The 288,358-nt window shown below is 43.6% G+C and overlaps 5 protein-coding genes, 2 long non-coding RNA genes and 1 pseudogene across 19 annotated transcripts; 5 read left to right on the top strand and 3 right to left on the bottom strand.

The window, feature by feature from the left end:
* The first annotated feature begins 2,283 nt into the window (after window positions 1-2,283).
* Window positions 2,284-61,980, top strand: LOC123994738 (protein phosphatase 1H-like). Its single transcript, XM_046297682.1, has 10 exons — window positions 2,284-2,798; window positions 24,931-25,099; window positions 28,920-29,276; window positions 33,854-33,966; window positions 36,900-36,984; window positions 37,267-37,385; window positions 54,841-54,904; window positions 55,074-55,181; window positions 58,006-58,157; window positions 58,375-61,980. The coding sequence occupies exons 1-10, from the start codon at window positions 2,569-2,571 to the stop codon at window positions 58,520-58,522; spliced, it is 1,545 nt and encodes a 514-aa protein (XP_046153638.1). The 5' UTR covers window positions 2,284-2,568; the 3' UTR covers window positions 58,523-61,980.
* On the top strand, window positions 41,471-45,375 carry LOC123994739. The gene is made up of 3 exons (XR_006831702.1): window positions 41,471-42,023; window positions 42,228-42,326; window positions 42,794-45,375. It is a non-coding gene; the product is annotated as an uncharacterized LOC123994739 (long non-coding RNA).
* Window positions 61,981-70,481: 8,501 nt separating the features above from the next.
* LOC123994740 (ubiquitin carboxyl-terminal hydrolase 15-like) lies at window positions 70,482-107,458 on the bottom strand. Of its 5 annotated transcripts, none has more exons than XM_046297684.1 (22): window positions 107,351-107,458; window positions 106,300-106,430; window positions 105,564-105,694; window positions 103,044-103,170; window positions 101,760-101,905; window positions 93,682-93,743; window positions 92,256-92,345; window positions 83,747-83,888; window positions 83,064-83,237; window positions 82,179-82,337; window positions 81,008-81,232; window positions 80,428-80,511; window positions 78,747-78,841; window positions 77,955-78,143; window positions 76,799-76,914; window positions 76,184-76,492; window positions 75,901-75,971; window positions 74,709-74,824; window positions 74,315-74,464; window positions 73,755-73,858; window positions 73,441-73,529; window positions 70,482-73,203 (listed from the first exon to the last, which is right to left on the bottom strand). In XM_046297684.1, the coding sequence occupies exons 1-22, from the start codon at window positions 107,437-107,439 to the stop codon at window positions 72,985-72,987; spliced, it is 3,018 nt and encodes a 1,005-aa protein (XP_046153640.1). In that variant the 5' UTR covers window positions 107,440-107,458; the 3' UTR covers window positions 70,482-72,984. The 5 variants fall into 5 exon arrangements, with proteins under 5 accessions (XP_046153640.1, XP_046153639.1, XP_046153642.1 ...); XM_046297683.1 differs by having other exon boundaries at window positions 93,682-93,755; XM_046297686.1 differs by lacking the exon at window positions 92,256-92,345.
* A 309-nt stretch (window positions 107,459-107,767) lies between these two features.
* On the bottom strand, window positions 107,768-128,812 carry LOC123994741 (sodium- and chloride-dependent GABA transporter 2-like). Its single transcript, XM_046297689.1, has 15 exons — window positions 128,733-128,812; window positions 127,805-128,005; window positions 123,982-124,116; window positions 123,596-123,736; window positions 123,341-123,428; window positions 122,973-123,105; window positions 121,039-121,173; window positions 119,265-119,368; window positions 119,001-119,125; window positions 118,762-118,874; window positions 118,399-118,536; window positions 117,113-117,215; window positions 115,269-115,369; window positions 114,891-115,061; window positions 107,768-108,586 (listed from the first exon to the last, which is right to left on the bottom strand). Exons 1-15 carry the CDS (start codon window positions 128,737-128,739, stop codon window positions 108,419-108,421), a joined length of 1,863 nt encoding a protein of 620 aa, XP_046153645.1. The 5' UTR covers window positions 128,740-128,812; the 3' UTR covers window positions 107,768-108,418.
* Window positions 128,813-129,798: 986 nt separating this feature from the next.
* LOC123994742 (lysine-specific demethylase 5A-like) lies at window positions 129,799-177,560 on the bottom strand. Of its 7 annotated transcripts, none has more exons than XM_046297696.1 (29): window positions 176,028-177,560; window positions 174,946-175,023; window positions 174,214-174,336; window positions 173,793-173,963; window positions 171,570-171,746; window positions 169,400-169,478; window positions 162,446-162,537; window positions 162,049-162,216; window positions 160,235-160,354; window positions 159,823-159,981; window positions 159,378-159,559; window positions 153,286-153,448; window positions 148,660-148,779; window positions 147,424-147,618; window positions 146,969-147,150; window positions 145,027-145,151; window positions 144,725-144,875; window positions 144,304-144,418; window positions 143,954-144,130; window positions 143,651-143,829; window positions 143,185-143,323; window positions 140,988-141,167; window positions 139,090-139,656; window positions 138,718-138,876; window positions 136,447-136,575; window positions 135,947-136,091; window positions 135,256-135,476; window positions 133,375-133,830; window positions 129,799-131,346 (listed from the first exon to the last, which is right to left on the bottom strand). In XM_046297696.1, exons 1-29 carry the CDS (start codon window positions 176,172-176,174, stop codon window positions 130,969-130,971), a joined length of 5,277 nt encoding a protein of 1,758 aa, XP_046153652.1. In that variant the 5' UTR covers window positions 176,175-177,560; the 3' UTR covers window positions 129,799-130,968. The 7 variants fall into 7 exon arrangements, with proteins under 7 accessions (XP_046153652.1, XP_046153648.1, XP_046153651.1 ...); XM_046297692.1 differs by having other exon boundaries at window positions 143,167-143,323; window positions 176,028-177,559; XM_046297695.1 differs by having other exon boundaries at window positions 144,304-144,424; window positions 176,028-177,558.
* Window positions 177,561-177,957: 397 nt separating this feature from the next.
* LOC123994743 lies at window positions 177,958-179,758 on the top strand. Of its 2 annotated transcripts, none has more exons than XR_006831703.1 (2): window positions 177,958-178,858; window positions 179,011-179,758. It is a non-coding gene; the product is annotated as an uncharacterized LOC123994743 (long non-coding RNA). The 2 variants fall into 2 exon arrangements; XR_006831704.1 differs by having other exon boundaries at window positions 179,021-179,758.
* Window positions 179,759-244,676: 64,918 nt separating this feature from the next.
* LOC123994746 (transcription intermediary factor 1-alpha-like) lies at window positions 244,677-256,404 on the top strand. 2 transcript variants are annotated; one of them, XM_046297698.1, is made up of 17 exons: window positions 244,677-245,489; window positions 245,693-245,811; window positions 247,885-248,032; window positions 248,213-248,345; window positions 249,875-249,991; window positions 250,130-250,244; window positions 250,389-250,535; window positions 250,709-250,823; window positions 250,946-251,394; window positions 251,653-251,781; window positions 251,921-252,044; window positions 252,166-252,223; window positions 252,296-252,425; window positions 252,531-253,120; window positions 253,325-253,532; window positions 253,712-253,867; window positions 254,277-256,404. In XM_046297698.1, exons 1-17 carry the CDS (start codon window positions 245,192-245,194, stop codon window positions 254,895-254,897), a joined length of 3,657 nt encoding a protein of 1,218 aa, XP_046153654.1. In that variant the 5' UTR covers window positions 244,677-245,191; the 3' UTR covers window positions 254,898-256,404. The 2 variants fall into 2 exon arrangements, with proteins under 2 accessions (XP_046153654.1, XP_046153655.1); XM_046297699.1 differs by having other exon boundaries at window positions 244,677-245,480.
* Window positions 256,405-287,348: 30,944 nt separating this feature from the next.
* The window catches only part of LOC123995510, a 2,491-nt pseudogene continuing 1,481 nt past the window's right edge, over window positions 287,349-288,358 (top strand).

Genomic DNA, 288,358 nt, shown 5'->3' on the forward strand with positions numbered 1-288,358 from the left:
TCTTTAAAGTTCTGATACTCGTTAGTACACTCAGCCCTTGCCTCCCAGATAACCGTGCCCCACTCACGAGCCCGTCCAGTAAGGAGAGATATGACGTAGGCGATACGAGCTCTATCCCTAGAGTATGTGTTGGGCTGGAGAGAGAACACAATATCACACTGGGTGAGAAAGGAGCGGCATTCAGTGGGCTGCCCAGAGTAACACGGTGGGTTATTAATTCTTGGTTCCGGAGACTCAGAAGACCAGGAAGTAGCTGGTGGCTCGAGACGGAGATTGTGAAACTGTCTTGAGAGATCGGAGACCTGAGCGGCCAGGGTCTCAACGGCATGATGAGCAGCAGACAATTCCTGCTCGTGTCTGCCGAGCATCGCTCCCTGGATCTCGACGGCTGAGTTGCGAGGATCCGTAGTCGCTGGGTCCATTCTTGGTCGGATCCTTCTGTTATGCCGGTGAGTGAGGACCCAAAAGCGACTTAACAGAAACAGAGTTTATTCAAGTCCAAAACAGAAAACGACAAATCCTGAATCCATAACAGAAATCCTCTAGTCTGTAGAGGGGAAGGACAGGAGAAGCGGCCACAGACTGCAGGTCGCTTCGGGTAGGCGCAGGCCGTAGCTGACAGAGACACCTGCTCACACGCAGCATCTGATGAAGGCAAAAACACGACAGGACGGAACAAGAACACAGTACAGCAAACAAGGATCCGACCAGGACAGAAGCGGAAACAGAGGGAGAAATAGGGACTCTAATCAGAGGGCAAAATAGGGGACAGGTGTGAAAGAGTAAACGAGGTAGTTAGGAGAATGAGGAACAGCTGGGAGCAGGAACGGAACGATAGAGAGAGAGAGAGAGAGAGAGAGAGAGAGAGAGAGAGAGAGAGAGAGAGAGAGAGAGAGAGAGAGAGAGAGAGAGAGAGAGAGAGAGAGAGAGAGAGAGAGAGAGAGAGAGAGAGAGAGGGAAAGAACCTAATAAGACCAGCAGGGGGAAACGAATAGAAGAGAAAGCATAGGGACAAGACATGACAATCTATGACAAAACATGACACCTAATACCTAGATGTTTTGAGGGGTAAGACTATTCAACAGAGAACCATCTACTATATTTTGATCAACATGACATGAGCAATTGATAATGTGGGAAAAAAGCTGACACTTGTACATTATCAATTGCAATTTGTTCAAAGGAATAAGAAATTGCTTTAATGATGTGCACAAGTGACTAGATGATTTGGAATTTGTAGAAGTAGTATCAAGAATTGCACTTTTGATCTAAGAAATGCACCAAAGCGACTGAGAAAAACTGTAATCAGCGATTTCCCAGCCATCCTCACTATAGACTGTAAAAAATAATTGTCATGCACTGTTGCACCTACAATACTAATCTAGTGAGCAGTATTGGTGCTTTCAAGACAACTGGGAACTCTGAAACAAATTAGGTAAAATCATGGCGTTAGTGATCTTCAGGTCGGAAAGTCGGAGCTCTAGAAAGATGCCAGAATTTCTAAGTTGGATGACCATTGAAAGCGATTGTTCCCAGTCCAAGCTTGTTTTCTTTCGAGATCCCAGTTGTCTTGAACGCACTGAAGTCGGAAGTCAGAGATTTACAAGTTCCAAGATCTGAGTTCTCAGTTGTTTTGAATGCAGCATATTACCAGGGTTCCACCTCTATTGAGAACTTCCCCAGGCCTACCCATATTAGGGAAGCCTGGTTCTCCGTGAGGCTATCATTAAATACATATTTTTGATTTCAAGTGTAATGTTTGGGCGTTTCCATGAAACACAGAAGAACAGTTAATGTTTTTATTTTTGTCACTGTTAGCTACTACTAGCTAGCATGACTTGTCGCCAGTAACCAGGTAGGGCTAGCTAGTGCCAGCTAGTGCATTTTGGCATATTGCGGACCCAATTATAATAACACACAGGGGAGCAACTTTCACTGGGGACAACATTCAGAAATTGCATTTCTGTCTCCATATTTATAATTTGAATGTGATACCAAACAAGGCAACAGTGTTTTTTAGGACCATGCAGACCCCCCGATTGGTCAGGTAGGGTGTTTTGAAGTGTTTAACCAACTGGATAGAACATTTATAAAAATAAAATAAAAATATAGATATATAAATGCCCCCCCCATTTCTGAAACCAAAGTTGCCCCATGATAACTCACACCTCTGGGAAAGTCCACGATGTGTGTAAGTCCAGGTTGTCCCTTGTCTCCAGGTTGTAGACGTTGTCTACAATGCTCAAGATCACAGGATAAGTGATACCTTTGGCCCTCAACTGTTAGTCAACCCTATAGCTCAATGCTCGTGCGGTGGCCTTGGCGACCAAATCCAGCAGCTTGATAGGCTGGAATCACATGACTCTGTTAATCGCGAGTGTATTTCCGCGTCCACAAGGGGACTTTAGCTCTCTCTCCAGCGGCTTTGAATAAAATCCTGAATAGGAGGAGGTATTTTTTGCATCCTTCGCGCTGTCGTCGAAACGTGTCGCCGAGCTGGGGGGAAATTCGGGAAAGGGGAGCCGCTCTGGAGCACCGCACAGCACCGACACACGACGCGGCACAAACATGCTCACTCGGGTTAAATCTGCGGTGGCCAATTTCATGGGAGGCGTTGTGGCTGGTGGCGCTGAAGGTGACTATTCCGGATCAGAACTGCCGCTGAAATTCCCATACACGAGACCCGAGTTCCTAGGACTGACCCAGGATGAAATCGAGTGCTCCGCAGATCACATAGGACGGCCGATTCTCATCCCCAAAGAGACGAAGAGATTGCCGTGGGCCACTGGTTACGCAGAGTAAGTACATTAGCCTAAACTGATGTAGCCTATAGATACGTCCATCTTCCAATATTTGTCAACCCTTTCTTTAGTTTCATTGCAAGGCTGCACCCATAGCCCATCGCTGCCTCAGCATCCGCTGGCTTTTACAGATAACGGTTTTGGAACTAGATTCAATTGCGTGCCACGTAATAGAATGAAACATGTAGGCTATTGCCTATCGTAGATTTGTGGTGTGTGTCACAGTCCAATATGTTATTCGCATGAAACAGATAGAGAGAGTGTATGCATGTATGAGGATGGAGGAGAGAAGACAGCATCTGGGAATTATCATGTTATTTGTGGCCATGGAGTTTGCGTGCCGCTGACAGCTCCTTGCCTGTCTGCTCCCACGCACAGCTCAGCTCAGCTCAGACGCAAGAGAATAAACCTTCCAATGTAGCCTGCTCATCTGTAGATAGATGTAGGCCTAGTAGAATGTATGCACACATGACTGTAAGTCGCTTTGGATAAAAGCGTCTGCTAAATGGCATATATTATTATTATTATTATTATTAATAGAAATTCATTGTGTAGACCCATGCATTTATTGGAAACGAAAACAATCATGAAGTCCTAACTTAAATGTGTGATAATAGCGAAATGTTTGCCATAATAGCTCATTGAAATAGCCTAATCCGTTTTCTTTATGCAGTTATTTTATACTGCACACTATGCTGATTTTAATGGCCCACATGTTTCATTCTCCCATTTATCGCCTGTTCTCCGCAAGTCAACATCAACAGGGCGAAATTCTATCAGATCTCACTCAGTTACATCATCCAATATGCAGCAGTTTTCCACTTCAGAAAAGGGGGCTAGCTCTCATCAGCCCTGGGAGCTGCGGTGTGTGAGTAAAATCACTGGGATAGCCAAACCAAAAAAATAGCTATAATTTGGTTACAACCTATTGTGTTGTGACAATTGCATTGTTTGCTTTATAACCTGTTAGTTCATATGCCTTGTTACCATGATATATATATACATACATACATACATACATACATACATACATACATACATACATACATACATACATACATACATACATACATACATACATACATACATACATACATTTATTTGCAAATTATGGTGGAAAATAAGTATTTGGTCAATAACAAAAGTTTATCTCAATACTTTGTTTACATACCCTTTGTTGGCAATGACAGAGGTGAAGACTTTTGACAAGGTTTTCACACACTGTTGCTGGTATTTTGGCCCATTCCTCCATGCAGATCTCCTCTAGAGCAGTGATGTTTTGGGGCTGTCGCTGGGCAACACAGACTTTCAACTCCCTCCAAAGATTTTCTATCTGGAGACTGGCTAGGCCACTCCAGGACCTTGAAATGCTTCTTACGAAGCCACTCCTTTGTTGCCCGGGCGGTGTGTTTGGGATCATTGTCATGCTGAAAGACCCAGCCACGTTTCATCTTCAATGCCCTTGCTGATGGTAGGCTTTGTTACTTTGGTCCCAGCTCTCTGCAGGTCATTCACTAGGTCCCCCCGTGTGGTTCTGGGATTTTTGCTCACCGTTCTTGTGATCATTTTGACCCCACGGGGTGAGATCTTGCGTGGAGCCCCAGATCGAGGGAGATTATCAGTGGTCTTGTATGTCTTCCATTTCCTAATAATTGCTTCCACAGTGGATTTCTTCAAACCAAGCTGCTTACCTATTGCAGATTCAGTCTTCCCAGCCTGGTGCAGGTCTACAATTTTGTTTCTGGTGTCCTTTGACAGCTCTTTCGTCTTGGCCCTAGTGGAGTTTGGAGTGTGACTGTTTGAGGTTGTGGACAGGTGTCTTTTATACTGATAACAAGTTCAAACAAGTGCCATTAATACAGGTAACGAGTGGAGGACAGAGGAGCCTCTTAAAGAAGAAGTTACAGGTCTGTGAGAGCCAGAAATCTTTCTTGTTTGTAGGTGACCAAATACTTATTTACCACCATAATTTGCAAATAAATTCATAAAACATCCTACAATGTGATTTTCTGGATTTTTCCCCCTTCATTTTGTCTGTCATACTTGAAGTGTACCTATGATGAAAATTACAGGCCTCTCTCATATTTTTAAGTGGGAGAACTTGCACAATTGGTGGCTGACTAAATACTTTTTTGCCTCACTGTATATATATATTGGTCTCCCGAGTGGCGCAGGGTCAAAGGCACAGCATCTCAGTACAAGAGGCTTCACTACAGTCCCTGGGTTGAATCCAGGCTGCATCACATCTGGCCGTGATTGGGAGTCCCTTAGGATGGTGCACAATTAGCAGAACGTTGTCTGGGTTTGGCCGGGGTAGGCTGTCATTGTAAATTAGAATTTGTCCTTAAATGACTTGCCAAGTTAAATAAAAAAAAGACAAGAAGAAGACACAGTTGCAGAATAAATTCAACCACACCTTTGTTTCATCACAAAACTGGAGAGCATCTTCTGGTTGGTGAAATACACCAACCATATTGCATGTAGCAAACAGTTACATGACCTACAGAATGGTCAAGCAAGTTCATGTTTACGAAATTTTACGAAACATCTATTGGTTTAAAACCATGGAGAGTTACCACAAGACGCAAAGAAAACAGGAGCGGCCTCCACTATTCCAGCCCCATTTCAACTTCAACATCATCAAATCTCCTATGCAGTGGTGACCCGTCATTGAGCCCCACATCTTTAGCAACAAAATATATATATACACTGCTCAAAAAAATAAAGGGAACACTTAAACAACACAATGTAACTCCAAGTCAATCACACTTCTGTGAAATCAAACTGTCCACTTAGGAAGCAACACTGATTGACAATAAATTTCACATGCTGTTGTGCAAATGGAATAGACAACAGGTGGAAATTATAGGCAATTAGCAAGACACCCCCAATAAAGGAGTGGTTCTGCAGCTGATAACCACAGACCACTTCTCAGTTCCTATGCTTCCTGGCTGATGTTTTGGTCACTTTTGAATGCTGGCGGTGCTTTCACTCTAGTGGTAGCATGAGACGGAGTCTACAACCCACACAAGTGGCTCAGGTAGTGCAGCTCATCCAGGATGGAACATCAATGCGAGCTGTGGCAAGAAGGTTTGCTGTGTCTGTCAGCGTAGTGTCCAGAGCATGGAGGCGCTACCAGGAGACAGGCCAGTACATCAGGAGACGTGGAGGAGGCCGTAGGAGGGCAACAACCCAGCAGCAGGACCGCTACCTCCGCCTTTGTGCAAGGAGGAGCAGGAGGAGCACTGCAAAATTACCTCCAGCAGGCCACAAATGTGCATGTGTCTGCTCAAATGGTCAGAAACAGACTCTGAGGGTGGTATGAGGGCCCGACGTGCACAGGTGGGGATTGTGTTTATAGCCCAACACCGTGTAGGACGTTTGGCATTTGCCAGAGAACACCAAGATTGGCAAATTCGCCACTGGCGCCCTGTGCTCTTCACAGATGAAAGCAGGTTCACACTGAGCACATGTGACAGACGTGACAGTCTGGAGACGCCGTGTAGAATGTTCTGCTGCCTGCAACATCCTCCAGCATGACCGGTTTGGCGGTGGGTCAGTCATGGTGTGGGGTGGCATTTCTTTGGGGGGCTGCACAGTCCTCCATGTGCTCGCCAGCGGTAGCCTGACTGCCATTAGGTACCGAGATGAGATCCTCAGACCCCTTGTGAGACCATATGCTGGTGCGGTTGGCCCTGGGTTCGTCCTAATGCAAGACAATGCTGGACAATCATATGGCTGGAGTGTGTCAGCAGTTCCTGCAAGAGGAAGGCATTGATGCTATGGACTGGCCGCGTTCCCCAGACCTGAATCCAATTGAGCACATCTGGGACATCATGTCTCGCTCCATCCACCAACGCCACGTTGCACCACAGACTGTCCAGGAGTTGGCGGATACTTTAGTCCAGGTCTGGGAGGAGATCCCACAGGAGACCATCCGCCACCTCACTCGGAGCGTGCCCAGGCGTTGTAGGGAGGTCATACAAGCACACGGAGGCCACACACACTACTGAGCCTCATTTGGACTTGTTTTAAGGACATTACATCAAAGTTGGATCAGCCTGTAGTGTGGTTTTCCACTTTAATTTTGAGTGTGACTCCAAATCCAGACCTCCATGGGTTGATACATTTGATTTCCATTGATAATTTGTGTGATTTTGTTGTCAGCACAATCAACTATGTAAAGAAAAAAGTATTTAATAAGAATATTTCATTCATTCAGATTTAGGATGTGTTATTTTGAGCAGTGTATATGTTCTTAAATATATATATTTATCAATTTAAACAGTAACCCTTTTCTCTCCTATCTTTCAAATACCACTAAGCGTCTCACTGTTTGACTTTATCTAAAATCATTGATTTGAGAAAAAACTTGTCTGAGTGGCAATCTCTAAAGCCCTTACATTTCCTTAATCAATCTATCTTGATCCTAACAATAATCATAAATCATCACAGATGTTATATATCCCTGTTAAATTTAATACTAAACTAAAAACCTCATAGTCAAACAAAGCCAAAACAAATGCTAACCATATCAAATCCTTCCTACACTAATAAGCTATTTCCTTCAGGGATCCACAGTATTTCTTTCTGACAATAACATGAATTAACCTTAAAATCAGTTTCATCAATAAATAAAAATATGCTGCATAGTGTGGAATACCTTATCTACAGTAATTTATCATCCCTAAGAAATGAAACTTATTTATTTTCATTAATAATTTTTAATGCTTATAAAATCACTATTTTTCTATGTAATATCCTGCCCTATTGGCTTAATATATATCCTATCCAAACTTCAATGTATCTTATCTCCCCCTAATTATTATCAATGATAAATAGGATTTTTTTTCTGTTGAAATACCAAATCAATAATAGCCCATTCAAGAACTTCACAGCCAATGTTGTAAAACAGAATCCTGAACCACTTTCTCATCTGTGGTTCAAACTATAATTATATCCCAAAACTATAAACTCCATTATAATTAATTTACCTTAAAACTAGTATCCCAAATGACCACAAATTCATTATACAAATGGCTCTCCCCTGAGGCTGATCAGACCCCAAGAGATAGCCATTAAAAGGTCATACCACCCTTTTTATAGTCATGTTCCATAGCACATTAGACATATTAAAGAACCCTTTATCCTTAAAATAAAATCAAATTCACTTGTGTAATTAAAACTCAGAAAATAAAAACTCAGTAAATTCCATACGTGAGCGTGCCCCTTTAAAATACCTTTGCACTAAAACAAATAGTCCTAGCAAATGTTTTAAGTGTGTATATTTGCAAACCTTAATGAAAAACAAAAACTTCCAGGCCTTTTTCAATTTGGTCGTTTGTGGCCTCAATCTCACTCACCCACTCTCCCCAAGCTTATAGTCCCAGGAAACATCTAAAATAGAGACAATAAAACTCCCATTCTCCCAGAAAAACACAAAACGCCTAACTAGCATTCACTATGCTACATCGATTCAGAAACTCAAATCTCCCTTTCTCACAGCCAAATATAGTCCAATAAACGCCAGAAATCAATGATTCCCACCTAGCGAATCTGCTGCTGGTTTTTTAGCATCTTTCCTGACTACCCTGACAACTTACAGCTACTTTTAAAAATGTATTTGTAAATGTATTATCAACTTTTAAAAAGTGACTTAAAACAATAATGCACACATTTTCCCTCTAAATGACACAAACAATTTTCTCTGTCACGACAAAAGTGCCTTGCGAGTGATGTCATCAACAGGCGCTCAACCTAGACCCAAGCCGCAACGACTTTCAATGAATTGTAAATAATTGTTGGCTGTCTGCAGCAACAGTAGTATGGGTTCCATAAACCAAACCTAATTCATCACATCTGTTGAATCTTGAATTAGAATTTACAACATCAATCAACATCTCTCATCTCTCAATTCGCTAAATATATAAGAACATTTCGATGGGCACAAATCTATCGTAATTGTCTCTTCATTATTATTTAGAATGAATTAGATTTAAGTAACTGCCTCGTCTTAAGAGCGTCTGCTAAATGACTTAAATGTAATGTAATGTAATGTCTTTGATTCAGCATTTTAATTACGACTCTATTCCCAATACATTATTCAAACCGATCATTTAGTGAACAGACATCATCTTGTATCACAATTTGCTTCGTTATTATTTTAAACTGAATGAATTAGTCTATTAATTTAACCTAAACAATCTATTAAAAACGTAAAATTTATCCCTTCTATCAATTTGAACCAAAAAAACAATTAAAACGTTCAGTTTATATCTTATACAAACACTAGCAACCATATCTTTCTCGGCAAAACATACAATTAGTTGAATTACAATCAAAAACTCTGAATTTAGTCAACGCCTTGGCTGGGAACCAAACCTGTGACTCCAGCTTGGAAGGCAGCTATGCTCACCACTATACCACCGACGCTATGTAAATGACTAAGATTCTCCGCAAAAAATACCCATTTTACAATTTTCTGTATTCGTAACTCTGGCATCAGGACAACAGAAAATAGACCTAATTTAAAAGCCCAAAGTTTTCCTCAGCGGGGATTCTCATTAATCTCGCTCTCTTTGTATCTGACCCCTTTTTTTCGCCTCTGATTGTCGCCTCTGATCTTCCCCTCAGATAAATTACAATCTTGGTGGTAAACGTTTGCAGGGGCGTTACACTCTCAGGCGAAATGTCCAGTTTCGTTACAATCAAAACATTTGATCTTTTTCTTTTGACTCACCCTATCCACTTTTCTCGACTTTTTTTCCTTTTTCTACCTCTATTATCCCTCCCTCGGCTTCAGCAGCCTTCACATATATTGGTGGTGATATTGCAGGTCGCTCCTGCAGCCGTATTCTCACAACCACTATTTCATCGATAAGATTACCTCTGTATTCTTGGTATACTCGAGAAGGATATAGTTTGTTACCCTCACCCCCGCCCAATTGGCTAACTTTTTCATCTGCGGGAGTGGAGGGCAGCGCATCTTGGCTCTTTTTGGGTTTCCTCCTATTTTCACCCTCAACTCTTTTTTTTGCTACTGAAAGCCAAACTCCGGCTGTGTATAACCCCTGTTTATTCTGCTTCTTCACGTCGTTTCCACATTCCGTATGTATCTGCTTTATAAGCAACTCTAATTTTTCAACATTTTTCAACATTCATCATTCAACATTCATCAAATTCATACTGCTTACTCCATTTTGGACAGAATTCTATGTTTCTCTTATCTTTCTGCTCCATCCACCGTTGGTCCCCTGTTAACACCGGGACCTCCTTTGAGGATTTACTTCCCATGTTTGATAAATCCTTGCCTTTACTAGTAGCTATGGTATTTAATCACTTATCTATGCCTTTCAATGTTTTACCTTCTATGTGTGTATATTACTATGATCCATAAATGTGCTGTATACCGTTACCTAGTTACAATCTATGTGTATGCATTTCTATGATTCTCTTCCCTGGAAACGTATCCATAGCGTTGCTATCGACCGGACATTAGATCTCACTTCCACATCTATCAGTTATTACCCAGGGGACACACATCCCTGGTTAAACTCCGGTTGTATTTATCCAATCTCACTCCGCTTTTTTTGAGTTTCCCTCCCACTCCTTTGGATATTATTTCTTTCTGTATTGAATAGGTTAAGTTATTCCGTTCGCCTAGGATTACCCTGCCTTCTCACCAAGCCTAATGTATCCTCATTTAGGTCTTTTGAATTAATGCTTATCCTGTTTGTACAAAACGACCGTCCTATCTAACAAAACTTACTATATCCCACCCTTAATAACCCTTCGGCTTGCAAAACCAGGATCTATTAATTAAGTTCTATTTTATTTACGGTAGTGCACCTTACCACAGGTAATGTCAGACCTGTCACACTGTCATGTTCTGACCTTTATTTCCTTTGTTTTGTCATTATTTAGTATGGTCAGGGCGTAAGTTGGGGTGGGCAGTCTGTTTGTTTTTCTATGATTTGGGGATTTCTATGTTTCGGCCTAGTATGGTTCTCAATCAGAGGCAGGTGTCATTAGTTGTCTCTGATTTGAGAATCATAGTTAGGTAGCCTGGGTTTCACTGTTTGTTTGTGGGTTATTGTCTATGTTAGTTGCTTGTCAGCACAGTTCTTATGATAGCTTCACGGTCGTTATTTGTTTATTGTTTTTGTACAGTTTACTTGGTGTTTTTCGTCATCTATTAAATGATGCATTCACACCACGCTGCGCTTTGGTCCGCTTCTTACGCCGATCGTGACACACACACAATCCTTGTATATTGGTCATACAAGTAACCCAACACATCTGTTTGGAATAGCGAAGCTACTATTATTTATCAAATCTAAATATTTTTAGAACAACAAATCAAAGATAACTTTCATCATTCCTCCCAAATTCGAGAATAAAGACTATTTACCGTCGTCCTGTAGACTGGGAAAAGCAATGCCAGTTCGATTCCGTCACCTTCTCTGTCGCCCTTAGATCTAATACCGGCCTGTTCTTTTAAACCTCAATTCAGAGGCCAGGTCTTTAAATAACGAGTCCAGACCCGTTCTGTGCACACCTCTCCCTTCGGACGACAGAGGCAAGTTTGTGGAATTCGCTCGTAGGACCAATTGTTACTGTAATTTAGTTATTCCAATATGTTTTCATTAATTGAATTCCCTTCATCTATTTTATGAGAATTTGTAAGATTCTTGTTTGCATAAAATAGACGGAGACCAGTCTTATCAATAATAGATAATATAATTTATTCTTGGAGCGCGCTGCCACGTTACCACGAGCAACAGTTTATATACAATAACATGACGTCATTTCATTGCTTCTAGAATGAATCCCCTCCTCCCGAACTAGAATTAAGTGAGTTTAAAAGTTCATTCCAACTCACTAACACACACAGAGGACACACAACATAACTGAATTAACTCTTGACCCCTCACCATTATGGATCACCACTTAGCTGACAGTTCTAATTAACAGAAAACCTAGGAATGCACTCACTGCCTTATCTAAAACACCCCAGAGCTAAGTTTTGTCAGTTCAAACATATTTTAACTACCTTATCTGCTTACTTAATCCACAACCCATTCCTCTCTGCCTAGTGGGAATGGTGTTCATTAACTTTAATTACTCCTTGTCCGTGTCACACAATCCCTTCTTATGAACTCATATTGTTAATCAGATATAATAAAACAGAGTATAAGTTTACTTAGTTACAGATCCATTTGAAATTAGAATATTGTTTAGTCATTTATTCCTAATTTTCCTAACATCAACGTCTTGACTATATTTCCTATTCGTTTTGCAACTAATTTCATGTATGTTTTCATGGACAACAAGGACATTTCTAAGTGACCCCAAACTTTTGAAGGTATTGTATATGGAACATGCATCTGTTTATGTATTGTACATGTGTACCTCACTCAGCTTTCAACTCAGGTTGCATGGCCTTAACTTATGTATGGAATACTATGTGATAGGTGCGTGTGTAACCGTATATAAAGTATGCTAATGTTTGGTGTGAATTGTGATAGACGAATCAGAATTAGTTAGATAACATTGATAAATAAGATGTTTTATTTACATAATAATGCTTATGTGAGATATTTGTCATTAGGATGTCTTCTTTTTGGATGATACTGTTGGCAGTTTGCAGTTGTCATGTATTGTCATATATTGTCATGTCTTGTCCCTGTGCTTTCTCTTCTATTCGTTTCCCCCTGCTGGTCTTATTAGGTTTCTTTCCCTCTCTCTATCCCTCTCTCTCTCTATCGTTCCGTTCCTGCTCCCAGCTGTTCCTCATTCTCCTAACGACCTCGTTTACTCTTTCACACCTGTCCCCTATTTTGCCCTCTGATTAAGTCTCTATTTCTCTCTCTGTTTCTGCTTCTGTCCTTGTCGGATCCTTGTTTGCTGTTTACTGTGTTGTTAAATAAACTCAGTTTCTGTTAAGTCGCTTTTGGGTCCTCACTCATTTGCATAACAGCAGTTATCCCTTCTCTGCTAGGGCTCAGTTACTTGGGGCCCAGAGAGGGGAGAGGTCAGGTTAGTCTTATCTGTGAATGTGTCTGTAACTATTCCTAAACCATGTGAAGGGATGGCGTGATTAATGGGGAACCAGTTAGTTGTCTCCACAATGTCTGTGTGCCAGTCACTCCTCTCCGTGAGCTTGTCCAGGAGGGATTGTATTTGAGATGGGGGTATCTAGAATTGACAATAGATATATGCCATTGGATGAGGTAATGTTTTGGTACTATGTTATACCAAGAACGAGAACTAGAACCTCGTTTTAGGAAAGCAAACTGAACGATAATTTATAGCTAATGCTGTCTGGCTATGGGATACTCCTCTCTCAAGTAAAGTCTTCCTTTGTAATGTTCTTAAGATCTGTTATTTGTCATGTGAGTTGAGATGGGTATGTCTTGGCTATAAATTATACTAAGAACTGTTTTCTAAGCACTCTCAGAGAATTCATTTATAGACACTGAATTGATCTGAGAGTCACAGGGCAATGGTGAAGCTCATATAATTAAATATGGACTTTATGATATAACTCTGACTTGTGTGTGGTTTGCTCTCTCATGATTTGGTAATACAGGAGATTTCCACGACAGAAGGCATTTGGGAAGTGGTGTAAAGTACTACTTAAGTATTTTGGGGGGTATCGGTACATTACTTTACTATTTATACTTTTGGAAACTTTTACTACATTCCGAAAGAAAATAATGTACTTTTTACTCCATACATTTTCCCTTACACCCAAAAGTACTCATATACATTTTGACAGGAAAATTGTCAAATTCACACACTTATCAAGAGAACATCCCTGGTCATCCCTACTGCATCTGATCTGGCAGACTCACTAAACACAAATGCTTTGTTTGTAAATTATGTCTGAGTGTTGGAGTGTGCCCCTGGCTATCCATCAATAAAAATAACAAAAAACTCTACCGTCTGGTTTTATATAAGGAATTTGAAATGATTTATACTTTTACTCAAGTACGACAATTTAGTACTTTTTCCACGACTGGATGTGGCTGGGGGTTATAGCGTTTCTTTCACATGACCCATCAATTTAGACAAGCGTGTCTGGATAAGTGTCATCTAATATTCAGAAAATATTTTCATCCATTTTCATTACTTTCTGTTTGCCTGGAATGTTTCCTTATTGTAGAGTACAACCACTTTTAGTCTTAATCTTTGCTACACTACTCACTGTTTAGCACATGACCTCACATGTGAATCCTTAAAGAGATGGGTTGAGCTGGCTTAAGAGGGTGTGAACTATGCTGAATGGGTGTAGACAAAGGAGAGCTCTCCCGTAGGTACCAAAACATTAAAATGCCCTTTTCTCAAAAGTGAGTTTACAAGTTTATCAACTTTCAAAGCAGAATTACTTTCCCATTGTTCCTCAACAATGCAGTGTATGATATACCATTTTGTAGCTCGGAGTCTCTAATTTTATCCAATGCAACAACAACAAAAAACCATTTCAAATTTTACTACATAAGACTGATTTGAGCCGGTCAGTCACATATGCCCTTTTTAGTTATCCTACATTTTTGACTTAATGTACAGGGAGAACACTGTAAGAATGGCCCATGTTCTGAATTCTGTCCCTGTACATTTCAAAAGTGCTGAACAAATAGTTATATTGACTCCGTCCGTCCTAGCTCGTTCATTAATGTCTTAATCGAAATTACGGATTGCCTCTTATTCGCTTGTTGTCCCCTTATGCCGTAGTTTGTACATCTCAATTGTCAGTAGAAACCATTGGCATTCCGCTACTCCTCTGTAACATATTTTGAGGCGTGCTTTGTATGAGGCTATATTTGTTGTACCCATTAGTGTGACTGCTGTACTCCACAGAATACAGTGCAATACCATATTTTTTAAATCTAAAATCTTTGATCTGTAAATCTACAGTAACTTCCTGGCTACTGCGCTGCCAGTAATTTACTGTAATTCAGCACTACCCCACAGACTACAGTACCATGCTGTATTTTTGATATCTGAAAACCTTTTTCTCTAAATCTACTGTGATTTACTGGCTACTGTGCTGCCAGTAATTTGCTGTAACTCAATAGCACCACACAGAATATAGTACCAAACGGTATTTTTTTGAGTGCCAAAAACATTTTGAACATTAGTGGGTGCATGATATTGTTGATTCTGTCTCATTAATATGTTTTGTGTCTTGTGAGGGGCTATATTTGTTGCGCTGTTAGTGAGAGTGTTGTACCAATTTAACGGAAATGTGGTAGTAGTTCTCGAACAATGTAATGTGTATAAGGAACATATCAGAGTGGCAGCAAGACTCAAACCGTAAATAGTTGAGTGTTTAGTCCCTGCTACTTTAGAAGCCATTGTTAAGACCTTTACAAGTGCAAGTGATATAAAGCACCACATATTATTGGTATGCTGTAATATATGATTACGTATTCACTGTTAGCAATTGCTGTAATTTTATTAGATTACTATTTAACAAAGTACTGTATTATTTACTGCAGCATTCTGTAAATTACGGTGCACAGTGGACACATTTTGTGGGAGGGTAAAGAGTTGCTGGCTCATTAACCAATTTCGAGGCATGCCTTGTAAGTGGCGCTATTTGTTGCAACCATTAGTAAGAATCCTGTACCAATTTTAATTATATATAGTAGCAGTGCCCTAACACTTTTGTATGGTTATAGGGGACAGATCGAAATGTCAGCAAGGTTTAAACCTTAAGGTTGAGTGGTTTGCTCTGTAATCACTGCCAGTTTGGGAGACTTTGTTTAGGCCTCTATGACTGCAAGTGATAGTAAAACCAAATATCCTGTAATATACAAATGCCTAATAGCCAACCTGCTTGCACCAATCCCATGTAATTACAGTCAACTACTGTTAAATACTAATATTAAGTTTACAGTAGCATTTAATTTCTACAAGTATAGTAGGATAATTTTACACTATTGTGATGTCCTTTTAATCAACCTTAGTTTAATGCACTGATTGTAAATTGATTTGGACAAGAGCGTCTGCTAAATTATGTAATTGGAGGAGGGCTGATAATCGGCAGTAATGAGTAATCTGACAATTTGACTGTCTGATCTGGAAGAAACTGTGGGGTTCATCCAGACTACTCCATACCATTGTTTTTCTCCTTGTGGCCTTCTGGCTGTTTTCTCAATCATAACCTCACACAATCCTTGGAGCCACTAGAGTAATCACATTGTGGCCTAGCATCCCTGAGACTCATTGAGCTATCAGTGAAGAGGAGAGAAGTGTTTGACTGACAGAGCTGACACTATCTCTCTCGCTCTGTCTGATCCTTGGGTGATTTTCACACACACAAAGACACACACACACACACAAGGTTTCAGAAACAAGGTTTCAGAAACAAGGTTTCTGCTCTGAGCAGTAGATATTGAGTATGGGTGATGCTGCTACATTTGCAGAGCAGACACCCACAGACTGGTGCTACAGTGAGGTTCAAAAGTATTTGAACAGTGACAGTTTATTGTTGTTGTTTTGGCTTTCTACCGCAGCACTTTGGATTTGAAATTATACAATGACTATAACTATATGTGCAGACTGTCGGCTTTAATTTGAGGTATTTCCATCCATATTCCCCCATTTTAGGGAACCAAAAGTATTTGGTCAAATTCACGTGTATATATATATATATATATATATATATATATATATATATATATATAATCACAAAAGTGAGTACACCCTTCACATTTTTGTAAATATTTGAGTATATCTTTTCATGTGACAACACTGAAGAAATGACACTTTGCTACAATGTAAAGTAGTGAGTGTACAGCTTGTATAACAGTGTAAATTTGCTGTCCCCTCAAAATAACTCAACACACAGCGTTATGCTAATTAGTGTCAGTTGATGATTACGCTCCCGGATCCGGGATTGGTAGTTACAAGAGGTTATTAATTAATGTCTAAACCGCTGGCAACAAAAGTGAGTACACCCCTAACTGTTCGAAGAAGTATGGATCATCCTGATTTTGACCATATAGATTAATGAGACAAATCTCTTTTTCATCGACTTTCATATTCAAAAAGATCATTCCTAACTATTTGCACATTCAAATCAAAATGTAAGTTAATTAATAACACACCTTTGAGTTCCTTTGTCCATGACAGAAAATTATTTCACCACCCCATTCCTTTTTCCACACAACTTCATCAAGGATGTAGAGTGAGTTTCCTGTAAACAGTATATGTTATATTCCTTTATATATGTATATATTATATTCCCACATAAAGACTGATCTTCTTTTTTATAATCTGCTAAACCATTACAATTATAAGTAGCTATACTTATTTCACCCCTTACCATAAATAGATACTATTCTCAGTCTAAATTTACCATAATTAGTGCTTGTAAAGATAGTGCCATCAGAGGTATTATGGCAGTCAAAACTAGAGCTTTCAACTGTCTGATATTTAGAATTCAAGAAATAGGTTCTAGCAATATATGTTTTATTCTCTTGCCTGTTTGCCTGTGAGCCAATGCCACAGATGTTAGAAAAGTGAGACAAAATACTGTGTGTAGTAAATCTGAGTAAGTTGAAGTGAATGATATTGGATGCGATTTAGTGAGAGTGTGTACGATGTCTATATAAGAGTAAGACTATAATGCGTGCTGTCCAAATAAATAATAACCCCGCCAATTTGCATGGTTGAGTGTCTACGTGTGTAACATGTAGTGCATATAGCCTTAATATTCATGATGATAATTGTAATCGATATTGTATCACCATCATAGTTGAAATGAAATGTGCTAAGGTAAAAGGATAAACTCGTGAAAGAACTCTTAGATGGTATCTCCTTATAGGGGAAGGATGAGTCAGAGCTGTGCGTTTGCGCGCTCATGTTTGTCATCTGTCGCCTGTACGGCTGTAACTTCTTCTGGATGCTTTTACAAGACCAGTTTATGTTTTTTCCTGCTACACTCTTAGAAACAGGTTTAAATTTGTTCTTTAAACACTAGTCACCGTAGTGGTACCATGTAAGATACACCTTTGTACCTTTAGTTATAGGTACATAATACTTCAGATTTGACCTTTCTTACATATAGGCCACAGGTACAGAAGAATGCCTTTATAATAGGTACATTTAGCCTTTGTAGGGTACCACCACAGTGAAAGAGACATTTATTTATTGTAAATGGCAAAAATGTACCTGTGACCACTCTACCATAGACCACTTAAACTGGTACAACACTTCCACTAACGGTTGGCTAAAAATAACTGACTGAAAGCCACGCCTCCAAAATCATTTCCCAGTGTGCCTTGCCTTTTTAAGTGAATTGTTAATTACCACTCATGACTGTTTTTTGTGAAGGTTCTTAATTCGTTCATTTTCAGTCCTGTGGCCTTCACCAAGTGAATTCCTAGGCAAACATCATTCAGATGTAACTCTTTATGACAAATTACATAGCACATAAGGCCTTATTTTGAGGCCTAGATTTACCCTAATTCAGTGGCCTGAAACTCATGGTTTACAGGTCATATCAGGCTTGTAAGTAGTTACCCTACCTGCAAGTCACATTATACTTGTCATGTTTGTCATTTATTATCATGTCTTGTCCCTGTGCTCCCCATTCTATTCGTTTCCCTCTGCTGGTCTTATTAGGTTCTTTCCCTCTTTCTTATCCCTCTCTCTCCCCCTCCCTCTCTCACTCTCTCGCTCTCTCTTCTCTCTATCGTTCCGTTCCTGCTCCCAGCTGTTCCTATTCCCCTAATCATCATTTAGTCTTCCCACACCTGTTCCCGATCCTTTCCCCTGATTGGAGTCCCTATTTATTCCTTTGTGTTCCGTTCCTGTCCCGTCGGTTCCTTGTTTAGTATTCACCGTGCTGTGATTGTGTTTCGCCCTGTCCTGTCGTGTTTTTTGCCTTCATCAGATGCTGCGTGTGAGCAGGTGTCTCTGTCAACTACGGCCTGCGCCTACCCGAAGCGACCTGCAGTCTGTGGCCGCTTCTCTTGTTATTCCCCTCTACAGACTAGAGGATTTCTGTTATTCCCTGTTTGGACTTGAATAAACTCTGTTTCTGTTAAGTCGCTTTTGGGTCCTCTATCACCTGCATGACAGAAGGAACCGACCAAGGAATGGACCCAGCGACTTCAGACGCTCGTTACACTGCCGTCGAGATCCAAGGAGCCATGCTCGGCAGACACGAGCAGGAATTGTCTGCTGCTCGCCATGCCGTGGAGAACCTGGCCGCTCAGGTTTCCGACCTCTCTGGACAGTTCCAGAGTCTACGTCTCGTGCCACCTGTTACTTCCTGGCCTGCCGAGCCTCCAGAACCTAGGGTTAATAACCCACCTTGCTACTCCGGGCAGCCCACTGAGTGCCGCTCCTTTCTCACGCAGTGTGAGATTGTGTTCTCTCTCCAACCCAACACATACTCTAGAGAGAGAGCTCGGGTTGCTTACGTCATTTCACTCCTTACTGGCCGGGCTCGAGAATGGGGCACAGCTATCTGGGAGGCAAGGGCTGATTGCTCTAACAAGTTCCAGAACTTTAAAGAGGAGATGATTCGGGTTTTTGACCGTTCAGTTTTTGGTAGGGAGGCTTCTAGGGCCCTGGCTTCCTTATGCCAAGGTGAACGGTCCATAACGGATTATTCTATTGAGTTTCGCACTCTTGCTGCCTCTAGTGAGTGGAACGAGCCGGCGCTGCTCGCTCGTTTTCTGGAGGGACTCCACGCAGTGGTTAAGGATGAGATTCTCTCCCGGGAGGTTCCATCAGATGTGGACTCTTTGATTGCTCTCGCCATCCGCATAGAACGACGGGTAGATCTTCGTCACCGGGCTCGTGGAAGAGAGCTCGCATCAACGGTGTTTCCCTGCTCCGCATCGCAACCATCTCCCTCCTCTGGCTTTGAGACTGAGCCCATGCAGCTGGGAGGGATTCGCATCTCGACTAAGGAGAGGGAACGGAGGATCACCAACCGCCTGTGCCTCTATTGCGGAGTTGCTGGACATTTTGTTAATTCATGTCCAGTAAGAGGCCAGAGCCCATCAGTAAGCGGAGGGCTACTGGTGAGCGCTACTACTCAGGTCCCTTCATCTAGATCTTGTACTACTATGTCGGTCCATCTACGCTGGACCGGTTCGGGTGCTACATGCAGTGCCTTGATTGACTCTGGGGCTGAGGGTTGTTTCATGGACGAAGCATGGGTTCGGAAACATAACATTCCTTTCAGACCGTTAGACAAGCCTACGCCCATGTTTGCCTTAGATGGTAGTCATCTTCCCAGTATCAAATTTGAGACACTACCTTTAACTCTCACAGTATCTGGTAACCACAGTGAGACTATTTCTTTTTGATTTTCCGTTCACCGTTTACACCTGTTGTTTTGGGTCATCCCTGGCTAGTATGTCATAATCCTTCTATTAATTGGTCTAGTAATTCTATCCTATCCTGGAACGTTTCTTGTCATGTGAAGTGTTTAATGTCTGCCATCCCTCCCGTTTCTTCTGTCCCTACTTCTCAGGAGGAACCTGGCGATTTGACAGGAGTGCCGGAGGAATATCATGATCTGCGCACGGTCTTCAGTCGGTCCCGAGCCAACTCCCTTCCTCCTCACCGGTCGTATGATTGTAGTATTGATCTCCTTCCGGGGACCACTCCTCCTCGAGGTAGACTATACTCTCTGTCGGCTCCCGAACGTAAGGCTCTCGAGGATTATTTGTCTGTGTCTCTTGACGCCGGTACCATAGTGCCTTCTTCTTCTCCGGCCGGGGCGGGGTTCTTTTTGTTAAGAAGAAGGACGGTACTCTGCGCCCCTGCGTGGATTATCGAGGGCTGAATGACATAACGGTTAAGAATCGTTATCCGCTTCCCCTTATGTCATCAGCCTTCGAGATTCTGCAGGGAGCCAGGTGCTTTACTAAGTTGGACCTTCGTAACGCTTACCATCTCGTGCGCATCAGAGAGGGGGACGAGTGGAAAATGGCGTTTAACACTCCGTTAGGGCATTTTGAGTACCGGGTTCTGCCGTTCGGTCTCGCCAATGCGCCAGCTGTTTTTCAGGCATTAGTTAATGATGTTCTGAGAGACATGCTGAACATCTTTGTTTTTGTCTATCTTGACGATATCCTGATTTTTTCTCCGTCACTCGAGATTCATGTTCAGCACGTTCGACGTGTTCTACAGCGCCTTTTAGAGAATTGTCTCTACGTAAAGGCTGAGAAGTGCTCTTTTCATGTCTCCTCCGTTACTTTTCTCGGTTCCGTTATTTCCGCTGAAGGCATTCAGATGGATTCCGCTAAGGTCCAAGCTGTCAGTGATTGGCCCGTTCCAAGGTCACGTGTCGAGTTGCAGCGCTTTTTAGGTTTCGCTAATTTCTATCGGCGTTTCATTCGTAATTTCGGTCAAGTTGCTGCCCCTCTCACAGCTCTTACTTCTGTCAAGACGTGTTTTAAGTGGTCCGGTTCCGCCCAGGGAGCTTTTGATCTTCTTAAAGAACGTTTTACGTCCGCTCCTATCCTCGTTACTCCTGACGTCACTAGACAATTCATTGTCGAGGTTGACGCTTCAGAGGTAGGCGTGGGAGCCATTCTATCCCAGCGCTTCCAGTCTGACGATAAGGTTCATCCTTGCGCTTATTTTTCTCATCGCCTGTCGCCATCTGAGCGCAACTATGATGTGGGTAACCGTGAACTGCTCGCCATCCGCTTAGCCCTAGGCGAATGGCGACAGTGGTTGGAGGGGGCGACCGTTCCTTTTGTCGTTTGGACAGACCATAAGAACCTTGAGTACATCCGTTCTGCCAAACGACTTAATGCCCGTCAAGCTCGTTGGGCGTTGTTTTTCGCTCGTTTCGAGTTTGTGATTTCTTACCGTCCGGGTAGCAAGAACACCAAGCCTGATGCCTTATCCCGTCTGTTTAGTTCTTCTGTGGCTTCTACTGATCCCGAGGGGATTCTTCCTTATGGGCGTGTTGTCGGGTTAACAGTCTGGGGAATTGAAAGACAGGTTAAGCAAGCACTCACGCACACTGCGTCGCCGCGCGCTTGTCCTAGTAACCTCCTTTTCGTTCCTGTTTCCACTCGTCTGGCTGTTCTTCAGTGGGCTCACTCTGCCAAGTTAGCTGGTCATCCCGGTGTTCGAGGCACTCTTGCGTCTATTCGCCAGCGCTTTTGGTGGCCGACTCAGGAGCGTGACACGCGCCGTTTCGTGGCTGCTTGTTCGGACTGCGCGCAGACTAAGTCGGGTAACTCTCCTCCTGCCGGTCGTCTCAGACCGCTCCCCATTCCTTCTCGACCATGGTCTCACATCGCCTTAGACTTCATTACCGGTCTGCCTTTGTCTGCGGGGAAGACTGTGATTCTTACGGTTGTCGATAGGTTCTCTAAGGCGGCACATTTCATTCCCCTCGCTAAACTTCCTTCCGCTAAGGAGACGGCACAAATCATTATTGAGAATGTATTCAGAATTCATGGCCTCCCGTTAGACACCGTTTCAGACAGAGGCCCGCAATTCACGTCACAGTTTTGGAGGGAGTTCTGTCGTTTGATTGGTGCGTCCGTCAGTCTCTCTTCCGGGTTTCATCCCCAGTCTAACGGTCAAGCAGAGAGGGCCAATCAGACGATTGGTCGCATACTACGCAGCCTTTCTTTCAGAAACCCTGCGTCTTGGGCAGAACAGCTCCCCTGGGCAGAATACGCTCACAATTCGCTTCCTTCGTCTGCTACCGGGTTATCTCCGTTTCAGAGTAGTCTGGGTTACCAGCCTCCTCTGTTCTCATCCCAGCTTGCCGAGTCCAGCGTTCCCTCCGCTCAAGCGTTTGTCCAACGTTGTGAGCGCACCTGGAGGAGGGTGAGGTCTGCACTTTGCCGTTACAGGGCACAGACGGTGAGAGCCGCCAATAAACGCAGGATTAAGAGTCCAAGGTATTGTTGCGGCCAGAGAGTGTGGCTTTCCACTCGCAACCTTCCTCTTACGACAGCTTCTCGTAAGTTGACTCCGCGGTTCATTGGTCCGTTCCGTGTCTCCCAGGTCGTCAATCCTGTCGCTGTGCGACTGCTTCTTCCGCGACATCTTCGTCGCGTCCATCCTGTCTTCCATGTCTCCTGTGTTAAGCCCTTTCTTCGCACCCCGTTCGTCTTCCCCCCCCCTCCCGTCCTTGTCGAGAGCGCACCTATTTACAAGGTACATAAGATCATGGACATGCGTTCTCGGGGACGGGGTCACCAATACTTAGTGGATTGGGAGGGTTACGGTCCTGAGGAGAGGAGTTGGGTTCCGTCTCGGGACGTGCTGGACCGTTCACTCATCGATGATTTCCTCCGTTGCCGCCAGGATTCCTCCTCGAGTGCGCCAGGAGGCGCTCGGTGAGTGGGGGGGTACTGTCATGTTTGTCATTTATTATCATGTCTTGTCCCTGTGCTCCCCATTCTATTCGTTTCCCTCTGCTGGTCTTATTAGGTTCTTTCCCTCTTTCTATCCCTCTCTCTCCCCCTCCCTCTCTCACTCTCTCGCTCTCTCTTCTCTCTATCGTTCCGTTCCTGCTCCCAGCTGTTCCTATTCCCCTAATCATCATTTAGTCTTCCCACACCTGTTCCCGATCCTTTCCCCTGATTGGAGTCCCTATTTATTCCTTTGTGTTCCGTTCCTGTCCCGTCGGTTCCTTGTTTAGTATTCACCGTGCTGTGATTGTGTTTCGCCCTGTCCTGTCGTGTTTTTTGCCTTCATCAGATGCTGCGTGTGAGCAGGTGTCTCTGTCAACTACGGCCTGCGCCTACCCGAAGCGACCTGCAGTCTGTGGCCGCTTCTCTTGTTATTCCCCTCTACAGACTAGAGGATTTCTGTTATTCCCTGTTTGGACTTGAATAAACTCTGTTTCTGTTAAGTCGCTTTTGGGTCCTCTATCACCTGCATGACAATACTGCTAACAAAGTTATGTGTAATTCCTATTGGACTCCAGCCAGAGTTAGGCTATCCAACAGTTGGAATTTGTATGTCTGCCAGCGTTAGAAATATACAGGATAGTACCTAAGCCATTTAAACTGGAACTATTTCAGTAACTGGTGCAAAATATCCACCTAACTGATTGGATTAGTTTAGAAAAATATGTTATTTATCTTTGTGTAGCATAAGATTAATCAATCAATCAATGTATATGCAAAAGCACAGATATTCAACAACAACAAAAATCTACCTTATATAGAGCATGCTGGGAAATACATATTTGCCTTTTAAGATACCGCCACAGTGACAAAGCCATTAGTTCCTTTTAAGTGGAATAAAGTCCTCATTGTACTTTATGGTGGGTATTGAGGGTTCACAAAATATGTTTGTACCCTGGGAAACAGAAATGTACCTTCACCTTGGAGTGTGATTGTTCCATTTTTGTATTAAAAATAGTGGTCACAGAAATTAACCATTTATACTAGATTATCCATACAAGTACCCAAAAAGGTACCAAACAGAACCATGTGAGATCATTGTGTGCCTCTGAAGATACATGATGTGTATTTTGATCTTTTTGTACCTCAGGGCCCAGTCTTTAAAATGTTATCTAATCAAATGTTGGCACTTGGATAGGATTAAATGCATAGAAATACAATGAATAGAATGGGCGTATCATTGGCTATAATTGGGACTCCCATTCTATTGATTTTATTTCTATGCATTTAATCCTATCCGATTCCTGAAATCCAAATCAGAAAACGTAATTATTTGGAAAACTGGGACCAGGGAACTATTTGTAGCCTAACCGTAGGGTGAAGAAAAATGGAGTTGAAGCGTTTTTTGATAATTGATGTTAAAGGTTTAAAAGTTGCATGTTTATTAAAACACTTTTTTTCCAATAGATTATTCAATTGTTTGAAAACACTGCATGTAAGCTTTTAAATTATATCAAAGTCAATCTGTCTAATGGTAGGGTGGGGTATGTAAAATGGTTCAACTTTGAGCACCTCTATATCCTTAATGTTTTGGCATTCAGTTCAAAAATGTAACTTTCTGACCATTTCTTCGCATGCAAGTTTTGTTCAAATCAAATGGGGTGAGGTCAAAAAGTGATTAAAATAAAATCGAATGACCCCTTACCCTTATTCCTAAGAGTGTAAGTAGCTAATCCTGTGTGTTTGGTATGTGTTCCCCTCTCCTCCAGGGTGATCAACGCAGGTAAGAGTTCCCTGAATGAGGACCAGGCGTGTTGTGAGGTGGTGGTGGTGAGAAAGAGACCAGGAGACTCTACCACCCCCATTAAGACCCCCACCGCCAAGAGAAGATCCTCGCTGCCCAACGGAGAAGGCCTGGGGTTGAAGGAGAACAGTGCTGTGAGCGACAGAGGCAAACACACACAGGCACACACACACATGGGTGCCCATACATGTACAGTGCATTCAGAAAGTATTCAGACCCCATGACTTTTTCCACATGTTGTTACGTAACAGCCTTATTCTAAAATTGAATAAATAAAACATGTCCCTCATCAATCGACACACAATACCCCATAATGACAAAACAAAAACAGGTTTTTAGAAATTTTGCAAATATTTAAAAAAAGAAAGAAAAAAGGAAAAAGTTATTTGCATAAGTATTCAGGACCTTTGCTATGAGACTCAAACCTGAGCTCTGGCGCCTACTGTTTCCATTGATCATTCTTAAGATGTTTCTACAACTTGATTGGAGTCCACGTGTGGTCAATTCAATTGATTGGACATGATTTGGAAAGGCACACACCTGTCTATATAAGGTCCCACAGTTGACAGTGCATGTCAAAGCAGTAACCAAGCCATGAGGTCAAAGGAATTGTCCGTAGAGCTCCAAGACAGGATTGTGTTGAGGAACAGATCTGGGGAAGGGTACCAAAACATTTCTGCAGGTCCAAAAGAAGGTCTCAAAGAACACAGTATTTTCCATCATTCGTAAATGAAAGACGTTTGGAACGACCAAGACTCTCCGTAGAGCTGGCTGCCAGGCCGAAAAGAGCAATCGGGGGAGAAGGGCCTTGGTCAGGGAGGTGATCATGAACCCGGTGGTCACTCTGACAGAGCTCCAGAGTTCCTCTGCGGAGATGGGAGAACCTTCCAGAAGGACAACAATCTCTGCAGCACTCCACCAATCAGGCCTTTATGGTAGAGTGGTCAGACAGAAGCAACTCATCAGTAAAAGGCACATGACAGCCTGCTTGGAGTTTGCCAAAAGGCACCTAAATACTCTCATCACCATGAGAAACAAGATTCTCTGGTCTGATGAAATCAAGATTGAACTCTTTGGCCTGAATGCCAAGCGTCACATCTTCACCAACCCTACTGTGAAGCATGGTGGCTGCAGCATTATGCTTAGGGTGTCACGCCCTGGTCGAAATATATTGTGTTTATCTTCATTTATTTGGTCAGGCTAGGGTGTGACATGGGTTTATTGTGGTGTGTTTCGTCTTGGGGGTGTCTAGCATAGTCTATGGCTTCCTGAGGCAGTTCTCAATCAGTCAGGTGATTATCGTTGTCTCTGATTGGGAGCCATATTTAGGCAGCCATATTCTTTGAGTATTTCGTGGGTGATTATTCCTGTCTTTGTGTTTGCACCAGATAGGTCTGTTTCGGTTTTCACATTTCATTATTTTGTAGTTTCTTCATGCATAGTTTTTTCCTTCATTAAAATATCATGAATCATCATCACGCTGCATTTTGGTCGGCTTCTCCTTCTACAGACGAACGCCGTAACATAGGAGATGTTTTTCAGCGACAAGAACTCTGAGACTAGTCAGAATCGAGGGAAAGATGCGCATTGCACAGCGAGATCCTTGATGAAAACTTGCTCCAGAGTGCTCAGAACCTCAGACTGGGGCAAAGGTTCACCTTCCAACAGGACAAAGACCCTAAGCACAAAGCCAAGGCAATGTAGGAGTGGCTTCGGAACAAGTCTCTTAATGTCCTTGAGTGGCCCAGCCAGAGCCCGGACTTGATCCACGATCAAACATCTCTGGAAAGACCTGAAAATAGCTGTGCTGTGACGCTCCCCATCCAAGCTGACAGAGCTTGAGAGGATTTGCAGATAAGAATTTGAGAAACTCCCCAAATACAGGTGTGCCAAGTTTGTGGCGTCATATCCAAGAAGACTCAAGATTGTTGAAGCACCTTTGGCAGCGATTACAAAGTACTGAAGTACTGCGTAAAGGGTCTGAATACTTATGTAAATGTGACATTTCTAAAAAAAAAAATTTTGCTTTGTCATTATGGGACATTGTGTGTAGAATGAGGGGGTTGGAACAAGGAGACCAAGGTTCAGCGTGGTAGGCATACATTCTCTCTTTATTTGAAAACGTAACACCGGGAAAAAACAATGAACACAAACCGAACGTAAAGCTAGTTGTGCATAAAGCAACAAACCAAGACAAGATCCCACAAAACTCAAAAGGAAACTGACAACTAATATCTTGGGAATCAAACACACCAACATAGAAACAGAACCTAGAATGCCCACCCTAATCACACCCTGACCTAACCAAATAGAGAAATAAAAAGGCTCTCTAAGGTCAGGGCGTGACACTTTCTCTCTCTCTCTTCCACACATTCTCTAAATCTATGCGTAAGCACATAGACACAGTTGTCTCTTTCCCTTAATCCATGATACTGTTGAGATTTAACCAATAGGCCATGCACATCCACTGGCCTTTCTTTTTCTCAGAATCGTATACCTTGTCTAGAGACGATGTCAGTGGTCTCTGGTCTACTGCTTCCTGTGTTGCCTATTGCCCTGAGCAGGCCGGGGGTGACTGTCACTCAGCCAGTGCCAGGAGGCACATCACAGCGCTGCTCAGTGATTGGTTTGACCTCTGTAGCGTACACATGTGATTGGTCAGAGTGAGTCATGATGCGTTACTCCAGTATTGCTGTCTTATAGAGCGAGCTCGTTACATGACTCCTACGAAAGGACAAAACAAACCGAAATGTCTTAACACCAACATTTCAGCTTTGTTTTTCATTGCTCTTATCCACTCATGCAATACATTCCCTTCATCTTTTCTGCCATAGTTTCAATGCTTATGTATTTGAAGCAGCAGGGTACACATGTAACCTCCAGTTGTTTGATGCCATAATTGTCTCTACTCTGATATAATTGCCTCACCTTTTTTCGCAGCTGTTGAATGGGGCTTGTTGCAAACCCACAGTATACACACACACACACACACACACACACACACACACACACACACACACACACACACACACACACACACACACACACACACACACACACACACACACACACACACACACACACACACACACACACACACACACACACAGAGAGCGAGAGAGCGAGAGAGCGAGAGAGCAGAACTCAATAACCCTTATGTACTGAATGTTCAACAAGGGTAATTTGTCATTCAAGCAACTCTTTCTCTCCCATTTGATTACTTAGTTCTCTCAGAAGCTGTGCTGATATATCTAATAATAGAAGGCAAGTCCATTGAAACACTAGTGTGAGTGGATGGTTTATTATGTATAGTTTAATGTGTATACACTGATCCTCTTATAGAGCCCTTCTAGGGCCAAACAGACAGGTTTGGCTCTTGGCCAGAAACACATGGGCCTGGTACTACATTGACAGGCACGATAGATTTTGTACATACTGTATTAAAGCAACAGTTGGCCAGTTATAACTACGGTAGTTTGATTACCCATTTAGAAATCCGCCCGAATTAAGGATGAACTGTGATTAAACACCATGAAAATAATCTGTTTAAATTAGATTAAGCATATTAATCTGATATGCTCCCGCCGGCCACCTCCAGGAAAATATTTGATGAAATTAAACACACAATAGCCTCCTGAGTGGCGCAGTAATCTAAGACACTGTCTAAAGCGCTGCATCGCATCACTACATACACCCTGGTTTGAATCCAGGTTGTATCATAACCGTCCGTGATTGGGAGTCCCATAGGGTGGCGCACAATTGGCCCAGCGTCGTCCGGGTTTGGCCATCACTGTAATTGACTTGCCTAGTTAAATAAAGGTTACATTTTTTATTTATTTTTCTGATAGCAAATCAATGCTCCTGGAAAACAGACTACAAAGTATCCATTCTATTCTATTTCTAAGCAAACATATTTATATTGTCCCCACCCCCCACACACACACACCCCTACAGGACTCAGAGAGTCTGGTATTCTACTACTGGGCATTGTTCGACGGCCACGCCGGCTCCGGGGCTGCAGTAGCAGCCTCCAAGCTCCTCCAACACCACATCGTCGAGCATCTCCAGTCTGTCCTCGAGGTCCTAAGGAACCATGCCGTTTTACCGCCCACCATCTTCGGTGAGGAGTCTAACCACCACATGACCCCAGGGATCCACCGGGCCACCCTGATTCGGGCCGCGTCACTCCGTGGAGCCGCTGGCGCCCCCAGCTCCCCCTGCACCCCTCCACCACAGAGGTTCTTCACAGAGAAGAAGATCCAGCACGATAGCCTGGTGATGGGAGCCATGGAGAACGCCTTCAAGGAAATGGTGAGTACCTGCCATTGCTGTTGTTGTTGCGTTGTGTGCATCTCAATGAGACCCTATTGTTTGAGGGAGAATATCAGAGTTGCGGAGATGTTGCCTCTGTCCTGGTTAGATGTGCCTTGTAGGTATTTTTCCACACAGACCTCTCCCTTCCACCTCAGCCCCGACCCGTCATCCCACCACCACCTTCACCCATTTTGAAACAATTAAACCATTAATAACCTGGGGCACCACAGAAGCATTCATTTATATAGAGCAGTTATCTCCTGAATCCACTTTTGTATCAATAGCAGTCAATTATTAATCGTCACCTCGATCGGTCTCATTCTGATTGTCGTAAGTACTTGGTTATCTGCATGAACCCTAGTTGAATCAGAAATACACAAATTGGTATAATTGTTTATTTACTAAATACCTAAATAATCACACAGAATTACATATATATACAGTGCCTTGCGAAAGTATTCAGCCCCCTTGAACTTTGCGACCTTTTGCCACATTTCAGGCTTCAAACATAAAGATATAAAACTGTATTTTTTTAGTGTTTTCAGTCTCTCGATGTGCAAAACTGATAGAGACATACCCCAAGCGACTTACAGCTGTAATCGCAGCAAAAGGTGGAGCTACAAAGTATTAACTTAAGGGGGCTGAATAATTTTGCACGCCCAATTTTTCAGTTTTTGATTTGTTAAAAAAGTTTGAAATATCCAATAAATGTCGTTCCACTTCATGATTGTGTCCCACTTGTTGTTGATACTTCACAAAAAAATACAGTTTTATATCTTTATGTTTGAAGCCTGAAATGTGGCAAAAGGTCGCAAAGTTCAAGGGGGCCGAATACTTTCGCAAGGCACTGTATATACATATACACACAGGATAGATCATACATCGATTACTAATCATGTCATGAAAAGCCCCTAGTGGGCTAACCCGATATGACGGCTGGTTACACAAAGGAAGGGGGTTGGGTTTGAATGAAAGAGCGGGAAGACTGAGGGACAAAGGGATTGGGTCTCTATCGGACCTTGAGACGCTATGCTACCGTAAATACAGAATATTATGCATTCTAATAACCGCCCTTTCCGGAAAGGAAAATGCAAGATATATATTTACTCTGAGCTGCACTTCGATAGATGGGTCGAAGATTGAAGACTGGTTTTCCCAGCAGAGATCACCATTGTCCTTTTGAAGAATCTTTCTGGTCATAGTGTTGTAGAGCGGATACGTTAAAGAACCCTGTTGTTCTTAGGAGATTGTCTGTCCTTTCCTAGGCCACGTACGTTTACAGCTGCAGCTGATAACTCAACATCTAGGAGGTATCACTTCTTCTTTAGTGAATAATAGTTCAAAGTTCATACCAAGTTGCCATAATCAGCTCGCTCTGTATTCTGGCTGGTCTATTCGAAATTCACCATTCCAGCGTGGTGATCGTCACCTCCACGCTGAAATTCGCCCTTTTAAATGTTAGGACGGCTAAATGTTAATTTTGTTAGGGTGTAGTTAAAATTAGCCCTTTTAATTGTACGGACACCAGTTCTCACGTCATCGGGAACTGAGGTTTACATCCGTCAACAGGCTTTTGTATTGGGGGAGAGAAGGGCGTGTTTCATAGTTCTCAACCAATGTCTGTTCACTTGGGTGTGGCCACTGACTGGGCCTACGTTTTACTATGAAACAATCTTGTTGAGTAGGCTAAAATTGCATTTCATAATTTCACAAATAGTTTCATATTTAAACATTTAAATTGCACAACAATTCCATGTGAATCTGATGCACAACAATTACATGTGAATCTACACTAGAATGTGTAGACTTTCCAAGATACAATTTATGTCGTCCAATCATCAGATATAATGTCCCAGACACCAACTGATCTGACATCATATTCTTTAAGTACCAACGGACACTTTCAACTGGTTGAGAAAGGGAAATATTGTTCCATTCCCCAGCCTTTTGATGCTACCATAGTTTCTCTGTGGTAACACAAAGCTTTCCAAGAGTCCATTCTCTAAAGTGGAGAGAAAAGGGGGAAATGTATTTATGGGGGGTCATAAACCCCACCCAGCAGGGCAATTTCATGACACAACACAAGTGATTAAGTGCATTTTATGCAACACATTCATATAAAATCCCAAGTGGCAGATAATTACAGTCAGAGATGGGCAGTATTTGTGTTGCATGTATTTGAGATAAGTATTTAAATTACTTCTAAGTATTTTGTCATTTGTAATACACTTGGCTGAACTACACCCCAATGTATTTTGTTACAACATAATTTTCTATAGCATTTTTTTTATAATGGTTCACAATTTTGTGCCCCCCTTTCATCCTGCATTGGTATCAGAGGTATAATGCACTATGGCGTGATAAGAAAGCCTACTGAATTAACTAAATATAAATGTATATGTAAAAATGAACAATTGCAACGGCATGCTGAGAATTATTCTAGTGACCTCCGCCTGAAACGTGGCCAATAGAAGTATGTTTATTTTGACATTTACATTTTGTTAATTTAGCAGACACTCTTTTACCCAGAGTATCTTCAACTAAGGTAGATAAACAACAACATATCACAGTCCTAGCAAGTAAGATGTTTCTGTAACCGCTACGGACTAAACAAACAACTAGAGCTGAACTGTTTCCTCTAGTATACATAGTTTTTCCTATACTGACCACTTTTGTGTAATTCCTTGCTCTGCTGAATTTCTGATTATCGCCATGGTTTCTGTGTGTTTTTATACAATTTATTTTATGCACCAGTGCATAGTCTGTCTTTTCCGCACACAACTCTGATAGAGTATCTTTTACCCATGTCCTTTGTATACATTCCTGTGTGCTATTTTTCATGTTGCCTTCATTTTTTAAATGTTTTTCATGACGTGATAATGTTGTAGATTTGTTTTGTATATAGTTATTTACCTGTCATGTGACATTCACCTGTCCCCACCCCTATTTCTAGACACATGTCAGCTTCCGTCCACAACGCTGCCTAATTGTTTTATTAAATAGATTTTAAAATACAAGTATTTTGTAGTTTATTTTGAGACATTGATCTTAATGGTATTTTGTCATTGTATTTTGTCATTTTTACCCAGCCCTGATTAGTCAGTTACCAACAGCTGTTTTTTAGGCAGCTAGGCAGCTTCCTCATAGTAAAGCTAGGCTTTACTCATAGTATTTTTTATATTCAGACTCAACGCTCATCTCTTAGAAATGGTATACTGTATATGGCCTCTAGATGGCAATATAAGTTAATATAGGATGTTCTCAAGTCTCCCACCCTGAGCTCCTTCCCATGTAAATTGAATCTGCTTTACTCAAGCTTATCCCATCTCATGTTCCCCTAACATTTAGTAAGGCTAAGGCCAGTGAAACTGCCTGCATTTTGAAGAGCCTGAGGCTCAATCACCCAGGAGCAAGATACTGTAACCTTTAAAGAGCATTACCTGCTGCAGGACTCAGTTAAACTATCCATCAGGGCAGAAAGGATGTATAGTACAGTAGTATGGGAGATGAATATATGAACATATCCTTTCTCTAGACTGAGTACACTGGTAGGCTTACTCCGGCTGACCTTACTGTATGCGTTGGCTGTTTTTTTTAAACTCATACCGACTTAAACTGTCTTCCAACTAGAGGTCGACCAATTATGATTTTTCCCCGCCGATACCTATACCGATTATTGGAGGGCCAAAAAGCCGATACGGATTAATCTGACTATTTTTTTCAAACGAGAGAGAGGCAGGTCGTTATTGCGTTGGACTAGTTAACTGTAAGGTTGCAAGATTGGATCCCCCGAGCTGACAAGGTGAAACTCTGTCGTTCTGCCCCTGAACGAGGCAGTTAACCCACCGTTCCTAGGCCGTCATTGAAAATAAGAATGTGTTCTTAACAGACTTGCCTAGTTAAATAAAGGTATAACAAATAATAAAAATAAAAATCTGCATATCGGTGCCAAAAAATACATATTTCTGATTGTTGTGAAAACTTGAAATCGGCCCCGATTTAATCGGCCATTCCGATTAATCGGTCGACCTCTACTTCCAACCCTCACAGAGTTTGAAAGGATTTGAAATGATGCATATCTTTACTTTGTCTCAGAATGTCCTGCATTTCCCAGCGAAAAATGTATGTACTCTTTGAACTCCGGTCTGGTGGGCGGGGAGGGCATTATCATGGCAGTGCCCTCAGCTGCCCCTGTCTGTGCTGTTCAGAGTCATCAGATGGCCGATCAGCATCCAAGCAGAATGCGTAGGAGAGAACCCCCCCCTTAGCTCCTCTCTCCCGCACAGACACCTTCTGCACAGACGGCACACACAGCAAACACACACACCTTTCACAGTTCAGTGCATCTGCTTAGCCCCAGATAACTGTTTCTTGCCTTTTAGTTGATTCGCTTCCTTAGAAACCTCTGAAGGAGGTCTTATTGCTTTAACTAGGTGTTAATTGCATGTTATATTTGTATTCTGTCACCTATTAGTTTCATAGATTTTTGGGGGGGGGGGTCCAATTAAAAGCCAACATGTTATTCACAACACCTAATTCCAGGTTGACTAATGTGTGTGTGCATGTGTTTTCAGGATGCCCAGATAGAGAGGGAGAAGCAGGTGTATAACATCACTGGAGGATGCACAGCACTGTGTGTTGTTTATCTGCTTGGAAAGCTATATGTGGGAAACGCAGGAGACAGCAGGTTAGTGTGTGTGTTGTATCTATCCTGATTTGATCCTGAACTGCTTTGTCCCAAAAGTACACAAACCTACTCTTAACATATTGGTGGTATGCTAGGCTAATCTAACATGTCAGTGTTTCCATTATATTCATTTTTTAAATGTTGTTAATATTTCTTCCAAGAGGCTCTTTTTAAAGGGATAAGTGTGAGATTTTGGCAATTAAGGTCAATGTACTCGCCCCCATGGAAATCGAATTAGCATAATACAAAAATCCACATAAAAATCTCTCAGTTTAAGCTGGAGATATTTGATTTTTTTCCGGATTGGATGAGTCTCAATCCATGGATCTGTGAAAGCGCTAGAGCAGTGTTTGTCAGACCATGAGACAATCCCAAAAATCTGTCTTCTTACAAAATCGTCTGTTGTGTCCGAACGGTTTGGACTAAAGGTGAGAATCTCACCCCCACAAGCGTCTTGGGTCCAAAACAGTTTGGGCTACACGCTAATGCCCACAGGCCTCACAAGACTCATCTGAAGGTCCTCACTACCAGTTAAAAAAATCTATGAAAATATATATGGACACAGTTTAGTGCCAAAATAAGGGGTTAGATGCATGTAAAAATATATATATATACATATAATCTTATATCTCAGATATAGGACAGACACTTCAGAACAAACGTCCTCTAGATTTTTTTGGGGGGGACTGTCTGTTGTTCCATGTAGTGAATCTGTCATGCAATGCATTTGTATGGGCTAATAGCAGTAAGGCCCCCCCAAAAAAATGTAATCAACTCATTTTTGGTATATCGTTTTTTTATACTTCAAGCAGTCTTAAAAATCAAATAGCAAAAGGATCCTTGGTATGACCTTCCATGTAGCTTAGTCGAACCCCCCCACCCCAGTTTAGATAGGCCTTAGACTTTAATGGGTTAGTACAATATTTTGTTTCTACTTACCCAGAGTCAGATTAATTCATGGATACCATGTTCATGTCTCTGCATGCAGTTTGAAGGAAGTTAGCTGTTTCTGTAGACTTCCAGTCATTTTTCCAACGCTATGTAGCATTGGCTCACAAAACAACCTTCAACTTCCTTCAAACTGCACAAAGAGACATAAAAATGATATCCATGAGTGGCATTCTCTCAACCAGCTTCATCTGGAATGCTTTTCCAACAGTCTTGAAGGAGTTTCCACATATGCTGAGAACTTGTTGGCTGTTTTTCCTTCACTCTGCAGTCCAACTCATCTCAAACCATCTCAATTGGATTGAGGTTGGGTGATTATGGAGACCAGGTCATCTGATGCAGCACTCCATCACTCTCCTTCTTGGTCAAATAGCCCTTACACAGCCTGGAGGTGTGTTGGGTCATTGTCCTGTTGAAAAACAAATTATAGTCCCACTAAGCGCAAACCAGGTGGAATGGCGTATCACTGCAGAATGCTGTAGCATCAGTGCTGGTTAAGTGTGCTTTGAATTCTAAATAAATCACAGATAGTGTCATCAGCAAAGCACCATCACACTTCCTCCTCCATGCTTCACAGTGGGAACCATACATGCGGAGATCATCCGTTCACCTTCTCTTGATCTCACAAAGAAACGTTGGTTGGAACCAAAAATCTCAAATTTGGACTCATCGGACCAAATGACAGATTTCCACCAGTCTAATGTCCATTGCTCGTGTTTCATGGCCCAAGCAAATCTCTGCTTATTATTGGTGTCCTTTAGTAGTGTTTTTTTTGTTGTTGCAGCAATTCAAACATGAAGACCTGATTCACTCAGTCTCCTCTGGACAGTTGATGTTGAGATGTGTCTGTTACTTGAACTCTGTGAAGCATTTTATTTGGGCTCCAATCTGAGGTGCAGTTAACTCTAATGAACTTATCTTCTGCAGCAGAGATAATTGGCAGTCCTCGTGAGAGCCAGTTTCATCATAGTGCTTGATGGTTTTTGTTGCACTTGAAGAAACTTTCAAAGTTCTTGAAATTTTCCAGAATTGATTGACCTTCATGTAAGTAATTCCACAAATGAACTTTTAACATGCCACACCTGTTAATTGAAATGTATTCCAGGTGACTAGCTCATGAAGCTGGTTGAGAGAATAACAAGAATTAGTGCAAAGCTGTCATCAAGGCAAAGGGTGGCTACTTATATAATATATATTTTGATTTGTTTAACACTTTTTTGGTTACTACATGATTCCATATGTGTTATTTCATAGTTTTGATGTCTTCACTATTATTCCACAATTTAGAAAATAGTAAAAATAAAGGAAAACCCTTGAATGAGTAGGTGTGTCCAAACTTTTGACTGGTACTGCATATGTTTAGCAAACATAGTGAACAGTGGCGCGAATGAGTGCACTACAGTGCAGAGGCATGCATCAGTTTTATTTCAGGTGGTCCTACATAATTACATTTTCATGCATTTTGGCTACATTTGCCATCCCCTGCTGGAAGAAAATATGTGTGTACATTATTAATTGTACCCTTAAGTAATGAATGTGTGGAGAAGCCTGGCAGTTACAGTATGTCTAAATACCTCGGGTCCACTGACACTGTACTGTACACACCCAGGAGTGATCATAATATTATGCTCAGTGAAACCAGTCAAATCCAGGTATATACTGTACTATATACTATATACTGCCTACATGCACACTGTAAAGGGGTTACCATGAATTTGACAGCAATTTACAGGCAGCTCAGTGGCAAGTAAAATTAAGTATTTAATATTACAGTACACCTACTGTAATATAAATACGGTAGCAAAGCAAGTACTGGGTAATGACACAGTACAATACCATAAAATTGACTTTATTATACTGTAAAAAAGGCAATGCTTCCTTAAGAGAAGAGGGGTTTGTATTTGTGTATTTTACTATGATTGCAAGGCTTTATTATCTTTATTTTGTGTGTGTGTGTGCTCGTGCGTTTGTGCGTGTATCCCCAGGGCGATCATTATAAGGGACGGGAAGGTCATACCCATGTCCACAGAGTTCACTCCAGAGTCAGAGAGACAACGGCTACAGTTCCTGGTGAGAAGAGAACCGTGGCTCACCTTTTTTCATGGACACCAGTCATTTACATTTATAATATATAGCTAGCTGTGATTATAAGTCAGGATACCTTGGACTCTGCATGAAAGGTTACAATGTGTGATTCTATACAATATCATGAGACTCCCTTGTTGATTTGTCTTTTGAGCTTCAAGGATATTTTAGAAATGTCTGACAGATTGCCTTGGCTGTCAGGGCATAGATGGCCCTGTCTGAACATAGCCTACCTAATGTAATGTAACCTTTTCTGTCTGTGTGCAGGGCTTCATGCAGCCTCACCTATTGGGTGGAGAGTTCACCCATCTGGAGTTCCCCAGGAGAGTACAGAGGAAGGAGGTGGGCAAGAGGATGCTCTACAGAGACTTCACAATGAATGGATGGTCAGTACACTTCATCTACCAGATTGAATCCTCCCAATTTGTTACAAAACACATGTAAACTCAACAATACAGCCTTCTAAAAGCAGTCTCTGTAATGGGTATCTTTCCATCATCTTTATCCACTGTACTGTATGTAGGCCTACCTATACTTATTGTGCGCCTGTTCTCTCTACCCTATCTCCTTCATTATTAACCACCCTATATAGCTATACTTATCACCCTCCTTTTTTCTCTCCCTCTCCATCTTTATTCATACCAAGTATCTATCACTATTGCTCCCCTTTTCACTCTATCGTAATTCACCCTAAGTATCTCTCCCTCTATACCCCCTTTACTCCCCTGGTGTGTGTGTGTCAGGCAGGGTGCTGTGTGCAGTACTAGCATGGTTGCAGGATGGGCGGTGCTCTCTCTGTTTTGTGTCTCTGCAGTGTGTTAAAGGGATGGATGGTGTGTGCCTAGTGCGTGTACAGACACCCTTCCTCCTTGTTCTTTAGATGAACCGTGGAGGAAGGGGAGAGAGAGAAACAGGGGGAGAGACAGAGGGAGGTAAAGAGATGCATGGGTAGGGGAGAGGAGGAGAGAGGCTGGGCTGGGGATGAGGGCAGAGGGAGCAGAGGCAGCATGTGGCTGGTGCTACAGTGCGGAGCTCCTTTATACAGTGGTGAAGCTCTGCTCTCCTGGGACACAGCATGCAGCTCAGGTTGGACCAGGATGGACTAGACAACTCACTGTGGGGAAGCAGGCAATGTCTCATAATGCGTTATGTCTAATCCTCTGTATTGAGAGCAGCCAGGTCACACCAAATCCACTTCAGTATTCAACATGTTTCGGGGTCCCCAGGATGTCAGGAGATGCCTTCAATACCGGTCACTAGGGGCAACGTAAGCACCTATTACCATAGAGGAATGGCTTAAACCACGCTACGACTCCAAGGATCGCGGGTTCAATCCCGGTGCTAGGCACTCGTTTAAATGTTTTCTGTTTTAACCCTGTCCCTTACCTTATCCAGTTTGAATTCATGTTTAACGTAAAGGGACATTTCACCCTGGCTCTGCATATAGTCATTACTATGTTAACAACATTACGTTTTTGTCATAAACATAAACAATGATCCATACCACAAGCATTTCACTGGTAGTCAGGAAGTTTTGACTTCCTGTGTATTTGTCTGCTCATATGGAACCACAAAGTCCGACATTCATAGCGAATGCAGATACCGCTCCGCTAGGTAGATGGGGCGTGCCCACAAACGTGGATTTAGATGGTGTTTTACTTCGAAAGAACAACACACAGTAATCTCAGTACTTCTCTATACCAGATTTCTTGGGGAAACGTTTGATAACGTTTGTCATCATACCAGTGTGGTGTGCTGTTGTAATTAAAAATGAGTTATCTTTCACCGTTCTATCTACCAGAGATTTACCCTGATGATTCCAGTGGCTTGTGGCTATGAGGAATGTTGTTTACGGTGACCAAAGATTATCAGAGGGATTGTTTTAGGCTGAATTGATGGGGAATTCATTTCGACGGCAGCTTTTTTTCCTTCACAACAAAACAGAAGATTCTCAATTTAAGGTAACCTACTATCAGCTAGCTTGATAGCCTAGCTGGACTAAATTAGCTAGTTCGTTCGCTACAGTACTGTATTGAACTCTGAAAGCCATCAGTTAAATCGCATAGCTATCTTTTGGATACATACAGTGGGGCAAAAACGTATTTAGTCAGCCACCAATTGTGCAAGTTCTCCCACTTAAAAAGTTGAGAGAAGCCTGTAATTTGCATCATAGGTACACTTCAACTATGACAGATGACAAAATGAGAAAAAAAATCCAGACAATCACATTGTAGGATTTTTAATGAATTTATTTGCAAATTATGGTGGAAAATAAGTATTTGGTCAATAACAAAAGTTTATCTCAATACTTTGTTATATACCCTTTGTTGGCAATGACAGAGGTCAAACGTTTTCTGTAAGGTTTTCACACACTGTTGCTGGTATTTTGGCCCATTCCTCCATGCAGATCTCCTCTAGAGCAGTGATGTTTTGGGGCTGTTGCTGGGCAACACGGACTTTCAACTCCCTCCAAAGATTTTCTATGGGGTTGAGATCTGGAGACTGGCTAGGCCACTGCAGGACCTTGAAATGCTTCTTAAAAAGCCACTCCTTCGTTACCCGGGCGGTGTGTTTGGGATCACTGTCACGTTTCATTTTCAATGCCCTTGCTGATGGAAGGAGGTTTTCCCTTAAAATCTCACGATACATGGCCCCATTCATTCTTTCCTTTACACGGATCAGTCGTCTTGGTCCCTTTGCAGAAAAACAGCCCTGATGTTGTTTCCACCCCCATGCTTCACAGTAGGTATGGTGTTCTAAGACGGAGCTGCTCTTCCTCCCGGGGAAGGACTGCCCGTTCCATGATCTCGCCATCACGGTTGACAACTCCATTGTGTCCTCCTCCCAGAGCGCTAAGAACCTTGGCGTGATCCTGGACAACAAACTGTCGTTCTCAACTAACATCAAGGCGGTGGCCCGTTCCTGTAGGTTCATGCTCTACAACATCCGCAGAGTACGACCCTGCCTCACACAGGAAGCGGCGCAGGTCCTAATCCAGGCACTTGTCATCTCCCGTCTGGATTACTGCAACTCGCTGTTGGCTGGGCTCCCTGCCTGTGCCATTAAACCCCTACAACTCATCCAGAACGCCGCAGCCCGTCTAGTGTTCAACCTTCCCAAGTTCTCTCACGTCACCCCGCTCCTCCGCTCTCTCCACTGGCTTCCAGTTGAAGCTCGCATCCGCTACAAGACCATGGTGCTTGCCTACGGAGCTGTGAGGGGAACGGCACCTCAGTACCTCCAGGCTCTGATCAGGCCCTACACCCAAATAAGGGCACTGCGTTCATCCACCTCTGGCCTGCTCGCCTCCCTACCACTGAGGAAGTACAGTTCCCGCTCAGCTCAGTCAAAACTGTTCGCTGCTCTGGCTTCCCAATGGTGGAACAAACTCCCTCACGACGCCAGGACAGCGGAGTCAATCACCACCTTCCGGAGACACCTGAAACCCCACCTCTTTAAGGAATACCTAGGATAGGATAAAGTAATCCTTCTCACCCCCCCCCCCCTTAAAATATTTAGATGCACTAATGTAAAGTGGTTGTTCCACTGGATGTCATAAGGTGAATGCACCAATTTGTAAGTCGCTCTGGATAAGAGCGTCTGCTAAATGACTTAAATGTAATGTAAATGTTCTTTGGATGCAACTCAGCATTCTTTGTCTTCCAAACACGACAAGTTGAGTTTTTACCAAAAAATTATATTTTGGTTTCATCTGACCATATGACATTCTCCCAATCTTCTTCTGGATCATCCAAATGCTCTCTAGCAAACTTCAGACGGGCCTGGACATGTACTGGCTTAAGCAGAGGGACATGTCTGGCACTGCAGGATTTGAGTCCCTGGCGGCGTAGTGTGTTACTGATGGTAGGCTTTGTTACTTTGGTCCCAGCTCTCTGCAGGTCATTCACTAGGTCCCCCTGTGTGGTTCTGGGATTTTTGCTCACCGATCTTGTGATCATTTTGACCCCACGGGGTGAGATCTTGCGTGGAGCCCCAGATCGAGGGAGATTGTCAGGGGTCTTGTATGTCTTCCATTTCCTAATAATTGCTCCCACAGTTGATTTCTTCAAACCAAGCTGCTTACCTATTGCAGATTCAGTCTTCCCAGCCTGGTGCAGGTCTACAATTTTGTTTCTGGTGTCCTTTGACAGCTCTTTGGTCTTGGCCATAGTGAAGTTTGGAGTGTGACTGTTTGAGGTTCTGGACAGGTGTCTTTTATACTGATAACAAGTTCAAACAGGTGCCATTAATACAGGTAATGAGTGGAGGACAGAGGAGCCTCTTAAAGAAGAAGTTACAGGTCTGTGAGAGCCAGAAATCTTGCTTGTTTGTAGGTGACCAAATACTTATTTTCCACCATAATTTGCAAATAAATTAATAAAAAATCCTACAATGTGATTTTCTGGATTTTGTTTCTCATTTTGTCTGTCATAGTTAAGGCGTACCTAGGATGAAAACCCCTACAGGCCTCTATCATCTTTTTAAGTGGGAGAACTTGCACAATTGGTGGCTGACTAAATAATTTTTATGCCCCACTGTACAACTCTCAAACCATTTAGCCTAAGCAATGCTAGTCACTTCTAGACTGGTAGCTACCTTCAGCAGATTAAACATATTTGACTAACATTAATGTAAGCAAGCTAACGTTTGCAAATAAGAGTATCTGAATCTTGTAGCCAGAATTTTCTGAAAAACACTTGTTACTAAAAATAGAATTGCCAACACAGCTAACTCTCTGTTTGTGTGTTGTTAGCAATGATTAATGTGTATCAATTGTCTATGGTTGGTTTGCTTGTTGGTTCTCAGCTGGCTAGACATCTTGCTGCCAATTTAGTGATGCTAACTAGCTAACAGCAAGCTGACAATATTAAAATGTCCATGTTAGGTGTGCTAAGCTTGCCAGTCTAATACAGATCAATGCAATTAGCGGTGTGGTTTAATTGTGTATTGGTATGTATTTTGTTTTATGTGGTACAGAATCCACCAGGATGATTTTCCAACCGCTGGCTCTCCACAAGGTGAAGGTAAGTTGGCAAAAATATTTACGAGTTGAAGGCTAAGATAGCTCAATTTACAGTAAGCAACATGAATTGGGTAGTGTTTGTATGGATTTGTGTTATAGGGTTAGATGTAGGACCACAGAGTACCTCCAAGACCATGTAATCAATTTAGTCTACTCCTTTTCTCTTTTTACCTTTTCTCTTTGTAAAACTCCGGTTATCCTCAAGTCCTGCTGAAATACACACGAGCATGAGGGAGCGGACACACCTTGCAGTTATAGAGCACCACAAGACTGTGGGACAGAAACCACCTAGGGACACTGAATGGTATAAAATCAAGACACAACCACCACATTCTTCTCTCTGCAGATTCTCAAAAAACACAATACAAAAACATTACTACAAAAATCTCCCTGCCAGGCAACTATTGACAAGAATGATCTGTCAAAGTCAATGGGCTGGGGGGAAGTTTAGAAACAGGTCTTTGAGATGGGAGAGTTTTTTTGGATTGTGCAGGGTTGTGTTTAGAGACAGAAAAGGTACTGTTGTGTATGAGAGCTATTGAGGTGCCATTTCTCCTCAATCAGAACTGCCCTCCTACGAATTTTCAGACCTATTGCAGCCTTTCCTCTCAAATGCAGCTCCCAATGTCCCTCATTGTCCCAAACAATACACTAGCCTGTCTCTAAACACTTAGGTCCCATTCAGTTGACACTTTTATCAATAAAGCAGTGCCCTACGTCCCTTCCCCCAAATGAGTGTAAAATGCTAACACCACAACCATGTCTTTCCAGGAGACGTGCAGTACCAGCAAATCCTCTGCAAGAGATCCAAACAGTTGGTGTTTAAGAAGGTCTACGAGCCCTGCACTCACCACTTCTGGCAGAGTCTTATCCAGCTGGCTGTACGCCGCAGACAGGACAAGACCATTCACCACAAGCACAAAGAGTCTCAGCTTCCCCAGCCCACCATGCCAAACACCATTGCCAGTGTACCGAAGCCGGATAAAGGACAGTGTGGCTCAACATAAGAGAATGTAGAACCACCATAAAATAAATACAGATATTTTCTATTAATCTTAAAAATGTGTCTGCCTTTATGGATTCACAGAATATTTGTATTTAAGTTATACAGGGCTTTATAGCATCAAACAGATGTTAAAGCTTGTTTACAGTCCGTATATTGACATGCCTGTAGACAATTGTCATAGCAACATCATGAACATTCTATTGTCGTCCGAGATCAAACTTGTCGTTGTCGTTCTGAAAAAGTATAAACACAAAATGACAGCCTCTGCATGACATCAGCAGTCCGGTGCTCCAAATAGCATACTTTCTCTATTTTAATAATAGAGATTAAACACATTTGTTTAAAAATATATTCAGCAAATGTCAACCAATCAAGTCAGGCAACTAAAAGCAATTTTCTAAACAATATTTTGGTTTGTTGCTAGCTAGTGTCTAAACGTCTAGACTTTAGTTACTTTTGATTCATTATTACAGGTAAATAAACCCATATCATCATTATTTACAAGCTAATGGCGAGCTTACCTTAATAGGTTACTGCCACAGTGTGATGAAATAAAAGTAGGTCATTCTATGTGACAATTTTAGAACTACTGCATCATCTGGTCTCAGGAGGATTTGGTCTGGTTGCTGTGGCAGTCCGGTAACCACGTCCATTGCGACAGTCGCAGAGACTTATTTTTTTTTCATGTTTACAGATATTCCACCACCAGGGGATAAACTGGCCTTTAGACATTCAGATATCCCCCCCAAAAAGATTTGTCAATTTCTAAAATACAGGTGAATGTGCACTATTTAATGCTAACTCAAAATGAGTACTGGGTGATCAGCAGATGATGTTAGAGATGGTCATGATGAAATTGCCATTCACAAAAAAACATTCAGGAAGAAAATACAGTATGATCAATGTAGTAAAGTGCAGGGAATATATGTCTGAGGTGTAAAGTGCAGACATTTTTTGATCAGCAAATGATGGGAGGGGTGTTGTCATGATTAAACTGCCATTCAGCTCCTCTTGTCATCTATTGCTTGAAATATAGCATAATGTCCAATCTATTGAGAGGGATACAGTTTTGCTCCAATGAAAACACACAGGCAAAGGAATTGTGTTTCTCTCTATCTAGAATCCACTCCAGGAAGAAGCCCAGGTACCACATGGTATTGTCTCTTAGACAAAAAAAGATTTACAACTGTAAATTATTGCATTATTGTTTCTCCTCACTGTTAGTTAACCTAGCTGGCTGGAAAGCCAATAATTGTTATTTACATCTGTTTGGAATCCTATCACGTGTCATGCTTATAGTTTTTAGATTGATTATGATAGTGAATGCATTTCAATGTCAACCTTTGTCAATTATGTTACATAGCTAGCTAGTAAAATTATTTACAGTTGTTGATGTTACACATGTTTGCTAACAGGTTATAAATGCGAGGCTGGCACATAGCAAGTTAGCAGGCACCAGGCAAACTAGCAGGCTAACATTTACTGGTAAACCTAGCTTTAGGTAACTGGTTGTAATGTTAGTAGCTTGCTGTTCAGTAGCAATTTCTATGAAAAAATATATATACGTTTTACAATCAAGATAAAATAGATCTCCGATTTGTAAAAACCTCTTCTCTTTTCAGTCATTTAATTTAATTTTACCTTTTATTTAACCAGGCAAGTCAGTTAAGAACATATTCTTATTTTCAATGACGGCCTGAGAACAGTGGGGGCAGAACAACAGGGGCAGAACGACAGATTTGTACCTTGTCAGCTCGGGGGTTTGAACTCGCAACCTTCCGGTTACTAGTCTAACACTCTAACCACTAGGCTATGCTGCCGCCCCATATCATAGATATGGCTACCGGTAGCTGTTTAGCTAACTTAGCTAACTAGACTAGCTACCTACCTAAGTTAGTAAACAGAACAATAAGTTGAATGTCAATAGAATATCAAAAAATACTCCCTCGTCAAATTTGTGTTGAGAGGAATCATTTGAAGCCATTGCTGTCTGGTCAGTAATTTGTTTTTCACAAATGATTTTGTGTTGTGTCTGCCTCCCTTTCAACAAAGCCTGTATTGGGGGAGGGACGGGTCCAGATCAGGAGGCCCTGCACCACAGGAGTTGTAGTCTTTCAGAGACTGGAAAAACAATTGTCACCTTGTATACAGTGCCTTCAGAAAGTATTCATACCCTTGGACTTATTCCACATTTTGTTGTGTTAAAGCCTGAATTCAAAACGGATTCAATTATTATTATTCCCTCATGCATCTAAACACAATGCCCCATACTGACAAAGTGAAAACATGTTTTTAGAAAATTGTGCAAAGTTATTGAAAATTAAATATAGAACTCACTTCCATAAGTATTCACACCCCTGAGTCAATACTTTTTTTGGGGGGGGGGGCTATCTTATGTATACCACCCCTACCTTGTCACAACACAACTGATTGGCTCAAACACATTAAGAAAGAAAGTCCACAAATGAACTTTTAAGAAGGCACACCTGTTAATTGAAATGTATTCCAGGTGACTACCTCATGAAGCTGGTTGGGAGAATGCCAAGACTGTGCAAATCTGTGGCTTTTTGAAGAATCTCAAATATAATATATATTTTGATTTGTTTAACACTTTTTTTTTGGTTACTACATGATTCCATATGTGTTATTTCATAGATGTGATGCCTTCACTATTATTCTACAATGAAGAAAATAGTAAAAAAAAAAGGAAAACCCTTGAATGAGTAGGTGTCTAAACTTTTGAGTGGTACTTTATGTATAGAAAATATATACACTACCTTACAAAAGTTTGGGGTCACTTAGAAATGTCCTTATTTTTGAAAGAATAGCACCTTTTTTGTCCATTAAAATAACATCAAACTGATCCGAAATACAGTGTAGATATTGTTGATGTAGTAAATGACTATTGTAGCTGGAAACTGCAGAGTTTTAATGGAATATCTGCATCGGCCATTATCAGCAACCATCACACCTGTGTTCCAATGGCACGTTGTGTTAGATAATCCAAGTTTATAATTTTAAAAGGCTAATTGATCATTAGAAAACCCTTTTGCAATGATGTTAGCACAGCTGAAACCTGTCGTCCTGATTAAAAAAGCAATAAAACTGGCCTTCTTTAGAGTAGTTGAGTATCTGGAGCATCAGCATTTGTGGGTTTGATTGCAGGGTCAAAATGGCCAGAAACAAAGCCCTTTCTTCTGAAACTCATCAGTCTATTTTTGTTCTGAGAAATTAAGGCTATTCCATGCGAGAAATTACCAAGAAACTGAAGATCTCATACAACGCTGTGTACTACTCCCTTCACAGAACAGTGCAAACTGGCTCTAACCAGAATAGAAAGAGGAGTGGGAGGCCCCGGTGCACAACTGAGCAAGAGGAACAATACATTAGAGTGTCTAGTTTGAGAAACAGACACCTCCCATGTCCTCAACTGGCAGCTTAATTAAATAGTACTTGTAAAAAACACTACTCTCAATGTCAACAGTGAAGAGGTGACTCTGGGATGCTGGCCTAGGCAGAGTTCCTCTGTCCAGTGTCTGTGTGCTTTTGCCCATCTTAATCTTTTATTTTTATTGGCCAGTCTGAGATATGGCTTTTTCTTTTATACTCTGCCTAGAAGGCCAGCATCCCGGAGTCAACTCTTCACTGTTGACGTTGAGACTGGTGTTTTGCAGGTACTATTTAATGAAGCTGCCAGTTGAGGACTTGTGAGGTGTCTGTTTCTCAAACTAGACATTGAGTTGGAGGCGTGCTTGGCCACGCAATCATGGGTGAACAGGGAGTACAGGAGGGGGCTGAGCACGCACCCTTGTGAGGCTCCAATGTTGAGGATCAGCAAATAGGTGTTGTTTCCTACCTTCACCACGTGGGGGCGACCCATCAGGAAGTCCAGGACCCAGTTGCACAGGGCAGGGTTCAGACCCAGGACCTCGAGCTTGATGATGAGCTTGGAGGGTACTATGGTGTTGAATGCAGAGCTATAGTCAATGAACATTGTTCTGACATAGATATGCCTCCTGTCCAGATGTGACAGGGCAGTGTGCAGTGTTGTGGAGATTGTATCGTCTGTGGATCTATTGGGGCGGTAAGCAAATTGAAGTGGGTCCAAGGTGGCAGGTAAGGTGGAGGTGATATGATCCTCAACTAGTCTCTCAAAGCACTTCATGATGACAAAGGTGAGTGCTATGGAGTGATAGTCATTTAGTTCAATTACCTTTGCTTTCTTAGATATAGGGACAATGGTGGCCATCTTGAATCATGTAGGTACAACAGACTTGGATAGGGAGAGATTGAATTTATCTGTAAACACACCAGCCAGCTGGTCTGCGCATGCTCTGGGATGCAGATAGGAATACCATCTGGGCCGGCAGCCTTGCGAGGGTTAACACGCTTAAATGTCTTACTCACGTCGGCAACAGAGAAGGAGAGCCCACAGTCCTTGATAGCGGGCCATGTCGGTGGCACTGTATTATATCCTCAAAGCGAGCGAAGAAGACGTTCAGCCTGTCTGGAAGCAAGACGTCAGTGTCCTTTTTCCTATTATAATCCGTGATTGTCTGTAGACCCTGCCAAATACGTCTCGTGTCTGAGCCGTTGAACTGGGACTCAACTTTGTCCCTATACCGACATTTCGCCTGCTTGATTGCTTTGCAGAGGGAATAACTACACTGTTTGTATTCTTCCATATTCCCAGTCTTCTTGCCTTGGTTAAATGCTGTGGTTTGCGCATTTCAGTTTTGCGCGAATGCTCCCATCTATCCACGGTTTCTGGTTGGGTTAGGTTTTAATAGTCACAGGGGACACAACATCTCCCATGTACTTCCTGATAAACTCATTCACTGTATCGGTATATATTATTTACTGAAGCTACTCTGAACTAATCCCAGTCCGCGTGATCAAAACAATCTAGAAGCGTGGATTCCGATTGGTCAGACCAGCATTGAATAGTCCTTACCACGGGTGCTTCCTGTTTTAGTTTCTGCCTATAGTAGGGGAGGAACAAGATGGAATCATGGTCCAATTTCCCGAATGGGGGGTGGGGGAGTGCCTTATGCTTTCTAGAAGGTAGTATAACAATAGTTGAGAGTTTTAGCAGCGTGACTACAACAATCAATATGTTGATAGAATTTCTGGAGCCTTTTCCTCAAATTTGCATTGTTAATCCCCAGCTATAATAAATGCAGCCTCAGGATATGTGGTTTCCAGTTTGCATAAAGTCCAGTGAAGTTCTTTGAAGGCCGTCATGGTATCTGCTTGAGGGGAGATAGACCACTGTGGCTATTATTGACTAAAATTATCTCGGGAGATAGTAAAGTTGGCATTTGATTGTGAAGATATTCTAAGTCAGATGAACAGAAGGACTTGAGTTCCTGTATGTTATCACAGTTACACCATAAGTCATGAATCATAAAACATACCTCTACCCTTCTGCTTCCCGGGGAGATGTTTGTTCCTGTCGGCGCGATGTACTGAGAAACCAACTGGCTTTACAGAGTCAGACAGTATGTCTCGAGAGAGCCATGTTTCCGTGAAGCAGAGTATGTTACAATCTCTGGTGTCTCTCTGAAAAGCAACACTCACCTTGAGCTTATCAACTTTATTATCCAGAGATTGGATATTAGGTGGGTGATAGGCACTCTTCCTAAATTGGACCAGAAGACCCGAGTATCTCTCCTCTGCCGTTGTTGTTTTGGAATAAGTTAAATTGCTTTGGGGAGAGCATCAAAGGATCTGCTGCAGGGAGGTCGTAATGCCAGCATTAGTTCTGGTGAGTTACAGCCGTTCTAATGTCCAATAGTTCTTCCCGGCTGTATGTAATGACACAAAACAATTCCTGAGCTAATAATGTAAAAATAGTACATAAACAAACAAAATACTGCATAGTTTCCTAAGAACTAGTCACGATGCTACCATCTCCGTCAGCGCCATCGTTTAGCTCCAGTCAACCCCTCCCATCTATATCTGAACACCATCCGTTTGATTTCTATTTTCCATATATTTTTCAACCGCGCTGTGATGGTTCACAAAAGTTCTGAACCTTTCTATTCTCAGATTTTACATATTGTAAATAAAAGAAAATGTTTTGCTAAGAGTATTATTATATTATTGATCGATTGACTATGACTTTTAAATTACCCAGCAGTGCTATTTGCAGAGTTAGCTCCAGGTAAATGTTGCAATTCTTCAGCCATTCCTGAACCTGTGACGAAAAACAAGCTACATATGGACAGTACCAAAATAAATGATCTAATGACTCTGCCTCCTCGCAGCAAAATCTGCAGAGCTTGGAAGATTGTATCCTCCATATATATAACATTCTATTGGTTGCAAGAAGTTCTGAATCAGCTGTTGTTTTGCGTGTCAATTCATAAACCATGTGCCATGGAATCGGTAACATTCAAAATCTCTTCCCAACTGTTTTGCAATTTATATGGCACAGCTGTCAATTTTTTGGTCCTTAAATGAAATTGGTATATATTTTTATTCATCACAATGTTCTTTAACCATTTATGTTCTTTAATGCAGGGCCGACAGACAAGTTCCTTTCTTTTCCCCCTCCTACTTGCCTCTTCCATTTTTGTGGAAATGCTGCAATTTGTTGGTTGAAATTTTGGGTAGAGCAGACATTTCCATATGTCTGTGTTACCTGCATGTATGGCATAACACCACCAGTCCTATTTATGATATAATTTACAAAAATTATACCTTTAAAAAATTATTGATTGAAAAATACTTTTTTTAAACAATTAGCATATTTGAGTTTACCCAGAATATTTGTTGTAATATTTGTTCTGCCTTTTCAGGTGGATTAAATTGAAATTGCAACCAACTTTATAAGGCTTGTTTAAAAATAATGATATTTTAGAGATTTCGTTTTCTAATAACCGAAAGTGAGCAGTTGTAATCTGAATAAAAGGAAAGAGGCCATTCTTGAACATGGGGTGAGACATTCTTACTAATTTACTAGAGAACTATTTCAGATTTAAGTATAACTTTTGTTTGACTGATGCCTTTAGTGAGATGCTTTAATATTTAATGATTTATGCCCTCCGAATTCATATTCGTTATATGAATAGGCCCTTTTAATTTTGTCTGGCTTGCCATTCCAAATAAAGTTGGATATTTTTTGTTCATACAATTCAAAAAGCAGGTCACTAGGTGTAGGCAAAACCATACGCAAATAGGTAAACTGTGATATGACTAAAGAGTTCATCAGGGTGATTTTCCACAAATAGGTGTTTTCCTTTCCATGGTAGCAAGATCGTATCTATTTTTGTTAACTTTCTATAAAAATGTATTGGAGTGAGATCATTTCTTTCTTTCGGGATTTGTATACCAGTTATGTCCACATCCCCGTCAGACCATTTTATTGGTAAACTACACAGTAATGTAAAAGTTGAATTTTTTAGTGATCCAATAAGTAATATAGTACACTTTTAATCCAGAGAGGTCAGCAAAAGAATCTAGATCCTCTACGAGGCTGTGGAGGGGTTCTAATTGTGGTTTTAAAAGAAAACATGAATCATCAGCGAACAGCCACAGATTTCTAATCTCTTAATATTATTGTTGGATCTAATTTTAACAGCTAACATTTTGATACCAATAATAAATAATATGCCTGTCACGACGTCCGCCGAAGTCGGTTCCTCTCCTTGTTCGGGCGGTGCTCGGCAGTCGGTGTTACCGGTCTTCTAGCCATCACCTATCCACTTTTCATTTTCCATTTGTTTTGTCTTGTCTTCTCACACACCTGGTCTTTATTTCCCTCATTATATGTTGTGTATTTAAACCTCTGTTCCCCCCATATCTTTGTGCGGAATTGTTTATTGTAAGTGCATGTGCACATTTTCTCTGGTGCGCAACGGGTTTTGTACCCATTTGTTTATTGTTCTGGTTTCCGGTGGTTTTATGTATAAAACTGCTCCGTTGATTACCCAGTTTTGCTCTCCTGCGCCTAACTTCCCTGCCGCCAGTTACGCAGTCCCTTACAATGCCGATAGTGGACAACTTGTTTTATATTTTTTGCAGTATTTCTTAAGTGACTTGTTGCAAACAGAATGCATGTTTTGGAATATTTTTATTCGGCACGGACTTCCTTTTTTCACTCTGTCATTTAGGTTAGTATTGTGGAGTAATTATAATGTTGTTCATCTATCCTCAGTTCTCATATCATAAACATGACCATGCGATCAGTGCGATCAGTATAAAATAGCCACAAGCATGACCGGATTTTTTTTCAGATCTTGCACCTCCCCTTCCAATACACTGAAAGTTGTCATAGGGTGCATTGCTTGTGGACACTTATTTGTGAAACATCTCACTGACCTAGAAATCCCTCGGACATGATCAAAACCAACCCATGGTCCCCCAGGGTGAAATCCCCCTTTTAACCGTCTCTAAACCATGAGCTACAGCTCAGAGGAGTGCGGGTTCAATCCCAGTGCGAGGCCCTCGTTTGTATTTTTTCTGTTTTAACCCTGTCCCAAACCTTAACCCTTACTTTAACCAGTCGGAACGAATGCCTTAACTTAACTGTTGAGTTTTGACTTGTATGGACAAACGGCAACACTGAAGTGAGACCGTGAGATCTTGCTGGTTTAGAGAGAACCTGGCATTCTGCTGGGATGTGCATGCGTCTATGCACTCCATTCACGAATTAATGTCCTTGGGAAGGCAGAGTGGTTATAATGAGTGAGACAGTGTTTCACCTTCATCTCTGTAGTGTACCCAGAGCCCTGGGTCTTGCACGAGAGAAAGGTAGACTTAACGGAGAGATGTGGGCTGAGCAGAGCCTGTCTGTTTAAATATGCTGTTTGATGTTTTGAGAGTACAGTATATTATCATTACCACAGTGAGCTGATTCAGGAAGGTTCAATAGCGGCTAGACGAGAAGGGGGAACTTGTTCAGTGTCGCTCTCCATTATATGGATGTGTACTGGTATTTTTTGAAGCTATTGCTCTGGGTGGTACAGTTTCTCTATTCTCTATTGGAGTAGTCAACATGATCTGCCCTTCCAGTGTAGGAATAGAGGAATAGAATGAGATTCTCTTTATTTCTTTTCCATCTTCGGTATTGTGTACTACTGCAATGTTCTTTGTGTCCCAGTCACAGTAGTAAACAAGCCCTCATAACAGCCTCCCATTCACTAACCACATTTCCTCCACCGTTTTTATGCTAGAAATTCCTGGCATATAAGAAGAAAAAAACAAGACGTGTAAATGGAAACAGGAAGTGTCGGTACAATTTCATAAATGTTGACAGACAATTTGTTCGTTCGACATGATCTTTTTGTGTAGGTAAAATGAATAATGCAACAAAATGTACATAGAACCACAATCATTTCAAGGTAAATTTGCAGTCACGTGATATTACATTTACATTTACATTACATTTAAGTCATTTAGCAGACGCTCTTATCCAGAGCGACTTACAAATTGGTGCATTCACCTTATGACATCCAGTGGGACAGTCACTTAACAATAGTGCATCTAAAACTTAGGGGGGTGGGGTGAGAGGGATTACTTAACCTATCCTAGGTATTCCTTAAAGAGGTGGGGTTTCAGGTGTCTCCGGAAGGTGGTGATTGACTCCGCTGTCCTGGCGTCGTGAGGGAGTTTGTTCCACCATTGGGGGGCCAGGGCAGCGAACAGTTTTGACTGGGCTGAGCGGGAGCTGTACTTCCTCAGTGGTAGGGAGGCGAGCAGGCCAGAGGTGGATGAACGCAGTGCCCTTGTTTGGGTGTAGGGCCTGATCAGAGCCTGGAGGTACTGAGGTGCCGTTCCCCTCACAGCTCCGTAGGCAAGCACCATGGTCTTGTAGCGGATGCGAGCTTCAACTGGAAGCCAGTGGAGAGAACGGAGGAGCGGGGTGACGTGAGAGAACTTGGGAAGGTTGAACACCAGACGGGCTGCGGCGTTCTGGATGAGTTGAAGGGGTTTAATGGCACAGGCAGGGAGCCCAGCCAACAGCGAGTTGCAGTAATCCAGACGGGAGATGACAAGTGCCTGGATTAGGACCTGCGCCGCTTCCTGTGTGAGGCAGGGTCGTACTCTGCGGATGTTGTAGAGCATGAACCTACAGGAACGGGCCACCGCCTTGATGTTAGTTGAGAACGACAGGGTGTTGTCCAGGATCACGCCAAGGTTCTTGGCGCTCTGGGAGGAGGACACAATGGAGTTGTCGACCGTGATGGCGAGATCATGGAACGGGCAGTCCTTCCCCGGGAGGAAGAGCAGCTCCGTCTTGCCGAGGTTCAGCTTGAGGTGGTGATCCGTCATCCACACTGATATGTCTGCCAGACATGCAGAGATGCGATTCGCCACCTATTACTTTGTGTGCGAATTGAAAAAGCATGCACATTTTAGGCTACAGGTTGGTGAAAGTGCACGGTGATGAACTCAATGCTCCTTTCCAATAAATATCAAGGGTCTTAATTTGTATGATGATCGATGCTTAGCTGCCATTAACAAACAGTTATCCATCCCGTGTCCACTTTATCAGCGAACTGTTGTCTAGAGAACATGTGCGAAAACCAGTTTGAGCAAGTTTGTCATTTATCGCAAAAGTTTGTGTGACAAAACGAGTGGACAATGTAATTCAATGGAAACACAGGCATAAGCGGTCGCTAAGGGGTCGCCGACGACAGTTTTTTGGAAGTCAGTCGAGGTCTCAATTTATTGATGAGAGTTAGAATAGTATAATATACAGGGTGCAACTTTGAAATTCGGTTGTGCATCAGCAGTTTTTTAAATATTTTTTATCTCATACCAGTCACTGACAGTGACTCAATTAGCCATTAAAACTGCAAAAACAAATCTCCACTCCCTCCACGGTATAATGGGTAGAATTGCAGGGAATTTGCTGTAAAACTGCAAAAAATGTCTGCCCCGTGACAAAATTTGTAGAACTGCAGGAAATTAACTTTAAAACAAATGTTTCTCTCCGCCATAGGGGGGTTTACCCGCGATTTGGTTTGGGATATTATCAAATGTTTTACCCGCAATTTGGTTTGGAGTATTATCAACAATAAAATACTTTGAAAGCAGTATACTGCACCATACAAACACCAATCCCCTCAATTTCATCCATTTATTTATTAGGATTATGGTAACATTTACTTTTTACAGCATAATACAGTCAATTATACGGTATTGTAATGTGTGTCATTACACAGTGCTTGTATTGAGTGTATTTAGATTACAATATCTGTACTGCAATATGAATTACAGTAACTTAGTTGCTAGTGAGCCGCCTGGAAATTATTGTGAAATTCACAGAAACTCCTTTTTAACCTTTATTTAACTAGGCAAGTCAGTGAAGAACTAATTCTTATTTACAATGACGGCCTACCCTGACCAAACCCGGACGACGCTGGGCCAATTGTGCGCCGCCCTGTGGGACTCCCAATCACGGTCGAATGTGATACAGCCTGGATACGAACCAGGGACTGTAGTGATGCCTCTTGCACGGAGATGCAGTGCCTTAGACCACAGTGTGTGTATGTGAAACTAGGGGAAGGGTCATGATTAAACTTGCTGACTGTGGCTCTGAAGAACCATAATGGCTCCCTGGCCTGTTATAAAGGAAATAAGGAAAAACTACATGAACTCTTAGGTCTCCATCTGCTTCCCTCGTTCTCAGCTGATTTTTACTGTTTCTTTCTCCGTCATCTCGCTTTCTCTCTCCACCTCGCTCTCCCTCTCCTCCCTTTTAGCAACAGGTATAATGAGGACCATCAAATACAGTGTGTGTAATGCTCAGCGCAATAAACCATGAAATAAAAACCCATTATTGTCTCCTCTTTCCACACAGGGCATATAAAACCATAGAAGATGAGGACCTGAGGTTCCCACTAGTCTACGGCGAAGGGAAAAAGGTTGTTTGTGTGTGTGTAACGTGCGTGAATGCGAGACGAGAGAGTGTGTGTGTCTGTGTTTAAATGTGGATGTGAACAGAATTTATAACAGAGTTTATTACATAGAAAAAAAGTATCTATATCTTAGTTTAATAGTACACTAACTGGTGTCTTTAAATCTCTTCCTCAGGCCAGAGTAATGGCCACCATAGGCGTGACCAGAGGTCTTGGTGACCATGATCTTAAAGTCCATGATTCCAACATCTACATCAAGCCTTTCCTGTCCTGCTGTCCAGAGGTAAATCCAATTATGATGCACTGTGTGTAGCATCCTGGCACCATTCTACACACACACACACACACACACACACACACACACACACACACACACACACACACACACACACACACACACACACACACACACACACACACACACACACACACACACACACACACACACACACACACACACACACACACTCTTGTACAGTGCCTTGCAAAAGTATTCATCCCCCTTGGTGTTTTTACTATTTTGTTGCATTACAACCTGTAATTTAAATGGATTTTTATTTGGATTTCATGTAATGGACATACACAAAATAGTCCAAATTGGTGAAGTGAAATGAAAAAAAATTACTTGTTTCAAAAAATTCTAAAAAATAAAAGCCTGGAAAGTGGTTTGAGCATATGTATTCACCCCCTTTGCTATGAAGCCCCTAAATAAGATCTGGTGCAACCAATTACCTTCAGAAGTCACATTTTTAGTCAAATAAAGTCCACCTGTGTGCAATATGTGTCACATGATCTGTCACATGATTTCAGTATATATACACCTGTTATGAAAGGCCCCAGAGTCTGCAACACCCCTAAGCAAGGGGCACCACCAAGCAAGCGGCACCATGAAGATCAAGGAGCTTTCCAAACAGGTCAGAGACAAAGTTGTGGAGAAGTACAGATCAGGGCTGGGTTATAAAAGAAGTATCCAAAACTTTAAACATCCCAAAGAGCACCATTAAATCCATTATTAAAAAATGGAAAGAATATGACACCACAACAAACCTGCCAAGAGAGGGCCGCCCACCAAAACTCACAGACCAGGTAAGGAGGGCATTAATCAGAGAGGCAACAAAGAGACCAAAGATAACCCTGAATGAGCTGCAAAGCTCCACAGCGGAGATTGGAGTATCTGTCCATAGGACCACTTTAAGCCGTACACTCCACAGAGCTGGGCTTTAAGAAAGAGTGGCCAGAAAAGCCATTGCTTAAAGAAAAAAATAATCAAACACGTTTGATGTTCTCCAAAAGGCATGTGTGAGACTCCCCAAACGCATGGAAGAAGGTATCTGGTCAGATGAGACTAACATTTTTGGCCATCAAGGAAAACTCTATGTCTGGCACAAACCCAACTCCTCTCATCACCCCGAGAACACCATCCCCACAGTAAAGCATAGTGGTGGCAGCATCATGCTGTGGGGATGTTTTTCATCGGCAGGGGCTGGTAAACTGGTTAGAATTGAAGGAATGATGGATGGCGCTAAATATAGGGAAATTCTTGAGGGAACCCTGTTTCAGCCTTCCAGAGATTTGAGACTGGGACGGAGGTTCACCTTCCAGCAGGACAATGATCCTAAGCATCCTGCTAAAGCAACACTCGAGTGGTTTAAGGGGAAACATTGAAATGTCTTGGAATGGCCTAGTCAAAGCCCAGACCTCAATACAATTGAGAATCTGTGGTATGACTTAAAGATTGCTGTACACCAGCGGAATCCATCCAACTTGAAGGAGCTGGAGCAGTTTTGCCTTGTAGAATGGGCAAAAATCCCAGTGGCTAGATGTGCCAAGCTTATAGAGACATACCCCAAGAGACTTAGAACTGTAATTGCTGCAAGAGGTGGCTCTACAAAGTATTGACTTTGGGGGGGTGAATAGTTATGCATGCTCAAGTTAGATTTTTTTTGGTCTTATTTCTTGTTTGTTTCACTCAATCTTCAAAGTGATAGGAATGTTGTGTAAATCAAATGATACAACCTGGAATTAAAATATATTTTTGGGGGGTTTGTAAGGCAACGAAATAGGAAAAATGCCATGGGGGTGAATACTTTTGCAAGCCACTGTATCCAGCTCACGCCTTGTGCACACATTATAGCTCAGTTTATTATCCAAGTAGCTCGACCGAGTGAAAGTGTTGTTTTTTCAGTGGATTGGCTAACTGGGTTTGTAACAGCGAGTAAAGACAAAAGTTATCAGACTCGTAAATAGTTCAAGGAAGGAAAGAGTGATGCATAATATTTTGGGCCTTGCTTGGTTCCTGGAGTACTTTTGCCCACCTAACCCTGGTAGTTTCACAGCTCTTCATCTCACTCATTATCCATCCATTGAGTCCGTCTCATTCAGTCTGATTATTTGCAGCTCTTTATTCATTACACAGGCAGTTCAGCCAGGGTCTCTCTACCACTCTCTCTCTCTCTCTCATATTATGGTGCCATTATTATAGTGTTATCGTCTTTAGATCAAAGGCAGAGAGAATAGCTACAGTAGCCTGCTCCCACATAGTTGTATGGTATGATGATAGAAGAGTTGGCTAAAGCACATACACTACGGGTTCAGGGTGTACAGTACCACACGTTCCTCTGTCGTGGTCAAACCAAGGTTGTCTGATATCAGACTCAGAGATCTTATTTGATTATATATGTAATTGGTGTTCTCTCCTGAATAAGACCCTGTTGTTTGTTACAGGTGAAGGTGTACAATAGGGTTCCCTAACTGGTGGGCAGGCCGCGGGTGGTTTTATCTGGCACCGCCAAGTTTTCCCATTTTTATTGTTGGACATAAGACTTTAATAAACACCAGGAAATTAGCTCCAGATGATTTAATTTGGGAAATTTGTTCCCAAGTATTCACAAGCATAATAGAGATACACGTGATCGTATACAAATTTAAGCAAGTTTTGAAATGATTATGTTTTATTAATGTTCGGGCTTCTTGCAGTCGGGCCACGGCTGAATCTAGTTGACGATCCCTGGTGTACAACCTGTCTCAGTACGAGCATGGTGCTAACTCAGTCTGCTATTGCTGTTATTGTGCACAACCTGACCCATTTTTGTTGTTATTCTTTCTAGGTGACGGTGTACAACCTAAACCAATACGAGCACGGTGCTGACGACGTCCTGGTGATGGGAACAGATGGCCTTTGGGACGTCCTCTCCAACAAGGAAGTCAACGAATCAGTCTCCACCTTCTTGGCCAACTGTGACCCCGACGACTTATACAGGTAGGTGTGTGTCTGTGTGCAGGTGGACCTGCGTGCGTGTAAAAGTACATTTTTCAATAACAAATCATAACAAAAAAGAATTCCATGACATCCTTCGCACATTGTATTATGCAATTTTGTAAATTGAGTAAACATCCAATATCTTACAAAGTAAATGCAACTATTGACAGTGGACCATTTTTGCCAACATACCCCTCCACTTCATGTCTGTGACCAGGTACACGATGGCTGCTCAGGATCTGGTGATGAGAGCGCGGGGAGTACTGAAGGACCGAGGCTGGCGGATCACTAATGAACGGCTGGGATCTGGAGACGACATCTCCTGTTACATCATCCCTCTGATGTACGGAAACCGCCAACCCTAGAACCACCTACAGGCCATGAATGGAGCAGACTCCCATCTCTATGGCAGACTCCCTCCTCAACCAGCAGTACTGTACCCCTCTCTTTTTGACTCTCTCTCTCTCTCTCTCTCTCTCTCTCTCTCTCTCTCTCTCTCTGTGTCACCCACCTCTCAGTGCTGTACTATAAGTGATAATCCTTCAAGATGTTACAATGTTCCCTTCTTCCCTAAACAGGTATGAGCTTCAGATTGTGGTATGTGACCTAAGATCCCAGTCATGTGATGCTGACCTGTGCAGCTTTGTTTCCTGCTTTGCCACAGTGTGGCTTCAGAGGAGTCACTTCCTGAAGTACAGTGTTTCTTTCAGACCTACCAAGGTTGAGTACAGACAGGTGTTTGTCTGGCAGAAAGTGGTTTTTACTAAAAGTATGTCGTTTTGTAGTATGTAGTTTTCTAAAACATCTCACTCGTCTCAACTGGAAAGGGAGGCTGAACTTAGTGAAGATCACATTGTTTGACTTGGTGTAGCCTATGTAATGAAGATTCTGTATCCCTCACCATAATCTGACTGAGCAAGGTGCAATAGTTTACTATGGTACTGTTTGTGTATGACTTGATCTTGTTTTTTCTCATTGATGTAAAAATGGCCATAGTCATTCAAAAAAACAACAAGTTAAGAGTTCTATCTTATAATGTATTCATAGACCAAGACCCACGTTCTGTTACAAATCTTATGATGTAGCTGTATATTTATTTCTGTTAGATCATTATTTTAGGCTGATAATGTTCCAGATGTTTATTCGCATGTAATGCTGCTTGCTTTGGGAAATTGATGGAGATATAGTGGATCAGACTGAACCCAAAGACAAGAGAATATTAAGTATGTTGGCCTACACCACTGCCACTTCAGTCTGTGCCATTCCATGCGTATTTTACTTTTCAATATAATTGATAATTACTTTTCAATATTGTAAGAGTATTTATTTATACTGACTGATGTATTGTCACACTTGATCCTTCAATTCAGTGCCAGTATTCCACTTATGTCATACTGCATCATTGTTTTATTATTTTCATACATACCATGATAAAACATATGAATTGATGTAAACACACTATATCATTTCCTACATGTTACATTGTATATTTTGGTGACATTGTCAGCTTTGATGTATTGTTGACGGTGGCTGAAGTTCTGGATGAAGTTTTCACAGATGCCGTGCTCGAAGATGGTTTCCTAACATGAGATACTAAGTTCTGGCTCTTGACTCTGCTATCTACCCATCATACAATGTGCTACATTTAGGGCTATTTCCAATCAGATCTGCCTTAACCCACGATAACTGACAAGTGCATAGCAGTTTGTGTTTTTATTTGGATTATTTTTGAGGTGTAACATCGTTGGAGCTGCCAAATCAGCAAGTGACTCCCGGCATTATACCTATCGCAGACATTGCCATTGGATGCACGAGTCACATTCGTATAAATCCCATGCAGCCTTGTTGTTTCAAGCTCAAACACTGGAATGTGTGCTGTAATCTACACCCCAATTAGGCTGAAATCAATCCTTATTAATTTGTTTAAAGAGTTTCAATTTGAGTGTCACTTTCTATATAGCCTACACTTTCTCATTCTGAACTTCTAATGCGGGTGGGTTGTATAGACAGGTGTGGTTTTCATCCCCCTTGGGGAAGAGCTGCTCCAACGCAGTTACACGGCTGACATCATCTAAACAAAAGCAAGGAAATTGCTATGCAGTTGTCGGTAATGGCAGGTTCACGCTGAAACGGATTGAATAGGCCTGAAAGGTCTTGCACAGTCAAATCATGTTTATGAAATGTGATTATATTTGAATGAAACCAGATCAAAGTAGGAAAAATGACTATTGCTTCTACATTGATGAAAGTTTGATCATATAGTTACTGGTCCATTTCCCCATTTGGATTCAGGAGGCGGATTATTAAGGGCTTTTTGTGACATTACAAAATCCTCTCATTTTAATACACCAATTTAAATAGGTATTGCCTTGTAACCAATATCGCGGAGGGGAGTGGTTTAGGTAGCTAGTCTAGTGGTGCTACAATTTGACTGCAGCATGTCTGCAAATACAATGAGGTTTCCCCTATTCATCTAAGGCAAATATACTTTGGTTTGTACTTTCATCTGTGTCTGGTGTTAGCTAGGAACTGGTTGGCTCAGTCTTCAGCCAGCATGGAACAAAAGCGGAATGGTTCCCCAAAACCCAAGTAATTACACATGTCAAACGGGAGATTCATCTAAACTTTTTGACTATCGTTAATAGTCATGCTATATGGACATTGCCTGACTCCCTGGACAGTAAAAAAAAAAAAGAAAAGATACACTCATCTAGTCCCGGGTCAGACCACCCTTTGCCTCCAGAACAGTTTGAATTCCTTGGGGCATAGATTCCACAAGGTGTCGGAAATGTTCCACCTGGATGTTGGTCCATGCTGACATGACAGCACCACGCAGTTGCAGCAGATTGGACGTCGGAACGTGTGGTACGTTCATGCTGTGAACAGGTTTGGTCAGTAACAATGTTCAGATACGCTGTGGCGTTCAATCGTTGCTCAATTGGTATCAAGGAACCTAATATGTGCCAGGAAAACATTCCACACACCAGTACACCACCAGCCTGTACCGGTTGACACCAGGCAGGATAGGTCCATAGACCCATTCTGGTTACGCCAACTCCTGACTCAACAGGAACTGGGTATCCTCGGACTAGAGGATGTTTTTTTCACCTCTCAATTGTCCTGTGTTGGTGATCGCGTGCCCACGGGAGCCGCCGCTTCTTGTTTGTAGCTGATAGGAGTGGAACATGGTGTGGTCATCTTCTGTAATAGCCTATCCTTGATGAGGATTGACAAGTTGTGCTTTCCGAGATGCCGTTCTGCACGCTACTGTTGGACTGCGCTGTTATTTGTCTGTTTGTGGCCATCATGATAGCTTGTACGATTCTTTCCATTTTCCTTTGACCTCTCTCATCAACAAGCTATTTTTGTCTACAGGAATGCTGCTGACTGGATATTTTTGGTTTGCTGCAACAATCTTGGTAAACCCTAGACACTTGTTTGTGAAAAGCTCAGTAGGGCGGCCGTTTCTGTGATACTGGATCCGGTGCGCCTGGTACAGATGATCATACCATGCTGAAAGTTGCATAGGTCACTTGTTTTGCTCATTCTAGTGTTCAATTGAACAGAAACTGAATGGCTCAATGCCTGTCTGCCTACTTTATATAGCAAGCCATGTGACTCAGTGTCTGTAGGAGCATTTTTTGTGAAACCATGTGCCATTGCTTTGTGTATCAGCAAATTTACTTGAGATAATCTCACCGCAACACTGCGTCCATGTTGCTTGACATACAGTTGAAGTCAGAAGTTTACATACTCTTAGGTTGGAGTCATTCAAACTCGTTTTTCAACCACTCCACACATTTTTTGTTAACAAACTATAGTTTTGGCAAGTCGATTAGGACATCTACTTTGTGCATGACAAGTCATTTTTCCAACAATTGTTTACAGACAGATTATTTCACTCTTAATTCACTGTATCACAATTCCAGTGGGTCAGACGTTTACATACACTAAGTTGACTGTGCCTTTAACCAGCTTGGAAAATTCCAGAAAAGTATGTAATGTCTTTAGAAGCTTCTGATAGGCTAATTGACATCATTTGAGTCAATTGGAGGTGTACTTGTGGATGTATTTCAAGGCCTACCTTCAAACTCAGTGCCTTTTTGCTTGGCATCATGGGAAAATCAAAAGAAATCAGCAAAGACCGGCAAACATTTTTTGAAAGAACTCCACAAGTCTGGTTCATCCTTGGGTGTGGGAGTGATTTCCAAACGCCTGAAGGTACCACGTTCATCTGTACAAACAATAGTACGTAAGTATAAACACAATGGGACCACGCAGCCGTCATACCGCTCAGGAAGGAGACGCCTTCTGTCTCCTAGAGAAACATACTTTGGTGCGAAAAGTCAATACCAGAACAACAGCAAAGGATCCTGTGAAGATGCTGGAGGAAACAGGTACAAAAGTATCTACATCCACAGTGAAACGAGTCCTATATTGATTCACATAACCTGAAAGGCCGCTCAGCAAGGAAGAAGCCACTGCTCCAAAACCGCCACGAAAAGAAACAGACTACGGTTTGCAACTGCACATGGGGACAAAGATCATACTTTTTGGAGAAATGTTCTCTGGTCTGATTAAACAAAAATAGAACTGTTGAGCATCGTCATGTTTGGAGGAAAACACCATCCCAAATGTGAAGCACGGGGGGTGGCAGCATCATGTTGTGGGGGTGCTTTGCTGCATGAAGGACTGGTGAACTTCACAAAATAGATGGCATCAATAAATGGCAACATCTCCAAACATCAGACAGGAAGTTAAAGCTTGGTTGCAAATTGGTCTTTCAAGTGGACAATGATCCCAAGCATACTTGGAAGGCTACCTGAAGCGTTTGACCCAGGTTAAACAATTTAAAGGCAACGCTACCAAATACTAATTGAGTGTATGTAAACTTCTGAACCGCTGGGAATGTGATGAAAGAAATAAAAGCTGAAATAAATCCTTCTCTCTACTATTATTTTGACATTTCACATTCTTAAAATAAAGTGGTGATCCTAACTAACCTAAGACAGGGAATTTTTACGAGGATTAAATGTCAGGAATTGTAAAAAATTGAGTTTAATGTAATTGGCTAAGGTGTATGTAAACTTCCGACTTCAACTGTAGGCTTTTTTCAAGAACTGTCAGTAAAGTTGAGGCCTGTAATTTTCATCATAGGATACTTCAACTATGACAGACAAAATTAGAAAAAAAATCCAGAAAATCACATTGTTTGATTTTTTATGAATTTATTTGCAAATTATGGTGTAAAATAAGTATTTGGTCAATAACAAAAGTGTATTTCTATACGTTGTTATATACCCTTTGTTGGCAAAGACAGAGGTCAAACATTTTCTGTAAGTCTTCATAAGGTTTTCACACACTGTTGCTGGTATTTTGGCCCATTCCTCCATGCAGATCTCCTCTAGAGCAGTGATGTTTTGGGGCTGTTGCAGGGCAACACAGACTTTCAACTCCCTCCAAAGATTTTCTATGGGGTTGAGATCTGGAGACTGGCTAGGCCACTCCAGGACCTTGAAATGCTTCTGACGAAGCCACTCCTTCGTTGCCCGGGCGGTGTGTTTGGGATCATTGTCATGCTGAAAGATCCAGCCACGTTTCATCTTCAATGCCCTTGCTGATGGAAGGAGGTTGTCACTCAAAATCTCCCGATACATGGCCCCATTCATTCTTTCCTTTACACGGATCAGTCGTCCTGGTCCCTTTGCAGAAAAACAACCCCAACGCATGATGTTTCCACCCCCATGCTTCACAGTAGGTATGGTGTTCTTTGGATGCAACTCAGCATTCTTTGTCCTCCAAACATGACGAGTTGAGTTTTTACCAAAAGGTTCTATTTTGGTTTCATCTGACCATATGACATTCTCCCAATCTTCTTATGGATCATCCAAATGCTCTCTAGCAAACTTCAGACGGGCCTGGACATGTACTGGCTTAAGCAGGGGGACACGTCTGGCACTGCAGGCTTTGAGTCCCTGGCGGTGTAGTGTTTTACTGATGGTAGGCTTTGTTACTTTGGTCCCAGCTCTCTGCAGGTCATTCACTAGGTCCCCCAGTGTGGTTCTGGGATTTTTGCTCACCATTCTTGTGATCATTTTGACCCCACGGGGTGAGATCTTGCGTGGAGCCCCAAATCGAGGGAGATTATCAGTGGTCTTGTATGTCTTCCATTTCCTAATAATTGCTCCCATTGTTGATTTCTTCAAACCAAGCTGCTTACCTATTGCAGATTCAGTCTTCCCAGCCTGGTGCAGGTCTACAATTTTGTTTCTGGTGTCCTTTGACAGCTCTTTGGTCTTAGCCATAGTGTAGTTTGGAGTGTGACTGTTTGAGGTTGTGGACAGGTGTCTTTTATACTGATAACAAGTTCAAACAGGTACCATTAATACAGGTAACGAGTGGAGGACAGAGGAGCCTCTTAAAGAAGAAGTTACAGGTCTGTGAGAGCCAGGGATCTTGCTTGTTTGTAGGTGACCAAATACTTATTTTCCACCATAATATGCAAATAAATTCATTAAAAATCCTACAATGTGATTTTCTGGATTTTGTTTTCTCATTTTGTCTGTCATAGTTGAAGTGTCCCTATGATGAAAATTACAGGCATCTCTCATCTTTTTAAGTGGGAGAACTTGCACAATTGGTGGCTGACTAAATACTTTTTTCCCCCACTGCATATAAACCATTACAATAAAAAACATGATTTAAAGTCCTGAACAATCATTCTGATTCCCATGTCAAATATCCTTTTGAGTGACTAAAACATGATCCACAATATATTTTTATTTTTGTATGTTTTCTGGGGGTATTTCTAGGAATGGGGTTTTCAAAGAAAGTGATCACACTTGGAAAGTGTGGAAGTTGGATATGCAGTATTGTATTTATTATCCCAAAGTGTCCAGAAAGACTGACTAACGTACTGTAATATAACTTAAGTTGTAACCTATTTATGGATTGTTCATACTTAACTATGTGGTATGAATTTATAGTTAATGTGTTAAGCCTTAACTACTAGATGAATGGGAAGAAAGAATGAAGACTGTGCCACCCACACCTGTGCATGGAGGCCAACTCAAGTTTTTGGTAGTTTGGAAGTAAAAAATATAATAGCTGTACTGGAATTAATACATTGCTGAAGGCTATTTGGACTATTTGATATGAAGTATTTGTTTGTTATGAATTTGTACACTTTCTAGAGTAGAACAATAGAGTCAAACCATAGGGTATGAAACGAAAAGTGCATTTTGACATTATTACTTTGTATCAGATATATTTAACCTAGCCTGGTAGCAGATTTGTATGTTTTTTTTAAATCCAAGTCCTCTGTCAGTCTTTGTATGCCATAAACTGTTGCTTAAACGGCAGTGGAGTTGGTTATAAAGCACAAACTGGGCTGGTACCAGGCTATATTTGCCTCTCCTGTTGCTGTATATTTTAGTAGCCTACCAGTTGCTGTTGTTTTGTTCCAAATCATCTCTCAAACCTACACTCATCCATGTGACTGATAATGAAAGGGACTGGAATTGAGGCCATTCCCTGGTGATGAGAAGATTGAAGAATGTCTGTGTATTTCTCGGAACAAATTAAGGAGCGTGGTGAAACGCTACACATTTTGATGACAATTTGACTAATCTAATTTATTTTACCCTCCTACACCTTTATTTTGTAAACTATAGGTCATTTCAGTCAAATAATATTTGTAAATGTTTATGGTATGTATTTATGTGCAATGACGACTTTGGGGAAATGTTTTACCTTGTGTTTTTTTTCAGAGAATAAGAAAAATAATTAAATGTGAACACTTGAACCCAAAATATGTGTCTTGTCCTCTAATAATGCAAGATACGTCTATTGGGACCTGAGACTGTTAACAGCCCTGGCCAGAAATCAATAGTTCCAGAAAGCATTAAGTTTCAGTCCAAATCAATCAATCTGAAGTGGCATTAAAATGGCACTGAGGCACAAAAACAAATCAATGCCATTGCTCTTTGCATTCCCACTTCTTCTTGAGGAGAGTAAAATCAACATACCAAGTCAATATTGCTCTAACAGGTAATTGTCAGAGGGGTTTGGACATGGAGGGGATTCAGTCCTGATGATGAGTGAATGTTGTGTGGCTTGTGAAAGTATTTACTCCTCTTCACATTTTCCCTATTTCGTTGCCTTACAACCTGGAATTAAAATAGATTTTTAGGGGGTTTGTATCATTTGATTTACACAAAATGAAGATTTGAACTTTGAAGCGGCAAAATAATTTTCTCTTGTGAAACAAACAAGACAAAAAAACTGAAAACTATTCACCCCCCCAAAGTCAATACTTTCTAGAGACACCTTTTACAGCATTTACAGCTGCAAGTCTCTTGGGGTATGTCTCTATGAGTTTGGCACATCTAGCCACTGGGATTTTTGCCCATTCGACAAGGCAAAACTGCTCCAGCCCCTTCAAGTTGGATGGGTTCCGCTGGTGTACAGCAATCTTTAAGTCATACCACAGATTCTCAATTGGATTGAGGTCTGGGCTTTGACTAGGCCATTCCAAGACATTTAAATGTTTCCCCTTAAACCACTCGAGTTTTGCTTTAGCAGGACGCTTAGGATCATTGTCCTGCTGTAAGGTGAACCTCCGTCCCAGTCTCAAATTTCTGGAAGACAAACAGGTTTTCCTCAAGAATTTCCCTGTATGTAGCACCATCCATCATTCCTACAATTCTGACCAGTTTCCCAGGCCATGCCGATGATGCTGGTCAGCATGATGCTACCACCACCATACTTTACTGTGGGGATGTTGTTCTCGGGGTGATGAGAGATGGGTTTGCACCAGACAGAGCGTTTTCCTTGTTGGCCAAAAAACATTTTTTTTTTGTCTCATCTGACCAGAGTACCTTCTTCCATATGTTTGGGGAGTCTCACACGTCTTTTGGCGAACAACAAACGTGTTTGCTTATTTTTTTCTTTAAGCAATGGCCTTTATCTGGCCACTCTTCCGTAAAGCCCAGCTCTGTGGCGTGTACAGCTTAGTGGTCCTATGGACAGCGCCTTCAGGGTTATCTTTGGTCTCTTTGTTGCCCCTCTGATTAATGCCCTCCTTGCCTGGTCTGAGTTTTGTTGGGCAGCCTTCTCTTGGCAGGTTTGTTGTGGTGCCATATACTTTCCATTTTTTAATAATGGATTTAATGGTGCTCCGTGGAATGATCTAAGTTTTGGATACTTCTTTTATAACCCAACCCTGATCTGTACTTCTCCTCAACTTTGTCCTGACCTGTTTGGAGAGCTCCTTGGTCTTCATGGTGCCGCTTGCTTAGTGGTGATGCAGACTCTGTGGCCTTTCAGAACAGGTGTATATATACTGAGATCATGTGACACTTTGAAGCCCCTAAATAGGATCTGGTGCAAGAAATTACATTCAGAAGTCACATAATTAGTTAAATAAAGTCCACCTGTCTGAAATCTAAGGGGGTGAACACATATACAACACACCACTTTTCCATTATTTTTAAATAATTTTTGAAAATATTTGGACTATTTTGTGTATGCCCATTACATGAAATCCAAATAAAAATCCATTTAAATTACAGGTTGTAATACAACAAAATAAGAAAACACCAAGGAGGATGAATACTTTTGCAAGTGATTGCTGCAGCAAAACGGTGAAAATTATTTTATGTCGGGTATATCACCTAAAACAGAAAGTTTGTTTTCTTCGTTATATGTATTACTTTAAATGCATTTAGATGCATCCATTTTTTTTAAAAGACAGGCTGGAGACCCCTACTTACTCTAATTGGAATATGAAAACACTGTGCACCTTGAAGTGTGTGTGTGTGTGTCTTACCTGTCCCCCCCCCACCATTTTTGCCTTATAAGCATCAGTCAATTGGCATGGTTACATATCATACTATTTTGAGTGTCCCAGATTTACATTTGCTATGTTATGCCTACTCGGAGACCATGCTATGCGCTGGCAGGATTGTCTCTGTAATCTGTAAAAAAAGTTATTTGATATGTAGTAGGGCTAGTAGTAGTATTGCTTTTACATTAACAACTAAGAGCCCCTGGGTGAATGATTTTTTCTTTATTTAGAATGGATTAAAAAAAACAAGTGCTCAAGCTGGTGGTGATGATGACAACTACCTACACTACATGACCAGAAGTATGTGGACTCCTGCTCGTCAAACATCTCATTCCAAAATCATGGCCATTAATATGGAGTTGGTCTCCCCTCTGCTGCTATAACAGACTCCACTCTTCTGGGAAGGGCATTGTCAGGCAGTTAACCCACTGTTCCTAGGCCATCATTGAAAATAAGAATTTGTTCTTAACTGACTTGCCTAGTAAAATAAAGGTAAAAAAATATATATAACAAAATGCTGAAACAGGAAAGGGCCTTCACCAAACTGTTACCACAAAATTGGAAGCACAGAATTGTCTATAATGTCATTGTTGCTGTAGCGTTAAGATTTCCCTTCACTGGAACTAAGAGGCCTAGCCCGAACCATGAAAAACAGCCCCAGACCATTATTCCTCAACCAAACTTTACAATTGGCACTTTGCATTTGGGGCAGTTAGCATTCTCCTGGCATCCCCCATAGCCAGATTTGTCTGTCGGACTGCCAGATGGTCCATAGTCCAAAGGCGGAGAGCCTTACACTACTCCAGCCAACACTTGGCATTGCGCATGGTGATCTTAGGTTTGTGTGCGGCTGCTCGGCCATGGAAACCCGTTTCATGAAGCTCCCGATGAGCAGTTCTTATGCTGACATTGCTTCCAGAGGCAGTTTGGAACTCAGTAATGAGTGTTGCAACCGAGGACAGACAATTTGAAGGGGTGTCCACATACACTATATATACAAAAGTAACTATAGGCTAACACTTCTGTCATTAATATGCCCAAAAAATGACACACATAGGCCTAATTGAATGGTAATTAAATTACAACAGCACAAATCCAGTTACTCAGAATGCCAAAAAAGTAGTTTGGATCGGTCTATCCAAACATGTTTTTGCTCTAGTTCTTGCTCTAATCCAGGTTTCTTGATGTGCATATCACCAGCTCCGGCAAGGCAGTAGTTTGCGCAGTTATCTCCACAGCAGGCCATGTCACAACCCGACCAACAGCACAAACGACTACCTCAGCCGGAGCACAGCGGAAAGGAACGAACCAGCGGTGTCATCCGTGTGTCTGCCTCCTGTACAAACGGTTCAGAATGACCATATGAATGAACTGTTCCACGATGGCGCGGTCATATACAGTATCTGTATCGTTAAACACTTCCCATGCATAAAACGCAATTGAATCCCCACCCAAGTCCCCATCTCCTGATTTCACTGCCCTTCCCCTAAAATGACTTGGCTGGACATTGCATCATGTCTCGGCCAAGTTCTCGTTTTAGACCTAGGCTACACAGCGTAGCAGCGGTCTCGAATGAAAGATGTGACATTTTACAGACCGTAGGAATTAATACAGGGAGAATATTGAATACCACTATAGCCTAATACTTTACGACAAAGCTTTATCATAATCCAATAATTACGAACAGTTAAATGGCATACACACAACCTTATAATTGTGATTGGTTGATCCAGCCCAGCAACGCAATATTGTCTTGTGCGTACACCGTATAGTCGGCGCAAGTAGCAGACAGCCATCTCCCCATGTCCTTTGTCAAGAAAAAAATAAAGGCAGAACAATTATCTGTGCAGTCGAGCTTTTAAGAAAAATACACGCGCGCGCAGCTCGGTCTTGCGCAAGTTGCAGCTCGGTCTTGCGCAAGTTGCCGCATACTCTGTCAGTGTGTTCCAGCTCCTTTCCGCGATCCGTGTGGAAAGGGAATGAGTAGTATGCGATCAACTGTGGATCCAATTCGCAGGGAAACGTCAGACTGGGCGTAAAGAACAGCTCCATTCGTATTGGGTATTAGGAAAGGTAGTATTTCAATTCATGCGCAAAATGTTGGCCATTGCGATTTTGGGTGAAATTCTAAAATGCAAAAAGACCAATTCTGAAGAAGTCTCTAATGGATAAGCAAGTCAGTCAGACAAAATGGTCATCTATGTTTGTGCTGAGCTTCAACACCTCAGAACCTCGGACAAAAGATGTTTTAGTATAGTAAGAATAGGCCATAATAGCCAGTCATGGTCCAGCTTCAGCCACAAGAGGGCCTCTATTTCCAATTTCTTGGTTGAGCCAGGAATGCTCCTGTGTTATACATTTACCTCTCGAGGGCACGAACACCCAATCCGAGTCATTACCAATCAAGTTAAATATATAGCCTACACAACCTTAAGGTTGGAAAATCCGAATAGTTTACAGAAGAAAAAAAAGAGTTCTAGGCTTTACACAACTTTATTGAAGTTTGTGTGTAAATATACATGCACATTTCAAATGTAAACCCAAGTGAACTCAAGCGCAGCCAAACCTGGAAACCCCCATGTCATGCAAAGGATGCCTGAATATATTCACCTTTACAAAAAAAATCAGAACAATAGAACATCCTGTCAAAAAGATCCAATCCCCCAGAAGAGAAATGCACAGGTAAGAATTCTGCCTCTCCCAAATGGCACCCTATTCCCTATATAGGGCACTACTTTTGACGAGAGCTCTATGCAGTATAGGGCGCCATTTCAGACAAAACCCTGAATTTGTGGTCTATGAACCCAAATCCCCATTACATCTTCGATCATGCCAAGGTCTTTAAATATATTTTTTATTATTTTTTAAATGCTTCCATATAAATAAATAAATGTTATCAAATGTGCACTCACAGAGTGAACTCTTATGTACAGTACTATATATGCTATATGCAATCACCACATCTCACCCACTCAGGCTGATCAGTAATTCAACCATCCACCCATCCCTCCCACTCTCTAGAGAGAAAGACCCTACTCCACACACCAACCACAATGAAGCATTATTTTCCCTTGGAAGAGAGGACACATACAGCAGTACCCAGGTATTTCTATCAAAGGTAATGAACCCCCTACTAGTTCCCCCCTCACATTTAACCAAAGCAAGACAAGAAGAGGCACAAAAAAAAATGGCCTTACAAGTGGATCAGTTCAAGTCAGTCATTCAGCATACATTCCGGCTCTCGTGTTTGATTTTTAAAAATATTTTTAATTGGTTGATTTCCGGTAGCAGCGGTCGCTATTCATGGATGTTTCTATTGGGGACAGCAAAGATAGGGTGTGAGGGTGTGTACATAAGTGTTCCTGTGAGTGTAGGAATGAGTTTCAGCTCGTATCGGTGTCCTGTTTAAGTGTAGGTGCGCGTGTGTTTGTGTTTCGGGGCCATGCACAGACAACTTGATGTAATAATATGCTAAAGGCTACAATCTGAGATTAAGAGTTAAGGCTGAGGTGATCCAACCAAGAGACAGAAATCTAATGTATCACCAATATTCATAATCTCAAAAAGCCTCTAGAAGGAGCAGGTAGTGGAGGAGAGGCTCAAGAAGCCGTGTAAAGCTAGTAACGCAACATAAAGCCTAAGAGGTGGGTCCATCCCAGAAAAGCCCTTACCTTCTAAGCAAACACATCTCCTAATCACTTATGAAGATCTGAAAGAATTGGATGTAAGCAATATGGTAGTAGCTCCACCTTGTCATGTGACAGGTAAGGTGAATTTTTCGCCCCATTTCTCATCCCCATCTGATAATTTCAGATCTACAAAAGTGTCTAGGGGTTTAAGGGTTGTTTCTGGACCTTTGCCTTGGCTTCATGCGGCTTGGAGGATACTTACTGTAGTGACCAGCAGAATAAAAACTTAATCACAAGGCTCATATTGTGTACATTAGTTGTGTGTCTAAAATGAAAGTTCACCACATGACTAGTTTGGCTGTTTTACATTATGAAATGTATTTTGCTCTACTTCTTCCTCCTCACATACACAAAGCAGAGTAGGAGGGCTGATCTAGGATCAGGTCCCCCCTGTCCATATAACCTTATTCATTATGATCATAAAGGTTGAAAATGATCCTAGATCAGCACTCCTAATCTACACAGAGCAGTCACTATGTGTGGATGCGTGTTCTGTTGACCACAGTGTTTAAAGGCAGCATTCAAAGCGTTTTAACTGAGAAGACCTTGGCTCAGAGTAATTTGTAAAACAATTGCAGTACGTGGCACTAATATACAATTCATTATAAAAACAAAAAAATGGGAGTGCAGGTGACTGTGCAACAAAATAAAAGTGTAAGGAAGAATCCCCAAAAAGGTTTCAGCGCATCATGAAAACTTAATAATAATAATAATTCAGTGTTCATTCAAAAACAATATTTACAAGGCCTAGCTTAAAAATAATGGTATGCCAATGCATTGCTCTCTCAGAAATATAAAAACATAACAAAATTAAAGCAGGTGGGTGGGAGAGAGGGAGTATCGGTTCGAAGCGCCAAAGCAGTGACACCACTGCACTGTGACATTCTGTGTTTGATACTATGATGAACCGAACTCTGGCCTTCCTAACACTTCTAATGGATCCATTCGATTTCAGTATGATGTCACTGTTCAGAATCAGAACAGAGCTTGACATATTTTTCCTCCAGAGTGAATGATTCATGTAGAATGGACATGGAGGAGAATCACTGCGACCCGAATAAGACCGATCGGACGGACCACAGACAACTATAGGCCCTGATTTCTTTAGTAATGTTGCTTCGGTGTTCCAGCACTAACAAACTTCTCAGTGGTTAGTTTCCCCTGGTAGCCCACTCATTGTAGGCCTGGATGGTGTCAGAGATCAGCCTCAGGCCTGGCACACTGCTCTGTGTCTGTCGATATGGCTTAGGATGGATATTATTGTCTCTCACTCTGTCTCCGTTTCTCCAGCTCATTTGGTTTTCATGGTGACATTGTCGTTGACATCCTCTTCGTCGCTCTGAACTGAAGCAGAGGCTCCCTGGGATGAGGCGACGCTCTTCCTCTCCTCCTTCCCTTCTCTTTTCTCCTCCGCCTCCTCCTCTCTCTCCTCCTCTCGGTCCAGATTAAAGTAGCCTGTTCCCTTCACTGTGTCCTGGCGCTGGTAGAACAGCACGTACGCTGCTTTGGACTGAACACACACACACACACACACACACACACACACACACACACACACACACACACACACACACACACACACACACACACACACACACACACACACACACACACACACACACACACACACACACACACACACACACACACACACACACACACATATATACATATATGAAGTGCACATTCAATTCACACTGGGCAGTGCTGTGTATCTGACAAGATGTTAGAAGACTATGGAACTCACCACTATCTGATCTTCGTTGGCTGGAGAGACACTGCTGTCGTCAAAGTTGTACCACTTGTCATCATCCTTGTTCTTCGCATAAGCAGTATCTAAGTGTCCCAAAGATAAGATGAGAAGATGAGCATTTGTCTGCTGAAAGCAAGCATGGAATTAAGACTGTTGATTCAACTTCCTTGTTTGAATCAACTCTAATAAGACCATGGCTAGCAATGTCTGAATTTACAATTTTGAATACACATTACATTCAAATTCACATTACGCTTCTAGTGTTTATGACTAAATTGTCAAATAAAAATACTTAAATTCAGACTTACAGTGTCCTCCTCCCATGCCTCCATAGTGGTTGGAGACCGCAATAAGATCGTAGCGACAGGGACCAGCATTCGGGTCGATCAGGAACTCTGACATTTCCATGTCACTGGACAAAAAAAAAAAAAAAATCACACAAAGAACCATTCATGAGGGGGAGAATTCCTTGTTTTCTCTTCAAGAGATATTTAACATTTGTATAAGTGATTTAGGCAATGAGGCCCTTTAACCTTTAACTAGTTCCACAGAGTCAGATGAACTTGTGGATACCATTTTTATGTCTGTGTCCTGTATGAAGGAGGTAGTTTTGTGAGCCAATGCTAACTAGCGTCAGCACAATGACGAAGTGTATGGGCATGCAGGTCAGCAACTTCCTTCAAACTGCTCGCAGAGACATAAAAATTGTATCCACAAGTTCATCGGACACCGGGGAAGTAGACAAAAATCCAGAAGCATCCCTTTAAGCCACAGGGAAACAGCTGAATGTTTTTAATTTACACAATTATACTTGTTCATAAACTTTGACAGAAAAGTATCTAATTAATTAATCTGGTCAAAACCGTACCTGAGTGGGAAGTCGACTAGTGAATCCAGCTTGTCCCTCATATATCTGCTGTAGGAGAAGCGTTTCAGATGGACCACCAGGACTGGAGGCAGAGACCACAGGTCTAGCTTCTTAGTGGCCTGCTGGTGCTCCTTGCAGTTTGGACAGTACCTGGGATAGATTAATTCATTATTATATTTTATGTGACAATTAAAAAAAAAAAGCATATACTTTCTTAGTACCTGAGACAGCCAGGATAAATTACGCATCAACCCAAATTACAGAAGATTTTAGTTCTGGGTTAATGGAGATTAATATCATGTTAAAACATGTTAATATTTATTTTGAGAGAACTATTCTTTTAAATGTTCATTATTTTCTTTATTAGCCTTGACAATATGAAGTTAAGTCTCACCATGGGTCCTCAGCTCCGAGCTTCTCTTTGGTGGTGAACAGCTCGATGCAGTCTTTCAGTTTGAAGAAGGCTTTCTTCTGAGGCTTATACTCCATGCTCTCATGCTTCTCAAAGTCCTGTTCACAGACAGTGAGATTTGTTATTACTTATTTAGTACAGTATTATTACCATCCAAGGCTTAAAGAGAGACATTAATTCTACAACAGTGTTTTCCAAGCCTCTCCTCAAATACCTCCAGCCATTCTAACTATTTGATCTACAAACTAGCACACAAGGTTTGGGAAACACTGTTTCAGTTTGAATGCATAAGGACAGACACAGTCTGACGTGAATTGATATACTGTACACTGTACTGTATACTGTAAATTTGGCTCTATACTCCAGCGTTTTTGATTTCATATCAGGCGACAGCAATCAATGTCACATATCACAAATCATCCCCCCCCTCAACATTACCAATAACAGGGGTGGTTAATATTTTTTGGGGGATAATGATCTTTGTGGCTCTGTGACTTTCTTACGTATCAATATTCATGATTATCCATAATCATGGTACCATTCACATTCATGTCTTTTAAAAATAAAAATACAGCCCCATCCCCGCAGGCCGTCATTGTAAGTAAGAATTTGCTCTTAACTGACTTGCCTAGTTAAATAAAGGTTCAATTAAAATAAAATAAAAATGTAAATGTAAAAGTGTTCAGAAACATTTATTCTTATTTACAATAAAAGTGACTCCAAAATGATAATACATTATTCACCATTCAGCTCCTACTGGGCAAAACATTATCCAAAACACAACCAAAACAAACTGCAAATGCATCCAACAAGTTTGAAGAGTCACAAGCTTGATGTAGTCTAGGAATATGGGACCAAATACTAAACTTCTGACTACTTTAATACACTATAAGTTCATTTGTCCAAATACTTATGGGAAAAAAAGTATTCCAATGGGGGGACTAGATACACAGTGACTTCCTTTCTAAATGGTAAAACATATGTATGAATATACACTCAAATAAAAAGGTAACATTCTGTACTGTCACCCCTTATATGAAACATTTTATCTCAAATAAAAAAATGCTGGAGTATAGGGCCATATTTTCACATTTTATCTCCACTGTCCAAATAAATACAGAGGGTAGTGTAAGTAAAATGGTTTCTCGTGTTAGAGGAGAGTAGAAAGCCTTACCTCTGTGATACCCTCATCAAAGTGTTTTTTCTTGACCTCTGGTTCCCAGTCCAAAGAGAGATAGGACTGGTCTGTTACAGAGAGAGAGCAATATACCCTTAAAGACTCATTGTAAAGGTGAGAATATAACCGAACAAGAAAGGTGGATTGGGCATTAAGAACTAGTAGAGGCACTGCTTTGTGCTTACAATAAGTATAATGTTACTAGAATGTTACCATGTTATTATCTTTATTGGAGGGTTTCAACTTCATCTGCGTAACATATGTAAAATGCCCATCTTACCACTGAGTCTGAGGTGTCCCTCGTCGAACCGGATGTGCCGCGGTTCCTCCTTGATTAAGCTGAAGTCAGTCTTGCCCATGTTGTTAAACTGGAATGTAAACAATCTCTTCTTCTCCCCCATCGTCATAGACGTTTGGTTCTGGTGACCTTTGGTCCCCGAGTTCTCTCCCCCTGGACCAACCCCATTCTCCAGCTCGTTGTCCCCACCACCCACAGAGTCCTCTGATTGGCTGTTGTCATTCTCAGAGGGCAGCTCCTGGTCCTGACTGGATTCGTCGTCTCCATCCTGCTCATCAGTCTCCATCTCGCCTGGAATGGAGTGGATCAGCTGATCAGATTTTGGAATAGCTTTATCGACAGGGGTGACATTTTTTATTTAACCTTTATTTAATGCTGAGACCATAGTCTCTTTCGCAGGCGAGCCCTGCATGAACACATCAATAAAACAATTACACTATACATATCTATTTACACATCTATTTACACATCAATTACAAAATACATCAAAGGGGAACACAGAACACAATCATATGAAACAAACACATTGTTCAGGAAAAGTCCCAGGTGTGTGCATGTGTAAGTGTGTCTGTTTGAGCGTGTGTGTGTGTTACGTACTGGGAGAGCCCTCCTCCAGGACCCCATTGGTAGCATTGCCATTGACAATATGTTGTTTAGATGAAGGGGTTGTCTCCTCAGTGTCCTCCTCCTCAACGACAGAACGCACAAACCGACTGCACCATACAACACAAAACACTAATATAATCAGTTCCCATTCAAAACATACACACATAGTCCAACAACATCTAACTGCTCAACATCATTTATATGCTCCCCCCGAAGAAAGAAACATCCACCCTCAGTGCTGTTAGTACTCAGAAAACATTTCATGAGAAAACATACAAATCGGGACATTGTGTCAAAGCCTTGTTTACACTAGAAACTAAAAAGGTTTCTTAGAAACAATGAAAAGACCAATCAAATGTATTAATATATTCATTTTTACATCAACATCTGTCACAATTAGGCTAAGTAATTAACAAGAGCGCAGAGCACAAGGGCAGTTAATGGCAGTTTCTGAGATGGTTACCTACTCACCAGAGGCGTAGCAATAGCATGTTGTAAAGCTTGCTGTAGTGCATGTATGTGATTTTTGGAATAAATTGTATTATTTTCCTCAATCAACACAATACACCCTATAATGACAAAGCAAAAACTTAAATATCACATTTACATAAGTATTCAGACCCTTTACTCAGTACTTTGTTTTAGCACCTGCATTTGGGGAGTTTCTCCCATTATTCTCTGCAGATCCTCTCAAGCTCTGTCAGTTTGGACGGGGAGCGTCAGGATCGAGGGAAAGATGATGAAAAGAGCAAAGTACTTGATGAAAGCCTACTCCAGAGCACTCAGTACCTCAGACTGGGGTGAAGGATCACCTTCCAACAGGACAATGACTAAGCACACAGCCAAGACAACGCAGTAGTGGTTTCGGGACAAGTGTCTGAATGTCCTTGAGTGGCCCAGCCAGAGACCGGACTTGAACCTGATCGAACATCTCTGGAGAGACCTAAAAATAGCCGCGTAGCGACGCTCCGTTTGAGCGGATTGGTAGAGAAGAATCGGAGAAACTCCCCAAATACAGGTGTGCCAAGCTTGTACCGTCATACCCAAGAAGACCCAAGGCTGTAATCGCTGCTAAAGGTGTTTCAACAAAGTACTGAGTAAAGGTATGAATACTGTTGTAGAACACGTGTGTGTGAGTGTGACCCACCAGAGGTGTAGCAGCAGCATGTTGTAGAGCTTGTCCTCGCTGAGTGTTCTGGGAACGGTGATGAGGAAGGGCTGGCCAAACAGAGGAGTGGAGGTATGGTTGTACCCGGACTGCTTGTACTTTTCTCTAAGGTGGACTGGGATCACCACATAGTCTGTGTCCTCCAGCCGGTTCACTGCCACCTCAAAGCTGTACAACAAGGAGAGTTATTTTTCCCCCCATTAATTTAATCTTTATTTACTATGGCAAGTCAGTTAAGAACCACCCTCTGCGGGCTAGGACACAACCAGATGCATCCGGTTTGGCCTGTGACGTGACTACCATTTTTGGATGTTAACAAGGCGACACTCCATCTTAACTCCTCCTCCATATTTACTGGATTGGTTGAACGGTGCACAAGAGAACCTGTGCAGATTTGTTTCTTTCTCGTCTGGACAAGAAGGAAAGAAACCCCACTCAGATGCATGCTATGTTAAGTTAGTTACTAAGATCAAATGCACTGCCACCTCAAAACTACAGAATTATAGGGTAGGGTGAATGTGTTGCAGATGTTTGCATCTTTGGTAAGTTAAGGGTCATATTCATTCGGGCATAACGTAGCAAAATGTTTTGCAAGGGAAAACAGTGTTTCAGATTGGACAGGTTCAGGTAGTCCCTTCTGGTTTCAGTCCATGCCCTTCTGTTTGGTGCCTAATGAATATGACCCAGGTTTCTCAGATCTAACACTTGAGGGAGAGTAGACAGTGCTTCATCCAACTACCTTCATCAGAAAAGTCTGTATCTGACACTCACACATAGATGTCGTCCCTCTCCATGATGCTGCTGAGGTTCTCATTGGTGGCAAAGATACGATGGAACCGGTGGTTGTAGATATCTGTTACAATCATCTGAATTTGGAAAGAAAATAAAAACATCTTAAGTACACATAGTGCATTCGGGAAGTATTCAGACCCCTTGACTTTTTCCACATTTTGTTACGTTACAGCCTTATTCTAAAATTGATTAAATAGCTTTTTTTACTCATCAATCTACATACAATACCCAATAATGACAAAGCAAAAACAGATTTAGATTTTTTTCAAATATATAAATAAAACATTTAAATATTACATTTACATAAGTTTTCAGACCCTTTACTCAGTACTTTGTTGAATCACCTTTGGCAGCGATTACAGCCTCGAGTGTTCTTGGGTATGATGCTACAAGCTTGGCACACTTGTTTTTGGGTAGTTTCTCCAATTCTTCTCTGCAGATCCTCTCAAGCTCTGTCAGGTTGGATGGGGAGCGTTGCTGCACAGCTATTTTCAAGTCTCTCCAGAGATGTTTGATCGGGTTCAAGTCTGGGCTCTCGCTGAGCCACTCAAGGACATTGAGACTTGTCCCGAAGCCACTCCTGTGTTGTCTTGGCTGTGTGCTTAGGTCATTGTCCTGTTGGAAGGTGAACCTTTGCGTTTGGGGGGTTTGGTCTCATCAGACCATAGAATCTTGTTTGTCCTTTAGGCGCCTTTTGGCAAACTCCAGGCGGGCTGTCATGTACCTTTTACTGAGGATTGGCTTCCGTCTGTTCACTCTACCATAAAGGCCTGATTGGCGGCGTGCTGCAGAGATGGTTGTCCTTCTGGAAGGTTCTCCCATCTCCACAGAGGAACTCTGGAGCTCTGCCAGAGTGACCATCAGGTTTTTGGTCACTTCCAAGGCCATTCTCTCCGGATTGCTCAGTTTGGCCAGGCGGCCAGCTCTAGGAAGACTCTTGGTGGTCCCAAACTTCCTCCATTTAAGAATGATGGAGGCCACTGTGTTTTTGGGGACCTTCAATGCTGCGGAAATGTTTTTGTACCATCCCCCAGATCTGTGCCGACACAATCCTGTACGGACAATTCCTTCGACCTCATGGCTTGGTTTTTGCTCTGACATGCACTGTAAACTATGGGGCCTTTCCAAATCATGTCCAATCAATTGCATTTACCACAGGTGGACTCCAAGTTGTAGAAAAATCATAAGGATGATAAATTGAATCAGTTCAACTTCGAGTCTCATAGCAAAGGGTCTGAATTCTTATTCAAATAAGGTATCTGTTTTTTATTTGTAATACATTTGCTGAAATTTCCCAAAAACTGTGTTCACTGTCATTATGGGGTATTGTGTGTAGATTGATAAGGAAAAACTAAATCTGGAAAAAGTGAAGGGTCCTGAATACTTTCCGAATGCACTGTACACCATTCCAGAGTGTACATTTTTAATTTACCCTCTATTTAGACGTTCGTGTGTGTGTGTGTGTGTGTGTGTGTGTGTGTGTGTGTGTGTGTGTGTGTGTGTGTGTGTGTGTGTGTGTGTGTGTGTGTGTGTGTGTGTGTGTGTGTGTGTGTGTGTGTGTGTGTGTGTGTTTGTGTGTGTGTGTGTGTGTGTGTGTGTGTGTGTGTGTGTGTGTGTGTGTGTGTGTGTGTGTGTGTGTGTGTGTGTGTGTGTATCATACCTTCTCAGCAGGGACACCAGATAGAGTGGAGAGCGAAGTACAGAGGTCTGATATGTAGCCCACCTTGGGCACGGTCAGTTTATACTGAAACAAAGAGAAAGACAAATGGCCATTTAGCCAGGGTCCTAAGATTAACTCATAACTTAATCCGCAGGAGCAGAATTTCCCAAACCCCATGAAGAATGAATAGCTGCAGATTCATTAAATATACACCAAGCCTTCAAAATGTATTGATAAAAAGGACCTCCCTCCAGTTTCCATCTGTCCCTATTCAGAGCATAAGCTGATTACAAATACTCAAATCCACTTCAGAGGATATCCATTAAAGAGCAGAGAATATTGTGGGTGACTATATGTGAAGGATGACTAATTTCTAGGTAGGCGGTAACAGCTTTGTACCTGTGTGGGTTTGGTCAGGGTGTCCAGAATGACATTAGTCATTTTCACTAGGTACAAAACAGAAGCAAACAGGCCAAAACGGGGAGGTGCTATCCAATAAGGAACATTCGTTTTTGTTTTCAGTTGTAAAAGCTTTTGCTACAGTGTGCACTAATGAATACAACCCAGATACTGTAGTTACCTGTGTGGGTCTGGCCAGGGGGTCCAGCCTGACCAGGTAGACCTCCAGAGTGCGCTCCTTTTTCATGGGCAGCGGCAGCGTCAGGTAGCAGAAGGGGTCAAAGGTGACGGAGACCTTGGCGCAGACGGGGCACACCAGGGTGGACTTGAAGAGGCCATGGAAGATGTCCACGATGATGGAGTCGTTCCTTTTGATGTGGTTTTCCCACGCCTCCTCGGCCACCACCTACAGACACACAGAGGGGAGGGAAGATAATGAGGAACCATTTTTGACAAAGGGTGAAATATCAATAATGGAGTGTCTGGAGGAGGTATAGTACTATGATAGCGTTTATTCCCACTACTGGTTTTGCTTTTCTCCTCAGCCACGACATACAGTTACACAGAGGAGAAGGGAAAGACTCAAACTATTTAGATATGCGGTGAAGGGACACATGGAGTGTGTGGTGGTACAACTATTCCCAAAACTCCTTGGCAAACACCTACAGTCGTCACACAGAGGGGAGGGATATGGCGGAGATACCATTTTGACATAAACCAAGAGAACACTACGGAGTGGTACACTGTTTTTATCAATAGTTTTACTCTAGATACATGCCTACAGTCTTACAGAAGGGAAGAAAAGCAATGCCATCAGAAACATAGCCGAGACAGACTATAAACTATAATAATGGTTGTTACAGCCATGTCTCAAGGCTATGAGACACCATTTCAACAGACTAAAATGACACAGTGGAGTGACTGGAGGTGTGAACTCTGTTCCCACTGCGGCTGGTTCTCCTTCAGAAACACATTGGCTACAGAGTCGATAATGAGGTTATAGAGTTGGCCAAGGATCTGGCATATTTCCTGCCATTCAATTGGTCATTAAAATGAATGATATACCCATTGATTCTTGAATATAAATGCCTCATTTGGCTGAAACACCAAACTCAAGATTGTGGCTTTAAAGATAAAGATTTCCATTTGAACAATCAACGCACAACAACAACTGAATGAGTGTTGAGTGCCAGAGAGAGCAAGACTACCTGGGACCACAGACAACAATTTGCCCAGCTGTGTACTGTAGCTATGGTGCAATGTATTTGTTGTGCATGGTCCCTGACAAATTGTAAAGCGAATGAAACTAAACTAATAAAATAAAGAGTGACAGCAAGCTAGCAGTAACAGACCTTGTCAGGCCTGCCCTCAGCATCTTTGAGCAGGATGTAGGGTTTCTTCCTGATGCGGTTCAGGTCTTCGTGTAGACCATCCAACAGGAAGGCCAGCAGCTCGTGAGAGTCCTGCTGCTGGTAGCCTGAGAACTGGGGGGCGAAGCGACCCACCTGGGTCTGGAGGGAGGGGAGAACATACACAACAGGTTCAGCAACAGATCTATAGGAAATTCCAAATTGACACCTCACCCCGAGGGAACTTGTATAGATTGAATTGGTGGAAGCAAGCAAAATAGCACAGATTCCACCAACCTGTAGCCTGTCAGTTAGCAAAGTAGGAATATTGCCATATTTCTTATATGTGTGATCCTTTCTGATCTACTCTAGAGCAGTGGTGTAATCGATGGCAAACGCACGTAAACACCGTTTACACATCTTTTCTATTTTGCGTGAATTTTTACCCACCCATTGCTGAAAACCAGATTGAGGAAAACCAGATTGAAAGTATAGGGAGCGTTACTTTATTCACCACGAACGGAAATCAGTGTTTACCCACCCATTCTTTCTACCACTACATCACTGCTCAAGAGACTCGGTTGTTGTGGCTTGTGGGTCTAAGGGTCAATTTGGGATTGGGCACATCATAGCTGCATTTCAATCCAGAATCAAGGCAGAAGTGAGGGAACAACTTTCAGACCATGTGAATTTCAGAAGTTGGTATGGGTACAGTAAAGGGTTGGAGTCAATTCCATTTAAATTCCAGTCAATTCAGAATGTAAACCAAATTCCAATTACACATTTTCCCAATTAAAAAGCATTGAAGATAATTGGAATTTCAGTGTACCTTCTGAAATGCCTGGAATAGAAATGGACTCGACACCAACCCTGGTTTCCGTAAATTACCTTGAAAGGCCGTGGTGTGACGTAGCTGTACTTCCCAGACCACGACTGCTTGGTGATCTCAGCGTAGGCCTTGGCGATCTCCCCTTTCATTCCCAGAGGGTTGTCCTCGTTCAACTCATCGTTGTACTTGTCTTTCAGGAAATACTCGGTGAGAGGAGGTACATTACTTAAACACTGCAGAAAAATATAAAATATATTAAAAAACGATTAAAGGTGGGAAAATTAGCAGTAAGCAGTAAAATATGAGACTGGGAATAATGAGAAAATCCAACAGTCAAAGGAATCACCTAAACCACCAGTATATTTCAATGCCAAAGGTCAATCAATAGCCGCAGCTGTTCCTGCCATGACACAATTAAAACCAATGCATACACACGAGTTCAGAGTTAACAGTTTTATGTATATTTTTATTTAACCGTTATTTAACCAGTCAAGTCAGTAAAAAAACTCATTCTTATTTACAATGTTGGCCAACCAAAAGGTAAAAGATCTCCTGCAGGGGCAGGGGCTGCGATAAAAGGGACCAAATACAGATCACGACAAGAGAGACACCACAACACTACATAAAGAGAGACCTAAGACAACAACATAGCATGGCAGCAACACATGACAACACAACATGATATCAGCACAAAACATGGTACAAACATTATTGGGCAAGTTGAGGGGTTAGGGTATGGTACCTGCAGTGCAGAGTTCATGAAGCAGGTGTTTCCCAGGTTGGAAAGACCACACAGGCCAGCCCGCTCACTCTGCCTGCCCTCGGAGCTCTCATAGCTGTTATAAGGGTGGTAGGACGGAAGGCTGTAGCTGGAGTTTTTCACACTGAAGAGGTTACATAACATGAGTCAGGAATAAATAGAGAACATGGACTTAGCCTATTTCATATGGCTGGATAAAATTACTGGATGTTACCAAACAAATGCAGGCATAAAGTAGTGGCGCAATAATGTGCTGTTTGAATGACGTACCGTTCAATTTATTTTTGTTAAGTAATTGCCTTAATCTTGTTTGGGCCCCAGAAAGAGTAATGGGGATCCTTAATAAATACAAAGGCTAGTGCCCACACACAAACCTTAAACATTTCAATTCAAACCCCCCAAACACAATTTCTTCCCATAAGGTCTTTCTAAATTCTCATTCAGTGTGGGGAGAAAGGTACAAAGTAAGAGAACACAATTGTACAATAAAAACAAAAAGCTGAAACCAACATAAAAAAATTAAAACACCTACAGTATATAGCACAGCTCCCAATAGGGTCGGGTGATATTATGATAGCATTGTCTATTGACAATTATTGACAGCCAACAGATGGTGACAACTTTGTGATGTGATAGATGGAAATAAAAACAATAACAAAAATAAAACATGCAACATAAATTAAGCCGTAATCTATGGATTTCACAACTGGGCAGGGCTGTCAACTGGGGAGCCAGGCCCAGCCAATCAAAATGAGTTCTTCCCCACAAAAAGGTCTTTATTACAGACAGAAATACACCCAAGAAATCCCCTCCTCAGACGATCCTGCAGGTGAAGAAGCTGGATGTGGAGGTCCTGGTCTGGCGTCGTTACACATGGTCTGCTGTTGTGAGGCCAGTTGGATGTTATGCCAAATTCTCTAAAACGACGTTGGAGGTGGTTTATGATATAGAAATGAACACTCAATTCTCTGGGAACAGTTCTGGTGGACATTCCTGCCGTTAGCATGCCAAATGCACACTCCTTCAAAACTTTAGACATGTGGCATTGTGTTGAGACAACTGCATATTTTAAAGTAGCCTTTTAATGTCCCCAGCACAAGGTGCACCTGTGTAATGATCATGCGGTTTAATTAGCTTCGTGATATGCCACACCTGTCAGGTGGATGGATTATCTTGTCAAAGGAGAAATGCTAAATAAACAGGGATGTAGACAATTTGTGCACAAAATTTTAAAATAAGATTTATGTACATATGAAAGATTTCAGGGACATTATTTCAGCTCACGAAACATGGGACAAACACTTTACATGTTTACATTTTTTGTTCAGTGTGTGAGATACTGTTAGTCTTGTGGTGTGTGGGGGGGGACACCTACTCATCATAAATCTAATTCCAAAATCTTGGGCATTAATCTGGAGTTGGTCCCCCCTTTGCTGCTATAACAGCCTCCACTCTTCTGTGAAGGCTTACCACTAGATGTTGAAACATTGCTGCAGGGACTTGCTTCCATTCAGCCCACAGAGCATTAGTGAGGTTGGGCAGTAATGTTTGGCGATTAGGCATGGCTCGAAGTAGGCGTTCCAATTAATCCCAAAGGTGTTCGGTGGGATTGAGGACAGGGCTCTGTGCAGGCCAGTCAAATTCTTCCACACCAATCTCAACAAACCATTTCTGTATGGACCTCGCTTTATGAACGGGGCATTGTCATGCTGACAGAAAAGGGCCTTCCCCAAACTGTTGCCACAAAGTTGGAAGCACATCATCTAGTACATCATTGTATGCTGTAGCAATAAGATCTCCCTTAATTGGAACTAAGGGACCTAGCTTGAACCATGAAAAACAGCCCCAGACAATTATTCCTCCTCCACCAAACTTTACAGTTGGCACTATGCAGGCCTGCCCAATGTATAGTGCATAAAGATGCATAAAGACAATGCTATCGCCAAACCCAGATTCGTCCGCCGGACTGCCAGATAGTATAGCATGATTCATCACTCCAGAGAACGTGTTTCCACTGCTCCAGATTCCAATGGCGGAGAGCTTTACACCACTCCAGCCAACGCTTGGCATTGCGCATGGTGATCTTAGGCGTGTGTGCGGGGCTGCTCGGCCATTTCACGAAGCTCCCGACGAACAGTTATTGTGCTGACATTGCTTCCAGAGGCAGTTTAGAACTCGGTAGTGAGTATTGCAGCCGAGGACAGACGATTTTTACGTTCTTCGGCGGTTCCGTTCTGAGCGGCTGAGACGCTTTTGCTCCTAAACGTTTCCACTTCACAATGTCAGCACTTACAGTTGACCGGGGCAGCTCTTGCAGGGTAGGCATTTGACAAACTGACTTCTTGGAAAGGTGGCATCCATGACAGTGCCACATTGCAAATCAAGGAGCTCATCAGTAAGGCAATTCTACTGCCAGTGTTTCTCTATGGAGATTGCATGGCTGTGTGCTTGTACATACATGGGATGTTTTGACATTTTAAGGATAGAAAATGTAGTATATCTGAATAGTACATGTACAGCAATAGTTAGAGTATAGGGATCAACTAGAATAAAGTACATACACTATAAACACAAAAGTATGTGGACAACCCTTCAAATGGCTATTTCAGCCACACCCGTTGCTGACAGGTGTATACAATTGAGCACACCACCATGCAATCTCCATAGACAAACATTGGCAGTAGAATGGCCTTACTGAAGAGCTCAGTGACTTTCAATGTCGCACCTTCATCATAATCACCAAACAGTGCCCGACCTCAGTAATGCTGGTGGCTGAATGGAAGCAAGACCCTACAGCAATGTTCCAACATCTAGTGGAAAACATTCCCAGAAGAGTGGAGACTGTTATAGCAGCAAAGGGGGAACCAACCACATTTTAATGCCCATGATTTTGCAATGAGACGTTCCACAAGGTGTCCACAAATCTTTGGTCATGTAGTGTACATATGAAGTGGGTAAAACAGTATGTAAACATTATTAATTGACCAGTGTTCCACGACTATGTACAGCACATAGGACAGCAACCTCTAAGGTGCATGGTAGAGTACCCAGGTGGTAGCAGCACAGTTGAAAAATATATAGCAGTTAGAAATCAAAACTGGATGGGTAAGAGATAGATTGAAAGGTCGAGGGTAGCTGACGGGTGGGACTATAAAGAAAAGAGGGATAATTGAAGTAAAATGTACAGTGGACATAAAAAGTATAGTGGACATAAAAAGTATTCACTGCATTTGGTAAGTATTCAGGCCTTGACTTTATCCACATTGTTACAGCCTTATTCTAAAATGGATTAACATAGTCCCACCCCCTCCATCATCAATCTAAACACAACACCCCATAATGACAAATTCCACACAAAAAAAAAAACATTTTTGCGAATGTATCAAAACAGGAAAAAATGAAATATCACATTTACAGAAGTATTCAGACCCTTTACTAAGTACTTTATTGTAGCACCTTTGGCAGCAATTTCAGCCTCAAGTCTTCCTGGGTATGACGCTACAAGCTTGGCACACCTGTTTTTGGGGAGTTTCTCCCATTCTTCTCTGCAGATCCTCTCTGTAGATCTTCTCAAGCGCTTTCAGGTTGGATGGGGAGCGTAGCTACACAAATATTGTTTCAAGTCCAGGTTCTGGCTGGGCCACTCAAGGACATTCAGAGACTTGTCCCAAAACCACTCCTGCATTATCTTAGCTGTACAGGATCTCTGTACTTTGCTCTGTTTTATAAATGTAACCTTTATTTAATTAGACAAGTCAGCTGAACAAATTCTTACTTACAGGTTTGGCCGGTGTAGGCCGTAATTGTAAGTTACGGCCTACACCGGCCAAACCCGGACGACGCTGGGCCAATTGTGAGCCGCCCTATGGCAATCACAGACAGTTGTGATACAGCCTGGATCTTTCCCTCGATCCCGATTGCTCAATTTGGCCGGGCAGCCAGCTCTAGGAAGAGTTCTGGTGGTTCCAAACCTCTTCCATTTAAGAATGATGAAAGCCACTGTGTGTTTTGGTACCCTTCCCCAGATCTGTAAATCGACACAATCCTGTCCCTGAGCTCTGCGGACAATTCCTTCGACCTCAGGGCTTGGTTTTTTCCCTGACATGCACGGTCAAATGTGGGACCTTATATAGACAGGTGTGCGCCTTTCCAAATCATGTCCAATCAATTGAATTTACCAGGGTTGGACTCCAATCAAGTTGCAAAAACATCTCAAAGATGATCAATGGAAACAGGATGCACCTGAGCTCAATTAAGTCTCTTAGCAAAGAGTCTGAGTATTTATTTACATAAGGTATCTTAATTTTTTTATACATTTGCCAACATTTCTAAAAACCTGTTTTCGCTTTGTCATTATGGGGTATTGTGTGAAGATTGAAGCGATTAAAAAATATTTTTTAAATACATTTTACAATAACAAAATGTGGTGAAAATGAAGGGCACCGATTACTTTCTGAATTAACTGCATGTATGTAGTGGAAGTAGAAGTCTAAGTATTTTCCATTAGTTTACTCCAATTAGGGGAGGAGTGGTAGGGTTAGGGAACCATAAGGAAAATATATTTAAATAAAATATGGGGGATTGGGAATTAGGCAAACAATTACATTGATATAAGTCAGTCTGCAATATTAAAGCTGATCAACACTATCATCTGCATCTAAATAATTACTAATATATATTTTTATTTATTTATATACAGTAGACTGTACAAAAATAATATTTATGCAAGTCAAGGAACTCAGATTTGATCCCATATACCTTGTCATTGTGATAATTATGAAACTATTGGCAAGCATCAGTTCCCAACCCTATCGAGGACAGCTTATTCAACAGACATGGCAGCACAATACTTTAAGGCATTTGCAATATAATTTACAACAAGCATGGTAGCCGTAGTGGTGCTGTTTAGTTCTGAATCTGTATTGATTAACATTAAGTACACCACTTACAGATAGAAAATAATGTAGCTGTTTGTGGTCCAATGATTCTAGTTTTTTTTTTCCGCAAGACAGGGGAGCCTGGAAATGGGTTGATAATTATCGATATCACTACTATCCCCACCCTTACGGAGTGATAGCACCAAAGCTGCTTTCCACACTTGGAACATTTCCTGATACTGAAGTTAAATTTTAAAAAGTGTGTGTTACTGTGCCAGCAATGAGAGGCGCTGCATGCTTACTCAAAGACGGGTCCAAAATGTCAGCCTCTAATGACTTCTTAGTGTCAATAGCTAATAATGCAGCAATAACTGCTGTTTCTCTGAGTTGCCAAAAAGAAAAACCGAGACTACCATTTCCCAAGTCACGTGAGGTTGACTGATTATCCATCGAGGCAACTGGAGGCTGTACGTGGGACAAACAGTCAACTGCCTGGCCAAAACCAGTATGATGACCATTTCTTTAAATAGGAAACCAGCAGAGATAAAATGCTGATTAAAAGCATCATAAATCTTAGCAGTTTCCTACATTATTACTGAAAAAGTTTAGGCAGGGAAGTAGCAGAATTACCTGGCTTCAGTGAATTAACTTTTTTCCGGAATTTAGCGTGTTCACTAACAGTCTGCCATAAGCGCTTAGGAAGTAGTTTGATTTGGCCTGTAACCTAGCTCACTACGGTAAGAGAGCTCGTTCATCAGACAGTCACTGCTCCCCAAAGATTTGCCATTGCCTGAACTTAGCCTCTACCCAGGCTTTCAACATCTTTTGTCAAAATCCATAGTTTCATTCGATTTCTTGCCACAGCCCAACTTCTGTTTTAGCGGATGTTTAAAATGCTTATTTACTTGTTATTTTACTTTTTGGGGGTGTGGCTAAGGCGGGCAATAGATTCATATATCAATGTTTTATGGATAATCACGATAGGACAAAGGTTGTTGTCGCCCAACCCTAGCGCCCAATAATTACTCTAAACCTGAGGACATAGTCAGCACATCTTAAAGACAACACTTTGCATATAGCCTCAACCCTAAAGCCTTGAGGTACAGCAAAAGGACTTGCAACAGCAATAACAGTCAGACCTCTGGGAGTAGGGCGACGCTGCGTCCCATTGATCAAGGGGTGGTGTAGCAGCACCACCAGTAATACCACCACCGGCCCCAGCAGTAGAAGTGTTAGCATTAGCAGCCTGTTCACAGCTCAGCACTCTCTCCACCACCACCCTGCTCCTGTCTAAATCTGTCAAGGCGTTCGTCCTCAGCTCTGTCCTCAGCTCTGTCCTCAGCTCTGTCCTCAGCTCTGTCCTCAGGCACCACCAGCAGCACAGGAGCATCTCATCTCAAACGCTTTAACCATCAGACACCGGCCTCACAAAATCCATCTCCATAACGCGGCCCTAGTCCGGGGCTTAGTTCGATCCAGTCCTAATCCGATCCCAAAGTCCAGTTGTAGCTCAGCTCACTCCTTGCCCGGGCCTTGGTCCCAGATCTAAATCCCAGTTCAGTTCAGACACGCAGCAGAGAGGCACAGTAAAGCGAGGCCTGTCCCGAGCACAACACAGTCAAACACAGCTAACGAAAAAACTCCCTCCTCCTCAGTCAGTGTTCAAGTTTTGCAGTGCCTCTTCTCACTCGCTCTCCGAGCCCTGCTTATGTGACAGTGTCAATCCCTGCCCTGCCCTCTAGCATGCCCCTGCCCTGACGTGTGCTCTGCCTTGCTGCTACCAAAGGATAGCCTATTTATAGCAGCAGCTAGCTAAGCTACGACGATGGTCAAGAATCCGCTTCAGGAAGTAGAGGTACACAGATGGAGAGAGAGAGAGCGAGGGGGGGGGGGGGAGAGAGTGGTGAAGGGAGAGGGGAGACAAGATAGAGGTGGAGTACAGAGTGGTACCGGAGAAGGAGAGATGTAGGGTGAAAGAGAGGAAGCGGTACAGGAGAGAGACAGATGGGTAAAGGAAAGAAAGGGGATGTTCCTATCAAGATAGAGGGATGAGAGAGCTCAAGAAAAGGGAAGGTAAATAGCAGGGGGGGGGGGGGGGGGGTGACAGAGGGGGCCTGACAGCAGAGAATTCCTGCTGAGGCTGAAGAATGCATTGTGGCCAAATACAGGTACTTTCTCTAGTAGCTAGCTAGCTTCTTTAATATGCAATTAGGTATTCATATAACTGGGTCTCCTTAAGAATCTACTGTAGCCGGAGTAGAGAGCATAGCTGGAGGAGGATGTGAGGAGAATAATTAAGTAGGCATCTGTGTCACAACACACACAGAGAGCGAGAGAGAGAGAGCGAGGAGGTGGAAAGGGGGGAGAGTGCAGATGAAATGCATTCTGAAGGTCACACAGACTGCAGAACATGCAGCACAATAAGCTCAGAGAGAGAGGAAGAAGAGGGAATGCATAGAAAATGCGAACAAAAGGACTCACTGTACACAGGGAGTCTAGGGACAGTGGCTCAGAACATATGCATCTTGTCCCACCCTATCCACAATCAAACAGTCAAAGACAAAAAGACGCATCCTAGCATACTTAATCCTGGTTTGAAACATCCCAGATTAAAATAGCACCCTATCCATTATTCAATCCCAGAGCGGACCAAGCTGGCGCTGTACAGTGAGGAGTGGGTTGACAGGAAGGGGATCTGCAGGGAGATCCTATTCCCACAACGCCACCATGGAGTCCACAGAAACAAGAACACAATATGGAAATAAATCTACCATTAGTGTACAATGGTGAAAACAGTGACGTGCTCGAATCGTAAGTGTGCTACATACATACATACATACATTTCTCAGTAGTGGGCCCGTATTTCTCAGATGCCGGGTAAAATAAAATTGCACATAGCCTATTTCCACACACAAGCCTTCAGTGAGAATAACCTACAGTGTTGAGTGACACTGATATTACACCCATCCCAGCATGCAATGGTTCACAACTACAGTGGAAAATAAAACATTCCTCTACTATTAGGCTATTGTTCAACTACTGGACAGTGACAACACAATGCACACCCACAGCAGTGGTGTCCAACCAAGGTCTCAGAGTTTCTGGGTTGCATGAGGCTCACACGAGCTATTGATTCTCACTCGAAGCACCCACACAAAATTACTCTTCTTCAATCAAGTTAATTAAGATTGAAATGTCAATTAAGCCATAATTCTGTCAATAGATAATGACTTAATCTGAGATGACATTCAAATACAGTTTACTACACAGCTCTTTAGACCCATGATAGAATACACTGCTGTGAAAACAGATAAAAACCATAAACCATGCAGGCAACTGCAAATCCCCACATAACCACCTCAAGCCTTAACCCAGAGCCATAGATGTACGGAGTCCACAAACTATCCTTCATATTGGCACCAAACATTCCATTAAATCAATAACATTCTAATTTGTACTCTTTGCCTCGATGGAACCTTTGGCACCAAGATCGCTGATGTTCAAAACTCGACATCTTCAGAGTTAGCTGAATTCCGTAGTGTCTCTCTATGGCTCTATGTGCCCCAGCCCAGTCAGTCAATTAGACAACCCTCTCTATGCTCAATAGTCCTTACTTCCTGCTGTTGAAGCTGCTGTTATGATTGTTTGTGAGAGATGAAGGGGAGATCTTTGGCAAAGCAGAAAGATTGGAAGTACCAGATGACCTTCAAAAGATAAAGAAAATCATGAGTTAGAGAGAAAGGATAAAGGCTCTCAAAGAAGAGGATTTTGAGAGATGGAGGGTTCATTCAAAAAGTATGGAAATAGGTTAAACCAGGGGTTTTCAAACTCGGGTCCAGGTACTGCAGGGCGTCTGCCATTTGTATCAATATCACAAGCTGCAACAGAATATCATCGTGGATACAATGCGTCTCTGCGTCCAGTATGAAGTTAGTTAAAGGTAGTTTCACGAGCTAATGCTAAGTAGCGTTAGCCCAATGACTAAGTCTGCAGGAACAGTTAGCATGCTAACTGTTCCTCAAATTCTGGGGAAGTAGATAAAGGGCTTCATTTAAAATTGAGGAAATTATAGTAATTGGAGCTGATCACAGGGTTTGCTCTACATAGGAAATTCTTAGGCGGGCCATCCAAGCGGTAATTTTAGGAATGGAAAAAGTTGTGTCAACTTAAATTACCAAACCCAGATAAAAATCATGCATAAAAGATATTGAACTATGATTTAATAATACCAACTTTGAGAACTAATAAAGAAAGCTAGAGTCAGGGAGATCGAAAACTCCAAAAACCGGGCATTCAATGCACATGCCCATTGATTTTGTTATGTTTGAGCAGAAGAACAATGCATTAGCCATTGGAAAATGCATAAAACTGCAAGAAATATGCTATAAAAAAGCTAAATTGTCTCTCAGCTCCATGCCAAACCATGTATGTAGAATTTCTGGAAATTTGATGAAAAACTGCTAAATTCTCTCAGCTCAATAGAAAAATGTGTAGAATTGCTTTGAAACATCAACACTTTCTCTATGCCGCCAAGACGCCTTTCTAGCTAATAGACCGTTAGATCTAACCCTTCTAATGAACTGCGGGGAGGTCAAAATAATTCAACTGTTTACCAAATCTATTAATTTTAAAAAGTCTACCTGCCATTATCATTCACTTGAGACAAGACATAACATATTATGGGGGGTCCCTATGTCACCAGTTTGCCTGGGGGAGGTCCCTGGGCAAGAAAAGTTTGAAAACCCCCGAGTTAAACGATAAGAGATATGTCAGCAACTAAAGCCAAGCAAATATATGATAGGGAGTTGAAATTCAAAGACGAAAGACTGCAGGAAAATAGCAGCAAAAATAATCATAAGGGTCTGCTGGGTTGAACATAAATGTATACATTGAATGAATAAAACAAACTTCGCAGAATAAACTAGCATAAAGAAAACTCAGCCTCAAGAGGAACCAATGTCTTTCAATCCCCAGGCCAAGTGAGAGTAATTCCTAATTGGAAGTCAATGGAAGGTCATGGACCCAGCCAGACACACTCACTTAGGTGCAGAGGAACCTCTAGGCCACGATCCATCCTCATTCTTCTGCTCTATTACCAGGACCTGCATGGATATCAGAAATAGAAACATAATACACATATAAATATATGGAAACATAATACATATATGTTAAACTTTCTTCGCCAGATTGGCCTACAATACCATAAATGTAGTACTATAGCAACACTCGTCTTGTAGTATTTCCAAATCTGTTTTACAATTGCATCTACTTACAGTAGGGTAAGTATGGGCAATATGATATGGGCAAAACAAACAAAGCTATTTCACCAAATATTGCCATTTTACTTTGTGAACTGTTGGAATCATAGAAATAATGATTTTATGTCAAGAAGCAAAGTGGAAAGCAACATTGCTCTTGTTTGGAACAATCTGTTGACTGCATTTGACCGAATAGAACAGCATGCAAACTTATTGTGAATCTACCAGCGAGGAGGAGGAACTGTGCTGCTTGAGTGACAGGGGGCGAGGCTTGGTGTGTGTGTGGTAGAGGTCTTCACGAGTCCAAAAAGTTGGACCCATTACGAAAATTAAAAAATAAATATATATTTATATTTTTAAATCAGCTCTCGTCACACACTGTGGCTCTATGACTGTAGTCTATTGCCACTTTCATGACTTATGATTGGCCAACAACAAGCTACAAGCTCCGCTCTCTTGAAACACAAGTGCAGCAGCATAAATTATGAAATGTCTCTCCCTATTGCAGCATTCACATTTGGATCTGTACAGTCCCTTCAGGCAAGTCGGTTAAAATTACACATGCCTGAGACCCGTGACACTTATCAGACCCGACCTAGACCCGTAACATTATCTAGCTTGGGTCCGGATACGGTCTCAGGTATTCGGGTACAGGTGGATCCGTGAAGATCTCTAATGTGTGGGAAGTAGTCGGAAGGGTAGAGAGGGATAGAGACAGAGTACAATGTAAAAACAGACATAACACAAGGCTGAGAGGCATTTCAGAATATTTGCATGCAATATGGATTTCTTGCGATTTCTATGTGAACTCGGAAATGCAGTGCTGCTGCACAATCTGTTTAATGAATCTACTTGTACTTCTCAAATCGGTTTACTGCATCTAGTAAAAAGTAATTTCCCAATCTCATAATACAGGGGAAAAGGGAGATGAATCATATCTCTAAGTATCCTTTTGCCTCTTAGTTGGCTTTGTCGTGGGCAGACTGAAAAGCCAAAGTGGGGGCCTGGGTAGTGTCCAAAATGGAACCTTATTCCATATTTAGTGCACTACGTTTGACCAGGCCCCAAAGGGCCCACATGGTGGAAAATGAAGGTGGGTAAAAATAAAAATGGCACAGCACAGAGTCCAGAGAAACAGTTGCTTTCAAACTAGGAAAGGGAAATCCTTAATCGACATCCACGTCTCTGGTGCCCGAGGAACAGAACAACTACCTTGCTCAGGGTCAGAATGACAGATTTTTTTAACCTTGTGGCTAATTGAGCAAAGACAGCAATTCTGCTCATAGATTATGCATATATGAACTGCACATTGACACCGTCGGCCCAAAGTGGGAGGTTTAAGAAAGCCTTAGTAGTCGCCAAAGTTCCGGAGCATGTATCAGTGATATGTATTTCTTGCAACTTTCTCAAGACATAACTGCATGGGCCTACCACTGTGTTGCCAGTTAGCAATGCCGAAACAGTCATTTATAAAGGCTTTCCCATAAAACTTTCCAAATTAAATATTAAACTGCAAAGCATACCTGGCAAAATGATGATATCAATATGATTTGTATCTTTTGTCTCGTAAACTCTGCTATCGCCATAGAGAAACACCACCCGCCAAACACCAGTCTCGTGACATGCACAACTGAAATTAAAGAGCAACTACACACCAAAATGTTTTACTTTCTTTCCCAGACCTCAAAAGATGTGATTTAAGCATTGTTGTGGACAAACAAAATTGGATATTCTATTAAGTGTGATTTTGAGAACAAAAACCTGAAAAAAAATAAAGGGGAAAACAAGGCCGATAATAGTTTTTTGGTGCTATGCCAAATGTATTGGCTGGTAGATTTTCCCCAACTTTTTCTTCATGAAGTTTGTTTTTGGCAATATTCATAAACTATGTTGTGGATCGTTCAAAATCCACTTACATTTGTTTACACCTTGTTCAGTCACGTAAGCTAGCTAACAACCTTGTTATTTTACTAGTATATCTAAACACTTGGGGGCACAGAAAAAAACAGGGTAAAGGATAGCTTCATTAGAAGATAAATCATAGCAATTAATTAATGACTGATTTCATGCATGTCACCACTCAAACTTGCGGCTCTTAAAGAGACCGTTTAAAATGTGATGTAACTCATCTCAATAGATCCTTCAAACTCAACCTCAATGCCAGTTTGACTGCAATTTTTCATTGTTCCTCTCTAATTAGGGACCGATTTAGATCTGGTCTCCAGGTGGGTGCAATTAATTATCAGGTAGAAAAGAAAACCATCAGGCTCCGTACCTCGTAGAGTAAGAATTTATACCCCGTCAATAGGTAGAGCTTTTACACAATGTAGAAACCTAATATTCCAAAAATAACTATAATGTCAATGGCAGGTTTTTGTATTAACATTCAAGTTTTTAAAAACCAATGTCTTTACACGGTCAAATATTAGTTAGAGCACAGCATGTGCTTCAGGTTGTCATGAAGTTGGCCTGTTGGGGGAGGTTTATGACCCCCATAAATACCTTTCCCCTTTTCTCTCTCTCTACTATAGAGTTGACTCTTGTAAAGCCTTTGTAACAGAGTCTGGTAACATCGAAAGGTAGGAAACGGAACCGTATTTCGGTAATCCAACCAGTTGAAAATATTCGTTGGTACTTAATGAATATGATCTCAGATCAGTTTTTGTCTGAGACATTACTACTAATGACAGTTTCATCCTATCTTGGAAAGTCGACACATTCTAGTTATCAGATTCACATGGAATTGTTGTGCAATTTAAACGTATTTGTGAAAAGATCAAATGTAATTTTAGCTTCTTAAATGAGAGAACGGTTTGTCATAGGGAAACTCTGCTCACTCAGAGGCCCCGCCCAAGTGAACAGACTTTGGTTGTAAACTATTTAACACGCCCTTCTTTCACCACTATATAAACCCGTTGATGAAAATTCAGCTTTCTGTACAGAGGACAACGGTCATACGTTAACCATTTTGGGAATGGGGGTCAGCATTTCACTTTTGGATGAATAGCGTGCCCAGAGTGAACTGCCTCCTACAGTGTCCCAGATGCTAATATATACATATTATTAGTAGTATTGGATAGAAAACACTTTACTTTCTAAAACTGTTTGAATTATGTCTGTGAGTATAACAGAACTCCTATGGCAGGCAAAAACCTGAGAAGAAATTCAAACAGGAAGTGAGAAATCTGAGGTTGGTTGATTTTCAACCCAGTCCATATTGAATTGACAGTGAGATATGGATGAAGTTGCACTTCTTAGGGCTTCCACTAGATGTCAACCGTCTTTAGAAACTAGTTTGAGGATTCTACTATAAAGGAGGGGCTCATGAGAGCTCCGAGTCAGTGGTCTGGCAGGGTGTCTCAGGCTTGTGAGGCGCGCTCCCGACAGTGTTCGCTGTCGTTCCAGTGCTTTTCTTCAGACAATGAAATTCTCCGGTTGGAATCTTATTGAGGATTTATGTTAAAAACAAACTAAAGATTGATTCCATACATTGTTTGGTTTGTTTCTACGACCTGTAACGGAACTTTGAGTTTTTGTCTGGACGAAGTGCTCACGCCTCATGAAGATAGTTTACTGGGCTTAACACGCCAACAACAAGTGGCTAAATGATGGACTTTATGGAACAAATCAGTAATTTATTGTCGAACTGGAATTCCTGGGAGTGCCTTCTGATGAAGATCAAAGGTAAGAGAATATTTAGTGTTTTTCTAACTTCTGTTGACTCCAAAATGGCCAATATTTCTTTGGCTGTTTTGGGCTCTCAGCGCCGTTCTCAGATTACGATTTTTCCGTAAAGTTTTTGAAGTCTGAGACAGCAGTTGCATTAAAAGGGCTCAGATAATAACCTAACAAAATTAGCATCATGTTCAATGTGAAGGTGACGATCAACACGCTTAAAGGATGAATTTCAACTATACCAGCCAGAATATAGCACGAGCTTAAAAGTATGGCAACTTGGTATGAACTTTGAACACTTCACTCCAGAAGTGATACCTCCTAGCCGTTGAGTTACCAGCAGCCGCTGTAAACGTGGGCTAGGAAAGGAAGGACGACGTACTAGTCTAACACATACACAACGATACTACAACGTATTCAGCCACCAGAGACATTCTTCAAAGGACAAGAGATCCCTGCTGGACAACCTGGCCTTCCATCTATGACCAAACTAGTGAAGCGCAGCTCAAGAGTAAATATTTATTGCATTTTCCAAATGGGTGGTTATTTAGAATAAATAAGATTCTGTATTTACAATAGCATCCAGTTGTTACTCGGTCTTCTTGCTCTTTCATTCAAAACCCAACCCCCTTTCTTTGTGTAACCAGCCGTCATATCTGTTCCGTCCAGTAGGGACATTTTCCTTTATGACATAATTTGTAATCAATGTATGATCACTTAGGTATTTAGTGCCGATTCAACTTGTTAGCCAGGGTTCGTGAAGATGTACAACTTTCAGATGAGACTGAATAAAGTGACGATTAAATATTGACTGCTACTGATGTAAAAGATTACTAGGTCTATATGAGTTTATTCGGAAGATAACAGCTCTATAAACATTATTTCATGGTGCCCCGACATTCTAGTTAATTACATTTACCTGATTAGCTTAATCAGGTAATATTAATTACAGAGAAATTATTTTATAGAATAGCATGTCATATCATTTAATCCGGCATAGCCAAAAACACAAGGTAATCAATTTTATGTTTTACTCTTAACTTTAAGTTGGAGGCACTAGTACTACCAATGACATTTTAATTTAGAGTCCTGAGTGCACTATGTAGGGAACAGGGTGCCATTTGGGACACACTCCTGTATATCCTCTAGAGCTGCTGTTACCGTCGAGTGGAATGTCCCTCCAGTGACCCATTGCCCAGTTGTCTAGATTAATCCCTGCTTGTAAATGGATGTTTAGGCCTAGGCTACTTCTAGTAAACTCCCCCAGGTGGGGGGAAAGACACTTGCAGCTTCGCTGTTCTTTGGAGCCAGACACTTAAGATGTGTATAATAAGACGTGTAGGCTATATGTACAGTTGAAGTCAGAAGTTTACATACACTTAGGTTGGAGTCATTAAAACTCGTTCTTCAACCACTCCACAAATGTCATGAACAAACTATAGTTTTGGCAAGTAGATTAGGACATCTACTTTGTGCATGACAAGTAGGTTTTCCAACAATTGTTTACAGAGAGATTATTTCACTGTATCACAATTCCAGTGGGTCAGAAGTTTACATACACTAAGTTCACTGTGCCTTTAAACAGCTTGGAAAATGCCAGAAAATGATGTTATGGCTTTAGAAACTTCAGAAAGGCTAATTGACATACCTCCAATTGACTCAAGTTATACCTGTGGATGTATTTCAGGGCCTACCTTCAAACTCAGTGGCTCTTTGCTTGACATCTTGAGAAAATCAAGAGAGAAAAAAAAAAAAGCCAAAACCTCCTTGGGAACAATTTCCAAAAGCCTGAGAGGTACCACGTTCCTCTGTACAAACAATAGTACGCAAGTATAAAGACCGTGGGATCACGCAGCCGTCATACCGCTCAGGAAGGAGACACATTCTGTCTCCTAGAGATGAACATACTTTGGTGCAAAAAGTGCAATCAATCCCAGAACAACAGCAAAGGACCGTGTGAAGATGCTGGAGGAAACAGGTACAAAAGTATCTATATCCACAGTAAAACGAGTCCTATATCGATATAACCTGAAAGGTCGCTCAGCAAGGAAGATGCCACTGCTCCAAAACCGCCATACAAAACTCAGACTAGGGTTTGCAACTGCACATTGGGACAAAGATGGTACTTTTTGGAGAAATGTTCTCAGGTTTGATTAAATAAAAGTATAACCTTTTGGCCATAATGACCATCCTTATGTTTGGAGGAAAAAGGGGGAGGCTTGCAAGCCGAAGAACACCATCCCAACCGTGAAGCACGGGGGTGGCAGTATCATGTTGTGGGGATGCTTTGCTGCAGGAGGGACTGGTGCACTTCACAAAATAGATGGCATCATGAGAAATGAAAATTGTGGATATTTTGAAGCAACATCTCAAGATATCAATCAGCAAGGTAAAGCTTGGTCGCAAATGTGTCTTCCAAATAGACAATGAACCCAAGCGTTCCACAAAGTTGTGACAAAATGTCTTAAGGACAACAAAGTCAAGGTATTGGAGTGGCCATCACAAAGCCCTAACCTCAATCGTGTGATGGCAAGGAGGCCCAAAAAAATGGACTCAATTACACCAGCTCTGTCAGGAGGAATAAGCCAAAATTCACCCAACTTATTGTGGGAAGATTGTGGAAGGCTACCTGAAACATTTGACCCAAGTTACATAATTTCAAGGCAATGCTACCAATTACTAATTGAGTGTACATAAACATCTGACCCACTGGGAATGCGATGAAAGAAATAAAAGCTGAAATAAATCACTATTATTCTGACATTTCACATTCTTAAAATTATAGTGGTGATCCTAACTGACCTAAGACGGGGAATATTTACTAAGATTAAATGTCAGGAAATGTGAAAAACAGAGTTTAAATGTATTTGGCTAAGGTGTATGTAAACTTCAGGTACTTTATTATAATTACAGTGGATACTACACTGAACTAAAACAATAACGCATCATGTGAAGCGTTGGTCCCATGTTTCATGAGCTGAAATAAAAGATCCCAGAAATGTTCTATACATACAAAAAGTGTATTTCTCCCAAATTTTGTGCACACGTTTATTTACATCCTTGTTAGTAAGCATTTCTCCTTTGCCAAGATACTCCACCTGAGAGGCGTGACATATCAAGAAGCTAATTAAACAGCATTATCATTACACTGGTACACGGTGTTAAGATGCCACCGAAGAGGATTGCTGACGTTTTACATACTTCTAACCAACTGTGCTATTTTGTTAGTTTTCTTGCGCTGTTTAACTTATTTTGTACATAATGTGGCTGCTACTGTCTCTTATGACCGAAAATAACTTATTGACATCAGAACAGCGACTACTCACCCAAAAACTGGAAAACCTTTTTCCTTTAATGTGTCTGACGAGAAGGATATACTGCTTTCCCGGGAACAAGCCCAAAACCCCGTCATTTGCGTGAAGCCGGAGGAAAAGGGGGCAGAGGTCGGGCTGCCTTATGAGAATTCGTAGGCGAGCAAGTAAACTCCCACTGCCATCCGTTCTTTTGGCTAACGTGCAATCATTGGAAAATAAAATGTATGACCTAGAATTAAGATTATCCTACCAACAGGACATTAAAAACTAATATCTTATGTTTCACCAAGTCGTGACTGAACGGCGACACGGATAATATACAATTGTCAGGGTTTTCCATGCATTGGCAGGACAGAACAGCTTGCAAGCAAAAACTAAAGCAAGAAGTACCAGTTTATTCTACAGTGATGACATGTTGGCTAATAGAACGGATGGTAGAGGCAGGATACCTACTCGCCGACAAAATTTTCACAAGGCACCCTGATCTCCTTCACCTGTATTTCCTTATCTTCAGGCTAATTACAGGGATTTCGGCCTTGTCTGAGAGAAACATTATCCTCATTAAAAAAAAAATCGTTGTCCAGTTCGAGGTGAGTATTCGCTGTTCTGATATCCAGAAGCTCTTTTCGGTCATAAGAGACAGTAGCATCTACATTATGCGAAACCCCCCCACAAAATAGCACAATTGGTTCGGAGCCTGTAAAACGGCAGTCATCCCCTCCAGCGCCATTCCTAGTAACAAGAGCATAGAGAATTTCCTTGTCAGTTTGCATGGTGTGGAATAATTTAGATCCTATATAACTGGTGCGATGACAGGACAGGAAGTAGAGACAATGTATAAATAGCCTGATATCCAAGGGTTATTTCATACCTGTCCTTGGTAGAGTCCTGCGTCCTGTATAGTGCTGTCCGGTTTGTTCAGAGGCTCAAACGTGTTGCTCATGTACTTGTTCCACAATCTGGTCTCTCTCTCGTCTGGGATACTGAACAGTTTACGCATCTCCTTCTCAATGGTGTCTGCATGACAGGAGGTTATAGAACAAAGGTAACAATTAAGCAACATACCATATACATTGAGTATACAAAACATGTAGGTGACAAATTGAAATTTACACACATGCACCTGCATACTTAGGGCAGAGAATAATTGGGTGTATAAATCTCATGCTCTGATAAATTGACAGCAGATTAATTCATTACTTTATAGTAACACTCCCTGCCCATGTAATTGCAGATGACTTGTGTGTGCTTTAGGGAGCAGAGTTTTGGCAGTTTCACTGTTTAAATTGACCATTAAAAGGCTGGCAATGCATCCGATTTTCATAAACTTAAAAGATGTTTGTATTATCAGTGAAATAACTAAGAGCAATGGTGCAACGGAACCAAAGTAAACAACCAACAAGTCAAATGAAGAACTACAGAACATGTCAGGATATGAATATAAAATCCTAATATCACGAAGAAAATGAGTGGAATTGATCCACAAAGAGGAAAATGGAGAGCATTTTAAAACAAATATATTACTTATTAATTCTCTGTCAGGTAGAAGAGAAGTTCTCCTGTGCAATCACTGTGACTGGTGCTAATGGATGGGAATGATCGATTCATTCATTCTCTGGCCGAGAAAAGTGGACAGCTGCTACATTTGTCAGGACAACTGTACAATGAAAATAATGGTCATACCAATGCTTACTAGGTTTACACCAATATAAAATGGTACTCTATAGCTCAGTTGGTAGAGTATGGCGCTTGGTAGAGCATGGGTTTGATTCCCAGGACTACCCATACGTACACGCATGACTATAAGTCACTGTAGATAAAAGTGTAGGCTAATACTTATAATACTATTATAAGCATTTCAGTGCTTGAGGCATCACTACAGTCCCTGGTTCGATTCCAGGCTGTATTACAACCGGCCGTGATTGGGAGTCCCATATGGTGGCGCACAATTGGCCCAGTGTCATCCGGGTTTGGCCGTCATTGTAAATAAGAATTTGTTCTTAACTGACTTGGCTAGTTAAATAAAGGTACAAATAAAAACAGGGTAGAAAACGTGTGGAAATAATCAATGAGGAAAAGAGACGAGAGTTTCTTCTAAATAAAGACACTATCTGCTCCATTCAATCTGTTCGGGAGAATAACAGTGTCTGCCTACCTATCGTGTCCGCTTTGCTGAAGCGTCTGGTGACCACGTTGTCCATGTTGCGGTCTTCACACAGCTTCAGTTCTGTGAGGTACACCTCCACCTTGCAGTGCTTCACAAACATACCCTGTTCTACCACCTGTCGAAATATGTCAATAGAGTGTGTCTTACATCATGACAGATGGCAAAAGAAAACTCATTAACAAATATGATTGTTTTTCAAATTAAACACTTGACAATGTTGAAGTTCTCTTACATGACAGATGGCATGAGAAGAAAATAGTTATCACTCGGTTACAATTTTGGCAATTAAACTCATTACATTTTTAATTTTGATCGAATAATTTGTTGTACATGATGGCATATGAAGGAAACAAATATTTTTTGCTCATTTAAACTCATCATGACATTGCGCCGATATGGGCAAGATTTGCATTGCTGATTGAGTACAAGTTGGAACTTGCTAAAACTCTTCAACATTGAACAGAGAAGCAATCACCAACTTCACCAAGGAAACAAGAAATAAAGAACACATCATATGGCAGTAGAAACAAATTAAGAATTTGGCTACCCAGTTAATAGGACTATCTACACACTGAAAGCATTGTAAGTGTATAAACTATAGGCTACACTTTCTAACTCCGTTGATAGGAGCGTATGACGGAGAATCTTAATATAGCCCCAGAGTGTAGACATAGCTGAAGGGTCCATTCCTATTCATTTCACACAGCCCCTCCGCTGGTGGCTGGCCCCACACCGTAGGGTACAGACCCGCCCTAACCCCAGGCAATGAGATCAGCTGTAGGCATGGATCAGATTCACCCACCAGACATCACCCACCGCCCTTCTTATAAAATGAATGCCCGGCAATGGCATGCTAACACAGAGATAAAGGGCAAGTTAAGTCCCACAGTAACAAACTGACAGAACAGCCAATTTCGAAAACAGCTATGCTAAGAACCAACCCCGATCCACCCCGCCCTCTCGCTTTCTGCTTAGGCTCTCTCCCTTGTTTGCTCTTCCTTCGCTATTAAAAAGCCTCTGCCGCTCTCTCGGTTTGACCTCAGGCAGCATTCCGCTACTTGGAAAAACAAGGACACTCTAGAATCACTCCCCAGGTGATAGGTTCTCTACGTTGAAGCTGAGTGGAACCGCAATAGGAGAACCCGGAAAATCAATTCCAACAGTCTGACAACACGGTAAAAGAACCCCCAAAAGTGAGAAAGAAAGAAAACCTCCTGCATGTTGTGTCTCGAAGCTCGCTCCATGTTGCGGTGTTTCAGTCATCCAGAGCACTCTCTGAAAATAGAAACGGCCAGGGCCACTCGATACCCCCCGCAACATACATGGCAAAAAGGGGAGGATCAATGGGGAGAGAAAAATAAAGCACTGCAGCAGCCATGATGCCATGACTGGCTCGATTTGAAAATGCAGAAAGCCATGTCTGGGCTCACGGAAGTACAGTAGGCCCAGCTGGCAGTTAGCCGTTAGAAATAACCCTACGTTATCATAAACCCGTTGGTGTTTCGAGGAACACAATCCTTATGTGAGTTACTGGCTTATACTGTAGTCAGTTGTCAGAGTTAAACCAAAAGCACACTGAATAAAAAAGCAACTAAATAATATCAATGTAGCCTACTTCCACTTTAGAAAATCTGATCTTCTGTGGACAACATTGAATCAGTAAGCATTTGTACTCGGGACCACTTTAGGTTTAAAAACTAATCAAGTCCTTATACAGAATGTTAGTTTCGGTCCATGTATTACAAATAATAGCTAGCATATTTGGAATACTGGTAGCTAAATTGTATCAAAAACAGCCCAGCTGCGTTTCTCTTGAAGAAGACAGTGAGAGGCTAAACATTGAGATAACTTAAGCTTGAGATTCAGTTACTAGCTGGGAGGGACTTAATATCGATCTAGAAATCAAAGTTATCCTGGTATCCTTTTTCACAATCATCCCAATCTGACCTGAAGTATATTGATCAATCCAACCCTATAGAACACATGCGAGATTGACACAAATGGAAACTTCTCAATTACTCCTCACACCACAATAACCTCTTCGGCTACAAGTAGGTAATATAATAATAATAATATATGCCATTTAGCAGACGCTTTTATCCAAAGCGACTTACAGTCATGTGTGCATACATTCTACGTATGGGTGGTCCCGGGGATCGAACCCACTACCCTGGCGTTACAAGCGCCATGCTCTACCAACTGAGCTACAGAAGGACCAGGTTACCGACAAACAGGCCAAACGGCGACCATTGAAATGTAATTGTGCACTGACCATATTATCTTAACTCATACTATTCACCACTTCACATAAAGTACCTGAGCCTTGTGCTCTGACTGAGCTTCTCGATCATCTGACTACCGCTGAGGCACTGGTGCTACGTACACTGTACCCAATCAGCTCTTATAACCATACAGTAAGTCTACATTACTTTGTTTATTTGACCACTTAAAAACAATGATATTGGACCACACCAGCCATAATTAGCCACTAATGGCACTCATCCTTACCTTGCGTGAGATAGGCTCTTGTCCCTCCATCAGTGGATACCAGCTCACTAGCTTATTCCAGCCTTCTGTTGGGATCAGGATGTAGTCCAGCTCATCAATGAGGTGCTCCTTGATGGCCAGAACATCCCCATCTACTCGAGAGAGAGCGAGACAACCGGGTCATGTTCATTAGGCAACAAACAAAAGAAAATGGACTGACACGGAAGGACTACTTGAACCTGGCCAATAACAAACATACATTTTTGTTTGTCTGTTTGTCATAATGAATATGACCCAGGTTGTGGCGAAAGAGGGATTATTAAAGGGAAACATTTTAGGACGATGTATGGCTAGGGTTATAATGGGGTTGTTCAATTGGGACAGCTTCAATGGTGGTAGCCTACTCATAATGGCAGTTTCTTATACAATAAAACAAAGCAACAGATAGCTTTCTATAGACCAGAGAAAGGCTACCCTTGAACTATTTTCATTGATGTTTATAGTATATTATAGACCTACTTTTTCTGTCATACTTAGCCTACAGAAATTGCATGTATAACAGCCTTTAGTTTGATATATTAGGTAAGATACATCATGTTGATCACTCTAAACATCATGTACTGCGCAAAACAGTGTTCATCTGGACACACTGGGGATGAGTAAAAAGAGCATGTTATGAAGTCACCTTTGCCAATAATCTATCCAGAGATAGACAATAAATATTGCATCAATGAGGTCTGAGTGTGGTGTATCTTACCACTTGTAAGGAGCCCCGAGTTGTCCACTGGTCCAGGGTAGACATTCTGGTCTCCCATCTGATATTTGTCCCAGCTGTCAAAGCCCACATATTTCTTCCACTGTTTGAACCAGTGGCTGTCCACTAGGTACCTATGTAGAAAGAGCACCGATGATTTAGATTTGAGATCACGCTAGATTAGATGTAATGAGTTTGGGGTAGCAGATGGTATCTGATAAGTAATGAGTTTGGGGTAGCAGATGGTATCTGATAAGTTTTTTTATTTTTTTATTTAAAAAGTGTGTAGCTCCAAAGTACAGGCAGGGTACCCACTAACCAGCACAGCTGAGAGAAGGACCTCCAGTTACAAAAGTCTGTTTCTCATTGTTGATCTTTGTTAATTAGAGAGAACTCGAGACAAAGGGGTCATTTCAGAATGACCAGCAGCTGATCGGTTTTTAGTTTAAAAAAATAACTTTCATTGACATTCATTTGGAGTAACGTTCCACAATGTAAAGAATGTTACAATTACCATGAAACGGATGCTTGCTAACAGTGTGAGCGAGACAAACGTTAGCTAGTTGGGACACTTGATTGTCACTAAACATCAATTGTCAGCAGCTAACAGTTTGATACTAGCACGTTTGTGAGTGTGTTAGTTGGCAAGCCAAGTCATTTTGACAGTTGCTTTTCATGACTCCTCCCTGACTTGCCAGATGAGCTCACGTCACGGGCAAACCACTTGAAATCAAGCTAGCCAGCTTTGAATCGCAAGATCATGAAACTGAAATCATTGGGAAAATAAATGTATTTTACTAGCTACGTTGGTAACGTACCTATGTGTCTAGGCATTCCCATGTTGGCAAATAACTTGGTCAATAGAAACTGTGGAATGTGGCGAAGCCGCTGGCTAGCTTTAGCTGACAGAAGCTGACAGCTAACGTTAACTGGAAAGGTAACTGTCAACACGGCCTGTCATACCCGCTCTCCGCTGCTTTAGCACTTTGACAGCCACGGTAAGGTCAGCCAGCACCTTCCTAAGACCTTTAAAAAGTTACCAGCAAACTCTTACCAAGTATCTCCCTTTCGTAGCTGTGTTTTCAGCAGTGCTGCGACTTCTCCTCTCTGGGTATCCAGATCAGCCGCTCCTCCTTCCGCCATCTTTCCTTGGACATCACCCGCTGCATGATGGGATAGAGAAGCGTCTCACACGGGCGTAAAACAGCCCTTTTCAGCCAATCATCAACCCGAACTGGAACTGTGCCTAGTAGTCGGCGTGGATAGCGCTACTTCTAATGGTTCACAGCATGTCCCCTGAATATTGCTAGATCATTGTTGCTCTGATTTATAAAATATCTATACCTAGAATAGAACTTGGTCCAAGAAAGACAGGAAAAGACCAGAACAATACTGTATAATCATTTTAAAGCCTTCCCTAGTGAAGAGTGATCTCACAAGGATCATAATAATAGCATAGAACATACTGATACTACACATTTTGTTTATTTAAAAACATACAGATTCATATTTATTTTGTACAGTCTTTTGTAGTCATGTTACACAGAAAATCAATCATTAAAATATTGTACACGTTTTCTATAAGCCCAACCGTTGTTAGCTCTTGTTAAATTGACAAAGATGACACAACACATCTTCATTTAGCAATGATCCACATTCTAACATCAACAGTTATTCATCTCATTTGTAATGTACAGCTTCCTTTACTCTCCCACTGAGCACAGTGGTTGAATCAATGTTGTTTCCACATAACGTCATTGCAATTACGCTTAACCAACGCGGAAGACGTTGAATTGACATTGTGCCCTGTGAGATGATTCCTTTAATACATGGAATACAATACAGTAGGCCTAACAACAATCTATCACTTGGCAATAGACCAACAATAAAATACATGTGGAGATCAGAGTCCATTGAACAATGAGAAAGACGCTTTTGTAATTGAACAGTTGACTTGTTTTTTACCTGAAAGCACATTAGGTTGTGTAACAGAGCAAAATTGTTCCTTTCTCTCATTGCTTATCGGGCTGCCTGATACACTTTATCTTGAATTGGAATTTCAGTTCATTTCCCAAAATGACTAAATTGAATTCGTCACTCCAATGGTGTCACTGGGGTCTTATTAGCAGTTTGAGTCCTTCACCCCCACTGGGAGGTAGCCATCTTTGATTGGTACCCCTACTGGCTCCATGCCTCCCTCGCCCTTGGGGTCAAAGGTGGCCAGCATCCTCTCCTGTTCTCTCTTGGATTTGGGTAGGTCGTTAGAGGGCTGGAGGAGGATGTGAATGCGCTGCAGAGAAGATTTGAAATATTTATAAAGAATAATGGACTGAGTAGATTGAGATAATAATGTTAGTAATGCTGTGTAACAAAGAGGAATGAAACAATGGCCATAAAAACACTGGACTGAGAAACGTAAGGTGACTTGCTTAACCCTGGTTCTCTGATAATATGGGTGAGACATCCAACTGTGGGTTTCACCAGAATAAGTAGCTCGAAGGACCAATTATACACAAGTGTTGGACACAGACAGGTCACGTGGTGAATGAGGGCACTCCCCCTCCCCTCATACTAAAGAGTCACTCGCCTGCCCTCTGATCACTCTTGAACGAGACAAACTTCCTCACACGCTTGCGACTAGGGGAATGTGGTGAGATGTCGCACTCATAATATTAGAGAACCGGGGTTACACAAGTAACCTTAAGTAACCTCTTTCAATTATTTGTTTTGACGTCTCACTGTGGGATACGGCCAACTCCCATACCGCACATGCTCTCTGAAGCCATGCAGTCTCAATATCAACCCTCAGAGGCCCGACACAGAGGACAGTATGCACCAATGAAGGCGCAGTAAAGTATGAGGGGATGCCCAACAAGCCAAGTCACAAATCTCCTGCAAGGAGATGCCCTTGAACAGTTCCCAAGAGGTGGTCATACCTCTGGTGGAGTGAGCTCTTAGGCCCTCCAGAGGCTGTAACCCTTTGCTATTATAGTCCAACACAGCTCAGCATTCAACACCATAGTGCACACAAAGCTGATTACTAAGCTAAGGACCCTGGGACTAAACACCTGCCTCTGCAACTGGATCTTGGACTTCCTGACGGGTGGCAAGGGTAGGCAACAACACATCTGCAACGCTGATCCTCAAACCAGTTCCCCTCAGGGGTGCGTGCTTAGTCCCCTCCTGTACTCCCTGTTCACCCACGACTGCGTGGCCAAGCACGAGTCCAACACCATCATTACGTTTGCTGATGACAACGTGGGTAGGCCTGATCACTGACAACAATGAGACAGCCTATAGGGAGGTCAGAGACCTAATCAGTGTGGTGCCAGGCAAACAACCTCTCCCTCAATGTAAGCAAGACAAATGAGATGATTGTGGACTACAGGAAAAGGAGGGCGGCACAGGCCCCCATTTACATCGACGGGGTTGAATTGGAGCTGGTTGAGAGTCAAGTTCCTTGGTGTCCACATCCCCAACAAACTATCATGGTCCAAACACACCAAGGTAGTCATGAAGAGGGCACGATAACACCTTTTCCCCCTCGGAAGACAAACAATTTGGCATGGGTCCCCAGATCCTCAAAAAGTTCTACAGCTGCACTATCGAAAGCATCCTGACCGGTAGCATCACCACCTGGTATGGCAACTGCTCGGTATCTGACCGTAAGGCGCTACAGAGGGTAGTGCGAACGGCCCAATACATCACTGGGGCCAGGCTTCCTGCCATCCAGGACCTATATAACAGCTGGTGTCAGAGGAACGCCCAAAAAATTGTCAAAGACTCCAGTCACCCAAGTCATAGACTGTTCTCTTTGCTACCGCAAGGCAAATGCTGCCGGAGCACCAAGTCTAGGTCCAAGGGGCTAGTTAACAGCTACTACCCCCAAGCTAGAAGACTGCTGAATCAAATGGCCACCCAGACTATTTAAATAGCTAGCAATATTTAATCTCCACGTTTTCCAACGGCTCAAAAGGCTGCTGTGAAACAGTCTCAAGCACAATAGACACATTACATGACAGGGGTAAAGGCTTAGGAATTGTACATAGGCAACAGGCGGTTCATTAGGAAAGGCTTTCACAACTCTTAAGATCTTTCTAGCTGCTATCTGGGCCTGTCAAATAGGCTTCCACAAAAACACAGTGAAACAACATGACGGGATGTTTCCCCACTGTGTTTTTGTGGAAGCCTATTTGACAGGCCCAGATAGCAGCTAGAAAGACCTTCAGAGTTGAGAAAGCCTCCCCTCTGTCCAAAAGATCCTGTAAGAAGCATAACACCTTGGATACAGAGCATTGGTAAGGAATGATCTGTTTTTGGTCACACCACTTCTCAATAATCCACCACTTATTTCCATACAGTGAGAATGTGGAATCAATGACACGATGCAAGCCTGTCACATCCAGATTTAACTTCAGAGGGCCATGGATCCGGGAAATGTTTTGTTCGCTTGGGTCAGCAGATCCCTGCGTAACGAGAGTTGACAGGGCTCGTTGTATTGCCTAGCCATGGCGGGGCTACCAAGATGAGGGATAAGCCGCCTTCCCTCACACTGGCCAGAGTGGGGAGTATGAAGCTGAGGGGAAGAAAAGTGTGCGTGTGTTCTTGCAACACAAAGACCTTTACGGACGCTTGACCATATATCGCTCAGATCTGTCTCACCACTTGGGGAAAGAGTCTCCAGTCCCTTAGTTGGGGATTCCCTCTGAACAATAAATCCACTCATATGTTCAGTACACCCGAGACATGAGTCGTGCGTCGGGACAGTAGGTGTGCTCTGCTTCACAGAATAATCCAAACGAATAATCTGTGTAAGCACATGGGGTGAGTGCCACCCGACTGCAGTCGTATTGTCCGTTCTGGTCAAAACGTGACAATTTCAAAAGGGAGGGTAGAAAGTGTTTCAGTGAAAGAAACACAGTCAGCAGATAAAGGTCATTTCTGTGAGCAATTTGTGAAGTGGGGTCCTTACTATGTTTATTACATTTCCCTCGTGAACTGTACCCCAGCCCGTGAGTGACGTCACCATTTCCCTTGTTGCCACAACAGTTAGGGGAGTGCCAGGAACGAAGATCGAGGGGCTCTTCCCGTGACGGAGAGCCGAGAGATGTATGGAGCGATTGAGATGAAGCCATGTACACAGACGTTGGGCAAACACCCAGTGCTTGAAGTCCCTCATGCTAAGTAAGCCAAGAGGTACTACTGAGATGGTGGAAGCTATCAACCCCAGCACTCGGAGGCACGTCCTGAAAGTGGCAGAGCGCCCCCCCAGTAGAATGTCAATACTGAAGAGCTCAGTGACTTTCAACGTGGCACCATCATATGATGCCACATTTCCAACAAGTCAGTTTGAACTGGCCCAGTCAACTGTAAGTGCTGTTATTGTGAACGGCTTAGCCGCGAAGTGGTAGGCAACACAAGCTCACAGAACGGGACCATTGAGTGCTGAAGCGCGTGGCGCCTAAAAATCGACTGTCCTCGGTAGCAACACTCACTAGAGAGTTATAAACTGCCTCTGGAAGCAACATCAGCACAACTGTTCATCGGGAGCTTCATGAAATGGGTTTCTATGGCCGAGCAGCAACACAAGCGTAAGATCTCGATGCGCAATTCCAAGCGTCAGCTGGAGGGGTGTAAAGCACCCTGCCATTGGACTCTGGAGCAGTGGAAGCGCGGTTTCTGGGAGTGATGTATCACGCTTCACCATCTGGCAGTCTGACGGACAAATCTGGGTTTGGTGGATGCCAGGAGGCTACCTGCCCGAATGCATAGTGCCAACTGTGAAGACCGCCATAAGGTGATGGCCTTCGTAAAGGTGAATATTCTACAGAGGTCGGACGAAGCAAATGGCTGAATGTTCGCCTATTTGGAAATTAGGGTAATGGACGAATGTGTCTACCACTGCAGACTCAGTCTTTCTTTTGTAGATCCTGTATAGCGTTGCCAGTGGTATCAGTTGATATTGTTATTATTAGGTAACGTTAGTGCCTTAGTTCTTGTGAGTCAATTCTCCTTTTGTTTTAAACTTTTTATTTTATTACCATGAAGCTGCCCATTTCTATTTATCGATGGTACCCGTATCCAGGGTAGATAAAGCACAGTTATATTAGTAGGTTACATTCATTTCTTTAAAGCTGGTACAGCTAACTTGGTGGTATTGCTGTAAGATGTGATTTGGAAAATGTTTTATACTTTCTTTTAAAACAGCCTAGCTTTGGGTTTTAAAAGTGTTTATTATTGATTTATTTATTATGCACAACTTCACTATTTCAGCAGGGCTCTTTACACAATAGGTTTAGTGTTCCCCCACCACAACATGTGTGGATATAGAAAAATGTTTAATGGATCAGTTATGGTAATATGGCATCTATCCTTTTCCCACCTGACTTTACATGGCTAGGCTTAAAATCATGAGACACACAGCTGGTTGCTCAATCACTTTTGCTCACTGGAATGTTAAATCTGAAATCACCCAGTGAAACGTAAGAGTAGATATCACCTTTCGAAAGGCACATCTCCGCACTTTTGACCACTCATTTCAAAGGAGGGTGGATCAGTCAATCACATCATTCCAATTTTCATTCTAAAACTAGAGCAGCGACCATTTTAATTAGTAAAAACATACCGTTCGCAATGTCAAGTGTAGAGGCAGACTCAGCAGGCCGTTTCATTATTGTAGTAGGAAGACTGTATAATACACCTGTTTTCTTGGCTAACATTTATGCACCAAACTGGGATATCAGTTAGTTCTTCAAATGTATTTACTCAATTACCAAATACAGACACACAGCACCTAATAAATACTAAGTGGTGATATGAATTGTGTACTTCTGCCCAATCTGGATTGTAGCTCTCCTAAGGTATAATTTTCATCAAAGACAGTATCCACGATTCAGCTATTTCTTAAGACATATGGCATATCTGATGCGTGACGTTGACACAATCCCACAGCTAGGGATTATTCTTCTTTCTTTACCAGTTCATAAGACCTTATCACGTATAGACTACTTTTCCCTAGAAAAGTAGTCTATATGAGCAGGTGTATATCATCTCAAATGAAGCTATTTCTCGAGCTTAATCAAACCCCTGGAATGTCTCCTCCAACAGTATGGGAATCAATGAAGGTTTACCTAAGGGGACAAATTATTTCCTACAGCGCAAGATTAAAGTACAATATTCAACACCTAGGGGATCTTACAAATAAAATCTTGGATTTGGATATGGCATATTCACACTATTCATCCGCAGATTTACTAAAACAACATTTGACACTTCAGACAGTGCGCTCTTATTTCAACTCGACAAGCTGAAAATCAAATAAATTAATCTCTACACAAAAATTATGAACATGGAGAGAATTCAGGGAAAAATTATTATATATATATATTTGTTTTTAAATGTGAATCATATTTTTATTTGGCGTACCCCTGACGGCATTGCACGTACCCCAGTTTGGGAATACCTGCTCCAGAGAATACATATCTATATGGTGAAGACATACTGTAATTCAATTTAAAATAGTTAAAATTGGGTGCATTCGTCAAAGGCAATACTATCCGAGATTAGACCAGAAATAGATTCCACTTGTGATCGATGTAAACAGGCTCCTTCTACTTTATTACACATTTTGAACATGCCCGAAATTGACAGGTCTCTGGATATCAAAATTTGAGACATTTTCTAAGATACTGGAGAGACCTTTAGAACCTTCTGCCTTTATTGCATTATTCAGAGTGGCACCACAGGAGGCCCCTCAACCGTTCTACGGGCAACATGCTGGCATGTACTACTCTTCTAGCTAGACGTCTCATACTATTTAAGTGGAAGGATCGGTTTCTTCCTACTTTTAATTATTGGATAAAGGAAGTTATGCAACATCTCAAGCTAGAGATAATACGCTACTCCGTCAGGGAATCTGCAATTATACTTTATAATATCTGGCCACCTTTCCTATCCTTTGTAGAAGACATGAACCCAGCTAATTTCACAGCTCCATAAACCAACCCAAATTAGAATTTGTATCATTATTTTTACTCTAACTTTTTTTTTCAAATACAAAGATCTTTATTTAACAATCTATTTCATTAGATTACTCATTGTATATCAAGCCTGCTTTAAGTCTAGTTTTGGTGTGGGGCTCTGTTAGAACATGGGGGGGAAGGGGTTGTGGTGGGTTTGATTTGATTTGGTAGGGGACCCATGTGAGTTCTGCACTCTAACTGTTCTGTATTATCTGTATAATCATAAAAAATGCCAAATAAAAAAAATACTTTGTTGAGATCGGTGGAAGAAGCCCTGACCTCAACCACATCAGACACCTTTGGGATGAAGTGGAATGCCAACTGCGAGCCAGGCCTAATCGCCCAAAATTAGTGCCCGACCTTAGTAAATGCTCTTTTGACTGAATGCAAGCAAGTCCCCGCAGCAAAGTTTCAACATCTAGTGGAAAGCCTTCCCAGAAGAGGAGATACTGTTATAGCAACAAAGGGGGAACCAACTCCATATTAATGTTCATGATTTTGGAATGAGATGTTCGACAATACTTTTGACCATGTAGTGTATGTTGTGTCAAGAGGAAAGGAACCTAAATTCACCTCTCTGAACGTTCCTTCTGTGGTGGACAGTTTGTAGATCATCCAGAAAGGGATGCAGAGCATGGAGGCAAGAGCCAGGAGCCAGCCTATCACATAGCCCCACCAGGGGTACACATACTCATTGTTGTACTTCAGAGGGGTGTACTTGATGAGGGAGAATGCAAAGGTTGCCTAGAGAAAAAAACAAGTATTTGATTTAGAAGTGGGCCTTGACTGGGGCCGTCAATATTTACAACTGTAACTGGTGTTTTTCCAAATCATGGGATCTATCTAGGGCCCAGAGTTTTTCCTGGTCAGGAAAAAAATCCGTTCCCAAACCATAACTGATGACATTTTATACTGTATATGAGAGTTTACATGGGTTTGTAGGTTACTCACAACGCATGTGGCTGGGGTGACATACAGCCAGCAGTATTTAATGTAAGGTCCTGGACGGTAGCCAATCATGTCTTCGATGTTATCATAAAAGCGGTCGACACCTGGAACAACATACAGAGACAGGCTAACCATGCTGGGTTTGGTCAAAAGAGCTGTGGACACAAATGTCAACAATTGAGACTATGAAGCAGTCTCTGAACAGTACTATCAAAAGGTGAGGAATATACAGTGCATTCGGAAAGTATTCAGACCCCTTGACTCACATTTTGTTACGTTACAGCCTTATTCTAAAATGTATTAAATAATGTTTTCTCTCTCATCAATCCACACACACAATGACAAAGCAAAAACTGTTTTTTCAAAATGTTTGCTAATTTCTAAAAAATACATCTAAAAAGTACATCACATTTCCATAAGAATTCAGACCCTTTATACTCAGTGCTTTGTTGAAGCACCTTCGGCAGCAATTACAGCCTTGAATCTTCTGGGTATGATGCTACAAGCTTCGCATACCTGTATTTGGGGAGTTTCTCCCATTCTTCTCTGCAGATCCTCTCAAGCTCTGTCAGGTTGGATGGGGAGCGTCACTGCACACTTATTTTCGGGTCTCTCCAAAGATGTTCCATCTGGTTCATGTCCTGGCTCTGACTGTGCCACTCAAGGACATTTAGAGACTTGTCCCGAAGCCACTCCTGCATGGTCTTAGCTGTGTGCTTAGGGTTGTTGTCCTGTTAGAAAGTCAACATTCTCCCCAGTGAGGTCCTGAGCAACCTGGAGAAAGATTAGTAACGAAAACTGTCTGTACTTTGAGCCGTTCATCTTTCCTTGGATCCTGACTAGTCTTCCAGTCCCTGCAGCTGAAAAACATCCCCACAGCATGATGCTGCCACCACCATAGTTCACTGTGGGGATGGTGCCAGGTTTCTTCCAGATGCTACACTTGGCATTCAGACCAAAGAGTTCAATCTTGGTTTTGTCAGATTAGAGAATCTTGTTTCTCATGGTCCGAAGGTCCTTTAGGTGCCTTTTGGCAAACTCCAAGCAGGTTGTCATGTGCCTTTTACTGAGGAGTGGCTTCCGTCGGGCCACTCTACCATAAAAGGCCTAATTAGTAGAGTGCTGCAGAGATGGTTATCCTTCTGGAAGGATCTCCCATCTCCACAGAGGAACTCTGGAGCTCTGTCAGTGACCATTGGGTTCTTGGTCACCTCCCTTACCAAGGCCCTTCTATCCCAATTGCTCAGTTTGGCCGGGCGGCCAGCTCTAGGAAGAGTCTTGGTAGTTACGAACTTCCTCCAGTTAGGAATGATGGAGGCCACTGTTGTTGGGGACCTTCAATGCTGCAGAAATGTTTTTAGTACCCTTCCCCAGATCTGGGCCTTGACACAATCTTGTCTCAGAACTCTACAATTCCTTTGACCTCATGGCTTGGTTTTTGCTTTGACATGCACTGTCAACTGTTGTACCTTATATAGACAGGTGTGTGCCTTTCCAAATCATGTCCAACGGAAACAGGAGCTCTCATAGCAAAGGGTCTGAACACTTTTGTAAGTAAGAGATTTTTTTTATTTTTATAAATGAGCAAAAATGTCTCAAATCCTGTTTTGTCATAATGGGGTTTTGTGTGTAGATTCGTGAAAAAATAACATTTAATCCATTTTAGAATAAGGCTGTAACATAAAAATGTGGAATAAGTGAAGGGTTCTGAATACTTTCCCGAATGCACTGTATTCTTGAATAAACCAGTTACAGTTCTGTCTTTGTGGGATTGATATGGTGTAACTATCTTTTGAACGGTTCCATCAGATATTTTGTTGTCGTTGTAGAATTGTATTCTAACTTACCATAGACCCATGCGATGGAGACCGTCTCAAAGATGGCCATGAAGAGAAGACACATGCCACTAGCAGCATAGTAGTCCATCAGCTGGAATACATATAACCCACCCTGGAGACAAGAAAAACACTCGAGATCGGTGTGGAAGAACTTATCTGGCCTGCACAGACCCCTGACCTAAACCCCATCGAATACCTTCAGAATGAATTGGAAAGCTGATGGCGAGACAGGCCTAATCGCCGTAGCAATGTTCCAACATCTATTGGAAAGCCTTCTGTTATATAGCATCAAATGGGGACCAACTCCGTATTAATACCCATGATTTTGGAATGAGATGTTCGACGAGCAGGAGTCCACATATATATATTTTTTAAACCCCTTTTTCACAACGTCCAATTGGTAGTTACGATCTTGTCTCATCGCTGCAACTCCCCAACTGGCTCTGGAGAGGCGAAGGTCAAGTCATGCGTCCTCTGAAACATGACCTGCTAAGCCTCGCTTTAATTTATTGTTTTTTATTTAAACTTTATTTGACTAGGCAAGTCAGTTAAGAACAAATTCTTACAATTACGGCCTACCGGGGAGCAGTACCTTGTTCAGGGGTAGAATTTTACCTTGTCAGCTCGGGGATTCGATCCAGCAACCTTTCGGTTACTGGCCCAACGCTCAAACCGTGCTGCTTCATAACACCTGCTTGCTTAACCCGGAAGCCAGCCGCATCAACATGTCGGAGAAAACGCTCAACTGATGACCAAAATCAACTTGCAGGTGCCCTGCCCGCCACAAGGAGTCACTAGAGCGCGATGAGTGAAGGAAAGCCCCCTGGCCAAACCCTCCCCTAACTCGGACAACGCTGAGCCAATTATGCGCCGCCCTATGGGACTCCCGGTCACAGCCAGCTGTGACACAGCCTGGGATCAAACCTCCAGGCAGTAGTGACGCCTCAACACTGCGATACAGTGCCTTAGACCGCTGCGACACTCAGGAGGCCCCTGGTCATGTAGTGTACAACTGACCTGAACCACAGTGATGAGGCTGTTAATCACTCTAAAGTGGTTTCTGTCCGCAAAATGAAAATGTCCTAGGTAATAAAACAAATCAGAGTATATATTTGTTTTGAACGCAATCTCGACCAGCCACGTGGTAAGTTAGACTTGATGTCTGTCTCCATATCACAGCTAAAGAACACAATTAAATAGGCCTTGAGGGTTTATCCCCAACCCAATCCCCAGGCAGGTGTCTCCCCCTAACTAACCCATGAGGGTTAATTCCAAATTCCAGGTGTGATGCCTACCTCCATCAACATGACCAGGCCCATGAGGAAGGAGATGAAGGCCACTAAAGCCAGAAAGAGCTCCCTGCGGTTCTTACGACGAAACACCTCGGGATACATGTCCACCATGGCCGTTGTCAAGCTCTCTACACACACAAACTGGAGAGAAAGGGAAAGGTATTTTAACACATCTCAGTTGTAGGCATGTTTGGTAACAAATAGTAAGCATCTCTGATATCATGTTAGGCTAGGTATGTTTGGTTACATAGATAACAATGATCTTGGATCGCCTCTCAGTTCTCGTTGTATAGAAGTGGTCCGTTTTGTCCTTAACTGGGCCAATTTTCTTGACAGTACGTTCATAAACATCTTCGGAGGCCTTACTTGACTGTCCAACCCTAGCAGGATGATCATGATAAAGAAGAAGACGGCCCATAGTGAAGAAAACGGCATCATGGCCACAGCACGAGGGTATGCAATGAAGGCCAGGCCAGGACCTAATGAAGAGAGAACAGGGAATCGTATATAATAGCGAAATAACATTATACCTGCATTTGAACAAATTATTGAAATGATCTAAATTAACAACTAGGTCACATTAAAACACACACACACACACTCACCAGACTCTGCTACCTCTGAGATGGGGACATTCTGTTCATAAGCCATGAAACCCAGGATGGAGAAGATGGCAAAGCCTGCCACAAAGCTTGTCCCACTGTTCAGGAAGCACAGGGCCAGGCAGTCTCTGCAAAACAAGATCCCAAAGACATGAAGATTTAAGGGGAGTTGGTTTCCGTCTTATAAGGGAATAAAAAAACAGAACCAATAATTACCATAGTGTGTGTGTGTGTTTGGTAAGAGTGTTTAATGCATCTTTAGCGTACTTGTAGCAGTTGTTGTTGTACTTGTTGTAACTCCCCAATGCTATGAGGGAGCCTAGACAGATTGCATAGGAGAAGAAGATCTGGGTGCCTGCATCCATCCATACCTGTTATACAGAGAGAGGTGAGGGCACAGAGGCCAGTCAAGCAACTACTGTAGGAGAAAAATGACTAATAAAGGCAAAGGTGTGTCATCTAGGGATGGTATTGGATCATACCTAAGATCATGAATAATTATGCCGTTTTAATAATGTTAAATTACTCAAATCACATCTATATACTGTATTTTATACCATCTACTGCATCTTGCCTACGCAGCTCCGCCATTGCTCATCCATATATTTATATGTACATATTCTCATTCATCCCTTTAGATGTGTGTGCATTAGGTAGTTGTTGGGGAATTGTTAGATTACTTGTTAGATTTGTGTGTTGTTGGGAATTGTTAGAATATTTGCTAGATATCACTGCTCTGTTGGAACTAGAAGCACAAGCACTTCGCTTCACTAGCATTAACATCTGCGAACCAATAACATTTGATTTGAATAAAACAGTGCAAATACAAGCCACCTTTTAATAAGTAATGAAGAGTGACCCGTTTTTGTTTTGGCAGGTTTCCTGACTGTGGGCCACCATTTATTTATTTATATAGAAAAACATGTCCCAAAAGCATGATGCACATGGTAAAAAAATATTTTTAAACACCATTAGTTATGTGTGTTTTCAGAATGTGAGAGTTAAAGAGCAACATGCGGAGCACCACGTTGCATGCTTGTTTCACCTTGCTCTTCCTCTTTGTCCCTAATGAGTTTACCTAATCATTAAGGACCACTGACACGGCAGAGGTGAATTGTCAACCAGTCAGTTAAACGTCTTGTGGTCTTAAACATTGATTAACAATCCCCACCTCTCAATCCACAACCAGAGACTGAAGATCTGAAAGGTGAGAATGGGGCAGCAAAGGGCCCTGGGATGATGACGCAATCAAAATATCTGCTCTGCTAGGGTGTAGATGGGTGGACTTCGAGAAAGGGCAGGAGAAATCTGCGGTGTCAATGCCATGAATCCCACCGGCTCAAACTCCCTGCAGACAAACACAATAGGTTTTGGTACTGAGTTTGCCAAACTCTAAATCTATGGCATGAGCCATGCTGCGGCTGAGTCCCAATTCCCAAATTTCCCAGTCCACCATGTGGAGAAAAGCACTGATGATGCTGAACCTGAAAATACCGGGCTTTGGTCCAGACCAGGCTAAGCCAGTTGAGGGCTGAGCCCTGACACCCTGAGGGGGGGAGTCTAGCAGCTGGAGGGTCCTGGAGGTCAGTGTTCCCCTTCAGTGCAGTGTCCCTGCCCCTCCGTGCAACCCCACCACTCACAGTCTCCTACAGACTCTTTCATGGAGCACAGATGGACCGAGCAGAAAATAGCATTCCAGATAACCCTGGGATATTTACACTCACACCTGGAGGACCTTCACCCAAGGACCTTATTCCAAACTTCAAATTCCCTAGTCTGGAAAGACATAGTTCTCAATATTACCCTATTATGGACAATTTCTTTGAAATCATACCAGTCTCAAACATACCTCATTATGTTCTGATAGTCACCTCATTGTAAAATACTGAAAGTAGAACGTTTGCTATTCTGAGTATAAAACGTAATTTCATACCATTGCTCCCACAACAATAAGCTACCTGATGCAAGTGTGTGGTTCAGTCAACAGGGTTTCTACTATGTAACAGCAGGGGACAGGGGTTCTTATTGTTGTGGTACCTACCTGAGGGTCTGCTAGTCTTGACAGGTCAGGGTAAAGGTAGAACTTGATCCCTAGGTCCGCTCCAGGTAAAGTGACGCCACGAATCAGCAGAACTATTAGCATCAGGTAGGGGAAGGTCGCTGTGAAGTACACCACCTGTAGATTGGATGGAATCATATTGAAAAAGTCAATGATCTAACACATCAGAGTCATGTCCATTAAGGGAAAACACTTTTTTTTTTATTCAACGGAAGAAACAAACAAACAAACAAGACCAGGTAGTCCCTCCCTGTTTCACTCGGCTTCCTCTGTGTAGCCCTTTACACTCGTACCTGTATACGGGTTCAAAATAGAAGACTTGGACACTGATAAGCGCCTAAATTGGGACGCAGTGGCTGTACGGTAACATGCTATTCATGACCTCAGAGCTCAAGGTTTCCGCTTTACAGACCAGTATTCGTTCTGACTGACAGCCGTACTGAACTTGAACACCGCACGTGACAAGAAGTTGCCCCCATCCCTCCTGCTAGTTGGGCAACTTTTGCAACATTTTTGTTGTCTGAATGAGGGAAATGCTGTAAATAAATAAGACGAAAGTATTTTGAAAGATGAGACGTTAAGGATTATAATGAATACAGCTTTGATGTCATACAAGCAAGCCATACACCCATTAGTCCAAATGTGCACTTCACATTTCCATATCATAAAACCCATGTAATATACACTGTTAACGTTTATGACCACCACCTCGATGTACAGTTACAAGATGATATGGCGTCATACCATTGGTTGCTCTGAACAGAATGCCTGTTTGTGGTATTGTGAACACGCATTTGAATGCACTTGTCACCCTATTCTATGCACACCAAAATTACAATCTGCTTCCTGGAATTGCCTTGTGAAAGCCTAACACTAAGATCGTATTTTAATGAACATGACCCTGATCTGTAACTTAGCCATGTTGGCAATAGAACACTCTTTAAAATGATTCCCACCTGACCAGATTGCGATTTATAAATGGACCTTTTGTGGAATGCACAACCAACAGTAATTGTGTAAAGTGCAGGATGCAGGGATGTGTTCATTTTACATTACATTTTAGTCATCGAGTAGATGCTCTTATCCAGAGTAGTGAGTGCAAAAATGTATTTATTTGCTGGTACTGGTCCCCCATGGGAATAGAACCCACAACCCTGGTGCCACAGGAGGCTGCTGAGGGTAGAGCACCTCATAATAATGTCCAGAACAGAGCAAATGGAATGGCAAACCATGCATTTCATATCATTCCACTGATTCCGATTAAGGTGCCATCTACCTCGTGCCATGCTCTACCAACTAAGCCACATGAGAGTTCCAAAACAAAACTACAAGTCTGCTTGATCTAGTTCCTCAACGCCACAGTGAGGAGAGTACAAGACAAGCACCTTAGTGGAAAATGGTTCTTTGAGTCGTAAAAGTGCATTGAAATGAGGTAGGAACTGTGCACACTTTGGAGAGTTGTGTGGCCACTTAGAAACTCCAGTAAGACCTTTCACTCAAAACTATTTTTTTGGGGGGGGGTGCACCTACCCCAAATATTACATGAATATTCGTATCATGTTACTGAATGTATCCAGAGTATTTTCACATTTCGTTAACAACAAACGTGGTGATACATACATTTGCACCACAGTAAATGCACATAAAATGTAATGTTTGGAATCAACCTAAATTCAGATGAACTGTTTTGTCATCACCTTTAGTCTAATAATTTTCCCATAATCTCCAAATTGTTCCCTTTTGATTGCAACCACTGTTATGCATATACTTTCAATATTTCCTCTGTAATAAACATTTCAATTGATCCCCATCCATATTGGCCAATTCCCACAAGTGTAAGGGGTTAATGCCTAATGAACATGACTCTGGTGGAGCAAATAAATAAAGACAGGATGAATTGAAAGAAACAAGTCCACCTTCCCAGTGGATTTGACCCCTTTCCAGATGCAGAAGTAACACATGACCCAGGCGATGGCCAGACAGAAGGCCAGGTCCCAGTTAAGAGAGCCCATGTGGTCGATGCCAGACGACAGCCTCAAGGCTCTTCTCCTGAATAAACACATAACACAGGTGGTCAGAACAAAATCACAACGGATGAAGTGCAATAACAATTCTAGTTTAGATATTCTGATTTTAAGTACCCTCAGCTACTCCAAATAAGGTTAAAATCTTAGACTTGAGGGTCCGGTTTCCAGGACACAGATTAAGCCTAGCCCTGGACAACAACAAAAATATTTGAATTGAGATGTGTTGAATAACAAAGAGAGGTGCTATGAATACTTACTCCCAGAATTCAATGACGGGGGATGTGGAGTTTTCGGACAGGGTGAAGTTGACAGAATCGTTCCTCCTCTGAAACTCCACGCAATTTTCTTAGATAAAAATGTTCACATGTTGCATCATTACCACCATAAAAATCACTGACAAGTGTTAAAAGCAGTAATATGGAATTCAATCATTTTTTATTTGTAATATCGCTACATACAGCAAAGCCACTTAAAAAAAAAAGCAGACATTTCCATTATGATTGTTGTCTCACCTGTATTCCAGGTGTTGTTACAGGAGGACCAAGGGAGTTCCCAGGAGAAGGAGAAAGACAGGTAGAAGATTCCCCAAGCCAGAACCACAATGTAGTAGGAGTTCAGCAGAGCCACAATGATCTGGGTGCCATAGCCAAGACCTGGATCAAAGACAGGGACAGACAGGGAGGAATGGATAGAAAGTAAATAAAAAGTGTCACAAAAAACATGGTAGTAATAACTATGTAATTACAATATAAGTACACATTGTCTACTGCATAATGTATATAACAGTGACACATGAAAAAGGGTAAAAAGCTCAGACACAAACCCTTGTATAGCATAACTTTGTTTACAGTATAATGCCTTAAAGGAAGATATAGTCCCATAGGAAAGAGCAGGTTACCCTCAAAGAGTGGACTGATCTTCCTCCAGCAGGTGATGCCTCCCTCGCTGGTGTACTGGCCCAGAGCAGTCTCCAGGAAGAACACAGGTATGCCACAGGTGAACAGGAAGATCAGGTAGGGGATGAGAAATGCACCTGAGGGATGGGAAATGGGGAGTCATTCAAAAAAATATACATTGTACAAAACATGCTCTTTCCATGACAGACTGACCAGGTGAATCCAGATAAAAGCTATGATCCCTTATTGAGGTCACCTTGTTACATCCATTTCAAAATCAGTGTAGACGAAGGGGAGGAGACAGATTAAAGAAGGATTTTTAAGCCTCCAGACAATTGAGACATGAATTGTGTGTGTGTGCGCCATTCAGAGGGTGAATGGGCAAGACAAAATATTCAAGTGCCTTTGAACGGGGTATGGTCGTAAGTGCCAAGAGCACCGGTTTGAGTGTCCCAAGAACTGCAATGCTGCTAGGTTTTTTACACTCAACAGTTTCTTGTGTATCAAGAATGGTCCACCACCCAAAGGACATCCAGCCAAAAGCAAGCCAATGGTCAAAAACGGGACATTGATGAAAGAGGACAAAGGAAGCTGACACGAATTGTGCATAACAGACATGCTACAATTAGTAAACTCATAGTCAAGCACAAGATTTGTGTCCAAAAACCCATAAAGGAATGCACAACTTATCGTTCCTTGACACAAATGGGGTAATGCAACTGACGACCTTACAGAGTCCCACTTCCTTCAGCCAAAAACAAGAAACTGTGGTTGCAGTGGACTAAGGAACAAAAACACTGGATACTGGATGATTTTTTTTTTAAGTGCCTGGTCTGCTGAATCCCAGTTCCTGCTGATGGGAGGACTAGGCTATGGAGAAAACCACGAGTACATGCATCCATCATGCCGCGTGTCAACATTTCAGGCTGGTGGTGATGGTGTGGGATGTGTTTTCATGGCACACATTGGGCCCCTAGATAAAATTCTTAACATTATTGCCAATCAGGTGCATCCCTTCATGGCAGCACTGTATCCATTTGCAAATACATTTTTTCAGCAGGATAATGCCCCATGCCACAAGACTAGGATTGTCCAGGAATGGTTCCACAGACATGACAGTGAATTCCTCTTACTGCAGTGGCCTGCCCAGTCACCAGATCTCAATCCAATCTGTGGGATCAAATCAAACCTTATTTGTCACATGCACCGAATACAACAGGTGTAGTAGATCTTACCGTCAAATACTTACTTACAAGCCCTTAACCAACAATGCAGTTAAGAAATATTGACTAAATAAAACTAAAGTCAAAAATAAAGTCAAAAATAAAATGAAGAACAAGAAAGCCTGGCTATATTTTATTTACTTAACTAGACAAGAACAAATTCTTATTTACAATGAAGGCCTACCCCGGCCAAACCCTCCCCTAACCCGGATGACGCTGGGACAATTGCGCACCGCCCTAGGGACTCCCGATCACTGCGGGTTGAGATACAGCCCGGGATCGAACCAGGGACTGCACTGACGCGTCTAGCATTGCGATACAGTGCCTTGGACCGCTGCGCCACTCGGCAGCCCTATATACAGGGGGTACCGGTACAGAGTCAATGTGCGGGGGTATAATTTATTCGAGGCAATTTGTACATGTAGGTAGGGGTAGAGTGACAACGCATAGATAATAAAACAGCAAGTAGCTGCAGAGTAAAAACAAAGGTGGGGGGGGGGGGGGCTCTCGATGGTGCAGCTGTAGAACTTTTTGAGGATCTGGGGAACCATAAAATCTTTTGTCTCCTGAGGGGGAAAAGGCGTCGTTGTGCCCTATATTCACAACTGTCTTGTTTGGAACATGATAGTTTGTTGGTGATGTGGACACCAAGGAACTGCTCCACTATGAAGCTGTCAACCCGCGCCCCGTCGATGTTAATGGAGGCCTGTTCAGCCAGCCTTCTCCTGTAGTCCATGATCAGCTCCTTTATCTTGCTCACATTGAGGGAGAGGCTGTTGTCCTGGCAACACACTGCTAGCTCTCTGACTACCTCCCTATAGGCTGTCTCATCGTTGTCGGTAATCAGGACTACCACTGTTGTGTGGTATGGCAACCATAATGGTGTTGGAGTCGTGCTTGGCCATGCAGTCATTGGTAAACAGGGAGTATAGGAAGGAACCAAGCACGCATCCCTGAGGGGCCCCCGTGTTGAGGACCAGTGTGGCTAATGTGTTGATGCCTATTTTTACCACCTGGGGGCGGCCCGTCAGGAAGTCCAGGATCCAGTTGCAGAGGGAGGTGTTTAGTCTCAGGTTCCTTAGCTTAGTGATGTGCTTTAAGGGCACTATGATGTTAAACGCTGAGTTGTAGTCAATGAATAGCATTCTCATAAAGGTGTTCCTTCTGTCCAGGTAGGAAAGGGCAGTGTGGAGTGCGATTGAGACGGCATAATCTGTGGATCTGTTGGTGCGGTATGCAAATTGTTGTGGGTCCAGTGTTTCTGGAATAATGGTGGTGTTGTGAGCCATGACCAGCCTTTCAAAGCAATTCATGGCTATGCGTGAGCGCTAAGGGGCAGTAGTCATTTAGGCAGGTTACCTTCGCTTTCTTGGGCACAGGGACTATGGTGGACTGCTTTAAACATGTAGGTATTACATACTAGGTCAGTGAGAGGTTGAAAATGTCAGTGAAGACACATGCCAGTTGGTACGCGCATGCTCTGGGTACACGTCCTGGTAATCAGTCTGGCCCCGCGGCCTTGTGAATGTTGACCTGTTTAAAGGTCTTGCTCACATCGTCTACGGAGAGCGTGATCACACAGACGTCCGGAACATCTTGCAGGCTTTAGTGTTGCTTGCCTCGAAGCGAGCATAAAAGGCTGAGATGGAACGAGGGAGTCGGAGTGAAGATACACTACCAGCAAACTTGACAGAACTGTGGAAAGCATTGGAATCAACATGGGAACGATTGACACCTCGTAGAGTCCATGCCCCGACGAATTGAGGCTGTTCTGCAGTCACAAGGGAGTGCATCCATTTTTTAAACTTTTTATTTTTATAGCTCAGGTCATCCCGGGAATCTATCCTGGCGTTACAAGTGCCATGCTCTACAAACTGAGATACCGAGGACCATGAGTCAGTGATAAGGTAGGCCTAAGAAAGTCAGAATTACCTCATGTAGACACTATAATAAAGGTGTTTCATCCATAGGGTTTCACAGACATACATTCCAGTCTGTGAATAATCTCAATGTAAACAAACTTTATTTTCACGCAGAGTTTATGACGCAACGCAGTCCGTCGACTTTTGACGTCAGCCAATCTGAGGATGTTTAGAGTGCTCGGATGGATGGATTTCCGGAGCATGGCAAACGCTGCAGGGGCAACTGCTTGACCACAGGCTATTTAGGACGGAGGGGAAACAGCTGTGACATTCTCTGACCCCTAACCTCTGATCGCATACACCCCACAGAGAGAAACATCTGATGTAGCACCTACATAAGCATTTCCCTAAACCCATGGCCTGATCTAAATAGGCCTGAGTCCCAATTAGACCCAACAATGTTTTTATAGCTAGGCCTCAGTGTATGTTATTAATAACAAACGTTATTACATTAAAAAAGCCATTTGCAAATCAGTTGCTGGAGATACACGATTGAAGCTCTGTGTTCCACCAGGACCTAAAATGAACAAGTCAAGAAAAATAATTTGCAAACTATTATTTTCAATTAAGAACAAATCCTTATTTAAAATGACGACCTGTCAAACATTAATACATGCTCGTCTTTGTGACTCCAAATTAAACGTCTGTGACCTAGCCTGGGCTCATCCTTTAGAACTTACCTCCTCCGTTCTTGTAGCAGAGGTAAGGAAAGCGCCACATGTTCCCCAGGCCGATGATGGATCCCATCACAGACAGGATGAACTCCAGTTTGTTGCTCCATTGGCCCCTCTCCTGCATCTTCTCCTCTGACTGGGGCTGAGGGACAGGGACCTGGTCCTTCAACCTGCTGCTGTTCTTGCCATTTGAGAGGCCCGCTTGAACTATTTCAAGCAATAAAAACACAGAATGAGTTTGGCTGTTTTCAAGACAAGTAGCTACATGTAGTGACGCACATACACGTATATGTCATTTAAAATGTAAAGTCACATGTAAGTAACCTAGGTACCTGTCTGGTTGAGTTATTATTCCACTCCATGTCAAGCCTTGTTGGCCAAGGAGTGGAAAGTTAGCAAAACAGGTTCCAGATTTCAGGGTAACATGTAAGTACATGTCAAGTACATTGATACTGTGCCATATCTTTTGTCTAATGACTCCTCAAATAATGTTTGTGGCTCTCTCAAACTGCCATCTGAAGAACTTAAAAAAAAATTTTTTTTAAAAAGGCAGAGCTTTACACAATCAAGTTCAGGCCAACCTTAAATTGATTATCATGTGGCATTGATCACCATGTCCCATTATGTCATGTACATACTGTACTGACATTGATCATGAATGGGTGGGAGCGGCAAAAGCCCTGAGACCGCATGCTTACAGAATTGATTAACTCTTTACAAATCAAAAAAAAAGAAAAAAAGAAAAGAAAAAGAACATCTAAAATCTGGGCAAACAGCCCAGGATGATTCCACACTAAACCTTAGATCTCACACTAAAATATGCCCAGAGATGAAGTCATCTTACAACTTATTTGATACAAAATAAAAACGTAGAGAAAGACATGACGTACCATGTTTTACACCAATGTCTTAGAATTCAAATATAAGTACGTACCATTCATTGTTATGGGGTGTCTCAAGTCTGGCTCTCAGTCAGTGAATATTGATCTGTAGATATTCACATTTTAGTATTTAACATGAGGAGCAAATAGGGGGTGGGAGGTTGTAATCCTAAATTTAGGCTCAGCCTCCAATCTACTCTCTGCCCATATGACCCCTCCCCTCTTAGATACTCCCACTTATTGAGTCAGTTGATTCTAAACACTTAAAATAGTCATTCACAAGGCATACAGGTCCATGTAACAAATGAATCAAAGATTAATTATACAATTTGTTTTGGTTAATGATTCAGTGTCCAACTGCAATCACCTACGTCCTGTCTCGTGATCGACGTTTGCCTCTCTGGTTAGCATGTCTTTTAAAGAGGTGAGTGGGTGAAAGCAGCGTTGGTCAGGACTGGATTTTACTTGGCTTTGCTTCCACTGGTTAGTGGGTTTCCCTATATACAGTAGCTGAAGCAGATGTGTTCAGAATCACATTACATGCAATTAACGCACCTTTACAGCATTCCACTGCACAGGTACACTAATGGAACACTAATGTGAATTTAAATCCTGCGATTAGATATTTGCACGATTAGACTTATCGCCAAGCCAAACAATGAATTAAACAGGGCAGACAAAAGAAAACGCAATGAGTTCATAGCATTGTTGCATGAAAATTGATTTCATATTGGTGTACAACAGTGAACTGACTGCCAATATTAGATTTTATTTTTTACTCCTAATGAACCTTTCCTTCTCCTTTGACAACTCCTACAGACTAAGACATACAGGTTGATCTGGGATTGAGCGTGAGACGAAAACATGTGAGAATCATGGGAAGCCACATGCGGCCAGGGAGATTCTGCTAGATACAATGTCTCTCTCGTCATGGGTTGAATACCAGAGGTTGTGTCCTGAATCCTTTGATCCCACGGCTCCAGAAACAGTCAGGCCTTCTGATGACCCACCCCAAACTATCTAAGATATTGGTATTTAACTTAAGACATATTAAATCATCTCAAACAGGAAATTGTAGATAATGGTATTGAAAATAAAAATAAAAATGCTGCTCCTTACTCATTTGACTAGGAATTGTTTATTAAAGGTGAGAAAACAAAAACAGCAACATCCAATCACTTAATTGCTTAAAACCTATATACACATTATAAATACGTATCACTACATACAACCATTGTTCCTAGTCCTACATGGAGCTGTTACTTATTGTTTGGGGCCAGGCAGAGGAGAGGATACTGAATGTGCATCCCAAATTTTTACATATACATTTTTGTCATTTAGCAGATGCTCTTATCCAGAACGACTTACAGGAGCAATTAGGGTTAAGTACCTTGCTCAAGTGCACATCAATAGATTTTTCACCTAGTCAGCTTGGGGGTTTTGAACCAGAGACCTTCCGTTAACTGGCCCAACACTCAAAGCTAGGCTACCTTCCAACTCAGTAGTCATCATGAATATGTGGAGGTGTAACATTACAGCCCAAATGGCACCCTATTCCCTTTATAGTGCACTACTTTTCACCAGAGCCCATGTAGTGCATAGGAAACAAGGTGTCATTTGGGACACAGATTTACAGATTCATGATGACTGTACTGTAGTAGGACAGGCAGATTGGCTCCAGATAATTATCAGAGGGGCTTAGAGAACGTTACAGACCTGAAACTGAAACTCCAGAAACAGACAAAACATATCATGGTCATTCCGAGTCGTGCAGTAAAAACCGCTCTGATACTCTGTGCACAGTGTTCCCTGGATTATAAGGCCTTCTTTAACTGTTCTGAATTAGAGCGAAACAAATCCTCATCAACAATTGGTTCCCATGGCAAGGGAGTGGGAAAAAAGGTAATCTGGAGTCTCAGTCTGTGATGCAGAAAATACCTCTCTCGCATCAAACAGGACCACAAGCTTTTAGCTTAAAGTCTAATTTCTTTGTAGTATTATTCTCATGGGAGTATCATGATCCAGTCTTGAGGATACCCCTTAATTTGAAGCTTCTTTACCACTAAGTCAAGATGAGCGAAATATGTTGGTCAGAACATGTCAGGGTCTTCCAGACTCAAATGGTCTGATGCGAGCTTACCGGGTGTGTGTGTGTGTGTGTGTGTGTGTGTGTGTGTGTGTGTGTGTGTGTGTGTGTGTGTGTGTGTGTGTGTGTGTGTGTGTGTGTGTGTGTGTGTGTGTGTGTGTGTGGTGGCCGACTGTAAATGTAGTCTCTGTCCTGGGTCTGCGCTAGCTTCTCTCATGAGTGTCCGGCTGCTGCTGTTGGGGGAGATAGATAGAGGGAGGCATCATTTGGGTCTGGGTGGGGGGCATCATTATGGAGTGGGAGGGGGGCATAATGATCTGGCTCAGCCCGCTGCAGACTGGCACTTCCAGCACCACCGGCTCCTCACAAACACGCTCCACCTTCACCACTGCTGTCACCCCTCCTCCTCCTACACCCATGCTTCTGCCCAAACTTCCAACTACGCCCCCACTCAAGATGGACGACTTGCGGGTGCAGTCGATGCAGATGTAGTCCTCCTCCTCGGCCATCTCGCAGGTCACACCCACACACACCTGGTGGAACCACTCGTCACAGCCGCCGTCGCACTGAACCCAGTCCACCTGGCAGAGGGAAGAGAGACAAACATACAGGCGATCACACCTTCTGCTAAAATCAGGATATAATATCATCAGCTTGTGCTCAGAAAAGGCCATTGCCCTTCAGATTCACAAGCATTACACTTGCAGAGTTTCTGCTTTTTAAAGGAATATAGCATTTATGGACATGAAGTATGTATAATAAGCATGATATTTATGTTGCATTGTATTATGGTGCATTTATGCCTAATCCAATCCAGTCCCCCTTAAAGTTCTGTAAAGCTGGAGGATATCACCATGCCTCTGATGTGTTCTGAGAGCACAGGACTGGGAGGGTGGTTAGGCTAGTCATTGACTTAGTGTCTAATTTACAGTCACTTCCAACAGCACATAGCTTGTCCTGTTAATACGTTATGTGTAACTCTCTTTAAGGTGTTCCAGTGCTGTTATCAACTGTTGATATTCAATTGTTCCATGATGCTCACTTCCAAAGATTTTTGCTTCACAGTGTCAAATATTAACTCGTAATACTTAGCACTTCATCATAGTCAGCAAACAAAAATCCAAAGTGAGACATTCAGTTTTCGTTCTGAAGAGCTAATATCATTAAACCTCTTAAAAAGGAAAGTATTCAAACCTCCCACTACTGCTTGTAAAGGTGATTGTGACATACTAAGAGAGGAGATTGGTGTGAAACAGTTCATGAAACATCTTATTCGCATAAATGTCCAGTGACTTATTTGTAAAAACAGTTAGTGTCCCAAAATGATGGATGAATTGTAGAATGAAATGTTGATCCGCTCCTCCGCTCTCTCCACTGGCTTCCAGTTGAAGCTCGCATCCGCTACAAGACCATGGTGCTTGCCTACGGAGCTGTGAGGGGAACGGCACCTCAGTACCTCCAGGCTCTGATCAGGCCCTACACCCAAATAAGGGCACTGCGTTCATCCACCTCTGGCCTGCTCGCCTCCCTACCACTGAGGAAGTACAGTTCCCGCTCAGCTCAGTCAAAACTGTTCGCTGCTCTGGCTCCCCAATGGTGGAACAAACTCCCTCACGACGCCAGGACAGCGGAGTCAATCACCACCTTCCGGAGACACCTGAAACCCCACCTCTTTAAGGAATACCTAGGATAGGATAAAGTAATCCTTCTCACCCCCCTTAAAATATTTAGATGCACTATTGTAAAGTGGTTGTTCCACTGGATGTCATAAGGTGAATGCACCAATTTGTAAGTCGCTCTGGATAAGAGCGTCTGCTAAATGACTTAAATGTAAATGTTAATAAATTATATACAAACTAATTGAAAACATTATATTAATAAAAATGCCAAAATGTCTAAGAATAGGAGCTACTCCTTAGTAAAGACACTAAGATCTAGGTCCTAAAATCCATTGACTGAATTTTACGGACGCATCTCTACTTGTACTTGGGTCAAAAACGGACTCGTGTTTTTGATAGGACATGCCCTCGCAGGCCACACACTGAACCCATCTCAGGCTCTCACTGACCTCTTTTGCACCCTGCTAACCAATAAACCCTCACACCTATCAATCATCTATGGAAATCATGTCAGAACGATTCTGAGTCGCTACATCCTCTCTCAAATGAGCCCCTCTCCCCTGGTCCAAAAATGCTCCTTAGGTCTGACAACAACTGCAGAAGATGCACTGCCCTCTGCTGGCAAAAGTAAGGTCTCAGTCAGTCGGTCTGGATGGGACATTTGAATATCAGGGCAGAAGTCAATCCCTAGGCTGAGGTTGTACCCATAGACACAATAATAGCCCCACCTAGATGTTTTGACCATATTCCTTACACCCCTCCAGTTATTTTGAAATCTGCTTTAAGTAGTGTATATTGGAGATCAGGGTTGATACACACACACACACACACACACACACACACACACACACACACACACACACACACACACACACACACACACACACACACACACACACACACACACACACACACACACACACACACACACACACACACACACACACACACACACAATAGCTGTGTATATGCTTCTCGTGTCGCTCTCACCTTGTCCTTGCAGGGTCTCATACAGTTCTTGGATGCACAGACAGCGTTCTCATCATTGGAGTCCTCAGCTCCGGACCAGTCGTATTTTGACGGTATATCCAGGATCTTCTTCTCTTTCCTTTTTTCCAGTCCCTCCCTGACAGCCTCAGCCTTGATCACAGCTTTCTCCTTCCTCTTCCTCTCCTTCTCCTCTTTAGCCAGGCGCTTGGCCAGCTGTTTCAGTTCACGGTTCTTATCCGGGTTCAGCTTCAGCTTCTTCTTCTTGGGTTTCCCCAGTGGGTCTAAGAGGCTCCGTTTCGGATCCTTTGAGGACTTGGGGGACCGCATCATGTCTCCAACCCCAGAGACAGCTGCCATGAGAAGCTGGTGCTCCGCCCTCTCCAACTTCCTCTTCCTCTTCTTCTCAGAGTCCTTCATCTTGATCTTCACCGGCTTCTCAAACTGAGAATCCTCATGCTGGGAAGGGAAGACAGGAAAGAGGGATGAACAAAATTTCTCAATCAATAATCTCTACTGAAAGTGCTTTTAAGTCCATTAAATAGACTTAATCAGGAACCAGGAAATAAGCCTTGATATCACCCATGTTCAGCTCAGATTCTAACATGTGTTTTCAGCCAGTGACTGTTTTCTTTACTGGAGCTGCCCTCTTGGACAGGTCTACCTTGACCTCAATGGCTCAACCTGGTTAAATAAAATAACATGCACTGAACAAAAATATAAAACACAACATGCAACAATTTCAAAGATTTTACTGAGTTACAGTTCATATAAGGAAATCAGTCAATTGAAATAAATTCATTAGGCCCTAATCTATGGATTTCACATGCCTGGGAATACAGATATGCGTGTTGGTCACAGATACTTAAAACAATAGGTAGGGGGGTGGATCATAAAACCAGTCAGTATCTGGTGTGACCATTTGCCTCATTCAGCGTGACACATCTTCGCATAGTGTTGATCAGGCTGTTGATTGTGGAATGTTGTCCCACTCCTCTGCAACGACTGTGCAAAGTTGCTGGACATTGTCAGGAACTGGAACACGCAGTTGTACAAGTCGATCCAGTGCATTCCAAACATGCTCAATGGGTGACTGGTGTCTGGTGAGTATGCAGGCCACGGAAAAACAGACATTTTCAGCTTCTAGGATTTTTGTACAAATCCTTGTGACATTAGGTTTTCGTGGCGGATGAACGGCACGACAATGGGCTTTAAGGATCTCGTTATGGTATCTCTGTTCATTCAAATTGAGATTGATAAATGCAATTGCGTTCATTAGCCGTAGCTTATGCCTGCCTATAACATATCCCCATAGCCACCATGGGGCACTCTGTTCACAACGTTGACAAAAGCAAACCGCTCGCCCACACAACTTCATTCATGCTGTCTGCCATCTGCCCGGTACAGCTGAAACCGGGATTCACCAATGAAGAGCACATTTCTCTAGCATGCCAGTGGCCATCGAAGGTGAGGATTTTCCCACTGAAGTCAGTTATGCCGCCAAACTGGAGTCAGGACGACAAGCACGAAGATGAGCTTCACTGAGACAGTTTCTGACCGTTTGTGCAGAAATTATTAAGTTGTTTGGTTGTGGTAAAGAAATTAACATTCAATTCTCTGGCAACAGCTCTGGTGGACAGTCCTGCAGACAGCATGCCAATTGCACGCTACCTCAAAACTTTAGACATCTGTCGCATTGTGTTATGTGACAAAACAATACATTATAGAGTGGCCTTTTATTGTCCCCAGCACTAGGTGCACCTGTGTAATGATCATGCTTTTTATATCAGCTTCTTGATATGTCACACCTGTCACTTCACATGTTGCGTTCATATTTTTGTTCTGTATAAAAAATAAGTGTATAAATCAGTGCCTCTCTCCTACCTCCATGACCTGTAAGAACCTCTCCTCAGAGGGAGGGTGTGTGGCCTCCAGGATCCTCCAGATGTGCTGGGTCTCATCAAGGGACACCTCCAGCAGGTCCCCCACCATCATCAGCTCCTCCAGCTGGGCCTTGGCCGGGGAGGACAGATCCAGCACAGGGGGCTCGAGGGAGCGGGGCACCAGGGGCGTCTTCCTGGGCTGCTTCCTGGGGGTGCTCTGGTCTGGAGGGTAGAGAGAGGGTGAGAAGGAGTCATCAATCAACCAATGGAAAACACACATTTACCCTTTCAATATCTACAACATTTACATGTATAGTTTAAGGTTAAGTACCTTGAGATTCTCGTTTCTAAATAAAGGTCCCAAAGACAATACACATAAGGAAAGGAAACAATACTCCAAAACAAAATTAATGGATGACACATTTATAAGTTACTACTTTATTTTTGGGGCTCCCGAGTGGCGCAGCGGTCTAAGGTACTGTATCTCAGTGCTAGAGACGGCACTACAAACACTAGGGTTAGAATCCAGGCTGTATCACAACCCGGCTGTGAGTCCCATAGGGTGGCGCACAATTGGCCCAGCGTCGTCCGGGTTTGGCCGGTGTAGGCCGTCATTGTAAATAAGAATATGTTCTTTTAAAAAAACTAAGCAAGTCAGTTAAGTATGACAGATTTGAGTAGCCATGTCTTACTCTGAGGGCAGGACTTGGAGGCAGAGGAGTAGGCGTGTTCAGCACAGAAAGATGGTGTGGTGGGCCACATGTGACTGACTACTTCCTCCGACTTGACGGGGATCTCCTCATCACAAAACAGGTATGGCTTCACCTCACCTGGGTCCTGACACACACACACACACACACACACACACACACACACACACACACACACACACACACACACACACACACACACACACACACACACACACACACACACAGTGCAAGAAAGTGGGGCAGGTAAAGACACAATGCTAGAAAAGCAGGGTTTGCTAAGTGCTGTGTCTTGCTTGAGATAAATTGAACAGTAATGTTTTACTAGCTTCGTTACCACTGTCTAAAACATTGCCTATAGAAAACTAGCATCTATATAGTTGTATATGGTTTTATTTTAATTGATTCAACAGGTATTTTTTGATATTTAAATAAATACTCTTGACGTTTGAAAAAACGCTCCATAGGCCACACCACAGTACCTTCATGTCGTAGCCATATGTTTCCCTGATGTCCTCGTCTGAGTCGGTCTCCTCGTCATCGTAGTCGACAGACTGGCGTGGCGAAGCTGCCCTGCTGAACCCTGCCTGCTGGAATGTCTGGATGTGACCCTACGGAGAGAACAGATCTCACAGTCATTCTGTTACTTCTCATCAGTAGTAATATCATCACTGTCATGAAGATGCCTGTATATGAACCCCCTATAAATAGCGTTACGCCTTTTCGCTCCACTCTACAGAATGGAAAGCCCTTGGAAAGCCCTTTTGTTACCATAGAGAAAGTATGGTAACATCAAAAGTTTGGGGAATGGAACAATAATTCCCTTTCTCAACCAGTTGAAAGTGTCCGTTGGTACTTAAAGAATATGATGTCAGATAAGTTGTTGTCTGGGACATTATTACTGATGATAGGATGACAAACTATCTTGGAAAGTCTACACATTCCAGTTATCAGATGCACATGGAATTGTGCAATTCAAACGTTTAAATATAAAACTATTTGTAAACTTCTAAATGAGAGAATTGTTTTCATAAGTAAACTTATGCTCCCTCAGTGGCCACGCCCAAGTGAACAGACATTGGTTGAGAACTACGAAACGCCCTTCTCTCCCCCACTACAATAGTCCGTTGACTGATGTAAACCTCAGTTCCCGATGACGTGAGGACTGGTGTCCGTACGTTTAAAGGGGCTAATTTTAACTACACCCTAACAAAATTAACATTTAGTTCCACAAATGTTAGGACTGCTGTCATAACGTTTAAAAGGGAGAACTTCAACATGGAGGTGACGATCACCACGCTGGAATGGTGAATTTCGACTAGACCAGCCAAAATATAGCACAAGCTGAATATGACAACTTGGTATGAACTTTGAACTATTATTCACTAAAAAGAAGTGATACCTCCTAGACGATGAATCTCCTAAGAACAACAGGGTACTTTATACGTATCCGCTCTACAACACTACGACCAAAAAGATGCTTCAAAAAAGGACAATGGTGATCTCTGCTGGGAAAACCAGTCTTCAATCTTCGACCCATCTATCGAAGTGCAGCTCAAGAGTAAATATATATCTTGCATTTTCCTTTTCCGAAAGGGCGGTTGTTAGAATGTATAATATTCTGTATTTACGGTAGCATAGCGTCTCAAGGTCCGATAGAGACCCAATCCCTTTGTCCCTCAGTCTTCCCGCTCTTTCATTCAAACCCAACCCCCTTCCTTTGTGTAACCAGCCGTCACATCGGGTTAGCCCACTAGGGGCTTTTCATGATATGATTAGTAATCGATGTATGATCTATACACACACACGATTATTTAGGTGTTTGGTAAACAAATAATTATGCCAATTTGTGTATTTAATTTTTTTATTTTACCTTTATTTAACTAGGCAAGTCAGTTAAGAACAAATTCTTATTTTAAATGACAGCCTAGGAACAGTGGGTTAACTGCCTGTTCAGGGGCAGAACGACAGATTTGTACCTTGTCAGCTCGGGGATTTGAACTTGCAGCCTTCCGATTATGCCCCAGGGCGTATTGCTGATTCAACTAGGGTTCATGCAGATAACGAAGTACTTACGACAATCAGAATGAGACCGATCGAGGTGACGATTAATAATTGACTGCTATTGATATAAAAGATCTTATATAATAATATAATATAATAATAATATATGCCATTTAGTGGACGCTTTTATCCAAAGCGACTTACAGTCATGTGTGCATACATTCTACGTATGGGTGGTCCCGGGAATCGAACCCACTACCCTGGCGTTACAAGCGCCATGCTCTACCAACTGAGCTACAGAAGGACCACACAATCTTTAAGAGACTGGAATCAGGACATAACAGCTCTATATAAATGAATGCTTCCGTGGTGCCCCAGGTTATTAATGGTTTAATTGTTGCATGGTTTAATTCAATCACGTAAAATTAAACGTTAGGTAATCAATTTGATAACATAGCATGTCATAATTTAATCATAGTCAGAGACACGACACTACCGTGGAACCAATCTTTCTGTTTTTCTCTCTAATGCACTGAACAAACAAGGAAGAGGGGACATTAAAAAAAAACACTTCCGTCTGTTCATCTCTTGACTTACCTTATCCCAGAGCACCTTGTTTAGAGGAATGACTGATCATGAGATCCATATAGAGTTAACAGACAACTTTTTTTTACACTGGACGCCATGTTAGCGTCTCCAAACTCACTATACTTGGCTCCGAGTACCATACGGCACCATTAATCTCCTACCTGCAGGTCAGGGTTTGCGGCAGCCTTCTGCAGCTCAGCATTGATAATCTTTTCGGTCTTCTCCCGGGCAGCCTGTTCTACCATCCTCTGACTGAGCACCGACAGCTTGGCCAGGGCCGAGGACAGCTCGTCTGTAGCCAGGGCCTGCCTGGCGCGGTCCTGCAAGTAGAGAGGATTTACATTAATCAATTCCATTAATGAACAGAGATAAGAGTTTAAATAAAGAACATTTAGTTTGATTCAGAATGTGTGGCTTTTCACCCTTTCACATATACTTCTTACAAAGTTTTGCAGGTAAAACTCCTACCAAACTTTGATTAAATCAACCATAAAATAACTGATTCTGAAAACAGGTGTTGAACTCATCCCTACCTGCCAGCCCATGGCCCTCTCCGTCAGGCACTGTAGGGCCTCTCCCTCAGGCAGACGCACCGGCAGCTTCTGGAGGGACACCAGTAGGGACAGGATAGTCTCCAGACGCGGGCGACGCGAGCGCTGGCACAATGGGCACAGGAACTTTGCCTCCTTGCAGTTGCTCTGCCAACCGGCTGTGCCCAGGAGCTTCTTCTGAGAGCCCGTTTTCGGTAACGGCACGCAGGCTCCGTGGAACCAGTCCTTGCACAGTTCACACTGCAACATAAACCCGCTGGCGGTCTTACGACACAGACAGAACTTTACCTCCTCGATACGGTCAGACATGGCCATCTTAGCCAGGTTGGCAGCTCGGAGGGAGTGGATGGCCTCAACCTCTTTCTGCTCCTTGGATTTGAATGCCGCTACAACGGTGGCCGGGTCGCAGGCGTCTTCGTAACTCTCATCCAGGTCACTGAGACCCTCCAGGTCGAGACCTCCTCTCTCCTTCTCAAGGAGCTCCTTGACTCGTTTGCGTTTGCCCTTGCTGTTGCCGTAGATACCAATATCCACACGTGGACTGAGGACCTAAGAAAACACACAAGAATAGAGATTAGCAAAGACGCCATCTAACTACCAGCCCTATGATAATATTGGTCCTATTCCCAACTACCTACAGTATAGACAGAACAACAATTTGCAAATGTTCATTCACCAACTTCTGCACCATTCTACATAGCTTAACCTTTTGCGTGTAGGGGGCAGTATCTTTGTTTTTGGCTAAAAAGAACGTACCCATTTAAAACTGCCTATTTCTCAGTCCCAGAAACTAGAATATGCATATAATTGTCAAGATTAGGATAGAAAACACTAAAGTTACCAAAACTGTCAAAATATTGTCTGTGAGTTTAACAGAACTGATATTGCAGGCGAAAACCTGAGGAAAATCCGATCAGGAAGTACCTCTTATTTTTAAACCTCTGTTCCTATGCATGCCTATCCTCCATTTAAAGGGATATCAACCAGATTCATTTTTCTACAGCTTCCCTAAGGTGTCAGTCTTTAGACATAGTTTCAGGCTTTTATTTTGAAAAATGAGCGAGAAAGATCACACTGCATAAGTGGATAGGTGGGGGCTCTCAGAGTGAGTTTTGCGCAACAGAGTAAAGCGGCCATTTGTTTCTCCCGGTCCTATTGAAAAACCTACACTCTCGGTTGATATATTATCAAATATATATTTTAAAAACAACCTGAGGATTGATTATAAAAAACATTTGACATGTTTCTGTGGACATTATTTGGAATTTGTCTGCGTTGTCGTGACCGCTCTTTCCTGTGGATTTCTGAACATAACGCGACAAACCAACTGAGGTATTTTGGATAAAAAAATTATCTTTATGGAACAAAAGGAACATTTGTGTGTAACTGGGAGTCTCATTAGTGAAAACATCCGAAGATCAAAAGGTAAACGATTAATTTGATTGCTTTTCGTGACCAAGCTACCTGATGCTAAGTGTAATTAATGTTTTGTCATGCGATCAATAAATTTACATAAACGCTTGGATTGCATACGCTGTAAAGCATAATATCAAAATCTGAGGACAGGTGGATTAACAAAAGGCAAAGCTGTGTTTTGCAATATTGCACTTGTGATTTCATGAATATCAATATTTTTTTGTAATATTATTTGACTGTGGCGCTATGCTATTCAGCGGTTTCTGATGACAATTATCCCGCTTAAGGGATGGGTAGAGTCAAGAAGTTAAGCAAATATCTCATATTGCACTCTAGGGTCAGCATAGTCTGAAAAGGGCTGCTTGGTTGGGGAAAAAAATATTTCAAACTACCATCTCAGCAACATACTTATCTATGCCTTCTCAGTGCATAGGTACAGCCCAACCCAGGGTATTATGACTTACCTGTAGCAGGGTGTAGGTGGAGTTCTTCTTGAGGAAGGTGCGTGCAGTCCTCTCCCTCCAAGCGCGGGCCGAGGCCACCTGGGATTCGACCTGGGGCAGGGGATCCAGCCGGACGGGGATGGAGCGACCCCTTGCCAGCAGGCTCTCCAGCTGCTCCAGGTACGCATAGTTACTGCCACTCTGGAGGGAGTGAAACACACAGGGGAAACATAGGGGGAAATTAATCATGTTGATTAAAAAAAATTGATGCATCGCACAGTATCACCCTTCCCATTCATCATTCATGTTCTGATAAGATAAATTACAAACTTATCTGGTAACAACAACCATGTTTCCATCCAACTATTTATATGCAGTAAAGTTCGTCGGATAAAAAAAATCTAATAATCATGACAGGCCAGATGGAAACAGTATAAATCGCCAGTAAACTTCTCAAATTTCGACAGAAAAAAAATACAGGGGATAATTGTTTTGTCGGTGAAATAGATAAATAGGACCATGCTTGGATGCGGATTTGTTGATGGTGTTACCATCATGTTGCAGTAAATAATATGGTTGTGTAGTCCTCCCAGTATGTCTTGGAAAAGCATTACAGTACAGTTTATTAGGCTACAGACTACATAAATTATGAACTTCACAGAGTGGTGAAAGTGCACAGTGATGAGGAGCTTGTTGCTTCTTCCCAATATATATTGAGGGTCTTAATTTTATGCTGGGGACATGATGATCGGTGCTTGGCTGTCAAATAAAATGATCTTGCTCTTATCCATAATCTCATCATGAAGCCTACCCTCTACTTTTTATATGTGAGCTGTTTACTAGAGCACAAGTGCCAAGACCAGATTGGGCACATTTGTTGTTTATCGTAGACTTTGAGGCAAAACCATCGACAGAGTTAAAAAACGGGATGGAAACACATAGTGGGGCAAAAATTATTTAGTCAGCCACCAATTGTGCAAGTTCTCCCACTTAAAAAGATGAGAGGCCTGTAATATTCATAGGTACACTTCAATTATGACACACAAAATGAGAAAAAAAATCCAGAAAATCACATTGTAGGATCTTTAATGAATTTAATTGCAAATTATGGTGGAAAATAAGTATTTGGTCAATAACAAAAGTTTCTCTATACTTTGTTATATACCCTTTGTTGCCAATGACAGAGGTCAAACATTTTCTTTACGTCTTCACAAGGTTTTCACACCGTTGCTGGTATTTTGGCCCATTCCTCGAAGATCTCCTCGAGAGCAGTGAAAACCTTGTGAAGAGGTAAGAAAACGTTTGACCTTTGGCCGCCTTTCCTTCCAGTTCTCTGCTGCCAATGACTGAAACGAATTGCAAAAATCACCGAAGTTGGAAACTTCTATCTCCCTCACTAACTTTAAGCATCAGCTAGCTGTACACAGCCCATGTGTACATAGCCCATCCAACTACCTACCTCATCCCCAGATTGTTTTTATTTACTTTTTTCTCTTTTGCACACCAATATCTCTACTTGCACATCATCTGCACATCTATCACTCCAGTGTTAATTTGCTAAATTGTAATTACTTTGCGACTACGGCCTATTTATTGCCTAACCTCCTTACACAATTTGCACACACTGATTTTTTCTATTGTGTTATTGACTGTACGTATGTTTATTCCATTTGTAACTGTGTTGTTGTTTGTGTCGCACTACTTTGCTTTATCTTGGCCAGGTTGCAGTTGTAAATGAGAACTTGTTCTCAACTGGTCTACCTGGTGAAATAAATAAATAAAAAATAACCCGTAGGAAACAACGTATAGCTGGCAACCAAACCCAGACGCTATAGCGTGATGGGACAAGGAAATCTCGGGCGGCCAAATCCTCCCCTAACGACGCTGGGCCAATTGTGCGCCACCTCATTGTTCTCCCGGTCACGGCCGGCTGTGACACAGCCTGGGATCGAACCCAGGGCTGAAGTGACACCGCAAGCACTACAATGCAGTTCCTTAGACCGCTGCGCCACTCGCTTAAAAATCTTTCGACAAATTGATGGAAACCTAGCTAACGTAAGCTTTTAACAAATGAGCAAGCCGTTCCATTGCGTATAAACAGAGCAGAGCGCATCACATACAAATATTTAGAGATGCCTGCCTATACTGTAGCTACATCTGTATCACATCACAAATTGAATCTATACTCATCAGTAATTACCGTGTGACGCGACACTACCTGAATAGCATCCACCTTGGCACTCCACTCCTTGGCCTTGTGCAGAGCCTCTCGGAGGGCCAGGACATTGGGCAGGTAGGCCGGTATGTTCCTGGCCTCTATCACAATGTTCTCTAGGGTTAGCATGCTGTGCCGAGGCCTGGGGGAGGAGAGACAAGAAATAATGGATTTAGATAAATTAATCTCACAGGCATCCTTTGATGCAATATGCTAAACAGGAATCGGGTCAAATTCAGAAGGGGTAAAACGTTTTGAAACAGAGGTAAACTACCTGAACTTGTCCAGTAAGACCAATTTGTTAAACATTTTTGCGAAGGTGTACACTATTGAACGCGACCCAAGCATATGACACCAAAGCTATAGGCAGGTGACTTAAGAACAGCATTATCATATTCGTATTTACCTGGCCTGTAAGGCAGATGAGAGAACTGTCCTATAGGTATGTAATGTGTATCTTCATCATTACCTGGCCTGTAGGCATGCACGGGCCTTGTCCTCCCATCTCTCTGACACAGTGAGTATCTCCTGCAACTCAGTCATGGCCTTCTCCACAGCATGGTGTGGTGCCAGCCCCACCCCAGAGTCTATCAGCCGCTTCATCAGCTCCAGGGTCACCCGATGGGGCTCTGCCAGCATCACACGCACCTAATCATAACAAAACGTTTCAATTGAATATTATTCCACTCCCAGAAAACAATTTTAGACTGCTGAAGAAACCACACAAACAAACTGAGGTAAAAAAAACTACAATAATATCATCAGTCATCACCTCATCCAGCCAGCGGGCCTGCTGCAGCTCCTGTTTGAGCCTGGGCAGCTCAGGTAGTTCCACATCCAGACCTCCACCCAGGTCTAGCAGGGCCTGCAGCTTGGAGGAGTCAGGCAGCTCGTCAGCCAGGGCTACCTGGGCTCTCTCATGGAAGTCCTCCACGTTCTCTAGTAACTCCTGGGGGAGGGAGGGATATGGTGTTATATACTAACAATCAAGGACTACTAATCAACAAATACGGGTTTGGGGACAGCTTCAGTGATGTAATACAAATAGAGTAGGATGTCAGAGGAGGAGAATTCCTGTACATCTCTTAATAATGGCCAGTGACTATTATGTTTGGGACTTACTTTGACCTGTCGAGCCTGTCCAATGACACAGGGCAGTTTGAACAGCTGCTCTACAAAGACCTTCAGCTCCTCCACTGTCAGCTTGTTACGAGTCCTGCTGCTCTCTGGACGCTGCCTGGTACTTGAATACAGAGAGATATACTTTGAGTTGATTTATTACTCACAGATAGGGGTATAAACGTTAAAATGGTCCTTGAGGTTATGTCCCGATGTGCGACCCTTCTCCCAAAGTGCGCACTAGCACACTCTCCCTCACAGATTCTTTGGTGTAAAAACAAAGGAGAATGCTTGCACCGATCCAATGTTTTTAAATCCATGGTGTGGAGTGTGCAAGTACACAATTCAGGAGAAGAGAACAGGGACATAAACTTCAGTGTGACATAACAGCGGCGTGTGTGTGTGTATCTTGTACTCTACGGACCTGTGTCTCTGCTTGCGGCTGAGCAGTAGCTGGGCCACAGAGGAGCAGGTTTCGGCCTCCTTCACCATTTCTCTCAGCCGACGGAACAGACTGTTCTCTGGGTACTTCCTGTCCTCTGCATCCTCCAGAAGAACCTTCAATTCTATCAGGTCTGACAAAGGGAGAGGAACAGAGACACAGACAGGAGAGCAAGAAAGATAAGAATAGAGGAGAGAGCAACATGAGGCATGGGGAATCGTAGTACAATTGTTCTAATATTGTGCAGAGTATTTCCGCCTTTACAGTATAGATAGTCCACCTACCTTTCTTGTTCTTGTGGTCAGCAGCTAAGGCCTCAGTGACCCGCTTGGCCCAGGTGTCATAGGACTGGGCTCTGGACTTCACCCCATACAACATGGAGGGAAACTCCTCCAGATCATAACGGTAGCTGGAATACAAAGAGACAGAGGAGCGTCAGTACCTATTTAATATTGATTGCGCTATGGGGTTAGTGACCCAGATTAAACCTATTCATAAATTAAAAAACTACTTTCAGTGGAGATTAGATTTATTCTGGGCCAGTGAAAATACATCTTGTTAGACTTCAGTGCAGCTTTTGACATTATCAATCATAGTCTGCTGCTGGAAAAACTTGTGTTATGGCTTTATACCCCCTGTTATAATGTGGATAAAGAGTTACTTGTCTAACAGAACACAGAGGGTGTTCTTTAATGGAAGCCTATCAAATATAATCCAGTTAGAATCAGGAATTCCCCAGGGTAGCCATTTAGGCACCTTGCTTTTTCAATTTTTACTAATGACATGCCACTGACTGAGTAAAGCCAGAGTTTCTATGTATGCGGATGACTCAACACTATACACATCAGCTACTACAGCAACTGAAATGACTGCAACACTCAACAAAGAGCTGCAGTTAGTTTCAGAGTGGGGGGCAAGGAATAAGTTAGTCCTAAATATTTCTAAAACTAAAAGTTCTGTATTTGGAACAAAACACTCACTAAACCATAAACCTCAAATAAATCATGTGGAAATTGAGCAAGTTGAGATGACTAAACTGCTTGGAGTAACACTAGATTGTAAACTGTCACGGTCAAAACATATTGATGCAGTTGCAGCTAAGATGGGGGGGAATTGTGTCTATAATAAAGCGATGCTCTGCCTTTCTTAACAACACTATCAACAAGGCAGGTCCTACAGGCCCTACTTTTGTCACACCTTGACTACTGTTCAGTCGTGTGGTCAGGTGCCACAAAAAAGGACTTAGGAAAATTGCAATTGGCTCAGAACAGGGCAGCATGACTGGCCCTTGGATGTACACAGAGAGCTAACAATAATATGCATGTCAACCTCTCCTGGCTGAGAGTGGAAGAGAGACATGCCACAAGAGGTCTCTTCACAGTCCCCAAGTCCAGAACAGAATATGGGAGGCACACAGTACTACAGAGCCATGACTACATGGAACTCTATTCCACATCAAGTAACTGTAAATTTAGATTGAATTTAGATTTAAAAAACAGAAGAATAAAAAAAGGAATTAAACAGCGGGGACTGTGAAGCAACACAAAATTGGCACAAACACACACAAACACGATAACATTAACATGGATTTAGTACTGTAGATATGTGGCAGTGGTAGAGTAGGGGCCTGAGGGCACACAATGTGCTGTGAAATCTATGAAAATATTGTAGCGTTTTAAAATTGTATAACCTGCCTTAATTTTGCTGGACCCCAGAAGAGTGGCTGGTGCTTTGGCAGGAACTAATGGGGATCCATAATAAACACAAATACATCCAAGTCCTCACTGATGCATTGACAGGTAAAACTACTGTCATTAATCAGTGGGCTCTTATGGGTGCTTCTGAGCAGTACAGAGTTCATAACTACTCTACTTCATTCATCCATCCATCCATTCCTTCTCACCAGATACACTTGTAACTCCCTTAAATTAATTTATTCACTCACTCAAAAACCAACCCACTCACCCACCCAAAAACCAACCCTCTCTCCGTAATAGAGCTGGGATGATAATAATTATCGACACCGACCATACCAATCACTTATCGTTCATTACGATAAGTAGCCTATATGTAAAGTTTGAAATTAAATAAGTTTGCTAATATGGGTGATTCTTAATAGGACAATTGATAGCTACAACCATTAAACTAGTAGTAGTACAACGGATAATAAAAACTGGCGCACATTCTTATGAACTTAGGTCCATATCACCCAGCCGTACTCCTTACCGTAGACACTTGTTTCCCAGGGGACAGTCACAGAGTTCCTTGGCGTGGTGCAGACAGACGAGACGCTCTGGGCTGCAGGGACACGTCAGAGCCGACAGGAAACATGTGGTCTTACACTTCTGACACTGACGCTCGTCATCAGGGACCAGCTCAAACACCTCCTGCTCCGAGGACAGCACACCCTGCAGTCACGGAGGGAAATCGCAAACATGAAAACAATCCACTTTAACTAGAGTGGGAGGACGAATGTGAAATTACATAATTGATTCACTTTTGGGGTGTTAATTTAAACATAACTTTGGGATTGTGTGATGTCAACATTGTTGTATCGTGTATCATCATAATGTATTCCCACGTAAACCCCGCTTGCATTACTTCACCCTCTCTGTCCATCCTGTAAAGTTTTCCGAAAGTTGTTTATATAGAAATCCCCATTGGGCCCTGTCCCTCCTCACCATCTCCTGCACGGACTTTCTGAGCCGTGTCTCTTCCTCCATCATCTCTCCCATCTCTCTGAAGACTGCAGCAGCCAGCTCCACATCCAGGCTCTCGGGGTCGGCAGCCATCTTGCACAGCAGCTCCTCGTGGGAGAAGACACAGTAGCGATGGAGCCGCCGGTAGTGGGCCACACACTGACGACCCATCGGGAGCTGGGAGGGAACAGGGACACAGAGAGAGAGAGAGAGAGAGAGAGAGAGAGAATGTCAAAGTCTTTCATCGATTCCTTGGATCTTTTCTCCTAGCCTCCTCAATATCAAGGAGAAGCAAAGAGAACATTGGAGGGGGAATATCTAAGATGATGGTGAAACTAAGACAGCATTGCGGCCAGTAAGAAGGGTATAAAATACTTGACTTAAAATAATTTAATTAAGCTCCCAACGTGGCTTGGGCGGTATACCGGGGTATTTGGAGAAAGCCACGTGATGGTTTTCCAATACCATCAATAGCATTGAAATTATTTGTTTTGTTTTTGTTGTTTTTTTAATTTAAAATTTTAAGCTACTTAAATAAATACCTGCAGTCAACTTGCGCAATATGTTAGGAGATAAAGATTAGTGAAATGGCAGAGCACAGTCACATAATTTCTCATTATGAAGCGTAAAGGTAGTCCCCAGTCACGTTGTGTTTGTTTGCCTTGTGAGTCACTGTTGTGCAGCATGCACCAGGTGATCTAGTTACAGCATAAAATTCACAACTTAATGTTTGCCAGCTAGATATCATAACTAAGTTAACTGTCTAGAATATGCTAAAAGCTCTTGCAGTTGTGCATATGGTTGGCTAATTTAGTAGCTAGTTCGCTAAGTGGTTAGCTTCTTGCGAAATCAAGCATTCACTTAGTAACAGCAGAGAATCCCCTCCTGGATCAAAAGCCTTACTGTCTAAAATTAGTTTTATTGCGCGCATCATTTTTGAGTTAAGTCAACAACTATAGAATATTTGCAATGCGCTCATTCGCATTCACTACAGGATTTTACATGTACTTGTTAGCATTGCTAACCTTCAGATTAAAGAGAATCAGTTGGGTTTGAAAACAGTCCTGGTATTACCGAATCTCCCAGTATGGCACAAGGTCGGTATGAAGACATGATAATCTGGATACAGCCCAAACCAACTTCCAATTTCAAAATTCCAATTCAATATTCAGGTAATATTTGTTAAAACACAAACACTTGTTAAAACTTTAAACCCACCCAGTCTGCGGTACAGAAGTTGACAGCCTCAGCAAAGTTGTATCCCTGGTTGAAGCCACTGTGGTAGGCTCTGGGAAAAGTCACCACAAATTCCCCTGCACACTGGTTGGTCCGGAAAACCTGAGTGGTATAAACACACACCAGTAAGACACAATGCAGACTTGATATCGTAAAAGCAGTGTTGGTAAAAGTACTCAATTGTCATATTTGAGCAAAAGTAAACATACAGTGGGGCAAAAAAGTATTTAGTCAGCCACCAATTGTGCAAGTTATCCCACTTAAAAAGATGAGGCCTGTAATTTTCATCATAGGTACACTTCAACCATGACAGACAAAATGAGAGAAAAGAAATCCAGAAAATCACATTGTAGGATTTTTAATGAATTTATTTGCAAATTATGGTGGAAAATAAATATTTGGTGAATAAAAGTTTCTCAATACTTTGTTATATACCCTTCGTTGGCAATGACAGAGGTCAAATGTTTTCTGTAAGTCTTCACAAGGTTTTCACACAATGTTGCTGGTATTTTGGCCCATTCCTCATGCAGAGCTCCTCTAGAGCAGTGATGTTTTGGGGCTGTTGCTGGGCAACACGGACTTTCAACTCCCTCCAAAGATTTTCTATGGGGTTGAGATCTGGAGACTGGCTAGGCCACTCCAGGACCTTGAAATGCTTCTTACGAAGCCACTCCGTTGCCCGGACGGTGTGTTTACATTTACATTTACATTTAAGTCATTTAGCAGACGCTCTTATCCAGAGCGACTTACAAATTGGTGCATTCACCTTATGACATCCAGTGGAACAGCCACTTTACAATAGTGCATCTACATATTTTAAGGGGGGGGTGAGAAGGATTACTTTATCCTATCCTAGGTATTCCTTAAAGAGGTGGGGTTTCAGGTGTCTCCGGAAGGTGGTGATTGATTCCGCTGTCCTGGCGTCGTGAGGGAGTTTGTTCCACCATTGGGGAGCCAGAGCAGCGAACAGTTTTGACTGGGCTGAGCGGGAACTGTACTTCCTCAGTGGTAGGGAGGCGAGCAGGCCAGAGGTGGATGAACGCAGTGCCCTTATTTGGGTGTAGGGCCTGATCAGAGCCTGGAGGTACTGAGGTGCCGTTCCCCTCACAGCTCCGTAGGCAAGCACCATGGTCTTGTAGCGGATGCGAGCTTCAACTGGAAGCCAGTGGAGAGAGTGGAGGAGCGGGGTGACGTGAGAGAACTTGGGAAGGTTGAACACCAGACGGGCTGCGGCGTTCTGGATGAGTTGTAGGGGTTTAATGGCACAGGCAGGGAGCCCAGCCAACAGCGAGTTGCAGTAATCCAGACGGGAGATGACAAGTGCCTGGATTAGGACCTGTGCCGCTTCCTGTGTGAGGCAGGGTCGTACTCTGCGGATGTTGTAGAGCATGAACCTACAGGAACGGGCCACCGCCTTGATGTTAGTTGAGAACGACAGGGTGTTGTCCAGGATCACGCCAAGGTTCTTAGCGCTCTGGGAGGAGGACACAATGGAGTTGTCAACCGTGATGGCGAGATCATGGAACGGGCAGTCCTTCCCCGGGAGGAAGAGCAGCTCCGTCTTGCCGAAGTTCAGCTTGAGGTGGTGATCCGTCATCCACACTGATATGTCTGCCAGACATGCAGAGATGCGATTCGCCACCTGGTCATCAGAAGGGGGAAAGGAGAAGATTAATTGTGTGTCGTCTGCATAGCAATGATAGGAGAGACCATGTGAGGTTATGACAGAGCCAAGTGACTTGGTGTATAGCGAGAATAGGAGAGGGCCTAGAACAGAGCCCTGGGGGACACCAGTGGTGAGAGCGCATGGTGAGGAGACAGATTCTCGCCACGCCACCTGGTAGGAGCGACCTGTCAGGTAGGACGCAATCCAAGCGTGGGCCACGCCGGAGATGCCCAACTCGGAGAGGGTGGAGAGGAGGATCTGATGGTTCACAGTATCGAAGGCAGCCGATAGGTCTAGAAGGATGAGAGCAGAGGAGAGAGAGTTAGCTTTAGCGGTGCGGAGCGCCTCCGTGATACAGAGAAGAGCAGTCTCAGTTGAATGACTAGTCTTGAAACCTGACTGATTTGTTTGAGATCATTATCATGCTGAAAGACCCAGCCACGTTTCATCTTCAATGCCCTTGCTGATGGAAGGAGGTTTTCACTAAAAATCTCACGATACATGGCCCCATTCATTCTTTCCTTTACACGGATCAGTTGTCCTGGTCCCTTTGCAGAGAAACAGCCCCAAAGGATGATGTTTCCACCCCCATGATTCACAGTAGGTATGGTGTTCTTTGGATGCAACTCAGCATTCTTTGTCCTCCAAAAACGACAAGTTGAATTTTTACCAAAAAGTTATATTATGGTTTCATCTGACCATATGACATTCTCCCAATCTTCTTCTGGATCATCCAAATACTCTCTAGCAAACGTCAGACGGGCCTGGACATGTTCTGGCTTAAGCAGGGGGACACATCTGGCACTGCAGGATTTGAGTCCCTGGCGGCGTAGTGTGTTACTGATGGTAGGCTTTGTTATTTTGGTCCCAGCTCTCTGCAGGTCATTCACTAATATAATAATATATGCCATTTAGCAGACGCTTTTATCCAAAGCGACTTACAGTCATGTGTGCATACATTCTACGTATGGGTGGTCCCGGGGATCGAACCCACTACCCTGGCGTTACAAGCGCCATGCTCTACCAACTGAGCTACAGAAGGACCACGACATATAACACTATATATAACAACATATCACTATATATAACAACACATCACTACATATAACAACATATAACAACACATCACTATATATAACAACACATCACTATATATAACAACATATAACAACACATCACTATATATAACAACACATCACTACATATAACAACACATCACTACATATAACAACATATAACAACACATCACTACATATAACAACACATCACTATATATAACACATCACTATATATAACAACACATCACTATATATAACAACATATAACAACATATAACAACACATCACTATATATAACAACATATCACTACATATAACAACACATCACTACATATAACAACATATAACAACACATCACTACATATAACAACACATCACTATATATAACACATCACTATATATAACAACATATAACAACACATCACTATATATAACAACACATCACTATATATAACAACATATAACACATCACTACATATAACAACACATCACTACATATAACAACACATCACTATATATAACAACACATCACTATATATAACAACACATCACTATATATAACAACATATAACAACATATAACAACACATCACTATATATAACAACACATCACTATATATAACACCCCCGTGTGGTTCTGGGATTATTGCTCACCGCTCTTGTGATCATTTTGACCCCACGAGGTGAGATCTTGCGTGGAGCCCCAGATTGAGGGAAATTATCAGTGGTCTTGTATGTCTTCCATTTCCTAATAATTGCTCCCACAGTTGATTTCTTCAAACCAAGCTGCTTACCTATTGCAGATTCAGTCTTCCCAGCCTGGTGCAGGTCTACAATTTTGTTTCTGGTGTCCTTTGACAGCTCTTTGGTCTTGGCCATAGTGGAGTTTGGAGTGTGACTGACTGACAGGTTGTGGACAGGTGTCTTTTATACTGATAACAAGTTCAAAAAGGTGCCATTAATACAGGTAACGAGTAGAGGACAGAGTAGCCTCTTAAAGAAGAAGTTACAGGTCTGGGAGAGCCAGAAATCTTGCTTATTTGTAAGTGACCAAATACTTATTTTCCACCATAATTTGCTAATAAATTCATTACAAATCCTACAATGTGATTTTCTGGATTTTTTTTCTCATTTTGTCTGTTATAGTTGAAGTGATGAAAATTACACACCTCTCATCTTTTTAAGTGGGAGAACTTGCACAATTGGTGGCTGACTAAATACTTTTTTGCCCCACTGTAGCTAATAGAAAATGACTCAAGTAAAAGTATTTGGTTTTTACATATACTTTTAGTTTTGATATTTGAGTAATTGAAAAATATTCTTAAGTATCTAGAGTTAAAGTAAAAGTATAAATAATTTAAAATGTCTTATATTAAGCAAAACAGATGGCACAGTCCTTGTTTTTTAAATTTATTTATGGCTAGCCAGGGGTACACTCCAAAACGCAGACATAATTTACAAAATTAAGCATTTGTGTTTAGTGAGTCAGCCAGATCAGAGACAGTAGGGATGTTCGCTTGATAAGTGAATGAGAACTGGACCATTTTCCTGTCCTGCTAAGCAAAAACGTAACAAGTACTTTTGGGTGTCAGGGAAAATGTACGGAGTAAAAAGTAAACCATTTTCAAAAGTAGTCCAAAATATGAAAAGTACAGATAACCCAAAAAAAAGACTTAAGTAGCACTATGAAGTATTTTTACTTAAGTACTTCACAATACTGCATAAAAAGGGGCAGTATGATTCAAGCATCCAGGATCAGATCCCCCACCCCTGTCCATATAAACATATTCATTGTGATTCAACTGGCAAAACTGTTCCTAGATTAACACTTGTACTCTGAATCACTTGATACATATGGCCACTGATGAAAACACACACTACATACAGGCACGCCGTGCTCCATGAGGACGTTGGGATTCATGATGGTGACAAGCTGGTGCAGCAGGTCAGGCTGAGAGTCAAACAGCTCTGGGGCCAGCTTCTTCATCACGGACTCCAGCTGCTCTGCCGCGTGGGCCGGGACACCATACCACGTCTTAGGCTCCCCCCTGGAGAGAGGCAGAGAGAAAGCATGAGAGGCAGAAAGAGCGCGAGATGCAGAGAGCGAGAGGGGCAGAGAGCAAGACACAACAAATCCAGAATTGATTCATTTCTTCAGAAACACATTGATCTGACTGTGATCTGACAATGGTGTCTGTGGTCTGACAGTGAATGCACTAATGGAGGAGGGGTCAATGTCAGTGATGGCAAAATCGACTACATTTGTCCCAAGAGCTGAGCAGTAAGTAAACCGACCTAGAGTCCCCTCTGATTCTACCATTAAACATGTACAGGCCTAAGGCTCGACAGAGATGCACTAACATTCTAGAGCAATATTGCCATAATTGGGTCCTGGCAGTACATTTCCAAAAAATGAAAATCATGATTTTCTAAAACAAAAAAACAGATGTCAGAAACACAAATATAACTTCACCCTGAACACTACCATAATTGAACACACTAAAAATTACACCAACCTTGGACTGACCATATCTGCATCGTGAAACTTTAATATGGCAGTGAATGCACTCAACAGCTTAATTAGAATTTGGCCATAATATTTGACAGTGTAATCCTATCAATAGCTCTTTACGGAAGTAAAGTTTGGGGGCCACTCAAACTGGAATTTAAAATGTGGGACAAACATCCAATTGAAGCCCTACATGCAGAATTATGTCAGAAAGATCTACAAGTCCCTAGAAATACACCAACTAATGCATGTAGGGCAGAATTGGGCCGCTTTCCAGTAGTAATGAAAATACAGAAAATAACATTACATTTTTGGCTACATCTAAATTTAAATTCGAATTCAAGTATGCAATTTTAAGAACTTAAAACCCAAGAGGTGAGCCCAGAAACGAGCCCTCTCAGTCAGCTGATGTTGGACCTAACCAAACAAGCTGACACCAGCAGTGCTTAAAAGAAAGAATTCCAATAAACAAAATCATGAACCAATCAAAGGACTCATATTTACAACAGTGGAAAAACGAAACAAATCCCAAAGCGTACTAAATTGCTATCTGACCCTAAACAGAGAATATGAATTGGCTGATTATCTCTACTTTGTCAGAGACACGAAGCAGAGACAGATCCTTACCAAGTACAGGCTGAGTAACCATCAACTGGCAATGGAAACTGGCAGATATAAAAAGATATGGCTACCCAAAGAGGAGCGTGTATGTGATAACTGCATGACAGGGGAGGTAGAGACAGAGATGCACTTTCTCCTTTACTGTGATAAATATTCCTCACAAAAAGGTTCATTATTCACAGAAATTGCGACATTTAATCCAAAATTTAACTTATTTAACCCAGAGGAAAAACTCAAAATACTCATGTACGAAGGAGCAATGGCTTCTCTTGCATTCAAATATGCATTTGCCTGCCATAGCCTGAGGGACACTGAATAATAACATCTGCATAGTAAACAGTAACTTACTTATCATTAGTATTATTGTTGTTTATCATTCCAAATAGTAGTGGTATGAGTGATGGTAATGATAGCAGTTTAGTGATGGTGGTGGTAGTAGTAGTAGTAGTAATGATGATGATAGTTGTAGTACTGATGTAATGGTGAAGATGACAGTTATTTAGTTATAGTTTCATTTTCCATGTTTAGCTTTTCATATTTATTACATTTCTACTATATTGTTATTTTTGTATTTCATTTTGTATTATTATTTGCTATTGTTTATAATTGTATTACAATGTATATTGTATAAGTTGTTGCTTTGGAAATAATGACAATGTTTTTCATGCAAATAAAGCACCTTGAATTTGAATGAGAGAGACAGACCGACCGACAGAGAGAGAGAGACCGACCGACAGAGAGAGAGAGACCGACCGACAGAGAGAGAGAGACCGACCGACAGAGAGAGAGAGACCGACCGACAGAGAGAGAGAGACCGACCGACAGAGAGACCGACCGACAGAGAGACCGACCGACAGAGAGACCGACCGACAGAGAGACAGACCGACAGAGAGACAGACCGACAGAGAGACAGACCGACAGAGAGACAGACCGACAGAGAGACAGACCGACAGAGAGACAGACCGACAGAGAGACAGACCGACAGAGAGACAGACCGACAGACCGACAGACCGACAGACCGACAGACCGACAGACCGACAGACCGACAGAGAGACAGACCGAGAGAGAGACAGACCGAGAGAGAGACAGACCGAGAGAGAGACAGACCGAGAGAGAGACAGACCGAGAGACAGACAGACCGAGAGAGAGACAGACAGACCGAGAGAGAGACAGACAGACCGAGAGAGAGACAGACAGACCGAGAGAGAGACAGACAGACCGAGAGAGAGACAGACAGACCGAGAGAGAGACAGACAGACCGAGAGAGAGACAGACAGACCGAGAGAGAGACAGACAGACCGAGAGAGAGACAGACAGACGAGAGAGAGACAGACAGACCGAGAGAGAGACAGACAGACCGAGAGAGAGACAGACAGACCGAGAGAGAGACAGACAGACCGAGAGAGAGACAGACAGACCGAGAGAGAGACAGACAGACCGAGAGAGAGACAGACAGACCGAGAGAGAGACAGACAGACCGAGAGAGAGACAGACAGACCGAGAGAGAGACAGACAGACCGAGAGAGAGACAGACAGACCGAGAGAGAGACAGACAGACCGAGAGAGAGACAGACAGACCGAGAGAGAGACAGACAGACCGAGAGAGAGACAGACAGACCGAGAGAGAGACAGACAGACCGAGAGAGAGACAGACAGACCGAGAGAGAGACAGACAGACCGAGAGAGAGACAGACAGACCGAGAGAGAGACAGACAGACCGAGAGAGAGACAGACAGACCGAGAGAGAGACAGACAGACCGAGAGAGAGACAGACAGACCGAGAGAGAGACAGACAGACCGAGAGAGAGACAGACAGACCGAGAGAGAGACAGACAGACCGAGAGAGAGACAGACAGACCGAGAGACAGAGACAGACAGACCGAGAGAGAGACAGACAGACCGAGAGAGAGACAGACAGACCGAGAGAGAGACAGACAGACCGAGAGAGAGACAGACAGACCGAGAGAGAGACAGACAGACCGAGAGAGAGACAGACAGACCGAGAGAGAGACAGACAGACCGAGAGAGAGACAGACAGACCGAGAGAGAGACAGACAGACCGAGAGAGAGACAGACAGACCGAGAGAGAGACAGACAGACCGAGAGAGAGACAGACAGACCGAGAGAGAGACAGACAGACCGAGAGAGAGACAGACAGACCGAGAGAGAGACAGACAGACCGAGAGAGAGACAGACAGACCGAGAGAGAGACAGACAGACCGAGAGAGAGACAGACAGACCGAGAGAGAGACAGACAGACCGAGAGAGAGACAGACAGACCGAGAGAGAGACAGACAGACCGAGAGAGAGACAGACAGACCGAGAGAGAGACAGACCGAGAGAGAGACAGACAGACCGAGAGAGAGACAGACCGAGAGAGAGACAGACCGAGAGAGAGACAGACCGAGAGAGAGACAGACCGAGAGAGAGACAGACCGAGAGAGAGACAGACCGAGAGAGAGACAGACCGAGAGAGAGACAGACCGAGAGAGAGACAGACCGAGAGAGAGACAGACCGAGAGAGAGACAGACCGAGAGACTTTATTTTTATTGAATTACTGACCAGGAGCTCTCAGAAACTTCAGGCCCTCAAATTTAGAAAAGCATGCAGACCTGATGGCATCCTAAATGAGATGCTCAAACTCACTAGCGCAAAATTTCAATTGGCTATATTAAAAAACTGTTTAATTTGATCCTGAGTGTAGCTTATTTCCCTGACATCTGGAATCAAGGACTCATAACCCCAATCTTTAAGAACGGAGACAAATTTGACCCTAACAATTACAGAGGCATTTGTGTGAACAGTAACCTGGGGAAGGTTTTCTGTAGTATTATAAAATGTAAGAGTTCTAGACTTCCTTAATAAGCACTATGTCTTGAGTAAAAGCCTAATTGGATTTATACCAAAACATCGCACGACTGATCATATTTACACCCTACACACCCTGATAGATAAACATGTCCACCAAAATATACGCTTGCTTTAACGACTTCCAAAAAACATTTGATTCTATTTGGCATACAGGACTGTTCTACAAAGTTATTGAAAGTGGTGTAGGGGGTAAAACATGACCTGACCCTTCGCCAGGGTTGCAATCTGAGCATTCTTCAATATTTACAATAACAAATGCTAGAAAAGGTCTCAGCCCCTGGTGTTAGTCTCCACAATTCAGAAGTTAAATGCCTACTCTTCGCAGATGACCTATACCTGCTGTCCCCCACAGCACATGGCCTACAGCAGAGCCTGGACCTGCTAGAGCAGAACTGCCAGACTTGGGCCCTGGCAGTAAACTCCAAAAAGACAAAAATAATGATTTTCCAGAGAAGATCCAGAGCCAGTCCTCAATTGGTACAAAATATTTAGAGTACTGCACACACTACAAAAACTTAGGTTTAAAAATAAGCTCAACTGGACATCTTAATGAAGCAGTGAATGAACTGAGAAAGCACACAGAGCATTCTACGCCATTAAAAAGCCAATTAAAATTGAAATACCTATTCAATTAGTTTTAGCAAAATTTTAATGTCATTGAACCAATTGCACTTTATGGCAGAGAGGTGTGGGGTCCACTTGCAAAACAAGATTTCATCAAATGGGACAAACACCCCATTGAAAACCTGCATGCAGAGTACTGTAAGATTCTACTACATGTCCAGAGGAAAACTACAAACAATGCATGCAGGGCAGAATTAGGCCAATATCCACTAATAATAAAACTAAAAAAAGAGCAAATAAGTTTTGGAAACATCTACAATACAGTGACCCACTCTCATATCACTACCAACCCTGCAATACCAAGAGCTGAGCAAAGAAAATAGTCCTCTCATCCAGCTGGTCCTGGGGCTGAGTTCACAAACCTGTTCTACTAACACACTGCAGCCTCAGGACCAGAACATCCAATCAATCAGAATAAACCAAATTACAACACAGTCAAAACAAAACTACATTGCTTATTGGGAAACACAAGCACAAAGAAAAATGCAGTGCTATCTGGCCCTAAATCGAAAGTACACCCTGGTTAAATATTTGACCATGGTTGCTGATCAAAACCTTAGAAAAACCTTGACAAAGTACAGACTCAGTGAGCACAGCCTTGTCATTGAGAAGGGTAGACACATGAACACCTAGCTCCATGTAGAGGAAAGGCTGTGCAGCCACTGCACAACAGCAGAACCTGAGACGGAGCTGCATTTCCTGACAAAATGTGAAAAATATAAAACAATTAGAGTGTCATTTCCCCAAATTTGAAACCCTTATTCAAGGTTTCATAGACCTCTCTGATGAGAGTAGGCTACCCGTCCTGTGAGCTGTGGGTTGGCAGCGCATAACATTGCTGCCTGCCATAAGTTGAGGGACAGTGTCTGACAGACCAATCAACCTACACATGTACTCTACTGTATGCTTATTGTTCAATGTATGTTTATTTTGACCCTTGGTTATTGTTGTTACTGTTGTCCCATTGACAATTTTGATTCTCATTTTTTTCATTATTGTAAATATCCAAAATAAGCATTTGCAATATGTACATTATTACGTCATGCCAATAAATTACATTTTCAGACAAACAGACGGGCGGGCAGACAGACGGGCAGACAGACGGGCAGAGAGAGAGAGAGGGAGACAGAAGACAGTGAGAAGAATGAAGATGGGAGTACAATTGTATTTACGACCCATTGCAACATTGTATATGGTTTACATTGTTTAGTACATGTGTTTGTCGGTCTCTTCCCACTAAGGACTGTGTTAAGACATTTTATGTATGTCCTTTGGACTAAAATAAACAGTATTACTCAATATTTGGGCAAGCGGTCGATTTAGGACAAGGCATTTCTGTTTGTTACTTTACCAGTGCAGGAAGTTGATGGAGTAGCTCCAGTGGTCCTCAATGTGCCAGCAAAATGAGGAGAAGCACATGCCCACGTAGAGCCAGGGCACCTTCATGCCAGAGATATCCACGTTTATGTGGGTAAGGACTGACTGCTCCAAAACTGGCATGTTGTTCAGGTTCCAGCCCGAGTTGGCGTACTCCTACAGAAGAACAAGACAGAGGTGATGGAAGTTACTTACTGGTCAAAAGTAACATAAAAGCCGTTAAGGGCGTGGATTTCATACCGTAGCTCTTTCTCAATCTTAGCACGATCCCTTGTGTCCTCTCTCTACTCCATAAAAGGCATTAGAGGACAAGGTCCGAATGTAGGAACAACGGATCTTCACCTCCAATGCGTTTTGAAAAGGCGGCGAAAGACTAACGAGAAAGAGCCTGGGTCCTTTGTCCAAGTTGGTGCAGTTACCTCTTGGTCTCCCAGCAGCCGTCTCTTGCCGTCCCTGACAGGGAAGCCACTGCCCACCTCCTTAGAGCTGATGTCAGCTCCATACTCCACAATGACATCCTCCTCGATGGAGCTCACCAGACGCCAGAACTCCTTCTCCACCAGCTCTGTCGGCACCATCTGGGGGTGCAGAGAAAGGAGAATACAAACACATGCATTGTTTACATGTGATTGGACATTAGTGTGAGAGAAAGGATAGATGTTCAACTTTAAACAGCATGAAGGATGTAAACTTCACTCAAAGACTGTGGGTCGACAGCATCGGACTTGATTTTGAGATACATACCTAACCTGAACATATGTATTCCAAAAGCATAGATGTTTTTTGATTCTTGCCTATCACTCAAGGTGACCGTTTGATTTTGATACGTACGTGCACAGGCATGTTGAAGTAGTCTGACTTGAAGTGGTCAGCCATCTCTCCAAAGCTCTGGAGGGTGTACTCCCTCACGGCTTGCTCAAAGCCAAACGCCTCCCGCGGCTTACTGCACTCCTGCAGGGTGAAACGGGGTGAGACAGCCAGTGAGAAGACATCATCCTATCCCATAGTCCTCAACATGATTTATGTACAGAACCAGGCAAAAGTTTGGATACCTACTCTCAAGAGTTTCTTTATTTTTACTATTCTTTCCATTGTAGAAAAATAGTGAAGACATCAAAACTATGAAAAAAAACATGGAATCAGGTAGTAACCAAAAAAACAACAAACAAAAGTGTTAAACAAATCAAAATATATTTTATATTTGAGATTCTTCACCCTTTGCCTTGATGACAGCTTTGCACACTCTTGGAATTCTCTCAACCAGCTTCACCTGGAATGCTTTTCCAACAGTCTTGAAGGAGTTCCCATATATGTTGAGCACTTGTTGGATGCTTTTCCTTCACTCTGTGGTACAACTCATCCCAAACCATCTCAATTGGGTTGCGGTCGGGTGATTGTGGAGGCCAGGTCATCTGATGCAGCACTCCATCACTCTCCCGCTTTGACAAATATTCCTTACACAGCCTGGAGGTGTTGGGTCATAGTACTGTTGAATAACAAATGACAGTCCCAATAAGCACAAACCAGATTGGATGGCGTATCGCTGCAGAATGCTGTGGTAGCCATACTGGTTAAGTGTGCCTTGAATTCTAAATAAATCACAGACCGTGTCACCAGAAAAGCACTCCCACACCATCACACCTCCTCCTTCACGGTAAGAACCCCACATGCAGAGATCAGCCGTTCACCTACTCTGAGTCTGACAAAGACACAGCAGTTGGAACCAAAAATCTCAATTTTGACTCATCAGAAACAAGGATAGATTTCCACCGGTCAAATGTCCACCGCGCATATTTCTTGGCCCAAGCAAGTCTTCTTATTGGTGTCCTTTATTAGTGGTTTCTTTGCAGCAATTTGACCATGAAGGCCTGATTCATGCAGTCCCCTCTGAACAGTTGATGTTGAGATGTGTCTTGTTACTTGAACTCGGTGAAGCATTTATATGGGCTGCAATCGGAGGTTCAGGTAACTCTAATGAACTTATCCTCTGCAGCAGAGGTAATTGTGGGTCTTCCATTGCCTGTAGTGGTCCTCATGAGAGCCAGTTTCATCATAGTGCTTGATGTTTTTTGCGACTGAAACTTTCAAAGTTCTTTAAATTATCCTGACTGACTGACCTTCATGTCTTAAAGTAATGATGGACTGTTGTTTCTCTTTGCTTATTTGAGCTGTTCTTGACATAATATGGACTTGGTCTTTTTCCAAATAGGGCTGTCTTCTGTATACCACCCCTACCTTGTCACAACACAACTGATTGGCTCAAACGCATTAAGAAGAAAATCAATTCCACAAATGAACTTTTGACAAGGCACACCTGTTAATTGAAATGCATTACAGGTGACTACCTCATGAAGCTGGTTGAGAGAACACCAAGAGTGTGCAAAGCTGTCAAGGCAAAGGGTGGCTACTTTGAAGAATCTTTTTTGTAATTCTCCTAGTGATTTACATCTTTGTATGTATGCACTAAATATGGTGATGTTGTGCTGTTTGAGATGACACATTTTCCGAAAGGGACACAATAAAGAAATAATTATAACTCAAACAACTTCTGCAAAAACCTTCCATCAAGTCAGCTGTCATGTATGTTTCTCAAGCGAGGAATCGGCTTCGGAGTGGGTAGTGGAAGAGTCTCCAGAGTTCCATACCTCAGCGACACACTTGGGGCATCGCCAGTCCCCCTTGGGGACATCCTGTAGGGGCGGAATCAGACAGAAGGTGTGGTAGCTATCATCACAGCCGTCACACAGCAGGAGGCGATCCTCCTCGTCGCCTCGCCCACACATCAGGCACATGTAAAGGTCAATCTGGGGGATCTAGAACAGGAAATACAGAACAATAATAAATCAGTCAAATGATTACTTTCAAAAAGTGGTCCATGCAACTAAAAACATGTTTTGTGCCGTTGTCCACTAGTGATTCATTTGTAAGTGAGTAGAACAGGACAATACAGACAGAAGAAAATTGGAAATCAACTCACAATTACAAAATTTCGATTATAGAATAATAGACAGAGACATGAGGAAGTTAACTGGTGACACTCACAAAGTTGACCTCCAGGGTCTCCTTGCGTGGTCGCATCTTAATTGCGAAGGCCTGGGCCTTCAGGTGACGCTGCTTCTTATTCATCCCATCTTCTTATCATGTAACACAAGAGAATAGAATTGTTCCAATAACGAGCTGAGGAAATTGACATTACACAACTTTTATCCCCCCCAAAAAATATAGAAAAAAACATTACACACTAATTATGCTCCAAAACATTTAATGGGTATAGCAACCAACGTTTCGGCACACAGTGCCTTCTTCAGGGTTACATGGTAAATGATTGAACCAGGTTATGTAGACAAACAGTGCAATTAGTGCAGCCAATGAACAGTGAAGGGAGTATCATAGTAATTGAGGTAATGAGGGATGAGCAAATGGAACTGTTAAAAAAATATATATATTTTACAGCATGCCAAGATGTAAATAATTGCTCAATGTATTCATCATCTTATGTCAACATGACTAGATATAATAGAAAAATCTTGGTCCACCGAGAGTAGTCTGTTCTTTCAACCAATCCATTGGTAGACAAAAAACAGTGTATTTTTACGTGTATAGACACAACCTATGTTTGCATGAAATGCACAGAGCTTCTCTGGTGTTTTAAGCACACTGTTGAAATAATTAAAAAGGACACAAACGACTCAAGAGGGAACCCAATGGCCACGCTGCGTTAAAGAAAATTACTGTGAGTGAGCCTGTGTGGCTCGCACGCGTTCTCACTCCTCTCCAGCGAGCAGGCACTACAGCACAGCAACTGTTCATCGTGCTGTCCGTGCTGAAACTGCAACATAAGTACAGACATCTATTGTTTTCTTGTTCCTCTGACTGAAAACTTCTGTTACCAAAATTGTTTAGGAAAACAATTCCCTCTATTCCATCAACCCCTGCTCTGTTTACGCAATGCATTGCATCCACATAGTCTATAGGTCAGGCCTATTGACCATCATAATCACATCAACAAATTGGTTAAAAACTCTGTGACAGCAAAATGGATGTGGAGGACAAACTTGAAAACGGGGGAATGTTTACTGGTTGCTCAGGAGGGAAAGGGGAAGTCGATTCTGTGGAAGACATTCGACTTAGTTGTGGAAACTACTGGAGATCCAGACAAAAGGAGGGTATAGGAGCAAGCATTGCATGAGTAGTGTGTCAAACAGGTGCTGTTAGATTACAATATAATTGTTCTGCCCGTTTGGAACACTGCAAACACTAAATTGAAATCATACCAGAGACTTAAAACAATGTAATTATGTTTTTTACTTGTATTACAGCATAGCAAAGATTTACAACAGCTGAATTTGAGAAATTGCTTTACCAAACATATTGCGGTAGCTTGAGGCTAGGTGCTCAAAGAAATCAGTAGGCTATTAAAAAAAGACACTCAAAAACAGGCAACAGAGGCAGGATCTGTATTATTTCTGTAGATATATATGGATTATTTAAAAAACAAGGCACATTTAACAGTTATGCTATTGATTATAGGCCTAATTAAGTTGGAGTTTCCTCTTGCCTCAATTTTCATAGTCAATTAGAGCAAAAATTGTTTCCTCGTCTCTACACTCCGCTGCTGCCTCCACCTCTTAGTTCACAACACCAATATGCTGGTTAACTTCGCTATTATGCACAAGGCAACATATAGGGAAAGGTGCCAATTCAACGACGCACTGAAGATTGCTTCAGAACGACAGACAGACAACTATCCATCCCAGGAGAAAACACATTTATCATAGTCAAATAGTGTTCACTAATGTTGCACCACTATTCTTACATAACATAACCATTTACAATTTCAGAAGCATGTCAGAGTGATTGACTGCGGGATCCCTATGGCTTCTGCAATGGATTAGTCCACTGAGGCATGTCAATCAAACAGCTGTCTTGTGCACAATAAGAATACAAATCTAGTTTTAGAACACCTACTCATTTAAAGGTTTTCATTTTGACCATTTTCTACATTGTAGAATAATAGTGAAGACATAAAAAATATGAAATAAGATATGGAATCATGTAGTAACCAAAAAAGGTATTTAACAAATCAAAATATATTTAAGATGATTCAAATAGCCACCCTTTGCCTTCATGACGTTTTGCATTCTCTCAACCAGCTTCATGGATGAGGTCACCAGTGGTGTAAATTAGTTGAGTACTACTTTAAAGTATTTTTACTTGAGTATCTGTACTTTTTATATTTGCCAACTTTTACTTCACTCCGAATTAAAATAATGTACTTTTTACTCCATACATTTACCCTGACACCCAAAGGTACATATTACATGTTGAATGCCTAGCAGGACAGGAAAATGATCCAATTCATGCATTTATCAAGAGAACATTTAAGAATAATGGAGGCCACTTTTGGACCTTTAATGCTCCAGATCTGTGCCTCGACACAATCCTGTCTTGGAGCCCTACGGACAATTACTTTGACCAGAAAGTTTAATTTTAAAGTACTACTAAGTAGTTTTTGGGGTATCTGTACGTTATATACTGCTCAAAAAAATAAAGGGAACACTAAAATAACACATTCTAGATCTGAATGAATGAAATATTTTTATTAAATACTTTTCTTTACATAGTTGAATGTGCTGACAACAAAATCACACAGAAATTATCAATGGAAATCAAATGTATCAAGCCACACTCAAAATTGAAGTGGAAAACCACACTACAGGCTGATCCAACTTTGATGTAATTTCCTTAAAACAAGTCAAAATGAGGCTCAGTAGTGTGTGTGGCCTCCACGTGCCTGTATGACCTCCCTACAACGCCTGGGCATGGCTCCTGATGAGGAGGCGGATGGCCTCCTGAGGGATCTCCTCCCAGACCTGGACTAAAGCATCCACCAACTCCTGGACAGTCTGTGGTGCAACGTGGCGTTGGTGGATGGAGCGAGACATGATGTCCCAGATGTGCTCAATTGGATTCAGGTCTGGGGAACGGGCGGGCCAGTCCATAGCATCAATGCCTTCCTCTTGCAGGAACTGCTGACACACTCCAGCCACATGAGGTCTAGCATTGTCTTGCATTAGGAGGAACCCAGGGCCAACCGCACCCGCATATGGTCTCACAAGGGGTCTGAGGATCTCATCTCGGTACCTAATGGCAGTCAGGCTACCTCTGGCGAGCTCATGGAGGGCTGTGCGGCTCCCCAAAGAAATGCCACCACACACCATGACTGACCCACCTCCAAACCAGTCATGCTGGAGGATGTTTCAGGCAGCAGAACGTTCTCCACGGCGTCTCCAGACTGTCACTTCTGTCACGTGCTCAGTGTGAACCTGCTTTCATCTGTGAAGAGCACAGGGCGCCAATGGCGAATTTGCCAATCTTTGTATTCTCTGGCAAATGCCTAACGTCCTGCACGGTGTTGGGCTGTAAGCACAACCCCCACCTGTGGACGTCGGGCCCTCCTACAACCCTCATGGAGTCTGTTTCTGATTGTTTGAGCAGACACATGCACATTTGTGGCCTGCTGGGTGTCATTTTGCAGGGCTCTGGCAGTGCTCCTCCTGCTCCTCCATGCACAAAGGCGGAGGTAGCGGTACTGCTGCTGGGATGTTGCCCTCCTACGGCCTCCTCCACGTCTCCTGATGTACTGGCCTGTCTCCTGGTAGCGCCTCCATGCTCTGGACACTACGCTAACAGACACAGCAAACCTTCTTGCCACATCTCACATTGATGTGCCATCCTGGATGAGCTGCACCTACCTGAGCCACTTGTATGGGTTGGAGACTCCGTCTCGTGCTACCACTAGAGTGAAAGCACCGCCAGCATTCAAAAGTGACCAAAACATCAGCCAGGAAGCATAGGAACTGAGAAGTGGTCTGTGGTCCCCACCTGCAGAACCACTCCTTTATTGGGGGTGTCTTGCTAATTGCCTATAATTTCCACCTGTTGTCTATTCCATTTGCACAACAGCATGTGAAATATATTGTCAATCAGTGTTGCTTCCTAATCATTTTGATTTCACAGAAGTGTGATTGACTTGGAGTTACATTGTGTTGTTTAAGTTCCCTTTATTTTTTTGAGCAGTGTATTTTTGACTAGTTTTACTTTACTACATCCCAAAAGAAAATTTACTTTTTACTTAGATTTTCCCTGACACCCAAAAGTACCCGTTACATTTGGAATGCTTAGCAGGACAGGAAAATGGTCCAAATCACGCACTTATCAAGAGAACCTCCCTGGTCATCCCTACTGCCTCTGATCTGTCAGACTCACTGAACACAAATGCTTCATTTGTAAATGAGTGTTGGAGTGTGCTCCTGGTTATCCATAATTTCAAACTAAAATAGTGCCGTCTGGTTTGCTTAATATAAAGAATTTGAAATTATTTATGCTTTTCATACTTAAGTATCAAAAGTAAATGTAATTGCTAAAATATACTTACGTATACTTAAAAACATACACTTTTAAACTTTTACTCAAGTTGTATTTTACTTGATGACTTCCACTTTTACTTGAGGAATTTTTCTTTAAAAAAAGTTATTTCCTTTTACTCAAGTATGCCAATTGGGTACTTTTTCCACCACTGCCTTCGACCTCATGATTGGTTTTTGCTCTGACGTGCACCATCAACTGTGGGCCTTATACAGACCGGTGTGTGCCTTTCCAGGTATTGTCCAATCAATGAAATTTACCACAGGTGGACTGCATTCAAGTTCTAGAAACATCTCAAGGATGATAAATGGAAACAGGAGCTCAATGTCAAGTCTCATAGCAAAGGGTCTGAATACTTATGTAAATAACATATGTTTTAAAATTTGTATAAATAAGCAAACATTTCTAAAAACCTGTTTTCGCTGTCATTATGGGTATTATTTTTATAGTTCCTCAATGTTTTATTTTTATAGTTCCTCAATGTTGTTTTTTTCATACATTTTATAATGAGGCTGAAACATAACAAAATATGGAAAAAGTGAAGTGTCTGAACAACACGATACCGATTATTTGAGGACCCCAAAAAATGCCGATACCGATTAATCGGCTGATTTCTTTTTAATATTTATTTGTAATAATGACAATTACAACAACACTGAATGAACACTTATTTTAACTTAATATAATACATCAATAAAATCAATTTAGCCTCAAAATAAATAATGAAACATGTTCAATTTGGTTTAAATAATGCAAAAACAAAGTGTTGGAGAAGAAAGTAAAAGTGCAATATGTGCCATGTAAGAAAGCTAACGTTTAAGTTCCTTGCTCAGAACATATGAAAGCTGGTGGTTCCTTTTAACATGAGTCTTCAATATTCCCAGGTAAGAAGTTTTAGGTTGTAGTTATTATAGGAATTATAGGACTATTTCTCTCTATACCATTTGTATTTCATATACCTTTGACTACTGGATGTTCTTAAAAGGCACTTTAGTATTGCCAGTGTAACAGTATAGCTTCCATCCCTCTCCTCGCCGCTACCTGGGCTCGAACCAGGAACACATTGACAACAGCCACCCTCGAAGTAGCGTTACCCATACAGAGCAAGAGGAACAACTACTCCAAGTCTCAGAGCGAGTGACGTTTGAAACACTATTAACGCGCACCCCGCTAACTAGCTAGTCATTTCACATCGGTTACACCAGCCTAATCTCGAGAATTGATAAGCTTGAAGCAAACAGTGCAATACTTGAAGCATTGCGAAGAGCAGCTGGCAAAACGCATGAAAGTGCTGTTTGAATGAATGCTTACGAGCCTGCTGGTGCCTACCATCGCTCAGTCAGACTACTCTAGCAAATCATAGATTTAATGATAATAATAACACAGAAATACGAGCCTTAGGTCATTAATGTGGTCAAATCCGGAAACTATCATTTCGAAAACAAAACGTTTATTCTTTCAGTGTAATACGGAACCGTTCCATATTTTATCTAACGGATGGCATCCCTAATTCTAAATACTGCTGTTACATTGCACAACCTTCAATGTTATGTCATAATTCCGTAAAATTCTGGCAAATTAGTTCGCAATGAGCCAGGCGGCCCAAAGTGTTGCATATACCCTGACTCTGCATGCAATGAACGCAAGAGAAGTGACAATTTCACCTGGTTAAGATTGCCTGCTAACCTTTCTTTTAGCTAAATATGCAGGTTTAAAAATATATACCTCTGTGTATTGATTTTAAGAAATGCATTTATGTTTATAGTTAGGTACACGTTGGAGCAACGACAGTCCTTTTTCGCAAATGCGCACCGCATCGATTATATGCAACGCAGGACACGCTAGATAAACTAGTAATATCATCAACCATGTGTAATTATAACTAGTGATTGATTGATTTTATAAGATAAGTTTAATGCTAGCTAACAACTTACCTTGGCTTCTTACTGCATTCGCGTAACAGGCAGGCTCCTCGTGGAGTGCAATGTAATCAGGTGGTTAGAGCGTTGGACTAGTTAACGGTAAGTTTGCAAGATTGAATCCCCCGAGCTGACAAGGTAAAAATCTGTCGTTCTGCCCCTGAACAAGGCAGTTAACCCACCATTCCTAGGCCGTCATTGAAAATAATAAGGTGTTCTGAACTGACTTGCCTCGTTAAATAATATTGTTAAAAAGATCAAAATAACAAAAATAAACATTAAGCATCCAAATAAGCATCCAAAAATACCGATTTCCGATTGTTATGAAAACTTGATATCAGCCATTCCGATTAATCGGTCGACCTCTAGTCTGAATACTTTCCGAATGCACTGTATAGTGCCGTTATATTTCCTACATACTTTATATCTGGTTTAAGTTTACACTGAAAGTATTTTATCATTCCCGAAAAGGCATTTACAAACTATTCAAAAAATAATAAATAAAAAGTTCGGACTTAAGCGTCCCGAAAAAATGTTGAGGCGGGCTGCCCAACAGTTTCAAAAGTAGAAAAATCCCTGAACACTTACTTGTCGTTGCAGCATCTGCTCTGAGTAATTGAAGTCAAATAATACTAGCTAAGTTCCTTACCAGCTGGTACAATCTCTAACCCAACCATCTTGGGAACACTGCCAAAGATATGCAGGGTCTTGGGCTCTTTGATTTCCCGCTAGGAGAGGAGACAAAAACATAATACAACATCAAGGAACGTTCCTGGGACAAGTCCAAAATGTCACCCTTTTCCCTATATTGAGCACTACACTACTATTGACCAGAGCATTATGCAGGCCCGGTCAAAAGTAGTGTAATATATAGGGAATAGGGTGCTATTTCAGATGCAGAGTCCTGGAGAGATGTCCAGGAAACAGTTTGTCATTCCAACAGGATCGACAAACATCAGCCACTGACCCCGTCGAGAGTTCCACTGACTGTTGCTGGGCTTGGATAATCAATGAATCCATATTGTATGTCATTTGGATGCCAAAATACACAAACAAAACTGTAATTCATTCGTCACATGCGCCAACTAAAACAGGTTACCTTAGTGAAATTCTTACTTACAAGCCCTTAACTTGTATGCTTTGAGAAGAAAATAATGTAAACAAAATAGATAAGCAGAAAATAAAAAAGTAACAAATAATTAAAACAGCAGCAGTAATACAGTAAGTTAACTCTGGACTAACTCTAGCAGGGTCTCTGTTAACTGGTAGTAGCCGGCTTCTGGCGGATAAAGGTTTTTTTAAACGCAGAAAAATAAACAATTGCCAGTGGCAAATTTTCTGGGAGAATAAGAAAAGAATCACATTGCAAAATAGTGCTTATTGGTCACGTATCTTATTCATCACACGCGTACAGATACAGAGCCTTTGAGCAGAAAATCTGTCAAGACAGCACAAGAGCTGCTGCTACAGTATCTCAAACAGCAAATGCATAGACAACGGTAGACAGGTTTCATCAGGGCATCACACACACCACTTTGCAATGAACTTGAGACCGTATGCATTTTGAAAACATATACTTAATTGTTTGAAACCTGGACGTTTTAATACATGAGGCACGTCTTAACTTGCTTAAAAGTAGTTGAGCAAAAATCAGACCATATCCACAAAGGCAATTATTTTAGATCACCTTTCTTTCATTGTCCAGTAACCAAAGGAACAATCATATTAGATCTGTCCTCTTTCTACATTTCTAATGGATATTTTCATCTCTGTCACATGAAACCACTCGCATGTGCCCTTTTGACAGCCGTGTTATCACCAATTGCATTTTTTGCGCATAGACTGCAACACATTGATGCGCTTATGTGAAAAAAAATAGTTTATCAATATTAAGCTACATTTTCTAACCTGTTGCATCAGAATAATTGATTTTTACAGTTTTCTATGTAGCCTAGACCTACTGTCCCAAAGTCAGTTTGGATAGGCTATTTCTTTCGACAAGCTGACCAATAGAATTGGTAAACTTTTCTACTATGGGGATATCAGTTTGACATAGGCTAGTAATTTTGCTATTCGTTACACGTCTTGTTGGCTAAGGAAACTCTGTACCCGGTACGTCCTGTATATAGCCTCGCTACTGTTATTTTATGGTTGATCCTTAATTATTATTATTTATTTTTATATATATTTTTTACTTCAGTTATTTTTGTAAATTGTTAAACACTTTTTTTGTAGAACTGCACTGTTGGTTAAGGGCTTGTCAGTATTCGGCACTTGTGACAAATACAATTTTACAAGCCCTTACAGGAACCACATGACCCCCATGACAAAGGGTGACGAGCAGATTTGCCAAGAGAGAGAGAGCAAAATCTCTCTTGATGTTATGGGCACTTTGCGCAGACAGAGCGCACGCAAGACCTGTTGTATTCGGCACTTGTGACAAATACAATTTTACAAGCCCTTACAGGAACCACATGACCCCCATGACAAAGGGTGACGAGCAGATTTGCCAAGAGAGAGAGAGCAAAATCTCTCTTGATGTTATGGGCACTTTGCGCAGACAGAGCGCACGCAAGGCTAAGGCTCTCTGGCTATTGAGAATGTAGCTAATGAGTCCAGAGCCAGCACACAGGCTGCAAAGGCCCTCTTGCTAATGAGAATGTATCTCTATCCAGCAATTGCATTTCCAGTACATTAAGTCCACAAACAAGTTAGGGAAAAAAACAGAAGAGTAAAAAGACAGATATTTTTAGTAAATCACCATGTGAAATCAAAATGAAAGTGACAAAATAAAATATATAACAGTCTCCGGTGATCACCTCATCACAGACCTCAGACTTCAGACGGCGAGAGCGTCGCTCAGGGAGCGGGCATTCCTTGTTCGGAGTCCCGTCACTCAGGCTGTCCCTCTCTCTGTCCTCTTCATCCTCCTCTTCCCCCATGCCCTCGTCCTGCTCCTCTCCATCATCTCCCTCCTCGTACAGACGGTGGATACCCTGAGGGGGACAGAGAAGGTAGGGAGCAGAGGTAAAAGACCATAACAGAGGCAGGAGAACACCTACAAACCCACTTCACAACAAGGTATGTGAAGGTATGGCAAGGTATGGTATGTTTTACTGTTGCAGATGTAAGGTGTTGGTTGCTAGCTTCTTGGAATGGTTGAATAGAGCAGAGAGTAGTAACATTTATACCATGGCATTGTTGAATACACATTTCTGATTGGCATTATAGAGCATGCATTATTTAAGTGATAATGCCCGATAAGCCAGTATTGGAGGATATATTGGAATGGGTGTTGTTAGGCCCAAGGGAAGACAAACGCGTGCCAATATATCCTCCAAACAACGGCTTCAAGGGCATTATCACTTTTATACAACAGGTTACATATTCAAATAATGACGGACATATTTTCATTAAAAACATTATTTGGATTAATTTATTCATACTATTTAATCATTCTACAAGATATAGTCCGACATAAAATCTAGGGTTGCTACCCAAGCCGGCTGGTCATGCATTCTATTGGTTCAGTTGCTAGATACACGACCCAGTCGTTCAGTCTTTTTGTTCGTTCAAAACATTCCATTGCCTTACTGGCTGGCAAAGTTCTTATCCCGTGCTTGCTAACTTAGTCACGTCAAACAATGAGGTGCGATTTCACCTGGCATGTAAACTGTGCTCTCGTCAGCACGCTGTTGAGCAAGCCAACACAATCACTTCAAACACTGAAGCTGTAAAGACTGCAAACTACCTGCACTTTGTTTTGTTTTACCTTTTGTCAATTGACATTTCTTTGTATATATCCATGAAAATGATGCCAGCTGATTCATGATTTCAACTGAATGAGAAACGCTGCCTGCCTCTTGTCTTGTCCTGACTCCCACTTGTTCATTACTATGGGACAGCTGGAGATCCAATTTGAATATTGCAACAATATCACAAATGTCTGGAGAGACAGACAGCAAAGTTTATACTAATCTTCGCTGTTGAAAACTAAATGTTAGTCTAAAAGAAATGTGAGAATATCTAGATGCTTGTTATAGTGGAGATCAAGTTTATAATTTGCCTGGCTAGGCTGATGAGAAAGTGGATGGCGCAGTCAGACGGAACAGAGTAAATAGGCATTTTAACATCATAGATTTAGCTGGTGGAAACTTGCGGAATAGACACTGGCTGGAATGCGCATTTAACCAATCAGCAATAGGCTCACCCGTTGTATAATTCTCTATAACACATGGTATATCTGCAAGGTAGCATTCAATGGCTATAGTTCGTTCTGTTTGAGCTTCTTTTGAAAGCAAAATTCTAATGAAAAACGTTATTGAATTTGATTTTCATAATGGCAAGCTAGGACTGATGGTTTGGTTAGCTAAACTAGCAAGTCTGATTGGTTAGCAAAGGCAAGTACTGTAGCTATCTAGTAAACTTGCTGGCTATTCCAGTGGATGCTGAACACATTTCTAGCTGCAAAGGTGTTAAATTATAGCCAAGGTATAAAGGGGATAATCAACTCGAGGCTCTATGTGTTCTCTGGAACACATAGAGTGTGTTCCAAAAATGTGACTCCGTAGAAGGTTAGTTCCATTCCACTAGCACGTTGTGGAAACCACCTTCCACATCATTCATTGTTTTCCATAGAACGCATTGCCCCTCGTTGATTATCCCTTACATGTTGTGATACAGAACCAGAAGAGGCTGGTGGGAGGAACTATATGAGGACGAGTCTATCCCAGCCATTACAATGAGCCTGTCCTCCTATAGTTCTTCCCACCAGCCTCCTCTGTTCAGAACACTGTTACAAATGTGGCTGTAGCATGACAAAGAACAAAAGGAAAGAACCACATGACAGGGTATTGACATGAGTTGTGAGTATGTAAACGTGTGAATACACAGCACAAACCTATGATGATCCACACCTAACACTTGCCGAAAGAAGGCTGAAGCAATTCACTACCTCTATTGACATCACAGAAACATTTCTCAGACTCCACAGACACCTAGCCTAAATGTTAGTGTGCATGTGTCGGCCAATAAGTGCTTACAGTGAGCGTTGCTCCAGACTGGAAGAGCTCATAGGGGTAGAGGATCCTCTCAAAGTGGGACCGCAGCAGAGAGCCCATACCTTTCCCCGGGGGGAAACCCATCCTGCTGGCCACCTTGGACCATCTCTTCTCCTTACACACTGTTCCAAAGCCTCCCTCGGAGGAGACAATCTGAAATACAATGTTTTTTTAGTAAGATTGTTGTGGTTGACTCGTACACAAAAAGCATATTTTCAGAAAACTAAGGAGGCATTCAAATGTACACCAGCACTTAGCACCTCGTTGTTGTCCTCAAACAAAATCCAAAACAAACTACTTACTCCTCAGGTATAAATTAATTACAGTATACTTACAAACACCACCCTGCATGTTTATAAAAAACAATATACTATTCAGGTTAATGGTCTGACTCCGGTCTTACCTTGCTGAGCTGGTACAGATCAAGGATCTTCCTCTCCACATGAGGGAAGCGCAGCCTGGACCCCTGCAGCTCCCAGAACTTGGCAATCTGATCCAGGAAGTTGAGCTTGACTCGAGTGAGGGCCTGAAAGCAATGGGAGAGGTGAGGGAAGGGTACACAAACACATGAAAGTCATTTCAAATGAAAAATATGGCACACTCCACCATAAACAGGAGTATAAAGAGGTCTCTTTGGGTGCTGAATACTAGGAGAAATCAAAGTAAAGACAAAGCCTACACATTCCAGTGAGTAATATCCTTTAAAATCTTAATGTCGGCTAAGCTACAACTTTTCTGACCATAAAAACCCTTCTTAAAGCAGGCCTAGGCCTACCACCCATTCAGCCAGCGCTGTAAACTCAGTCATTGTATTCAAGAGTGCTGCTCCCAAAATGTGACGACAGCTGTAGTCAATGCACATAAGGTCTGCACTGTCCAGACACAACAACGTATAGGCTACCTCTTCACAAAAAAACATAAGTACTCATAGACCTCTACATCTTTATTAAAAGAAATAATAACATATGGTTAAATAGCATATATCTGTGAATGACTGACAAACTCAGCTGAGTTGACTACTTACTTAGGCAATACCTCTATTTAGGCCTATACCTTATAATGACTACAAACAGGCCACCTAACTGTATTTCCAACATAGCCTTCACAGTGTTGTAACTAGGTACAGTATACTTACCTCCAATTCATTGAGTCTCTGGACTCTGGGAGTGAAACGGAAGTTGCGTACGTCGCAGGCGAAAGGGGGTGCCCAGTCCTAACAGACAGAAGATTACAATTGAAACCAAATTAACAACTTTGGTTCAGATTTTCATACAGTGAAGTAATGAGGAAGTAAAAGCAACAATAAAAAAAGAAGAAAACACTTGTCAACATAAACATTACATAACACTTCAAATCCCATTCACAAATGCCAAAGCCTTATACCCAAAAGAGACAAATAATATTGGAGCACAGTGCATCAAAGAAAACATCCCAGAAGCAACTGTCAAATTTCAGTTGGTGCAAAATAGACCAAATATAAGAGGGTTAGCCCAATCAAGCAAAAGGTTCCATGTGGGAAATAAGAGTAAGAGAGAAAAATACAAAAAAGGGCAATATTAGACATACATTTGATTTGCACAAGGCCAAATATGAAAAAGTCGAAAAGTAGAGCATTACGGTTCTAATTCCACGTCCTGCTACTGTTAGCCTATCCCCCCCCCCCCCAAAAAAAAAATATATATATATATTACTCTTTACAGCTAAATACATGGATATTGTTGATATTATAGTCATGATGTAATAAAGACTTGAAAATATAGGGCATCAAATGAAAAGCACCTAGAAGTTCATTTCAAATTGTTAATAGTTCAAAAATGTATCTGGACATCATCTAATTCGTGTAACGTTACTTGATATTCCGAATGTAAGTTGCGATCAGTCCAGGAAACACCAAAAAAAGAAAACAAAGAGTCATAGACGGGAGTCTGGAATAGAGGCCGCTGTTTTAAAGACGACTTTACTCTAACTGTTTGGCAAAATATAAACATCCAAAATCATTGTTTAAATAAAATTATTAACAAACGTGAAATTTGACTCACATTTGACCTCCAACAAGTGAAACATTCAACGAGTAAGATGGCCTTACCCAACTAAAAATGTGCGTCGGGCTAGGCCGAAAATACCATAAGTAGATGACATGGGCACAAACCAACGCAGGCGTAAATCTTAAAATGGAAGCAATGTGTTATATTCCAAAAGCAGAAACAGTGAGGTTACCTCAGGCGGTCGAATTTTGCAGATGCCAGTTCTCTCTGCAATAGGTCGAATCTTGTTTATAAATCCTAGTGGATCCGAAAAATCTTCCCAACTCGGCTCAAAAACTGGGCACTCAGGAGGGGGTACGAATTCAGCAAAATCGGACATGATGAAATCACAACTGTTAAATTTTCTTTAAAAAGCCAATCGTACTTGTGTTAAAAATGTATTATGTTGACATCTGTGAGTGACATCAGTCCATGATTAGGCCATCTTTCAATTAGCACACATATTGTTGCTTCGGCAACTTCTCCTTCATGTTCATGATTGTTTTAGTATCAAGAAAAAATAATTTCAATGAAGACAATTTCTTGATATGCCAACAGCTGGGCGACATGACAATATTGTTGAGTTGACGTCTCAAAGACAAAACTGTAAAAATATCAAAAATAAAATGTCCATTCCTATTCCATTTTTAAGGAAATTACTGGGCCAAGCCGGGCGGCGTCCACCCCCACCACTCCTGTGCAGCAACGTAAACTGCAGAACTGAGAACTACCTGGAGCGCAGGACAAGATCAGTCAAAAGCGCCATCGCTCCCCTGGACATATGATCCCCCATCAAAATAAAAACGGCCGAAAAGAAATTGCATTTATAACTATCCTAAGCTCCATATTCGTCGAATAAAACATTATCCACATTATTTGCGATTTCACTTTTGAATATCCATCGGTTGTGACATCTTCATGTGCCAGGATATTGTATTATTTTATCCAGATTTCGCAATATCATCCATTTAAAGTTGCGCCTCAGTGATTATCCAATCTAATTATGCCATTCTTGAGTCGTTTTCCAGTCTAAATGAGTGCGATCCTCTTTCATCCGGACGAGAAGCTGATGACCATCAACAATGAAACGAGGGCAGTTAGCTAGCAATTAGCGCACATTGTTGATCAAACCGTGTCCACTCCGACGTCCATTCATTTGAAGGAGAACGTTAACTTAGCTAGCTCGTCGCTACAACAGACAGGGGGATCCGTGGAGTTGAAGGGTCGACCTTCCCGATGCAGCAACAGACGTTATTTGCTCCACAATAAACCGGACAAGCTAATTGAAACCATTCTCATGCATACGGCTATCCTGCTTCGTGTCACTCGAGTACTTCTAGCTGCTGTTGTCATTAAAAACGACGATACTTCCTAGCTAATTTAGCCTAGCCACACTGCTTGCTAGTTGCTGGCGAAAAACTTCGCATGGTCTTTCTTTAGTTTGCTCGCACAGTTCTAGAACAATATACCTTTTTCAGGATAAACATTTATTCTAAAATTGTTCATTAGACGCCTATGTTGCTCAACACTTTGGACTTTCCAATATTGTATATATTGAGATTACTATCCACCTTTCTTTTGCTAGCAATGACCATATCACTACCATGTACCAATCCTCCACTTCCGCCTCCACATCCGCTTCAATAAAACTAGAACCATGGTTTTACTTATTTCCCTATACAAAATCATGTCTCCAGATATGTGTACATCAACATTTATGGTAAATTTGTTGTAGTTTTGTAAGGTACTCCGTTCTTAATCAAGTGAGGAAAAAAACATCCTCACAAGTCGCGCTTTCAAGACCACTCGGATTCGGGGGGGGGTCAAATCGTGACGTAAGGGATATTGAGGTCGGAGAATTCGGAGCTCGAGGATGATCCAAGTTACCGACTGGGAATTTCGAGTTGGATGACCGTTCAAAACAAAATTTCCAATTCGAAACACATTTTTCCGAATTGCAAGTGTTATTGAACACACTGAGGTCAGATGTCAGAGATTCCCGAGTTCCCAGTTGAATGGAACGCTGCATGAGCTCCGACTTCTCTCCCATTATGGCCTCTTCGTTTTTTATGTAACTAGGCAAGTCAGTTAATAACAAATTCTTATTTATTTATAAACCTGGACAACGCTGAGCCAATTGTGCACCGCACTATGGGACTCCCAATCACAGCCAGTTGTGATACAGCCTGGATTCGAACCAGAGTGTTTGTAGTGACGCCTCTAGCACTGTATCAGGAAATGAAAGCAGTATCAGGAAATGATCTCCATAACAGATTTTTCGGCAGTTAACAACTAAACAACTAAACATTATTTATAAAAGCAATCTATTCATATATATTTTTTCACACTGTATTTTCTTGACAAGCATGATTGATAACTGTTCTTGTAGTTTATGGTTGACCAGCTGGTTGGCCATTAGCCAATCGGCGTTTCAACGAGTTCAAAGCATGTGTGAATGCATCCAAATTGCAACGAGTAATTACCACCTTCCCATGTGGTTATGCTGCGTTCATGTGCTCGTCGGAGTATTTGATTTCGATAATATGGCTTTGTTTCATTCATTTGCTTTTTGGTCTGACTCTGCAAACTTGTTAGATGCATTTTCTGTTTGTTTTGCTTGTTTTTCAGTTTATGTTGTGCCCAATAGAAATTCATGATAAATAATGTATTTTAGGAAGGTAGAAAGAAAGTAATTTGAACCGGTGATTCATAACATTTGGATCAGTTTGGGGTCCTGGGGACCGATGCATTCAAATCTTAAATATTTGAACCGGGGACCAATACCTATCATGAATCGTTACATCCCTAATGTTTCCTACTCTCCTTGTCTGTTCCAATCTCACTGTGTATTTGCTTCCTTTCAGGACTAGAAGACACTGGGTATCTCTCCTCTGATGGCTGCCATGAATGGTCACGTCCCTGCGGTCAAGCTGCTGGACATGGGCTCAGACATCAACACTCAGATCAAGACCAAACGTAACACAGCACAGACCCTGGCCTGCCAACGTGGAGCACTGCGTCAAGGTGAGAGCAGCCATCATCGGCTGAACCTGACAGGCAATGTTATCTGGGCTAGAGTCAAAGACATTAGGAATGATGTTTGGTGTTAGACTGTTTGATGCAGTATGTTACTGACCCATACGTTCTCTCTGATTGGTCAAACTCCTCTCATGGAGGCTGTGTCAGATGGCTATACTGAGATGGGGCGTGTGCTACTGGACAAGAGCGCTTACACCTGTCCAAACCTCCCAAGACACCGTGTGCACCTTTGCTGCAGACAAGGGCCACTACGAGTTCTGTGAGCTCCTCATCAACACGTAATTACTGTTACAGTCTACCTTCAGTATGAGAGTGAGTGTCATTTCAGTCAGAATACCATTCCTCTCCAGTCTCATTGCTCAGACCTGCAACTAGTCTCTGAGTGAGTTATTATAGTGTTATAACCAGCAGTGTGTGTAGTTCGGCATTTGCTTCTCGCTAAAGTCCAAACTATTCACATTTCCTCTCTCCTTTAGTCTGGTCCATCTCAGAGCTGTGACCAATCAAATCAATTAAAATCAAAGTTTATTGTGCACCGAATACAACAGGTGTAGTAGACCTTATAGTGAAATGCTTACTTACAACCCTCATATCCCGGGCATAACATGTGACTTCAATCTGAGTGAATATGTATTCTGTTGTAGATGGTGCTCTGCTCCCTACCCTGTGATTTGTTGTATGAATTGCTGTGATTTGAGGCTGTAGTTTATGTTTAATTTTTATTGTATTTGTGTGTATAAGGGGACACTGCTGTGGTGGCTGTGTGGCTCAGGGCTATGTTCCCTACTCCCTACAAAGCATTTTGTTGTATAAATTGTAATAATATAATTTCTTCTTGTTTTTCTTGTTTTGTTTTTTGGTATAAAATATAATTCTGAGCAATGACTAAATGTCTACTTGTTAATTGTTTCAGGTTGTTAGTTTGCAACTATCAGGGGGGTTGAAGGATAATATGAATTTGCATCAGGACACTTCTGAGGGGACTCTGGCGATACACCTGCAGGATCGACTTATTTCTGGCAGAGAGAATGGGCCGATTCTGGGCAGTCATTCAATATGACATCGTTGCTAGCTGGGTAAAATGTCAGAAGATCTTTTAGTTTTAGTTACAGCACAATAAAAAAGCAATACAAATTGTCGTTACCGCCACCAACTTGTACGGGGTGTAATAAAAGCCATGGTTGATGCTTTTTGCCTACTGTAAACATTGCACTCAGAAATGAGGAAATAAATAGTACCCCAAACTGATCCAAATGTAGCATCGATTCAAATGTTACAAATCGCCACTTCACTAAATGTTTTTGTTCAAATTACTTTCTATCTACCTTCCTAAAATACATTATTTACCATTCATTTCTATTGGGCACAACATAATCTGAAATCAACCAAAACAAACAGCAAATGCATCCAACAAGTTTGTAGAGTCACAAGCTTGATGTAATCATTGAGTGCTAGGAATATGGGACCAAATACTAACTGCTTGACTACTTTAAGATGCATAAGCTAATTTGTTCCAATACTTTTGGTCCCCTAAAATGGGTGGACTATGTACAAAGGTGCTGTAATTTCATGGATTATTTGATATGGATTACAATACCATCCAATTAAAGCGGACAGTCTGCACTTTAACCTTATAGTCATTGTATCATTTCAAATCCAAAGTGCTGGAGTACAGAGCCAACACAACAACAAAATTGTCACTGTCCCAACACTTTTGGAGCTCACTGTATGTTGACAGTCATTGATCTACAAGTCATTTTGCATGAAGAACAACTCCTGGCAATATCAGTAGCTTTGTCAAACTGAGCACTGTCTACAGCTTCACATGTTGACCACGGAGAGGTAGGCCTATACCTGATCTGGCACATCTGTGCATCTCCTTCAGCATTGAAAAGTTTGTAAAATGGTTTGCGCAGTATTATGCTTTATTAGTTGAGTGACAACCAATGTCATATTCTAGGTTATTTTTTATCAAATGCGCTGTTCAAAAGGGTGTTTTACTGGAATAAAAGTATCCTAAACTACCGCTGGAGGCACAACTCTCAATCTGGCTATAGGTAGGCTACATTCTGATCAGCGTTTACATTAGATTTTATTTAAATTGTTCAGGTTCTCCGTCAGCAATAGTTTTGGTAGTTTTACTTGAAGCAATCAATATGCATGGTCATTTTCAGATATACAGGGTAAAGTTCAGAATTTCATGAGGACAAAAGAGTGCATGATCGAAGCTACCAAAAAAGTGCATGATCGAAACGGGAGAAGAAGAGTTGCTCAATCCAGAGTCTGTCAAAACTTCCAAACAGTCTAAACCATTCTATTATGAGACAGGGTAAAATCCAAAGTTGTGCTATATATTCGTTGGCTATGTTATAGTACATTTTTTAAGATACGTATTGATACATTACTAGCTCTAACACTTTTAATCAGCAATGGGCTGATAGTGGGGTGGTAGATTCCCAGTTTCCCTTATAGCTCAGCCACACACACACACACACACACACACACACACACACACACACACACACACACACACACACACACACACACACACACACACACACACACACACACACACACACACACACACACACACACACACACACACACACACACACACCAGCTCAGAGAGATCCAGCTCAGAGTCCCAGCTCATTTACAGCAGATTACTTTAGAATGGAAAATTAATGTGTTTAAGCAACAAATGTAAGTGCATCAAACCATGTCATATTGCATCGAACTGAATCGCATCATTCATTTCTCTAATCAAACCCGAATCGTTCCTGTATCGTATCAGAGCCCATATATGTAGATATGTATCAAATCTTCTTGAAAGGGAATGATACACATCACTATGAAACATAACATGTGGACAGGGGTGATTATACTGTACACACAGGAGTTGATTTCAGCACCAGCGTTTAGGAGGATGTTGATGCAGCCCCCTGAGTGGGCCAAGCTGAGAGGAGTGTAGTCTGAAACATTACTGTGCTCCTTATTAGCCTTGTGCAGCAGCAACAGCTTTGCCACCTGGAAGGAATGGACCACACGTTTAGTCAATCCACAAAACACCTTTGTTGAATTTCCACTTAGGACATTTGTATTTTGTACTCTTTCTGGGGTCCAGCAACATTAAGGCAGTTATATACAATTAAACATAATACGTGATATTACAATTCATAACACTTTTCACAACACATTAAGTATGAGCTCTCAGACCACTACTCTACTACCACATATCTACAATACAAAATCCATGTGTACATGTGTATAAAGTGTGCGTGTTAGCATGTGTATGCGTGTGTGTCTCTTCACAGTCCCCGCTGTTCCATAAGGAGTATTTTTCTGTTTTTTAAATCCGATTCTGCTGCTTGCATCAGTCATCTGATGTGGAATAGAGTTCCACGTAGCCGTGGCTCTATGTAGTACTGTGCGCCTCCCATAGTCTGTAGTGGACTTGGGGAATGTGAAGAGACCTCTGGTGACATGTCTTTTATTTATATGTTATATATATATATATATATATATTCTTATACTCTTATCCAGAGCGACTTACAAATTGGTGCATTCACCTTATGACATCCAGTGGAACAGCCACTTTACAATAGTGCATCTAAATATTTTAAGGGGGGTGAGAAGGATTACTTTATCCTATCCTAGGTATTCCTTAAAGAGGTGGGGTTTCAGGTGTCTCCGGAAGGTGGTGATTGACTCCGCTGTCCTGGCGTCGTGAGGGAGTTTGTTCCACCATTGGGGAGCCAGAGCAGCGAACAGTTTTGACTGGGCTGAGCGGGAACTGTACTTCCTCAGTGGTAGGGAAGCGAGCAGGCCAGAGGTGGATGAACGCAGTGCACTTATTTGGGTGTAGGGCCTGATCAGAGCCTGGAGGTACTGAGGTGCCGTTCCCCTCACAGCTCCGTAGGCAAGCACCATGGTCTTGTAGCGGATGCGAGCTTCAACTGGAAGCCAGTGGAGAGAGCGGAGGAGCGGGGTGACGTGAGAGAACTTGGGAAGGTTGAACACTAGACAGGCTGCGGCGTTCTGGATGAGTTGTAGGGGTTTAATGGCACAGGCAGGGAGCCCAGCCAACAGCGAGTTGCAGTAATCCAGACGGGAGATGACAAGTGCCTGGATTAGGACCTGCGCCGCTTCCTGTGTGAGGCAGGGTCGTACTCTGCGGATGTTGTAGAGCATGAACCTACAGGAACGGGCCACCGCCTTGATGTTAGTTGAGAACGACAGGGTGTTGTCCAGGATCACGCCAAGGTTCTTAGCGCTCTGGGAGGAGGACACAATGGAGTTGTCAACCGTGATGGCGAGATCATGGAACGGGCAGTCCTTCCCCGGGAGGAAGAGCAGCTCCGTCTTGCCGAAGTTCAGCTTGAGGTGGTGATCCGTCATCCACACTGATATGTCTGCCAGACATGCAGAGATGCGATTCGCCACCTGGTCATCAGAAGGGGGAAAGGAGAAGATTAATTGTGTGTCGTCTGCATAGCAATGATAGGAGAGACCATGTGAGGTTATGACAGAGCCAAGTGACTTGGTGTATAGCGAGAATAGGAGAGGGCCTAGAACAGAGCCCTGGGGGACACCAGTGGTGAGAGCGCGTGGTGAGGAGACAGATTCTCGCCACGCCACCTGGTAGGAGCGACCTGTCAGGTAGGACGCAATCCAAGCGAGGGCCGCGCCGGAGATGCCCAACTCGGAGAGGGTGGAGAGGAGGATCTGATGGTTCACAGTATCGAAGGCAGCCGATAGGTCTAGAAGGATGAGAGCAGAGGAGAGAGAGTTAGCTTTAGCGGTGCGGAGCGCCTCCGTGATACAGAGAAGAGCAGTCTCAGTTGAATGACTAGTCTTGAAACCTGACTGATTTGGATCAAGAAGGTCATTCTGAGAGAGATAGCGGGAGAGCTGACCAAGGACGGCACGTTCAAGAGTTTTGGAGAGAAAATAAAGAAGGGATACTGGTCTGTAGTTGTTGACATCGGAGGGATCGAGTGTAGGTTTTTTCAGAAGGGGTGCAACTCTCGCTCTCTTGAAGACGGAAGGGACGTAGCCAGCGGTCAGGGATAAGTTGATGAGCGAGGTGAGGTAAGGGAGAAGGTCTCCGGAAATGGTCTGGAGAAGAGAGGAGGGGATAGGGTCGAGCGGGCAGGTTGTTGGGCGGCCGGCCATCACAAGACGCGAGATTTCATCTGGAGAGAGAGGGGAGAAAGAGGTCAGAGCACAGGGTAGGGCAGTGTGAGCAGAACCAGCGGTGTCGTTTGACTTAGCAAACGAGGATCGGATGTCGTCGACCTTCTTTTCAAAATGGTTGACGAAGTCATCTGCAGAGAGGGAGGGGGGGGAGGAGGATTCAGGAGGGAGGAGAAGGTGGCAAAGAGCTTCCTAGGGTTAGAGGCAGATGCTTGGAATTTAGAGTGGTAGAAAGTGGCTTTAGCAGCAGAGACAGAGGAGGAAAATGTAGAGAGGAGGGAGTGAAAGGATGCCAGGTCCGCAGGGAGGCGAGTTTTTCTCCATTTCCGCTCGGCTGCCCGGACTCCATTACCTTCATAATTTCCTCCAAGACGGCCGTAGCCCATGTTCACTCACCTGTTGGTATTGTTCTTGTTTATCGGCGTACTACCTTATGTTAGTGTCGTGTTCTTGGTTTTGAAGTTGTATTAAACGTTGCACCTGCTTCCAACTCACCGCCCCATCATTACAGAATACCAACTCAAAATATGGACGCAGCAGGACAACCGGACATCTCGCAGACGATCAATGAACAAGGTGACCTTCTTTGTCAACACCATGATCAGCTGGCTCAACTCAGAAGATGTTCTCCGCAGTCTACAAGATCTCAACAGAGGAGTATATTCTAGAGCCAGTCTACCCAACGAGTCAGCACACAAGTCCATTCAGCAACCCATTCAGGTCAGCGATGCCCGTCTATCCCTCCTGGAGAAATATAATGGGACACCATCCAAATGCCGTGGCTTCCTCTTTCAGTGCTCCCTCTATTTCGCACATCAGAATGGAGCTCCCACCACCGAGAGGTCTAAGGTTGCCACGGTTATTTCTCTGTTGACTGGGCGGGTATTGGAATGGCCTCCGGCTGTCTGGGAGAGAGGAGAGGAGGAGCTCGAGTCTTATGAGGGGTTCATAGCTTTGTTTAAATGTATTTTCGATCATCCTGCAGGCCGAGAGGGAGGTGAGCGTCTGCTTCAGATCCAGCAGGGGAATCAGACGGCTGCTGAGTATGCGTTTACCTTCCGGACAGTAGCAGCTTCCAGTGGATGGAAAGAGCTAGCGCTAAGCACATTATTTAGAAAAGGTCTGCGCGAGGAGGTCCAGACAGAACTTGTCTGTCGAGATGACAACCTCACCCTGGACGCACTCATTGCTCCTCTGGGAGCATCGGCATCTCCATCACTTCTCTCCCTCCTTCGGCAAGTGATCCTTCGGGATCAGAGCCTGAACCCATGGAGGTAGGGGTCACATGCCTTCGAATACAGCTGGGGCTCTGTCTGTACTGTGGCCAGGGAAGGCACAAGCACCAGCAGTGTCCGATACTTTAGAATCCGGGGTCTACTAGAGCAGAGGGACGGTCACATGATGTTACATCCACTGGACCAGAAGTGAGTATTCCATCTACTGCTCTTCCTGTTAGACTCTTTTTAGTACCCATCACTCTGGCTGACTGTCCCTCGTGCCCCGTATCTACAGCTTTAGTGGATTCCGGTGTTGCGGGGAACTTTACGGATCAGACCTTTGCCTCCTCTGTCAATATTACTACCTACCCATTTCCCTCTCCTTTTCCGGTTCAAGGTCTCGACTGTCGGCCTCTAGGATCCGGAACCATCACACACATCACCCAACTACTCACCTTCACCATGGAGCCCAATCACCAAGAAAACATCCCCTTCTTCATCACCAGTGCACCAGTTCACAAGATCATCATCAGCCTACCTTGGCTTCAGCACCATAACCCTACCATCTCATGGTCGAGTATGAGAATCACTGACTGTTCACCTGAATGCCGGAAGACCTGCTTTCCTGTCCCCTGTGGTTCCACGTGGGTTGAGAATCCTGTGGATGCCCTCCAGCCCAACATCTTGGAGGTATTCTCCAAGACCCGCGCTACCTGTCACCCTCCACATCGCCCCTGGGACTGTGCCATTGACCTGTTTTCCGGTGCTACACCTCCGTGCAAACACATCTACTCTCTGTCGGTGGCTGAGACACAGGCCATGGAGGACTACATTCAAGAGGCGCTCCAACAGGGTTTCATCCGCAGGTCCACGTCCCCTGCGTCGGCTGGTTTCTTCTTCGTGGCCAAGAAGAAGGGAGGATTACGCCCTTGTATCAATTACCGTGGACTAAATGACATCACCACGAAGTATCAGTACCCTCTCTCGCTGGTGCTGTCAGCCATCGAGCAGCACCGCAGGGGCCTGGTTCTTCACCAAACTGGACCTGCGGAGTGCCTACAATGCCATTCGCATCTGGGAGGGGGATGAGTGTAAGACGACGTTCAGCGCGATGTCTGGTCACTATGAGTACTTGGTTATGCCCTTTGTCTTAGCCAATGCTCCGTCAGTGTTCCAGGCATTCGTCAACAAGGTGTTCAGGGACATGCTCGGACGTCAGGTGATTGTGTTCATCGATGACATCCTGATCTTCTCGAACAACCTGGGAAATCACATCACTCACGTTCGAGCAGTCCTGGAACGCCTCTTGGCTAACCACCTGTTCATCAAGGCGTAGAATTGCCAATTCCACCAGAGGGTGAAGCTATATATAACGAGTGCTGACATGCAACTAACCATCGACAATAACCCACAAAATACCAAAGGAATATGGCTACCTAAATATGGTCCCCAATCAGAGACAACGATAAACAGCTGCCTCTGATTGAGAACCAATCCAGGCAACCATAGACATATAAACCCCTAGACTAGTAAAAACCCCATAAACATACAAAAACCCTAGACAGGACAAAAACACATATATCCACCCTCGTCACACCCTGACCTGACCAAAATAATACAGAAAACATAGATAACTAAGGTCAGGGCGTGTCAGATGCGATAAGATCATGGGATCCCACTCTACCTTTTGTGGTTGAGGTAGACGCATCGGAGGTGGGTCTAGGGGAGTTTGGTCACAACGACAGGGGAGACTCACTAAAATTGTATCCTTGTGGTTTCTTCTCCGAGAAACTGTCCCCCGCAGAGAGGAATTACGACATCGGCGATCGGGAGCTCTCGGCAGTGAAGTTGGCATTAGAGGATTGGAGACACTAGCTGGAGGATGCCAAGGAACCATTCGTCATCCTCACCGACCATCGTAACCTTGAGTACATACGAAGACTGAATCTGCGCCAAGCCAGGTGGGCCCTCTTCTTCACCAGGTTTGACTTCACGCTGACCTATCGCCCAGGTTCTATCGCACCATCCATTCCATCACTGAGAAATACTGGTGGCCCACCTTGGTGCAGAATGTTACGCAGTATGTCAACTTCTGTTCCGTGTGTGCTCAAACCAAATCCCCCCGGAATGCTCCAGCAGGGAAGCTCCTGCCGCTCACCGTGCCTCAGTGACCTTGGTCCCATCGATCCATTGACTTTGTTACTGATTACTTGTTACTTCCCACTTCCCCCTTTGTTACTTCCCCCTTCTGATGGTTTCACAACCATTCTGGTGGTAGTGGATAGATTCTCCAAGTCATGTCTTTTAATCCCTCTTCCTGGTCTTCCCACTGCTCTCCAGGTCGCTGAGGCACTCTTCCAACAGGTCTTCCGGCATCATGGCCCTCCAGAGGACATCGTCTTGGACAGTGGCCTTCAATTCACATCCCATGTATGGAGGGCCTTCTTGGAGAAGCTTGGGGTTAGCCTCACATCTGGGTATTGGCCTCAGTCTAACAGGCAGGTGGCGAAGATAAATCAGGTGCTGGGGAGGTTCCTGAGGAGTCGCTGTCAGGACCGGCAGGGTGAGTGGGCACGTTTCCTTCCTTGGGCAGAGTACGCCCAGAACTCTCTACATCACACCTGTTGTATTCGACGCATGTGACAAATACAATTTTATTTGAAGTTGAAAAATATACACAGTACATGTAAAAAGTTTTCATCCTCTGCGTTGTGCATTATGAAAAATGATCAAAGTATTTTTGTTAAGAGAGGGATGCGATTTTAGAAACTATAAGAGGAAATTGTTTCTATAACGGTGCACAGTAAAATGATGGGTTAAGAATTAACATATTAGACCAGGTGGAGAGAACCAGGAAACTAATGACAAATGGAGAAAAGGAAAAGATACTGCTAGCCGAGGAACTGCATTTTAGCCATTTTAGCCCAAAAATCAACAATTTTAGAAAAGGACTAAGGGGGGCAAAATATACTTCTCCCATGGGCAAAGAAACTCAAAATGGGTGTTGATATCAATTATTAATTATTATCAATGTTATATTATGTGTTATATTATTATGGGCGTAAAATGTTATTTTATTTGGCTTTTCACAGCGTTAACACCATGCCGTACACGTGGTCTGCGGTTGTGAGACAGGTTGGAGGTACTGCCAAAGTCTCTAAAACAAAGTTGAAGGTGGTTTATGGTAGAGAAATGAACATAACATTATCTGGCAACAGCTCTGGTGGGCATTCCTGCAATCAGCATGCCAATTGCATTCGCCCTCAACTTGAGACATCAGTGGCATTGTGTTGTGTGACAAAACTACACATTTTAGAGTGGCCTTTTATTGTCCCCAGCACAAGGTACACCTATGTAATGGCCATGCTGTTTAATAAGCTTCTTGATATGCCACACTTGACAGGTGGATGGATTATCTTGTCAAATGAGAAATGCTCATTAACTGCGATGTAAACTCAAAAGTTTTTTAATCTCTGGTGACACTCTTGATTCACCTGGCTAGAGGTTATGCGGTGGGGTCCAGCTGACCAAGAGGTTATGTGGTGGGGTCCAGCTGAAGCCACTATGAAGGAGATGGGAGACCACTTGGCACCTAGGGTAGAGACAGGGGAAGATGAAAGGGAGGGAAAGAGAGAGAGGGGAGGATATGTGAGTAGAGTGCTGTCCAATATAAGGTCAAGTCAAATGTGAGAGTTTGTGTCTCTGACTGCCTGTCAGTCAATCAATCAGTTGCTACTCAAAGCATAGTCTACCTCAGTCAGTAGAGCGCTTTATGACTACGAAGTTGTCTCCTACTTCGGCAGACGAACTTCTTCCTGGCCTTAGCGACGGTCAGCAGGGGGGATCTGATAGGTGCTTATCTCTCCTGCAATAGAAGTATTGAATGCGGAATAAAGCATCGCTCATGGTGAATGGATGTGAATTAAATTCTTGCCAATAGTTGAGAAGAGCTTCTGTTGTTAGCCTAGTCCCAGATCTGTATGTCCACTCAAACGTATCTGCTAATCATATACCACGGGGTCAATATGAAGTCAAAAAAAGGATGATGGAGAGAGAGAATTCGCCACCATAGTAGTGTTGATCTAGGATCAGGTCCACTCTATCCATATAATAGTATTCATTATGATCTTAACTTTTGCAAATTCTTAGTCTGGATTGTAAAATCTTGGTCAAAGTGGAACCTGTACATTAAATAAATATGAATTAGTATCAGGATAAGGAAATACCCAGATGCAGACTGTGTCGAAGTAACAATGTTTATTACAGCAACAGAGGCAATGGTACAGGACGACAGGCAGGCTCAGGGTCAGAGGCAGAGTGGTCAGGTGGGCGGGTTCAGGGCAGGACTGGCAAGGGTCAAAAACCAGGAGGGCGAGAAAAAGAGAGACTAGGAAAAAACAGGATCTGACAGGACAAACGCTGGCAAGCTTGACAAACAAGACGAACTGGCAACAGACAAAGAGAAAACACAGGTGTAAGTACACAGGGGATAATGGGGAAGATGGCGACACCTGGAGGGGATGGAGACAAGCACAAAGACAGGTGAAATAGATCAGGGCGTGACAGTTACCCCCCTCTAGGGGCACCACCTGGCGTCTGACCTGGGCGCATACCTGGTTGACCGGGGTGCCAGTGGTGGAAGTCGGCGATGAGGTCTCTAGCGGGGACCAGGATGTCTCTAGCGGGGACCCAGCACCTCTCCTCCAGGCCATAACCCTCTCAGTCAACCAGGTACTGGAAACCTCTGCCCCGTGGTCGAACCCTCAGGAGGCGTCTCACCGTGTATGCCGGATGGCTATCGACGACACGGGAGAAGGGGTGGGGCTGGAAATGGAAGACAAGGGACTGTGAGACACGTGCGTCATACGGGACACATGAAAGGTGAGTGTATACGAAGGGTACGGGGCAACAGAAGACGAACAGCAGAGAGGCTAACATGCTGACCAGACCGGACACGCCGCGTGCACGAACGTCGCAAAATAAATGTAGAAATCCATGTTATTCAATTTTTGCACCCACAGTGCTCACACGCGGCAACGAGTGTCTGCGTTGCCAAGGGCTAAAATAGAAGTCATTCCTATTTCTGAGTCCTGACTCTCCCATCTCCTCATTGGTTTATAGAAGCAGGTACCCACGTGTCATCTCCTCATTGGTTATACCTACGTGGGTGATTGAAAAACTAACCTTGTAGCCGGTTGTCGTGGTAATACTATGAAAGTTTAGATGCTGATCACCATATAAGTTCAAAGATAAAAAAGCCTGGAAGGAGGAGAGATGACTAGAAACGATTCGGTTGGCTGTTTTATGTGTGGATTAATTGTCAGAGTAGAGGTCCTTGTGCATTTCAGGTAAATAAGAATTCAATGTTTATATCCCAGGACAAATTAGTAAGCAAGTGCAAACTAACTAGCTAAATTGCCATACATGTTTAATGCTTTTAATGTTAATGTTATTGGTTCAGAGTTTTTAAAAATATTTTAACCTGCGTGTCATGATCGCGTTTGATGTAAGGGAACAAAATACATTTATGCACGATAGCGCACGATGGCGCACTCGTGCAGCCGATTTGGGTTCTGTGTAATGATCTTGGAGATGGGGAAAGGGACGATAAACTGGGGGGAAAGTTTGCGAGACTTTACCCAGAGGAACAGATCCCAGGTGGAGAGCCATACCTTCTGCCCGAGACGATACCGGGGTCCGATGGCGATCCACTTGTCATCGATACCTGGAGGTGGTCTTGAGGAGGGCCGACCGGGCTCTCCTCCAGGTACGACGACAGCAGAGGACAAACATCTGGGCAGAAGGTATTACCGACCTCCTCTTCCTGCTCAGGGAAGAGTGGGGGCTGATACCCCAGGAAAACACTCGAAGGGAGATAGGCCCGTGGCAGAGCAGGGAAGAGTGTTGCGGGCATATTCGACCCACACAAGCTACTGGCTCCAAGTGGTGGGTTTGGCGGAAACCAGGCAGCGCAGGGTGGTCTCGATGTCCTGGTTGGCTCGCTCCGACTGGTCGTTGGACTCGGGGTGGAACCCGGAGGACAGGCTGGCCGACAACCCAATGAGGGTGTAGAATGCCTTCCAGAACTGGGACGGAGAACTGAGAGCCCCGGTCGGAGACCATGTCAATGGGCAGTCCATGGATCCGGAAGACGTGCTGTACCGTGAGCTGGGCGGTCTATTTGGCAGAGGGTATTTTGGGAAAGGAATGAAATGGGTGGCTTTGGAGAACAGATCCACCACAGTCAGAATGACGGTGTTGACATCAGGCGGGGTAAGACCCGTGACAAAGTCCAGGGAGATGTGAGACCAGGGACAGTGGGGGACAGGCAGAGGTTGGTGCAGACCAGACAGAGCTTGCCGAGGAGTCTTGTTCTGTGCACAAACTGTGCAAGCGGTGATGAATGCGGACACGTCCGCGACCATGGTAGGCCACCAAAAGCGCTGTCGCACAAAGGCCAGGGTCCGATGGGTGCCCGGGTGGCAGACCAGCCTGGAGGAGTGGTCCCACTCCAGGACTGCGGAGCGCACAGTGTCGGGAATGAAGGACCCCCCCCAGAGTTTGGCTGCTGTTTGCGCCTCACTGACCTGCTTCCCTATTCCCCAGCTGAGTGCCGTCGGCAGACATGAGGTGGGAAGGATGGTTTCGGGTATTTGTCATGGGGCTATAGTGGCGGGACAGTGCATCCGGCTTGACATTATTGGATCCCTGCCGGTTCGAGAGAGAGAAGTTGAACTGTGTGAACAGCAACCTTGGGCGAGGTGAGTGCTGACAGGGGGTAATCCAGGGTGCTGTAAACCCGGATAAAGCTGTGATAGAAATTGCCGATCCCCATGAAACGTTGCAGCGGCACCCTGGACGTAGGCTGAGCTATTCCATCACTGCTCTCACCTTCCCGGGATCCATCTGGAAACTCCCAGCAGAGATGATGTAACCCAGAAAGGGGATGGTGGAGTGATGGAACTCGTACTTCTCCGCCTTCACAAACAGCTGATTCTCCAGAAGGCTTTGAAGGACCTACCGGACGTGGAGCATGTGTTCTTGAGGGGAGCGGGAGAAGACAAGGATGTCATCAATGTAGACAAAGATGAACCGGTAAAACATGTCGTGGAGAACATCATTCACCAGAGCCTGGAAAACAGGAGGGGCGCTGGTCAAATGTGATGACCAGATATTCGTATTGACCACTGGCCACATTGAAGGCCGTCTTCCACTCGTCCCCCTCTCGTATCCGCACCAGGTGGTAGGCGTTCCGTAGATCCAGCTTGGAAAACACAGTGGCCCCCTGGTGTGGCTCGAAGACGAACTGGCAACAGACAAACAGAAAACACAGGTATAAGTACACAGGGGATGATGGGGAAGATGGGCAACATCTGGAGGGGCGTGGAGACAAGCACAAAGACAGGTGAAACAGATCAGGGCATGACAATTAGGCTGGTACTGTAAATCCATATGTACATGTATTAGCTACAGTAGCTAGCACTGTACTAGTACCTAATATGGGATACCTACTTGTATCAGCTGTTATAGATGAACTTCATGACGATGAGCTCCTACATATGCTCTAGTAATGTTGCCTTCCAGTGGCCACCACCACTCCTCCCAGCCACGTCTGGAACTCCCAGACAGACAGACAGACAGACAGACAGACAGACAGACAGACAGACAGACAGACAGACAGACAGACAGACAGACAGACAGACAGACAGACAGACAGACAGACAGACAGACAGACAGACAGACAGACAGACAGACAGACAGACAGACAGACAGACAGACAGACAGACAGACAGACAGACAGACAGACAGACAGACAGACAGACAGACAGACAGACAGACAGACAGACAGACAGACAGACAGACAGACAGACACTAACAGTCTGAGAGCTGGCAAAATAGACAAATGCTCAACAAATGCTGCTATTTATAGGTTGCACTGCTGTCACTGGGTCTTTTCATGCCATTGTTATGAACGTTCTCAAGCCGCCCTCTGCCGGCGGAACCCTACTGGTGCCCAAAAGTTGTGATAGACGGAGGTTAATGACGGTTTTGTCTAAATTGCACTATATCACCTCCACCCTACTTGACACCCTAGACCCACTCCAATTTGCTTACCGCCCAAATAGGTCCACAGACGATGCAATCTCAACCACACTGCACACTGCCCTAACCCATATGGACAAGAGGAATACCTATGTGAGAATGCTTTTCATCGACTACAGCTCGGCATTTAACACCATAGTGCCCTCCAAGCTCGTCATCAAGCTCGAGACCCTGGGTCTCGACCCCGCCCTGTGCAACTGGGTACTGGACTTCCTGATGGGCCGCCCCCAGGTGGTGAGGGTAGGCAACAACATCTCCACCCCGCTGATCCTCAACACTGGGGCCCACAAGGGTGCGTTCTGAGCCCTCTCCTGTACTCCCTGTTCACCCACAACTGCGTGGCCACGCACTATAGTGGCATGGACATACAGTGCATTCGGAAAGTATTCAGACCCCTTGACTTTTTCCACATTTTGTTACGTTACAGCCTTATTCTAAAATGTATTAAATATGTATTTGTCCTTATCAATCTACACACAATACTCCATAATGGTGAAGCAACATTTTTGCAAATGTGTTAAAAAAAAAAAAACTGATACCTTATTTACATACGTATTCAGACCCTTTGCTATGAGACTTGAAATTGAGCTCAAGTACATCCTGTTTCTATTGATTATCCTTGAGATGTTTCAACAACTTGATTGGAGACCACCTGTGGCTAATTCAATTGATTGGAAAGGCTTGATTCAACCTGTCTATATGAGGTCCCACAGTTGACAGTGCAGTCAGAGCAGAAAACAAGCCATGAGGTTGAAGGAATTGTCTGTAGAGCTCTGAGACAGGATTGTGTCGAGGCACAGATCTGGGGAAGGCTACCAAAAAATGTCTGAAGCATTGAAGGTCTGCAAGAACACAGTGGACTCCATCATTCTTAAATGGAAGAAGTTTGGAACAACCACAACTCTTCCTGGAGCTAGCTGCTTGGCCAAACTGAGCAATCGGGAGAGAAGGTACTTGGTCAGGAAGGTGACCAAGAACCCAATAGTCACTCTGACAGGGCTCCAGAGTTCCTCTGTGAAGATGGGAGAATATTCCAGAAGGACAAACATCTCTACAAAACACCACCAATCAGGCCTTTATGGTCAAGCGTCATGTCTGGAGGAAACCTGGCACCATCCCAATGGTGAAGCATGGTGGTGGTAGCATCATGCTGTGAGGATGTTTCTCCGTTTCGGGGACTGGGATGCTAGTCAGGATAGAGGGAAAGATGAACGGAGCAAAGTACAGAGAGATCCTTGATGAAAACCTGCTCCAGAGCACTGAGGACCTCAGACTGGGGCGACAGTTAATCTTTCAACAGGACAACGAATAATAATAATAATAATAATAATAATATAATAATAATAATAATATAATAATAATAATAATAATAATATAATAATAATAATAATAATAATATAATAATAATAATAATAATATATAATATAATAATAATAATAATAATAATAATAATAATAATAATAATATAATAATAATAATAATAATAATAATAATAATAATAATATAATAATAATAATAATAATAATAATAATATAATATAATAAATATAATAATAATAATATAATAATAATAATAATAATAATAATAATAATAATAATAATATATGCCATTTAGCAGACGCTTTTATCCAAAGCGACTTACAGTCATGTGTGCATACATTCTACGTATGGGTGGTCCCGGGGATCGAACCCACTACCCTGGCGTTACAAGCGCCATGCTCTACCAACTGAGCTACACAGGACCCTAAGCACACAGCCAAGACAGTGCAGGAATGGCTACAGAACAAGTCTCTGAATGTCCTTGAGTGGCCCAGCCAGTGCCCAGTACACAGTCCCCACTCTCCCCACGCTCCCCACAAAGCTTGATAGGATCTGTAGAGAAGAATGGGAGAAACTCCCCAAATACAGGTGTGCCAAGCTTGTAGCGCCATACCCAAGAAGACTCGAGGCTGTAATCGCTGCCAAACGTGCTTCAACAAAGTACTAAGTAAAGGGTCTGAATACTTATGTAAATGTGATATTTCAGGGTTTTTTTCTATACATTTGCAAATGTGTATAAAAAACGTATTTTGCTTTGTCATTATGGGGTATTGTGTGTAGATAGGTGAGAGAAAAAAACAATTGAATCAATTTTAGAATAAGGCTGTAACGTAACAAAATGTGGAACAAGTCAAGGGGTCTGAATTCTTTACAGATTAACTTTATGATGGTATTGCTAAAGTAGGAAAATGTTTAGTAGGAAACAACTTTGCCATCATTATCATGTAGTCGCTAGCTACTATATAGCTCTCGAAAACCCTAGGCGGCATACTGCCTTCTCCCTATAGCTCGCCAGCTTGTTTTAGTCAAGGCGCCAGGGTTCCGGTCTAGAATAACGGTTTCGATAGCTCCTTCAGTTTTGCTATATTACTACAACTTAACAGACGACCGCCCCAGAAAGACAATTTCCATACACGGCCACATAGAGAAGTCAGATTTGAAAATTACTGATAGCTAGTCTATTTGAAATTACGTTAATTTCTTACATTCACCTTTTCATGTTTATTCAAATACTTTTCATTCAAATCCGTATGGTTTGGTTTCAATACTTAAATACCAATTGGTAGGTCCAGGTAGTCACAAAAATAGATGGGTGTTGGTTAAATTGTGATTCTAATAAATGCAGCGGGAGTTTCTTTTTTTCTGTGAGCGGTAGGAAAGGACATGGAGCACCGCTCCATGATCGATGAGCAGAATTGCCAACCCAAACTAATTTATTTATATTCCCCTTTTTTTTGTAATATCCAATTGGTAGTTACAGTATTGTCCCATCACTGCAACTCCCATACGGATTCGGGAGAGGCGGAGGTCACGAGCCTTGCATCCTCCGAAACACAACCCTGCCACACAGCTTCTTGACACTTAACCCGGAAGCCAGCTGCACCAATGTGTCGGAGGAAACACTGTACAACTGGTGACCGAAGTGAGTGTGCATGCGCCCAGCCCGCCACACAGAGTCGCTAGAGCGGGATGGGACAAGGACATTCCGTCCGGCCAAATCCTCCCCTAACCCGGATGATGCTGGGCCAATTGTACGTCGCCTCATGGGTCTCCTGGTCGTGGTCAGCTGCGACACAGCCTGGTATCGAACCTGGGTCTGTAGTGACGCCTCTAACACTGCAATGCAGTATCTTAAACCGCTGAGCAGGCCCCCTGCTCACATACTCAGATTAGGACACGCAGGTTGAAATATCAAAACAAACTCTGAACCAACTATATTAATTTGGTCGAAACACATGAAACATTCATTTAGCTAGCTAGCTTGTTGTTGCTAGCTAATTTGTCCTGGGATATAAGCATTGGGGCGGCAGCGTAGCCTAGTGGCTAGAGAGTTGGACTAGTAACCGGAAGGTTGTGAGTTCAAACCCCCGAGCTGACAAGGTACAAATCTGTCGTTCTGCCCCTGAACAAGGCAGTTAACCCACTGTTCCCAGGCCGTCATTGAAAATAAGAATATGTTCTTAACTGACTTGCCTGGTTAAATAAAGGTACAATTTAAAAAAAAAATTAAATTGGGTAGTTATTTTACCTGAAATGCACAAGGCCCTTTTTATCTGGATCTTTGTAGAATTTTGACTCGTTTTTAGTCTAGTAATCTCTCTTCTGTGGACTTTATATGATGGTTGGCAACCAACTTTATGGTGCATTACCACCACCAACTGGACTGGAGTGTGGATCTCAGTTCATCTTTCAGTCACCCACATGGGTATATGCTCCTTAAAAACAATGAGGAGATGGGAGAGGTGGGACTTGCAATGTGTCAAGTCTTGAAAAATAGAACCAAGTTCTATTTTAGCGCCTGGCTAGCAGATGTTTGTTGACTCGCGCAAGCAGTTTGGATGAAATTATTGAATAATATGAATGTTATTGTGGTTATAAGCGTTGGGTCAGTAACCGAAAGATCGCAGGTTCAAATCCTTAAGCCAACTATGTGAGCAAGGCAATTAACCCTAATTGCTCCTCTAAATCACTCTGGATAACAGCGTCTGCTAAAAAGTCCATTTGTTTTGCATCGCATGTGCACGCGACCCGGACGGTGTTGTCATCATCATGTGAGTGTTTGTACACATGTGATGTTGGTCAATATCTTCTTTAAGTAAATCAATCAAACCTTTATTAATGCAATTGCAGACAGAAGTTGACAACGGAAACACAGCACGTATGTTTCAGAGTAAGTTCTGCAAAATAAAAAAGGTAAAAGTTGCTTTAATATACTTGCAGTCAACCCTTAGTGATGTAACTACCTATGTCAACACCTTCTACTCATGAGACCAAGCCCATGCATATACAGTTATACAAACTTGCAGGAGAAAACAATAGTCCAGTGTTTTCTAAGTCATTTTACATTCCCGTGTGGCTTACAGTGGTGTGTCTGACTTGTCTCTTATCTATTTACTCCCGCGCAGGGGTCTGTGTCAATGTATCTCTTTTAGTCTTGTGGCGCTTTCTCACAGACACCCAATTTTGACTGCAATGGCTCACACATCTGCTCAGACCATTTCTTATAAGAGGCAGAGACTAGAAAAGAACTGTGGAATAGTATTAAACCTTAATGCATATATTGCTAATCTGTGGTCCAGGACCCTATAAATGTAGTGGGGGAGGGTCTTATAGCCCTTCCCCTTCTATTAATACAACATAAGCATAATCAATTATTATAATATATCAATCATTTGTAGGACCATTTGTGATGTTTCTGGGACATTTTGGAGTGCCAACAGAAGAAGATCTTAAAAGGTAAGGCATATTGTTATTTCTGAGTTTTGTGTTGCACTTGGCTGGTTGAAATCTGATTTTCATGTGTTTGTATGCGGGGTGCTGTCCTCAAATAATTGCATGGTCTGCTTTCGCCGTAAAAGCCTTTTTGAAATCTGACACTACGACTTGGTTGACAAGAAGTTAAGCTTTATTTTGATGTATTCTATATGTATGTTTTGTGAATTTCTATTTTGAGTATTTCTGTTTTTGAATTTGGCGCACTGCAATTTCACTGGATGTTGTCAAATCAATCCTGTTACCGGGATCTGAGCGGGAAGGGATCACTAAGAAGATAACAAACCCCTGACAGAAAGTTGACAATAGTGTCTGAAATGACAACACTATCTCTGCAACTAACACCCTTATGCAAAAATGATGTCCCAATACATGCCCCATATGTACTACAAATACATTTGCACAAAAATCATTCCATCTATTCCCATAACACACTTATTGTCACGCCCTGGCCAAAGAGAGGCTTTTATTCTCTATTTTGGTTAGGCCAGGGCGTGACTAGGGTGGGCATTCTAGTTTCTTTAATTCCATGTTTTCTGTTTCTATGTTTTGGCCGGTATGGTTCTCAATCAGGGATAGCTGTCTATCGTTGTCTCTGATTGGGAATCATACTTAAGTAGCCTGTTATTCCACCTTAGTTGTGGGTAGTTGTCTGTGTTAGTGGCCTGTATAGCCCCAGTGTAACGGCTGTTGGAAGGAGAGGACCAAGGTGCAGCGTGGTACATGTTCATGCTTTTATTAGAACGGAACACTGAAATAACAAAGAGAATGAAAGAAAACCGAAACAGTCCTGTCAGGTGCAGAAAGACACAAAACAGAAAACAACTACCCAAAAGACACAGGTGGGAAAAGGCTACTTGCGTATGGTTCTCAATCAGAGACAACGATAGACAGCTGCCTCTGATTGAGAACCACACCCGGCCAAACACACAAAAATTGAAAACATAGAACACAAACACATAGAATGCCCACCCCAACTCACACCCTGACCAAACCAAAATAGAGACGTCAAAAGGATCTCTAAGGTCAGGGCGTGACACCTAGTCAGCTTCACGGTCGTGTTTGGTGTTTCTTTTTGTTGGCGACATTCTTAATAAAGGATAATGTACGCTCACCACGCTGCACCTTGGTCCGGTCATTTTCAAGACGATGTTTGTGAGTCAAGTGAGTCAAGTCAATTGTACTGTATCATCCAGAAAGCCATATGTATTGATGCGCTTTAACATTAGAATTCTGTTAACATGGTAAAACAAAACCCCTACTAACAATGTCCTCATCATGGTTATACAACCCAAATTTAGAATGACAGTCCTTAGTGCTCCACGTTGAGTCTATCACTCAAATTCAAGACCCTCAACTTAGCACACACCGACAAGGTTAGAATGTGGACCATAAAACGGGACCATAAATTACCCGTATTAACTTTATAACATTATAGCCCCAGTTTGTCCCTGTTGTACGGTCTCGAGAGGCATGTTAATGACAGATCGGTATCTCAATGCATTTGAATCCAAATTACAATAAACTTCCGAGTGTGTAAACCATGTCACACTCCTGAGAGAAGTTGATAGCTTCGACTGGATGCTGTGTACTGGTTGCTGGCTCGGACTCCGGTCTCACGGTAGGAGTGGTGAAGGATAAGTTCATAGTGAACACCATTTCTTCAGCAGGTTGGGGGCATGAAGTTCACACTGTTATCGTCAATTTATTCCTTCCATGCATCAAGATACCATCTTCAGTCACTATCATCATAACTTCGAAAGAGGACAGACCAAAACAACAGTTTAGCTTCTTATGGTATAGGGTACGTATGCGTCCCACTTGGCCAAAAGCCAGGGAAAATGCAGCGCGGCAAATTCAAATAAAATTATATAAAAATCAAACTTTCATTAAATTACACATGTAAGACACTCAATTAAAGCTACACTCGTTTGTCACGCCTTGGTCATTGTATTTTGTGTTTTTATTATATGTTTGGGTAGGCCAGGGTGTGACATGGGTTTATATGTTGTGTTTCGTATTGGGGTTTGTAGTAATTGGGATTGTGTATGATTAGGGGTGTGTCTAGTTAGGCTTGGCTGCCTGGGGCGATTCTCAATCAGAGTCAGGTGCTTGTCGTTGTCTCTGATTGAGAACCGTATTTAGACAGCCTGACTTTCGCGTTGTAATTTGTGGGTGTTTGTTCCTGTCTCTGTGTTGTAGTCACCAGATAGGCTGTAATAGGTTTCACGTTCCGTTTGTTGTTTTCGTATTTCAGTTATTTCATGTACCGCAATTCCTTCATTAAAGTCATGAATAACCTACACGCTGCATTTCGCGTTACATCGTTGTGAATCCAGCTAACATGTCAGATTTTTAAAAGGCTTTTTGGCGAAAGCATAAGAAGCTATTATCTGATAATAGCACAACAGTAAACAAAGAGGGTAGCATATTTCAACCCTGCAGGCGCTACACAAAACGCATAAATAAAATATAAAACATGCCTTACCTTTGACAAGCTTCTTTTGTTGGCACTCCAATATGTCCCATAAACATCACCATTGAACCGAAAACAAGTTCCTAAGAAATATCGTTTCCCAATGAACAGACAGAGACCTAAAAGAAAAATCTGAACGGTTTGTTCCCGGATTTTGCATGATTCAAACAGTTTTAGAAACTTCAGAGTGTTTTCTATCCAAATCTACTATCTTAAATTATTGGCATGAGTAGCAGGAAGTTGAAATTGGGCACGCTATTTATCCAAAAGTGAAAATGCTGCCCCCTACACCTTAAGAAGTTAAGACATTCCTGATTCTGGAAATTCAGACCACCTTTTCACCGTATAAAAAATGATTACATTCCCAATTTTCTTCATATCAACATTTCTAAGACAAATGTCAAAAACCTTAACAACACACCTATTGAAACCATTTTTAAAACTTTCTTAAACTCCCTTATCATAATGGCAACCTCCCCGCCAAGTTACCCCTTAGGGAGAAATTCCAACCGTACAGCATACCCAATCTGGTGAGATTTGTATCAAAACAAGACTAAAACAAACAACACAACAACAGGAATGCACTTCTTTATGTAAACTAGAGGTGGGAAAAACATTTCTTCCTTTTATAGGCAGACAAATTTGCATATTAACCAAAGGCCCCAGGGGACCGGTAATTCAAAAACAACAACACTGCCTGTTAAATAAAAAATAAACAAATTAAAATAAGAAATCAAATTAGAATTACAACCTTTTATAACTCCATAAGGAAATAATTGTATCCCATAAGGTAATGGTAAAATAGACCAGAGACAGTTGTCCCTCATTCAGGGCAGCGCTCTCTCTCTCCTTCTTGTGTTCCAAATCACACATAGGACTATTGCTAAATTATAAACTTCTTCCTAATTATTACTGTCTACATAGCCAATTTAAATCTCACCCAATGTCTTCAGTCTTTCTTGTGAGGCCTCACCTGGAAGTCAGAACAGACATCATTCAACCCTGTGAAGTGTTTTCATTCCCTTTTCTGTCCATTTACCTCAGAAACCATTTTTTAAAAATCAAACATTTACCTCATTCTGCATACCCAGTTTACAACTTAATTAAAAAAGACCCCACACAATAAATCAAACATGGTATTAACACCACTGGTGGGCCAGGCCTAACTTATGTGGGAGCTCCCCTTACGGCCGAATCCGAATACCTTTATACTTTATAAAATGCCAGAATTTTACTAACTACTCTCCCAAGGCAACAGCCATGGGAAACTTTTCAAAGGGAGAGAAAATAAAAATGTTGTTTGTTTTCATTTTGCTAAATCTTAATCAGTCCAAACAATTCAAATTCGAATTCTTAATTTCCCATTAACTTCCCATTTCCTTTGTTACCTTCACTAGTCTACATCTCTGTTATCTTTAACTCAGAGGCCCTCTCAATCACCATCACCCAGTACATTTCCCTTCCACTCTAACACTTGTTTCCCTCTACAATCTCTACTATACTCTACCTTTGACTTTCTATCTAGCGGTACTTCACCAAGTGAACAAAATGTTTTAAATTACAGTCAAAACAAACATGTTAAGACCTGTTCACAGGAAGGCCACTGTCCTCCCTCCACTCATTAATTGTTATTTATTTTTTATTGAATATCCGAAACATACAATATTCTTGCAGTGAAGCCGCTCAACAACTACATCATAGCAGTCATCCAACAGACTCCGATTCAGAGCGACACACAGAAGCATCCAGGGTCAATGCCCTGCTCAAGGGCACGTTGACAGATCTCCCACCAGGCCAAAAAACATGAACCCGAACCATTCAACCATTCGAGACCCATCCCACAGTCCCCCCCAAGAATAAAAATTAAAAATACAATTAATTCCATTCCCTACCCCCAAGAACCAACAACCAAAAGAATGAACTAAAGAGACAAAAGAAAAAGACAGAAGAAAACAGCAAACAACATAGAATGATGGTCAACCTTTTACCTTTGACCATCATTCTATCTCCGCACAGCTACTCCACTCCCAATTGTCTCCAATTCCACATCCCAACCCTCTGCCCATCCCATCAGCCACCCACTTCGGGTTTCAACGCAACACATATGCTTTGATGTTTAACGTACAATTTCAGTCTATCTAATCAAATGGGATCCACAGATTGCGTGTTGAAGATAAATACTTTTACTAAGAGTATTAGTATGTTAGTAATTGACAGACCTGGTCTCTCCAGATCTCCTAACAGTACTATTTCTAGGGTCAATTTTAGATCAATGCTATGCATTTTCAGCCATTCCTGAACCTGAGACCAGAAACAAGCTACTCGAGCGCAATACCAAAATAAATGGTCTATTGATTCTGTATCCTCACAATAAAGTCTGCAGAGCTTTGATGATTTTATGCCCCAAAAATTCAACATTTTGTTGGTGGCAAGGATTCTTTATAATAATTTTAGCTGAAAAGCATGAAGTCTTGAATCTTGCATTGTTTTATATATCAACTCATACACCCTGTACCATGGAATCGGTACACCAAAAATCTCTTCCCAACTATTTTGCAATCTGTATGGCACAGTTGTCAACATCCTGGTCCTCAAATGAAACTGGTACACTTTCCTATTTATGCTATTTTTATTCCTCCGCCAGTTTTGATCACTTACATTGGGCAGACAGACCAGTTCCCTACCTCCTCCTGCTGCCCCCTGCCTCCTCCATTTTTGGGCTAATGATGTAATCAATTGGTTGTACTCTTGGATTGAGCAGACCTTCCTGTACAATTCTGATAACTCCATGAAGGACATAACTCTACCATTCCAATTTACAATATAATTTAAGAACAAAATACCCTTTTCAAACATCTTTCCCATAAATGCAGGTGCCTCTCCTTGTTCGGGTGGCGTTCGACGGTCGACGTCACCGGTCTTCTAGGGTTAGGGTTAGGGTTAGGGTTAGCATCACTGATCCACTTTTCATTTTCCATTTGTTTTGTCTTGGTTTTCTACCCACCTGGTTTTCATTTCCCAATTACATGTTCATGTATTTAACCCTCTGTTTCCCCCATGTTTTTGTGTGAGATTGTAATTGATGGCTGGTTTTCGACGGGTGCTGTTCTTCACCCGTGTGTAATTTGATGACCGTTATTTGTATTGGTCAAGTGTATTGTTACCTTGTGTCTTCTTTCTGAGTAAAGTACGTGGCTCACTCATTCTGCTCTCCTGCGCCTGACTTCATGCACCATATTTTATCAACCAGCCCATTTGAGTTCAGCCATAATATTTGTTGTAATATTTGTTCTATCTTTTCAGGGGGATGAAATTGAAATTGTAGCCAGTTCTGTAATGCTTGTTTGAAAAAGAGAGATACTTTGAAAAAAGTATAATATTCAATTAATCGAAAATGAGACATGGCAATCTGCACAAAGACAAAAACTCATTAATAGTTTGTTTTAATCCATCCCAATGTTTATGTACCCTTTATTTAGCATGTACTACCCTTAGATACGGCAACATTTATCTCACCACGAGTCTAACAATTTAGTCCCGTATATGACTGGTCTCTCTTTTCCCCATGATTTTCCATAACCACTGCACTGCATTGCAATTCGTGTTTATGAACACACATTTTAAAAGGTCATTTTAGGTTTGGCAACCCCAATGCTGGAGCCTGATACATTTGCTTTTTCAAAACTCTACAACAATTACTCACAATATTAACTCCACTCTAATTACTCGTGACTCCTCCCTTTCGTCAATTCTATAAATCTATTTCAGAATAAGACAAAAAAAATGTATCATGAAATTAAAACCCTCAGGGTTTCCTGAGTCTGCGAGGAGTGATTGGTCGTACCAAAGAACGCATTATTCCAACTAGATCATGTGTAATGTGGTTTGTGACTTCCAAAATCGAAACCCCCAAATATGTTATCTTGTTTCGCTGGTTGTACTTTCCAATATGATGCTTGTGACCCTGCTCTATCAAATAGTTTACTAATGTGGTGATGTCTGGCATATGAGTTTTTTGTCTTTTTACGCCAATAACAAATTCACATACTGTATCAACACAGAACTCTCAAATGTACACCCTTTAGCGATTGTTTAAATGTGGCGTGATACAAAGATGGACTATTTGTAAACATTATTCATGCTCTCGACCATATATACTGCCAATTTTAATAGGTTTCCTAATATCCACTGTTTTCTATTCTCGCAAAGATTATCCAACCCCAAAATCGTCTTTACATTTTTCCCGTTAACTAATTTAGCCAATTATCGAGCTCTATTGCTACTACACTTACTTTTCCAATGACCAACGGCCCCATACACTACGCTTCTGTCTTTTTCCACCACCCCCACAATATCCATTTTTATAACAGTTTTTTTATCAATATACTCACATACCCAAGCTGTGTTCGAATACCCATACTAATATACTGTACACTACATACTAAATGATTAAATACTTCACACTATATACTATTAGTTCATTTTTAGTATACTGTAAATAAACGGTAACTTTTAAGTTGAGTGTTGCTATGCAGCCTCTTGCTAGCCTGTTACCATAACAAATGACTAGATTAGACATTTTAAGACTTCGGGGTGTTTGGAAATTCAGACTTTTCAGAGCGCACACTGCCTGATCTGACCGAGGACCAGGATTGATCCTTGAGTGCTGACCTCACAACGGCAGTTGCTTTTTCCCAAGCTAACTGGCTAAAGTTGGCTAGCTTGCTAGCTACTTCCAGACAAAAATAAGAGAACACCTCACTCTGACCATTTTACTCAGCCAAGAAGTGTTGGTTAGGCTTTTTTCATGTTATCCAAAGCGTTGGTCACTAACAGTGCTGCTGAGAACAATTTAATTACATTCTTTTCCCTGATGTTTACTGACACCGGCCATATTCAACCGGTGTTGAGCATTAGTAAATTCAACAGTTATTCTGCACTCTGGCACATTCAGATGAGAGTGCTCATTGACAAAATCTTTAAATGTCAACTGTCTCTACGTCACGTCAGTCCATCTGTGGGTTGTAAAGGGTTGGTTTTAGTTGAAGGTCCAGTTTTCCAACCTCCCCCCACTGCCCTCTGTTTGCTAGGTTCGTTTCGACATGCTCTGGTGAAATGTCCCTTCTTTCCTCAGTTGTAACAAGCAAAGTTCCTATCCTGTAGTGGTTGTCGCCCAGCCCGTCCGCCAGCACTGGCACCCCCTCCCCTTCCTCCACCCCTTCCTCTTCCCTTCTGTCCATTGTTTGGAGGAGGTCCCTGAGCCTGCCACTGCTGGCCCATCCTTGATAAAAAGTCAGAGTTCATGTGGGCGGTGTACGGAATGGATTTTCACTCCTTATGGGCCGCCTCCTAGGGGTCTGCTGGTCAGTTGTATCAGGTCTCGTTGGGGCTAGAGCTGCGGTGGGGGAGACGGCTGAACAAGCTGCTGTCGGACAACCAGGGCAGGTTCTAGTGCAGTGGATAAAGGGTATAATAGGGGGTGATCATCATCATCCATGTGTCATGACTCTCTCCTTGCTGAAGGCCTTGGATCAGCTTGGCAAATGGCTGACAGAAGAGAGGGGGGATTTGGGCCGGTTTTGACACCTTAACACCCGGTCATAAAGACCCGCAAAAGGGTCTTTCCTGCCCTGCAGTATTGGGAAAGAAATGTGCTTAGTGTAGACAGAGACTCTTGCCTCCAAAACCTTTTTCTCCAAAAACATGAACATGGGAACAATATTTATAAGATGTGTTAAGAATGGTCCGTGGGGATCTAAAGAATAATCCTGTCACATTGCTTTTCATTTTGTGTTGTCATTAAAAACTCTATAACAAAAATTCTGTAACTTAGGAAGGTAACACATTCTAGCTGTAAAGTTTCCATCCAAGAGGATGTTAATACAATATGAAGAATAATGAAACTCTTTTTGAAGTGAGAGAAATGTGATTTTACTCTTCTAATGAGAGAATGATTTTTCATGTCCGCTTTTCATGTTCATTTCCGTTTCATGACCAGAGTGCTTAAAAGGACTCACTAAGAATTAACATACCAGACCAGAAAGCATGAAGCGGTGGCTACATGTTGAAATGGATAGAATCTCTGAAACTACCAACACGAAGTGAGAAGATAATCTACACTACGAGACCAGTCTGCAGCTGTGCATGTAAAAGTAGTCCTAGAACTTTGACTAAAGACATGAGGTGGAAAGGAGAATCCCATCTCAGACAACCGTTGGTGCATCTGAAGTATCTATTTAAACAAACACTTAGCTATTGGAGAAGCTCTACAACTAAGAAGGACATTGTGACCTCTGGTGGACAACCAGAGCCTTACATCGAGCCACTCCCTATAAACGGATAAATTGGTTTCAACAGAGAGATGACAGAGAAAGTATATATATACATTGCATTTCTTATCTGAATGAGTGGTAGATCATGTGCAAAGTATTACTATTCTTTTGAGCATAGGTTCCAAATGTGTCCAAGTGTTGTCTCTTTACCTACCCCTCCCTCTCCATGTGTAACAAGCCGCCATATCTTGTCAGTCCACTAGGGACTTTTATCTTGTGTAAGTGTGTTTTCTGTGTTATTATTTAGTTAGTTAGTAAATAAATAATTAAATCAATGTCTTTAGTACTGAATAATCAGGAATGCTGGGGTGATTATGATTATGCGACTTTCAGAATCAAGTCAAATTCAAGTAAAGGTATTGGAGTGGCCATCACAAAGCCCTGACCTCAATAGAAAATGTGTATGCAGAACCGAAAATTGCCTTTAAATTGTTTAACTTGGGTCAAGCATTTCGAGTAGCCTTCCTCAAGCTTCCCACAATAAGTTGGGTGAATTTTGGCCCATTTCTCCTGACAGAGCTGGTGTAACTTGAGTCGGGTTTGTAGGCCTTCTTGCTCGCACACGCTTTTTCAGTTCTGCCCACAAATTTTCTATGGGATTGAGGTCAAGGCTTTATGATGGCCACTCCAATACCTTGACTTTGTTGTCCTTAAGCCATTTTGCCACAACTTAGGATGTATGCTTGGGTTCATTGTCCATTTGGAAGACACATTTGCGACCAAGCTTTAACTTAATGATGATGATGTCTTGAGATGTTGCTTCAATATATCCACATAATTTTCATTCCTCATGATGCCATCTATTTTGTGAAGTGCACCATTCCCCCCTGCAGCAAAGCACCCCCACTACATGATGCTGCCACCCCCGTGCTTCACGGTTGGGATGGTGTTCTTCGGGTTGCAAGCGTCCCCCTTTTTCCTCCAAACATAATGATGGTCATTATGGCCAAACAGTTATATTTGTGTTTCATGAGACCAGAGGACATTCTCCAAAAAGTACAATCTTTGTCCCCATGTGCAGTTGCAAACTGTAGTCTGGCTTTTTATGGCGGATTTGGAGCAGTGGCTTCTTCCTTGCTGAGCGGCCTTTCAGGTTATGTCGATATAGGACTCGTTTGACTGTGGGTCTTGATACTTTTGATCCTGTTTCCTCCACAAGGTCCTTTGCTGTTCTTCTGGAATTGATTTGCACTTTTCGCACACCAAAGTACGTTCATCTCTAGGAGACAGAACGTGTCTCCTTCCTGAGCGGTATGACGGCTGTGTGGTCGCATGGTGTTTATACTTGCGTACTATTATTTGTACAGATGAACGTGGTACCTTCAGACGTTTGGAAATTGCTCCCAAGGATGAACCAGACTTGTGGAGGTCTACAATTATTTTCTGAGGTATTTCCTGATTTCTTTTTATTTTCTTATGACTTCAAGCAAAGAGGCACTGTGTTTGAAGGTATGCCTTGAAATACATCCACAGATACACCTCCAATTGACTCAAATGATGTAAATTAGCCTATCAGAAGCTTCTAAAGCTATGACACCCTTTTCTGGAATTTTCCAAGCTGTTTAAAGGCACATTCAATTTAGTGTATGTAAGGTTCTGACCCACTGGAATTGTGATACAGTGGATGATAAGTGAATTAATCTGTCTGTAAACAATTGTTGGAAAAATGACTTGTGTCGTGCACGAAGTAGATGTTCTAACCGACTTGCCAATATGATAGTTTGTTAACAAAGAATTTGTGGAGTGGTTGAAAAATGAGTTTTAATGACTCCAACCTAAGTGTATGTAAACCTCCGACTTCAATTGTATAATTCATGCACTGCTGTTCAAAGGTTTGGGGTCACTTAGAAATGTCCTTGTTTTTGAAAGAAAAGCACATTTTTTGTCCATTAAAATAACATGAAATTGATCATAAATACAGTGTAGACTTGTTAATGTTGTAAATTACTTGTATCTGGAAGCGGCTGATTTTTAATAGAATATCTACATAGGCGTAGAAGCCCATTATCAGCAACCATCACTCCTGTGTTGCAATGGCACGTTGTGTTTGCTCTTCCAAGTTTATAATTTTTAAATGCTAATTGATCAATAGAAAACCATTTTCCAATTATGTTAGCACAGCTGAATAGTGTTGTCCTGATTCAAGAAGCAATTAAACAGGCCTTCTTTAGCCGTTTTCCAATCCTTCGTAGATGAGATTCTCCGAGACCTGCTCGGGCAGGGAGTGGTAGTGTACATTGATGACATCTTGATCTATTCTGTCACACGCGCGGAGCATGTGTCTCCGGTGCGTAAGGTACTTGGGCGACTACTGGAGCATGACCTGTATTGCAAGGCGGAGAAATGTGAGGTTTTCAAACAGTCCGTTTCCTTCCTGGGGTATCGTATTTCCACCTCCGGGGTGGTGATGGAGGATGATCGTGTTACAGCCGTGTGTAATTGGCCGACTACGACCACGGTGAAAGAAGTGCAGCGGTTTTTAGGGTTTGCCAATTACTACCGGAGGTTTATCCGGGGTTTTGGTCAGGTGGCTGCTCCCATCACCTCACTGCTGAAGGGAGGACCGGTGCGCTTGCGCTGGTCAGCAGAGTCGGGCAGAGCTTTCAGTCGTCTGAAGGAGCTGTTCACCAATCATTCAACTCCCATCATTCCACCGTCATGTCTCGTGGCACCGGTGGTATGGGAGGTGGACGCTGAGATAGAGAGGGCCTCACGGTCAGAGACGGCTCCTCCTAACTGTCCAGTAGGGACCAAGTATGTGCCGAGGGTGGTCCGGGACAAGCTGATTAGGTGGGCTCATACTCTTCCCTCCTCGGGTCATCCTGGTATCAAGAGAACAGTGCAGAGTCTGAGAGGGAGATACTGGTGGCCCACACTGGCTAAAGACGTGAGATTTTATGTCTCCTCCTGCTCAGTGTGTGCTCAGAGCAAGGCTCCTCGGTACCTACATAGAGGGAAATTACAACCACTCCCCGTTCCACAACGGCCGTGGACACATTTATCGGTGGATTTTCTTACCGACCTTCCCCCGTCCCAGGGAAGTACTACGATCCTGGTCGTTGTGGATCGGTTTTCTAAGTCCTGTCGTCTCATTCCGTTGCCCAGTCTTCCTACGGCCCTGCAGACTGCTGAGGCTTTGTTTACCCATGTCTTCCGGCACTATGGGGTGCCTGAGGACATCGTCTCTGATCGGGATCCCCAATTAATGTCCAGAGTGTGGAGGGCGTTTATGGAGAGACTGGGGGTCTCGGTTAGCTTAACCTCAGGTTTTCACCCCGAGAGTAATGGGCAGGTGGAGCGCGTTAACCAGGATGTGGGCAGGTTTCTGCGGTCCTATTGTCGGGAACGGCCTGGTGAGTGGGCAAGGTATGTTCCATGGGCCGAACTAGCCCAGAACTCCTTACGCCACTCCTCTACTAACTTGTCTCCTTTTGAGTGTGTGTTAGGTTACCAGCCGGTCCTGGCTCCATGGCATCAGAGTCATACCGAGGCTCCTGAGGTGGAGGAATGGGTACAGCGCTCCAAGGACACCTGGAAAGCCATTCAGGACTCATTACGGTTAGCGGGAGAACGGCAGAAGAGGAGCGCTGACCAGCACCACAGTGAGACCCCCGTGTTTGCACCGGGGGACAGGGTCTGGCTCTCGACCCGAAACCTGTCTCTCCGCCTGCCCTGTCGGAAGCTGGGGCCGCAGTGTGTGGGGCCGTTCAAAGTCCTGAGGAGAATAAACGAGGTGTGTTATAGGTTACAACTTCCTAGGTATTACCGTATTAACCCCTCGTTTCATGTGTCTCTCCTCAGGCCGGTGGTGGCTGGTCCCCTGCAAGAAGGTGAGGTGCCTGACGTCCCTCCGCCCCCTCTGGACATCGAGGGGCCCCCGGCGTATACAGTTCGAGGCATTCTGGATTTGAGACGCCGGGTGGGGGGCCTACAGTACCTCGTGGACTGGGAGGGGTACGGCCCGGAGGAGAGATGCTGGGTTCCGGTGAGGGACATTTTGGACCCTTCTCTCCTGATAGAATTCCACCGCCTCCACCCGGATCGCCCAGCGGGTCGTCCTCGAGGACGGTGGCGGCGCGCTGCGGGAGCCGCGCGTCAGAGGGGGGTACTGTCACGACTTCCGCCGAGGTTGGCTCTCCTGCCCGTTCAGGCGGTGCTCGGCGGTCGTCGTCACCGTCCTACTAGCCACTACCGATCCCTTTTCGTGCATCTGTTGGTTTTATCTGATTGGTTTCACCTGTGTGTTGTTTAGTTAATTAGTGTCTGTATATAATGTAGCTTGTCCCGCCCTTGTTTTGTGCGGGATTGTTTATTTTGTCATTCATTTCGTCTGTCGGTGTTATTGTGTTTCTTATTCTCCGGTTAGTCTGTTATCCTGTGTTGGATAATTTCACCCTGTGTGTATTTGGGTTGACCGTGTTTATTTTGTTCACCGGAGAATAAACTTTATATCTGCTATCTGCTCTCTGCGCCTGATTCCGCCCACCTTGATTAGACGTGACACCTCCGGTGGCTAGTTAGCTAGCTAAAATCATCCTTTTCCTAAATTAGCCATGGATGGAGATAGGGATTTGGACATTTAGACATCCAAGATGGCGTAGCAGTAAGTTGTACTGTCGTATCGTCTCTCTGTAAATATCGTCTCTTTTTCGTTTTAGATATTTTAGATATTTTTTTCTTCGCATATCTTTAAAAACATTTTGCTAAACCTAAGCTTCCAAATACTCTTCTGCAACCCGCCAATGTAGCTACTTTTCTTAAAGTAGTTATATTTACTTCGGAACCGGACCTCCCTCAACTGAAGCTAGCCAGCTAACTACCAGCTATGCTAGCGATCTTCAGCTAACTGGTCATCAACTAACCTTTAGCTCAGAAAGCTCTCGCCAGTTCGAACAACGCGACGCTAACCAGAGCATAACGGACCTATTTAAAAAAATTTACCCCCGGATTCCCTGTTATGCAGATGAATGAGGACCCAAAAGCGACTTGGCGAAAACAGAGTCTTTATTCCAGTAAAGGAAATATGCAATACTCCTAGACTAATCGGAGCGGTAAACAAAGCATAACAAACAATTCCACTCGTAATGACGAGGACAGACTGGAGACTCGACCATAAACTGTAGGTTGCCTCGGGAAGGCACTGACCGTAGCAGACTCAGACACCTGCTCACCACGCAGCATCTGAGGGAAACACGACACGACAGGGCGAGACAAGGACACAGCACGGTGAACAATATACAAGGATCCGACAGGACAGAAACGGAAGACAAGGGGAGAAATAGGGACTCAAATCAGAGGAAAAGATAGGGAACAGGTGTGGAACGACTAAATGATTGATTAGGGGAATAGGAACAGCTGGGAGCAGGAACGGAACGATAGAGAGAAGAGAGAGAGGGAGGGAGAGAGAAAAAAGGGAACGAACCTAAAAAGACCAGCAGGGGGAAAACGAACAGAAGGGAAAGCAAAATGACAAGACAATATAAGACAAAACATGACATTCCCACCAGAAACAGAACATTCTTCAGCTGGATCTTCGCAACTAGCTATCGAGCTAAACAGCAACCCTGGTTGATTACTCCTGGCTAGCGTTTCCACCCACGTAGCTTGAAGCGAGCCCGACCAGAGCTCCTAGCATACTCCTGGGCTACAATACCTTGACTACGACCGGTCTATCGATATCACTGCATGAAGAGGAATAAACAGACTCACCCCATCGCGACGTCCTCCAAAGGCTAACTCTCTAGCCCTTGCTATCTCCTTGCTTGCTAGTTCGGCATGCTAACTGCTAGCTTGTTTAGCCCAGGTCCGCTAACTACTACCTTGTTTACCCCGGCCTGCTAATCTGTTAGCTTGTTAGCACAGGCCTGCTAACCGTCTGCATCGCCGCGTCCCAAAAAAGCAGTGGCCCATATGTACTCTATCTCTTCCCGATTTTTACAAATTTGTTTATACCTTCCGGAAACCTGCCTCACCCAATGTGATACGGAATCGCTATTATCTTTATTTTTAGAAAACACTCAAGAACCTCCAGAAGCTAAACAGCTAGCTAGCTACAAGCTATTTAATCATTGTTAGTTTTCATAACCTGGATAACACTCGCCAGCCCAGCCCCCCTGCCCCATCCACCGCTGCCCCCTGGACTCTGATCACTTGGCTACATAGCTGATGCACGCTGGACTGTCCATTAATCACGGTACTCCATTCTGCTTGTTTGCTTTATCTGTCGGCCGAGTTGCCTAGTCAATGCCATCTCACCTGCTGTTGTTATGCTAGCTGATTAGCTGTTGTCTCACCCACTGCTCTTTTGCACACCAATATCTCTACCTGTACATGATCATCTGATCATTTATCACTCCAGTGTTAATCTGCAATATTGTAATTATTCGCCTACCTCCTCATGCATTTTGCACACATTGTATATAGACTCCCCTTTTTTTCTCTACTGTGTTATTGACTTGTTAATTGTTTACTCCATGTGTAACTCTGTGTTGTCTGTTCACACTGCTATGCTTTATCTTGGCCAGGTCGCAGTTGCAAATGAGAACCTGTTCTCAACTAGCCTACCTGGTTAAATAAAGGTGAAATTAAAAAATTTAAAAAATAAAATGTGGTTTTACTTAATTCTCCATACTAGGCAATGATTATATGGTCGATTCTGAGCCAGCCATAAATTCATACATTGTGCCCTGTTCTGAGAGGATGGAAGTTCAATATGTAGCTACATGTAGAAGGCTAATATTAACTAACTGACCTTGCACATCTTTGCCCATTAAAGGAAGTTAGGCTAGCGAGCAAGCATTTTAGTCAAGTAGCCTATAACAACAAAAACGAAAAGCGTGTCCTATATGACAGCCATAGACCGTTTCATCAACATGAAAGACAGGAGGATGTCATTAGCGTTTCTTTACAAGTGGGTGTTTTTCTACTTTCACGGACGCACACACACACACACACACACGCACACACACACACACACACACACACACACACACACACACACACACACACACACACACACACACACACACACACACACACACACACACACACACACACACACACACACACACACACACACACACACACACACACACACACACACACACACACACATACAAACAAACAAAGAAATCAGTACCAATACCAGCCTTCCCATAGGTATCTTACGCTGATTGGACTAAATTGTTTTTTGTATATTTTAGTTGTCACTGTATTAAACTAAGCATATGTGATTTGATGAAGTTGAAATGGTGCTGGAATAGTGGAGGCATCACCTGTTTTCTTTTCAACTTGCAGTAACTCTCCAGTTCTTATTATACCTCAGTGGTTGTAGTCCTAAAAAAACGGAAATGAGTGACATCTGGTTCGTTCCGCCATGGCCAGTGCTATATGGGATCCGTGGGATGTCCCCACCCTAAACCTTAACCTTAACCCCTACCTAACCTTTCCTAATCCTAACCTTAACCATTTTACATTAGAACTTCCATGGGGTATGGATGTCCCAAGGATCCCAGATAGAACAGACATTCCTATTGGTGAAATTAATTGGGAAAGAATGGGGTTTTGGGTAAACGCTGAAAATAATGTCCAAGGTTAACACAGGCTTTGGAGATCTTATACATTTTATTCTATGTGATAATATCAGTCAATTAACATGAAGCATTTGTGTGCTTTGTGCTTGTTTTGTTTCATAAATGCTTCAACATTCACAAAATGTGACATTAGCTGATGGAGATTATCCAGTGTTGGGGAGTAATGAATTACATGTAGGGTGAATTCAGAAAAAAGTGGGAGATCATATAAACTAGGACAGCTTAATCCTGGCATGTTTTTTTTTTCTTGGTCTGACAAGTGAAAATCAAAACTATTGTTACAAACCACATTATCAACATCACATCGCTTCCTTGGTGTGACATCATTGAGGTGTGCAAAGTAAGATTCAAACAGGAAGATCACCCAAATAAGCACATGGTAAGATTAGTGACAGTTTTTTTTCTGTTTTGATATTGTTATAAAACTGTCATAAATAATACACTGTGCCAAATTGTGATGTACGTAAATGTACATAATATGTACTGGTGCATTCAAATAAATAAAAAAGTTGACAATATTATGTCTCAATTATGTAATTCAGTATTTGTTGTTGTCCCGCTTTACCAACCATAGCTAGCTAAACTAGGACAGCATGGAGTAGCTAAAGTGGGACAGTCTTATAGGCTTTTCCAATAGAGGAACGAGATCCAGTTTATATTAGCAATCCCCTGTACTTAGGTTAGTCAGGGCTTAGACCAAGATGTACTCTTAAGGAGCCTACCATTACTCCTTAAGGTCCAGGATCTTATGTTAGGTAGGCTGACTCTGACAGCCAAAATAACCAAATACTCCATCCCCTTTGCTGCTACAACAGCCTCGACTTCTGAGAAGGTTTTCCACTCGATGTTGGAACATTGCTGCGGGGACTTGCTTCCATTCAGCCACGAGCATTAGTGAGATCAGGCACTTATGTTGTGCGATTAGGCCTGGCTCGATGGGGTTCTTCCACACCGATCTCGACCAACCGTTTTGTATGGACTTCATTTTGTGCACAAGGGCATTTCCATGCTGAAACAGGAAAGGGCCTTCCCCAAACTGTTGCCACAAAGTTGGAAGCACAGAACTGACTAGAATGTCATTGTTTTTGTCATCTTCCATTGTTATTGGGGTGGCAGGCAGCCTAGTGGTTAGAGCATTGGGCCAGTAACCGAAATGTTGGTGGCTTGAATCACCAAGCTGCCAAGGTCAAAATCTGTCATTCTGCCCCTGAACAAGGCAGTTAATCCACTGTTCCTAGGCCATCACTGTAAATAAGAATGTGTTCTTAACTGACTTGCCTAGTTAAGTAAAGGCAAAATAAAATAATTGTATGCTGTAGCGTTAAGATTTCAATTCACAGAACTAAGGGGTCTAGCCCGAAGGAAGAAAACCAGCCCCAAACCATTATTCCTCATTTACCAAACCTTAAAATTGGCACTAAGCATTCGTGCTGGTAGCTTTCTCCTGGCATCCGCCAAACCCAGATTTGTCCTTCGGACTGCCAGATGGTGAAGAGTGATTCATCACTCCAGAGAACGCGTTTACACTGCTCCGGAGTCCAATGGCAGCGAGCTTTACACCACTCCAGCTGACAGTTGGCATTGAGCATGGTGATCTTAGGTTTGTGTGCAGCTGCTCGGCCATGGAAGCCCATTTCACGAAGCTCTCGGCGTACAGTTACTGTGCTGACATTGCTTCCAGAGGCAGTTTTGAACTCGGTAGTGAGTGTTGCAACCGAGACGTTTCCACTTCACAATAACAGCACTTACAGTTGACCGGGACAGCTCTAACAGGGCAGAAATTTGATTGACTGACTTGTTGGAAAAGTGGCATCCAATTGCTAATGTTTGTCGATGGAGATTGCATGGTTGTGTGCTCGATTTTTATACACCTGTTAGCCACGGGTGTGGCTGAAATCGGCAAATCCACTAACTTTTTTCCACATTGGAAAAAGTCAACTAAATGTTGTTCAAATGGATTTAATTGTATTTTTTGTCAAAGTTCCACACAAGAGACAAAATGAGAAGATAAAATCCAAAAAATCACCTTGTAGGATTTTTAATGAATTTATTTGCAAATTATGGTGGAAAATAAGTATTTGCTCAATAACAAAAGTTTATCTCAATACTTTGTTATATACCCCTTGCTGGCAATGACAGAGGTCAAACGTTTTCTGTAAGTTTTCACAAGGTTTTCACACACTGTTGCTGGTGTTTCCTACTCTCCTTGTCTGTTCCAATCTCACTGTGTATTTGCTTCCTTTCAGGACTAGTAGACACTGGGTATCTCTCCTCTGATGGCTGCCATGAATGGTCACGTCCCTGCGGACAAGCTGCTGCTGGACATGGGCTCAGACATCAACATTCAGATCGAGACCAAACGTAACACAGCACAGACCCTGGCCTGCCAACGTGGAGCACTGCGTCAAGGTGAGAGCAGCCATCATCGGCTGAACCTGACATGTTATGTTATCTGGGCTAGAGTCAAAGACATTAGGAATGATGTTTGGTGTTAGACTGTTTGGTGCAGTATGTCACTGACCCATACGTTCTCTCTGATTGGTCAAACTCCTCTCATGGAGGCTGTGTCAGATGGCTATGCTGAGATGGGGCATGAGCTGCTGGACAAGAACGCTTACGCCACCTGTCCAAACCTCCCAAGACACCGTGTGCACCATTGCTGCAGACAAGGGCCACTACAAGTTCTGTGAACTCCTCATCAACAGGTAATTACTGTTACAGTCTACTTTCTGTATGAGAGTGAGTGTCATTTCAGTCAGAATACCATTCCTCTCCATTACCGTTGCTCAGACCTGCAACTCGTCTCTGAGTTCACTTGTGAAGTTACAGAAAACGTTTGACCTCTGTCATTTCCAACAAAGGGTACATAACAAAGTATTGAGATAAACTTTTGTTAATGACCAAATACTAATTTTCCACCATATTTTGCTAATAAATTCATTAAAATCCTATAATGTGATTTTCTGGATTTTTTTTCTTCAAATTTTGTCTGTCAGAGTTGAAGTGTACCTATGATGAAAATTACAGGCCTCTCCCATCTTTTTAAGTGGGAAAACTTGCACAGTTGGTGGCTGACTAACTACTTTTTTGCCCCACTGTATGTCTCCATAGCCAACGTCTCCTCCTGGGACAAAGGATACACGTGACTCCTGGGCAGTGCAGCGTTTACCTGGAGGTTTATCACGCAATCCCCCTGTCGATGGGGTGGTAATTGGGTCGCCTTCTTTTTACAGAAGGCGATAGCCAAATCGGCATACTCAGCAGGGATGCGCACGGTGGAAACCTGGTCTGGACTCTCCACCATCGTCGCACCGATGGAAACTCCTACACACCTGCCTGAACACTCATCAGACCACCCCTGGAAAGCTCCCTGTCTCCACGAAATCTTAGGATTGTGAATAGCCAGCCAGGAATCCCTATTCCTCCAGAGGAACCGTGCCTCGCTGACCAGCCCTGACCCTAACGGTCGACTATCTAAGGAGTGCACGGGGAAGGGGGGGTCTCCCTGTAATAACGGAATCCTCAACCTCTGGGCGAGTCCGCGATCTATAAGGTTCTCAGCTGCACCTGAATCGACTAGCGCCTTATGCTGGAGAGAAGGAGAAAACTTAAGGAAACAAATTAATGAAAACATGTGACCAACAGGAAGCTCTGGGTGAGTGTGGTGCTGACTCACCTGGGGTGACCGAGGAGTGTTCTGCCTGCCCTCTCGACTCCCAGATGGACTCCTCCAGCACCGACCGGAAGTGTGCCCTCTCCGGCCATAGCTGGTACAGGAGGAGCCGTCTCCTCCGGTCTCCCTAGATACAGCCCCCCCTCCCTAGCTCCATAGGCATGCGAGCGGGAGGGCCAGGAGGTGGAACAGACAGGACCCTGAGCAGCCAGCAGATGGTCTAGCCGGATTGACATGTCTATGAGCTCGTCCAGGCTGAGCGTAGTGTCCCGACAAGCCAGCTCCCTGCGGACGTCCTCTCTCAGGCTAGACCTGTAATGGTCTATCAGAGCCCTGTCGTTCCACCTCGCTCCAGAGGCCAAGGTCCGGAATTCCAGCGGGAAGTCCTGCGCGCTCCTCATCCCCTACCTGAGATGGAACAATCTCTCACATGTGTGATGAAGGACTCGCTCCTCCATCGTGGGGAGAGGGGTGGTCGCTGCTCCTGCTGACTCCATACTTGTTGGTGCGGGCTTCTGTAATGCTCAAAGAGTGAATGGGTGTGGAGTCAGGTGCAGAGAGCAAAGGATACGGGAAAAAACACGCTTTAATGTCCAACCGAAAACGTACAATAAGTGATGCCGAACACAGGCGTAATACACTCCACCTAAGTACACACTGGTATCTAACCAGAGAGCGGAAAACCCACAATAATAAAGAACACCTCTTACATAACAGAAACAAGCCTGCACAAACACAAGCGGGCTAATTGAACTTAAATAACACCAACCAAAAACCCTCAACAAGGAACAGGTGAAAACAATTAGACAAAACCAAACAAAAAGGGAAAAGGGATCGGTGGCAGCTAGTAGACCGGTGACGACAACCGCCGAGCGCCACCCAAACGGGAAGGGGAGCCACCTTCGGTGATATTCATGACAGTCATATTTAAAATTAGCTTCCTGGATGCAATTCCTATGGCTTCCACAGGGTGTCAGCAGTCTATGTTCAAGGTTTCAGGCTTGTAACTTCAAAAACGAATAAGAAATATCAGTTTTGGCAGAAGGACACAGTCTTGGAAATTCGTGTTTGCGCACGACTTTAAGAAATTACACACCTGCTAAAATCGGTTTCCTATTGAACATACTTCTTTCCGTAAGAAATATTATAGTTTGATTACATTTTAGGGTATCTGAGGAGTAAATAGAAACATATTTTGACTTGTTGAAACAAAGTTTAGGGGTCGATTTTCAGATTCCTTTCTCTGCAAATTTAACGAGTGGATTACTCAAATCGATGGCGCCAACTAAACTGACTTTTTGGGATATAAAGAAGGATTTTATATAACGAAACAACCCTACATGTTATAGCTGGGACCCTTTGGATGACAAATCAGAGGAAGATTTTCAAAAAGTAAGTGAATATTTCATCGTTATTTGTGAATGTGTGAAACCTGTGCCGGTGGGAAAATATTTTGATGTGGGGCACCGTCCTCAAACAATCGCATGGCATGTTTTCGCTCCAATAGCTTCTGTAAATCGGACAGTGCAGTTAGATTAACAAGGATGTAAGCTTTCAGTCGATATAAGACACTCATATGTACATAAATGTTTAAAATCTATAATATGTATGATTATTTATGTGAATTGTGCGCCCTCCAGTTTCACCAGAAGTTGTTCAGCTAGCAGGACCCCTAGACCTAAGACGTTAAAGAACACCATCTGTGTTCTGTTAGACATGTAACTCTTTATCCACAATACAGCAGGGGGTGTAAAGCCATAACACATACGTTTTTCCAGCAGCAGACTATGATCAATAATGTCAAAAGCTGCACTGAAGTCTAACAAAACAGTCCCCACAATTTCTTTATCATCAATTTCTCTCAGCCAATCATCAGTCATTTGTGTAGGTGCTGTGCTTTCTGAATGTCCTTCCCTATAAGCATGCTGAAAGTTTGTTGTCAATTTGTTTACTGTAAAATAGCTTTGTATCTGGTCAACCAGCTTCACCTTGAATGCTTATTCCAAAAGTTTACTAAGGGTTGGTAACAGGTTGATTGGTCGGCTATTTGAGCCAATTAAGGGGGCTTTACTTTCTTGGGTAGCGGAATGACTTTTGCTGCCCTCCAAGCCTGGGGGCACACACATTCTAGTAGGCTTCAATTGAAAATATGGCAAATAGGAGTGGCAATCTAGTCCGCTATTGTCCTTAGTAATTTTACATCCAAGTTGTCAAACCCTGGTGGCTTGTCATTGTTGATAGACACCAATACTTTTCTCACCTCTTCCACACTCACTTTACAGAATGCAAAATTACAATGCTTGTCTTTCATAAATTGGTCAGATATACTTGAATGTGTAGTGTATGCATTTGTTGCTGGCGTTCCTAAATCATCCATCATTGAGTTTGCAGATGATACAACAGTGACAACGATGAGACAGCCAACAGGGAGGAGGTCAGAGACCTGGCCTGTGGTGCCAGAATAACGACCTATCCCTCAACGTAATCAAGACAAAGGAGATGATTGTGGACTACAGGAAAAGGAGGACCGAGCAAGCCCCTATTCTCATCAACGGGGCTGTCGTGGAGCAGGTTGAGAGCTTCAAGTTCCTTGGTGTCCACATCCCCAACACACTAGAATGGTCCAAGCACACCAAGACATTTGTGAAGAGGGCACGACAAAACCTATTCTGCCTCAGGAGACTGAAAAGATTTGGCATGGGTCCACAGATCCTCAAAAGGTTCTACAGCTGCAACATCGAGAGCATCCTGACTGGTTGCATCACTGCCTGGTATGGCAATTGCTCGGCCTCCGACTGCAAGGCAATACAGAGGGCAGTGGGTACGGCCCAGTACATAACTAGGGCTAAGCTGCCTGCAATCCAGGACCTCTGTACCAGGTGGTGTCCGAGGAAGACCCTAAAAATTGTCAAAGACCCCAGCCACCCCAGTCATAGACTGTTCTCTCAGCTAATGCATGGCAAGCGGTAACAGATCGCCAAGTCTAGGACCAAAAGGCTTCTCAGCAGCTTTTACCCCCAAGCCATAAGACTTATTCAAATGTCAATCCGGACTATTTGCATTGTGTCCCGCAATTTCGACGTGGTCTGCATCTGAATCTTACCATCCTACCTGATAGTACGAACTGGCCATGACTGACCCAGCAGACCCAGGCCAGCTACAAAATGCCATCTCCTCCCAAGGAGCCTCCATTGGTGGTCCAAACACTCCATTGGTGGTCGAAACGAGAGGGTCCAAACATTGGCGGGGCGCCTTGACCGGGCATTAGACATGCTGCATGAGCAATTCCGCGGGTTGGCTTGGGGGAAGCCTGCCACGGTGGTAACCCCACTGCCCCTCAGTAACTTGCCGGTTAGCAGCGCCACCCCACCAGCCACTCCTCCTTCCCGGGAGCCCCGGTTACCTCGTCCGAAGCACTTTAATGGACAGCCACTTCCCTTCCGCCGCACCACCCCTATGACTGCGGGATTGACCTTCTCCCACGCCGCTCCTGGGACATCTGTACTCGCAGTCAGGAGCAGAGACCAAGGCTATGGAGAACTACGTTGGGGACTCCCTAGCTACAAGATTTATCCTTCCCTCCTCCTCTACCGCTGGCGCAGGGTTCTTCCTCGTGGAGAAGAAGGACAAGACCCCGCGCCCGTGCATTGACTACTGTGGATTCAATGACATCACTGTGAAGAACCGTTATCCGCTACCACTCGTTTCCTCGGCCATCGAGCCGCTCCGGGGGGCCACGATCTTCTCCAAGCTGGATCTACGAAACGCCTACCACCTGGTGTGGATATGAGGGTGATGAGTGGAAGACCCCCTTCAACATGGCCAGCAGTCACTATGAATATCTGTTCATGCCTTTTGGCCTCACCAACGCCCCTGCCTTGTGGCTCTGGTGATTGACGTTCTCCGCGACATGCTGAACCAGTTTGTTTTTGTCTACCATGATGGCATCCTCGTCTTCTCCCGCTCCCCCCAAGAACATGTGCTCCATGTTCGGCAGGTTCTCCAGCGCCTTCTGGAGAACCAGTTGTTCGTTAAAGCAGAAAAGTGCGAGGTCCATCGCTCCACCATTTCCTTTCCTGGGCTACATTATCCCTGCTGGAGTGTCCAGATGGATCCCGAGAAGGTGAAAGTGGTGGTGGATTGGCCTCAGACTACATCCAGCGTGCAGCTGCAATGCTTCCTGGGGTTCGCCAACTTTTATCTCCGCTTCATCCTGGGTTACATAACCCTGGCCTCCCCCCCTGTCTACCCTCACCTCAAACCAAGTTCTGTTCACGTGGTCCATGGCCGCTGACTGGGTGTTCTGGGACCTTAAACATCCCTTCACCATGGCACCGATCCTGGTTCATCCAGACCCATCTCGTCAGTTTGTGGTGGAGGCCGATGCTTCGGATGTCGGAGTGGGGGCTATCCTGTCCCAACGTTCTTCCCTGGACCTTAAGCTGCATACCTGTGCCTTCTTCTCCCACTGCCTCAACGCCACGGAGAGAAATTACGATATGGGGAATCGGGAGCACTCAAAGTGAAGATGGCATTGGAGGCACTGGCTCGAAGGGGCGAAACATCCGTTCATTGAGTGGATCGACCACAAAAGCCTGGAGAATATCTGCACTGCCAAGTGCCTCAACTCCAGGCAGGCTAGATTGGCCCTGCTGTTTAGCCGGTTCATATTTTCTCTCTCCTACCGGCCGGGGTCCAAGAATGTCAAGCCAGATGCCATGTCTCACCGCTAGAACGCCGCGGCTACCACCCTGGAGCCCAGAGACCATCCTTCCCACCTCGTGCCTGGCGGGGGGGGGGGTCTGAAAATATAAAGCAACACCACCATTGGCCATTTCTATATTTTCTGTAAATACCTTGTATTGCTACCACTGTATCATCAAAGGTATTATCTAAGTGAGTTTCAGAGATGGTCAGAATATGAATGTCATCTGTTACTAGCAAATTGTTGATTTAAAAAAAAAAAATTATAATGATTATTTTCATTTCTTAATTAACTTGTTAGGACTAGTCCTTTTTCAAAAAGAATTTCCGCCTGACTGACGTGCCCAAAGTCAACTGCCTGCTACTTAGGCCCAGAAGCCAGGATATGCATATAATTGGTACCATTGGATAGAAAACACTCAGTTTCTAGAAATGTTTAAATAATGTATAAGACTATAACACAATTGATATGGTAGGAGAAAATCCAAAGAAATGAAAGCTATGGGTAATTTGCAATTCCAGCTCCCAGGTAGCAATTCCTATGGCTTCCACTAGATGTCAACAGTCTTTGTTCAAGGTTTCAGGCTTGTTTCTTCCAAAACGAGGAAGAATTTTGAGTTTTGGTACAGGAAGTCACAGTTTGTCATGTTTGTCATTTATTGTCATGTCTTGTCCCTGTGCTCCCCATGCTATTCGTTTCCCTCTGCTGGTCTTGTTTGGTTCTATCCCTCTCTCTCCCCCTCCCCCCTTTCACTCTCTCGCTCTCTCTTCTCTCTGTCGTTCCGTTCCTGCTCCCAGCTGTTCCTATTCCCCTAATCATCATTTAGTCTTCCCACACCTGTTCCCGATCCTTTCCCCTGATTAGACTCCCTATTTATTCCTTTGTGATCCGTTCCTGTTCCATCGGTTCCTTGTTTTGTATTCCATGCTGTAATTGCGTTTCGCCCTGTCCTGTCGTGTTTTTTTGCCGTGATTGTGTATCACCCTGTCCTGTCGTGTTTTGTGCCTTCTTCAGACGCTGCGTGTGAGCAGGTGTCTCAGTTGACTACGGCCTGCGCCTACCCGAAGCGACCTGCAGTCTGTGGCCGCTTCTCCAGTTGTTTTCCCCTCTACTATCTAGAGGATTTCAGTTATTCGGTTTTGAGCATTAATAAACTCTGTTTCTGTTAAGTCGCGTTTGGGTCCTCCTTCACCTGCATAACAGAAGGAACCGATCAAAGAATGGACCCAGCGACTTCTGACGCTCGTTACACTGCCGTCGAGATCCAAGGAGCCATGCTCGGCAGACACGAGCAGGAATTGTCCGCTGCTCGCCAGGCCGTGGAAAACCTGGCTGCTCAGGTTTCCGACCTCTCTGGACAGTTCCAGAGTCTACGTCTCGTGCCACCTGTTACTTCCTGGCCTGCCGAGCCTCCAGAACCTAGGGTTAATAACCCACCTTGCTACTCCGGGCAGCCCACTGAGTGCCGCTCCTTTCTCACGCAGTGTGAGATTGTGTTCTCTCTCCAACCCAACACATACTCTAGAGAGAGAGCTCGGGTTGCTTACGTCATCTCACTCCTCACTGGCCGGGCTCGAGAATGGGGCACAGCTATCTGGGAGGCAAGGGCTGTTTGCTCTAACGATTTCCAGAACTTTAAAGAGGAGATGATTCGGGTTTTTGACCGTTCAGTTTTTGGTGGGGAGGCTTCTAGGGTCCTGGCTTCCTTATGCCAAGGTGAACGGTCCATAACGGATTATTCCATTGAGTTTCGCACTCTTGCTGCCTCTAGTGAGTGGAACGAGCCGGCGCTGCTCGCTCGTTTTCTGGAGGGACTCCACGCTGTGGTTAAGGATGAGATTCTCTCCCGGGAGGTTCCTTCAGATGTGGACTCTTTGATTGCTCTCGCCATCCGCATAGAACGACGGGTAGATCTTCGTCACCGGGCTCGTGGAAGAGAGCTCGCATCAACGGTGTTTCCCTGCTCCGCATCGCAGCCATCTCCCCCTCTGGCTTTGAGACTGAGCCCATGCAGCTGGGAGGGATTCGCATCTCGAATAAGGAGAGGGAACGGAGGATCACCAACCGCCTGTGCCTCTATTGTGGAGTTGCTGGACATTTCGTTAATTCATGTCCAGTAAAAGCCAGAGCTCATCTGTAAGCGGAGGGCTACAGGTGAGCGCAACTACTCAAGTCTCTCCATCAAAGTCCTGTACTACTTTGTCGGTCCACCTACGCTGGACCGGTTCGGGCGCTACATGTAGTGCCTTGATAGACTCTGGGGCTGAGGGTTGTTTCATGGACGAAGCATGGGTTCGGAAACATGACATTCCTTTCAGAGAGTTAGATAAGCCTACGCCCATGTTCGCCTTAGATGGTAGTCATCTTCCCAGTATCAGATTTGAGACACTACCTTTAACCCTCACAGTATCTGGTAACCACAGTGAGACTATTTCTTTTTTGATTTTCCGTTCACCGTTTACACCTGTTGTTTTGGGTCATCCCTGGCTAGTATGTCATAATCCTTCTATTAATTGGTCTAGTAATTCTATCCTATCCTGGAACGTTTCTTGTCATGTGAAGTGTTTAATGTCTGCCATCCCTCCCGTTTCTTCTGTCCCTACTTCTCAGGAGGAACCTGGCGATTTGACAGGAGTGCCGGAGGAATATCATGATCTGCGCACGGTCTTCAGTCGGTCCCGAGCCAACTCCCTTCCTCCTCACCGGTCGTATGATTGTAGTATTGATCTCCTTCCGGGGACCACTCCTCCTCGAGGTAGACTATACTCTCTGTCGGCTCCCGAACGTAAGGCTCTCGAGGATTATTTGTCTGTGTCTCTTGACGCCGGTACCATAGTGCCTTCTTCCTCTCCGGCCGGGGCGGGGTTCTTTTTGTTAAGAAGAAGGACGGTACTCTGCGCCCCTGCGTGGATTATCGAGGGCTGAATGACATAACGGTTAAGAATCGTTATCCGCTTCCCCTTATGTCATCAGCCTTCGAGATTCTGCAGGGAGCCAGGTGCTTTACTAAGTTGGACCTTCGTAACGCTTACCATCTCGTGCGCATCAGAGAGGGGGACGAGTGGAAAACGGCGTTTAATACTCCGTTAGGGCATTTTGAGTACCGGGTTCTGCCGTTCGGTCTCGCCAATGCGCCAGCTGTTTTTCAGGCATTAGTTAATGATGTTCTGAGAGACATGCTGAACATTTTCGTTTTTGTCTATCTTGACGATATCCTGATTTTTTCTCCGTCACTCGAGATTCATGTTCAGCACGTTCGACGTGTTCTACAGCGCCTTTTAGAGAATTGTCTCTATGTAAAGGCTGAGAAGTGCTCTTTTCATGTCTCCTCCGTTACTTTTCTCGGTTCCGTTATTTCCGCTGAAGGCATTCAGATGGATTCCGCTAAGGTCCAAGCTGTCAGTGATTGGCCCGTTCCAAGGTCACGTGTCGAGTTGCAGCGCTTTTTAGGTTTCGCTAATTTCTATCGGCGTTTCATTCGTAATTTCGGTCAAGTTGCTGCCCCTCTCACAGCTCTTACTTCTGTCAAGACGTGTTTTAAGTGGTCCGGTTCCGCCCAGGGAGCTTTTGATCTTCTAAAAGAACGTTTTACGTCCGCTCCTATCCTCGTTACTCCTGACGTCACTAGACAATTCATTGTCGAGGTTGACGCTTCAGAGGTAGGCGTGGGAGCCATTCTATCCCAGCGCTTCCAGTCTGACGATAAGGTTCATCCTTGCGCTTATTTTTCTCATCGCCTGTCGCCATCTGAGCGCAACTATGATGTGGGTAACCGTGAACTGCTCGCCATCCGCTTAGCCCTAGGCGAATGGCGACAGTGGTTGGAGGGGGCGACCGTTCCTTTTGTCGTTTGGACAGACCATAAGAACCTTGAGTACATCCGTTCTGCCAAACGACTTAATGCCCGTCAAGCTCGTTGGGCGTTGTTTTTCGCTCGTTTCGAGTTTGTGATTTCTTACCGTCCGGGTAGCAAGAACACCAAGCCTGATGCCTTATCCCGTCTGTTTAGTTCTTCTGTGGCTTCTACTGATCCCGAGGGGATTCTTCCTTATGGGCGTGTTGTCGGGTTAACAGTCTGGGGAATTGAAAGACAGGTTAAGCAAGCACTCACGCACACTGCGTCGCCGCGCGCTTGTCCTAGTAACCTCCTTTTCGTTCCTGTTTCCACTCGTCTGGCTGTTCTTCAGTGGGCTCACTCTGCCAAGTTAGCGGGTCATCCCGGTGTTCGAGGCACTCTTGCGTCTATTCGCCAGCGCTTTTGGTGGCCGACTCAGGAGCGTGACACGCGCCGTTTCGTGGCTGCCTGTTCGGACTGCGCGCAGACTAAGTCGGGTAACTCTCCTCCTGCCGGTCGTCTCAGACCGCTCCCCATTCCTTCTCGACCATGGTCTCACATTGCCTTAGACTTCATTACCGGTCTGCCTTTGTCTGCGGGGAAGACTGTGATTCTGACGGTTGTCGATAGGTTCTCTAAGGCGGCACATTTCATTCCCCTCGCTAAACTTCCTTCCGCTAAGGAGACGGCACAAATCATTATTGAGAATGTATTCAGAATTCATGGCCTCCCGTTAGACGCCGTTTCAGACAGAGGTCCGCAATTCACGTCACAGTTTTGGAGGGAGTTCTGTCGTTTGATTGGTGCGTCCGTCAGTCTCTCTTCCGGGTTTCATCCCCAGTCTAACGGTCAAGCAGAGAGGGCCAATCAGACGATTGGTCGCATACTACGCAGCCTTTCTTTCAGGAACCCTGCGTCTTGGGCAGAACAGCTCCCCTGGGCAGAATACGCTCACAATTCGCTTCCTTCGTCTGCTACCGGGTTATCTCCGTTTCAGAGTAGTCTGGGTTACCAGCCTCCTCTGTTCTCATCCCAGCTTGCCGAGTCCAGCGTTCCCTCCGCTCAAGCGTTTGTCCAACGTTGTGAGCGCACCTGGAGGAGGGTGAGGTCTGCACTTTGCCGTTACAGGGCACAGACGGTGAGAGCCGCCAATAAACGCAGGATTAAGAGTCCAAGGTATTGTTGCGGCCAGAGAGTGTGGCTTTCCACTCGCAACCTTCCTCTTGCGACAGCTTCTCGTAAGTTGACTCCGCGGTTCATTGGTCCGTTCCGTGTCTCCCAGGTCGTCAATCCAGTCGCTGTGCGACTGCTTCTTCCGCGACATCTTCGTCGCGTCCATCCTGTCTTCCATGTCTCCTGTGTTAAGCCCTTTCTTCGCACCCCCGTTCGTCTTCCCTCCCCCCCTCCCGTCCTTGTCGAGAGCGCACCTATTTACAAGGTACATAAAATTATGGACATGCGTTCTCGGGGACGGGGTCACCAATACCTAGTGGATTGGGAGGGTTACGGTCCTGAGGAGAGGAGTTGGGTTCCGTCTCGGGACGTGCTGGACCGTTCGCTCATCGATGATTTCCTCCGTTGCCGCCAGGATTCCTCCTCGAGTGCGCCAGGAGGCGCTCGGTGAGTGGGGGGTACTGTCATGTTTGTCATTTATTGTCATGTCTTGTCCCTGTGCTCCCCATGCTATTCGTTTCCCTCTGCTGGTCTTGTTTGGTTCTATCCCTCTCTCTCCCCCTCCCCCTTTCACTCTCTCGCTCTCTCTTCTCTCTGTCGTTCCGTTCCTGCTCCCAGCTGTTCCTATTCCCCTAATCATCATTTAGTCTTCCCACACCTGTTCCCGATCCTTTCCCCTGATTAGACTCCCTATTTATTCCTTTGTGATCCGTTCCTGTTCCATCGGTTCCTTGTTTTGTATTCCATGCTGTAATTGCGTTTCGCCCTGTCCTGTCGTGTTTTTTTGCCGTGATTGTGTATCACCCTGTCCTGTCGTGTTTTGTGCCTTCTTCAGACGCTGCGTGTGAGCAGGTGTCTCAGTTGACTACGGCCTGCGCCTACCCGAAGCGACCTGCAGTCTGTGGCCGCTTCTCCAGTTGTTTTCCCCTCTACTATCTAGAGGATTTCAGTTATTCGGTTTTGAGCATTAATAAACTCTGTTTCTGTTAAGTCGCGTTTGGGTCCTCCTTCACCTGCATAACACAGTTGGAAATCAGTCTGTGGGTTTGCGACGAAGAGGATGCGCACTGGCTAATTTTACTTTCCTATTTAACATACTTCTTTCCGTATAAAATAATATAGTTTAATTACATTTTAGGGTACCTGAGGATTACATAGAAACGTATTTTGACTTGTTTTAACAAAATTTTGCAGTAGCTTTTTGGATTCCTTTGTCTGCATGAAGAACGATTGGACTACGGAAATCGATGGCACTAACTAAACAGACTTTTTGGGATATAAAGAAGGGTTTTATCTAACAAAATGACCATGCATGTTGTAGCTGGGACCCTTGTGTCACGTTCGTCATAACGAGAAGACCAAGATTATTTATTTGAATTGCGCACCCTCCAATTTCACCGGATGTTGTTGACAGGTGTCCTGCTGAACGGACACCTAGCTTAAGCTACATATGTTAACGTTTTCTTCTAGGATGCTTCCTTGTTTTCATTGATTTACTCTGAAGCTTACCAGCAGTAGATGTGCTCATGTTCTTTATGCTAGTGCAGTGTGAGCTTCACACAGTGGACTTCCTCCCAGGGCACATCAGCTCAGTGCTAACCGTATAAATCGGGTTTGTAGGCACATGATTACTGCATACAATATCTGTAAGATCAGCTGAGGCATTCAGAGCAGTTAGAGGGACACAAATTATGTTACTTATATTGTGTCTACTGACACTCCTGGTGAAATGTACATTTGCAGAAGCATTATGACTATGCTGCGTCATAATGGTAGAGATTAGCTTGGCTTGGGTCATTGATAAGTCATTGTCTCAACGCAGTCTTTTAATGCTGTTAAAGGATCTTGGAACCCAAATGATTTGGGTGGATCCCATCCTCCTTATAAAATGTGTTTTGTTTCCAAAATGTATTGAAATTATTAAAAAAGTTACACCCATTGAGCTGCAAAATTCACGTAGCCAATTGTGAAGAGAAAGAATCCTGCTAAAGCGTTCAATGCCACGATTCAGAGTGGGCACAGGGCCAGATATGATGGGTATTTTGTTAGTGTTTAGTAGAGAATCTATCAGCTCTTTAAAATCCAGTTTCAACTGTTCAGAGCTACCCTTCATAATGTCATTAAAACCCACATGGACTACGATAAAATTGTTTTCATGTCCTGTCGTAGTACATTCGAAGGCAGCTTAGGAATGTAATTTACTCTCTCTCCTGGATATGACATTGTTTCTGCACCAGGAATGGTCACATTTTCTTACCATGGAGTTGCCCAAAATCATGTCTGGCGAGAAGGACGAGAAAATCTGTCCACTCCCAAGCTTTACAGGATTCAGGCCTCCTACAGATGGAAAAGCCCCGCTCAATCCAGAGCAGGGATGGAAGGTTTCTGACGTCGACTTCAAAATAGTAGTAGTAGGCACTGCGGCCGCAGATACAGGCACCCCCAGCAATGAAGGCACAGGAAGATCAGGCTCCAGGACGGCGAAACTATTCATTGTTTGTATCCCCTCCGGGGCTCTCGTTGGGAGTGTAGACTGCTTGTAACATGTGACCATCGTTGATTGCCTTTTTCCTCATGGTGTGCTCCTTCGACTCCGCTATCAGATGGGGTTAGCTCCAGGCAACACCGGCCAGTTGGTGTTGTGGTTTCTTTGCGGCAATTCGACCATGAAGGCCTGATTCACGCAGTCTCCTCTGAACAGTTGATGTTGAGATGTGTCTGTTACTTGAACTCTGTGAAGCATTTATTTGGGCTGCAAGCTTAAGTGCAGTTAACTTTAATGAACTTATCCTCTTCAGCAGAGGTAACTCTGGATCTTCCTTTCCTGTGGCGGTCCTCGTGAGATCCAGTTTCATCATAGAGCTTGATGGTTTTTGTGACTTCGCTTGAAGAAACGTTCAAAGTTCTTGAAATGTTCTGTGTTGACTGACCTTCATGTCTTAAAGTAATGATGGACTGTTGTTTCTCTTTGCTTATTTGAGCTGTTCTTGCCGTAATACTGACTTGGTCTTTTTCCAAATAGGGCTATCTTCAGCTATGACCCTACCGTGTCACAACACAGCTCAAGGCACACCTGTTAATTGTAATGCATTCCAGGTGACTACTTCATGAAGCTGGTTGAGGGAATGCCAAGTGTTTGCAAAGCTGTCAACAATGCAAAGGTTGGCTACTTAGAAGATTCTTAAATATAAAATATATTTGGATTTGTTTAACACTTTTTTGGTTACTACATGATTCCATGTGTTATTTCATAGTTTTGATGTCTTCACTATTATTCTACAATATAGAAAATAGTCCAAATAAAGAAAAACCCTTGAATGTGGTGTGTCAAGTTTTGACTGGTACTGTATATTCTATAACATTTTATATTTAGATATGATAATGTTTCACCAAGTAGTTTGGATGTAGTGAACTACTTTTTCAAAGTAACTTTGAAGATGTAGATGTAGTGTAGCTTATCTTCTCCTAGTGTGAAGTAATTGGTAGTTTGGTAAACTATATTTTCAGTGTATCTTCCCCAACACTGAGATTATATACTTTTTTTATGAGATAATCTCTTAAACCTGTGTTTATCACGGACCTTATTTTTGGCGTATATCCAAAACCCCTCCAAAAATGTAGTTAATTTCCCCATAGGCTTTGACCATGGCTGAGTTAGTGACTACAAAAATTACTATTCTGCCCTACAAAAGCTAAACGCAGACTTTTGGTCAAAATGGAGTGAAGACTGAAATCAGTATCTGTTTTATCTTGTGACAAAGTGTCCTGGTTCAATTATTTGCCCAGCGTCATCCGGGATTGGCTGGGGTAGGCCGTCATTGTAAAATAAGAATTTGTTTTTAACTGCCTTGCCTAGTTAAATAAATAAATACAAATTTAAAAAGTTTTGTTTCAAATAAAATTCAGTTTGAAATTTGCAGTAACTACAAAATTTAAGTAAAAACCCAAGGCAAACAGCAGCAAGTTACCCACTCTGCCATACAAAGGCATAGAGCAGTAACTACACAAACAGTGAAACTGAGAAAAATGTGAGTGAGTTCAAGTTTATTTGCTGTCCGGTCAATATGTTGTAAGTAGATAAATGATAATGCACGGTTTTATTATCTTATTATGAAGTAATTTTTCTATGCATATCAACCATGACCACTGATTTAACCTCTGACCATACAAAGTCAAATATAAAAACAGTTAGAATGTTTTTATTTTTTATTTAACTAGGCAAGTCAGTTAAGAACAAATTCTTATTTTCAATGACGGCCTAGGAACAGTGGGTTAACTGCCTGTTCAGGGGCAGAATGACAGATTTGTACCTTGTCAGCTCAGGGGTTTGAACTTGTAACCTTTTGGTTCCTAGCCCAACACTCTAACCACTAGGCTACCCTGCCAGATAAATATAATAATATTAAGAAGAAGAAGAAGAATTGTAAAAGCACTTTTCTTTATACAAGAATAATCTCAAAGTGCATAAAATAAAAAGTTAAAATATATAAATTATAATGACACAGAGCGAGACCCAGATGCAGACACAGGAGGCAGATGGTTAGAGTCTCTGATATTTATTGAACAAGAAGGGGCAGGCAAGAGGCAGGCAAATGTTCATAAACCAGGTCGTCTAAACGGTACAGGGCGGCAGGCAGGCTCGAGGACAGGGCAGGCTGAATGGTCAGGCAGGCGGGCTTAGTGTCAGGGCAGGCAAGAGGTCAAAACTGAAAGGACTTCGGAAAAAAAGAGACGAGGAAAAACAGGATCTCGGAAACACGCTGGTAAGCTTGACAAAACGAACTGGCAACAGACAAACAGAGAACACAGGAATAAATACCCTGGGAATAATGGGGAAGACGGGTGACACCTAGAGGTGGGTTGAGAAAATCACAAAGACAGGTGAAACAGATCAGGGTGTGACAGTACCCCCCTAAAAACAGAAGACAAAGAGCTGTGAGACAAGGGCTTAATCCTGGACACATGAAAAGTAGGGTGTATATGGAGGGTACGGGGTGACAGCAAATACACAGCAGTGGGACTAAGGACTCGAGATGGGGAAAGGACCAATGAATCCAGCCGGAGGGGCAGGTCCCTTGTAGACAGTCACACCCTTTGCCTGAGATGATAGCGGGGAGTTGTGTTTCGGTGGCGGTCCGCTTGTCGACGGTACCTGGAGATGGTCTTGAGAAAAGCCGACCGAGCTCTTTTCCAGGTATGCCGACTGTGGCTGAAGAGCATTTGGGTTGAGGGTATATTGACTTCTACTTCTTTTCTTTTTTTTAAGGGGTGGATCAGCTTAATATTGCTGAAAGATTGTTGCTTCCATCATTTCCAATCCCCCATATCTGACTTTTTTTGGTAAATATATATATCCATATACATACACATATGCATACATATACACATATATACATACACATACCTATATAGGTATACATACTTTTTTTAGAATGTACCTTTTTCCCCCACAAACCCTACCACCGTTCCCCCAATTGGATTAAACTAATAAACAATAACACTTATGCATCTACCTTCAGTTTATACATCTTATACACATTTTACAGACACAATCTATTTTGCAATAGTTATATTTTGTTTGTTTTCAGTCCTTCCTCTATTTCTATTGTCCATCCAGTTTGATTTCCATTTGTAACTGCTATTTCACAACATTTCTGAACCTATATACATTTTACAGACCCTGTATGTTTTACATTGGTTATCTTATTATTAGTCCCACCCTTTAGCTCCATTCAACCCCTCCCATCTATCTCTCAACACCATCCATTTTGGATTTCTATTTGCCATATATTTTCAACTGCGCTGTGATGCCTCACAAAAGTACGGAACCTTTCTATTCTCATAGCTTCCACAGATTATAAATGAAAAATAAATATTTTTGCTAAAATAATTATAACATTATTGATTGATTGACTATTGCTTTTCAAATCACCCAGTATTGCTATCTGCAGCGTTAGTTCAAGGTAAATGTTACAATTCTTCAGCCATTCCTGGACCTGTGACCAAAAAAAGAGCTACACATGGACAATAGCAAAATAAACGATCTAATGAATCTGTCTCCTCACAGCAAAATCTGCAGAGCTGGGAAGATTGTATCCCCCATATATATATTCTATTGGTTGCAAAATTTTTGTATAGTAATTTAAATTGAAACATTTGAAGTTTTGAATCTGGCGTTGTTTTGCGTATCAATTCATAAATCATGTGCCATGGAATGGGTAAATCGAAAATCTCTTCCCAACTATTTTCATTATATGGCACAGCTGTCAGTTTTTTGGTCCTTAAATTAAAATGGTACATGTTTTTATTTATCACACTATTCTTTAACCATTTACAGTGGCTTGCGAAAGTATTCGGCCCCCTTGAACTTTGCGACCTTTTGCCACATTTCAGGCTTCAAACATAAAGATATAAAACTGTATTTTTTTGTGAAGAATCAACTGTCATGTTTTGTCTTATATTGTCTTGTCATTTTGCTTTTCCCTCTGTTCGTTTTCCCCCTGCTGGTCTTTTTAGGTTCGTTCCCCTTTTTCTCTCTCCCTTCCTCTCTCTCTTCTCTCTATCGTTCCGTTCCTGCTCCCAGCTGTTCCTATTCCCCTAATCAATCATTTAGTCTTCCCACACCTGTTCCCTATCTTTTTCCCTGATTAGAGTCCCTATTTCTCCCCTTGTTTTCCGTTTCTGCCCTGTCGGATCCTTGTCTATTGTTCACCGTGCTGTGTCTGTGTATCGCCCTGTCGTGTCGTGTTTCCCTCAGATGCTGCGTGGTGAGCAGGTGTCTGAGTCTGCTACGTTCAAGTGCCTTCCCGAGGCAACCTGCAGTTCATGATCGAGTCTCCAGTCTGTTCTCGTCATTACGAGTGGAATTGTGCTTTATGATTGTATATTTACTTTACTGGATTAAAGACTCTGTTTTCGCCAAGTCGCTTTTGGGTCCTCATTCACCTGCATAACAGAAGGATCCGACCAAAGAATGGACCCAGCGACTACAGACGCTCGTAACACTGCCGTCGAGATCCAAGGAGCCATGCTCGGCAGACACGAGCAGGAATTGTCTGCTGCTCGCCATGCCGTGGAGAACCTGGCCGCTCAGGTTTCCGACCTCTCTGGACAGTTCCAGAGTCTTCGTCTCGTGCCACCTGTTACTTCCTGGCCTGCCGAGCCTCCGGAACCTAGGGTTAATAACCCACCTTGCTACTCCGGGCAGCCCACGGAGTGCCGCTCCTTTCTCACCCAGTGTGATATTGTGTTCTCTCTCCAACCCAACACATACTCTAGAGAGAGAGCTCGGGTTGCTTACGTCATTTCACTCCTTACTGGCCGGGCTCGAGAGTGGGGCACAGCTATCTGGGAGGCAAGGGCTGATTGCTCTAACAATTACCAGAACTTTAAAGAGGAGATGATTCGGGTTTTTGACCGTTCAGTTTTTGGTAGGGAGGCTTCTAGGGCCCTGGCTTCCCTATGCCAAGGTGATCGATCCATAACGGATTACTCTATTGAGTTTCGCACTCTTGCTGCCTCTAGTGAGTGGAACGAGCCGGCGCTGCTCGCTCGTTTTCTGGAGGGACTCCACGCAGTGGTTAAAGATGAGATTCTCTCCCGGGAGGTTCCTTCCAGTGTGGACTCTTTGATTGCTCTTGCCATCCGCATAGAACGACGGGTAGATCTTCGTCACCAGGCTCGTGGTAGAGAGCTCGCGTCAACGGTGTTTCCCTGCTCCGCATCGCAACCATCTCCCTCCTCTGGCTCAGAGACTGAGCCCATGCAGCTGGGAGGTATTCGCATCTCGACTAAGGAGAGGGAACGGAGGATCACCAACCGCCTGTGCCTCTATTGCGGACTTGCTGGACATTTTGTTAATTCATGTCCAGTAAAAGCCAGAGCTCATCAGTAAGCGGAGGGCTACTGGTGAGCGCTACTACTCAGGTCTCTCCATCTAGATCCTATACTACTTTGTCGGTCCATCTACGCTGGACCGGTTCGGGTGCTACATGCAGTGCCTTGATAGACTCTGGGGCTGAGGGTTGTTTCATGGACGAAGCATGGGCTCGGAAACATGACATTCCTTTCAGAGAGTTAGACAAGCCTACGCCCATGTTCGCCTTAGATGGTAGTCATCTTCCCAGTATCAGATTTGAGACACTACCTTTAACCCTCACAGTATCTGGTAACCACAGTGAGACTATTTCTTTTTTGATTTTTCGTTCACCTTTTACACCTGTTGTTTTGGGTCATCCCTGGCTAGTATGTCATAATCCTTCTATTAATTGGTCTAGTAATTCTATCCTATCCTGGAACGTTTCTTGTCATGTGAAGTGTTTAATGTCTGCCATCCCTCCCGTTTCTTCTGTCCCCACTTCTCAGGAGGAACCTGGCGATTTGACAGGAGTACCGGAGGAATATCATGATCTGCGCACGGTCTTCAGTCGGTCCCGAGCCAACTCCCTTCCTCCTCACCGGTCGTATGATTGTAGTATTGATCTCCTTCCGGGGACCACTCCTCCTCGGGGTAGACTATACTCTCTGTCGGCTCCCGAACGTAAGGCTCTCGAGGATTATTTGTCTGTGTCTCTTGACGCCGGTACCATAGTGCCTTCTTCCTCTCCGGCCGGGGCGGGGTTTTTTTTTGTTAAGAAGAAGGACGGTACTCTGCGCCCCTGCGTGGATTATCGAGGGCTGAATGACATAACGGTTAAGAATCGTTATCCGCTTCCCCTTATGTCATCAGCCTTCGAGATTCTGCAGGGAGCCAGGTGCTTTACTAAGTTGGACCTTCGTAACGCTTACCATCTCGTGCGCATCAGAGAGGGGGACGAGTGGAAAACGGCGTTTAACACTCCGTTAGGGCATTTTGAGTACCGGGTTCTGCCGTTTGGTCTCGCCAATGCGCCAGCTGTTTTTCAGGCATTAGTTAATGATGTTCTGAGAGACATGCTGAACATCTTTGTTTTTGTCTATCTTGACGATATCCTGATTTTTTCACCGTCACTCGAGATTCATGTTCAGCACGTTCGACGTGTTCTACAGCGCCTTTTAGAGAATTGTCTCTACGTAAAGGCTGAGAAGTGCTCTTTTCATGTCTCCTCCGTTACTTTTCTCGGTTCCGTTATTTCCGCTGAAGGCATTCAGATGGATTCCGCTAAGGTCCAAGCTGTCAGTGATTGGCCCGTTCCAAGGTCACGTGTCGAGTTGCAGCGCTTTCTAGGTTTCGCTAATTTCTATCGGCGTTTCATTCGTAATTTCGGTCAAGTTGCTGCCCCTCTCACAGCTCTTACTTCTGTCAAGACGTGTTTTAAGTGGTCGGTTCCGCCCAGGGAGCTTTTGATCTTCTAAAAGAACGTTTTACGTCCGCTCCTATCCTCGTTACTCCTGACGTCACTAGACAATTCATTGTCGAGGTTGACGCTTCAGAGGTAGGCGTGGGAGCCATTCTATCCCAGCGCTTCCAGTCTGACGATAAGGTTCATCCTTGCGCTTATTTTCTCATCGCCTGTCGCCATCTGAACGCAACTATGATGTGGGTAACCGCGAACTGCTCGCCATCCGCTTAGCCGTAGGCGAATGGCGACAGTGGTTGGAGGGGGCGACCGTTCCTTTTGTCGTTTGGACAGACCATATGAACCTTGAGTACATCCGTTCTGCCAAACGACTTAATGCTCGTCAAGCTCGTTGGGCGTTGTTTTTCGCTCGTTTCGAGTTTGTGATTTCTTACCGTCCGGGTAGCAAGAACACCAAGCCTGATGCCTTATCCCGTCTTTTTAGTTCTTCTGTGGCTTCTACTGATCCCGAGGGGATTCTTCCTTATGGGCGTGTTGTCGGGTTGACAGTCTGGGGAATTGAAAGACAGGTTAAGCAAGCACTCACGCACACTGCGTCGCCGCGCGCTTGTCCTAGTAACCTTCTTTTCGTTCCTGTTTCCACTCGTTTGGCTGTTCTTCAGGGGGCTCACTCTGCCAAGTTAGCTGGTCATCCCGGTGTTCGAGGCACTCTTGCGTCTATTCGCCAGCGCTTTTGGTGGCCGACTCAGGAGCGTGACACGCGCCGTTTCGTGGCTGCTTGTTCGGACTGCGCGCAGACTAAGTCAGGCAACTCTCCTCCTGCCGGTCGTCTCAGACCGCTCCCCATTCCTTCTCGACCATGGTCTCACATCGCCCTAGACTTCATTACCGGTCTGCCTTTGTCTGCGGGGAAGACTGTGATTCTTACGGTTGTCGATAGGTTCTCTAAGGCGGCACATTTCATTCCCCTCGCTAAACTTCCTTCCGCTAAGGAGACGGCACAAATCATCATCGAGAATGTGTTCAGAATTCATGGCCTCCCGTTAGACGCCGTTTCAGACAGAGGCCCGCAATTCACGTCACAGTTTTGGAGGGAGTTCTGTCGTTTGATTGGTGCGTCCGTCAGTCTCTCTTCCGGGTTTCATCCCCAGTCTAACGGTCAAGCAGAGAGGGCCAATCAGACGATTGGTCGCATACTACGCAGCCTTTCTTTCAGAAACCCTGCGTCTTGGGCAGAACAGCTCCCCTGGGCAGAATACGCTCACAACTCGCTTCCTTCGTCTGCTACCGGGTTATCTCCGTTTCAGAGTAGTCTGGGTTACCAGCCTCCTCTGTTCTCATCCCAGCTTGCCGAGTCCAGCGTTCCCTCCGCTCAAGCGTTTGTCCAACGTTGTGAGCGCACCTGGAGGAGGGTGAGGTCTGCACTTTGCCGTTACAGGGCACAGACTGTGAGAGCCGCCAATAAACGTAGGATTAAGAGTCCTAGGTATTGTTGCGGCCAGAGAGTGTGGCTTTCCACTCGCAACCTTCCCCTTACGACAGCTTCTCGTAAGTTGACTCCCGCGGTTCATTGGTCCGTTCCGTGTCTCCCAGGTCGTCAATCCTGTCGCTGTGCGACTGCTTCTTCCGCGACATCTTCGTCGCGTCCATCCTGTCTTCCATGTCTCCTGTGTCAAGCCCTTTCTTCGCACCCCGTTCGTCTTCCCTCCCCCTCCCGTCCTTGTCGAGAGCGCACCTATTTACAAGGTACGTAGGATCATGGACATGCGTTCTCGGGGACGGGGTCACCAATACTTAGTGGATTGGAAGGGTTACGGTCCTGAGGAGAGGAGTTGGGTTCCGTCTCGGGACGTGCTGGACCGTTCACTTATTGATGATTTCCTCCGTTGCCGCCAGGATTCCTCCTCGAGTGCGCCAGGAGGCGCTCGGTGAGTGGGGGGGTACTGTCATGTTTTGTCTTATATTGTCTTGTCATTTTGCTTTTCCCTCTGTTCATTTTCCCCCTGCTGGTCTTTTTAGGTTCGTTCCCCTTTTTCTCTCTCCCTTCCTCTCTCTCTTCTCTCTATCGTTCCGTTCCTGCTCCCAGCTGTTCCTATTCCCCTAATCAATCATTTAGTCTTCCCACACCTGTTCCCTATCTTTTTCCCTGATTAGAGTCCCTATTTCTCCCCTTGTTTTTCGTTTCTGCCCTGTCGGATCCTTGTCTATTGTTCACCGTGCTGTGTCTGTGTATCGCCCTGTCGTGTCGTGTTTCCCTCAGATGCTGCGTGGTGAGCAGGTGTCTGAGTCTGCTACATTCAAGTGCCTTCCCGAGGCAACCTGCAGTTCATGATCGAGTCTCCAGTCTGTTCTCGTCATTACGAGTGGAATTGTGCTTTATGATTGTATATTTACTTTACTGGATTAAAGACTCTGTTTTCGCCAAGTCGCTTTTGGGTCCTCATTCACCTGCATAACATCAACAACAAGTGGGACACAATCATGAAGTGGAACGACATTTATTGGATATTTCAAACTTTTTTAACAATTGAAAAACTGAAAAATTGGGCGTGCAAAATTATTCAGCCCCTTTACTTTCAGTGCAGCAAACTCTCTCCAGAAGTTCAGTGAGGATCTCTGAATGATCCAATGTTGACCTAAATGACTAATGATGATAAATACAATCCACCTGTGTGTAATCGAGTCTCCGTATAAATGCACCTGCACTGTGATAGTCTCAGAGGTCCTCTTAAGCCTAGGGCTGAATACTGCCCCGTTTGGAGGAAGTGCGTACCCATAATAAACATAATTTCATGATTGTGTCCCACTTGTTGTTGATTCTTCACAAACAATACAGTTTTATATCTTTATGTTTGAAGCCTGAAATGTGGCAAAAGGTCGCAAAGTTCAAGGGGGCCGAATACTTTCGCAAGGCACTGTATGTTCTTTATTACAGGGCCGACATGAAGGTTCCTTACTTTTTCCCCCTTCTACTTGTCCCTTCCATTTTTGGGGTAATGTTGCAATTAGTTGGTTGTAATTTTGGGTAGAGCGGACATTTACATACAGTATGTCTGTGTTAGCTGCATGTGTGACAACTTCACCAGTCCTATTTATGATATCATTCACTAATACCTTTTTTAAACATTTCTTCAAAAAATATGTTTTTGTTAATCAATTAGTATATTTGAGTTTAACCACAATATTTGTTGAATTCATATTCATTATAAAAATAAGCCCTTTTAATCTTGTCTGGCTTGCCATTCCAAATCAAATGGAATATATTTTGTTCATATAATGTAAAAAGCAGCTCACTAGGTCTAGGCAAAACCATAAGCAAATAGGTAAACTGTGATATGACTAAAGAGTTAATCAGGGTGATTTTTCCACAAATAGGTATTTTCCTTTCCATGGTAGCAAGATCGTATCTATTTTTGTTAACTTTCTATAAAAATGTATTGGAGTGAGATAATTTATTTCTTTTGGGATTTGTATACCAGTTATGTCCACATCTCCGTCAGACCATTTAATTGGCAAACTACATGATAATGTAAAATTTGCATTTTTTTTGTGATCCAATACAATTATCATAATTTGGTTTTAATCCAGAGGATAGCAAAATTATCTAGATACTCTATGAGGCTGTGAAAGAGATTCTAATTGTGGTTATAAAAGAGAACATGAATCATCAGTATACAATGACACCTTAGTTTTTAAACCACGGATTTCTAATCCCGTAATATTATTGTTTGATCTCATTTTACAGCTAACATTTCGATGGCAATAGTAAATAGATATGCCAATAGTGGACAACCTTGTTTTACTCCTCTAGAAAGGTTAAAGCTTTCTGAGATGTACTATTTTACACCTAGGGTTACGATGCATAACTTTAACCCTTTTTATAAGAGATTCCCCAAAATTGAAATATTCTAGGCATTTATATATAAACTCCAGTCGTACTTCATCAAAAGCCTTTTAAAAATCAGCTATGAAAACCAGGCCTGGTGTCCCCGATATTTCATAGTATTCTGTTGTTTCCAGTATTGGTCTTATATTATCTCCATTGTATTGTCCATGTAAAAACAAAACTGTCTGATTAGGATGAATAATATCTGTCAATACTTTTTAAAATTCTATGAGCCAAGCATAGTGCAAGGATTTTTGCATCATAACACTGAAGTTTAAGAGGTCTCCAATTTTTTAACGGACTGGATCTTACGTAGGCAGGGTAGCCTAGTGGTTAGAGTGTTGGACTAGTAACCGGAAGGTTGCAAGTTCAAACCCCTGAGCTGACAAGGTACAAATCTGTCGTTCTACCCCTGAACTGGCAGTTAACCATAACTGACTTGCCTGGTTAAATAAAAAATAAAAAAAATATACTGTACCTCTTGGTTCCTCTTTCAGTAATAATGATATTAGACTTTCTTGTTGCATGTCTGATAATCTACCATTTATATAGGAGTGGTTAAAAAAAGTTTTGTATACTTCCACTGGTATGCCATCCAGCCCTGGAGGTTTCCCAGCCTTAAAGGCTTTAATTGCATCAAGAAGTTCCTTCTCTGTAATTTGGATTTCACATGAGTCTTTCTGTACAGATGTTAATTTTACATTATTATTATGAAAAAGATCCATAAAATTAGTTTCAGTTAGTCAAGATGGAGGAGACTGAAACAAAGACATATTCTTAAAGTACTTGACTTCCTCTTTCAAAATATAATTTGGTGAATAATGCGTGACTCCATCATTTGTAACAGGTTTCAATTTTAAAAAATTGGTAGCATTTCTGTATTGAAGATTGAAAAAGAATTTAGTGCATTCTTCCCCATATTCCATCCAGTTCGCTTTATTTTTATAATATATTACACTGGATCTTTCACAGTTTTCTCCTCTAACTTATTATGTGCCTCTATGTTACAGTTTTTATTGCTATCTAACTGTACTGTTAGTCCTTCAATTTCCTTTGTTAATATGGACTCTTTTGATCTAAATTGCTTTTGTTTTATAGATGAGTACTGAATTGCATAGCCTCTAAAGACACATTTAAAAGTGTCCCATACAATAATGGGATCTGCTGTTCCTATGTTATGTCTGAAAAAGTCCGTTATAAATCCTGTCCTAATTCTAAACATTTTATCATCTAGTAGGCTTTGATTAAATTTCCAATATCCTCGCCCATGTGGAAATTCTGTAAGAGTAAATATGCCAATTATGTGATGATCCGACCGCATTCTGTCCCCTATCAACACTTTTGTAACTTTTGGTTCCAGAGAGAATGACATAAGAAAGTAGTCAAGATGACTAGCTTGACAAAGCCTCCGCCATGTATATCTCACGAGGTCAGGATATTTAAGTCTCCATAAATCCACACATTCCAATAAAGCCATGACATTCATGATTTCCTTAAGTGCCTGAGGGTGATAGTTTGTTGTGTGACTTCTACTTCTTGCTCCGGGAAGAGTGGGGGATGATACCCCATGGAGTACTCGAACGGGGAGAGTCCAATGGCCGAGCAGGGAAGAGTGTTCCTAGCATACTCCACCCACACCAGTTTCTGGCTCCAGTTGGTGGGGTTAGTAGAGATGAGACACTGAAGTGTCATTTCTATGTCTTGATTGGCTCGCTCCGACTGGCCGTTGGATTGGGGATGAAACCCGGAGGACAGGCTGGCCGACGACACGATAAGGGTGCAGAACGCCTTCCAGAATCTGGACGAGAACTGAGGACCCTGATCAGAGACAATGTTGACCGGGAGTCCATGGATTCAGAAGACGGCTCAGCTCATGGTGCAGCACGTCTCCATGGTGGACGTAACTTGGGGAGAGGGATGAAATGGGCAGCTTTGGAGAACCTGTCCAGCACTGTAAGGATGGTGGTGTTGCCATCTGACGGGGGGAGGCCAAGTGTCAAAATCCAGGGAAATATGGGACCAGGGGCGATGAGGGACAGGGAGTGGCTGAAGGAGGCCAGATGGAGCTTGCCATGGAGTCTTATTTTGACCACACACTGTGCATGCGGCAAGGAAGGCCGAGACATCAGGAGCCATGGTGGGCCACCAGAAGCATTGTAGGAGGAAAGCCAGAGTTTGACGGGCACCAGGGTGACCGGTAACCCTGGAGGAGTGAGCCCATTCCAGGACCTGAGACAGGCCGAATCAGGGACGAACATCCGGTTAGCTAGGCCCCCCCCCAGAGTTCTGGCGCTTGGCTGGGTGGAGGTATTATAAATTCTTATGATCAGTCCACACCAAAAATGGATGTTCCGCCGCTTCCAGCCAGTGCCTCCACTCTCCCAGCACCATCTTAACTGCCAGAAGTTCCTGGTTCCCAAAATCATAGTTCCTTTCGGAATTGAGACGATGGGACAAGAAGGCACAGGGATGAAGCTTTTGGTCCTGGACAGACCGTTGGGACAGGACGGCCCCCACTCCCACATCAGAAGCATTGACCTCAACCACAAACTGACAGGCCGGATGTGGATGGATGAGGATGGGGGCTGTGGTGAACCGCTGCTTAAAGTCCACAAATGCCTTGTCAACAGCTGGGGACCATGTGAACGGTACCTTGGGAAAGGTGAGTGCAGAGAGGGGAGCCGCCAGGGTGCTGTTGCCCCAAATGAAACAGCGTTATAAATTAGCACACCCCAGAAACCATTGTAGCTGCACCCTGGATGTGGGTTGGGGCCAATCCACCACCGCCCTCACCTTTTCAGGATTTATCTGGACATTCCCTTCAGCGATGACGTGTCCCAGGAAGAAGATTGTTGAGCGGTGAAAATCTCACTTCTCTGCCTTCACAACCAATTGAATCTGATCAGCCTGTCAGGAATGGAGATCACCCACCCTGTATATTTAAATATTATCCATAAAACAAGAAGTGTCCCTTAGAATTATATAAATATCAGTTATGCATCATATTAGCACAAAATCTACTAGCAATCAACAAAAATATATGTGCGGATCCACCGTGGGCTCTGCCACCTCAATCATACTGTCAATCTATCATCAATTCGTCCACTCCAATTTATAGAGTTTATTTCGTGACCTCGACAAAACAACGCTTGTTATGTTGTGACCATGAGAAAAATAAGTTGTGATCTCGACATAACGAGGGAATTGATTTTGTATTCATATGTCCTCTCTGGACTTCCGAAGATAATGGATAGGCTATCCTCGTGTTACCCTTTGGTCCCTGCCCATCAACTCCTCTCCAGGCTACTGGGCTTTTGCTGGCAGGGACTCAGGGAGGGATTAATAAATTGACAATGAATGAGGAATCATCTAAGTAAATATGACTGTGAGAAAATCAAAGAAATGCATAATGGTTTTTTTTAAACTTGGTATATTGTTATTTGCTTATGTTGATTTCCTTGAACAATTAAAAAACGCCTTTCTAATTTAACAAGATATTTTGTCCTGCACTTGTCGCTGTACCATAGAAAGTCGAAGTGCATGCTGGGGCCTGCGTGAGTTTTTTTTTTTCGGGCGGAGATAATGTTGTTTGTACAAATGGTAGCAAGCCATTTCCATTGATATAAGTTTGTATTGCACGTTTATTGTACAAAATTACTATTATGTGTCCTCTATCATTGTTCAGTTTCATTGACACTAGGCAGCTATTTAATAATTAAGTTGCGTCATCCTTCGTAGTAGCAAATGTGTCATCTAGCTAACGTTAGCCAGCTAGCTTCCCAACCGCAGAGTTAAACCTTTGAAATTAATGTTTTTATACTAACGTTGGCTAAACCTGCCATTACTGGGGGTCATTTCGGAAGGTAGTATTATGTATGAACCATGAACTTTGCTCGTACAAGATATATGCCCAACAGATTTCGACGTTAACAGACTAGAGAGACTAGCTAACATTAGCTAGTATCCGCTAGCTAGCTAACAGTGATTGGTTTCCAAGCACCCAAGTCCATCTTGAATAGGCACACAGCTATAACAGAGACAATGGATGAGAGCCCGGAAGCTGCTGTGGACAACGATGACCTTGTTATTATTGTGGAAAACGAGGCAGAGAGCTTGCCAGCTGAAGAGGAGAGGGCGAAACAGCTAGGAGGCAGCCTCGGTCTCATGGACACTTGCCCTGTCTGCAAGTTGAATTTCCATAACAGAGAGCCGAAACTTCTGCCATGCCTCCACTCTTTCTGCAATAAGTGTCTTCCACCTCCTTCAAGGAACTTAGTCAACACTGAACAACGGCGCGACCCGCAACTTCAAGTGGACAGCTCGAAACCACGTGAGATCCGTCAGTTTGTTTATCGGAAAGTTGATTACTGTAGTCCGACTACTAGTCACTGAAGTGCAGGATAATCATTGCAACTTTTCATTAAAACGCAGAATTCTTTTGTAACTTGGCCTTACTTGATTTTCAAAATCGTCTGTCAGATTGGTTGTAAATATTAATAGATGCCTTACTAATTTCTGTGTATGTTATTCCACTGGTTCCAGTCAATGTGATCCGCTGCCCAGTGTGTCGACAAGAGTGCTGGGAGGTGGAGGTGCTCGATAACTTCTTTGTGAAGGACTCTGTGGAGGTTCCCAGCAGCACAGTGGAGAAGACCAGTCAGGTGCGTTAATATTGGTTACCAGGAAGGGTCACAAATGGTACGCTCAAATGGGGAGAAAAAAAATTCAGTTGGTGAGTCCTTGTCTGGTAAGGTCAGGTAATAAGTGCTTACTGACCGAGACCCAGTGCCTGTAGAAAGTATTGATACCCCTTGACTTATTCCACATTTTGTCGTGTTAAAGCTTTAATTCAAAATCGATTTAATATATTTTTTTCTCACCCATCTTCCCACATTACCCCATAATGACAAAGTAAAAACATTCAAATTAAATACAGAACTATCTCATTTACATAAGTATTCACACCCTTGAGTCAATACTTTGTAGAAACAGCAATTACAGTTGGGAGTCTTTCTGAGTATGACTTGAAGAGCTTTCCACACCTGGATTGTGCAACATTCGCCCATTATCCCTTTCAAAATTATTCAAGCTCTGTCAAATTGGTTGTTGATCATTGCAAGACAACCATTTTCAGGTCTTGCCATAGATTTTCAAGCGGATTTAAGTCAAAACTTGAACTCGCACTCAAGAACATTCACTGTCTTATTGGTATGAACCTCCTGTGTAGATTTGGCCTTGTGTTTGAGGTTGTCCTGCTGAAATGTGAATTCATCTCCCAGTGTCTGTTGGAAAGCAGACGAAAGCAGGTTTTCCCTTAAGATTTTGCCTGTACTTAGCTCAGTTAATTTTTTTGTCCTGGAAAAACTTCCTAGTCCTTAACAATAACAATCATACCCATATCATGGTGAAGCCACCACTATGCTTGAAAATATGGAGAATGGTACTCGTAATGTGTTGTTTTGAATTTGCCTCAAATATAACACTTTGAATGCAGGGCAAAATGTTAATTGCTTTGCCACATTTTATGCAGTATTACTTTAGTGCCTTCTTGCAAACAGGATGCATATTTTGGAATATTTTTGTTCTCTACAGGTTTTCTTTCCACTCTGTCAATTAGGTTTATTTTGTGGAGTAACTACGATGTTGTTGTTCCATCCTCAGTTTACCCCTTTCACAGCCATTAAACTCTAACTGTTAGTCACTTTCGGCCTCATGGTGAAATCCCTGAGAGGTTTCTTTCCTCTCCGGCAACTGAGTTAGGAAAGATCCCTGTATTTTTGTAGTGACAGTGTGTATTGATAGACGATCAAAAGTGTAAATATTAATTTCACCGTGATCAAAGGGATATTCAATGTCTGCTTTTTTATTTTGACCCATCTACTAATAGAGGTGCCCTACTCTGCGAGGCATTGGAAAACCTCCCTGGTCTTTTGTGATTTTTTTATGTGTTTGAAATTCACTTCCCAACTGCTAGCAGCATACCACCCTGCATACCACTGCTGGCTTGCTTCTGAAGCTAAGCAGGGTTGATCCTGGTCAGTCCCTGGATAGGAGACCAGATGCTGCTGGAAATGGTGTTGCAGGGCAGTGATTGGGGACACTGCCCTGTGTAGGGTGCTGTCTTTCGGATGGGACGTTAAACGGGTGTCCTGACTCTCTGAGGTCATTAAAGATCCCATGGCACTTATCGTAATAGTAGGGGTGTTAACCCCGGTGTCCTGGCTAAATTCCCAATCTGGCCCTCAAACCATCACGGTCACCTAATAATCCCCAGTTTACGATTGGCTCATTCACCCCCCTCCTCTCCCCTGTAACTAGTCCCCAGGTCATTGCTGTAAATGAGAACGTGTTCTAAGTCAACTTACCTGGTAAAATAACGGATAAATAAAAAATACAATAAAAAAAACGTGACGGATCTTACAGATAATTGTGGGGTACAGAGATGAGGAATTCATTCAAAAATAATGTTAAACGGTGAGTCCATACAACTTATGTTACTTGTTAATCAAATTTTTACTCCTGAACTTATTTAGGAGAGTGACAACAAATCTCTATTTAATTAAATTCAGGCTGTAACACAACAAAATGTGGAATAAGTCAAGGAGTGTGAATACTTTCTGAGGGCACTGTATACCATGTGTCACCACTGAAGCATTGCCTTTGCATAGGACTAAAATCATGGATTCACGTAAAGGCAAGTTCTTTCTCATATGTTCTACCTTCCCTATTTCCAGGTGTGTATGAGTTGTGATGACAACACAGAGGCCACGGGGTTCTGTGTGGAGTGTGTGGAGTTCCTGTGTGTGACATGTATTGAGGCCCACCAGCGAGTCAAGTTCACCAGGGATCATACCATACGGCAGAAGGAAGAGATGTCCCCAGGTAGCCTACTCTATGAAAATCTGGCTTTCTGAATTGTATACTGTAAGAAAATAGAATGCCAAGGAAGGTGGTAGGTAGGAGCTGCACAACTAAATCCTATGAAACCGAATCACAAATATGTAGATGGGTAAATGCGTAGTGATTTATTTTCTTCTAGGCTAAATTCTTGTCTTATTCCAGAGGCTGTTGGTGCATCCACACAGAAGCCAGTGTTTTGTGACATCCACAAGCAGGAGCCCCTCAAGCTGTTCTGTGAGACCTGCGACCGTCTCACATGCAGAGACTGTCAGCTGCTCAAGCACAAAGACCACAAGTATGTCCACCTTTTACTCACCTTTTATTTGTTTTGGAGTGGCGCAGCGGTCTAAGACACTGCATCATAGTGCTAGCGGCGACTTTTGGCGTGCTTAGCTACCATAAAGGGATACTTTGGTATTTTGACAGTGAGGCTTCCCCAGAGTCAGATGAATTAGTGGATACCATTCTTATGTCTCTGTGTCCAGTATGAAGGAAGTTTGTTTCGCAAGCCAATGCTAACTAGTGTTAGCTCAATGACGAAGTCTATGGGCATAAGTATTTTTGTACCTGTGCTTCATGTGTTGGTATTAATCCTCTGTGTAAAGGCGATTTTCAGGTGAACAAAAAGGAGAGCAGTCGTTGATAATATCAATAAAAAAAAATATCTGGTTCATTACAGGAATTCAGAGAGATCACCTTCAGGGAGGACCTCTAATTATATATTAATCACACAGCACCAAAGGTTCTGTAAGCACAGCCCAAGAGGCTTGTAGGAAGTCACATCAGCTGCTATAGAATCTGTGTCACAGAAAAATTACATTACCAGTGTGCCCTAGACTCAGTCAAACTTGAACCATAACATTCAGCACTGGCAGACATTTGATACTGACAGATAAACAGGTCATAGGTCGGAACATAAACTTATACTCATCAAAAATATAAGTGCAACATGTAAAGTGTTGGGTGTTGGTTTCATGAGCTGAAATAAAAGATACCATGAATTTTCCATATGCACAAAAAGCTTATTTCTCTCAAATTTTGTGCACATTTGTTTACATCCCTGTTAGTGAGCATTTCTTCTTTGCGGAAGATAATCCATCCACCTGACAAGTGTGGTGTATCAAGAAGTTGATTTAACAGCATGATCATTACACAGGTGCACCTTGTGCAGGAGACAATAAAAGGCCACTCTAAAATGTGCAGTTTTATCTCACAACACAATGTTACAGATGTCTCAAGTTTTGAGGGAGCATGCAATTTGCATGCTGACTGCAGGAATGTCTACCAGAGTTGTTGCCAGAGTTTGAATGTTAATTTCTCTACCATAAGCCGCATAACGTTGAGAATTTGGAATTATGACAAACCTGCCTCACAATTGCAGACCATGTGTAACCACCAGGACCTCCATATTCGGCTTCCTGAAACGGAGTAGTATTTCTGTCTGTAATAAATCTCTTGTGGGTGGTTGTGCCTGGTTCCCCAGTGGGTGGGCCTGGCTCCCAAGTGCCCACCCATGGCTGAACCCCCTGCTCAGTCATGTGAAATCCATAGATTAGGGCCTAATCATTTATTTTAATTGACTGATTTCCTTATGAGCTGTAATGCAGTAAAATTGTTATAGCAGATAGTCTATAATTAACAGGCGCAAAATGACTTAAATATGGTACTTAAACATACGTGATTACCTCCTGTTTCCCTTCCCCAGGGGAACACATCTCCCTGCACATAGTCATGTTTTTACATATCAATCCATATCACCAGTAAACCAAATACAGGAAAATAATTGCTCAATTTCCCATTACTCTGCATACCTTGTCTCTCCAGTTACCAGTTCCTTGAGGATGCCTACAGAAACCACAGGCAACACCTGGAAAACATGACACATCAGCTACAGGAGAAGAGGAAAGCCATTGAAGAAGTGTCCAATTGCATCAACAATGGGTAACTTACTTATTACATACACTAAATGTGCAAACATCTACATACCATTTTATGTTATGTACATAGACAAGTTCAATAGCATGATTGACTACAGGCAAACTCATAATTTCCTTTTTACTTCTATCTTTATTCTTTCAGACTCCAGCAAGTCGATGAAAACCGCAAATCTGTCACCAATGAAATAAAGAAATCAATTTGCAACTTGATCATGGAGATCAACAGAAAGGGAAAAATCTTGGTCAATCAACTTGAGGTATGCTTGTTCAATAGGACATGAGCAATCATGTTGTCATTTCACCACCACATTAAATAATGTACACTTCTGCTAACGTGGCTCTAATTACCTATGTGAGCATATTTGTAAGTAGCTTTGTGCTAATCATGGTGGTTGTTTCAGACACTGACTAAGGACCATGAGGTCGGACTGAAGAAACAACAAGAAGATGTCAGCCACCTGACCAGACATCTAGATCACGTCATCAACTTCACCAAGTGGGCCACAGCCAGTCACAGTGGCACAGCTCTGCTGTACTGCAAGAGACTGGTAGGAACCATAACTTTAACTGGGGAGTTGGATTTATTTTGGCCTACCTTTTAAACCCATGAGGGAAAATGTTGACCTAAATTGTTCAGACGGCTCTGTGTGGAAATACTCATTTTAAACTGAATTTGTGATGTTCAAAAGCATTTGAGTGATTCAGAAACCTTTTCTTTCAGATTCTTTGCCAAATCCATTACCTAATGAGGGCCAACTGTAACGCATCCATCGTCCCTCAGAGCTCAGTCCGCTTCCAGTGTCGCTCCGGTTTCTGGGCCTCAAATGTCGACCTTGGTAAGAACGCTAAAACTTCAGTTCTGACCGATACTGTAGGCCGAATCCAAAATAATCCCCATGATTTTAAATGCAGACCTTGTTGAACTAATGTTTGTTCATGTTTCTGTGCATTTCCTAAGGGTCTTTGGCAGTAGAGAGAATCCCTGGTCGTCAGCCCAGTTCCATGCAGCAGGGCTTCCCTCCTGGCCACCCCAGCCAGCCTGGCCCCGGCCCTAGAGGAGAGGGCCCTCCCGGGGCCTTCCCTCCAGGCTCCACCGCCCACCAGCGTGGGAGCACCCTGGCCCAGCTCCAGCTGCAGGTAGAGAAGCTTGCTCAGCACCCCAACAGGGCTGGACAGCCCCCTCCCAATCATTGGTCCTGGTACCAGCAGGGTCTGAAACTCCCGGGGCCAGGTCCAGGGGGCCCACCTCCACAGAGGCCCCACCAGGGGGGTTCTCCATCACAGGGTCCCCCCAACATGGTCCAGATCCAGCAGCCAGGCCGGAGTTACGGACCCCCCGGCCCCCAAACCCATCCCAACCCCAGGAGCCCCACCTCTATGCTGCAAAACGCAGGCTTCCCTCCTCAGGTATGTGTGTGATTCTTTTTTGTTTTTTTTCTAATCCCTTTTTGAAGTTGTAGATTTGCTCTTTGCTGTTAACCGACACGGAGTCACTGAGAACATGCTATTTCAGTTATGATAAAATGGAGACAAGCTGATGCAAAGGAACCGATTATGATTTCTGTTTACTGAGTTGTGTTATTGTCTTTAAAAAAGAAAATTGTAGTAATTGCAAAACTTGTGAAAAATGCTTGCCTCTGTTGTTTGTGCCATATCTCATTCTAGTCTCTAAGGGATCTCATCCACAACTCCAGCTTCCCTCCCAAACCAATGGATGTGCTACAGGGTACCTCCCGCTACTCTCATGCACCTCCTAACACAGGACCCATCAGCACTCAAGCCTCTATACACCAGGTATATGCGGTTTCCTATAAACTGAACCTAAACCTCATTATTTAATGTATTTACATGTATTTTATGTCTCCGGTTGTGTATTTACCACACACAAACAAACACATGAGAAATAGTGTAACTCTTTGGTTGTTGTTCTCAGCGTAACATGATGGAAGCCGCACAACTGAGGAGGAGTGACCCCAGTGGATCTTCATCATTATCCATGCCCAACCCCAGAGCTAGTTATGCTCCGAGCCTAGCCACTGCCTTCCCAGACAGACATGGTAGGCATCTCACCCTCACACTTCCCTCATTTGTTAAAACAAACTTTAAATATAATTAAATCAGCTATTCATGCCCAATCATACATTTCTCAATTTAACCCATTTCTCTTTCTCCCCTCAGCACAAGGAAGACAGAATTCCCCCATGTCCAAATCTTCCTCCTCTGAAGCCAACATAGGGTAGGTGAACCCCTGTATGTACCGTGTGGTTGATGTGTTCCTGGTTGTAATATCTGTGGTTCTGTGTTGAAGGTCTGCTTCCTGGAAGCGTACAGAGCCTCATGCTGCGGCTCCCCCCTCAGCTAAGCGGAGGCGAAGGTCGTCCCCCGGACCAATCATCGTCATCAAGGACGAACCAGAGGACGATGACGAAGTCAGCTTTGTAAGTATGACTGCATGTGTGCTTTTGAAATATGTATATTCTATTCTATTCTATACAATAATATATGAACGATAGAATCTCCCTAATGTCTCTTCTATCTTCCAGGTGCAGTCTAGTGTTGGAGCCTCAGCCAGCCTGCCAGACAGCAGTACAGGCATCCAGCCCAAGCCCCAGCAGCAGTCTATCCCAGCACCCATGTTGGAGCCCCAGCTAGAGCCAGAGCCCCAGCCAGAGCCCCAGCTAGAGCCAGAGGCCTGGCCAGGGCCCCAGCTAGAGCCAGAGGTCTGGCCAGGGCCCCAGCTAGAGCCAGAGCCCCAGCTAGAGCCAGAGCCCCAGCTAGAGCCAGAGCCCCAGCCAGAGTCCCTGCTAGAGGCAGAGGCCCGGCCAGAGTCCCTGCTAGAGGCAGAGGCCCGGCCAGAGTCCCTGCTAGAGGCAGAGGCCCGGCCAGAGTCCCTGCTAGAGGCAGAGGCCCGGCCAGAGTCCCAGCTAGAGGCAGAGGCCCAGCCAGAGACCCAGGTAGAGCTAGAGGCTGACCCCCAACCAGACCGAGAAAAGGCCCCAGGTGTCTCTGAAGACGACCCGAATGAAGACTGGTGTGCCGTGTGTCAGAATGGGGGAGAACTGCTCTGCTGTGACAGATGTCCCAAAGTCTTCCATCTGAACTGTCATATACCTTCACTTAAAGAGTCTCCAAGGTAATTAACAACTACATTTCTATGCACCACTCACAGCTGCACAGTCCTGCCTGCTCTGCCTGTTAAATGTAATGCAGCTGTCTCTGAAGGGTGATAAGTGTGCAGTACCTTGTAATATAAACTGGGAATTGTTTACCCCCAAAGAGAGACAAGAGGCTGCAATATTGTGAATTCACTAACCCCCCTGTGTGTGTCTGTTTCCAGTGGTGAGTGGTTCTGTTCGTTCTGTCGTGACCTGGCCAGTCCTGAGATGGAGTATAACCCAGATAGCCAGGGAGAATCACCAGCCATGAAGGAAGAGCCAGGATCAGAGAGATTCCCTCCAGTTGATAAGAGGAAATGTGAGAGACTGTTGCTCTGCATCTACTGCAACGAGTTCAGTACAGATTTCCAGGAGCCTGCCTCACCGTTGGTAAGACTGCAACTACCCTATAGAACATTTTTGCTCTATGATTTTAATTCAATCAATACGATACGACTTTGTCTATCGAGTCAGAAAATTGTCTTAACTCCCAATCCCCAGACACCACACCATTCATTTTGGATAATTTATAACAGTTAAGTAATGATGCTTCCCCCATCTATGTCCAGTCAATCCCAGAGTATAAGGAGCTGATTGAGACTCCAATGGACCTGTCTATAGTGAAGAGCAGGCTGGAGTCTAAGGAGAGCCCACGTTACTGCAGTGCTGAGGAGTTTGTCAAGGATGTCAGGCTCATATTCAGGAACTGTGCAAAGTATTACCAGGTACGGCAAGACTACACAACACACAATATGATGCACTTGGGTTTGATTATGGTGCTTGCTTACAACGCTAGGATTCACATTTTGTTTTTGTATTGGACCACAAAACTGAAAATGCCCTGGTTTCCCAGACACAGGTTAAGCCTATTTAGAATGGACTAAAAGTATGCTCAAAGTCCAGTAGAAGGCTTATTTCAGAAACCAGCCCTAAAATGTGTTAACAAAATTGAGAGACACACCACTTGTTTAATTAGAGATATAAGTAGCATACAATGATGTGCTTGTTTTCCTGTTTTATTCTGTGCTTTCGCTTCTGCTTTGCTTGCTCTTTGAGCTCGGGTAGTCGTAAAGTACTTTGTGACAACAACTGATGTAAAAGGGGCTTTATAAAATACTTTTGTTTGATTGACAGGCAGACACTGAGGTGGGAGGTGCAGGACTGAGCCTGGAGGAGTACTTTGAAGAGCAGCTCAAGCTCCTCTACCAAGACAGGAGCTTCTCTGGGGGCAGAGAGGAGGGAATGATACCCCCTGTGGAGGATGAGATGGAAGAAGGGATGGAAGATGACGGGATGGCTCCTAACGAAGGGGATATGCCCCCGGTCGAGGACGATCTAACACCTGTTGAAGAAGGGATGCCTTCTATGGAGAAAGAAGGAACGGAAGAGGCTCCTGTAGAAGGAGGGATGGCGGAAGAAGGGATACCTCCTATAGAAGAGAGCATGGAAGAGGAAGGGGAAGAGACTTCTCCAGTGAAAGGAGACTCACCACCTTCTGATGCTACAGAACCAGTAGATCCATCAACAATGGGTGCATCATCACCCAACCTTCCCAGCAAGGATGCTCCTCAACCCCTCTCCTCAACCCCAGACAACCCTCCCTGCGAGGAGGCCCCCCAACCCCTCTCAGATACCCCAGACAACCCTCCTGACACCAGCCCTGCTGACTCCCAGGACACCAGCCCTGCTGCAGGCTTAGCCATAGAAAATGAGGGGACGACTGAAGAAGTGCGAGACGAAGCAGAAGAGGAATGATTCTTGTTCTTCCACTGTAAATTGGCCGGACAATAAAGCTTTTAGAACTATCTATTGGTTCTGTTGTCTGAAAATACAGGGTGACCTCTTTGCTGCGTCATACAATTTTTGATATGATTTTCAATAATAAATAAAGAAACCGAGAAACCTGGGACGTTTAACAGGGTACAGAGATGGGCAATGAATGAACAAATGTTTGTCTTGTTACAAAGCAATGTAGCTACATGTATGAACTGATAATGCACAGACTGTTCTGTCTGCTGGGATTGAGAAGTTACAATCATGCTATAACTGATGAACTTTCTACAATAACAATCATAACACACAAATAATGTCCATTATTATTGATAAGTTGTCTGCCATTTTCCATGTTGGCTTTTGTAAAGATAAATGCCATATAATACTGTATATTTAAAATAATGTACGTGATATTATTTCTCCAACTCTAAAGAAAAATAACTGCAAAGACAGAACTCCATGAAAACCATAGCCCTACATCACGTCTTAACTCAAAGTTTTTGATAAAGGTCAATCATTTAAACTTCTATGTATAGTTGTGTTATAATTTAGTTCGATTCCAGGCTACTCTTGTACAGAACATTGTTAAGGAGGTATTCTGAAAGGTGGACTCAGCGATATAACAGATGCAAAAGGCAAACAGCATAGTGGGTCAATTTCAGCGACAACTAAGAGCGTGCGGCTCAACTTCTCCGCTGTTTTGATGCCCTGGCTACGGTGAAGTGAACTGTGTATATGAGCAGATACTGTGTGAGAGCGAAGTCTTGCATCCGCTCATTTCAGTATCTGCTGTGCTGCTGGTGGCAATGTCATTTTTCTGAGTCTACTTTTAAGACTGTTCACTAGATTACAGGGATGTAAAATGAAAGTGCAGTGTTCTCGAATGGTGCTGCTTGATATTTGGCATGTAAAGAGAACCAAACTAGCGCTCACTTTTTCTTTTTGCATGTTTTCTTGTTGCCTGGCTACCCAGACTTGGTCTGGCCAAACGCTAAGGCCACGGACGTTATTTCTTCTCCACTATCAGTCTGGATCTGAGTAACCCCCCAAAACCCTTCACCGAATGGGCCAGAGTCAGAACACACGTGGATAAAGCATCCAGTTAGAAAATGTGTAATTGACATTGATACTCTTGATTGGTTAGAGATGATCCAATCGATGAAGACTTTGTTTTGTACAACGCCCCTCATGCCACCACAAGACTTCAATAGATGCCGTAAAGAGGTCACTGGAAAGCAGACTTTGGGGGATTGCAGAAGGTTGCCAGATTGGTGCACAGTCAACAAATCTGATCTAACAAAGTGCATATTCGTCAAATCCGTCATGATTGATGTATTGTAACAGGCCCACTGGTTACTAAAGTCTGATTTGGATTTATTTGGCTGCATAACATTTAGAAGTAGTCCCTTTTCGGTTTAGAAGTGACTGCTAAATGCTAACTCCTGTTGGTATAGCTGGTAGCATACAATAAAACTTGAATTAAACGCTGTCTCAAATATCCACCTGTCCCTTTTAATAGCCAGGCAATGGCACACATTTCAGCAAATAAACGCCCCTAACAAAGAAACGTAGGGTCTAAAGGAATTGTTTACAGAGGTTCCATCAATTACATTTACCAAAAACAGCCAACAACTTCCGGAGTACAGACCCCCAAAAATCGCCCGATCGCCTTCTATTGGCGAAATTAAGGACTGACGAAAATGCACAGTCAAGGAGAATAATGATTCTGTCAAAAAGTTTTTTTAATTATTTTTTTTAACAGAGGCATACTCAGAAAAGAAACTTGACACAATGTGTACATGATAACACAGTGTAGGAAATGTATTAAAATGCTGGAAGTGAATGCTGGAATTAAACAATTAAATATGCAAATGAGCAAAAACTGTGTGGATTAAGGAAAATAGATGCCTGGCTCATATTGAAGCCTGTCTCAAGTAGACGCCTGTTGTGTTCAGTGATTTAAGCAAATAAACACTGGGCTATTAATTGTGGTAGGTAGCATAGAGAAATCAGTGGTGTTAGTCAAAGCGTTTTTATTTTAGTTTTTTATTTCACCTTTATTTAACCAGGTAGGCCAGTTGAGTTCTCATTTACAACTACGACCTGGCCAAGATAAAGCAAAGCAGTGCGACACAAACAACAACACAGAGATATACATGAAATAAACAAACACACAGTCAATAACACAATAGAAGAGGTATATATACAATCTGTGCAAATGGCGTAAGGACGTAAAGGCAATAAATAGGCCATGGTAGCGAAGTAATTACAATTTAGTAAATTAACACTGGAGTGATAGATGTACAGATGATGATGTGCAAGTAGAGATACTGGTGTGCAAAAGATTTAAAAAACAATATGGGGATGAGGTAGGTAGTTGGATAGGCTATTTACAGATGGACTGTGTACAGCTGCAGCGATCGGTAAGCTGCTCAGATGCTTAAAGTTAGTGAGGGAGATATAAGTCTCCAACCGTGATTTTTGCCTTTCATTTCAGTCATTGGCAGTAGAGAACTGTAAGGAAAGGCGGCCAAAGTAGGTGTTGGCTTTGGTATATATACCTGCTGATATACCTGCTGGAGTGCGTGATACAGGTGGGTGCTGCTATGGTGACCAGTGAGCTGAGATAAGGCGGGGCTTTACCTAGCAAAGACTTATATATGACCTGGAGCCAGTGGACTTCGCCTTGGAGTTCCAGACCTTGGCTGCTGGTGCGGGGTGGAATGACAGGGCTCTGATGGACCACTACCGATGTAGCCTCTGGGAGGACGTCCGCAGGGAGCTAGCTTGTCGGGACACCACACTCTCCCTCGACAAGCTTATGGAGTTGGGAGGAGTTGCATCTAGGGGGACCGGAGAAGGAGGCTCCTCCTGCACCTGACGGAGAGGACACACATCGGGCCTGTGCTGGAGGAGTCCGTCTGGGAGTCGATATGGCAGGCGGAACACTTCTCGGCCACCCCAGGTGAGTAGGCACCAAACTTACCCAGAGCTCTCTGTTGGTCACATGTTTTTATTTTATTTTTTCCCTGTGTTTTTTCCCTCTCTCCAGCATAAGGCACTAGTCGATTCAGGCGCAGCTGAGAGTTTTATGGATCGAGGACTCGCCCGTAAGTTGGGTATTCCGTTGGTGCAGATAGACCCACCTTTCCCCGTGCACTCCTTAGATAGCCGACCGTTAGGGTCAGGGCTGGTCAAGGTCTCGATTCCGCTGGACATGGTAACGCAGGGGAATCATAGGGAGCGGATCAGTTTCTACCTTATTGATTCACCTGCGTTTCCAGTGGTGTTGGGGATTCCCTGGCTGGCTATTCACAATCCCCTCATTTCCTGGAGACAGGGGGCTCTTCAGTGGTGGTCAGAGGAGTGTTCAGGTAGGTGTATAGGAGTTTCCATCGGTGCCACGTCGGTGGAGAGTCCAGACCAGGTTTCCACTGTGCGCATTCCCCCAGAATATGCCGATTTGGCTATCGCTTTTTGTAAAAAGAAGGCGACCAAATTACCACCCCATTGACGGGGGGATTGCGTGATAAACCTCCAGGAGAACGCTGCACTTCCCAGGAGTCACGTGTACCCATTGTCACAGGAGGAGACGTTGGCTATGGAGACATATGACACGGAATCTCTGAGACAGGCGTACATTCGGCCCTCCATGTCACCCGTCTCCTCGAGTTTCTTTTTTGTGAAGAAAAGGGAGGGAGGACTGCGTCCGTGCATTGATCATAGAGGTCTAAATTTGATCACAGTGGGATTTAGTTATCCGCTACCTCTCATCGATACGGTGGTGGAATCATTCCACGGAGCGCGGTTTTTCACTAAACTGGACCTCAGGAGCATGTATAATCGGGTGTGGAAAACAGCGTTTAGTACCACATCAGGCCACTGTGAGTACCTCGTCATGCTGTATGGGTTAAAGAATGCTCCAGCCGTCTTTCAATCCTTTGTAGATGAGATTCTCAGGGACTTGCATGGGCAGGGTGTGGTGGTATACATTGACGACATCTTGATCTATTCTGCCACACACGTCGCGCATGTCTCCCTGGTACGCAAGGTAATTGGGTGACTGCTGGAGCATGACCTATTTGTCAAGGCTGAGAAATGTGTGTTCTCCAAACGAGCCGTTTCCTTCCTGGGTTATCGCATTTCCACCTCGGGGATGGTGATGGAGTGTGACCGCGTTAACGCTGTGCGTAATTGGCCGACTCTGACCACGCTAAAGGAGGTGCAGCGGTTTTTAGGGTTTGCCAATTACTACCGGAGGTTTATCCGGAGTTTTGGCCAAGTGGCGGCGCCTATTACCTCACTGCTGAAGGGGGGGACGGTGCGTCTACGGTGGTCGGCCAAGGCAGATGGAGCTTTCAACCAGTTGAAGGCGCTGTTTACTGACTCGCCCATGTTGGCGTATCCGGACCCTTCGTTAGCATTCATAGTGGAGGTGGTTGAGTCCGAGGTACGCCACGGAAGCGCTTTCTTTTCTAAGAAACTGGGTCCGGCGGAGCGGAACTCTGATGTGGGGGATCGGGAGTTACTAGCTGTGGTAAAAGCCCTGAAGGTGTGGAGACACTGACTTGAGGGGGCTAAGCACCCTTTCCTCATCTGGACTGACCACCGCAATCTGGAGTATATCCGGGCAGCGAGGAGACTGAATCCGCGTCAGGCTAGGTGGGCCATGTTCTTTACACGATTTAGATTTACGATCTCTTATAGACCAGCTTCCCTTAACACTAAGGCCGACACGCTGTCCCGTCTCTATGGGTAGGTTTCTGAGGTCGTATTGCCAGGACCGGCCAGGAGAATGGGCGAGGTACGTCCCATGGGCGGAGTTAGTCCAGAACTCACTCCTTCACTCCTCCACGATCATGTCGCCATTCCAATGCATGCTGGGCTACCAGCCGGTCCTGGCTCCGTGGCATCAGAGTCAGACCGAAGCTCCTTCGGTGGAGGAGTGGGTACAGTGCTCTAGGGAGACCTGGCGGGCAGTCCAGGACTCTCTCAGGCAGGCCGGTGGACGGCTGAAGAAGAGCGCTGACCGCCACCGCAGTGAGGCCCCTGTGTTCGCACCAGGGGACAGGGTCTGGCTCTCTACCTGAAACCTGCCCCTCCGCCTGCCCTGCCCGGAAGCTGGGGCCGCAGTGTGTGGGGCCATTTAAAGTCCTGAGGAGGATAAACGAGGTGTGTTATAGATTGCAACTTCCCTTTTACTATCGCATTAACCCCTCGTTTCATGTGTCTCTCCTTAGGCCGGTGGTAGCTGGTCCCCTACAACAAGGTGAGGTGCCGGAGGTCCCTCCGCCCCCTCTGGACATCGAGGGGTCCCTATTCTGGACTCGACGCCGGGTGAGGGGCCTGCAGTACCTCGTGGACTGGGAGGGGTACGGTCCGGAGGAGAGGTGCTGGGTACCGGTGGGGGACATTTTGGATCCTTCCCTCTTGAGGGACTTCCACCGCCTCCAACCGGAATGCCCTGCACCTCGCCCTCCGGGTCGCCCTCGAGGCCGGGGTGGGCGCGCTGCGGGAGCCGTGCGCCGGGGGGGGGGTACTGTCATGAATCCCGCCGAAGAGGGTGCCTCTTCATGTTCGGGTGGCAGTCGTCGTCGCCGGCCTACTAGCTGCCACCAATCCCCTTTTCTGTTTCATTTAGTTGTGTCTGATTAGTTGCACCCTTTTTGTGTTTAGGTTTTGATTGTGGGCTATTTAAACCCAGTAGGCCCGCCGGCTTTGTGCGGGCTTGTTTTTCTGTTTATGGTGTGTGATTATTTTGTGGTATTTATTTTTTCGGTCAGTTTCGTCCTGTTGTTTGAACTGGGTCTTTACGCGCCCTTGTGTGTGTGGCGTGACCGTCTCTCTGGGTTTTTTTGGAAAATAAAAATCGACATCTTGTGAACTACCCTGCTCTCTGCACCTGACTTCTCCACCCACTACTCATAGAAGCCGGTGACAGGTTACACCTTTTGAATTATGAAATGGACCTAGATTATTTTGTATATGTAGAAAAGTATGTTCAGGAATGCCTTGTATATAGTCTACATTTGCTGACTAGGCTTAGCTATATAATTAATTGCTGTTTATTTACCTCCCCTCTTACTCATTTGTCAAAACCTTTCTCACTATATTCTCACCCCACATACACATGGCCAGAGCACCCAGAGTACCATTGGCCCACGTTGAAGGACTGCTGTCAGGATGGGAGGGGCCGAGCTCTGGGTGAACAAGACTGTACAGTCCTCCCTCTAATCGCTGCCTCTCACATCTGCAGGTAGGTAAAAGTAACACCTGGTTTTCTGGAGGACTGTATGTATGTGCCTGCAACCTGTGTGACCCAGTTTATCAGAGGCCCTTGTTGGTAGGGAAGTACATGAAGAAATCTAGGACAGTCGAGGAATGGTTAGATAATTAGATGTTATAGTGCTAATACTAATAATGGGATGCACAGAGGCGTAGTTGTATGCCTGTTGAGAGATGATGGCGTCATTAAAATAACTCCACTCCAACCACTCCCCCTGCCAACCCCCATCACTCTTCCTCTATCACCTCCCACTACCACCCACTCCCCTACAACCCCCCCACAACCCTCAACCCAGTTGGGCAGATTGCCACATAGGCCCCATGTACAGGACCTAATTGTCGCCATGGAGCCCTCCTAAGGGACCACCGGCTGGGTGCCGGTAAAAAGCTCTGTGGTAGGAGGTGAAAATTGCAGTGGGGAAGACACCTAGAGCACACATGGTAACGGCCTTTTTCTGACTGAAGACAGCATCCTTTCCTCTCCTCACACCACCTGAATGGTTCTGCTCTTCACTTTTCTGTGGTATAACAGGATAGCTCAGGAGCAGTGTTGTTCGGCTGTAGTAGGGGACAAATGTGTGTACCAGCGGCATCAACCTGGTCAAAGAACAGGGGGCCTTGTGTGGTACCTTTTACCCATGGGGACCCCTGTGAAACAAAGACTACCAAGGTGTGTGACTGTGTATTGGAACTCTCTCTCAATCACCTTCCTCCTTGTTTACTTACTGTAGCTCCTCTTCCTCTACAAGATATACCAATACAGCTTTTTCTTCCATCCTCACTCACTTGTCTCTGAGTCTACCCTTTTAATGAACGACTGAACGCATCGATTTCCCATGTTTTCCTGTTGCTCCTTATGAAAAATGTGATTTCAATCTTGGGGGTGTGGTTCGATGTGGCAGCTACTTATGTCTGTTCCCCAATAAACACCATAGGAACAAAACCAGTATCACATCCTCAAAATAGTCAGAATGAATCTAAGATTAAACAAGAAATCAATAATAAATGTTGACGTTTTTTTGCCGAGGAGGCTTTAGTCACGCAATTTTAGCTTAGGTGTTTGGTACAGTATTTCTCCAAAAGAAATGTGTGACCTCTTGCCTTATGTTAACAAAGTCTGATCTGCTGCGCTGCTGGGCAGGTCTGTCTCACTGTCTGTGTGTTCTGTGGTACAATCTGATAGAGCGCAAACCACCGCAGCTGTTTATCCTGTGTTAGTGGGCAAGTGGGCTGTTTTTCCTGTATTAGTGGGTATTGTCAAAATCAAACCTAACCCTCAAGTAAGTCGTGACAAACTCTTGTACTCAAATCTCACAAAACTCAGTTTTGGAAGATACTACTTTATGACCAAAATTAACCTACTTGCACCTTTTAGTCAATTCTGTGACTGGAATAAATGTTTGTGACTGATGTCGATGTCACTTGTAGTTTTCAACAATAGAAGTTGGTTCTCAAGTTCAGATGTCAAGTGCCGTTTTCAATGATTGAAATAGGTTGTCAAATTCAGTTATGCTTTAATGCATACGTGTCTACTGTACATCTACTGGCATTTTGAGATACATACTGTGTAAGTAACATTTTAGATACATGCCCTTTCTCTTCCCGATCTCCCCTCCTCTCAGATGTGTTGTGACTGCTGTCTGCTGGGCCTGATGTCTGCTAGCATGGGTAATGGCTGTGAGCTGGCCCCAGACCTGGGAAAGCAATGTCAGCACAACAAGCCTGCTGCTGGGGCTCAAGGTAACCTAGTGCTACAGCAGTGCTTACCAAATGGTGCTCCAGAACCCAAGTGGCTCAGACCCAAATGGTGCTCCAGAACCCAAGTGGCTCAGACCCAAATGGTGCTCCAGAACCCAAGTGGCTCAGACCCAAATGGTGCTCCAGAACCCAAGTGGCTCAGTCCTAAATGGTATGCCAGAATGACCCATGTGGCTGTGTCCAAATGGTGTCCTAGACACAAAAACAAAACGTTTTGTGAACCATTAGTCTAACAGACTGTTACCTGCTAGTGCGAACAATATTTGGTTCTGGGTTCTGAGATTGGCTGCGATAGGTTCGTTCACCTCAGTTTATCTAAATAATATAGCCTATTAGCCATACAATTATACTGTTATTACCCTGATAGGGATGAAATATGAGAAACGATTCACACTGACACGTAGCATAAGCGACTGTTCAGTCAGTGGATGAGGTGATGAATTGCATAAAATCATCAACTCTTTACATAGATCTCTTTTCTCAAATTATATAACGTTCACATTTCTATTCCTAGTTATGACTAATCAAGCTCCGCACAAACACACATCAATGGAGCACACAGTTGATCATATTATCACATTTGCGTTAATTATTTGAATATTACTTACGATTCTGCATACATATCAGTGATGGTAAAAAAAAGGGGTGGTTGACATAAGACGAACAACAAATGTATTGTTTGCATTCTATTGTATTTTAATATAGGCCTATAGGGAAGACAGGCCATGTGTGGATGTTCATATTGAAACATATCTTATTGTTGTAAAGTTTCAAACTCGTTTGATAAGATTGGTTCAAGAGAGTGGTGAATGTGCCCCATGCACTGCAGCCCACAGAGCTTGGACCCCAGGTTCATATCCTCACCTCCTGAGGATGCCCTTGTTAGATACTGATATCCCCCCCATACCAGGCTAGGAAACAGAAAGTCCTCACAATCTCTATATGTCAGGTATAGTAGTTAGAGTGTATCTAGCTGTTCACATTCGGGTATCTCAGTCAGCGCAGGAGGGATTTTCAGAATTGGAGAGTAGAGTTGGTAGTGTAGTAATATGTGATAACTGATGACATAACAACTGAACTAACATGTACATGTTTGTGTGTGTGTTTAGTAGGATCCACCAAGTGTTCACATTTGTGTGTGGGCAAAGGCACATGCGCTTGCTTCGATGGCTACAAACTCAAACCAAACCAACACAACTGTGAGGGTGAGTATGTAGACCTATGCAAAAATGGTACATCCCTAAACATATAGAACATGTGACTCATCATAGGCTAGAATACAGTCAAGCAATGAGACATGCACATTAGTGGTTAGCTGTTTATTTACCCACACCTGTCCGCAATTGCGAATAACCCATCCGCAACCGCCCGACTAAAAATCTGAGGCCTGGGGTGCAATATTGCTTTGTTGCCTGATTTAGATGTTTTTCTACGTATCATTTTCTAACATTTTGGTAGGCTATTTCTTTGTCAACTTGTCTATAATTGTAACGGCAGATTTCCTCCTCTTCATCTGAAGAGGAGGTGTAGCAGGGATCGGACCAAAACGCAGAGTGGTAAGTGTCCATATCGTTTATTTTAAAACATAAACTGAACACTAAGAAATACAAAACAATAAATATGAATGAAAACCAAACCAAAACATTGGTGACAAACACAGACATGGAAACAAACACCCACAAACCAACAGTGAAACCCAGGCTATCTAAGTATGATTCTCAATCAGAGACAACTAACGACACCTGCCTCTGATTGAGAACCATACTAGGCCGAAACAGAAACCTAAAAATAGAAACACAAAACATAGACTGCCCACCCCAACTCACGCCCTGACCATACTAAATAAAGACAAAACAAAGGAAAATAAAGGTCAGAACGTGACAATAATAAGATGCATTCAACTTCTCTTCTGCCATTATACGTTGCCATAGAAGACTTTATAAACCATTGCTGATTCTGATTCCACGCTTCAAGATTGCTTCGATCACGTGGATTGGGATATGTTCCGCATTGCGTCAAACAACAACATTGATGAATACGCTGATTCGGTGAGCGAGTTTATTAGCAAGTTGCTTCGGCGACGTCATACCCACAGCAACTGTTAAAACATTCCCAAACCAGAAACCGTGGATTGATGGCAGCATTCGCGTGAAACTGAAGACGCGAACCACTGCTTTTAACCAGGACAAGGTGACTGGAAACATGACCGAATACAAACAGTGTAGCTATTCCCTCCTCAAGGCAATCAAACAAGCTAAGCGTCAGTATAGAGACAACGTAGAGTCGCAATTCAACGGCTCAGACACAAGAGGTATGTGGCAGGGTTTACAGTCAATCACAGACTACAAAAAGAAAACCAGCCCCGTTGTGGACCAGGATGTCTTGCTCCCAGACAGACTAAACAACTTCTTTGCTCGCTTTGAGGACAATACAGTGCCACTGACACGGCCCGCTACCAAAACCTGCGGACTCTCCTTCACTGCAGCCGACGTGAGTAAAACATTTAAACGTACTAACCCTCGCAAGGCTGCAGGACCAGACGGCATCCCCAGCCGCGTCCTCAGAGAATGTGCAGACCAGCTGGCTGGTGTGTTTACGGACATATTCAATCAATCCTTATCACAGTCTGCTGTTCCCACATGCTTCAAGAGGGCCACCATTGTTCCTGTTCCCAAGAAAGCTAAGGTAACTGAGCTAAACGACTACCGCACCGTTGCACTCACTTCAGTCATCATGAAGTGCTTTGAGAGACTAGTCAAGGACCATATCACCTCCACCCTACTTGACACCCAAGACCCACTCCAATTTGCTCACCGCCCCAATAGGTCCACAGACGACGCAACCACACTGCACACTGCCCTAAACCATCTGGACAAGAGGAATACCTACGTGAGAATGCTGTTCATCGACTACAGCTCAGCATTTAACACCATAGTACCCTCCAAACCCTGGGTCTCGACCCCACCCTGTGCGACTGGGTACTGGACTTCCTGACTGGCCGCCCCCAGGTGATGAGGGTAGGTAACAATATCTCCACCCCGCTGATCCTCAACACTGGGGACCCACAAGGGTGCGTTCTGAGCCCTCTCCTGTACTCCCTGTTCTCCCATGACTACGTGGCCATGCACGCCTTCAACTCAATCATCAAGTTTGTGGACGACACTACAGTGGTAGGCTTGATTACCAACAACCACGAAACGGCCTACAAGGAGGGGGTGAAGGACCTCGGAGTGTGGCGTCAGGAAAATAACCTCACACTCAACGTCAACAAAACAACGGAGATGATCGTGGACTTCAGAAAACAGCAGAGAGAGCACCCCCCTATCCACATCGATGGGACAGTAGTGGAGAGGATAGTAAGTTTTAAATTCCTCGGCGTACACATCACTGACAAACTGAATTGGTCCACCCACACAGACAGCATGTTGAAGAAGGCGCAGCAGCGCCTCTTGAACCTCAGGAGGCTGAAGAAATTCAGCTTGTCACCAAAAGCACTCACAAACTTTTACAGGTGCACAATTGAGAGCATCTTGTCGAGCTGTATCACCGCCTGGTACGGAAACTGCTCCGCCCACAACCGTAAGGCTCTCCAGAGGGTAGTGAGGTCTGCACAACGCATCACCGGGGGCAAACTGCCTGCCCTACAGGACACCTACACCACCCGATGTCACAGGAAGGCCATAAAGATCATCAAGGACAACAACCACCCGAGCCACTGCCTGTTCACCCCGCTATCATCCAGAAGGCGAGGTCAGTACAGGTGCATCAAAGCAGGGACCGAGAGACTGAAAAACAGCTTCTATCTCAAGGCCATCAGACTGTTAAACAGCCACTACTAATATTGAGTGGCTGCTACCAACATACTGACCCACTTTAATATTGGAAAAATTGATGTAAAAAATGTATCACTAGGCACTTTAAACAATGCCACTTAATATAATGTTTACATACCCTACATTACTCATCTCATAAGTATATACAGTACTCTATACCATCTACTGCATCTTGCCATCTTTATGTAATACATGTATCACTAGCCACTTTAAACTATGCCACTTTGTTTACATACCCTACATTACTCATCTCATATGTATATACTGTACTCAATACGATCTACTGCATCTTGCCTATGCCGTTCTGTACCATCACTCATTCATATATCTTTATGTACATATTCTTCATCCCTTTACACTTGTGTGTATATGGTAGTTGTTGTGAAATTGTTAGGTTAGATTACTCATTGGTTATTACTGCATTGTCGGAACTAGAAGCACAAGCATTTTGCTACACTCGCATTAACATCTGCTAACCATGTGTATGTGACAAATTTGATTTGATTCTGACCTCATTAGGGGCATGGTTTAGTTAATATGCAAATGACATGAAAAAACATTATCTTGTTAGAAGACTAAAATCAGTGAGTTGTCTGTGTCCCAAAAGCATTTGATGATTGGCGTGTAGGCTACAGTTATAGGCCCTGAATACTAGGCATACGCACTAATGCCAGATTACCTAAAATAATGAAAGAAAATCCTCATTGTATCCTATAGATATAAATTGCACAATAATGTAAATGTATGGATTTTTAAAGATATTGTTCAACCCGCCTGCCACTCACCACCCTTCATCCACACAATATTTCATGACCCTACACCCACTCGCCCCACAGATATATCCACAGGGACTGTTGGTTATGAGTCAACCCACACATCACTCATCCACATGTACCAGGACAACTTTGACACTTATGTCAATACATAGCAGTCAGTGGGGAAAAGATGAGTGACAACCAATTGAAGCTTATGCCAATACATTCCAGACAATGGGAAAATATGTAAAGATGAGACTCACAAATAGACAGACAGCGCTCTCTCTTTCCTCTAATTCACCCTTCTCCCCATCTCTCTTCTCTCTCCCACCTCCTTCTCCTTGCCCCCCTCTGTCTCTTTCTCTCAACCTCATATTTATCCCCTTTTCTCTTCTCTTCTCTTCTCTCTCCCTCCCCCTTCTTTTACCACCTCAAACCTCTCCCCCTCTCTCCACCCTCTCTTCTATCTCTCTCTCTTTGTCTCGCTCTATCTCCCTTCCTTCCTCTCTCTCCCCCTTCCTACTTCCCCCTCTCCCTTTCTCTCTCCCATTCTCTATCCTCTTTCCTCACTCTCCCCCTTCTCTCTCTCCCTCTTCTCTCACTACCTCCTCCCAGACAGAGGCAGAAAGACAGACACACAGACAGGTAGGCAGACAGACAAGACACACAGACAGAAACACAGGAAGACAGGCAGACAGACAGCCATACAGACTCTCTCCCCTACCTCCTCTCTCTTCCCCCTCCCTCCTTCACCCTCTCCCTCTCTCTCTCTCCCTCCCTCACCCTTCCCCTTTTCTCTCCCTCTTCTCGCTCTCCTCCCTCCATTATCTCTCCCTCATTCTTTCTCTCCCTCCCCCTCTTCCTATCTCTCTCTCCCTCCAACCTCCACAGACAGGATATTCACTCATAAATATGTGTCAATGACATTGACGCATAAGTCAATGCATTGCATTCAAGGCAAAAAAAAGTTGGTGATACAGCTGCAATGGGTAAATTGGTGAAAAACTCAGGCAAAGACGTGCAAACAGACAGGCAAGCAGGAAAACAGAGAGACAGACGCAGACAGACAGACGCAGGCAGGTAGGCAGACAGACAGACAGACAGACAGACAGACAGACAGACAGACAGACAGACAGACAGACAGACAGACAGACAGACAGACAGACAGACAGACAGACAGACAGACAGACAGACAGACAGACAGACAGACAGACAGACAGACAGACAGACAATCCATCTAAAAAAAAAAGAGCAATACCCTCTTCAGAATTCATTCTAACAAGGCTTTAAGCTTCTAAAACTGCAAGATTATTGTGTCCAATGGAGATCAAAAAATACTTTGGGTCGATTGACTTCAAATTTCGGGTCATGACGGTCCCCGGTCACAAATATGTAAAATCTGGGAAGGATTAACCTTTTTAACCTTTTGAAACCACCCATATGACCCTCAATTATGTAATTTCCTGTAATCGCAGGAAGTTGTACTTCAATGTACTGCCTCTTGGGGACACTATTTAACAATGCACTTTACGTAAATAATTGACCGTTCTACAAAGGATGGAATACAATGTTTTCGTGTAACTGCAGGGAGAGAATGAAGCACCATGTTGAGGACAAATTAAGCCATTTCCTTTTGCCACAGTAAGCATGGTTATATAGGCAATGTTTTATTCTGTGGAAGAAAGGCCTTGTTCTCTGTGGGGCCAAGTTTTCTCAGTGAAGAGTTCATTTCACATGGTGAGATGTTGGCTTGCGTTCATCAAGAGCGTCTGTGAACAATCCCATACCTGAATTTTGTTTCTAGCCTTAACCGTTCTGCTGATGTCAGTCAGAAGCACATTAACTTTAGGTCAGGCTTCAAGTGAGGCAATGTTTAGTTTAGTTTATTAGGATGGCCATTAGCTACTGCACATGCAGCAGCTACTCTTTCTGGGGTCCACATAAAATGTACAAATACATGACCAAGTACAGAACAGTTATAGACAAGGACATTAAATAAATAAAATAACATTCAAAATAAAATTGTTCTGACCAGGTGAATCTAGGTGAAAGCTATTGATAGGTTTGGTTTTTGAGCTCTAACTATTATTAATCATTAGTTATAAAAGAGACACGTGAGGGGTGCCATAATGAAGCTTGGGAGGGGCTGAGTGCAGGGGAAATGATCACGTGACAGTACTGATAAGGGCAGAAACCGTTTAAGGCCCATATCACTCAGCTCCCTGCCTAGCAATAACGATGCAATGTTTGGCGATAACGAGGAGACTCCCATCCAAAGTGGGGTATGTACACTACCACGGGTGGAACCATGACTTTGTCTCATGCGGCTTTGTTGACCCTCTGGGAAGAATAAACTTGGTTTAAGCTTTCATGGTGTCCGTCGAGTTCTTACTCGAATAATAGAACCTAAGACTGATCCCTTATTGAAGTCACTTGTTAAATCCACCTCAATAGTGTAGATGAAGGGGAGGGTACACATTAAAGAAGGAAGCCGTGAGACAATTGAGACAGATTGTGTATGTGTGCCATTCAGAGAGTGAATGGGCAAGACAAAATATCTAAGTGCCTTTGAACCGGGGTATGGTAGTGTGTGCCAGGCGCACCGGTTTGTGTCAAGAACTGCAGCGCTGCTGGGTTTTTCACACTCAGTTTCCCGTGTGTATCAAGAAAACCACCTGAAGGACATCCAGTCAACTTGACACCACTGAGGGAAGTATTGGAGTCAACATGGGCCAGCATCCCTGTGGAACGCTTTCAACACTTTGTAAAGTCCATGTCCAGACGAATTGAGGCTCTTCTGAGGGCAAAAGGGTGGGGAGTGTAACTCAATATTGGGGATGTGTTTCTAATCTTTGGTATACTCAGTGTATATTGGAAAGTCACCAAGAGTTACAATTTACACACAATTCATACAGTGCCTCGAAAAGTATTCAGACTTGTGTTAGGTCACAGACTGTTTTTTCCCCCTTCATCAATATACACACATAATACCCCATAATGACAAAGCAAAAACAGGTTTTTAGAAGTGTTTGCTATCTTGGGTATGATGCTACAAGCTTGTATTTGGGAAGTTTCTCCCATTCTTATCTGCAGATCCTCTCAAGCTCTGTCAGGTTGGATGGGGAGCGTTTGCTGAACAGCTATTTTTAGGTCTCCCCAGAGATGTTAGATTGGGGTCTGGCTGGGCCACTCAAGGACATTCAGAGACTTGTACCGAAGCCACTCCTGCATTGTCTTGGCTGTGTACTTAGGTTCATTGTCCTGTTGGAAAATTAACCTAATTAACCTTCGCCCCAGTCTGGGTCCTGAGCGCTCTGGAGCATGCTTTTCTCAAGGATCTCTCTGTACTTTTCTCCATTCATCTTTCCATCAATCCTGACTAGTGTCCCAGTCCCTGCCTCTGAAAAAGATCCTGACAACATGATGCTGCCACCACCATGTTTCACTGTAGGGATGGTGCCAGGTTTCCTCCAGACGCGAAGCTTGGCATTCAGGCCAAAGAGTACAATCTTGGTTTCATCAGACTAGAGAATCTTGTTTCTCATGGTCGGAGAGTCTTTTGGTGCCTTTTGGCAAACCCCAAGCGGGCTGTCATGTGCCTTTTACTGAGGAGTGGCTTCTGTCTGGCACTCTACCAGAAAGGCCTGATTGGTGGGGTGCTGCAGAGATGATTGTCCTTCTGGAAGCTTCTCCCATCTCCACAGATGAACTCTGAAGCTCTGTCAGCGTGCCCATCGGGTTCTCGGTCATCTCCCTGACCAAGGCCTTTCCCCCATGATTGCTGTTCAGTTTGGCCGTGCAGCCAGCTCTAGGAAGAGTCTTGGTGGTTCCAAACATCTTCCATTTAAGAATGATGGAGGCCACTGTGTTCTTGGGGACCTTCAATGCTGCAGAAATGTGTTGGTACCCTTCCCCAGATTTGTGCCTCGACACACCCTTATCTCAGAGCTCTACAGAGAATTCCTTCAACCTTATGGCTTGGTTTTTTGCTCTTACATGCACTGTCAACTGTGGGACCTTATATGTGCCTTTCCAAATATTGTCCAATCAATTGAATTTATCACAGGTGGACTCCAATCATGTTATAGAAACTTCTCAAGGATGATCAATGGAAATAGGATGCACCTGAGCTCAATTTCAAGTCTCGTAGCAAAGGGTACTTATGTAAATCAAGTATTATTTTTTTTAAATGTGTAAACACTTTTAAAAACCTGTTTTCACTTTGTCATTATGGGGTATTGTGTGTAGATTGCTGAGGATGTATTTTTTTATTTAATCCATTTTAGAATAAAGCTAAATATAACATAACAAAATGTGGAAAAGTCACTGGGTCTGAATAGTTTCCGAAGGCACTGTATATACATTTTTATATTCTTACTGTACATACAGTTAGATTATATCTTCAGGAGCAGGAGAGGCACTGTGATACAATATGTTTTTTATCTGTTTTTTAAAACTAGATTTTTGCCTGTGTATCCTCTGGTGGCAGAGCATTCCATGATGACATTGCTCTATTCATAACTGAACGACACATTAAATCTGTTTTTGGTTTGGGTTCAGTGAAGAAGCCCATAGTGGCATGTCTGATTGGGTATGTACGTCTGTTTTAAGTGTATGTAAATAGATGATACAAGTGGTTAGGCATTTTCAACACAAATGTTTCTTATAAAGTCTAGACAAGAAGTAGTCAATTTCTCGTCAACCGTCACGAAATAGATTACCCTTATGCAAACCCTGAACCAGATAAATGGCCACATCCCTACTCCATCCTGATCCTAGAGGTTGAGGCCAACCCTAACCCTTACCCTTTGCTTCATCTCTACATCTTGGCTCAACCCTAGACATAACCCGGACTACTTGTTCACTAACCCTAGACATAACACTATTATCAATGAATTAATTCACCTCACCTCCCAACTACATTGCAGAAAGGCCTCACTTGAAGCCTATCCTAGAGTTAAATGTGCTTTTGAGCGACATCAGCAGAACGGTTGAGGCTAGAAACAAAATGCAGGTATGGGATTGTTCAACAGACGCTCCCGATGAACACAAGCCTACACCTGACTATGTAAAATTGACTTTTTACAGTGAAAACTTGGTCCCGCCGAGAACAAGACCTTTCTTCGATTGAAAAGCATTACCTTCTAGCTAACCGTCCTTCCACACAACTCATTGTGACCTTACAGGGATGCCCTGTGTTGAGGTTCAGCTTCCTGTGGCAACAGTAAATGGCTTAATTCATCCCTTAACATGGTACTTCATTCTCTCCCTGCAGTTACACAAAAACACCGTCTTTCATCCTCTATAGAACAGTCAATTATTTACGTAAAGACAGTGCATTGTTAAAGAATGTCCCCAAGAGGCAGTACATTGAAGTACAGTGTCCTGCTAACATTTTTAGTTCTCTCTCTGGTCAGATATGAATGAGTGTGTGGCTGGATCCCACAGCTGTGCTGTGACAGAGAGCTTCTGTTCAGTTATAAATGAGTGCGTGGCTGGATCCCACACCTGTGCTGTGACAGAGAGCTTCTGTTCAGAAATGAATGAGTGTGTGGCCGGATCACACAGCTGTGCTGTGACAGAGAGCTTCTGTTCAGACATGAATGAGTGTGTGGCTGGATCCCACAGCTGTGCTGTGACAGAGAGCTTCTGTTCCAATATGAATGTGTGTGTGGCCGGATCCCACAGCTGTGCAGCGACAGCGAGCTGCTTCAATGTAAAGTGAGGGTTCAGATGCCTGTCCTTCGAGTGTCCACCCAACTTCTGTTGGGCAGCAGAGGGGTGAGAACTAGAACTAAACACTAAACAGTGTTTACTTTCCTTTACTGTCTGGCCTGCTGTGTCTGTGTGAAATGAGTCATTTCTGTTTTTGCTCTTTCTCTGATCAATTATCATTGCTCTTTTATAACTCATCCTTTTCTTAAGAGGTGGCTGGCATCTGAGATGCTGTATCACACTGCAATCTTTGGTGACAATTTTGTCTGACCAGAATTGTCACTTTGCACCTTGTGAAAGTCACACAACTCTTCTTCATCATTTCACAATTTCTGACTCTTTGTCCCTTGTGCCTCGTACCCCTTTTAATTTTTCTTTCCCCTTTCCAGCCATTGTGAACGCGTAGCCTGCGAGTACATACGGGACCCCTCGTGTTTATCCCTCCCCTTAAAATCTCTTTCGACAACATCACTTTCCCCACCAACATCTCTGTGCCGGCTGATGTCTTCTGCATGGGGCCCTCCAACTCAGTCCCAGGGGACGACATCCAGCTAGACATCGTCGCCGGAGACCAAGGCGGCTTCTTTAGTGCCCAGAGACTGGCCCACAGCGGAGGGATCTCACTGCAATGCATCATGACAGAACCCCAGGATTTCTTGCTCACAGTGGAGATGAGGCTCATACGTTACGGGACTGTTCAGATTGCGGCGTATATCACCTATGAGCAGCCCATCCCACCAAGACTACCATTCTAAATACCAGTATTTAACCCTGCTGTCATAAAATAGCTGATCTTATATTTGATCATAGTGATTAAGAATTGTCTTATTTATTTAGTAGCATTCCTTAATCTTCTGTGTTTTGGGGAAGTTACATGGTGATATTCAAGTGTTGTGGCAATGTGTGTTGTGATGTGTAATGTTCACTAGGTGGGGATCATAGGCAGTATAATAATCTAATCTCACCAATCTACCTCATGATTTGCATGGCAGCTTTGCTTGGGATTTTGAGCTTTTGTTGCATTATATTGCATTTTTTTTGCAATTAAAATGAATTTGTCACACAGTGATTTTTTTTCTCTTTCTAATTTCCCTTCTACCCCCTAACCAGATGCTAGTACAACAGGTATTGCTCTCACTAACAATGGCTGCTGCAGCAATATCCATTCATACTATTCTATCCTGTCCTGTGGCGATTATTAATGACGGTTGGGGAATTCATATTTCCCGATGCCATACCTACCTCTGCCAAACTGCCTTAACAGAGAATCAAGGATGTCCCACTTTAGTGGAGCGTAAAAAAATAAAGCATGCCAATTATTTATGGTTACCCGGTCCCTGGCGGGAGCTCAATTAGTGGTCTCCTCGCGTTACAGCCAAGAAGATGGATGATGCTCTTAGTGTTAGTGTTGGTTGGTTATCAGTGAGTACTGCTGGTAAATTATACCAAAACGCAAGGCGCTGTGATCGACTTAAGCCAGACAACTTTTACTTTCCAGTGATCAGGTTCTCTTTTATAGTTTAGTCTGGATTGTGGACTACTACTGGTTTGGCATCCGTTGAATATAGAAGCTGTTTTGAAATGTATGGATGGATATTTCCTATTGACAGTCTGGAATATTTAAGAAATTTGGGATTCCAATTCCGGTCTCTCTTGCTTTTGATGTATTAACTACCAGCTATGGCTCACTTCTGTTCTGTCTAATTATCTTCCCATCCAGTCACCTAAGTTTACATTTTGTGTCTGAATTGCTGTGGGGAGCTATAGCTACTACAGTTACCCTCTGTGGTAATGCCCTCACATCAGAAACCACACAATCATTTTGTGGCTTTGGCCCACAGACCTGAAGACACATGGACCCACCTGCCAGCAGTGCTAGAGCCTAATTACAAGCCCCCTTTCCCTTTGGAGGCTTGACTTCCATGAAGAGGCTTATTTTTCACCTCAGGGGACCCTTGATGGGTCCAATGCCTTGTTTGGCCTCTCCTCTTAAAACTTCTTCAGGCTAGGGTCCTTTTTTCTCAATTTCCGCCTGACGCGTCCAAAGTAAACTGTCTGTTGCTCAGGCCCTGAAGCCAGGATATGCATATAATTGGTACCATTGGAAAAAATACACTTTGATGTAGTTTGTAGAAATGTTAGAATAATGTAGGAGACTATAACACAATAGATATGGTAGAAGAAAATCCAAAGAAAAACCAAACTGAATTATTTTTTTGAGAGCCCATGCTCTTACATTGGAAAGTATAGGGAAATAATTAAATCTAGCTCCCAGTATGTAATTCCTATGGCTTCCACTGGGTGTCAGCACTCAATGTTTCAGGCTTGTTTCTTCCAAAACGAGTAAGAATAATGAGTTTTACTTCAGGGACACAGACTTGGATATTTGTGTATGTGCGCGATAAAGAGGACACGCACAGGACACGCACATGCTAATATCGTAGAGGTGATATGATCCTTGACTAGTCACTCAAAGCATTTCATGATGACAGAGGTGACTGCTATGGGGCAATAGTAATTTAGTTTAGTTACCTTTGCTTTGGGTACAGGAACAATGGTGGACATCTTGATGCAAGTGGGGACAGCAGACTGGGACAGGGAGAGATTGACTATGTCTGTAAACACTCCAGCCAGTTGGTCTGTGCATGCTCTGAGGACGTGGCTAGGGGTGCTGTCTGGGCCAGCAGCCTTGCGAGGGACAACACGCTTGTCCAGAAGCAAGACGTTGGTGTCTACAACGTGGCTTGTTTTACCTTTATAGTCCGTGATTGTCTGTCGACCTGGCCAAATGTGTCTCGTGTCTGAGCCGTTGAATTATGGTTCCACTTTGTCTCTGTACTGACGTTTTGCCTGTTTGAGCTGTTTTGCAAGGAGGAATGGGAAAAAATTTCAGTCTCTCGATGTGCAAAACTGACAGAGACATACCCCAAGCGACTTACAGCTGTAATCGCAGCAAAAGGTGGCGCTACAAAGTATTAACTTAAGGGGGCTGAATAATTTTGCACGCCCAATTTTTCTGTTTTTGATTTGTTAAAAAAGTTTGAAATATCCAATAAATGTCGTTCCACTTCATGATTGTGTCCCACTTGTTGTTGATTCTTCACAAAAGAAATACAGTTTTATATCTTTATGTTTGAAGCCTGAAATGTGGCAAAAGGTCGCAAAGTTCAAGGGGGCCGAATACTTTCGCAAGGCACTGTAACTACACAGTTTGTATTCGGCTATATTCCCAGTCACCTTGTCATGGTTAAATGCGGTGGTTCACGCTTTCAGTTTTGTGCGAAAGCTGCCATATATCCTCAGTTTCTGGTTTGGGTAGGTTTTAATAATCACCGTGGGTACAACATCTCCTATAAACTTCCTGATGTACTCCACTCTGATATCCAAAAGTTATTTCCAGCTGTATGTAATAACACCAAAAGATTCTGGGCTAATAATGTAAGAAATAACACACGAAAAAACAACATACTGCGTCATCAGCGCCATCTTACTACATTTCTACAGATTCCACAGCCATATTGTTGCTCGACAGTAGAACTGGGGCTAATCACTGTTTCACCTAAATTACACTAGGTGCTTGGGAATGCATTTGCAAAATCTGCACATATTTAGTAGTAAACAACTTTGCCATCATGTTGTCAAATATACTTTAGACAGAAATGTTGTCATTAGCTAGCAAAGTTAATCAAAAATAGCTAGAAATGCTAAAGTTGGCTAGCTAAAATCTGGAGGTCTCCTCTTAATCTTAGATAGCTAACATTGTACTCCTACTAAAGTCAATCTGGCGACATCAGAATTATGACAAATTTGTCTAAAGGCGGCAAATAATTAGTAGGCAATCTTCATCAGCGCCCAAAGAGGATGCATTGAGTAGAATGCTCAGTTGGGCATCAGTCCTAAAACTAACGTTCAAAACAATATTGTAACGCAACCTGTAACCCATAAATAGCCTAGACAGGCTATGGCTGGGAAACTCGAAGAACTCGATTTTCAAGAGAATACTTTTATGTAGAAAGAATGAGGCTAGCTAAATTCTTTATAAACTGCTCAGGTGTATTAGCTACAACTGTCCTCATGTTCATGAGCTAACAACTGTTTAGAGCAGGCAGGTACGGTGGCTCCCTTATGACTTATATAAGGTGAGTCAAAAGGAACACATAACAATAATTCACAAGGACTACATAGTGAACATAACAAATACAACTGTTTGTTATGGATTCTCGTGACAATTCAATTGGCATATGTTACGCAGTGTATGTGAATTGACGCGCTCTACTCTCACATGCCAATTTTGATGCCATGTGTAATGATCTTCGTCTGTTGTTTGTAGAAAGTCAGACCGAAATGCAGCGTGTAGGTTACTCATGACTTTTAATGAAGCTAATACGGTACATGAAATAAAGGAAGAAGAAAACAACAAACGAAAGAAACTAATACAGCCTATCTGGTGACTAACACTAAGACAGGTACAATCACCCACGAATTACAACTCGCACTCAGGCTGCCTAAATACGGTTCCCAATCCGAGACAACTAGAATCAGCTGACTCCAATTAGGAATCGCCTCAGGCAGCCAAGCCTAACTAGACACACCCCTAATAATACACACTCCCAATTAATACAAACCCTAATACGAAATACAACATATAAACCCATGTCACACCCTGGCCTACCCAAACATATAACAAAAACACAAGATACAATGACCAAGGCGTGACAGAACCCCCCCCCCTAAGGTGCGGACTCCGGGACGCACCTCAAGAGCATAGGGAGGGTCCGGGTGGGCGTCTGTCCATGGTGGCGGTTCTGGCTCGGGACGTGGACCCCACTCCATAAATGTCCTAGTTCCTCCCCTTCGCGTCCTAGGATAATCCACCTTCTCCGCCGACCATGGCCTAATAGTCCTCACCCTGATCCCCACATAACTGAGGGGCAGCTCGGGACAGAGGGGCAGCTCGGGACAGAGGGGCAGCTCGGGACAGAGGGGCAACTCAGGACAGAGGGGCAACTCAGGACAGAGGGGCAACTCAGGATAGAGGGGCAACTCAGGATAGAGGGGCAACTCGGGATAGAGGGGCAACTCGGGACAGCGGGGCAACTCGGGACAGCGGGGCAGCCCGGGACAGAGGGGCAGCCCGGGACAGAGGGGCAGCCCGGGACCGAAGCAGCCCGGTACTGAGGGGAAGCCCGGTACTGAGGGGAAGCCCGGTACTGAGGGGAAGCCCGGTACTGAGGGGAAGCTCGGTACTGAGAGGAAGCTCGGTACTGAGAGGAAGCTCGGTACTGAAAGGAGGCCCAGTACAGAGAGGGAGCCTAGTACTGAGAGGAAGCTCAGTACTGAGAGGAAGCTCAGGCAGGTAGTAGGCTCCGGTAAATCCTGGCTGGCTGGTGGACCTGGATGATTAAGGTTGTCTGGCCGATCTAGAAGATCTTGGCAGACTGGCACTTCTGGCGGATCCTGGCAGACTGGCACTTCTGGTGGATCCTGGCAGACTGGTGACGCTGGGCCGACAGGAGACTCCGGCAGCACAGGAGAGGAGAAAGGCTCTGGCTGAGCTGAACAGACGGGAGACTCCAACAGTGCAGGAGAGGAGAAAAGCTCTGGCTGCGCTGAACAGGCGAGGCGCACTGGACGCGCTGGGCCGACTGGTAGCACTGGTGGCGCTGGACAGACAGGAGACTCCGGCAGCGCCGGAGAGGAGAAAGGCTCTGGCTGCGCTAAACAGGCTGGAGACTCCGATAGCACAGGAGGGGAGAAAAGCACTGGCTGTGCTGAACAGGCGATGAGCACTGGACGTGCTGGGCCGACTGGGAGCACTGGTGGCGCTGGACAGACAGGAGACTCCGGCAGCGCAGGAGAGGAGAAAAGCTCTGGCTGCGCTAAACAGGCGAGGCGCACTGGAGGCCTGGTGCGTGGTGCTGGAACTGGTGGTACTGGCGCGAGGACACGCACAGTGTGTAGAGGTGGCTCTGGATAGACCGGACCGGAGGAGAAAAGCTCTGGCTGCGCTAAACAGGCGAGGCGCACTGGAGGCCTGGTGCGTGGTGCTGGAACTGGTGGTACTGGCGCGAGGACACGCACAGTGTGTAGAGGTGGCTCTGGATAGACCGGACCGTGCAGGCGCACTGGAGCTCTAGAGCACCGAGCCTGCCCAAGCTTACCTGGCTCGATGCCCACTCTAGCCCGGCCAATAGGAAGGGCTGGTATGTGTCGCAGCTGGCTCTGCACCCGCACTGGAAACACTGTGCGCTCCATAGCATAACACGGTGCCTGCCCGGTCTCTCTAGCCCAACGGTGAGCACAGGGAGTATGCGCAGGTTTCCTACCTGGCATAACTATTCTCCCTTTTAGCTCCCCCCCCAATATTTTTTTTGGGGTGACTTTCCGGTTTCCAACCTCGTCGCCGTGCTGCCTCCTCATACATACGCCTCTCCGCTTTAGCTGCCTCTATTTCCTCCTTGGGATGGCGATATTCTCCCGGCTGCTCCCAGGGTCCTTGACCGTCTAATTCCTCCTCCCATGTCCAAATCTCCAAATGATGCATTCTCTCCCATTGCAACTGCTCTTCACGATTAACAGGGAGAGTAGGCTCAGGTCTGTTTCCTGACTCAGCCACTCTCTCTCTGCGCTTTCCCCTGTTACCTTCAGTTTTCGCTCTGTATAGCAATGCTTTCCTTCTCGATTCCATCCGTGTATAGCCCTTTTCACATTGCTGTAGGGAATCCCAGGCGGGCTCTTGCACTCGCTCTGGGTCGGCTGCCCACCTGTCGATTTCTTCCCACGTCGTATAATCCCTGCTTCTGCCGTCCATATCGTCCTCCTTTAGCTCCTGCCAGTTCACACCTGCTCGGTCTGTGAATTGTGGTGGGTGATTCTGTAATGATCTTCGTCTGTTGTTTGTAGAAAGTCAGACCGAAATGCAGCGTGTAGGTTACTCATGACTTTTAATGAAGCTAATACGGTACATGAAATAACGGAAGAAGAAAACAACAAATGAAAGAAACTAATACAGCCTATCTGGTGACTAACACTAAGACAGGTACAATCACCCACGAATTACAACGCGCACTCAGGCTGCCTAAATACTGTAGCGACCCGCACAGACAGCTGTGTGTTATGTGTTAGGCTAGGAGGTGGTTGTGTTGTACTGACCAGTACCCGGTGTTCGCGGGGTCCGACCTGTCAATCAACCTGCTATCTGCCAATCACGGGAATGCCTGGAATGTTCTGATGCCGGGCATCCTGGTGGTTGGCTGAGTGGCGTGGAGGGGGGTTGGGCAGGGGGGTGGAGCATTGGAAGTTAAGACCAGGTTCAGCCTTTGTTCTCTCTCTCTTACGTCTGGGTTTCACAAGAGAAGGTCACGATTGGCTTGTGTCATCTATTTGGCGTGTGCTACGGCCCAAACAGTAGCCTGTGTAAAGTTGGTGTAATAAACCGTCAATTCGTAAACTCAAGCCTCTGTCTGGACAATTGTTCATTTATGATCTAGTCGGGTCATTACATTGGTGTCAGAAGTAAAAACGTTGATACAAGTTAGCCAGCTAGCTAGCTGACTTATGTGGCTAGCTACCGTAGGTGAGAACGGGGATTGAAAATGCTTCGAGGGAATCCGAAAGTGAAGGTGGAGGTAGGGGACGATTATGGCCAAGGAGGTGCGTGTGAATGGACGTCGGGGGCTCTGTCTGAGGAGATCGCCAGGGCGTCGGAGCGCAGAGGCCGCTTGAGGGAGGACGTTAGAGCGATGGCGGCTGAAGCGGGCATGAGTGCTTCGTCGAATGTATTTCGCGTGGATTCTGGTGGGCGGACCGAAGTGGTGACGTCGACGCGGCGTGATGAGGAATCTGGGGCTCAGGATGTAAACAAACATGGCGGCGCCCAGTTCCCGGCTGCGTCCGTATCTGTTAAGACCCGAAGTATTCCGGTAAGGCGGATTGGGAAGCTTTTCATGCTCAGTTTGAACTGTTAGCTCATTTTAGGGGGTGGTCGGATGAAGAAAGGGCACTGCAGTTGGCTTTATGCCTCACGGATGAAGCTCTGGCCTGTTTGATATTGATTAGCCCCGAGGACAGGCATGATTATGGGGCTTTAGTGGGAGCACTGAGGAGGCGCTATGGACAGTGTGTACAGCCCGGGCTACTGCGCTCCGAACTGAGTAATAGACGCAGGCAGCCTGGAGAGCCTCTACGGGTGCTAGCTAATGACATTGAGAGCCTCTCTCGGCGGGCATATGCTCACATGCCCCCCTCCGTGCAGAGCGAGCTAGCACGGGACCAGTTCATACAGGCGCTCTCTCCTACGGAGCTGCGCATACAGACCCAGCTGGCTCATCCTGAGTCATTGCAGACAGCCTTGGAGATGGCTTTGGAGAGGGAGCTGGTGTGGGCTGGGGCTTCAGCTGGGGCTTTGGTGGGGGTGCAGGGAGACACACCCTCTGTGCGAGCTGGGGGGCAGAGCAGCCCGGAGCCGGAAAAGCCTGCTTGGGTGGCCGAAATGACAAAACTCATTCGTGCTGTGTCGCTACAGGCGGAACGAAACACACGCCCTGGTCCCAGGGTCTGCTGGGGTTGTGGCCAGCCAGGCCATCTGCGCCGAGTTTGCCCCATGTCCCCCAGAGCTCAGGGAAAAGGCTTGGGGTCCGCATAGACCGGGTAGTGCGGACCCCTGGCTTTCTATCCCAACCACCATCATCTTCAGGAGGAACCCACCAGCACAGACGGGGAAGCAAGGCTCCACTTCCCCCAGAAGCAGACGAGGGCAAGCGGATGGAGCCTGTTGTTGTGGTGGGCCGGACCTGTGTTGGGGACTTTTGTCATGTCCCTGTCACTGTGGAGGGGGTGCCCTGCTCCGCCCTGGTGGACACTGGGTCCACAGTAACCCTGGTGAGGCCAGATATTGTGCCAGGTTGGACTCAGTGTGAGCCTACAACTGTGCAGCTCCGCACAGTCACAGGTGAGCTGGCACCCATGAAAGGGAAGGGAATAATGACTCTAACAGTAGGGGGCAGGACTGTGCGTCATCCTGTGTGGGTGGCGGCTGTGCAGGACCCTTGTATCCTGGGGTTGGACTTTCTTAGGAGCACAGGCTGCCAGTTAGACCTAAATAGGGGCACACTGAGCTTCCAGGGAGGGACGGAAGTCACCATGGCCCCCTAATGTCACATTCACTCAACCCAACAAACTCTTTACTCCAACAGTTAAAGCAGCAGAGACTCATGGCTGCGCCCCTCCCCCACAGCTGTGTGTGACTTTTCCCCAGTCCCCCTGTCACCTACGGCGGTGTGTTACATTCCCCCAGCTACCTCCATGACACAGCCCTCTGTGAGCCCGGGTCGCACCCCCCAGCCCAGCTACCCCAGATGGGAGAGGAGAGGACACTGTCTGCAGTGAGGGAGATATGGGGGAGGAACTGTGTTGGTCTTGACCCTGAGCAGCAGGAACGGTTGTGGCAGTTGCTGTTTGAATTCAGAGACAGCTTTGCGTTGAGTGAGGAAGAGGTGGGTCAGACTCATCTGGTGCAGCATGAGATCGACACAGGTGATGCTCGACCCATCAAGATGCGTCCCCGCCGTATCCCGCTGGCACGCCAGGAGGCGGCAGACAAGGCTGTGTTGGAGATGCAGCGGGCAGACTTCATTGAGCCCTCAGACAGCCCCTGGGCGGCGCCAGTCGTCATGGTTCCGAAGAAGGGGGGCAAGCTGAGGTTCTGTGCGGACTACAGGCGGCTGAATGAGGTAACCAGGAAGGACTCATACCCCATACCACGTATCGATGAGTCGCTGGACCTGGTTAGGGGGTCCTCCTGGTTCTCCTCACTAGACCTCCGCAGTGGCTACTGGCAGGTGCCCCTCTCCCCAGAGGCCAGAGCCAAAACTGCGTTCTCCACTAACAGAGGACACTGGCAGTTCAAGGTCCTGTGCTTTGGCCTGTGCAACGCTCCAGCTACTTTTGAGCGTTTGATGGACAGGGTGCTGGATGGCATCCCCGACAGCAGTGTCTGGTATACCTCGATGACATCCTGGCCCATGGCAGCTCCTTCCAGTCAGCCCTGGGGGCGCTACGGCGTGTGCTGGAGAGGGTGGCTGCCGCAGGTCTGAAGCTCCACCCCGAGAAGTGCCACTTCATGAGGAGAGAGGTGTCCTTCTTGGGCCACCGAGTGGGGAAGGAGGGGATCAGCACCATGGAGGACAAGGTAGGGGCTGTCAGAGACTGGCCCACCCCCACCGACCAGCGTCAGCTGAAGAGCTTCCTGGGCCTGGCCTCGTACTACAGGAGGTTTGTACGGGGCTTCTCAAGCGTTGCTGCTCCACTGAACCGCCTGCTGCCGAAGGACAAGGCTTTCACTTGGACAGTGGAGTGTGAGGAGGCGTTCAACACCCTCAAACGTGCACTGATCGAGGCCCCCGTGCTCGCCCCCCCTGACCTCACCTTGCCCTTTATCCTGGACACAGACGCGAGCAATGTGGGCATGGGTGGGGTGCTGGCCCAGGTGGGGCCAGAGGAGGAGAGAGTGGTGGCGTACTTCAGCAAAACATTTGACAAACATGAGCGCCGCTACTGTGTCACCCGGCGGGAGCTCTTGGCTGTTGTGGCTTCCGTCAAACACTTCAAGTACTACCTGGGTGGTCTGCCCTTTACTGTAAGGACTGACCACTCTGCTCTCCAGTGGCTCATGTCTTTCAGAGAGCCAGAGGGGCAGGTGGCACGCTGGTTGGAGGAGCTTCAGCCGTATGACTTCACGGTGGTGCACAGGGCAGGGGCACGCCACTCCAACGCCGACGCCATGTCCCGTCGGCCCTGTACTGCAGACGGCTGCCGCCACTGTGAACGGAGAGAGGGACGGGAGAGAGAGCTGCGGGCAGAGGAGGGTGTCTGTGCCACAGTGTGTCGGGCGAGCGGGCCTGTCTGCTGTGAGCTGCAGACTGTCGGCGTGGCTGAATGGCGGCAGCAGCAGGGACGGGACACAGACCTACAGCCAGTGCTACAGTGGGTAGAGGCGCAGGTGAGGCCACCATGGGAAGAGGTGACAGCGCTCTCACTCGCGACCAAAGGGTTGTGGTCGAAGTTTGAGAGACTGCGGCTGGCTGATGGCATGCTACAGCGGGCATGGAAGGAGTCAGCTACGGGAGAGGAGAGGTGGCAGGTGGTGGTCCCAAAAGCATTGCGGGAGGCTGTGCTCCAGAGTACTCATGGGGGGGTGGGGACTGGACACTTTGGGGTCACAAAAACACTGCGCCGTCTCCGTCAGGGCTTCTACTGGGGGCAGCACAAGAGGGATGTGGAGGACTTTTGTCGCCGCTGTGACAACTGCACAGCGAGAAAGGGCCCCCCAGGCCGCTCTCATGCTCAGCTCCAACAGTTCCCAGTGGGGGCTCCCATGGAGAGGGTGGGAGTGGATGTAGTTGGGCCGTTCCCCACCACAGACAGTGGAAACCGCTGGGTGCTCACGGCCATGGACTATTTCACAAAATGGCCCGAGGCCTATGCTCTGCCTGACCAGGAGGCAGAGACCATCGTCGACGCCCTGACAGCGGGGATGTTCAGCAGGTTTGGAGCTGCAGAGTCCATCCACAGCGACCAAGGCAGAAACTTTGAGTCCCGTGTGTTCGCCACCATGTGTGAGAGGCTGGGTATGCACAAGACCCGCACTACTCCTCTCCATCCTCAAAGTGATGGCCTTGTGGAGCGCTTCAACAAAACGCTTGGACAGCAGCTGGCCATCGTCTCTTCCAAACACCAGCGTGACTGGGACAAGCACCTGCCTATGGTCCTCATGGCATGCTGCGCCGCTGTCCAAGACTCCACTTCCTGCACGCCTGCCCTCCTCATGCTGGGGAGAGAGATCCGCACCCCTGCGGAGATGGCGTTTGGTCGGCCCCTGGATAGCCCTCATGTTCCTCCGGGGCCGGAGTATGCCCGGAGACTCCAGGACCGCCTGGAGACAGCCCACACCTTTGCCAGAGAGCAGCTGGTGAATGCAGGTGTGAGGCAGAAAAGGAACTATGACGTGCACACCCGGGGAAGGCACTTTGTGGCTGGGGAGCTGGTCTGGGTCTACAGCCCCCTAAGGAAAAAAGGCAGATGCCCCAAGTTGGACAGTCACTGGGTGGGACCCTGCAGTGTCCTGGAGAGGGTAGGGAGGTTGTGTACCGGGTGCAGCTTCCTCCCAGGGGGAGAAAGGTGGCACTGCACCGGGACAGGTTAGCCCCATACAGAGGTGCCTCTTCTCCCCAAACCCCAGGAACCCCCACAATTCCCCTCTCTGGCAATGACATTCTCCAGGCACCCACCCTCAGGTGCCGCAGACAAGGCTCCAGACAGCCCACTCCCCCTGTCTCCCCCCCTGTGTCACCGCGTGGTTCCCCAGAGCCACGGACTGTATTACCCGTTCCCGCTTCCTTGTCACCCATATCCCTGCCTTCATCCCCTGGGTCCCAGAGGGGCACTCTGCGACCATCACGACCACGCAGGCAAAGGAGACCTCCGGGTCGCTTCAGAGACTTTGTTTGTTCCCTCGGGGACGAGGGACTTTGTGGTGGGGGGCTGTGTAGCGCGACCCGCACAGACAGCTGTGTGTTATGTGTTAGGCTAGGAGGTGGTTGTGTTGTACTGACCAGTACCCGGTGTTCGCGGGGTCCGACCTGTCAATCAACCTGCTATCTGCCAATCACGGGAATGCCTGGAATGTTCTGATGCCGGGCATCCTGGTGGTTGGCGGAGTGGCGTGGAGGGGGGTTGGGCAGGGGGGTGGAGCATTGGAAGTTAAGACCAGGTTCAGCCTTTGTTCTCTCTCTCTTACGTCTGGGTTTCACAAGAGAAGGTCACGATTGGCTTGTGTCATCTATTTGGCGTGTGCTACGGCCCAAACAGTAGCCTGTGTAAAGTTGGTGTAATAAACCGTCAATTCGTAAACTCAAGCCTCTGTCTGGACAATTGTTCATTTATGATCTAGTCGGGTCATTACAATACGGTTCCCAATCCGAGACAACTAGAATCAGCTGACTCCAATTAGGAATCGCCTCAGGCAGCCAAGCCTAACTAGACACACCCCTAATAATACACACTCCCAATTAATACAAACCCTAATACGAAATACAACATATAAACCCATGTCACACCCTGGCCTACCCAAACATATAACAAAAACACAAGATACAATGACCAAGGCGTGACACCGTGGACATTGTCACTCTGTGTGATTTGAGCTGTAGATGCTGTTTAACACTCACAGCCCATCTGTTTTTCTCTCATTCACGCCTGTGCATTCTAATTTGTTTTATTTGGACTTTACTTGTTTTTTCGTTTGACATGATGTGCAAATTATTTTCATATTTATGTTTCGATTCAGGGCTGGGTTTTATGTAAATATTACCACCTACCAGCATGGCAATGTTTGCTAACCTGAACCACCTGCTGCAAAGTTCTTCCTATTTGCGAGTAGTCTGAGAGCTTTTCTCTGAAGCCCTCACTTCGGTTTCTGCGAGATAAAACACCCACAAAGTCAAAATTGTCTATTGTACATATTCATGAAAATAAAATTAGGTTTTGGCCTTACATTAAGGTTAGGGCTAGGCTAAGGATAGCAGTGTGGTTAAGGTGAGAGTAGGTTTAAAATCTGATTTTAGAATCAGATGGGTTTATGACAGCTGTGTTAAATAGTGATTAACCTACACTTTGCCACCTTGCCATGCAGCAAATAAAAATAGGTGGCGCAAACTGCCTTTGTATGTCCCCCCCTTTTTTTTACATTGGATAACTTGTTAAATTTAGCTTATTTTTGATCTAGTCTGTTTACAAAACTTTTTTGAAATGGTCGAATTTCGCACCAAGATGAATGGCTTTGAATGGTGTTTTAGACACATTCATTTTGCGTGTGCAGGGTTTGGTCATTTTCAACCATTCCATTATTCCTAAAGATAAAATGTGTCACAAAATAAGTTGCATGGTCTCACTCTTGTGTGCAATAATAGTGTTTAACATGGTTTTTGATTAACTCGTCTTTGTACTCCCTCGGTCGAGCAGTGAATTTCAAACACAGATTCAACCACAAAGACCAGGGAGGTTTTCCAATGCCTCGCAAAGGGATATTAATGGTAGATGGGTAAAAAATAAAAAGCAGACATTGAATATCCCTTTGAGCGTAGTGAAGTTATTACTTATACTTTGGATGGTGTATCAGGACACCCAGTCACTACAAAGATACAGGCATCCTTCTCCAACTCCATTGCCGCTCAGGGATTTCACCTTAAGGCCAATGGTGACTTTAAAACAGAGTTAAACAGCTGTGATAGGAGAAAACGGAAGATGGATCATCCACATTGTAGTTACTCCACAATACTAACCTAATTGACAGAGTGAAAAGAAGGAAGCCTGTACCGAATAATATTTCAAAACATGCATTCTGCTTGCAACAAAGCACTAAAGTAATAACAAAAACATGTGGCAAAGCAATTAACTTTTTGTGCTGAATTCAAATTGTTACAGTATGCTTGGCGCAAATCCAATTCAACAAATTACGGAGTACCCCTCTCCATATTTCCAAGCGTAGTGGTGGCTGCATCATGTTATGGGTATGCTTGTAACCGTTAAGGACTATGGGAAACCTGGTTGTCTGCTTTCCACCAGACACTGGGAGATGAATTCACCTTTCAGCAGGACAAAAACCTAAAACACAAGACCAAATCTACTCTGGAGTTGCTTACCAATAAGAAAGTGAATGTTCCTAAGTGGCCGTATTATAGTTTTGACTTAAATCTACTTGAAAATCTATAACAATACCTGAAAATGGTTGTCTAGCAATGATCAACAACCAATTTGACAGAACTTGAAGAATTTTGAAAAGAATAATGGACAAATGTTGCACAATCCAAGTGTGGCATGCTCTCTGCCAAAAGTTTATTGACTCAAGGGTGTGAATACTTATTTAAATAAGATTTCTGTGTTTACTTTTCAATAAATTGCCAGACATTTTTAAAAACATGTTATGGGGTATTGTGCTAAGATGGGTGAGGGGGGAAAAAACATTTGAATAAATCTTGAATTCAGGCAGTAACACAACAAAATGTGTAAGAAGTCCAGGGGTATGAATACTTTCTGAAGG

Source organism: Oncorhynchus gorbuscha, linkage group LG14 (assembly GCF_021184085.1).
Source record: "Oncorhynchus gorbuscha isolate QuinsamMale2020 ecotype Even-year linkage group LG14, OgorEven_v1.0, whole genome shotgun sequence".
Lineage (NCBI taxonomy): Eukaryota > Metazoa > Chordata > Actinopteri > Salmoniformes > Salmonidae > Oncorhynchus > Oncorhynchus gorbuscha.

Coding starts and splice junctions, on each gene's coding strand:
- LOC123994742 (XM_046297690.1), bottom strand. CDS start 176,174: ATGTCCGATTTTGCTGAATTCGTACCCCCTCCTGAGTGCCCAGTTTTT. Junction 147,151..147,423: donor GAAAGTCCGTGCAGGAGATG/GTGAGGAGGGAC, acceptor CCGTGACTGCAG/GGTGTGCTGTCCTCGGAGCA. Junction 136,092..136,446: donor CATATGGCTACGACATGAAG/GTACTGTGGTGT, acceptor TGTGTGTGTCAG/GACCCAGGTGAGGTGAAGCC.
- LOC123994746 (XM_046297698.1), top strand. CDS start 245,192: ATGGATGAGAGCCCGGAAGCTGCTGTGGACAACGATGACCTTGTTATT. Junction 252,045..252,165: donor TGCCTTCCCAGACAGACATG/GTAGGCATCTCA, acceptor TTCTCCCCTCAG/CACAAGGAAGACAGAATTCC. Junction 252,426..252,530: donor ACGATGACGAAGTCAGCTTT/GTAAGTATGACT, acceptor TCTATCTTCCAG/GTGCAGTCTAGTGTTGGAGC.
- LOC123994740 (XM_046297683.1), bottom strand. CDS start 107,439: ATGGCGGAAGGAGGAGCGGCTGATCTGGATACCCAGAGAGGAGAAGTC. Junction 74,825..75,900: donor TTGATGAGGGTATCACAGAG/GTAAGGCTTTCT, acceptor GTCTGTGAACAG/GACTTTGAGAAGCATGAGAG. Junction 74,465..74,708: donor CTCGGAGCTGAGGACCCATG/GTGAGACTTAAC, acceptor AATCTATCCCAG/GTACTGTCCAAACTGCAAGG.
- LOC123994738 (XM_046297682.1), top strand. CDS start 2,569: ATGCTCACTCGGGTTAAATCTGCGGTGGCCAATTTCATGGGAGGCGTT. Junction 33,967..36,899: donor GGAAACGCAGGAGACAGCAG/GTTAGTGTGTGT, acceptor GTGTATCCCCAG/GGCGATCATTATAAGGGACG. Junction 58,158..58,374: donor GACCCCGACGACTTATACAG/GTAGGTGTGTGT, acceptor GTCTGTGACCAG/GTACACGATGGCTGCTCAGG.
- LOC123994741 (XM_046297689.1), bottom strand. Junction 124,117..127,804: donor CTGCTACAAGAACGGAGGAG/GTAAGTTCTAAA, acceptor CCCATCCCTCAG/GTGCATTTCTCATCCCCTAC. Junction 117,216..118,398: donor GCCTGGTCATGTTGATGGAG/GTAGGCATCACA, acceptor TCTTGTCTCCAG/GGTGGGTTATATGTATTCCA.